General features: G+C 41.9%; 12 protein-coding genes and 1 long non-coding RNA gene across 24 annotated transcripts; 4 read left to right on the forward strand and 9 right to left on the reverse strand.

Moving 5' to 3' along the window:
• Window positions 1-13,812: 13,812 nt before the first annotated feature.
• LOC147319050 (uncharacterized) lies at window positions 13,813-17,089 on the reverse strand. The gene is made up of 3 exons (XR_015131519.1): window positions 16,176-17,089; window positions 15,579-15,686; window positions 13,813-14,943 (listed from the first exon to the last, which is right to left on the reverse strand). It is a non-coding gene; the product is annotated as an uncharacterized LOC147319050 (long non-coding RNA).
• Window positions 17,090-18,770: 1,681 nt separating this feature from the next.
• Window positions 18,771-104,942, reverse strand: LOC147319051 (nectin-2). Of its 2 annotated transcripts, XM_086311340.1 has the most exons (10): window positions 104,343-104,920; window positions 74,329-74,438; window positions 73,214-73,466; window positions 66,536-66,829; window positions 66,279-66,396; window positions 65,522-65,670; window positions 21,949-22,081; window positions 21,693-21,759; window positions 21,485-21,556; window positions 18,771-20,307 (listed from the first exon to the last, which is right to left on the reverse strand). In XM_086311340.1, the coding sequence occupies exons 1-10, from the start codon at window positions 104,428-104,430 to the stop codon at window positions 20,089-20,091; spliced, it is 1,503 nt and encodes a 500-aa protein (XP_086167466.1). In that variant the 5' UTR covers window positions 104,431-104,920; the 3' UTR covers window positions 18,771-20,088. The 2 variants fall into 2 exon arrangements, with proteins under 2 accessions (XP_086167466.1, XP_086167465.1); XM_086311339.1 differs by lacking the exons at window positions 18,771-20,307; window positions 21,485-21,556; window positions 21,693-21,759; window positions 21,949-22,081 and adding an exon at window positions 53,303-58,428 and having other exon boundaries at window positions 104,343-104,942.
• A 2,537-nt stretch (window positions 104,943-107,479) lies between these two features.
• On the forward strand, window positions 107,480-119,688 carry g6fl (g6f-like). The gene is made up of 11 exons (XM_086309974.1): window positions 107,480-107,625; window positions 108,502-108,834; window positions 110,234-110,500; window positions 110,808-110,843; window positions 111,144-111,476; window positions 113,818-114,093; window positions 117,871-117,993; window positions 118,203-118,276; window positions 118,511-118,537; window positions 118,919-118,965; window positions 119,257-119,688. Exons 1-11 carry the CDS (start codon window positions 107,553-107,555, stop codon window positions 119,276-119,278), a joined length of 1,611 nt encoding a protein of 536 aa, XP_086166100.1. The 5' UTR covers window positions 107,480-107,552; the 3' UTR covers window positions 119,279-119,688.
• Window positions 119,689-119,765: 77 nt separating this feature from the next.
• Window positions 119,766-136,629, forward strand: abhd16a (abhydrolase domain containing 16A, phospholipase). Its single transcript, XM_086311342.1, has 20 exons — window positions 119,766-119,895; window positions 122,344-122,400; window positions 122,505-122,571; window positions 124,313-124,399; window positions 124,672-124,757; window positions 124,857-124,930; window positions 125,105-125,212; window positions 125,672-125,786; window positions 125,869-125,970; window positions 126,080-126,143; window positions 126,257-126,306; window positions 126,639-126,762; window positions 127,240-127,344; window positions 127,431-127,494; window positions 127,666-127,722; window positions 132,569-132,631; window positions 132,733-132,809; window positions 134,723-134,821; window positions 134,919-134,965; window positions 135,595-136,629. Exons 1-20 carry the CDS (start codon window positions 119,794-119,796, stop codon window positions 135,676-135,678), a joined length of 1,632 nt encoding a protein of 543 aa, XP_086167468.1. The 5' UTR covers window positions 119,766-119,793; the 3' UTR covers window positions 135,679-136,629.
• vars1 (valyl-tRNA synthetase 1) lies at window positions 136,333-151,190 on the reverse strand. Its single transcript, XM_086311341.1, has 29 exons — window positions 151,057-151,190; window positions 150,178-150,536; window positions 149,951-150,094; window positions 149,658-149,859; window positions 149,456-149,571; window positions 148,785-148,860; window positions 147,277-147,377; window positions 147,056-147,183; window positions 146,802-146,966; window positions 146,633-146,714; window positions 146,423-146,542; window positions 143,991-144,099; window positions 143,718-143,897; window positions 143,419-143,543; window positions 143,184-143,287; window positions 142,931-143,089; window positions 142,345-142,435; window positions 142,110-142,215; window positions 141,881-141,951; window positions 141,544-141,669; window positions 141,353-141,457; window positions 140,770-140,917; window positions 140,261-140,388; window positions 139,834-139,989; window positions 139,518-139,742; window positions 139,275-139,386; window positions 137,082-137,257; window positions 136,593-136,742; window positions 136,333-136,509 (listed from the first exon to the last, which is right to left on the reverse strand). The coding sequence occupies exons 1-29, from the start codon at window positions 151,187-151,189 to the stop codon at window positions 136,441-136,443; spliced, it is 3,966 nt and encodes a 1,321-aa protein (XP_086167467.1). The 5' UTR covers window position 151,190; the 3' UTR covers window positions 136,333-136,440.
• Window positions 151,191-152,012: 822 nt separating this feature from the next.
• On the reverse strand, window positions 152,013-156,558 carry LOC147319055 (uncharacterized). The gene is made up of 3 exons (XM_086311344.1): window positions 156,022-156,558; window positions 153,875-154,669; window positions 152,013-153,042 (listed from the first exon to the last, which is right to left on the reverse strand). The coding sequence occupies exons 1-3, from the start codon at window positions 156,334-156,336 to the stop codon at window positions 152,521-152,523; spliced, it is 1,632 nt and encodes a 543-aa protein (XP_086167470.1). The 5' UTR covers window positions 156,337-156,558; the 3' UTR covers window positions 152,013-152,520.
• Window positions 156,559-157,861: 1,303 nt separating this feature from the next.
• On the reverse strand, window positions 157,862-163,088 carry ino80e (INO80 complex subunit E). Of its 3 annotated transcripts, none has more exons than XM_086311346.1 (8): window positions 163,025-163,088; window positions 162,638-162,720; window positions 162,469-162,539; window positions 162,330-162,382; window positions 162,155-162,236; window positions 160,552-160,669; window positions 160,151-160,249; window positions 157,862-158,636 (listed from the first exon to the last, which is right to left on the reverse strand). In XM_086311346.1, the coding sequence occupies exons 2-8, from the start codon at window positions 162,716-162,718 to the stop codon at window positions 158,430-158,432; spliced, it is 711 nt and encodes a 236-aa protein (XP_086167472.1). In that variant the 5' UTR covers window positions 162,719-162,720; window positions 163,025-163,088; the 3' UTR covers window positions 157,862-158,429. The 3 variants fall into 3 exon arrangements, with proteins under 3 accessions (XP_086167472.1, XP_086167471.1, XP_086167473.1); XM_086311345.1 differs by lacking the exon at window positions 163,025-163,088 and adding an exon at window positions 162,852-163,018; XM_086311347.1 differs by lacking the exons at window positions 160,151-160,249; window positions 163,025-163,088 and adding an exon at window positions 162,852-163,018.
• A 2,713-nt stretch (window positions 163,089-165,801) lies between these two features.
• LOC147319057 (zinc-binding protein A33) lies at window positions 165,802-169,026 on the forward strand. The gene is made up of 7 exons (XM_086311349.1): window positions 165,802-165,965; window positions 166,150-166,258; window positions 166,445-166,540; window positions 166,713-166,946; window positions 167,433-167,455; window positions 167,611-167,726; window positions 167,815-169,026. Exons 2-7 carry the CDS (start codon window positions 166,193-166,195, stop codon window positions 168,366-168,368), a joined length of 1,089 nt encoding a protein of 362 aa, XP_086167475.1. The 5' UTR covers window positions 165,802-165,965; window positions 166,150-166,192; the 3' UTR covers window positions 168,369-169,026.
• A 2,238-nt stretch (window positions 169,027-171,264) lies between these two features.
• On the reverse strand, window positions 171,265-186,368 carry LOC147319058 (uncharacterized). The gene is made up of 11 exons (XM_086311348.1): window positions 186,099-186,368; window positions 181,335-181,400; window positions 181,138-181,158; window positions 180,757-181,032; window positions 178,820-178,940; window positions 178,518-178,693; window positions 178,144-178,286; window positions 175,882-176,029; window positions 174,891-175,072; window positions 174,698-174,790; window positions 171,265-173,984 (listed from the first exon to the last, which is right to left on the reverse strand). The coding sequence occupies exons 1-11, from the start codon at window positions 186,127-186,129 to the stop codon at window positions 173,301-173,303; spliced, it is 1,941 nt and encodes a 646-aa protein (XP_086167474.1). The 5' UTR covers window positions 186,130-186,368; the 3' UTR covers window positions 171,265-173,300.
• Window positions 186,369-187,860: 1,492 nt separating this feature from the next.
• mdc1 (mediator of DNA damage checkpoint 1) lies at window positions 187,861-200,189 on the reverse strand. 2 transcript variants are annotated; one of them, XM_086311350.1, is made up of 12 exons: window positions 200,032-200,189; window positions 199,204-199,341; window positions 197,437-197,997; window positions 197,271-197,349; window positions 195,896-197,130; window positions 195,365-195,427; window positions 191,904-195,286; window positions 191,287-191,424; window positions 190,193-190,375; window positions 189,977-190,102; window positions 189,269-189,379; window positions 187,861-189,135 (listed from the first exon to the last, which is right to left on the reverse strand). In XM_086311350.1, exons 1-12 carry the CDS (start codon window positions 200,042-200,044, stop codon window positions 188,932-188,934), a joined length of 6,234 nt encoding a protein of 2,077 aa, XP_086167476.1. In that variant the 5' UTR covers window positions 200,045-200,189; the 3' UTR covers window positions 187,861-188,931. The 2 variants fall into 2 exon arrangements, with proteins under 2 accessions (XP_086167476.1, XP_086167478.1); XM_086311352.1 differs by lacking the exon at window positions 200,032-200,189 and adding an exon at window positions 199,578-199,722.
• A 3,444-nt stretch (window positions 200,190-203,633) lies between these two features.
• On the reverse strand, window positions 203,634-208,176 carry tubb5 (tubulin, beta 5). 2 transcript variants are annotated; one of them, XM_086311354.1, is made up of 5 exons: window positions 208,018-208,176; window positions 205,423-205,531; window positions 205,060-205,167; window positions 204,730-204,974; window positions 203,634-204,618 (listed from the first exon to the last, which is right to left on the reverse strand). In XM_086311354.1, exons 1-5 carry the CDS (start codon window positions 208,072-208,074, stop codon window positions 203,806-203,808), a joined length of 1,332 nt encoding a protein of 443 aa, XP_086167480.1. In that variant the 5' UTR covers window positions 208,075-208,176; the 3' UTR covers window positions 203,634-203,805. The 2 variants fall into 2 exon arrangements, with proteins under 2 accessions (XP_086167480.1, XP_086167479.1); XM_086311353.1 differs by having other exon boundaries at window positions 205,060-205,170.
• A 4,578-nt stretch (window positions 208,177-212,754) lies between these two features.
• flot1b (flotillin 1b) lies at window positions 212,755-220,795 on the forward strand. Of its 2 annotated transcripts, XM_086311362.1 has the most exons (13): window positions 212,755-212,910; window positions 213,499-213,549; window positions 213,929-214,004; window positions 214,243-214,333; window positions 215,519-215,662; window positions 215,812-215,931; window positions 216,600-216,695; window positions 217,079-217,231; window positions 217,318-217,499; window positions 217,585-217,630; window positions 217,790-217,927; window positions 218,357-218,521; window positions 218,616-220,795. In XM_086311362.1, exons 2-13 carry the CDS (start codon window positions 213,507-213,509, stop codon window positions 218,643-218,645), a joined length of 1,284 nt encoding a protein of 427 aa, XP_086167488.1. In that variant the 5' UTR covers window positions 212,755-212,910; window positions 213,499-213,506; the 3' UTR covers window positions 218,646-220,795. The 2 variants fall into 2 exon arrangements, with proteins under 2 accessions (XP_086167488.1, XP_086167489.1); XM_086311363.1 differs by lacking the exon at window positions 213,499-213,549 and having other exon boundaries at window positions 212,766-212,910.
• ddr1 (discoidin domain receptor tyrosine kinase 1) lies at window positions 218,996-275,083 on the reverse strand. 6 transcript variants are annotated; one of them, XM_086311357.1, is made up of 20 exons: window positions 274,716-275,083; window positions 252,584-252,741; window positions 249,128-249,230; window positions 245,309-245,384; window positions 244,162-244,314; window positions 243,203-243,350; window positions 242,012-242,114; window positions 240,859-241,045; window positions 237,607-237,856; window positions 235,870-236,025; window positions 235,214-235,276; window positions 233,946-234,112; window positions 232,747-232,954; window positions 231,722-231,841; window positions 228,586-228,887; window positions 228,370-228,497; window positions 227,260-227,457; window positions 226,890-227,157; window positions 226,011-226,160; window positions 218,996-224,758 (listed from the first exon to the last, which is right to left on the reverse strand). In XM_086311357.1, exons 2-20 carry the CDS (start codon window positions 252,681-252,683, stop codon window positions 224,618-224,620), a joined length of 3,021 nt encoding a protein of 1,006 aa, XP_086167483.1. In that variant the 5' UTR covers window positions 252,684-252,741; window positions 274,716-275,083; the 3' UTR covers window positions 218,996-224,617. The 6 variants fall into 6 exon arrangements, with proteins under 6 accessions (XP_086167483.1, XP_086167482.1, XP_086167481.1 ...); XM_086311356.1 differs by lacking the exon at window positions 274,716-275,083 and adding an exon at window positions 273,080-273,221 and having other exon boundaries at window positions 231,722-231,799; XM_086311355.1 differs by lacking the exon at window positions 274,716-275,083 and adding an exon at window positions 273,080-273,221.
• Window positions 275,084-287,770: the final 12,687 nt, after the last annotated feature.

Genomic DNA, 287,770 nt, shown 5'->3' on the forward strand with positions numbered 1-287,770 from the left:
AGCAGAGGACACAACTGCACACATACAGCTAGATTTTAAGTTATGTGGATCATATCATAATGTTTGCAGGGAACGTCAGTAACCTGGTTACTCATACGTGATTCCTACTCAGCAGCATGAGCAAATGAATCACGGGGTTGGAAAAAGCTTAAAAAAGTCAGGTTATGTGAGAGTCAGCCCCCTGCAGTGTGTCCTCCTACAGTCCTCTCAGTCTGCATGTTCTCCTGTCCTCTCAGTATCAGCGGTTTAGTACAGTGTAAGCAGTTTTTGTAACAATGCAGAAGGCACACTGGATATCAGCAGCAGACATATATTATCTATAATGCTTTTACTTAGATTCTGTCATATATATTGTTAGAAAGGTGGATGTTCATATTAAACAAGGTCAAAGTTTGAAATTATGAGCTCAGCATATATACAGGTAATAACTATCAGAGAAAAGCTCAAGCTTCAGACTGTTTAAATGCTCAGTTTTTTCTACAATTAGATTTGTATGATGTCAGCGAGCAGGTTATATGCCTAATCTTAGGTAAAGAGCTCTGGCTGTGAGCACAGAGGCCCCTCCTAGCTGCAAATCTTCCAGAAGCAGCCAATCAGAAGACATTTTACTTGAATGGGGAGAAGGGGGGTATTAAAGGAAAAGGAACTTGGTGGAGGGTCTGTGTCAAAGCCCTGTATAAAAGAAATAACAAATATTTTGAACTGTGAACTATATGATAGTCCAATAGTTGTAGAGTTGGAAATTAGAAATATTGGGAACTCGTTAAGAGTCAGTGAGGAGGATCATGTCTTACCTCTTTCTGCAGCTGGTGGTGCCTCAGGGAGCTATTTAATTGAGCTATGCTAACTGTCCCTGTTATTTACTATAAGTGATTTTACATATTTCACTGAATGATAAAAGACAGAGTCATAATTAAGCACAGTCTGTGCATGTCCACAAAGTGCTACAGGACGTCTAATTAAGGGAAGTAATAAACGCCCTGTTTGGAAGCCAGCCTTTTCTTTCGATACCTATCTCCATCACTATGCAATGCACCACCATAATGCCCTCTTATACCATTTATGGTAGTGTGTTAAATAGTAAAGTTTGATTCAACTAAATCCACATACAGCTAGCTGGCTCAAACTCTGTCATTATTTCCCGACTGCTTACTCCGTACTCTGAATCTGTTTCAGCTTCGAACATTACACGTCAATTGTCCTGTTATGCTACAACTCACCTGGCTGAGCAGGTGACCCATATGCCAAGAAGTTACTACAGGGGCAGGATCCAGTCGCCCTCAGGGTGTTTCTTGTGTGCCAATCCAGCCCACTATCCTATTTACTCGCTATATTATTCTTTATACAATAAAGGCTAAAATGCCAAAATCCGATCCTGCTATTGGCTGCACAACTGAGCACAAATGCGTAGGAGGAACTTAAAGAGACAGAAGCTAAAAATGGCGTTGCATCAAAGCACAGTGTCCAATATTAAAAGATGCAAACCTTTTGTAATAGACTGAACCTGCAAACCTGCGACTTTGAATAGCAGGAAAAGCAAAGGTGTCAGTGATGACAGTAACTGCTCCAGGCATCTATGCCAGCAAAGCAGCATGTTCAGTGGCCAGACCTCAGACGCCCAGCTATTTATCAGGTTTTTAATTATGTCTGTGCCTATCCTGCTATGTGCTATTAGACTGTCTGCCAGTATCAGAATACAATTTAGAAAACAAAGACAGAGGAAGGATTTTTCAAGAAAGGAAAAAAACTGGTGCTTTCAGTAGACCCATATACTTTTACAGTATATTGAAGTTATTCACCAATTTATTTGATAATCAGCCAAATTTAAACACGACTTCATCTTCCTACTGTTCAAATTATATCAAGTAAATCTTTTTCAGTCACCTCCTCTCTCCTTCTGTCTGTACATCTGGTTCTAAAGCATTTCCTCTCCTCCTCTCCTCCCTCCTTCCTGACTCCTCCGCCTCGTCCGGTAGCTGTCCTTTCAGCACCACAGCCACTACATCAAAGCCTTTCTGCATCCTATTCACCACCATTTTTTTTGCTACTTTTGCCATAACTTAAAATACCTCTCACAAACCAGTCACAGTAATATCTGCAAAAAAGCCATTAATAATGTCATGCTCTTAGTGGTTTCAGTTCATCTGCAACTTAAATTCATTTTTATTAAATTGAACAGATTGTTGAAATCCATTTTTGTGGTTTTGGTTAATGCATTTTCGCACAAAGTTTATCAGCTGCTCATTTCTTTGTACTCAGCTCAGGGGTTTCTCTGTTATATTTTTTTTACAAACACAAACGAGTAAAAGAACTGTGAATGAAAGTAAAATGCACTTAATGTGCTTTCAAAGTCTCAGTGTGCAAGGCCATTAGACATTAAACATCCATCCACTTGTTTTCCGTTTTATGTAACGGCCTACTATTAGGTATTTATTCTCAGTGTGCACTTAAAGCACACTTAAAGTTCCATTAAGACCATAAATGCCCATTACCTCATTTCCCACTGTTAAAGCATTGCAGCAATGCTGCTCTTTCTCACTCAAAAAAGACGTCAAAATAGGCTTTTCACATCAATTAAAGTTGTATTTTCTTAAGCAACGCCTACAATGCACTTGATTACAGAGGTTCTCCCCCATCATTACTTCCAATGGTATATTATTAGGCATTGCACATATTGCATATAGACACTGATCTGGGCAGAGCTAGTCTGAGGTACAACGCGCTTTAAAATTGACTGCAAAACTATATGTGATTGTTTTGCAATGGTGTCTCAATATAGTTCTTTGTTTGGTCCTATTCTGACATGATGGTTGTGCAGTTGGTAGATTATGAATGTCTTGTTTTTAGTTCTGTCAATAGCAGTTTTTACAGTCTTCTGTTATCCAATTTTCATGAACTTGTGTGAATTGTAGCTTCTGTTTCCTGTTCTTAGCTGAGAGGAGCAGCACCCAGTGTAGTCTTCTGCTGCTGCAGGCCATCTGCTATAAGGATCGATACATGTTGTGCATTCAGAAATATCTTCTGCATACTTCGGTTGTACAGAGTGGTTATTTGAGTTACTGGTGCCTCCCTTTTAGCTCCTCCTGCAGCTAGCCATCAACAAGTCATCTTCACTCACTCACTCACTCACTCACTCACTCACATATTTTCTCTTTTTCAGGCCTTTCTCTGTAAACTGCAGAGATGGTTGTATTGAAATATCTCAATAGATCAGCGGTTTCTAAAATACTCAGGCCAGCCTGTCTGGCACTAACCACCATTCCCCATTCAAAGTCATTTAAATCACCTTTCTTCCACATTCAACAGCACATAGATGCTAAGTTTGAACTTCTGCACATCATCTTGATCATGTATATGTGGCTTATTGTACTGAGTTACTGCCATGCGATTGGCTACTTAGATATCTGCATCAACAAGCAGTTGAAAAAGTGCACCTAATAAACAGGCAGTGATTGTATAGTTGCTGTAATTTAACATGTTATGCCACATTTTCTGCCTTTGGGCCTGTACAGTCTCAAAGAGAGGTGATAGTGTCTTTATGTGTCAGGCAGACAACTCAAGGGTCGAGAAATCAGAAGAAAGTTGGCTTGAAGCCTGGGCTGCCTTGTGTTTTTTCTTTTCTTTATTTTGGCTCAAGTTAAAAAAGCTTGTTTCGGACTTTGATGAACTGAGGGAACACACTAAAGCAATGTATTGGAAAAACAAGGATTATTTTGAAGTGTGGGTTAAGCTCCTGCAATACAGACAAAAGAAAAAATATGCGGCTGGAAGTGAGTGCAAGGTTTCTTTAAATGACCTGCCTGGTTAAACAAAGGTTAAATACCAAAGGGAAGCTTTTTGGATTTATAATGACAGGCCACTAAACACTCCAGCTTAACTGAGGACTTAGATTTTTACTCCTTTTCTATAAACCTTATTTGACTTAAAAGACGCATTCATGTGTATGACTGTTCTTTGTGTTATCTTGTTTGATTTCGATTGAATGTGGCGACTGTTTCTGACTTGGTGTCGATCTCCCGCGTCTGTCCAGGTTTAAGACTCCTCCTATTGGTGGAGCTTCACTGGTGGAATATTCCACTCTCGTCATAGAAGGGAAGCTAACAATTTATGGCAGATAACTAGAAAATATCCAGTGTTTTCAGGGATAGGCCTTTCAGTTTTATCTGAAGAGAGAGTGCCTTGGAGTTCTTTCATGTTTTAGCCAAAAGTTAAATAGACGTTACTGGCATTTTGGAAGATAATTTTAGAAATAAATAAAGTCCATGGTGTTTGTTTTCACTGGATATCCTCAACCAAAGAATACACATTCAAAAAATTCTCAAGGTTAGTCAGTAAAGTTTTTTTTTTTTTTAATGAATTGTTACTTTGTTTCCTTTTAAAACTCATGTCTCACAGTAAAATCCTGATTTTATTTTTTAAAAGCAAGTGATTTTACTATGATTGCCATGATTTTACTAAACTCTTCTGCATACCATAATGAAACTTAAGAATGTGATAAAGCGATCAACAAAATTAATAGCAGACTGAGTAATATGTTGACAGTGTGCAGCCTGCGCACATTCATAATTAATTCAATCCCAAGCAGCAGTAGTTAAGAAACATAATGTGAAACTTGTGCTGATGATGGTATCAATTATGTGACAGCCACCATGCTGGTGCAGTGGTTATCACTGTTGTCTGTTGTCTGTCTCCGGCTGGCAACCTTCACAGGGTTTACCAATGTACATCTCAGCCTGGATAAGATCCAGACGCCCTAAACTGTATGAGTGGTAAAGAGAAAGGCCTGATGGAGTTAAAACATCCTCATAGATGTGTAAAACACATTTGTGGATTTGCAGTTTTGAGAAAAACTATTTACTGTTGAGTTGATTGAAAAGGCTGATACAACGCTGGCTTTCTAAGGTAAATATTAAGTTACAAAAGGGAGCCCCTCACCTTATCTTAATCAGAATTAACTTAAAACATGAAACCTCGAAAGAGGAAACTGGTCCAAAGTAATTGTCCCTCCTGTTAAATCATGGATTAATTGTTATTAACCACATTTTTTTGAAAAGCTGAGTTCATATCAAGCCTGGGTTTGGCTAATGAAACTAAACTCACTAGCCACACCCAGGCATGTTTACTCCCAGACATGTTGAATCAAGAAATCCCTTAGATAGAAGCTGTCTGACAAAATGAAGTAAGCTAACAGATCTCAAAAAGCAATACATACTGCTTTGATGTAGTGTCACTGATATCTATCTGTCTTGAGAAGGTTACAAAGTCATTTCTAAAGGGAATCTCGTGAACTATAATCCACAAATGGAGAAAACTTGGGACAGTAGTGAACCTTCCCAGGAGTCACTCCAAGAGCGCACTGATGACTCACCCAGGAAGTCACAAAGAACCCAGAACAACATCTAAAGACCTCCAGGCCTCACTTGCCTTAGTTAAGGTGAGAGTTCATGTTTCAACAACAAGAAAGAAACTAGACAAAAACTGTTTGACATTTGCCAGAAAACTTCTCAATAATCTCCAAGACTTTTGGGAAAATATTCTCTTGACTGATGAGACAAAACGCGCACACTGTGAAGTGTTTTCATTGACTATGTGACACAATAGAATGAAATAAAAAACTGGTGTAATTTCAAAGAAGAAGTCCAAACAGGCTAAAAATCTAAATTGGATTTATGGAGTCATTCCCTATATTCCCAGCATCTGTCACACATAATAATGATCCTGCCCCAAACAAATGTGGGAACTCTGGAGACTGCCAATAGTTTGGCATTGAAATTTACCATCTGCTGTTTATCCTCTACTCTCCAGGAGACTGCTTTGACTTGCCAAGCTTTCTATGGTCGGCCAGGTTCTGATATCAATTTTTGTTTTTTGAATGAGATATAACAAAGCACAGGACTTCTGTATTTAATGCCACAAAGTGTCAATTTGGCTCATAAATGAGGTCACCGCTTTTAAAAATGGCTTTTAAAAACTATGATTATTCAGCAGATTAGCAGATGAGTGGTGCAGTCATTTTTTAGGAATCCTTCACAGCTCAACTGTAATAATTTAGATTTTTTATCCTCTTTCTATTCCAGACAGCACATTAGACCGAATTTGTCGTCCATGGAGGCCAAATTGCTGACTGTCTCACCGCTCAAGCTGCTTTAAAGCTGTTCGCTTTGTATTTTTCAGGTCTGCTGAGCTTGTATTGTGTCACACTAGGTTATAGTAAAGGAAAAGGTTTGCTTAGTTCAGACAGTGCTGGCTATCTGTCAGCATGGGTCAAGTACTTTTCTTTCATTGCCTGTGTGCATCGGTGTATTTGCAGGCATGCATCCTTTGTCACTCTGATAAGTGGCCTGTCGTGTGGAGTAGCAAGCAGCCCCCACCTGATTTAAGAATCCGGCTAGCGTATGAATGCGAGCATAATATACTGTCAGCATCTTGTGTTAGCTGTGCCTTTGGATTCACTGATGCGTGTGAGCTGGCACGTGTGTGTATGTGCAAGAAGGAAGTACAGTAAACAGCCTCGGGAGTGATGGGAATGATGACAGCGTTATAGCAGAGCTGTAGTTGAGCCATGTGCTCCACCAGGGGAAGCGGTCCTTTAATACCTATCGGCCTATCAGGCAGGGGATGCTGGGAGCAGGCCGTCCTTGGGAACGACCTTGCAGGGGGCCCAAGAGATGGAGAGGGTAAAGAGGGAAGAGCACATAGAGGAGCCGGATAAAGGAGGGAGGAAAGAGGGGCTGAGTCACGGATGAGGCAGGAAGTGAGCAAAAGAGAGCAAGAAAGAAAATGAAATGTATTCATCTCAACCTCAGAGGTAATTTAGCGCTACATGAAATAGGCAGATGGATACAATAAGTAGAAGAGTGGTTAGTTGCAGACAGACAGAAGACAGATGAATGAGAGATAGATAGTTGAGGACACTAAGAGGATTAAAAGTTCAGCTGCGTAGTTCTGCCTAACTCCACCTCTCTGTCTTTCTCTCCCTCTGAGGCAGACATGCAGATGTCACCCCATCCAGATTAAATTGACAGCACGCCACACTCTTATTGCACAAGAGTTTCTCTGAAAGGGATGAAAGAGGAGAATAAGAATAAGGCTCACATTTAGAGGTAGTAATAATACGGGCACAAAAATGTGATTAAGGTTGAATAAACGGTCTCCCAGAACTGTTTGCCAAGAAAATGGAAATCTGTGCTGTATGCTTACTGACAGTATGAGAACAATAGATGATGAGATCGATACCACTCAGTCTTATAGTAATTATGATGACGAAGCCAGGAGAGTACTGGCTTGGCTAAAGATGAAGACTGGAAACAGAGCAGCTGACACTGACATGTTAAAAAACAAAACAAATAAGTTTAATGCATAAAAAATATAACTATAAGGAGGGCCAGATGGGATATTTTGCACCGTACTTTTTCTTGGCCAGGTGCAGTTCCTATAAATAGTTCAGAATATAATCCCGATCTGTAGGCGGGCAGATTTTGTTAACTAGGTATAAAGCTGAGTGAGATGTTCCCACCTGCCTACAGTGTACACTAAGCTGACTTCTCATTGGTTTAACTTCATATTTACCATACAAACAAGGAGCGCTTTTAATGGTGTTGTGTAACTTTTGGCATGAAAGCCGATAAGTGTTTTTTGAAACATTCGAGTGTTCCTTAAAAATACAGTTTATGGAAACAAAAATAGCCTGAAGCTGGATAAAGAGGTGAATATGGTTTTAACAACAGTTGACGGAGATCTAACGGCTGTTTGCTTGCAGAGCGCTCAGCAAGGCATCCAGACCTTGTGTGTGTGGTACGTCAGCAGCAGGAACTGCAGTGCTGTGGTCTAACCAGATGTGTTGCTTTGTGTGGCTGTGTGTGTCCTCATTCTGTTCCGGGTGAGAAAAGGAGTGTTTGCACGTGTGCATGTGTGTCTCCGTGCGTGCATGTAGAAGACAGATGGCATAAAAGGCACCAAGAGCAGAGAGTATGAAGTGACGTGTGGGACTGTATATGTCAGCATATTTCTGCATGGATCATGAGCATGTGTGTGTGTGCTGCTGTTCCCAATGAGTCAGTGTGATGGAGTGCTATGCCAGTTAGGCAACCTCAGCAGTGTTTTCATTATTGCTGCTCCCGGTCGCGTCAGACAGTGGCCTACCGGACCAATCGAGTGATGAACACACTCGTACGCACATACACATGTACACACGAATATAATAAAAAGGTAAAGATACTGTAGAAAAAGAAACACATCTCCACTCTGCTTGCTAATTTTGGAAGTTCATTTGTCTTGTGAGTGTGTGTCAGATGTGTGCATATCTATGTGTGTGCTCTTCTGTGTCTTCTGTCCCTTAGGCTTGTCCACTGGATGTGTATCTGTGCCCTTATCCCGAGCATGGTTTTGACAGAAAGAGGCTGCCGTGTACTCATTATGGACTCTCTCAGATATTGTTCTCTCAGTAGGGTTGTGTGTTTGTGTCTGCATCCACACAAGATGTGTAGGCTAAATGGGCATTCATAATATATACAAGAAAGAGCTTGTGTGATATAGAAATGTAACAGGCATGCCAGACCTTAAATTAGACTAACCATGATGTCACCAACTGGAAAAGAGGGAATACAAGAGCAACAATATGTTCAAACCTTCTCCTCAAGAACGTTGCCTTTGAGCAAAGCTCTTAACCCTAAATGGTCCAGGAGTGCAGTGTTGTGGCTGACTGTGTGCTCTGACCCCGGCTTCCTGATGTTTTATTTATGGTACTGCGGTTTTGTCTGTTTGTGCATGCATTTGCCCACAGAGAGAGGCTTTTAAGCAGCACAAACATGCTCCCATGTAGTCCTCAAAATCTCAATATGGATGACACCGTGTGCCGGGTGAATGCCGATTTGTTGACTGTGGCTGGAACGGGGAAGGGAGTGACAGCGGCGGAGTTCATCGGCAATGGGAGACGCGTGAAAAACATGTCAAAGATAAAAAAAATACAGCATGAATCCCCCCACCACCACACACACACCTCCACCCACAAAAACAGACATGACGTGTGCAGTTCCATGAAGGAACTATTGCCTCCTGCGAAACTACACGGCTCACAGAGGTCACCCTCATGACAGGAAAATAGGATGTAAACTTTAATGACATCCCCCTGAGCTGAACAGTAACGTTTCTTTTGTGATTGTGGTTCGATTGTTAAAAAAAATTGTTCTAACTTCACAGTATTTTTGAATTTATTTGATAAGGTTATGATCTCTGAATAGGGATGCTGCTGCTGGGTCTTTTGGCCCTTTTGGCGCTACAAGACAACTTTAATTCCATTATATTCACGACACACCAAAACGATCAGGACAGATAAAGAGCACTACAGCCCAGAAGAAAAACGTCTATATTTAACTTTGGGGTGAGCTGTGCCTTTAAGCTTAGCTGTCTTCCAACCACTGAGACTTTTCGATGCCTATAAATAGCACTCGTTTTGAAACAGGTTTTGGGACAATTTGTTTAGGTTATGTTAATTTACCCTGAATTATTAAATCACACACTTACAGGCAGGAGGAGTGTTCAGTTGGGCAGAAACACAGATGCTAATGCTGCAAAAGAGCTTAAGTTTGCACTTTTCCCCTTAAATGTCACCTGTCTTGTCCTCCACAGACTCTTTCTTTATCCTCAACTCTGTTTCACGTTGCTCTTTCTTTCTTCCTCCCTTGCTGCTGTGCTCTTGGTGAGTCTAATTTAAGCTGTAACACGTCAGTTACACTCGACTTTAATTGCCCTAGTTATACTGTATGTGTCTTCGGCACGCATTTAAACATCAAACACTCTGCGTGGATGTGCGTATGAACCGATGAGTAATGTGATGGGGAGAGAGGAGATGAAAAGGGTGGTGTAGGGGGTGGGAGGCAGCGAGTCTCTAGAGTCATTTGACTGGGGTGACCCTAACGGCTGATTGGATAATTCCCCGTCCTCTGAGCCATCCCATGATGCTTAGAGGAAGGATAGTTCCCAAGGTTATGCATGACAGTGTGCAGGAGAACATGCAGTTGGCAACTTAACTGCACACATGCGCACAAACACACACAAGCATAAACAAGTGAAGCGGAACGTTATCCCGCAGGCAAAGCTGAAGGGATTGTCAGATTTCCATTTAAACTTCCACAGATATTTTACAGTGGCAAATCTGAGGTCATCATCATCCACTGACGACCAAGGTGAGACACAGAGGGCAGTGTGGCCCTTGGAGGCAAACTTGTGGAAGAAAGTATTTTTTGGTTTTATACAGTACTGTGCAAAAGTTCAGACTTTCTTGAAATTTTGTAAAATTTATATTGAGTAATAGATCTCCAGGCTTTTTTGAATCATAAACATAACTCAGCCTGATAGAAATAAAATAATATTTTCACTAAACAGCTCCCAATGTCATGGTACTGGGTCTGCGACCCAGTGTTGTGTGTCGCAGACCCAGTACCTAAAAAATATCTACAGTAGATGAACAGTAAGGAAAATAAAATTAAAAAACACTGCAAAGATGTGACACAGGACTTGAGAAGTGCAGTTTACTGAAGCCTCATCAGAAATGGTCTCAATGGAAAGGTGACCAAATTACAACATACAATACTATCTGGAAATTATCTGATTGGCAACAGCTACATTTTTCAACATAAAAACAACAACATAATGATCCCAAACACACTGCCAATGCACTAAAAGCATAACTGGATAGGAAAACAATTAGTCATAAATTGGCTTCTGCAGAGCCAGGACGCCAACATTATGGAAGCAGTGTGGGATCATCTTGAAAAAGAATGGAACAAAAGGCAGCTGAGATCCAAAGAACAGCTTTGAATGTCCTTCAAGAAGGCTTGAGAGCTATTCCTGAAGATAATAAGAAACCCAAATGTTTAAACAAAACACTTATTTTCTATTTTCTTAGCAAGATACAGAGAAATGACGGGGGCAAGGCTCAAGACTTTTTCACAATACTGTCCCAGGAACCAGCGATTTTAAAATTCTAGTACTTTTGTACTTTTGTTTGTGTGGATCTATTAATCTCAATCTCATCTTCTTAATATTATGTGTTAAAGGGGAAAAATGCATCATAAAGTTGGATTTTCATTGTGTCAAACATGCTTTCAGCAGCAGATAATGGCATACAGCCCACATTGAAATTCCAGTAACAATCTCTGCAGCAAGATAAGATCGAGATCAATATATGAATATAATGGGATAGATGTCTTTGTGTTCTTTGGAGCTAACTGTGCTTGAGGATTATATTGATAAATTCAAGCCCTGGTAATCTGTTTCCATGAGGATTATGGAGTACTTCGGGCATGGCTGCGGGCTTGATCAAATTGACACGAACATCTGGACACACCCTGGCAGGCTAATAGGGACACACACATACACACACAAACGCACACCTCATCAACGTAAGTAGCTCTAACCCTCAAATAAATCATGATTCATTAGATTATGTCATGTCAGCTCGCACATGCTAACATGTTGTGCTGCTAAATCAAGGCTTGTTTCCTCTGACTGAATGAGCGGTTTAGCCATTCATGTGTCATTATTCAAGTATTTCCCTGGCAGCCATTTGAATGTATTAGTGTGTCTGTGTGTATGTGTATGGGAAGACAAGGTTGCGCGACTGCCCAGAAATGTGATTTTGGATTGAATGAAATTAGGGATGATAAAGGGGAGGGAGTCTGGATGAGAACCCAAGAGGCACTCAGTTGTTCAAATGTTGTGCCATCACGGGGGAATAAAACATCTGGCACTGCGCTGTGTTGACTTCACTGGCTGGTTTTACTCGTTCACTCTGTCAAACATAGAGTGAAGCAAAGTGTAACCCAGGCTGATTAGGGAGCCAGTGTGTCTCAGTGCAGGAGTAGCTCTATTGTAAATAATACTCATAACTGAAAGGCCAAACTATTGTGGGTTCATTTTATTTAAACAGCCAACTCTTATTTATGTCTAAGTACAAGCTTTGTTTTTGTGTGCTTCAAGGAGCTTTTGTCTTGATGATTTAAAAAGATAATAAATTGAAAGATGTCTTAATAAACTACAGACACATTAAAAATTTAGATGGAGACAATGAGAGCTCATGAATGGTTTAATGAGTATGTTTAATCAAGCCTCAGATAATCTAGACTATGCAAAGAATCACTCAAGTGCTGTGATAGCCCAATTCACTGCAACTTACCATAATGACAAGCTGTTGTTTGTATCCAAGAAGCACAAGGACCTTAAGCTCTGAACATCTGCCAATCATCTGCCCATCATTGCTTACCTGTCTGAGCTATGGGCAGATTCTTGGTTAGTTTAGTGGAGTTTATTAACTCAGCTGAACATGAACAGATCGAGAGGGATATTTTGGCATGCAGACTAAAACACCCAGGGATCGTCCAACCAGCCGCTGAATTGGTAGATGGCATCCTGCTCCTGTGCTAAAGCACTCCACTGGGCAGTTTTGTTAAACCTCATGCTAAATCGAAACATTTTCAGAAACTTTATAAAGCCACCTCTAAAACAAATTCAGCAAACAGAGTTAACCAAAACCTAACCGTACCTTTAAGCCAAGTTGAGGTTACCAGTGACCTGGCGGGTGTCAAGCAGGTGGCTTGAAAGTAAAAAATTGGGGGCTAAAGATGTCAGTAAAAAACTACAATACCATTATGAAGGTTAGGTAGAGCACAGGAAAGGATCAAATTCAACTTTACACTTAAAGTTGTCACTGCAAACAATTTACAAGTGTCATTTTTCTGATAAGAACCCTCCATAAAGTATTTCATGACAGTATATTCATGTATACTGATGATTCACATTTTCTCTGATAACAACAACATTTGAGTCGCGCACTTCAAAACCTTTAATTGCTTTATGACACAAGCGCTAGTTTTTCAAATAAGCTTGAGCTTTGCTGCAGAGCCTTTTTTAGAATTTCTTACTGGAGATTTATTTCTAGCATTTGTTACTGAAGACTTGATGACATTTTAGAAAAATATTAGACAGCAGAGGGAGTTATATAACACAGAATAAAGGGCACTTCCCAGAGTCTGCATACATTTATGTGGTAAATGGAAACCCCATAATTAATGTCATTAATAAACATTGTATTAGCAAATAAAACTTTGGAAAATCTAAAGACTGACAAACCTCAACACGTCAGTTACACAAAGGCTGTGACAAACACTGTTCCTGTAGAAGATGCTTTGTTGTAGATATTAATTCTTGATGTAAGGAAAGAACCTCAATCCTTAAAGAGGAGCGCATTATCTAGTAAGCATTATTAAAGCTATTAGTTACTACTTACGAAGCCTTTACAGAGAGCATCTGGATACAAGTGATCCATTGTTTAATTTATGCAGCAACTTATAAAATTTTTTCCACATCTAACTTGTCATTCATGGAGAATCATCTGATTAACCATAAATCATTAAATGTCAGCAGTGTTCGTGGCATCATCACTTGTGATTGACACTTTTAGTTGTAGTTTTAACCTAAAGGCTGAAGGCCTTTCTCATCTCATCCTGCTGAGTGAAGCTTATCGTAACATATTCAGATATGCCAAAGGACTTCCTTCTATATCGAATAAAGCCAATAAAACGTGACTTTTCTCTCTCTCTGCTCTGTCTCTCGCCCTCATCTTATCCAGGTGGAGCACCTGCTTTAGATAAAGAGAACATGCACGTCCGTGCACACCCACCGTCCCGCCTGCAGCTGCAGTGCAGGCCGAACGGCTGCGATTGGAGAGAGGAAACCCGCCCCTGTTTGATTGGACCAGAGCTGGGACTCAACATAATATCACCTGCATAAGAGGAGGACTCTTGTGTTGCTAGGCTTGTTGAAAATGAATATTTCTTCAGTTTACACAAGGAAAAAATAAATAGATACATAGATAAAGGATCAATAAAAAGACAAAATATGAAAGGAGGGGAAAGACGTGTCATGAGGACAGAGCTACAGATCAGCAGTGAGGCTCAGATGAATGTGTAGTGTAACAGCCACTTCTCAATGCATCACTCTCACATACTAAATATTTTAGCAGAGGCTGGATAACATCCTGTCAACATCTCATTGCTGATAATAACTGAGTAAGTACTTATGACATGATAACATCATTCATGGAAAAGCATAAGAGAAGCAGGGAGACTTGAGCTCACTCGGGGAGATATTTAAAGGGCATGTTGGACATCCCACCTATTTAAATGAAAAAATGTGGTGACAGTTAAAGGGAGACATTCAGTAAGTACAGAGTGAAGGGAACCACTGTTTAACCGTTAGAGATCAGGACTTCCCCAGGAAACACAGTTGCACATATCGCACACAGAGAGGCTATTCACCCAATGTACAATGGGCAATATTGAGGTTACTGCTACTATTTTTCTCTGTACGAGATACACCCCTCCACTCACACATATTCATACAGTGTTTTATTGTTTCTTTCAAGTGTTGCTGACATGTTACTGCCTCGGTGAGCACAGTAAGGTTTTCTAAATACAGATACTTTCATTTGGAAGAACATTGTTTGGTTTTTCTAGGTCTCTAAGCCCGAAGCATGAAATAATTTCCATAATTTTCTATTTTTTTTATTTGTTTTGAAAAATGAAGTGTTTATTGAACCTCCTGGCAGATAAAATAAATAAAAAAGATTAAATATGAATTTGCATATATGGGTTTTAATTTGTATCATATTTACTACATCCAGCATTATTTTTATTATATTATTATACATCCAGCTTTCCTGTTTTCTCCTATCACAATAAAAGCTGAACAGTCCACAAATGAGTTGTGATTCATGTCACTATGTAGACTGGTCCAGGACCAGTGTTACTATATGATATTTATAAATGATGGTAATACACACGTGCATATTGTCTTAATGCACATATCATATATTATTGTAAATATCTGACTAGTTGTTCTTTTTCATGCTTTTTGGACAGCCATGCATGCAGACAGCTCATTTGCCTGTAAAGACAATACAGATGTTGTGATAACATTGTTGCCATTAATTAATTTGTCCACAATAATTGGTTCAAATCTGTGACAATCTTTTGTAGCCTTACAGGAAGATTAAAGCAAAAATAACAGCCTCCAGTTGTTACAATCAGAAGGCTTTTGTTTTTCCTGATACAAAGCATGTGTGGAACAGCAACAACCAGCCAATCAGATAATCTGGTCACTCGACACTGCAGCACCTACAATCTTTGGGGAATTATTTATAGTCTCACTTGACCCTGCATTAAATGTCTTTTAAGGTTAATACATTTTCTTCAAGAACAATCTGTCACTGGTCATTTTTTTTCTTGAACGTTCACAGATTCACATACGTTTTTTTAATAGTAAAGCATGTAATTAAACCATTTCAATAACCCTGTCTGTGGGTTCAAAGGAAGCCCATCTGCGAAACAAAGTTAAAATTTGAACCAATCTGATGTGATCCAGGCCTCCCCCAGCTGCTGTCTGCTGGCCTCGTCTGCCCTCCAAATTCAGCTCCCCCGTTAATCCTCCAAAGCTCCTCTTTCTCTTTCACGGCCTGTGCCCCTTATCTACATCACCCTCTCTATCAGTTTCTCCCTCTTTCCACTCCCCTCTTGACTCACATGCCTTCCCTTTTGCGCAGGCGTCTCGACAGTGTCACTGACCACGGGGCCGGTGTTGAATCCTCCCTCGCCCTCTTGCTCTCTCCTCAGACATCGTGTTCTTCTGGCCTGGTGTTTACAGAATTGAGAAGTGAAGGCGTTTAGAATGGGGAAAAATATAAGAGTGAAAGCTGGAGAGAGAAATGGGAACAGATGAGGAATTGTTTTTTGGGGGGGGGGGGGGTTGTAGGCTTCTCAAGATAATTCCTGGAAGTTTTCTTTTGAAAAGACAGGACTTTTCAGGTATAATGTACTTGAAAAACTTGCTCACATGGCCTTTAGTTTTTACTGTTGATAACATATGAGCACAGATCCTGTGCACATGGAGATGGGGAGCTCGTTTCATTTCATTCTCCTGTAGCTGCTTTAAGGTTCAGTTCTAAGTAGCAGGACTAAATCAAATCTCTTTCCTCTTTTATGATCTTTTCCTTTCAGTCTGCTGCTTAAATGCTACTGCTAGCTTTAATCTGCACTCCTAAAATAGATACTCAAGATCCTTCAAGATGTTCTGTGAGTAATCCCTGTCAGGCCTGTACTTATAAATGTGTCTTTACTCACCAACCAAGCTATCAGCATGCAACCAAACATGCTCATCATTGTCATGCACATGATGAGCCCAGGCAGTGTTTGTCCATCGGATGAGGCAGCTGGTGGCTTGCAAAGAGCACTCAGGATCACTGTAGCTGCATGAAGTGAGTTTCTTTCTGAGCCTTTAACATCTTGCCACACATTTGCTTTACTTCGCAGCCAAGGTCACCCGGTAATTCCCTGCTTACCTACTTTACTGGGAGTCAAATTAGTAGTCTCCTCCCCCATCTTCTCTGTCCACCCCGATTCTTTCAATCCCTCTCTTCTGCCTCTATTTTTAACCAGCTTAGCAGCACTGAAGGCATGGAAGGTTTATTCTCTGCCTTCTTCACTCATTACCTAAATGCCAGTTCACGAAGTCTAGTTATGAGAACCCTGCTAGCACACAATAAAATCCCAGGTACCACTTGAGCTTTCACTGCTTCTGCAGAGTGAGCTGACCTTGACGTTAAGTTTTGAATGGCCCTCCGAAAAAGAATATATTATGTCGGGAGTAATCCCATTACACACCGAGTACTTCCTAGAATCACCATGTACCTGTGTGATCAGAATTTCAGGCAGGGAACAGATTGCAGAGTCATGGTGAGTGCTAGTCAGGCCTCACCTTCATCTGCAGCACCTCAGGCTAATCTGCAGCAGACCCGCTCAGTCAGGACACTGCTGCACACCGTGCCAATTAATACAGATAAGCTGCAAGACACAAGTAGTTTATACATATGAGTCAGTGGTGCACGAAAGTGATGCATGTAATCCTTATAGTCAGTTGGAACACATATTTGGCCCCTTTTGGTGTAGTCACAGTGCTGCAAGTGAACCATGCGGATCCAAAAACGATGCTCTTAGGTAACAGTGCACGTAGAGTTTAAATACAGGATTGGAGGGAATACAGCTGGAGATAGAAAGAGATGAGTCAGACAAGAGGGGGGGGGGGGGAAGCACAGAGTGTGCCTACCACCGTATCAGGTGAGCTAGAGCTTGCTGCAGTCCTTAAATGGAAATCTGCTGGTATTGCAGCTTCAGTTTGCCCCACACTCCACCCATCATTCACTCGTAAATGCTACAAAGTGACAGTATTCAATCAAAGCTGAAGCACTCCCCAGTACAATATCTGTATTATTTGGATTACACATTAGCAGGTGGGAATCAAGACTCCCTCTGCTGTGCTAAACACTAGTGATGGGTCGTTCGCGAACGAAATGGCTCTTAGAGCCGGCTCTTTGACGTGAACGACGCGAGCCGGCTCCTTATCGCGAGCCGTCACGTGGGGTTTTTTTTTTGTTTTTTTTGTTTTTTCCTTTCTCTCAGCCTCTCTCTCGCACTTTTTTTCCGCTTCACTCTGCACGCGAGCCTTGTGCTTTACGCTGGGCAGAGGGGGGAGGGGCGGTAGTTACACTCAGTAGCACAGGAACAGAGCCAGAGAGAGAGAAAGAGAGGCAGGGACAACAACATTAGAAAGGTATAGTAATCATCCACAACTATTTTCGGTTGCAGATGATAAAGGATTGAGAAAGTTTATTCATGCAGGTCCATATGACAGAGAATATGCATGTTCTTTTAGTTTTCATATTATAATTTATATTTAATTGTGTTGTGGTTTGCAGTGTTTTGTGTTCTTTTCACTTTAAATTTGTGAAAGGAAAAAGCTGAAAATTTAAATAGTTAAAACTTGAAATGTGAATAGTTGATTTTTGTATTATATGATTTATTTATTACATTTTATGTGGAGTGAATAAATAAAAGTATATTTACGGTGGCCCCTAGAGACAAAGCACATACAAACTTCAAATCACGTACGAACTCTGAAGCATGTACAAACTCCAAAACACATAAAAACACGTACAAACTCCAAAACACGTAAAAACTCCAAAACACGTAAAAACACGTACAAACTCCGAAGCACGTAAAAACTCAGAAGCATTTAAAAACTCAGAAGCACATAAAAACTCAAAACACGTACAAAAGACAACAGAAGTGCTCCAGGATGCTGGGCGCAGTGTTGAGCCTTTGTTATCTTGTGGCTACACAAGCCAGCAAGTACCAACGACCGGATTTGGTGTGTGGTAATAACAGGTAAATGAACTTTTTTTTAAATTATTTGAATATATATATGAGTGCCTGTGTATAAATACACAAACAACACACACATGCTTTCAATTGTGTAATTTAAGTGATCTAGTAGCTCTGCTTTGGAAGTTCAGTTCATGCTAGAAATGTGTTTTGGAGTTTGTACGTGTTTTGTCTCTAGGGGCCACCGCATATATTTATATATAAACATATATAAATAAAACCACTTGTTTTTACGTTAGTAATTCCTTTTGTGCATAATTTTATATTATTGTTAATAATAAATTAATTAAAGCAACAAAACAACCTGAAGAGCCGGTTCGGAGCCAAAAGAGCCGGCTCTTTTTAGTGAGCCGAACCTAAAGAGCCGGATCTCTAAAAAGAGCCGGAAATCCCATCACTACTAAACACTCAGGGATTTTCAGTCCACACTGCTCCCATCTGGTGAAATGGAGGAATAACAACTGAGGGCAATAGAATGAATTGTTTGCAATGAAGACCAACACCACAAAGTCAAATTTATGTTTTTTAATAAGATCAGAGTTTACCGTTTACTTTATTAAATGGAAAAACAGTCAGAATGACTGAGATAATACAATGCAAAAAGGAGTAAAACAGATTTAAGCCAACTTTATTTCAGAAAGTACTTCAATTTTAACAAAAGTCGGTTAAATAAAATAAACCCCTGGTTGGCACCAACACAAAGAGACATATTCTGACTAAGCACAATTGACCTTTTTAACCCTTGAGCCTGATAATGGACGGCGATATGAGAATACAAACAGGCTCTTTGCAAACCTCTGTTTCAACTTCATAATTTAATCCTCCACTAGAGAGATAAACAATGTAGACTTCATAGACATAATCCAGATTTGCCCTCAACCAAATTCAGCATGCTAGTTTATATTATGATGCTACGACTAATAAAAATAGGTACAAAATGCATTTTTGGTTCTTCATTTTTTAGTAAGAAATATCCCTCATATTGCACTGCCAGTGCTGAGAAAAGCTATGGTTTAAATATTGAGGGATGGATCCACTTTAAAAAAAAAAGAAAGAAAAGAAAGGATCACTCTCAGTTTGATTCCAAAGGAGATGAATGACATTACATTTGCAAAAGAAAGGCAAAATCCAGATGCACAAAAAATAAGAAAGAAAAAAGTCGGTAAAAAGAAAATATTTAAATCAAAACATAAAGTGCTGCAGCAGCAGTAAACCCCCACTGACTGCAGTTTAAAACCTAATGTCGTCACGGTCTGCTGGTGTCTTCTAAGCACCACCTGATTAACTGCTGCTAATTGCTTCTCCGCGGGGCGCCTGTTTTATTGAGACTGAAACCAACAACGTGAGACATAAGACTAAACAGAGGTATCGCGTAAAAACCCACATACTGTGCTTCTTTTAACCATGCCGCCTCAGTAAAATATGTATGACAGCAATGCAAACAGATTCAGTATCAACATCTGCTCCTTTCAACAGTGTTCATGAGCTGAATATGAAAAAACAACAACAGCGTTTGCTTTATGTACAGTTTAAGAATAAAAATCTCATTACATTCCTGCAGCTGTGCTCTACAGCTGTGTGCACTGGCGACAGTTTGTGTCTTGCTGGCTCAAGTTGATGGACGTTTGCAACCAGCAACACAAGGCTGGACGTGATTGCGTCACAATAAAGACTACCTGTAACCTGAAAATTCACAATTAAAGCATCAAATGTTCACATTCCCACGTACCTACAGAAATATGAATTCATTCATTCAATCATTCGCATACGCTCATATTTACACACATTAGCAACTTTCTGTGGCTTTTGACAGCCCTCACACAAACATGGAAGACGACACGAAGCTTTCACCACGGCTGATGTTGGGGACGGGGTGGTAGTCCTGGCGGTCAACGTCTACGTGCAGATAAGGAGGAAGGACCTCATTATTCCCTGGATCATCCCAGCCAGAGGGGGCACCAGACACGTAATGCATTCTGTTGTTTAAACCACCGTTGTCATAATCGTCATCCTCATCTTGATAGGCATCCAGGTCCTGCCAACAATAAGGAAAGATAAGCATATCATACAACTACGAATTACGAGAGTTTACCGAGTATGTATTTGTATTAGTGAAATAGGAGGTGGTTTCTATCATCACCTTCTAAAAAAGATGAAACATTAAGTTAGACTCAGATAGCATCATCAATGAGATTTCTTTCAGTTCTTTCAGATAATAAATACTTTCCAGAAAACCAGACTATCACCAGCAACGATAAAAATAACAGGTTTTTATGGCATTGATCAAAACCAGCATAGCAAGTGTTTCACCTCTAGTCTTCTAGTTAATAATAACTGGGGACCAAAAGCTTATCACAAGTATCAGAGGCATATACAGGATTTTAGGGTGGCACAGGAGGAAGCAAAAACAAAGCAGGGGTAGGAAGGGTGGGGAGCCCAGGAAGAATATTTAAACAGAAATAAAATCAGTGAATTAAACAGGCTGCTCATGTGCAGCCCTGTGAACTATTACAGATTAATTATCGGAGCTGCACAACAATCTAAATCTAATCTTGTGCCAGATAACTGTTTTACAAAGGGGAAAATAACCAAAATATATTGGAAATATTGAAAATAAACATACTAATTTTGTGAAAAAACATTTTTCAGAATCATAAAAATGATCATTTTAAAATATCATTATTGATTTATTAATATTTATATCATTTTTGTTATCTGTTGATGATTTTAACCACTTAGCTATAATAATGCAGTTAATCTGCACAATAACATCACTAAGGGGTTTGTACCTTACACTATTTATTTGAAAGTGCAATAATTGCAATAAGTTTTACAAAGAAAAAATACAATTGCTGTTTGATTGTTGTAAAGTACAATGTGCATGCAATGACTGAGTACACTAAATACATTGAACATATTTTTCTTGGGACATCTCAGGCTGTTTATCATCTGCTTTTCAAATGCAGTGGTTTTACTGCAACCGTGTTAAAAAATGTATGCATTCGTTTTACTGCTCCTGAGATCAAACTGGGATTTATGTAGCCAATTATCTAAAATGGTCCTGAACATTTGTTTTGGTTTGTTTTTTTTACCAAACCAAAAACAGATGCTGAAAAAAAGAGAGTACTCTGAGGAGATTCTGTTTTGATAGGATCTCGAAAAATATGCATTTAAGTGTCATTTTCACATATGTACTCAGCATGCATCCTTACCGTGACTGGCTCTTGACTCTGGGTGGAGTGGAAGTCGTTTTGGACCACTGGGGCATTGCTTGAGTTCAGCAGCTGTCGACACACAATTAAACAATCATTATACAGCACGAGAACAAAACTGTTAGTTGTGATATGTGCCGAGTGACCTGACAGATGTCAGGATAGTGATACTTTTGTCCTTCCAAGGACTTTTCAATTAGCGACTCACCATGTTAGCAGAGTTGGTGGAATTAAATGCCTTATTTGGGGGAGGGGGCTTGTACTTTGGTGGACGACTGCACAAAAACACACAATTCACACATTTAATGACTCACAAAAGCATGAGACACGCTGCATGGCATTTCATCTAATGGAATCATTTGCAAATAACAAAAAAAAAAAAAAAAAAAAAAAAAGAGCAAACACTCATTGAAATCAGCAACAGTGAACTGAAGTGAAACTCAGTCACTCACAGAGATACTTACTCTCCAAGTACTTTGGCTTTGCGTTTGCGGTACAGGGCAATGACAGTTCCAATGATGGCTATGAGTATAATGACCCCTATGATGGCTCCAATGATGATCCCTGTAGTAGGCCCCCTCTCTGGAAGACTGGTCTCTGGAAAAATATTATTAATATGTCAAATACGATTAGACCAGACTACAGATGGCATGAACGCCCTCTTTCTCTCAATAATGCCGCCTTCTAACAGTTGCACCAGAGATTGAGATTGTTCACCCCCAAATCAAATTTGCACATTTTCCCAGTAGACTATATTCCTATTTATCCATCTAGCATCTTTTTGTTTTTGCTAATTGCCCACTTGTGTGTGCAAAAAAAACCCCAAAAACATTTCTATTCTTAAAGAAATAAAATAAAATAAAATAAAACCACTTTGTTATGGGGTCCACAAATTGCTCCTAGTGAAATTCAGCAGCAGCGTCTCTTTCCAGAAATCAGCAGCATTTACTTAAAGAATCTTTTTGTGGTCTTTTTTATGCACAAACTATTTTCTACCTCTAGTCTACATCCAGTAATCAAAAGAAGTGTGCAGCTAACTAGCATTACAGCCCAGTTGAAGGGGGGCAGACAGCATCAGTGTTTACATCTTGTCACGGTGTGTTGAACACGAACCTCTCCTAATGACTAGATGAGTGCTTTATTCTGCACAGTGATGAGGTTAAGGGGGTTTGATACAATAAAAATAGTTCCTGCGTGAAACTGCAGGTCATGAGTTGTATAGAGAGACACGGCAGCTGAGTTTTTCCAAATTTGAGTACTGCAAGGTGAGTGCTATTTATTTCCATTATATTTAAGAGAAGGCAGACATTTTTATCGCTGATATTTTCCAGACTGTCCAAAATTATATAGATGGGTTTGATATTTGGGCTCACTGCCCCTTTAAATAGCTTGTAAAGAGAACAAAACAGGTAAAGAATTTTACAAGAGAAAAACGAGGAGTAAATCTCTGGCTTTGTGTTAGATTAGCACTCCATGATTTTTGAATGACTATTAAGTCAATGAAAGCAACTTGATAGCTTAACATAGCACAAACACACACACACAAATACACCCCACCACCTCACAAAAAAGTATTGGAATAGTAAAGCCAGTCAAGTTGATCATTCTGGAGCTGAGAAAACCAGTAATTCAAGGAAAAACAAGTAATGGCAGAAAAACACTCCACTCAGTCCATAACATTGTTAACGACCTGCAGCGAGCAGGGATGGAAATATCACAATCTGCTGTGTGAAGGAGACTCTGAGAACAGCAGTGCAAAACACTCATCAAGATTAAAGAAAGTGGAAACTGGAATTTGTAAAGAAGGTACAGAGATGAGTTACAATAATTCTGCAACAAAGCTTCTATGGACCGATGAGACGGAGATTAACCTCTACCAAAGCAATGGAAAGGTCAAAGGGATCTGCTCATACATACAAGCTCATCTGAGAAGCATGGTGGAAGTTGAACCATGGCTTGGGCTCGCTTCGATTATGGCCGTTCACCCACCATGTTGAGCTTTACCATTTCTTTATTTGTTTTCCGTTTAGAAGTGGTTAATGTTCCTAGATTATTTTAATCGTACTTTGTGCTGTTCTTACAGTTAATACCGAGTTTATGTTCCTCTATGCTTCCTCACTGCGACCCGTATATTTATATATAGTCCCTATTTACTTATTTCCCCATTTTATTTTGGTAGCCTTGTAGTTGTATTTTCCCCAGTAAATTTCCGCTGTATGTGATGTGATGGTTACTTTACCTCGTGTGTGTTTATAACCTATTCCTCTCTGTAGCCTTTTGTCTCGTCACCTGTTTCTTTTGCCTTTTTTTCTGTGGTCCTTGGTTTCCAATAGTTCCCTGTAGCCTAGCATTATGATTTCTGTAGTTTCCTTAGTTTCCAGTGTTTCCTGTTGATTCAGATTGCCTTCAATAAAGAGTTGGTTTCATAAAATCCCTGCATACCCACGAGTCTCCATCTGGGATCTTTTTCCACCACCATTAAATGCAACAGCCTCCGGAAGAGGCTCAATCATTTGTATTGATGATGGTAGCAGCAGAATAAATGTAAAAGTTTACATTTGTCATTTTGTCTGTCAGTTTACAGAGAAATGCATCCAAATGAATCAGGAGAAACTTTATTTTGCAGCAAGACAGTGATCCAAAACATGCTGCCGCCTCAACTCAAAACTTCATTAGGGTTAACAAATTAAAGGTTTAAGACAAGACCAGTCAATCACCAGATCTTAAAACCAACCGAATACATATTTCACCCCCTGAAGGGAACTACTGCACTACTGAAAGATCCCCTTGAAAGGCATAATCAGTGTCTGTGGGTCGTAGGCTTGATGGACAGATTAATTGGTCTTGCTCTTGTCATACTTTTGGAGGGTGCTATGGCTACACTCTCATAGAAAACAAACAAACAAACAAATCAACCAACCAATCAGCACCTGTGGCTCTCATATTTTATTTTGAGATTGCTATTACTACAACTACAACAACAACAACAACAAAAATTATCACCCACAGTTAATTTTCAATTTTCAAAATGTTGTGAAATATCAAAACAATTGTCTCAGCACAACATGCGTTTATGCTAAAGTAACAAAGCACATGAGCAGCCATAGAAATCATGATAGGAGAAAGATCTAAACCTACCCAAACCTCAGCCACCATAAAACTATTATTTAAGCTTCTAGACTAGAAGCTGCCTACTGCAGGAGCATGCATACAAATATGGAAAAATGGAGGTTAAGGGGTGTTTTAGATTAAAATGAAAGAGAACAAGTTGTTCAAACTGAAAAAAGAAAAAACAACAATTGTCATTATACTTGTGTTGTTCTGTTTCTGGGATGGTAACCTCCTGGTGTTCTCACTTGCTGTCTGGCAGCTGCTCAGAGCCAATAAATAGATGTGAGAAGAAGGCATTGGCTACGAAGCAGCTAAGAGCGGCGGGAATAGTAAAGTCAGTGACCCTGTAATTTATTCAAGGCTGAAAACAAGCGTCAAAGACTCAACATTGATTAGATGAAGCGTTTTTAAAACCTCTATAGCAGCTTGATTGTTATAATATGCATGTACACTGATGGGTTAGTCTGGGTGTTGGATATATGTGTGAGTGTTGTATGATGTGTGTTTGTGGGATGGGAGTAGGGCCAGGGGGTTGTTGAGCTGCGTGCGGATGCATCATCATATCACGCTAATTTGTATCTAGTACCTTGGACATGATTTGTATTTCAGATTTAGCATCGTGTCTACCTGCCTGGAGACTTGGAGACTTGCAGATGGAAATTAGCTGGTAGCTAAATCCGGCACAATGTATCCCTTCTCCTCTGAGATTAATGTTTTTGTTCATGGTCCCTGACAAATAAATAAACTTTTTTTTTAAAAAGGCCAGAAATATTTTTGTGCAACGATCTGTGCGCTCCCCCCACTCTAATATTTCTCCTCCTATTTGTTTTCAACGAGTCCCACCTCTCAGTTTGGGAACAACTGACTTAACAACATTACCATTAATTAGAACTCGTGTACTACAAGGCTGTAAGTAAGATAAATGAAGTTGTTTCACATTGTCAACCCGATCACTAAGAGTGGCTTTATAATTTAAAAAAAAAAAAAAAAAGAGACGGAGAGACTAATCAGTGAAGAAGAGTTTAGAGATGCGTGTGTGTCTGTGTCTAGATGTAACACTGTAAAGTACAGACGGGGTCTTGATTAGAGTGTCGAGTCACATGGCTGATTAAGTCGAACCAGCGGAGTCGTGCAGAGGTTCCTCTAATGAACCATGACCACGCTGAGCATGAACCACGAAGTGCGCACACGCAGCGCGTGTTTACTGAAGGTGCAGCCCAGCTCATTATCCCTCGCATTCCCAGGGGATTATGCTAATGAGGAGGTGGTAAAGGGCAAAGAGGATCTGAAGCTCATTTGATGAGAACAAACTCTAGTCTTAATAATTGGAAGGGTCATGATTGAACGTCTAATTACGATTCACTTCTAACAATAGTCTACTTTGAATACCTCGTCAAATAATTCCTCATTCTTTCACGCGTACAAATGTGACCTGATAATCATGTCTCGTCCTGTTATTCATTACACAGCTGAGCTTATCATCTGAAAAATCACTGACCCCACACGTTCTTTGGGTTTCCTCCCTCTTAATACTCTTTAATTGTGGTGAACATTTAATAGGCTGTCATTTATTAAAAGAAATAAATCAGCGCGCCATCGACACAGTTTGCAGTCCTGCTTTTGGCGAGTCTTTCTCTTTTAAACGGATAGCATAGTTTACAGCGTCAAATTAAATATGAGCGCTGGACCTGCAGTATCCAAAGCACAGCAATCAGTAAGTGCAGCAAGCCCTTTAAAGATGAAACAAACGGGTTCTAACGAAATAATAAATACAATCAGTTAATTATGTTGTTTGGATTTATTCTGCTGGGTACAAAGTTTTCTATTGTTTGTAATTACTTCTGGAGCAAAGACTCCTACTCCTCACATCTTGGGAGCAAAACGAACATGTGGTGGCCTCAATGCATCTAAAGTAGTAGTTCTCCTTCTGGAGGGGACAAAATTCCACGGTGCTCACACATGAAGAGGGAAACGTGTTTCATTCCCTACAAGCATTAAGAAGTCTATTCATCCCTTAAAATGCACTGAAAAGAAATATTTCAATTTTTGTATTTATTACTCAAATTCACACACACAAAAAAAGGGTTCTTCTGTAATACAGAGAAAAGAACAATGAGCTACTATGCTGGAGAGACAATTTAGGACAGGCTGCGGGAAATTAAACCTAATTATTCATGCAATACTCGGAATCTTAAAAGTGTCCCAAGCTTGTAAAACATACTTTTGCTTTAGCTCAGCCATATAACAGATTTTATACCAGTAAAATTAACAATGCTAAATAATTACTTCAATTTTTTTTTCATTTTATGAGGGCTGAACAAAGGAGAAAGGGAACATTGTACTGTGACACTTTCAAAGTCAGTGGGAATATTTCTCATTTAATGGGAAAGGAGAAATGATTTGCGCAGAACAATAAAAAGACGAGGGAGCCTTGATGAAATCTCAGACAACACAGATGGGGACTGGATGTGGCATACTGGCAGGCATTCAGGTCTTACCGGGGTTCAGCTGCTGCAGCTGACATCTTTGCAGGAAACATCTCAGCTAATTGCATAAAAATCACCTCGACGCAGTGCATTCAGACTGCCACATGGTGGTGCTGTGTCTCTGTAACACCAAAGCACAGACTCTCATCTAATCATTTAAAACCTGAAACCTGCCTCGTCTTCCCAGTATTTTGTGTTAGTCCTTCCTCATTCCACTGCCGTATCTGGTTTTCTTTGTCACACCTCCCTCCACATTTTTGGTTGCTGGGATATTTTTTTCCTCCGCTCCTTCAAACCTCTATAGAACTGCCTCTTTCTGCTTTGCCTTGCATTATCTCACAGGCGTCATTATCCCACCAATGCCATTTTTACTCAGCAGGTTTCAGGTAGGAGCCTGTTCCTTCCTTTCAGATAACCTTAGATGGAGGCGAAAAAGCTGCAGGAAAAGGCCAATTGTAAGGATTGAGGTGCAGTGTTTGTGTGTGAATGAGTTGACTTGAGAGCGTGCCCTCTGTGTTGGCCCTGGACACCATCCATGTCTTGCGCTAATGAAATATTGCAGACAGAGACAGCGAGAACGCCAGAGAGAGTGTGTGTGTGCACATATACACCGTACTTCTGCTGGCCCTGTTTAAATCTGTGCAGTTCTTCGCCAAGGACATCCAACCAGACAAGCTATTACCCACACAAATAGGGCGCACGCCCATGCACACAAAACTGTACCGACACAAGGCATTGTTTTACGAAACAGTTGACATCCTGTGTTGCATTCTTGTCACTCAGGATGATGTATTTACACTGAGACGCTGGTCTGCCATTTGCCCTTTGGCCCCCCTCGCTTTTCTTTCCAAACAAACATCACACACGTACACAGAAACACATCAACATACATATTTTAAAATAAAATTAGACACAAAAACCCAGCGCGCACAAAATATGATCAAATTAATTTGAGTGGAGAGGAGCCCCGAGGTAGAGAAGAGCTCATCCAACAAACCATGTGGTGTTTTTTTGTTGTTTGTTTTGTTGAGCGAGATGCAAACTCAGTTAAAGGTCAGCTCCATTCCTGTGAGCGGATCAATTCAGGGACCATCCAGTCGTATAGACATCTATCCCTTTCCTATATGTGAGCCCTCCATTGCTCACAGATGCCTGCCTGGCCAGCCACTCAACCATAGACCACCACTCTCCCACTGGGCACACGGGAGGAGGGGGAGGAGTAGGAGTGACGGAAGAGGAGATGTGGCTGGATGGTTCGCTGGAGCTGCCTGAAATTACTGCAGACCTACTTCAGCAAGTTGAAAATACCACCAGAATCTCTTGAGCTTTAGGATGCATGGATGAGTCCCAGCTGCAGCTCTGCAGCTAGTGGCTAGATTTGATTTTTTTTCCAGCTCCACCTTTGTTCTTTTCTCATTTCCATTTTAAAATGCTTTGGAGTGTGTGCGACAAAAAATTCGGGAGGCAGATGAGCTCTCCTTAAAAACTTAGTCCAAGTGAGTCACTGTCTGGAAAGCTGAAATGTGGAGCGAGTCGTCAGCAAAAGAGGATTCAGTGAGAGATGAGTCAAGGAGAGATGGCGGAGTCCAAAAAGTGGAGTATGGGAGAATGACAGTGAGAAGGTGAGGAGAGGGGAATAAAAAGGAAAAGAGAAAGAGGGAGCAGGAAGAGCCAAGTGAGATGAGGGCTGTGATTAAGAGGCTGGCTTCAGATAAGTACAGAGGGATTTCCCGACTGCTGCCTGCAACTGGCTGATCACACACAGAGGGGATAAAGGGGAGAGCAGGAAGACAAAGATCTCACATCCCTCTCTTTTCCACTCAATCCCTTGTTCTCTTCCTGTGTGTTTACGCCTCTCCCTGAAGGGATTAAGGTTAACATGCTGGCCTATCCTCCACTTCCCCACACAGGCTGGGCTTTTGTTGCATTTATCTGTGCCTCCTCTCCTTCCATCCATCCTTCACTCCCATCATCCCCACTTTCCTGTCATCCTGCTCCATTGGCGGCGCAATTTGGGATTCGCTCGTCTGGCCCTGTATTACGACAGCACAAATCTGCAGCGTCTCCCTCTGCATCTCTTATCTCCTGTGCCTAACGAGTAGAGATAAGCCTGTTTTTATTACCCTCCCTGACCTGTTCAGAGAATCGGTGCAACACAGGCACACCAAACACACACCTACACAAGTTTTACTTCACTGAGTGCCTGCTAACCAACCTTGAAATCCTTCATATCCACTGAAGAAAAGATTTAGATAAAAATACAGTTGGTTTTGGCTTAACAGATGTGTCACTAGAAAAACAATCCTAGTGTAGCTAATGATCAGATTCATTCCTAATGGGTTGGCTTGCCTTTAAAAAGAAAACAAGAAACAAAAAAGAGACAGTTGACCAAAATATCCAAAGCCCGAGGCTGCTTGTTGGCTCAGCTTGACGTAGCCTTGGCCATGTGGCAGTAATGCTGCGGGATTGTCCCGCTTGTGAATTTTCACTGTGCATCATCTTCCCCCCGCTTTTACCCTCTCCAATATTTCAAGTCAAACAGCAGCATGCTTTTTTAGCAAAGTGAAAAATGTCTATTTAATTATATAAATTCTCAGCGTTTGATCACCGCGCCACCATTAATGCCTTTGAAGGAGAAAACATTTGATTTAGAATTCTCTTTTCTGCAAGTTCGCCTTTGTTGTTTTTAAGATGTCAGTGGAAACTTACGTTTCAGGAAAAAGCTTGCCCTTAATGCAAAGTTTCAGCGTAATGAGACAAACGGGTATCGACTGAAATTCGACCCTTTTGAACTCAGATGAGACACAGGGCTATAGTCCCAGCAGGCACAGAAAAATACAAGGCTACCACGGTCAGAGCAGAGAGCCTGGAGATGAGATTAGGATGGAATGAATGGATGGCCTCTGAAAGAGATTAAGATAAAGATGTAATCTCATTGCTCACTAAGAGAAAAGTGAAATCCTACCCTTTAGATTCTGGGGCAGGGGTGCCCAATCCCGGTCCTCGAGAGCTACTATCCTGCAGCTTTTAGATGCATCCCTACTCCAACACAGCTGAATCAAATGGTTTGATCTCTTCAGCATGCCATCATGTTTGGCAAATGCCTGATAACAAGCCATTCATTTGATTCAGGTGTGTGGGAACAAGGATGCATCTAAAAGCTGCAGGACGGTAGCTCTCGAGGACCGGGATTGGGCACCCCTGTTCTGGGGTAACTTGGTAAAACACACGCCCTATCCATCTATCGGGCGTTCATTCAGCCTGATCTGTGTATACACTTGGTAATACAGTAACCTAACGATCAGGTGCACAGATAACTGCAGAATTGAGGGAGATGAAGACAAGAAGAGGAGGAGGAGGGGCAGGAGCAGAATGAGGCAAAGAGGTGAAACAACAAAGGTGGAGAATAAAGTACAGCTAGTGGCTATGCTAAAAGGGCACATGCATGAGCTGCAGGCCTGAACACACACACACAAACGCGCACACCCACTTAGACCTGCACACACGCACTTAAATTATTCACAATCAATGCAAGTGCTACAGTGTTGAGTGTTGCAGCTACCTCTGACATGAATTTTCCAGCAGTTGAAGACCTACTACACCCACCACCACAATCACCATCACTGTCATTTGCTATTCACTGCACTCATGATGCCATTACAACTCATTTCAACACAAAACAAATCACATCAAATTGATTGTGCTTGTTCGGACAACACAACCAGCCGAATGGCTCAGGGAGGACAGACCTTACTGATTTGACTGAAGGAAACGCTGACTGAATTTTATGTGTGTGTGTGTGTGTGTGTGTGTGTGTGTGTGTGTGTGTGTGTGTGTGTGTGTGTGTGTGTGTGTGTGCGTGCACGTCTGCAATGCTGTTGCCAGGGGTTTTTGGATTGGGCAAATCAGTAATGCTGGTCATTTCTAATCTCCCGTGATTCCCAGAGCTCAACCTTGCGCATTTAGACTGTCTGAGGATTAAATTCACGTCACTGACGTACATTAAGTGTACACATTGTGTTTGTGTGTATGTGTAAGCGTCTTCTAAGTGTGCCTGTGCATTTTGACATTTTAAAAAGCTGTGTCGTGGTTAATGTGATAACTCTGCATGGTGTGTGTGTTTTGTGTGTGTGTGTGAGAGAGAGATGCTCTCCCTCTCTGGGGACACAGTGTGTTCCCTGCCACAGTGCATCAAAGCACACTCGGTTGCCTTGGGAGAAGGCATCTCCATCTCTTCTTTCTGTCGCTCCCTCTCTCTCCACCCCGCTCGCTTTCTTCCCGCGCCTCAATCATTCCCTCTGCCTCTCCTTCCTTGCTTCTCTTCCTGACAAGGTCGCCGCTCTACTCTTGCCATCTCCCCGTTAATATTTACAGTCCACTTTGCGCTGGCACCGAGGTGGTCGACTCCAGCCAGCAGAGAAAGCAGGGCTGCATTAGCCAAATGTTGCTGTCCACTCAGAACATGAATGATATGTTGTACTACAAACACACCGTTTCTCCCGCACACACACACGCGCTCTCTCTCTCTCGCTCATACACATATACACACAGAAAAGGTGGGAGGTAAAAGGTAGAGCTGGAAACAGCAAGCAGATACTTAACAGAAGAGTAACAAGTGCTCTAAAAGCACAGGTCAGTTTGCCATTACGTCGATTGGAGCACATAATTTTGTAGATTTTAGCACTCTCAAAAATCCAACACATTAAAGCAATTATGATACATTACACTGCTGTCTCAAAAACAAAGTGGCCCTATTAAAATTCTACATGTTGGATATTTAACATACCATTAGTTTTAGCGCTTGCACTTTCATTAGAAGTTTTGCAGCGCAATTATAATGATATCATGATATCTGCTGTAACTCAGATTACATCTCAGCATTTACATTCTGCATCACTTCAGAAGAGGAAAAAAAGATACATTTATACAACAAAAAGGAACACAAGTGACCACAATCACTAAACTGGCCTTCTGATATTCACTTTAAAGGAACGGTTTAATCAGTTTTTGCTTTCTGGCTGATGTTAAGATGAGTAGATCAATACCACTGTCATGTCTGCGTGTTACTTGTAGAGCTGGGTAGCGATTAGCATAAAGACCGGAGGAAGCATGAAATCATCTCCGTCTGAAGGTTAAAAAAAGAATCTGATTACACCTCTGAAGACTTACTAATTACTATGAACAGCGCTAGGTGACACAAAAGAAAAATGGTACAAAAGTACTTTTAGAAACAGTCAGGGGCTTTTCTTTTTTTTGATAGTAAACCATAGTGATACCTGACACTTTAATGAGCGATCAGGAGCATCGGATGCAGAGGGGAAAGCAGCTACTCATATACATCCACATACATATCTGCCTATGAGACCACAACAATGGTGAGTTTATGTGAACTGAGGCCAATCTTTATCCTTGTCCAGTGGCAACACTGTGACAACACTTTTGAGCAATAAAGGGGTGGTGTACACACACCTGTATGCCCACTTTAAAAAGATAACTAAGAAAACAAATACCATTAAAACAAGACATCCAATTTTAATTTAAAAACCAGGGACAACAGATGCAAATTAGTCTGGAAGGCTGCGCCTAATTTATATTTATTCTTCGTTAACAAATAAACACAGTCGCCTACACATACTGACCGACACTTCTGTTCAATACCCGATGATGAGACTTCGAGAAATGCTTCAGCGTTGCATGAAAAATCAAAACAAACTAACATTTGTAGCGACTGGCACAGCTTGAGCATGTTATATGTCCTACCGGTTTTGCTAGTAGGAGGACTGTTCAGGTTATTTCTCCCCTTTCTACGCTAAGCACATCACATCCTGTCCCTGCAGCTCCAGGCTTGGCACAGATTCTTGAAATCTGTTTGATCCTAATGTTTAATTTGCAGCAAGGAAGCAAATAAACATATTTCACCAAAAAAAAAAAAAAAAAAAAAAAAAAAGTCCAAATATTCCTGAAAGTGAGACAATCTAAATAAACAGCTGCAGGTTTCCTGCATTTTTATTAAATGTGACACACAAAAATGTGCGTTTCCTGAATGTGAACGCAACCAGGATATTAACTACCTCTTACATTACATAATATTATATATTACAAAGAGAAGGGGACATAAGCATCAGCTGTGATAGAAACAGACGCCTGGAAGGGAACCCATCAAGCCTGAGAATATACTGTAACTTACAGTAAATGTTGCAATCTGAGAATATCCAGCCACCTAGTTTGCCTCACGATGCCTTTAGGCTTCCCATCCATCTTCCTGGCCTGCTTTTTCTGCTCTCCACCCTCCAAACCCCACTCTCACTTCCTCCGCCAGTGTCACCGTGGCCTTGAGGCCAGGCAGTCAGAAGCAGCTGGTATGTTTACCTGCCCTCGTAACCACTGCTAACCTCTGGCTAGAAGGGACTCTCACCTCATTACCCACCCCACTCAGCCACACATAAAACCTCAAACTATCCTCTTAGATTTCTCCCCTGCAGCCAGGATGCTTCACTGTAATAGCCTCTGTGTACTGCAATCCATTCAGCAGCCCGCTGTGCAAAAGTGGAACATATAACAAGGGGGAATGTAACGTCGAGGACTTGGCTACTGCTCCTTTCCCTCCATCTCTCTCTAAAGTATTGGGAGAGTCAGTTCGTTCAATTCTCTCAACTCTCGCTGACTCACAAGCGAGTGCGCTTCATGTCGCCCTCCTACCAAGTTCCTCACACAGACTCCCAGAAAGGAAACAATGCTCAGAGAAGAAGAGACAGAGATGGAGAAGGAGGGAGGAGAGTGTAGAACATATAGGAAAAAACACAGAGCTCTGAGAGAATAGAAGATTCAATCTGGAGGGTGGAGAAGCAGTTGCTGAGAACGTGTAGGAGGAAAAAGAAAATATGCGTGGAACAAGAAAAGTTCCAAACATTCTCCTCTTTTCAGCTTGATAACATAGAAAAGTAATGATCCCTTTGCAGAATTTGTTGTATTTTTTTTTTTTCTTTTGGGCTGGAATAATGATTTCCTTTCGAGTGTTGTTTACAGTGTTTGTACCTGGTGTATTGTTGACCGCAAAATAGGCAGGCTAAAAGAGCCTCGTGCACAGTCCTGAGAGTGCCATAGCAGTAATAGGCTCCATCTCTCCCTCAAACGGCCTCTCATCAGCTCCTGATTAATGACACACAGAGCCATAATGGTTCTGCGTGCTCTCCACATTCATTCACTTTCCTCTTCATCCAGCGCCCCTGGAGAGAAACCACAACAATGCGAGGTGTCGAGACACACAAAAACAGCGCTCTCGACGAACCCGAATTCAAATGCTCATTAAGAAAGACGTTTCCCCACTTTGCCATTCAGTTATGCATTGCCACTGGGAGCCAGTGGACACAGAAACAATAGAACACAGAAGAGATGGAAGGTGGAGAAGAAAACATTCACAGTTCAATTTGGCAATAAAGAATGGTTTCATTAGTGTTTAAATGTGGTTGATTGGCTGTTTGGCATAGAGTGCTACTGATTCATGCATGGTAAAAAGGACGCAACAAATATTCTGGCACAAAGCCTACGTGCGCACACACGCTCACTCGGTGCATCCATGCACTTCCAAGAAAGTCTAAGCTTCTGTGTAAATCTGTGAAAATAAACTGTGACTGGAAACCAGAAATGTGTACCTCCTTTGATTTCTGCCACTGCAGGGAGAATCCTCAAAGGTCATCATCGCTGTGTCTAGTGTTTAGAGCTCAGTCAATAGTAAGTCGCACAGCAGCACAGCTGTAATTCACTGTCCTGCATCTTTTAACATGCAAATACAAATAAACGTAGGCAAGCATGCTGGGAGGCACACGTGTCAAAGCTCTGTATGAGGGGGGGAAAAAAAAGACAAACAAGTGCCAACAGCCAACATCTAAATTGATGCACTCTCTAATGCATGAGCAGAGATCAAAACATTTACATTACAGACACGCTTTAACCCTCACATGTCATGGATGAAAGATACAAACGGCTCTACATACATCAAACAACATTACACCAAGTAGCCACTATTAAAAAACATAAAAAACAAAAACAAAAAAACCCTCGCAGCATCGGTAATGAATAAATCATTCTCATCTGCCACGCACTGAACACACAGAAGACTATGATGCTGAGCTCATCGTTCCAAATCCAGAATGGTTGCAGGCACAGGTTAGTTACTGGAAATGCTCTTTTGTCTGAATATTCATACGCGTGTAAAACTCCCCCATCGCAGAATGTCGCCTGTTAAGATGCTCCTGCTCCCCCCCCCCCTCCCCCTTCTCTGTGGGGGTGTCTGTTGATCCGCGTGTTTGTGTGTTTCACATCAGCAGAATTTATGTTCGCTGTTTGAGCACGCGTGGGGGTAATCAATAGTGTTTCAGTGAAGGACACTTAGGAGCAGATTGGAGCCCAAATTCAAGCTAGCATGAAAGACAACATGACAGAAACACTTGCTGCTCGACCTGAAGAGGCTCAGTGTGACATCAGCTCTGGCTGTCAAGACACACACACACAGATTTTACACACACATTTAGACATGCTTGTAAACTCTTAAGAGTGTCTTCAAATACAGTTAAAACATTTACACAGGGCCACATCAAAGAAGCCAAACTAATGAGTTATTGACCGCTGAGCCTGCGCACACACATACTACTGCATGCACTCTGCAAATGCACCTACTCCATGCAGAACAGACGTGACCAGCGTCCTTTTCAATACTAGGAAGGGTGTGCTATAATGGGAGCACGTGCGAGCCTGCCGGTGTGTGCGTGGTTGCGTATGCAGGGCTGACTGTGTGTACACAAGTCATTATTAGAGGTTTAGTGTGCGCTCACCAGTCAGTCAGGCTCCAGTCAGAGGAGTCAGCTTAAGGGCTCATAGCAGCTCCCTGAGGAGACACTAAATACCATCAGCCGTTTAAATCCATCCATGACCATTTTAAATATGCAGCACACACTCGCTCCATTTTTAATAAGGGCTCGGAGCAACAAAGGAGGAGGAAAAAAAAAAAAAAAAGAAAGAAAGGCGAGAGCAAAGACAGAGACGGACAGAGACGGAGAGAAAGAGGGGGGCAGACTCGGGGAGCAGCAAGAGGGAGGAAGATGAGGGAAGAGGAGGAGAGTGGAGTCTGTTGCATTGATTTCTTGGCAGTTTGGCACCGGCCCTTATTCGCCTGGAAAAGCCACAGATGTGTCAGAGCCAGTTAGGCACGCAACAAGAGAGGGGGGACGCGTACACACCCAACACAGTCACATGCGTGTACGCACACAGCACATGTGCAAACGACGAACACACAAACACTCACAAATGAAATGCTCGTAAATAGAGAGAAGAGACAGTGTGTTCTCCGAGTGTCTGTGAGTGTGCGTGGATTACAAAAGCACCTGTGTGAAATGAGGGAGTGAGAGCCAGGGATGATGCAAGGGGTTTTGATGCTTTTCTGAGGAAAACCAGGCATTTCTCTCTGAAGGCAGAGTCAAAAATAGATATCTTTACACACACCTAGATGGGCAGTAAATTTCTCCTTAATCCCTGGCTTAACTTAGCTCAAAAATGTGTCTGCCCTGCTTAGCTTTCAAAGCACACCTGACTGTGTGCGGGTGTATGCACAGCGCAGCGGAACAGCAGGGGAAAGTCGGATGTACATTTTGATCTGAAGGCGGATGAGACATTAGGATCAAAGTCTGGGACTGGGGAGAATCAACTGATCTTAGCTGTGAATCCACGAGCAATCTCCAGACAGACTACCTGATTAGCTAGGCATTTGAGGCCCATATCTAGCAAGAAAAGTGGAGGGAATACCAATAACAAACTCCAAGTCTGGTCTGTGTGTACAGTCGCAAGGAAAAGTTTGGGAGCTTTTCGAATTACCAGAGTTTCTGTATTCACTAGTGGGAAAATGTGGTCATCTATATAACTATTTTAGACAAACACAGCTTGACTAAACCATGAGATGTACTTTTCATGACTATATATATAACACAGTGAGAAATGATTTACTGTGCAAGCTGAAAAACTGAGCCTCTTTTGCAGAACGTCTGCAAAAAGCGACTTTGAGTTAGGAATTATAATTAAGGAGATTGAAAGTGTGGGTTACAGAGGTGCTATAAATAATGGCACACAAAGACAAAGTCTGCCCTTCTGAACAAAGATTCGTTGTTTGTTACCTTTGTTCCACTCATACCTTTTAGAGGGCCTCAGAAAAACAGCCTATATAGATGTTTGTCCTTTTGTAGATTAAGGACTGTTGCTATTGAACAAGAAAGGTAAGAAGAAGCCACCACTTACAGCAGAATCTACAGAAATCCTTACATTTTCCTCAAATCTGTGTTCATGTTTCCTTTATGAAACTTCCGTGTGGTCCTCAACATTTCAGGAAAGATGTACTGTCGACAAAACTTCAGCTTTTTTGGGGGAAAAAAATGCCCCCTGTGCCATGTGTGAAGCAGAAAAGGCACTACAGACTTGAATCTTAGTGATGCATGGTGGAGGGAGCATTGTGGTTCAGTGCTGCCTCAGGGCAGCCCTGAAACTGCAGAAAGTGACCCAAAGCACACAAGTAAATCCACAAACAATAGCAAAAAAAGTTTGGGATGCTCAAGTCAACAAAACTGCCCATAGCACATCTGTGAAGCGGTGCATGACCTGCAGAGGGCAGGTCACTCAAGACAGCCTATAATATTGATGTACATTTCTTGTAGCTGCTTACAAGATGGAGGCTGTTGCCGTTTAAAAAAAGAAGAAGAAAAAAGGTCTGCAAAAGATGAGTCTCCAAGTTACAAAATTATTCAAGGGATTGTTGCTTTTTCCAGCAAGTTCTGTTCTTTAAGTGTGACTTGGCTCTGATTCAGACTGAATTTCATCGCTAACGAGTGCAAAAATCCAGATTATTTCAAAAGGCTCAAAGATTTCTTCTGGCAACTTTAAAATCACATTAATCAATGTCAAGTTTAGAGAATTGATTATTATTGCAATCATCTTTTACAACTGAACTCAGAAGACACTGAAACACAGACGTTAGCTCTATTAACCCTTTCTAGCCCAAAGCCTTTTAATTTTTCTCATCTCCATTTTCGTTGTACTAGAGTAATTAAAGAGGGATAAAACAATGCGTCCACTGCCCTGATATTACTAAAGCTGTTATTCCTGAACATTATACCTAAATGGCCAGTGTGGTTATCTAAGGTATATACTCTCCCTGGTCACTTCACAAGTAGACCTTGTGAGTATTAAGGTTTCATCAACCTTCGTCTTCAGAGCTGTTTTAATTCTTCGTGGCACAGATTCAACAAGGTGTTGCAAACATTCCTCAGGGATTTTGATCCAAACTGACATGGCAGCATCATACGGTTGCTGCGGATTTCTCAGCGGCGCATCCATGATCAGATCATTCCACCACATTCCAGACGTGCTCTACTGGACTGAGATCTAGAAACTGTGGAGGTCATTTGAGTACTTGATACAACTTCACCGATATGCTTAAGAAACCAATTAAGATGATTTGAATTTTGTGATATAGTGAGTTTTCCTGCTGGAGGCAGCCATTAGAAGATGAGTACACTGGTCATATACAGGGATGGACATAATCAGAGACAATACTCAGGTAAGCTGTGGTCTTTAAATGATGCTCAGTTGGTGCATCGGGGCCCAGAGAGTGCCAAGAAAATATGCTCTGCACCATTACACCGCCAGCAGCAGCCTGAACTGCTGATACAAGTTAGACTGAATCTATGCTTTCATGTTTACGAACCTGGAAGTCCAGTTCTGATGAATCTATGCGAGCTGTAGCCACAGTTTCCTCTTCTTAGCCGACACTGTAGGCCGGGGTAGTCTTCCACTGCAGTAGCCCATCTGCTTCAAGCTTCAGCATGTTGTGCATTGAGAGACTTGCAACAAGTGGTTATTTGAGCTACTGTTTTTCTTCGCATCAGCTTGAAGCAGTCTGGCTGTTCTCCTCTGACCTTTGGCATCAATAAGGCGTTTTTGCCGAGAGAACGGCTACACACAGAATATTTTCTATTTTTTGGACTACTCCCTGTAAAGTCAAGAGATGGTTGTGTGGGAAAAGTTTCAAAAATGCTCAGACCCGGTCGTTTGGCACCAGCCATGCTAAATTCAGAATCGCCTTTGTTCCCCATTCTGACGCTCAATTTGAAGTTCAGCAGGTTGACTTGAATGCATCTTCATGCCTGAATGCTTTGAGTTGTTGACGTGTGATTGGCTGTAATGAACAATAGTTGAGTGTACCAGTGAAAAACAGGTATGTCATCGATGAACACAGGAAGTGTTCATCAGTGAATCCTAACTATGAACAGGTAACTAGTTTGTTAAAGTTTAAAATAGTAATTTGAATATTTGGTCCTAATGGACTAATAAGGAACCCTCTGAGCTTAGACTAAACTTTAATGTTTTTAACCCTTAAACACCTACTATGTCATATTTGATACAAGTTTTTGAGACCTCTACATAATCAGTGTTTTTCTTTCCGACAAATCAAAAAAAAAAATTTGTTAAATACATTTTTAAGCAATAAACAAAAAATAACATTAAAAACTCAGATGTGCCAAATATGATGCATATATGCAAATTCAGAATGCAAATTAATATTCAATGAATTTTAAAAAAAACTGTCAGAAGGCTCAATAACCACTCCATTTTCAAAAAAAAAAAATCTAAATTTTCTGGCAATTATGTCACGTTTCAGGCTTTAAAGGGTCAGCCAGTTTCAAAACCAAAACAAACAAAAACTATTAATTCACTCTATTTTGTTAGTTTATGTGAGATAATATATATATATATATATATATTTTTTATGTATTTCTGCTATTAGAACCACTATTGTCCTGATTAATGCCTGGCACCGTAAAATGTAATTAAATACTGATGATGCAAATTAAGTTGACCAAACATCTATAGTTTCTGATGATAAATATATGACTTGACTGAGTAATCGCTGTTGTGTCATTTTAAAGCGATATCACGGATAACAGCGCAAGCGAAGCAGGGGTCACGGATATATTTTGACTGAGTGTTTAAGAGGTTGATGGAGTCACTTATGAACGCTGCTGTAGGTTTTTCTCTGCCTCCCGAACCAATAATGAAAAAACACTTGCAAGCCGAACCTTTCTGCAAGGCACTTCACAACACTTCAGTGATGCCTACATGTCAACAGCTTTCACTCAGCGGGAATAATGTCAGTTCTAATGGAACAGTGGCTTGCCGAACCCCGTTTCCTGTTTTGGTTAAACGCACCTATAGGTCGGGCTCCTCTCGCTCCGGGTGACAGGTGTGTCACAGCGGCGTGGCGGGAACCCGGTGATCCCAAATGACAGAATGAATGACCGGTTAGTCAGCTCGCTGTCTGACTCACCGGGCGAGAGAATGAGAGCTCACTCACCGTCACGCTGACTGCATCTTATAAATGTGGCTCTGTTCTCAAAAGATGAAAAGGGTGGATGTGTCACTCTCAGTTTACACAGAGATACACACGGAGATGCTCAGACTTACAGAGACACCCCGGCACCCGAGATGTAGATTAGACATGGTATGTTTATTACCCTGTGAGCCACAGAAGAAACCAGCGCCGAGACCTCCCTTCATTCGTCTGTCAGTAAAGGCACAATAGGACAGTCACACTTTCTTTGATGCAGCACTCTGGAATGTTAATCACCACAGAAACCCATTATCTTCACATCCTCTCGGTCCCTCCCTCCATTTGTCTTCTTCTTCTTTTTAAAACCTGACAAACTCCATGCTCGTTACTAGAAAGTACCATTGTTTCATTGAGCGCACATGTAGAGGGAGACAGAGACATGAGGCAGAGGAGATAAGAGGAGAGGCAGCAGAGAGGGAAGGCCTGCCTGCCTGACTGCTGACATAAATTGGGGATCGTAAAAAGTGTCGTCCCGGAATTAATCTGCGAAGAATGAATAAAGTGAAGTACCTCAGGGAGAGGTGTGCGTGTACGTGTGTATGTGCATAGGAGCAGGGAGTTATTCTTGAATCCATAATGGAGACAACAATGGAGAGAAGGAAACACGAAAAACACGACTCCTAAAATCATTCATAAAGCTTGATGATCTAGATTCACGAGGATGTTATTCGTCCATTCGCACATATGCAAACGCACAACAGAGATCTATTCTCAACACGTGGGATTGTTGTGCCTCAGCTGTGACATACTCCTCGCCCGTCTTTCTGCTGCAATGCCTACAGGAAGTGCCACATACATCATGAATTTTATGCATAAGGCTGAATGTCAACACTGATGCATAATTTTTGCAGTAAAATGCTAAATGTCACCAAACACCAGGCTCTGTTTCGACTGATGGCGGGGCTCGTTTTACCAGAGGACGTGCTCGCAGCCACCAGTCGCCACGCCAGCCGTCACACCAGGACTGAAAGGCTACAACTGTACTTTGCGCAGTTGTGGCAGCAGCGGAAGAGCAGGCGACAAGGGAGATTGGGGGACAAGGAGGGTAATGAAAGCAGATTCGAAGGAAAAGGAAGATAGACAAGAGGATTTTTTTTCCCTCCACATTTTTACTACTTCTTTTTTTTAAACAAGCAAATGAAGTGGAAAATGAGGAACAATATCAAACTCTTACACATGATTAAATTTCTTAAAGCATAATTTTACCCTTAAGCAACTTGAAGGCTTTAAAACTTCCTGCCTGACATTTCGTTTATCTTTTCCCTCCTCTGAATTCCAGGCACGTGAGGAATATCGAACTTGGCATGTCTGGAGACTTCTGAATCTCCACTCACATTTGAAATAAACTTCGAAGAGTCAGAACAATGTTTGGCTGCACAACATGAGTTTCGAATGACTGACCCACTGGTGGGCAACAAAGTTCAGCGCATTAAGTATTAAAGGCTCCAGGAGTTGCAGTGCTTTCTAACCAGCGAGATAGTTTTGGGTTTATCTGGCCACATTCTGCAATAACCCTCTTGGGTTTCTTTGGCCATCAACATCTACACCAGATATTAACATTAGAGTTTCTATATAATTACATGCAGTTCATTACATTTGTTTTAATGCTTTGTATTTATAAGCAGTTTCGCTTTGCCCATGCAGCCCACATGCACACCATCAATCTCAGTATGCAAATTATGAAACTGTTTGGTGTACTTGCTGACAAACTTGGCAAGTCCCAGGTCGAGGGAAGCATAATTATTTCCTCAATAAACTCTTGTCAGGAAAGATGTTATAGCTAGAGCTGAAATGTGTTTAAAGCAGGGCTAGACGACATGAGTTTGGCATCACTGGACAAAAAACGGAAAAGAAAAAAAAAAAATCCATAATAGCATTTGAGTATATTGTAATTAGTCTGAGAGATAACTTTACTCCTACATGTCTAAAAATCTAGGGCTTGATTGGAGACTTTGGCCAGTTAGTTCTTTTGAGATCTAAACAGGTGGATCTTGTTATGAAAAGGGGAGGGAAGGAAAAAATTTTGTCATACGCACCAAAGTGGGTTCCTTTGATAGGACAAAACAGAGAGGAGAGAGCTGAACGAGGTGTCTGTACAATTCAAATGAAATCTGTAAACTCTTTGCCTGCAGGACTAAATTACTGGGAGGAGGTGGACTTTGGACACAGCTTGCCTTTCACACCCAGCTGATTCTGATCATCATCTCCAGATGGGGTCTGATATTTTTTCTTCTTTTTTTGGAAAATAAATAAATAAATAAAATAAAATAAAAAAAATCACATGGCGGTCTCCATGCATTTCCTTCTTGCGCTGACAGATGCTGAGATATCCAGTTTGTTCATTTTAGGTGTGAATTGTACATGAAAATTGCATTCAGATACTCAGCTATCTTTGAAGATTCATCGCCCTGGTGCTCTGGGAAATACACAGCTATAAACAGTTTTTATAGGTACTGCATATTTAACAGGTTACACTTAAAAACATGCTCGAATAAAAAGCTATCTGCATGGCTGGATATCAGAAAGGGTAAGCAAAAAATGAAAAGACACTTGAAAATGATCAGTTGACCCCTCAACAATTTCTAATACATCATTCATCATTCTTACCTACTTTATACTCATTACAGCCAAAGGCAAAGGAAAATAAACACACACAGAGAGAATTTGAGGACAGAAGGAAGGAGAGGACACTGTGAGAATAAGTAGCCAGTGAAGCAGTTATACAGCTTAAAGTCTTCCTTCAAGGCAGGAGACCACCAGCTGAGCTCCTCAAATGAAAAACTAGACTATTAATATGTATGCAGTGAGCTGGCATTGAGTATTTAAAAAAAACAAAAAAAAACAACCACATTCACCGGGACAGACGGGAAAAAGGAGGAATGTCACATATATTAAATAATTTCCCCCAGGGATCAATAAAGTATTCTGATTCTGATTCTGATTCTGATATGCATAGTCACGTGCACAGCACCAGGTAGTTACAGAGAAATGTGATATTCTTTACTTTTAAAGCGCAAAGTCTTTGCTTTTGACCTTTAAGGTTGAAGGGCTGAGTAATAAGAAGAGGGGCAACTCGGCCGGGCCTGCCAGAGAGGCTGCTGAATGAAAGATGGGTGAGAGCCGCAGAGACGGGGAAAGTAAGAAAGCAGGAATGTGAAGGCACCGTCATCTCATGTCACTCTCCCCGCTCAGCTAGCCCCAGCTGCTGTTCCCCCTCCTTTTCTTGACCATTGTCACTCATGCTTCCAATCACCCCGAACCACTTGTGCTGCCATCCAATCCCTTCGCTTGCTCTCTCCTTCCTTTTCTTTCCCTCCTTTTCTTCATCCACACAAATGAGTCAGTGAAACAGGTCAAGTGTTACAAAATTTCCCCTGCAGCTCAACCTGCCTAATACAAGGCCTGGCTCATTGCACCAAAACAAGTAATACGCTGCCTACTCACTGAGAGGGGGGGCTCACACATACACAGAGGGATACCACCAACACACAGCGAATATAGGCTCATGCATATGCAACTATTATCCACATGTACGCCAACTCGCACCACTAAACATCAAATTCATCTTCTATAGCAATATTTACCATTTTCACACTACTGTTTGAGTCAAATTTCCGCTGCTTATGATCAACAAAGACTTTCGGAGTCTGCACGGAAAGGAAAGCAACACATGAGACACCAAAAGATGTTTCTTCGAAATAAGAAATCATTACGTATCATACGGAGCGCTCAGATGACTGCATTTGCAAAAGTATTTTCTTGGCCCAGCTTCGAAGTTTAGTTTTTGTTTTATTTTAAGTTCTTTCTGCTTGCACTGCTTGTTGCTAAACGAAGCAAAATGACAATAATGTCTTGGTGTTTTGCAAAACGCAAATTTCTTACACCTCACAGACCAGCAAGAAACAATCTACAGATAAAACAGAAAAGATAAAAAAAAGTGGTTGTGGTTATATGAATAAGACCGCAAATACTGCAGTAAATATGCCACAGAAAACCTTCTAGAAGCCATATTTGTGCTGCTGCAGCCTTACTACCTTTGCCACCCATCAACCCTAATGAATAGCAATTGGGAGAAGAAAACCCTGAAGCACTTGAGTAAAAGTAGTATTAACAGAGAGACAGCAAAGTAAGGGGTTGACTTGAATAGGACAAATAGGACAAATCACTAGAAGAAGAAAAAAACTTAAGTTAACACACAGACACACACCTACACTTACCCTTTAACTGTGCCAGACACACACCATGACAAACCAGGTGCTTGACAGCGTACGCAACTGTGTTTGCTCTGCAGGCAGGAGTGTGTCATGATACTATAATGCAACAGCTCCATATATCAGGGGACCTATGGAGGATAAACGACCTGCGAGCAGTACCTGGAGAGTGTGTGTGTAATATACAGATAAATAACTGGGAAATGGAAACTATAGGATGATACACAGTCTCCAGAAAAGAGTGTAAACCCAAGTGCTAACACAAGACGATAAGCAGACCAGAAGCACGGAGATTGGACCACAGCAAGCACTTGTTTATAAGAGTTTGCCTGAATCCACTGGGAATGGTTGTCATTTGGGAGGGTAATGACTTAGGAAAACTGAAATGTACTGGAACATAAATTAATCAAAAATGTGAGCCTTGCATTCTTGCACCCTCTGAGTGCTCTGTGCTGTCTTTTTTTTGCCATTTATACCCTGTTGTTACCTCACAACAAAAGGAGTTCCAGCTCTTAGACACAGTGAACAGACCATAATTCTCAGCGGTTGTTTCCATTTGCCGCTTGGGTTAAATCAGAGGTGTGAGGCTGCGATGAACCTGTTATTACTGTCAAGGTGGCAAAGATCATATCCATGTTTATGTGAGCGATAATCGACTTGTGTTTATAAACATTTCACGTACAGCCCCCGAGATGCCAAACGCCAAATTTGAATAACATTTAATTTCCTTCGGAGATAAGACCCTTTGTCCATTCAGGACCATTTTATTCCATCACTGCCCTAAGCTGACAGTTAAACGGACAACGGAGGGCGCAGCGGCGCTGTGCTTCGCATGGCAATGCTGAGCTATTTTCCAAACTCCGATGCTTTCTCCCTCTCGCTTGCTCGCATTAGACATTAAAGTGTACTTTAGCAGTGAGTCAGAGCTGTTACCCATGATGCCTTGGCTGTGGGGTTGAGTGACAAGCCATGTAGTTGAAATCACTGAGGACTCTAGAGTAGAGGACAAGTTAACAAGGGGCCAAAGATATACAGGAGAACCCCTAGCAGGTGCTGTAGTGTGGTCAGAGATCGTCATACTGGCTCACACCCACATCCCCACACTCACAAGTGAAAAGGCCTTTTCTTTTTATAATGCCAACTCTCAGCTCAACCGCAAGTGATGGGAGATGTGTTGGAAATGAGAAAAGGGGAAGTGGAGTTTTACACCCCAGTACGAGTTGGACGGCGTTGTGAGAGAGCTCGAGAGCGCGCACACACACACACACACACACACACACACACACACACACACACACACACACACACACACACACACACACCGTCTGGTGTGGACTAAAAGCGAGGTACGTTTAGTCCACAGCAGACGATGAGGAGATAGGAGTGCAGGAGAAGAGGATGAGGCAGAAGAAGTGATTACAGGAAAAGGAGATGTCTCGATAAGATGACAGACACATGAATGAGGTGTCAATCTGTAGTTATAAAAGAGGAGCCGACACATGCACATGAGCACACACGAGCACACACGAGCACACGCTTAGTTTTGTTAAGGTCTGACAGCGCTGTCTTTGGTATGTATTTCACAAAGAAAGCAGAAAAGACTTGAACCCTACAGGGGAACTAGCCAGCGCAGATAACATCACTCTGGACTGCTGATGAAGGCTCACAGTCTAGTCCACTCTATCACTTCACAATACTGTATGTATGAACAGACCTGTATATACACAGCATACAACCCACAAAGCCAACGGAAAAAAAAAAAAAAGCATAGTAGGGATTTTCACAACAACCATTTCTCCCAAAAAACACTCAATGGCGATTATTCTGACTATGAAACACTTCAAGGGGACACAGCATGAACATTCATCGCCTGTCAGCCCTGAAAAAAACATTTACAGTACACACCCACGCTGAAAAAAACCCTACATATATTTGCATGCATGTTCTTCACCACCAGGCAGACCCACATCTGCACAGCAGTTACACATATAAGTGAACAAGAAAGCAAACACACGGCATTTACTGTGGACTTGGTTGTCCCAGAAGAATATCTCATGTCCCCAAGACCAAATATTTACAGACTTACTTCATTTTTTATCTCCATTCTCATCTTGCATTCTGTATGTTTGTATTAGAGTGTGCAAAGACGTGCATGTGCCAGTGCGTGCATGTACTTTGTAGGAGCTGCCTGTTGAGACGGTGAATTAAACAGAAAGTGCATTTGATCTGCAAAACACTCCAGGGCAAGCAAACACACACACACACACACACACACACACACACACACACACACACATGCATACAGCATCAAAATCATTTCCGTCACAGAATCTATTCTTAGGAGCAGCAACAAACCATTCTTTCCCTGATATAAATCGCTCTTATTCATCCCCGCATAGTCATGCACACACACCGACACGTGCACACTCACTTCGCTCAAAGCTACGCTCCCTGGTGGTCATACCGCATTCACATAATGTTCTTTGTTTTTATTTTCTAGAACAGGATTTGTTCCAGGTAAGTCACAGCATGAAGACCTTTTGGGGCTTATTTAACTCGTGAACATGCATGCACAACACACGCCGGAGCTTTTGTCTGTGGTGGTGGCTGTTTGTGCAGGTGTTTTGAGGTCAGCGGCGCTCTCTGAACGTCTAAGCTTCGTATTCCATGTCTCTCTCCCTCTCTTCATTGCGTCCTCAGATAGATGCATCCACACCCCAGCACACACAATCTGAACAGTGAGAAGTTAAATCAACACAGCTGCAACAACTTAGCCCCGATCAGCCTCCACCCTTCACTTGGCCATCTCCACTACATCTTTAATCAAGCTACTCCTCCCTCTCCGTTCTGCCTTTTGCCCTCTTGCTCTCTCGATCCTCTGACTCCATCCTCCTTTCTTCTCTTCTCCCGCTTTACTCAATCTTGCATTAGTCACTGTTAAATTTATATACCTGCTAGCTCTTTGGAGCTTCTGGCAGTGCACAGGGCTTCAGATCTCACTCCTCCACCTCCTATTTGCTCTCCTCACAACATCATGCTCGTTTTGCTCTCTATCCATACTGCCACATCTCACTCCCCCTCTCCTTGCCCTTCTCTGCCCTCCCAGCGTTTGCGCGTGCATGCTCCACCCTTAGGGAGAATCGTGTGCCCAGCAATGCAGCGCAACTGCCCAGTTACCTCCAGCTGCGTCAGCACGGGACAGAAAGCGTAAACGCCAGGGGCCTACGAGGGAAACAGGAGCATTCATCTCCCCCCGTCTGTCTGCCTGGATTTTTATAAGTGTGTGTCTGTACGTATGCATACAGTAGACACACATGTGAACACAACTGCATGACCAGGAGCCAGAAGATCGGATGTTATCATTTACCGCTTGTGGAAGAGGAACGTGGCTCCCTGTGCGCTCTGCTTTCACCTTGCGTGACATGATAATATTCTTTTAGAGGAAATACTACATTTGCCATTCAGGTGCTTTTAAAGCACCCCTTCTGGCTTGAAACATTCATTACTACAGCAATGAAGGTTATACCTTGAGACATTTTTATTTAAGTTGATGGAAAACGCATTTTTACTTCAAACTGCAATTTTCTTGACTTTTTAAGTATCAAATAAACAGCTGTTTCTGGTGTGAATAGTGAATAAGTGCTCGCTGCCTGATCCAAAACAAACTCAACTAAAGTAAGATGCCAACGAGATTAGATTCCAATCCTTCCCACATAGCAAACATTGCTACCAAAGACACCAGAACCTGTACCACTGAAAAGTACCTAAAGCCAGTTTAGCGTTCACAAACTACAGGTCGGGCAAACAAATTAGTCTCTCCACATAGCGACTCCTAAATTATGAACAAGCCCCGAATTTGTCACAAATGGACTCACACAGTGTGAAATTAAGAACTCCACTTGAGAGATTGTTTTAAAAAATATTGATTCAAATTTCATTGTGATAAAACAAGGGAGCGTGAGAGCAGCCAGTATCAGTAATCTGTGGGTGTGTGTGAAATACTGGAATTCAACAAGTATTACCACGATAGACTGTATATGACTCAGACTTTGTACACTCACTCTAAGAGTTTAAGCACTGAATCAATAATTTCACATCGTATCTGGAGATTGTGATGTCAGGACTGAAATATCTCAAAGATTAGTTTGACTGCCTTGACATTTTGCAGATATTCATGGTCCCCAAAGGAGAAAAAAGAAGATCCCGCTGACTTTGGTGAACCTTCTGACTTTTCTGTGCCAGCATGAGGTTCACATTTGGTTTTGAATTACATGTCCTACCAGCGACTGAAAAGGTTCTCATTAAATTTGGAAATAGAAATGGACTGGCATTTGAGACTACAAGCCACATTTGACCACACTTTATTCTCATGCTGTAAGCACTTTATCTACCTCACGTCCAGGGATGATTTAGACTCACCAGTTAACCTAATGTGCATGTTTTTGTTCTGTGGGAGGAAGCCAGATCAGCCACATGAAAGGCAGAGGAAACACATGCAAACTCAACACAGAACGGCCTGAGCCAGGGGCTCGAACCAGGACCCTTCTTTCTGTGAGGTAACAGTCGTAACCACTATGGTGGCTGTTGGGTGATAGACAGGAAATGCAAATTTCCAATCAAACTTGACTGCACTTTGCACTAATTAAAAAGAATTATATTATTCTATAGTCACTAGCTAAACCAATCTAGTGCAAATGATTAAATAAATACTAAAGAATGCTAAATAATGGTAATATCATCATCATCAGCAGCAGCAGCAGCAGCAGCTTCTTATCAAGGCTCCTGCCAGTGATTATTTCCATCCATCTTCTTAACCGCTTCTCCCGTTCAGGGTTGTGGGCTTAGCTGGAATCGATCCCAGATGTTATGGAGGAGATAGAGTGAAACTTGGACAATTTGCCAGGTTATCACAGAGCTAAAACCTACTGATTTTACCATTTTCAATCACTACTTGTAGTATGCAGGACTGTAGGAGGAAGCTGGAGTACCCGGAGAAGGCCCCTGCCAGCTGGAGGGATTCGAACCTAGAACCTTCTTGCTATGAGGCGACAGTGCTAACCACTGTGTTGGCTGTTAGAAGATATAATGGATGAATGACTTGTACCAAATCTATAAAATAGTGGGAACTGAGAAGCAGAGAATCAGCCACCATTGGTTTCCACATCTCCAGTGAAGCTGGATTTAACACGCATGTTGGTCTTGACTTGCTTTTCTCACATCTATTAAAGATTTTATTCAGCAGGTGGGCACTGAAGATTAGCATTATGAATTCAGTACCTGGTCAAATGAGACCACAGCCTCTGCTTCTCTTCCTCAGTTATGCCGCTGAATAATGGCGAGAAAAACATGGAAGCTGACCTTTGGAGACAAAATATCATCACTTCATCCTATTAAATTCTTTGAAAACTTGTCACAATTAGCAATTTGTTTTGTAAGGCCATGCTGACCTTTGACCACTAAACTTTCATCAGTTCATTTTTGCATCCGAGTAAATGTTTGTGGCAAATTTGTAAAAGAAAAAAATTCCCCTGAGCTGTTTGAGAGATATCATGTTTACAACAATAGATGGATGTACAGACAGAGAGACGACCTGAAAGCATAATCCATCCTGTCACAGCTATTACTGGTGTGGAAGCATAAGAAGCCAATCACAATATAGCCTGAGGTGAAGTCTTTGACTTTCGCGTTTTGTCAGAAACCCAAAACATATTGAACGTGCTTTTACATCAGACAAAGATAAGCAGCAAATCCCCACAAAGCTGCAGTGTTTGCTTGATAAATAATTGATAATTCTCTGTCAATCAAAAAATCATTAGAGCTCTACTGTACTCATTAACTTTAAGCTCAAAGCGCTGCTTTGCAGAGAACACATAACTGTAGACTCTGTGCTCTTATTGTTCAGTAGGAACACACAGGGAAAGAAAGCATGTGGACAAATTAACAAACTTCAGAAAAAGTAATCCAAACCCAGAGACATCATCGCACTTGTCATCTCTGCCAGAGTTGTACTGCTGCCATCTTCATGTCTTGCTTTCCTCAGGGGGTTTCCCTCCAACAATCTGGTCTTCAGCAAAGAAACGCATGCTTTGGAAATAGATGCTTTGGGTTCAGATGACTGACTTGGCCACTGAAGTACATTCCACGATTTCAACATACAAACTCATTAATTAGATTCATATTTTGGATAATTGTCCTAAAACTGGAGGGTCAGTGAGGAGTAACAGATAGGAGTCAAAACCAGAATGCAGAACCCAAATATTTAGAAAAATCACTCTCAGCTACGAAATAAGCCAGTTAAAGATCTAGTGTTTGCTAGAAACCCTCGACTAACTATAAACACACACACACACACACACACACACACACACACACACACACACACAGCTGGAGGTCTACTGATTCACCACAGGCAACAAAGATAAAAAACAGTCACTTTAAAGCTCATAGAAACACAGACCTACTTTCATAATTGAGGTTAGAGGCAGACTTGCTTTAATTCCTGTGAAGGCCCAGGTCACCACATCCATCACTCATACATCGATGCAGCAGGCTTGGCCATTCATCACTCACTCTGGGATTTATTAGTCAAGTCTGGAGCTTGAGGGTGAGAGGCTAAGTGATGAGCATTGTATTAGCCGTTATCAGCACAGAGAGAGAGACCAAAGTTGGTCTGTTTGCTTATACACACACACACACACACACACACACACACACACGATCGGAGTGTTTAATCAGAGCTGTGTCTGCCAGAGCTGGAAGTTAAATATACAGCCATGCACAAACATTCATGTGTCAAACAGTACACACCAAAAAAAGAAGAAGAAAAAAAAATCTGATAACACTTAAACACTTTCACACACACAAACAACCTGTGGAAACCCAATCTGTCTGAAACCAGCATAGCACTCAGTGGGCGCCTAACCACCAGAACAGACTTGTTTAGCACGCTGGATGACCAAAGAACACACTTTTTAATACGCACACCCACAATCAACTTGTTGGGAACAGTGCCACTACCAGCCAGCCGAGTTGCCCGGGGGGCACCGCACCATGTCTCATCGTTGAAAGCTAAGGTTGAACGCAGTGGTAGTGCCTGGCGTAGAGCTGTCACTTTGACTCCTGATCCAGGTTATTTGCTCTGAGCGCTAATAGGCCAGGTTCTGCGTTACGGGGTCACTTCAGTCACATGATGGGCATACTTTTTTTTTTCCTTCATGTGTAACAGCGAGACAAAAACGCATGCACCACACAGGCTTTTATTACTAGCTGTGCCTTAAAAGCCTTGCTGCTGCGTAGTGTTTTACATTCAGCTAGAAAACCAAAGGAGTCAAAGTGTGTAAGTGTGTATGTGTGTGTGCGTGAGAGAGATAGTGAGCGAGTCTGTCTGTGTAAGTGCTCTCTATCTTGCCAGCCTCAAATCCAAAGCAATTAGAGAGGCCAGATGGTGGGCTGGACTCACAGTAAATAGCTGTGCATTGACAGAAGAAGCCTGCAACAAAAATGAACTGTGACAAGGAGCCAGGATGTCACACAGATACATGACGGCATCAAAGCACCAGGCAAACACCGAGAACTCGCTGCCATCACTGCCATATACCAACTGTCACCATCACAGGCACGTTAAAGAGCAGAATTTGCTTGTGTCAGTTTTTGTTTTGTGGGGAAACAGCAGCGCTTTTTAATGTCCAAACTAAATGAGGCAGGTGCATATGCATGCATCAACACACGCACACAGCATATTTAAGCATAAACCTACACACAGTTAAACTTCTGCATGCCCTCTTGTTGAAATTTGACCAAACCTGTTTGGTTTAGGCAGAGCTCAAACAATGCAGCCTTTGAGAGGCGCTCCATTCACCCAGTTTCAGCTTGGCCTGCACATTCCCCAACTGAAAACACAAGCTGCCTCCCTCCAGGAAAACCACTGAAGCTACATGCCCACATTCCTGCTCTCTACCCTTTTCTCTACGCTTGTACAGCTTTTACATGAGAACTGTTGAAACTCTGCTGAATATAATAGTATTCCTGCACTCTGAAATAGGAATGCATCAGTGCTTTCATTATCTCCAGGCACCGGTGAAACACCTAATAGAAAAATGTGCCCTTTAAACAACTACAGCATCTGCTACCTAGCCATTACTAAGGCAGCAAGTTTACTTCTGCCAGCCAAGTCACATATACAAAACAGAACGGGAGGAGGTGGAGCTCAGGACAATTATAAACCACGAAATGGCATCTCCTGTTCCTGCGCTCATTTTCCCATAAGCCTGTTATCACACTTCTGTTGACACACACTCACAGATTTATCAAAAGTGAAATGAGACAAGCAGCCAGACCAGGAAATGAGAGTGTGGGGAAGGGGAGAAAAAGCAGGGGTGTGTCTGAGATCTGAAGGATGGGTGACAAGAGACCGAGAAGCTACTTCATATCCTGATCAATTAATCTATAAATTTAATCAGTGTGAATCAATGACTGGCGTTTCTATTCAATCTGGGTGCTCAGTCATCCAGCTAACCTCAAGTGTCAAAGAGACATGAAGGTAAGAAAGAGGAGACACATACCACACACAGCAACACCGGAACATTTCAAAAATCAAGACATCTTTAATAGTAACTGAATACGGAAAAATAATCTAGAAAGACATGACAAAAATGGCAATACCAACTCTAATCTGTATTTTTACTTCTTTTTAAGACCAAAATAAAACTCAAATAAAAAAAAAAAATACAAAAAAGAAAAGAAAAAAGAACAACTTTACACAAAGCAGTCAATAATAAAAAGCACATTTTGGGTAAGACTGTTTTGTTGTGTGTTTGTATACAGTTTCACTTGTATAGAAGAAGCACATTTGCCAGTTTTGGCAGCAATCACAGCGCAGCAGTCAAGAATAAAGCACTCATAAAACATAAATTATAAAGCACTGCAAAAATAACAGAAGAGAGGAGAAGCGGTAAACAGGAGAAAATAAATCCTTCATGCGTGCTGTCACTGAGTAATACACAAACGTGACACCATAAATTAGTAATTCTTTTTTCTGCTAAATATTTATATATTTATACTATGTACACCGGAAGCTTCTCTTTTTTTTTTCTTTTTTTCTTCATTTTTTACTTAACATCTCCCATCTCACATGCATTAAGGCTTTGATTACTCATCAGATGTTTGGAGCCAAAGAAACGATAAGAGCACGTTGCTCTCAGGAAAAAGAAAAAAAAAGGAAAAAGAAAATATTGGATATTCTGACTATCTAACCTTGTGCAAGACCTGGACCAGGTTTGCAGATTTCTCTTAAAAGCATTTTGTCTGACAAGCCTTACTTGGGCACCGAGGTGGGTGGCAATGGGATGTGCTCGTGTGTGTGTCTGTGGAGGCGGTCGCAGTAGCAGAGGTGGCTGAAGTAAAAGACAACATTTTGGAGTCAAGTTAAAAAAAAAAATAAAAAAATGCGACTCTTCTAAAAGCATTCAAAGGGCTCTGGGAGGAGGAGGAGGTCAGCGCGGTGGCATTTTTATGAAAGCGATATTTCCCTCTGCAGAACAAGACCAGAACGGACAATCGCTTTCCTAAAAAGCCTGTGTCTGTGATACTGGGTGAAAGGTGTGCGTCTCCCCCGAATGTGTAGTTGTTTATGTTCTACACAGTCACTGATTCGGGAACAGGCTGGACACTTTGGGGGGCAGAAAGCACTGGAGCAGGGGGACACATCACGGTACAGCTCTTTCCACACTAACAGAACTCTGTATGTGTCCTGACAGAGCCGCTGTGGAAGAGGCAGAGTAAGACGAAGTGTGTTCGTGTGTGTGTGTGCAGCTACGCGAACACATTTGTGTGGGCTTGTGTCAGGAGATGGCAGAGTTGTCAGGTAGAAGGTGTCTTCTGCACAGTTTGGCTGTGGGAGTGAGTATAATGAGACTGACTGAGGGGTGTTTGTGTGTGGGCGAATGCATCTCAGCACTCTGCGAATGTATACGTACAGTATGTGTGTGTGCGCCGAGTGAGTGAGTCTTCTCGAAATGCACAATAATATCTTCGGTTTGCCAGTTTTCCATGGTGACAAAGGGTGGCTACTCAAGTTACAGTCCAATGGCAGCGAGAGATGTCCTAAAGCCGCCGAACACACTGGCACACAGATTTGCACGCACACACACCGAGCGCTGACTCAACAGACCGTTGCTTGTGTCGTTACGGTCTATCTGATGAATTGAGTATTGTGTGTAAGTTTTTGCATTGTGCAGAGTTTCTGTCAAGGAGAAGGTGAAGCCAATTGTCTTCCAAGAAATGTGTGCTTATAAATGCAGATAAAGTTACCTCGGATAAAAAAAAAAAAAAAAAAAAAAAAAACAAATTCAAGCATATGCATCCCCCCCCCCAAATCAAATTGGCCCTTGGATAAATTAAACTCAGTCAGTTCAGTATGTTATAAACACCCAAACTACTGAGGTATGCGTTAGGTTAAAAATTACATTCTGAATGCCTTCTGAGGTTTAGCCGACCCACAAACGCTTTCCTCTTTACTTCCATAACATCGGAAACACTGGCTGCATCGATCTGATATTTACATTTTCATAAATATCCACATTTTCACAAGAAAAATAAAGATGCTTACGTATATAGTACACAGATAGCTCACACCAAAATGTACATACAACAGTTTTGTCCCTTTGTCAGTATTCTTTTTTTGACCCCCCCCCCCTTCCAAAAAAAAAAAAAACAACTAAGTGTTGCACTCATATTTCTTTGTATTGGTGACACATACAAGTGTAAAAATAATACATTTTCATATTGAGTGTGAGAAATCAGCTGCGTTCGGCAAATTTACTGTACCCCAGGTTGGCAGGAGTTGCATTTAAGTATAAGCTAAGGCCATTAGACGATAATCCTATTGAACACACTGGCTTACAATATGCTAGACAGCGCTCAAACACGAAGCGCCGTCTCTATTTTTGTCATCTGTCTCTCTCTCTCGCCACCTCTCTGAAGGTTAACAGCCATCACAAAGGCAAACAAGGTCTGCCTCGCCCTGTGCAGATACTGGGTGAGTGTTTATCTCTCACATCTGTAGTTCAAGGTTAAAAAAAAAAAACAGCCACGATAAGAAACGCAAGCACAGTCATCTTTGCCCTTAGGAATGGGTCACCCTGCATTTGCCCTTATGACCTGCAGCAGAAGCCAACCCATTTCTTAGAAGGTCCTTTACAGGAGGTCAGGTACAGTCATCAAGACCCCTTTCATTGGATTCCCAGTGGGTCCAAGGACAGCTGATTAGGAAGGGCAGGGAACGCAATGATTAGAGGAGCTTCGGTTCTCTCTACGATTGTCCATCACAGTCGCCCAGTGGCTATGCAGATATGGTGACGCATGCAAATGTACACACACCGAGCCTCAAAGACAGCGGTGTACAATAGCCATGGAGTAATATTTGCCCGAGCGGGCCTCTGGTGGCTCGTTAAAAGGATAAATTAACAGTCAGGAGACAATCGGCCCTGAACCTGCATCATAAAAAGGGCCATTTCGCCACATGTTGCCTGTTAGTCAATATGACTCCCATAGCTTTGCTGCGGATGCAACCTTTTATGTCTCCCGATCAATTCACTACATTTAACAACACTGGCTAATGGAAAGAAATATATGATCTCATTGAAAATCTGTCTAACCTAATGCCATTGCACTCTGGAGGTGGGGCTCTTGTTACATCTCACCATTTACTAAAGCGGGAGAGGCAGCTGGGGTGTCTGTGCAGTGGAGTGAACATGGCCACTCCAGGTGGATTAGTCACTCCTGGCATGTCAGGGCACACCGGGCTGGAGTAGAGTAAGTGGGGTGTCTGACACATCAGGAGCGGTAAAATACTACTTTGCTCTCGGTAGCCCTGACCTCAACACCGCCCTGGATAAATCATAAACTCCCCATAAACACTGGAGAGAAAGGGAGAGAAGGATGCGGAGAGAGAGGAGGAGAGATGGAAGCATGATGGAGAGATGGAGGTGGGAGGGAGAGAGGAATCGCCACGTCATAAACGATAAGTGGTGGCAATCTGTTGGTCCCGGCTAAGCGAGCGACTTCACGGTTCATTACCAATCAAGCTCCTCCTGTCAGGAGCGCTCTGAATAGACGAGGATGAGGAGGAAGAGAAAAGAAGAGACGTGCTCCTTTCTAGTCCTCCTGCCTCCTGAATCCCTCTCCCCATCCTTTGACCCTGTCAGATCAGCTACACCTCATTCCCTCATCTCTTGTTTACCGTCTCTTACCTCCAGGCACAGTGCAAAAGTTTGCTCGTTAGGAACTTGTTAGGAACTTGGTTCAAACTCTCAGCAAACTTACTTTGTTAAAACCTAACTGCTTTTCTATTTGCTCGCCACACAAAGACCTCATGTTCTTTAAATTTTTTGCTAAGTTCAAATTGAGAGTGTCTACTGCCTGTGATAGTTGGCAGAGTTGTTTTGAGAAGAAGGCAGAGAGAGCAGAGCGAAGTCACCAGCAGACATAAGCAAATACATTTTTACTGTCTCGAAATTACCTGATGGTTACTGTCTATACTTTCAAACTGACTCATACCACTGTCCTCCACTTCCCACCAGGTGTCACAGCTCAACACGTTGGCAAAACAAAAAGTTTCCCACAGAAGTAAAGAGATTTGCAGGCATCAGGTAACTGCTTGACAACTTATTCCACGGCTACTGTTTTAGTGAAGATAACAGCGAATATGCAAGTGAAATGCCTCCTCTAAGCTTGTAATCACTTTTCCATGAACCTACTCCCACATTACATTGTTTCTCTTTAGCCTGTCTGTCAGTCAATAGGCAAGGTCCCAGTGATAGCGAGAGCATGAGCAGAAGCGGTGGGAGGCATGTTGTTCTTTTCTCCGTTTGATTTTTAGTTCTTAGGGACCACATAACAACACAACAACAACAATCCTTTTACAACATCCCACCACACCCTCTTTTTCATTCTGTCCACTGTGATTAATGATAGACTATAGTTAAAATTGATTTTTTTTGTTTTTCAAAAATAAAAGTGGTATGATTTTCTTTTCACCATCAAACAGGGACAAGACCCCACCGCCACAAAATCCTCAGGAGGAATTCTCCAGCTCGCCTTTTTGCCTCCTCCTCCTCCCCTTCCTCCAATTCCTCCTCCTCTATACGTAAACTGCAGTCCGTGAGATGACCGAGCCATCACGCTGGGACTCCATGTCATCATCGTATTCTCCAATCATCTCCTGATCGCGAATTGAGCGAGGCAAATGGATGGGGCCACCAGGATTGTAGTGATCATAGTTCTCTGCTTCGTCAAGCTCGTCAAACTTCCTCTTCTCCGCGTCGTCCAACTCGTTGCTTAGCAGGATGTCTTGGGCAGTGGGTGTGGTGCTAACCACTTCAGGGTGGCCTCCCATGGTAATCAGCTGGTGGTTGTTTTTCTCTCCAAGGGCCTGAATGGGGGAGCTCTCGCTGTAAACGTAGATGGGGCCGTTGTTGTTGCCGCCGCCGTTTCCCGCACCTCCATTTGTGCCGTTCTTGCTCGCTTTCTTGCCGCCCCCGAATATGCGCGTCTTCATGTCACTGCCGCCATTGGCGCGGTAACCCTGCTGCTGCCTGCGCCTATGGGTGACGAGCACGGCGATGAGAGCGGCAACCAAAAGGAGGGCCAGCAGGGAGCCAATCACAGCTCCCGCCACCACGCCAGCATTGGATGGGTTCTTTGGGGGCTCTGTAGGAGGGAGGCAGGGAGGGAGAAAAACAGGGAAGAAAAAGGATATGGTTGAGAAAGGGTAGAAAGAAAAAAAAAGAAAAAAAAGAAAAAGGTTCGACCAGTGGAGAGGAAAACAAAAAAATTAAGACAGCCAAAAAAAAGTTTTGGTTTTTTTAAAAAAAGAGCAAGATGGCAAGAAAAAGGTTGGATGATGTCAGTGGTGCTGGTCTGAAATGTATGCAGTCAAGTGTGTAAGAGTGCTGAGGTGTCAGTACAGTCAAGTGTGTGTGTGCGCGCGTGTGTGCACGACGAGCATCCTTCTACTTTGACATTTCCTCCTCTCCCTCAGAGCTGCTGCTGTCCCCATTCCCACAGCTACGTCACAACAACGTCTCAACCACCCTCCCCCCTGTGTTGCCCTTCGATAGCCAGGGTCTGTCCACAGACCACCATCAAAAGGCAAGGCAGGGGGTTAAAAAAAAAATGTGCAACACACACACGCACACACACTTTTATTAAAGAGCATGGATCAGTGTGTGCAGAGCAGAACAGGTGGAGGCCGTGCAGAGGAGGATAATGATGAATGAGGAGGAAGGAAGGGTGGAAATTAGATGAGGAGGAGGAGAAGGTGGTGGTGGTGGAGGAGGAGAAGGTGGTGCTGGAGGAGGAGGCGGCGGATTGAGTGAGTGACAAAGCGACACAGCGGAATGACAAGTCTTCCTGGAAGCAGTGTATGAGCGCGGGCACAGACTGCTGCCCCTCTCCACTTCTGTACGCCACAGGCACTGGTTGAGTGCGCATCAGTCTTATATGTGGGTCCATTTTTCCTCTGGCATTACACATACACAAGAAAAATAAGTCACTTTAGTTCATTTTAATATTGACAAAGGCTTTGTTAGAGTGCAAACTAGCTCAGGAGGCTATGACTGAAACTAGGGCTCTGCAATCAAACACACAGCATCCCTGTTTGTGCGTCTTTGTACAAAAAACTCCAGGGATAAGCAGTGCTGTCTAAATCAGGGTTGTAAAGAGGTCCCATGTGACTTGTCAGTACTCTTTTTCTGAACTTGTACTTTCTCCTCCCCTGATATTCCCCTTCAGTAATACTAGTGCTGTATTTTAAAGCAGGTATTTCAATGGCAACAAATTCAATTGCTTCTGCATGAAAGTCAGCTAACAGTTCAGACTGGGGCTGTGTATTAAATGAAATGCTTCCAGTGCCGATATCAAAGCTATTCTAATGTTCCAGTTCAGACTTCAGACAGTTATAAAGGAACGTGACTAAATGAAAACATTAAATTCAGGAAGTTCTAAAATCTTTTAGCTGATTGTGTCACGGGCACAGACTAGCCTAGACTAGTAACACTATTAACACAAGCAGGATGTTGCTGCTTTGTACGGGCTTCGGGGGTCATGAGTTCAGGGCTCTAAGTGCTTTCAGGGACTCTGACAACTCCCCACAAACACAACCTGTGACCGTTTTCCCATGTGCTGCAGTGTCATCTCTGACTCAGTGGGCAGCGAGAATAAAACCAGAATAATGTTTGCATTCGCTGTACGCCAAAGCTTTGGATAGAAGTGTTCTACAAACGTTAAAGGGAATATGCCGACGACATAACGAGTGGTATAACTCAGACAGGAATAACAAATTAGAAAGACAGCTTAGACTTTATTCCGTAAGCTGTTCCTGCAGCATGCCTTCTTGGAAGATATAAAAGTAAGCCTGCTTGAAGTAGGAACGGAAAATGATGTCTCAATATACATTATTCCTACTTTTACAGGGTTCAAAGCATTCACGTTCATGTCTCCGATTTCTTATTTATTGTACTCATTACTTCGTGATGCCTCAGAATGAAATTAAAGGCTTTCCTGTTGCTCTTTCTGCAACAATGCGCTTTGTTGAAACATGATGTAATGGAATATAGGCTGTTTGTTATCTGTCACTCCAAAGTGCTACCGCTCCACTCAGGTTTGAGCGCATTAACTACAGAATAAAACCAAATAAATTGTGGTGAGAAAATGTATTTTTTAATTTCAGACTCTGGCAGAAAGTGATCAAGAGCCCTCGGTTAAGCCGAACATCCTCTCTTACCGCTCTTGCTTTCCTTTCCACACTCTGCACTTTCACCAGCCGCGGCAGAGGATTAACCGGTAGACGCTGCCGTTGAAATCCCTGCCTAAATTCGAAAGTAGCAAATCAGCTCGATTCTTATTGTCGGTTCCATTTGAAATCCAACAGAAGCCGGCCTCTCTTGTTAACTGTACAGAGAGCTGACAGTATTACTCGTGTAACACTGATTCGTGTCAAAAGAGAGAATGGTAGTCTACTGCTGTCTACACCTGTGCTTCACTCTTTTCTTCCTCTCCTCAGTTCTGCTACCATTTTCTCCATCTCTGCCTCCACTTCACTAGCTGTCTCCTGCACACGCTCCTTCAGCCCTCCAAATCCATTTTCCCTGTCCAATTTGCGTTTGTATTTCTGTCATGTGTTACTTCTCTGTGCTCTCCTCCTCTATGCTTCACTTTCAACACATGCCTAGGGAAAGAATTAATAATGCGGGTACATTTTTCTTTCCTTTCGTACATCTTCTCACACTACTTTCCCCTTGCACACAGATCCCCCCCCCCCCAAGCTGTGCTAAACATTCCCCTTCACACACACATGAGAGTGAGAGCTAGCCCTCGGTGTCCACTTGTAACAGGAACACAAGAAATGCATTATCACCTCCGACTCTGTGGAGCTCCACCACATGCTATGTGGTGAAAATCTCAGTGCCAAGTTTGGGCCCGATGCTGCCACACACTGCTGTCACATCAAAGGGAATTACGCTGAAAATCAAATGCAAATTCTCTCTGAATTCTACTCATCTAATTATATTTAATGCGTAACTCAAGTCAGTTCTTAAGAGTATTTTTTTTTCAAAGTCTGCGCTGGTAAATCCTTTTGTGGATAATACATCATGTTTTATTCTACCCTTCTGGAGACAACATTTAAAAGATTCACAAAAAGAGATGTAAAGGAGCCATCACAGACTCCAAGTGCAGACTCAGTCACAACCTAACAAAGCACCAGTGGAATTTGAGTGAGTGACGAGAGGCCACCTCAAAGACATGCTGACGAATGAACCAGATGAAAAACTGCAATATGCATGCTGTGTAGATAATGTGGGGAGAAAACCAAACATGCAGTATGACCCCCCCCCCAAAAAAAACAAAAAAAACCCCCCAAAAAAACCAAAAAAAACAACAACATAAAACTCACACACACAGAGACACACAACATACTGTGGAAGCCAAAAAAACAGCATGGTCCTTATGAAGTCATGTCCAACACAACTGTACGCTCCAAGTGACCGCGAGTAATGAGAGAGATGGAGCAGAAGTAACGTTTGCTGCAGCCGTCCAAAAAACATGCATGGTCTCATTCACATACATACACACGTGCTCCATGGTCATCACTGCTCGGATGTTGTGCTGGGCTGCACCTAGAGCATCCCTTAGTAGTATTCTCTGTCAGTATGTTAAGTTATTGAACACAGCTGAGTGTGTCTGTGCGAGTGTGTGTCTCCAGAAATGTGTGTTTGTGTGTGCTAATTAGGGGTGGGAAGGGGGCCAGTTGCAGGCTGGAGGGAGACTTGGCTCCATCAGACCTGTTCTCTGGCTGTTTTCGCATGGCCGGAGACACACAACGACAGACGCAGACAGATACAGGCGTACACACACAGACACACTCACACACTCTACCCCACGGAGGAAAATAGCCAAGCCCCTTGCCCTTGAACTGTCTCCTTGGATGAGTCTGAAAATGGGAAAAATGCACTGAATTGGGAGGAAATCTCTTTTCCGTTTAACTGAAGAGCCCTTCAGACCATGTGGGGGATTCAATCTAGAGCATTTAACTTTTTTGAGGTTCAGCTGAGCCACCCCTTTAAGGAATGATGAGGGAAAAAACCAAGAAAAAAAATGGATGGAATCTGGGTTAGCCACACAAGAACCCCCCCTGAGAGGAGCCCAGAACGGAGGGATGGAGGGAGGGATGGAGACTACTAAGCTGTGATTAAGGAAGAGCTACTGGTATTTAAGAGTTAAGCTTAGAGAGAGAAAGATAGCACAAGCATGAGATGGAGAGAAGGAAAATGCTGGGGGCAGGAGTCTCTTTTCTGAGCAAGAAGATCAGCGGCAGACTTGCGGAGGCTGAAAGACAACCTGAGAGAGATAAGGAGGATGAGGAGAGAGCATATGCTAACTGAGTGGATGAGAGATGCAATGAAAGAGCAAACTGCAGTGAAATAGATGGCATCGGAGAGATAAATCGAAAGAAATGCAAGAAGAGAGAAGGCTAGGATGTGTTTGCGTGCCTGTGTGACTAAGCAGCAGGATCGAAGCTGAGAGGAGGAGAGGCAAGGAGAAGAGAGGACATCCATCCCTCTTGCTGCCTCCATGTGCACAGGACAAGACCGAGGGCAGAAGGCGCGAGTAAGCACACAGACACTAGTGTGTAAATTTGTGTGTGTCATGCAGCTGTGGGGTAAAGGGGAGTGGGGGGACCTGCTATGTAGCAGGTGCTGGCCATTTCACGCCTGTCGGCCCCTCTTAGCCCCGTTTGTCTACACACGTTCACATTAGCATCCACAGGTCTGAACTGCAATCCCATCTGAAGGCATTACACATCTTTCTTAGACTCCTTAATTTCTCTTTAATAGTACCGACCGTCTTTCTTTATGTGCACTTCTCTCCCTTTTTGCTATCTAGAAACTTCTTTTCCTTTGACACTCGCTTGTTGGTTTAGTCACCTATTAAGTGTTGGCAATTTTAGCTCGCATCTTATCCTCCTTCTGTGCCAATGAGTAAGAGAAGAGTAGGATGGAAGGAGGAGGTGGTCGGTAGCAAGAGAATAAGACCAACTGTGGGAAGTTCAACGCGGGTAAGGAACAAGCAGACCCGAAAGAAAATGAAAGAAGAGAAAGAGGGAAGTGGGATGAAGAATGGGGGAGGAGTGAAAATGTAGGATAAAAGACAGAGCAGGAGAGGAACGGATGGTGGAATTGAGAAGAGAAGCAGCCAGGAGCTGAAGCAGCAAAGGGTGACTGATCCGCTCTGAGAGGCTTGGAGACGGACAGAAACACACGCTACGCTGAGAGATAGCGGAGGCCAATAGTGGTGGAGATGGGATGCAGCAGCACATGATTCCCATGAGTTTTAAATGCTGTCAGCATCGCTTTCTCTCTCCATTACTCTCTGCTTCTTTGACTGAGGATTGCATGCTGGCACTGATTTATCTTGGTGTGGCATGTTCCCCATCTTTGTAGTCTAAAAGCAGCAGCCTCTTTCTCCCTCTGCTCGCTGGATCTTTGTATCTCACTTGCTTGTGTCTTGTAATACACAGCAGGAGTTGGTGACATCCTTTTGTGCTACAGAAGCCATTTACACTACCTACTGTATGCAGCAGTACAGAATGGCCCCAGAGGAGTGGTGGTGACGCATGCTGTGGCACCATAAGGAGCCAAGGGACTTGACGAAAGATGTAGGGGGGAGTGAGAGAGAAACAAAAATGAAATCGGGAGAGACGGAGCAAGAGGACTAGATGAAGCAAAAAAAAAAAAAAAAAATGTTGAAATGAGGCCATGGAGGAGCTGGGTGGCTCTTAAGATGTAGTCACTCTCTGCCCATCATGGAAAAGGTTTACCCCGATGTCAGCAGAAAATCACTTCCGGCTAAGTGCAGGCTGAAGAGTGAAGGAGGATGTATTTTGTATGAGGTGAAATACAGAAGTGAACACTGTTGAAAGGGGTGGCTAAAACTCTCAAACAGCAGCAATTGGACTGTATGACCTGCTCTGGAAGGTTCTCTCCAAGTGCTTACACCTGAATACATGCATACATTTCACAACCTGCAAACATGTACCCACACACACCCAAAGTATTTTAGTTCATGCATCACTGCAGCCATACTGCAGACTATTCTAAAATCCACTATATTACAAAGTGAACCGTATCATTTTGAGCCAAATGTGTCACTTTATGTGTTGCTTGCTTTGCGTTAGTGTTTCCTGTTGTTACTGATGGCACAGAGTATGGCTGAGAAGCAAAAAAGAAAGAATAAGAAAAAGTAGAAGTGAAAATATCTATGGGAACCGTCTAGTTCGTGTGCAGCTCTCACAATATTGAACTACCATGAAAAACCTTCAGGGGAAAAAAAAATGCAAATGCCAAAAGATGTACTAAGCAGCTGACAGACCTTGGGTATTGATAAAGCATGGAAACTTTGATAATAGAGTTTATTAAGCGCATGCAAAGATACACAAAAAACTAACACGCACTCTTAAAAGCAGAGAGGGGAAGGGTTTTATGACGTTGAAGAACAACAACAAGAAAGAAAAAAGAAAAAAAAAACACATAAAAGGAATGCACATGCAAGCTCTGATCGCTCAGATTCCCTCCCACACACACACGCGCACTCACTCACACAGACACACACCATGGACTGAGCAGCTGGACCCCTTAGCCCTACACTAAACACCCAAGTTAGCCCTCAGCACAGAAAATGTGTCCGTTTGTGTGTGTGAATATGTGACATGTGAGGTGCATGTAAGGTGCATCCAAGGTGCATCCCTAGGGAAGACATGAGAGCAGAGGACACCAGGAAATGTGTAGCCTGTGTGATAAAAGTGCACTTTGTTCCAGTTCGCGGTTCAGATATAAATGTTTTTATGTACAAGCTAAGGGAAACGTTTACATGATGAATGAGACCCAAGTGAGTCCCAAGAGTGGGCTTTCTCACTTTACTTATGAAATGTTCACTGCTTTATTGATGCCTTTACTGTGTACAATTTATCAGCGTGCTGGGGCATTTGCAAGTTGCGCAAATTACCCTTCGTATTGGTTTTAATCCATTTAGAGCCACAGAAGGGTTGACTTGCAGTGACAGGAACAATCATAATGTTAATTCATTATGTCACAGGGAAGTGCACAAATGAGATTGTTTCCACTGAGAAACATCACACGATGCTGAAATATGATATTTAAAATGTTATCTAACTGAAATTGTAAAGGCCACTTAAGCAGGTGCCTAATTTTAGCATGCTGCGCTGATCTGTGACACTTAAACTCACCTCTGACCAGGATCCCAAACTGTTCTTTGGTCGTCCCGATTTGGTTGTTGACCTCACAGAAAAAAGTGGTGTTGACAGACTCGTCCACATTCTGTACCTTGAGCACATTTTCACTGACCTGCACTGCAGGTGGAAACTCTCCTGTCGTCCTAGAGGGACAAAAGTGCATATCGGTATGAGAAAGAAGAGAACAGGAAAAGAAAAATAGGACATTTGACACTGGGGACAGAGAGTCGGACATTTACAGAAACGTGCTGCGTTGTACTGTTTCGTCATATTAAGCTAATCTTGATCAGCAGCACAAAACCAATCAGTTTGCCACCCTTCCCTAAAAGGCAATCCATTATAACACACTGCTGGAGATACAATGGGGACAGCAGGAAAATCAGTGTTGCTGGATCCAATCCCAAAATCTCATTTCTTCTATTTTAAACTTCCAGACTTTTTTTTCCCCCAGATTTTGTCACAGTTATGTTAATAGCTGATAATACAGAAAATGGAGACAGACGCACACTGTGTTTCTCATTATGCAAGGGTTAAATCTCAAGTCACAGAGTCCATTATGACAAATTATTTAACTATCTCCATAATCAGAGCACAGTTCTGTAGTTGCAATAATAAAAGCGCTAATTATAGCTCTGTGAGGACTGTGAAGCTGGTGATGAAGGGTAAGAAAGGGAAAATGTGACTAAAGAAAAATGGGAGAGACGGACAAAGAGATAAGACAATATAGATTTAAGGATGTGCCAATACTCACGACTTCCACTGGATAGTGGTTGGAGGGGGGTTTGCATTAGCCTTGCAGGTGAGCGCCACATTTGTGCGGCCGATGTACCAGTTGTTGTCATAACCTTCTATGGTTACCTGGGGAGCAACTGGGGGAAGAAAGAATGAATGGGAGGAGGAAATTTAATTTATTAATTTAAAAATAAAGAAAAACCCAATACAATGAGCTCAATTAATCGGCTTAGAATAATTGCTGATGGATGTATGTGCACTTGTGAGAGGTCTTACACTGAACTGCTAAATTCATCTTGAAGCTCTCTGGTTTGACCAGGGTCCTGTGTGATACGACACAGGTAATTTCTTTCCCGTTGTCGTTTGGCGTTGGGACCATGATGTACTCGCTGATCACCGTCAACGTGTTGTCAGTCCCCGGCTGCTGCTTCGTTGTGTAATTGCCATTGGCTGTAGTCACCCAGGAGATCTCGGCAGCGGGTTGGCCATTTGCTGACTTACAGCTTGCCACAGTGATTGGCTTAGTGCCAGCAACCACTGTTACAGGGGAGGCCGAGTTCTCGGGTTTAGCTGATGGATGGATGAACGACATGACGCAAGGGTGGAGAGTGGAGACAGGGGGAGACACAGAGTGGCAGAGAGAAGATTAAAGGATGTAGAGATAGATAAAATGGAAATAACACAGCTGAGGGAAAAGATATTGTGCACATTTATAAACAATCTGAGACACCAGCCGGGCAAAAGCAAATCTAAAACCCGATCTGAATGCGTCCTCTGTTGCCCTGCTCAGCCTCTCTCAGCACAGTAAACATTGAAGTAGGATCAAATATCTATTATGTTTATTTTATGACAGGATATATATTCTTACCACGGAGGAGTTGTCAGTGCACTTTGCTTTTTTCAAGCTTTTTGGAAATTAGTTTCTAAATGTATAACTTGTTTGAGAAATTTTACCAGCTCTGAGTAACTCAATACATGAAATTAGAGCTACGAGAATGTCATTTTCAACTCTTCACACATTTAAAATCAACGTGACCACATGGAATTGCCTGTTGTTGCCAATTCTCTACCACAGAATCATGTATACCTGCAGACAAACACAATAAATAACTATGTTGCTTATTTATCATTTGTTTTGTCCATAATACAGGTATGGGCAGAACTCCTTTGTTTTGTGAACATGTGTAAAGTGGCACTAAGGGGTCAAACGGACTGCAGCTTAAGAAAACACCAGAAATGATGCAAAAGTAAACAAAATTATAAAAAAAAAAAAAAAATTTAAAAAAATTTAAAAATCTCACAAAACATAAAGCAAGTGTTTCGGGGGGAGGGGGGTTCATGACGGACCAACTGCGGGAGTGACATAAATCAAAACATGCAAAGGATTTTTCTGAGACACCCTGAAAAGAAGCGAAGTATTCATCGGTGATGTGACGGACAAAAGGATGGAAGGTAACGTGTTTTAATTATACTGAGTCATTTAATACTGTACATATGTTTGCTATTAGCGGTTTACTGTTAGCATGTTACTTCTGCAGCTATTCCATCACGTTCCATGTTTTTATTCAAATTCCATTGTGTTTTGTAGCTTGTGCATGTTTCCATTTGCGTTTTTTTTAAGTTGCATGTGGCCCATCATGCATGTGGGCATATAAGGAAGTTAGATTTGTAGTAGCGCTTATGGATATTTTCTAAAATGCAAACGTTCTGGCGACCAGCCCATGCCATACCTTGCCCTACTACATCTGGAAAATGCTCCAGACCACCCCCCATTACCCTGAAGTACACTGAAAATGGATGGATGGATGTTCTATCATACTTTACTGTTTTATGGTTTTTCCATTATGCTTACAGATAAGTTTCCCCTTTGCTTTCTTAATCTCCAAGCTTTTATAACAAAGCTGTGACACCATGAGTGCAATGGGTTCCCACACTGATTACAAGTCATGTTAACATATAGCCACATTAAAAGCAATTCTCTCGTCATTGTTAAAAACAAAAGCTATCTCATGATATACATCAAGATTGATTCACTGCTCAGGACCGTACTGAGATCAATTCCTTTCATCAAGGAAGCCAATCTCATTTCTAATAGTACTACTACTACTACTACATTAATCTAAGTCAGGTTTACTTCTTTTAAACAATTTATCCCACTGTTCTGTATAAATGTCTTGCTGTATAGCCTTTTGTTAAGTCTCACAGGGGAAAAATAGAAAGCATCACCAGCACCGATCCTCCAAGCATCAGTGATAACAGTGAGGTGAGGTATCTGTGTCGAGCCCAAAGGATACTAAATGAGAACACGTACCCCAGCCACAGCCTGTTCACCCTGCTTTCCATCTGGCAAGCGATACAGACACATTTGTTTCCTGTTTCTTTCCTTAGGCTGCAAGACTAAATTCTGAATTCATCCTCTGCACTTCAAGTCAAATAATAGACTTTATTTTTATGACTTACGGTCATAAGAACATTGAATTTTGCTCTAGTAGTCGTGCAATAAGAATGAATTCTAAATTTAAGCACAAATTCCTCCCTGCTGAGAAGACATTAAGATCTTTTATTTGTATTAAGATAAATGTGTTTACTTTTAGTCTGCTCACACTAGTTTTGAGAAAAGTTTTTTTTAAGACTAGAAATGTGGCTTTTCTAAAAGCTTGATTTAGAAATTGTCGAATTGAAACTCTTCTGCTGACAGATCATTTCGTTTACTTTAAGTAATCTTTTCCCCATTTTATTCCTTTTTTTGGTTATTGATAGCTTGAGTTTTTTGGAGTGTGTACACTCAATCTTTTGCTCCCAAGAGTTAACATTGATAAACAATTACCAGCACCAGTGCAAACACATCCAAACCCTAAATCTACTGTCACTCTCCCTCCAAACCTTAAATCCATCTGTCCCCTCTCTATTCCTATCACACACCACTGATGCACAATTTCCCTGACTGGCCAAATGCATTTCCATATACAATTTCTACATCACTACATGATCCGAGTTATCCTCACCTCCATCTTCTCTACCCTCTTCTTAATTGCCCTCTCTGATACTAGTGTGGGATCAGAGGAAAGCAGGCAGGACAAGAGCTGACAGCAGGCATGACAAGTAGCTAGATCAATATACTGCCTAGGGGGAAGCATGGGGGCATGATGCTTTGGAGAGAGGGGAGCAGGGCAGAGGCACTGGTGCTGGGCCAAAGTTAGACCAATGGTTCCATTGCATTAACAAAACACAATTGATCTGACAATACCACTTATAATAGCAATTAAGCCCAGCTGCATATGCTTTTAACCTATATACTACCTTTGGGGGAAGGTTTGAGCTGGAGGAAAGCAGACAGAGTAAGAGGGAAGATCCTTTGCATTCATACAGTTTGCAAGTTACATATGCATGTAGGGCTGTGCGATATGACCAAAATCTCATATCCCGATATAAGAATTCTATCGTCCAATAACGATATAAATCACAAAAATGTAACATTTTCTGTAAATTCTGTGAATCTTGACTTGCGGGAAGTGTTTCCAGCTGTGCGTCATGTAGCTGGAGTCCAGTGTTTTAACCGATCTATGAAACGATACATTTTTAGACATAAGTTGTAAAGGCCGCCGTTTTCTTTGTGAGTATTTATTACACAGCGTGCTGCGGGGAACAGCCTACGGAGCCCCCCAGGGGACATGGGAGAAAAAAAAAATTACGGAGGAAAAAAAAAAAAATTAGGGAGGAAAAAAAAAAAATTAGGGAGGAAAAAAAAAAATTAAGACGGACTTTTGCGAGCGCTCGCAAAAGTATTGCGAGATCTCGCAATAAGTATTGCAAGCGCTCGCAAAAGTATTGCGAGATCTCGCAAAAGTTTTAGCGAGATCTCGCAAAAGTTTTAGCCGCATTCTTCGGAGGCCGCCAGCTCGAAGCCGACCGGGAGGTCGAGGCACGATGTGCCGGGAAAGCGGTGTTCCTCCCGGCTGTAGTAGGTCTCGACCTCCCGTTAGCTTCGAGCTAGTGGGTGTCAGATCTCCAAAAACGTCGGAGCTCTTTTGCAAATATGTGATGTCTTGTAAACCGAGCAGGTATCTGACGTTTACACAACTACATTCACGCCTCAAAATATCTTAAAAGTGTATTTTGTGACCCAGAAAGAGTAATATTACAACTAAGTAGCTGCCGCCATTGTTGGAGTATTGCGAGCGCTCGCAAAAGTATTGCGAGCGCTCGCAATACTTTTGCGAGCGCTCGCAATACTTTTGCGAGCGCTCGCAAAAGTCAGTCTTAATTTTTTTTTTTCTCCCTAATTTTTTTTTTTTCCTCCCTAATTTTTTTTTTTCCTCCGTAATTTTTTTTTCTCCCATGTCCCCTGGGGGGCTCCGTAACAGCCTGTTCTAACGTTTGAGTCTAAGGTTTATTTTTTAGCACCTGGCGGCTCTTTTTTACTTCTCATCCGTAAATAATCTGCTCTGTCACGTGATTCAGTTTATTTTGAAAAGTCTCAACAGGATCTTGAGCTTTATTGTGAAAGGTTTATGTGGAACATAAACAAGCGGATGGTTTTACCGTCGTTGTTGCTAACCACAACGCATAAAAACAGGCGCTTGTCCGTCTGTAGTGTGGTTATATAAAATATAAGAGAAAGAGAGAACTTTAAGAAAATAATATAGCCACTACAGTGACCATCAAAACAGTGAAAAAATATTGCCGTAAAGAGTTTATTTTGCGACAGCACGAAACAAACGATAGCGTAAAATGAAACGATAGACGTTTTTATATCGTCATCTGATATATATCGTTAAATCGAACAGCCATATATACATGGGTTCCCTACAAACAGATGAGCGACAAATTTAAGGAAAAGAAAAACACACTGGCTTTAATTTGCCTTGCAAAGACACAATGAGTCTCTAGAAACTTTGGCAAAACATGAAAGTAGGTTTTTGGTTGGAAAAGCCAATTTAACTGACAGTGAAACACAGTTGGGCAATTCCACTTTTTATAAATGGCTTGACTACTCAATTAATTCATGGTGTGAAAGTCTGTGAAAAAACCTCAAGCTTCAAATCTTTCAGAGGAAATTGTGCTGGGTTCCTGTGCACCTGACAAAAAGCCGCTGGGGGAAGGTTTGAAAAATGCTTGTTGTTGAGTGGTATCCTGGTGTAATACATTTAACAGGAAACATTCAAGTCCTTGGGAGACAAAAAGCTGCAATGGCTTTGAACCCAGGAGTGCATGTTGGCAAACAGCAACGAATGCAACAAGCTGGGAAGTTACCCCTTGACAAATAGAGCTGTAAAAGCCACGACTCAGCGTGATGCACAACACACAGGGTTCAGGATCTCTTAAAAATGAGTTTGTAGGGTTTCAGGAAGTCAATCCCAGAGTAGGGTAGCGCTGGTGTTGCAGATGTTTAACACTCGTGTTCACGCTAGAAGCTTTTTAGGTTCAGTAGTGCAAGAAATTTAACTAAAGATTAAAAAAAAAATGCAAAAAAAAAAAAAATCTTGGATAAAGAAATCATTTTTGTAGTTTTGCTTCTGTGCACCACAGAGAGGTTTTAAAAATCAAACAATCAAGATGTGATTGAAGTGCAGACTTTCAGCTTTAATTCAAGGGGTTTCACAAAAGTATTGCAATGACTGTTTATAAACTAAAGACACTGTTATGCCCAGCCCCCATTTTCAGAGGATGAAAAAATAAATAATAGGACATTTTAAACATGGGGATTGCTTCATAATATGATGAAAATCTTTCGTAGTCAATGACTGCCCCAGGTCTAGCGCTCATTAGTTTTATACTTAACTAAAAAGCTGCTCTGTTGGGTGAGCTCAGGTGACTGACTTAGCTATTGAAGAAAATCCCATTTCCTTGCCTTGAGAAACTCTTAGGTTGCTTTTACAGTACGCTTTGGGGCATTATCCATTTGGATTGTGAAGCGCTGTCTGATCAGTTTTGCAGCGTTTGGATGAATATGAGCAGAGAGTATAGCCCCGTACTCTTCACAGTTTCTGCCATAATATTGTCTCCACTATGTTGAACAGATAATATGGTATCAGATCACAAGTTGTTTCTCTCCTCCTCTGCACTTTTCTCTTCCTATCATTTTAGCACAACTTCATCTTGGTTTTATTCTCACAAATAATCTTTTCAGGTCTGTGTTGGCTCTTTTTCTGACCAAGTCTAATCTGTTCTTCTTGTCTAAAGTGTAACCAGTGGTTTGCCCATTTCTGTAAACTCAGTATTTTCATTTATAAAGAGATTTTTGCGCTTCACAGCATGCACACACAAAAAGACAATGATATACCAACCTGCTTTAGAATGTTCTTGGTGAAATGTCGTGTTGTGTTTAAGGTCTTTGGGCCCTTTTCATTTTCAGAGCTGGCCAGTGAACCCATTCTTGTTAAGAATGTACCAGAGATGTGATTTGACCACTTCTAAAGTTTTAAAAATGTCTGTTACTCTTACTAGTTTTATTAGAGGTGGTTGGGGGTGAAAGTCTGCACTTTAACAACATGTTGGTTATTCGATTAAAATACTGTGGTGGTGTACACAGGCAAAACTACAGTACAAGAAAATTAGAGACCAAACTGTACCTGGACACTTGGCTAGGTAAAATTATAATTGCAATAACAATAATCATCTTCTGGCACATCAAATACCATTCTTTTTTTTTTTTATAATTTTAAATAAAATTGGCATTCTTCAAGAAATTACCTGAAATTCCAACTGGATGTTATTCATGAAGTCTTAAGAGTAAAGATGAAAGCATGAGATGGGAAAAATCCCTCTTTCTTATTAAATTCTAACAAATCTGTTTGCTTCACAAACCACATGTCCAATTTTTTAAGTGGTTCAGAGGTTCAGCTTCTTGGAGATAAAGCATTCATGCCTCTGTGCCATTAAGCACCGAGGCTTTTTCCTTGATTCATCACATCTTTTCTTAAGCTTAGTGCGTAGAGTACATTAGTGACCTACCTAGCATGACCAGCTGGGTGGTGCCACGGACATTTCCGCCAGGGTAGGTAGCAAATTCGCAGGCATACTTCCCCTCATCAGTCATCCTAACATCAGTAATCTGGATAGAAGGGCTGTCCACCTTTGGAGGACTGGGCACGAAGCTGACTCTGCCTTTCACAGGTGAGTTAGGATAGCTGGGCTCATTCCCGGGGAGAAACACAGCTATGTTGACTGGGTCTTGGGTTGGCTCTGGCACGTACATCCATGTGACCTATGATGGCACACACCGAGAGGGTCAGTGGACGGGAAGCATAGAGAGACAATGAAAAACAGCAGACCTCATTCATCATGGCATTGATAAGCGACACCGCGACAGCGTTTTAAGATATCCACATTTTAATGTAAACTCCACAGGGTTGCGTACACGGCATCACAATTAAGTGGGGAGCAGGTATGAATATGGATGCGAGTTTTTCAGGAGAAGTACTCTCTCGACTGTTCTTAGCAGAACCATGCAGAGCTGTGCACTTCCAGCTTCATTGAAATGCAGCTAAGAAATGCACCCATTACCATATTCAATCCCCTAAAGCAAAATGTAGCTTAGCATTGTTTGTTTGGAGTAATAAAACATTAAGCCTAAATGTGACAAAAACCTATTGCTGGCCTCTAGATTATTTCTGTGAGCCATGATTTGTTAGATTAAGGTACAATGTGGCAAATAAACAAGGCACATAGAGCAATATTCTGATTTTTCTTGGTTAATTTTATTGAAGAGAATTGCTTTTTCCACCTCAGACACAGTTTTACGGACCCGCAGAATCAAATCAGTGAGTAAATGACTACTTTATTTACAGGAAAATTGTCATAATTTGAGTTAAATATCAAATCCACTTCAAGTCGGATACCTGCTGGCTTCAAGTGTAAAAGCAAATTGTAACTGCAGTCCCAATTTCACTGAATTGTATTGTGTCAAGTCAGCACAATGAGCTCCAGTTTTGGGATGACACAGACATTTTTATTTGAATTTCACACAACAAATCTAGTTTGCAGTTGAGAGAGTATAGTGGTGCAAAGAGGTAATCAAATACTAACCAAGGGGAAACACAGATGCATCATGGGATTGTATATCTTACCATTGAAAGCTGTACCCCAGTGGGATCAGCGAAGGCACAGCGCAGGTTGACTGTCTGGCCAGGATACGATGTCACCTCTTGGTCTACTTTTACACGCTGACCTGAAGCTCCTGAACAAAACAAAGACAGAGACAAAAAAAAAAAAAAAAAGCATTACTCTCAATGTTTCCCTTTAAACACAAACTACAGGAGAAAGCAAAGAAAAGGAACAGTCTTGGTACAAAGCAAAGATAAATGAGGACACTATGGAAGTGTGTGTGATACACAGGACAGCATTACTGAACTCAGGCAAGTAGGCCAAGAGTCTGGTACCTCTCCATGACAGTGCGTGCGTGGACAGATTGGTGGTGGGGGGAAGCGAAGTTGTGTGTTGGGGGAGAGAGAAAAAAAGAAAAGGAGGAGGAGGAAAGCCAGTTCTTTTTTACCCATAGGTCATAAATCATGTGGATGGGTTATGCTTTTCTATAGCCTGCCATTTTCTGTGCCGACACATTCCTGTGTAACAGCAAAGAGTCAAAATAAATATGCTTTTCTTAGTGCGTTTTGTCAGTGGGTGTGTGAGAAACAGAACGAGCGAAGGAGCTTTAGAACGACAATCTGTGCAAGTGTGTGTGTGTGTCCGTCTCTGTGTGTGTAATCCAGGTTTCTGTGAAAAATGTAATTACTTGTATGAGTAAGCGCGCATTAGTGTATGTCAGCAAGATGGCACCTGTTTTAAGTAAGAGTGGATTACCGGCGGATACACAACTTCAAATGTCTGCAGCCAGGCCTACATTTCCATACGAGTGTGTGCGCTCGCAGTGTGTTTACCGGGAAGCTACAGACACAGACACACATAGAATGAGCAAAACACAATTTCCCCTAAAGACAAACAATTACTTGAAAAACTAGTTCCACTAGTTTGTGCTGAGCTCAAGCTGTTGTGTTGAAACTAATATGATCTGCTGCACTGGCAGAACACACACACACACACACACACACACACATATATAAAGGCACCCACACACAAACGAAACCCGTACACAAGAGATAAGAGGAAAGGGCAACGCTGTCTTTCTCGTTTGACGAGCAATAAACACCACACCTTCTCTTCTCAAGGGAGACCTGAGGTATCAATACAGAGAAAGAGAAGAGGCAGGAATGAGTGAAGAACCGAGTGGGAAAGTGGAAGAAAGCAAGCCTTTCCTAGAATAACACCAGCTCTCCCAGGACCAGCCCAATTTACAACCACAAAACAACCCCCTTGTAGCCACAGAGGAACCTCTGGACAACCACTAAACAGCCCGTGGGATCAGCAGCGAGCCTTATTGGGCTGAAAAGATGAACAAGTTGTTTTTTTTTTTTTAATTTCATTTTGCTTGAAGACTCATGCACGAGCATAGCTATGCAAGTCGACACACGGCGAGCATACACACACACACACACACACACACACACACGGGGGCATCAAATTACTGCTTTATTGTCGAGCACCTGGCCTGTAATGTTTCAAATGTCTAGAGCATTATGTAAAGATCACGCTACACTCCTTTGTCAGCCTACTTAAACAAGTCAGACTAATACAGATTAGGTTTGGGAGTGGGAGCCTGACTGGTTATAAAAATAATGTAGCAGAGGAGGAGAAAAGAGGATAAAAGGTTATTGAATACCTTGATTACTAGTCTTGATTGTAGTATAAGGACCAAGCGGCATGTCATAGGTCATTACAGCGTGGGATTGACAATAACTTACTCCTCATTTCGTTTATGTGCAAATTCATACACACACATATCTATTACGTCCACACAAAAATGTGGGGGCAAACTGAGCCGGGCCTGTTGCCTGTCATTTGGAGGCAATAAGAGGAGAGCCACCACGGGTCAACTCCTGCCAGAGCTCAGATGAGAGACAGGGCCAGCCTTATGAGACTTCCTACAGCCACGGGGAAATGAATATTACACACAAGACATACAGAGACTTGCACAACCTCATTCTTAGTGAGTCCCCAAAGCCCAGCCCAAAGGCTCAGACTCCGTGTCATTAGAACAGCAGACGGGGAGAAAGTAAAGTCAGTGTGTGCATGTTCATCTACACAAACAGACTTTTGGAAATGATGAGACAAGGCAGCATTAAAGAAAAAAAAAAAGTAATCGAGACACATTTCGAGTGCATCAGTCACATTAAAACACAAGACAGAGAGATCGGAGGCGGAGGGGGACAAGAACTAAGGGAATTAGTGAATAGAAGACAGTTCAAGGGTAAGAGTGAGAAGAATAGGGGAGAGAAAGAGGGTTGGAGGGGAGGAGAGTAAGAACAGAAGCCTTATGTCACTGCTGCTCTACTTTACAGTAGCTCTGCTGCCTGCAGGTGACATACAAGCATCATCAAATGCACATGAACAAACGAAACACATGCACACACAAACTGCCCTCCTCAACATCCTTAAGTAGTCAGATGTCGGCATCCTAAGTACTGTCACCTATCATTATGTCTTTTAACACCCACATGATGTGCACGCACAGACACACACATTATTGCTGATGGCACTGTGACAGCCCTGCCATATTAACACAGTCCTCTCTGATCCTCTGCCTGGTCACGCCGACATTTCCCACCGTCCATCAGTGAAGAGGGAAATGAATCAGAGAGGAAGAAGGAGAGGAAGTATGCTGGGAGGACGGAAGGATGAAAGGAGGAGACGAGAGACAGGCTGGGAATGCCAAAGTGATGGAGGATGAGAGCGGAGGAGGGGAGGCGAAGTGCAAGAAAAGTGGGGATGAAAGGGTGTGAAGAGAACGCGATGCCAGGAATAGAGAATGAAAGAGGGAGCGAAGAGAGTGTGGCGAGAGAAGAGGAGAGGAGGAGGAGGAGGATCTTAAAGGGGAGACAGTGTGAGCTATGAACAAGGTTAATAGGAGACAGCTGAGGGACAAAAAAAAAAAAAAAAAGCAGACGAAATAAGAAGAGAGAGGGGGTTAGCAGAGGGAAAGAGGCCATGGGAAATGCAGTGGGACCAACTAAAAATGGAGAGGTGGGGGCGCAGGTAACGAGAAACAGAGCGAGAAGAGGCAGACGAGGGGAGAAGAACGGGAGGCGTGGACCTGTGAGATGCCAGGTACACTCCACACCTGACCTTGTGAGAAGCACTGTGGATGTGAACAGAGAGCGAAAACTACAGTGAAACAGTATGAATAAACGAGCGGAAGAGGGGGGGGGGGGAAGAGCGAGAACGAGCGAATAAAAGCCAAATCCTAATTTTCTCTGCAGCCCATTTGAGCCAGTCGTGGCTTATAAAACGAACATACGCTTATCAGCCTGTGTCCGCCTGCCTCGCTGCCTGGCTGGCTGACGCCTAATGGCATTCATGTCCTCCATGTCTGATCCTCACTATAGTTGAGAAAAGCAGAGCGTCAGAGGGGACGGGAGTGCAGGCCATCAACTAAAATATCCAATATCCTTCAGAGCTCAGTGACGCTGTCATTTCATCAAACTAGGAGCTATGCCCTGTCAGGTGGGCTACAATGAAGCTTCCCCATTGTCCATGTTCCTGAAGATTGCTTCCCACTGGTCCACTGTGCATGTTTGTGCGTTTTTGTGGGAGACAGAGAATGTGGGTGGCTTTTCCTTTGGCCTTTCTAACACATTCCTGTCTCAGTAACCACTCTGGGATTTCATATTTCGTCAAGGCCTTTATGAATTTCTCCATTTCCATTATTCTCCCGTGGTTGTTATTGTTTTGCCCAGGCTTTCCACTCCTTCAGCATAATAGCTTTGATATGGGAAACAGGGAGCGTCATCACTTTTCTGTCCTGACAGAATCTGTCGCCGCATGCGCCTTCTCTGATTTGATTTTCCTTTTAAATACTTTCTCCCACTCCCCGTCGCAGGTAAACTGAAGATAGATCCACAGCCCTTTTCACAAATCAAGTTTGGGACATTTGCCACAGTTACCCTTTCTTACACTTCACTTCAAATATGTTTGCACCACTGAAAAGGGAGGGAGAGGTGACGGAGATGCCTGAAAAGAGTGTTTGGGAGCTAACGCACATCGCACCACATGATAAAGGTTTTATTCTAATTCTATATTAGGCAAGAACAACCAGTGTTAAAAGTCTAAAATTAACAGACTGTAATCCTCACTCTGGGGAAGAGACTGGGAATCACTTTTTTTTTTTTTTTTTATATATATATAAATCTATCTATCTTGAATGTTACTTTCCTTACTTAAAAAACAAAAAAGTATATGCTAATGTATACGATTTATTAAAAGGAGACAAATCTCTTGCAAAAATATACAAGCCGACACTAGCTTTAGTGAAATAATAAATGTCAATGTTATTCTTTCAATGTATTTGCATTAGTGTCACTGCAGCTCAATTTGAGCCTTAAGACTACTACACACTGCTGTCCTTTTCCTTCTCTTAGTCTAAGTGCACCTCCTGAGTGCATTCAAGCAAGTGTTACACCAAACATAAGAGGGAGAAAGCAAGAGAGACGCTTTGATGAGTTCTTCTCATTGGTCATCTCAAGCGATCGGAGTTTTCAGTTGCGTCAAAGACGTGCCGAGAAAAGCTGCTGTTGTAACTGGATGAACAGCCTCCAGACTGACCCTACAGGCCATATTTGCTCACCTGGTGGCAAATTATCACCCTATCTGATCCAGCTTCTTAAGTCAGGATCAGACCAGTATCATATCCAATAAAGCAGCGGTCCCCAACCTTTTCCGGTTTATGCCCGACAATATTTTCACGGACCGGGCTTTAAGGTGTCGCGGATAAATACAACAAAATAAAACTAGCACCGGTACCGAAAAAAAGAAGATTTATTTATAACACATGTGAAAAGACCCAGGAAAACCGAGTTAACGATAAAAACGATAACGAAATAACGCTGAAAAACGATAAAAACCATACATTTCACACCTGAGCTTCAACTCTCGCGGACCGGTACCAAACGACTCACGGACCGGTACCGGTCCGAGGCCCGGGGGTTGGGGACCGCTGCAATAAAGCAACCAGTGGATCCCTACAATAGACTGGACGTGTGTAAAAATGACTCACACTGCCACATTGTTTGACCACATTACTAAACAATATCCAGAAGAGGTTTGGGGCATTCAAACTTCCTGAAAAACAAGAAACTTAGCGGTTTACAAAATAGTTACGCACCATCCATCAGATCGTTTTGCCTCTTCATTGTTCAGAGATCTGGGTTATATTTCTCAATGCAACAGCGTCTTCCAGTTTTTGCGCTGGCCTTGGCTTCTGAATGGGCGCGCTGCCAAATAGCAGCTTTCTGAAGTTGCTGATGTGTAATTTTGTTTTTTGAGACACTGGCACAGAAACACAGATTCAATTCTACATTTATTACTGAGGCTGTTTTGTACAGTGAAGTTTATAACATCAGGGCAGTGAGATTTGAGAGTGAGAAACTGTTACAATTAAGCTAATGACCAGATTCAAAGTGGCTTTCATGCATTTCATGCATGTGAGGTCGTGTACTATTTACCTTTGTTTTATACAGTAACACGGTTTTGATATGGGTTGATGTACATGTGTACACTATGAGCTTGAGCCTGGGTATGCAACGTGATAACAAACCATTTCATTTCTATTCCTCACCAGGAGCTCTCTCTCTCTTGGCTAAGATTCAGCCTCACAAAATCTTCCCTTTATTGTTTGAGATGAAAGACTGTAATATTTCAGTTTTTGTCACTGGGAACCAACTGTTCATCTTCTTCAAACTCTGTTTGAGTGGCAAAAACTCATAAGCAGAGACAGTCGAACGTGTATTAAAGCGGAGAGGTGCCATCTGACGTTTTAGCTAAAATGACCTGCCAGTGTAGCTGCCCTTAAAACTGATTTCTGTGTGGTGCTCCCATTGTTGTGTCCATAACAAAATGGCAACACTGCAGTGGATGTGTGTCTTGTCCTAACTGCTTCTGGTCTGTTTTAATAGCTGTTATCAGCTGGAGCCTGGAACAGCACCAACCCAAACCTGCTGTCTGCCACTGCTGTCAGACATCACTGCCTTCTCTGCCTTATGGTCGAATAGTTAAATGAACGCGGCCACACATACAGCCACGCAAATCTACAATGAACGTCCACACGTTGCACACGCACACGCGCGCGCGCGCACACACACACACACACGCACACACACACACACACACACACACACACATATACACGGGCACTTTGGTATGCAGGGAGCATTGTCTGGACGGCTTAGCTTTAACAGGCGAGGCAGTTTGACAAGCCAAGAATAAAACTAGGAAATGAAGACTTGAGATGTGTCTCGTCTTCTCATTGACCTTTCCACTGGGCTTACTATAAGGAGCCAATCGATAGCACATGAGAAAGCTACATTTAGAAGTAGCCACTGTGCATTATGGACATCTCCAATGACATACTAATATTCTATTCATGCTGCTTTTCCAGTGGGAAGTCCCGAGTCAAAGACGCCAGTGTTAAAAGAAAAGAAAAAGGAGGCACACTTCAAAGACTTTAAGGTTATCAGAAGAGATCGACATTTAAAAAAACTCCACTAACTTGTAAATTTAACACAGAAAAACATTTGGTGTTACAGCAAGGTTGCATGCCGGAGACAGGAGGTAAAACCAACCTCTGTGATGCAACAGGAGTAGGAAGAAGAAAAAAAAAATAGGTGCAAGAAGAAGAGAGTACTAGATTTCACTTTGTTCACAGTGACATGATGAAATATTTGATAACTGACTCTGAACATTGACTGTGGAAAGAAAAAGGGGAATCAGACACACAGGCAGAAAGAGGAAGGAAAGCAGAAACACATGAAATGTAACAGAAGAGGAGAGAAGGAAAAAAATAATAAAATGGGGGTTTGGAGGGAGGGACAGAGAGACACGAATAGGCTTCAAAGTGCCAAGGAGAAATGAACAGCTGGAGGAGAAATCTGCACCGGGAAGTGTGTGTGTGTGTGTGTGTGTGTGTGTGTGTGTGTGTGTGTGTGTGTGTTTAGTAAGCGAGTGCATACACACATGCATTTGTATACTGATGCATATTCCTATTTAGTTGCCTGTTTATAACAAACATGCCCTAGGACTTGAGCGAATATCATTTGCAAAAATAAGCATTTGCCAATTCAATTAAGTGTATCGTCTTAATGAAAGAGACCCAGCAGGGAAGTATAAAAACCAAAAAATAAATATATATATTTATACAATTTATACACTTTTAAAACTGCGTGCATTTTAGTTCAGAAACCCCAAACCTCCACATACACAGCTGGACCGTGACCTTAGTCTTGCCTTGAGACTGGTTTATGCACTATGCATGAGTTCAGGAGTAAGAGGAACTAGCAGCGTAGAAGTATTCACGGTGGGATCTCCAAACCATTAAACTGCACGGGCTTTAAAATGAAATTACATAAACAATAGCTCATGCATGTATGTCTCTATGGACCCTTCTCTCCCTCTTTATCTCTCCCTTTCTCACACTCCTTCATCCTCCTTTCTCAGTTATATACATAAAGAATGTTTCGGGTCAAGCGAGCTACGCCAGGAGAACCGGTTTGAAATACGAATCATGTGTGTCGGGATGAAATTGGAAAAACAGGAGTTAGTCATTAGAAATGATAGTGGAGGTATTTTTCGCTTTACTGCACCGTATCACACTTTGCAACAGGAGGATGAACCTTACACAACACATTGAAGCACTTAGCATCTGCCAAAGCGCCACATACAGGAAGCAGAAAAAAAAAGAAAGAGCTGTGTGGTTGTGGTGAGGAAAAGTCCCCCCAAAAAAACATTTCCATACACACAACTACTATGTAAAGCAAAACCATATTTAGACAGGCAGAAACAAAAACGCACATGAATGTGTGTACGCATACACGCAGGGTGGACAGGCACTCTTCCACAGGGTGAATAATTCATCCACGGTTAAGAACGAAAGCAGTGTGCTCTCCTCCGCCTCTCTTCATTATTGATAAATAAGAACATCTACACTGTACCTGACGCGGAGGGGGTGGGGGGTGATCCAGAGCGAGAGAAAAAGAGAGTGAGTGAGAGAGGTGGTCAAAGAGAGAATGACTCCGGGACACAAAGAAATAAAACGGCTGTATAAAGCAGAGGTGTATAAGGCATAAAACACAAAAAGGAAAATGGCAAAAGCCATAAGGCACAAGCTCGGTTTTATGGTACCACATGTTTTCATTTGGCGCTGGGCCTGTTTAGGGTCAGTAAAGTCTGGCTTGTAACAGGCAGTTTACTGTGGACAGAAAGGACAGTCCTCCTGAGCCAAACAAGCTGCTTCTATACTCCCTTGCGAGCGCTATTGCTTCAACTGAATAAGTGACTGAATAACTTACTGGCTGGATGGCTGACAGACACCCAGCTCCCCGCGGCTCCTGGCTCGGCTTTATCTGTTCAGGCCGTGCACATCATTCTACCTCCACCACTCTTGCCTTCACTCTGCATTGCATCGCTCACTTTGTTTTTTTTCCTCCCCATCCTTTTCTCAGTGCTATAGCACTGTCCTGTCTTTTCACTTTGGAATAAATCCTTTTCATCCCTCTGGCTCATTCTGCTCTTCCTCGCCTACTTTTTTTTCCCTATTCCGCCAGTTCTTTCTCTGTCTGACTTCTTCATCCCAACCCTGTGTGCCATCACTTCTCATGGTAATTGTAGTGGGCATGTTTTTTTTTTTGTTTTTTTTTTTTTTATCCTGGCATGCAATACTGGGTCTTTGTGCTGGGTGACCACAGTGACAGATCTGCAGTCAGAGCCTGAGCATAAAATGTAAATCAGAGGAGTTGGGGAGGGGAGAATCACTTTTCAGACAGGTCTAGTATCAGTATCTAGGAAATATCTAGATCTAATCCCCATTATGTATGTTGCCGAAAAGTGAATGACTTTGGAAGCGTAAATCCAGACAGAGTATGGCAGCATCGCTTCAGAAACAGCCTCTAATTCATGGGTAAGACAGAAGTGCACAGCTAAAACAAAGTGCTAGGTACTTCTTCAAATGTCCAAGGCAGGCTGTGCGTGTGTCACCTCATCCATCACCGTGTAGATGCCTGTATACATCGGTCCATGGGCATGTCAGCTGCAAACATAATGTGATTATGCCTCCTATTTTCACCTCCCTAACAACACTTGGAGGTGAGAGTCTTCCAAGGAGTCAGGAGAGGATATTTCAAGCTGGGTGTGATCCAGTCCCTGAATTATAAACAAAGCTACACGTTAAAGCGCGAGGAAAACCATGACAACCCCGCCCACGCACCGAAACACAGCTGTGTTTCCAGGTTTTTAGTTGCCAGCGTTCACCTTTACCTCCCCTTGGGTAGGATGGGGTGGGGGGGTTCATTTCCCAGCTTCGCTTCCCACTTCCACTTAGCCTGCTACTGATGAGCCCATTGGTCAACAAAGCTGTCAGCCAACAGCTTATTCATAGTCGAGGGGGTGAGAGACCAACCTAATTTATGCCACACATTAAAGGATTAAAATGCAGTACTGTGATATGAGGGACTGCCATTAGCACAGTCAATCTGTCAGGAGGATCACTCGGCGTGTTACCAAATCAATGCCAGCCATATGGAAGACAGAAGGTCAAGCACCAGACGCAAACAAACAAGGGGGAGTGTACCAATATTATGATAATCTGATGACTGTGTCCATCATAACGCACAGCAAAAACCAGCTGGATTGAATTACTGATGGGAGTTTTGTGTAGGAGCACAGGAAAAAACAGTCTGCAGGGAAAGATTTGAGAGGACAGGCAAGTCAGGCTCCCAAATTTCTACACCCCCATATGCTTTTAAGTGTGTCTCCTCTTGCAAAAGTTTTGCTAAAAATCAGAGCAAAAGTTATATTTAATAAGCTTTGGACTCGCTTTACTACAAGACTGCAATGTGCCGCTCAAAGGTATGGATAACTGATTAGACCACTAGCACTTTTTCAAAGTGAAACGAGGACCCATTAAAAGCAGATTTTTTTCCCCCTATAAAGATTAATCAGAGCTACAGTGTGGTGGGAACACTGCGACAATTAGTAAACATCGAGCACGAAAGATGTCGCAAAGCAGAACAAAACGATACGAGGAGAAGACAAAGATAACCAAAGCAATTAAAAGTACAACGAAGCCATTCTTTGTATGTTACTACTGCTGCATTGTATGGATCAGAGTTGCCGTCTTTCAGGGCTGTGGTGAGCCATCGGGGCAGAGGTGAACAGCCTATTGTCTTCAAGGCTCAATAGGAGGCAGGTAAGATGAAACGCTGCACACAAATACATTCCTGCTACCAGTTTTCCCGTAAACGAGGGTGAGGGAGGTGTTACTGATGAGGAAAGGAATGAGACTGTAGCAGAAAGGAAAAGAGAAAGAAGTTTTGCTCTGTAAGATCTATAAAAAGGCACTCTGGAGCAAGAGAGTGATAAACAGGTGGGGATTTTTGATGAGGTTATATTCAGGGTTGTTTTCTGGCACTCCCTCCATCTCTTTCCTTTGTACTGAACGTTGAGATCAACTTTGCTTATTCTCCAGTCACTATGACAACTTGCCTTGGGTACACGGTGTATTGTTTTGACTCTGATAGATGAATGAATGAAGAGCTAATAGACAGAAAGACATAGAGCTCAAGGAGACGGATCAAACGGGAGGGAGGGGAGACATAACCTGATATTTCTCCTCGAGTCAGTCTGTTAAATAAAATTAAACAAAATCCACTGAGAAGCTGTGGCTGGCTGGAAGCGAGCAAACACACGAGGTTAAAAATATATATATATAAAAAGTGGGTACTTTGAGTAAAGTCGGGAACTATAAAATTCAGCAAAAATAAATGAATAAAACTAGGACCTTCCACTAAAAAGACAAAACATGCATGCGATTCAAATAGCACACACATGACGCAGTTAAAGCTTTGAAATAAATAAAGTAGCAACATCCTGATTCCTCTTGACCCTTTTTTGTCACAAAGTAATCTAATAAAGCAATAAACAAATAAAAAAGGTCCAAAGGCTACATGAAAAGTAGCTTAAAGTGACCAACTACCAGCACTTAGTAACACCCATCCTTAATTGCTTTTTCAGCAATTACTTGACTAATGAATTTAACGGGTCTTAACCTATTACATTTATTCCATGTAAAATGATTTGCTTTGGAAAACTTAGTTTCATTCTTACTAGGCCCCAACAATGAACCAATACCTTTAAAATGGGAGTATTTGCTGCACGTCCCAGTTTTATGAGAACATCACTTGGGTATTTTGGTATTTTAGACTCACCAAAAATACATTGCCCTTAGGAAATTTTGCTGAGTTTTTCCCCCGAAATGCAAATATACATTCTAAAAAAAGATCAGATTGTTACCAATAACAAAAATAGCCATCGTTTCCACCCTTAAAACACATTATTACCATTACGACATAATTCTTCAATGAACCGTGAACAAGTTCATATCTATTCCCCAGTGTAAGCTAAGGCAACAGCACAGTAACTCAGAAACTCACAAGATTACAGCTCCAGCACCTGTGAGGTCACTGCCACTCAAAACAAAACCTCCGCTGCCTGTCAGTCAAACAATTTCAAAGAACGCAACGAGGAAGCGATGAGTTAATTAATTACCATCTATTTAAAAAAAATAAATAAATACAGCTCTATATTGAGAGCAGAACTCAGCAGCCGAGCTAGATTTTAGTAGTGAGGATAAACACCTTTTACCCGTCTGAGAGGTGAACACCAGAGGATCAAGTTTCCTCTCAATAACAGTGTGAACCCTGGTTTAAGCCTGTAATGGCTCAGCAGTCACAATGATGCTAAAATTGATCTGACTCTCAGAAGATTGAAGCCACTTCTCAGAGACTGTAAAGAGGAGCACAATAACAAACACACACACAGACACACTGGTGCAGGCACAGCAGCCAACACACGAGCTGCCGGAGCAGTCTCCTGTCAGGTCGTCATTACATTGGATGTGAGCTGCCTTTGTTTACCATCTACCCCCTTAAGGCAGAGTGACAGATAGAGGATTGGGATGTGAGGAGTAGATAGATGGGGGTATGAACAGTCAGAGATGTCCCTGCCATGCTTCAAGGACAAGACGGGCCCTTCAATATCACAGCCACTGTGTAATTAGACAGTGCTCTGTCATGCACCGAAGAGTTTCTTTTATTTGTGTCATATTAAGCGCAGCATGGGTATCCCTTACTGTGCTTTGCCATTGAGACCTAACGTAAAAAAGGGCAGCAAAGGGGGATTTGTACAAATTTAATTACATTCATAATTCGCCCATCTTTAGCTGTAATCACTCGGGGTTAAGTTAAGTAAATCCCCTTCTCAGCTAGCCACCCACACCCTCTGTTGCCTTAATAAGCGGCGTACTGCCTGGCTTTTCAGGGGAATTTTACTGGCAGCCTGAAACTCGCTAAGAGAAAGTAAACAAAGTTCTTGGTATGCAGTAGTGAAATATTAACAGATATACTCTTTCGACTGAAGTGTTGTGAGCTTTGGTTTGGAGTACTGCGGCTCACATGTTTGTGCGTATGTGGCTGTCTGCCAGTGTATGATACTGTGTCTCAGAGGCCACCTGCAGTGTCTCCGAAAGGCAGGGAAAGGAGAGGGGGGGGGGAGAAAAGCGGCGCTGTGTACATCTTTGTGTGTCTGTTTTTGAGTGTTTGTTTGGCGCACCTCGCAGCCAAATCGCGGCGCAGGCAGGCAGGCAGCCCTTCGACAGGGAGGGAGAGGAGTGAAGCAGATCAAACACAAGCCAACTAATCACAGACGCTGGCTAATTAGCGCAGTCCTCAAAGGGGAACCAGGAATGAGTGATGATTCCCCCTTATGAATTTCCCAATGACGCTGTGCCGTATGCCACCATGAATACTCACGGTCACAGAGAAGGCAGAGCAGAGAGGCTAAAGTGCAAACAGAAACACCTCTGGCCTTGTTGTAATCTTATCATCTGAGAGCGAAAAGTGGCGCTCAATATCTTTTATCAGAGTTTCAGTCGAGCACACAACACACACACATACCTCCTTACTGTCACAAGCTTTCTCTCTCTCACACACACACACACACACACACACACACACACACACACACACACACACACACAGCAACATTTTATCTCAACATCCTCAAATTAGGCTTCATGTAACGTTTCCCATTAAGGGATTTCTGGAGCGATTAAATCCCAAGCGTGGTGACATTCCAGCCTCTGGAGTAAAGCACAGGTTGACGTTCCTGTGCGCAAGCTCTGAGCGTTGATTAGCTGGTGGATCTGCCACACTGAGCCCAGATTTCCACAAGATCAGAGGCAGCCAATTACAGATGTGACACGCACGTATTTGCACACACTCCCGAACGCGCCCTGCCACACCGATGCAACCACACGCCCATCCAGAAACAGATTTCTCCAGGCTTAAGTCATCACAGTGGCAAGAACTCCCCTCTTGCTTCTTCTCTAATATTGGATGAGAGGGTCCCTGTCAGAGGATGCTCAGTTCACCAGCCAACCCCTTACTGAGGCAGAGGCAAAGAGACAGAGATAACAGATGAACACAGAGAGAGCTAATAAAGATTCTAATAAGTCTATCCAAAGAAGCACAGGCCACTGAGGGGACTCAGCCTAAATAAAACCCACTCCATCACTCTTCAAGTGTCCAAGTCCCATTTTTATCTCTATACATCTTAAGCTAAACATAGAATTCTAATTCCAGCGCTGAGCCTGACTTTGAACAGCACAATGTCGCTGGCGAAATGAAAAACAGAAACAAACCTTCGCCATTCACATTTCTCTCGTTTCCACAGATTTATAGAGGAAACAATACTCTCCCCTCTACCCTCTGCAGAGCTGCCATCAATGGCCAACATTTGTTTCACATGATTACAGTGCGACAGTTGGCATTCATGTGGCAGACAAATACGCAGATTCCAGACTTATTGTTATGACATTAAATCCTTACGTGCTTTGAACATTAACAGCCGCATCAAGGAAGGCTGGAAAGTGAAGCAAATTGGAAAGGCTGGTCAGAGAAGACGAGGGGAGGAAAAAACAAAAAAAGGACATCTGAAAGCAAAATTAAACTCGCCAATTTACGCTTGAGCAACGTCGGAACAAAAAGACACGTAGATAAATAGGAACATAAGAGACACTGGAGGGGGAGACAGAGAGATGTGAGTGTGGGGAGATAAGAGGGAGGAGCGGAGGTGTGTGGGGTAGGGAGGGTACTGCAGAGCAAAGAAACAGCTGCTGAGCATCACATCTGCTCCAAGTGGAGTCATCAGCAAACAGACAGACTGGAACCAACCCACTGAGGTAAGCCCCAGGGGGGAGGCGAGGGATGGACACAGGAAGAGTGCGGGGGGAGCGGGTGGGTGTTGATATGGCCAAGCAACAAGAGGATGAGAAGGATGCGAAGGATACAATTAAAGAGAGGGAGGGTGGAAGAAGATGAAACTAGGATGACTGCGCACAGAAGCTGAGCACGCTTTACTCTTTTCCCCAGACAGAAGAAGGTGGGGCAGGTCGGTAGATGGCTTTGCATGGAACAGGAAACTCAAATCACTTGCCGTCTTTTTCCTTCTCCTTCTTCACCCACCCTTCTCACTCCTTCCCTGACATCCTTCCTCTGTCTCCCTCCCTCTCTCCCCCTCGCCTTCTTTCTCTTCAGCAAGACTGACAGAACAAGCGATGCCTGTGAGAGTAAAGATGAAAGGCCTGTGAGGGAGGTGTATGTGTGTGCGTGTGCACGAGGTGAATGAATGACCCCTCTATCCCTCATCCCCACTTTAGAGCCATCCTGCCCTTACACTAAAGAAAAAAAAAGAAAAGAAATGCATATAACGCCACAGGGGCCATGTGGAGGTCACACCACACCGTGTTTGCAGTGTGTGTGTTTGCGTGCGCTTCACTTCTCTATTTGTACTCACACCATGTTCCAACGTTAGAAAATGAGACACATCAAACATCGCTCTAACAAGGCTGCCACAGCAGGAATACCATCTTATGCCTAGCTTCGTGTCCTGTAGTGTACACCTACGGCCTGTGGAGAAGCACCCTGAGGAGAGGTAGGGACCCTGAGAAGTGCACATTGTTCATTCATGATAGCAGCCACTGGCAGCGAGGGCAACCCCGTAGCAGAGTAAGCGATGTCATTTGGCAGCAAATGAAGGGGAAAGAGCAAAGCCGTTTCTGCATCTCTCTGAGGTCTCACAGCTAGCTCTAACATTAAGTTAGCCTGGGCGCGGGACAAAGCCCAGTTTGTGTTCACGTCTCCGCATGGCGAAATAAACATAGCTGCTGCTTCACAGTTTCCTTTAGCTCGCCTTCTCCTTTCCTCTTATCTTGCCCTGTTTTGTTGTCACCCCCGCTGCCTAAAAGAACAATCTACCCACACAGCATGCCCTTCCAAAATATTTACTCACTCAGTACTGGCTGAATACAAAGGCCATTCTCTTACCCCCTCTTAGGTCTACCATTCAAACAAACTATGCATCCACATGAAATTGCAGACTGCACCTGCTCTTATTCTCACTTCCCCTCTCTCTAGATCGTGCACGCCCGCACACATTTGTTTACTGCAGAACATCCTCCTTTGCTTTCCTTTCCATGTCTAACTGGTTTGTGCCTTAGACTGATCTTTAAGTTGCAAAAGAAAACCAAGCACAGAAGCAACAGTAGCCATCCCACCTTGCCTGGAGCAGGGAGTGCGTTTCTGCCGCTCGCATCCTCACAAGCACCCCTCTGATTCAATACCCCTGACACTTTAACACCTTTTCCTTTGCAGCTTGTGCCCTTCTTTCCCCTTCCACCACTCCTCTCTTATCTCAATCTGTCACCTTACATTCTCCCCGCAGCCCCCATTTCTCATTGCATCCTCTCTGCAAACCAATTTTCAAAGCAGCTTTTCCAGCTAATCCAACGTTTTCTGTTTTTAGCATGCAAACCCAAATATAAGTTCATTAACAATCAAGTGCTGAAATCAGTTGCAGTGTTGCAAAGCTCTGGCTTTTCCTGGCTTCCCATTCATTAGCATATGTTTGAAAACCCAAGTCTAAATGAAATGATCAGATTCGATGAACTACAAACAAAGACCCAGAATTAATTCTATGTGGCGGCTGCATGTCATGCTTGTTTTTAATTTCTTGCACTTATAATTTTTTAACTAGGCGCTTAAAAATAGATGCAAATGAACGGAGAGTCAGAAGAAGCCTGGGCGCCCTGAGTAACGACACGTCCCCGGGGTGTCTACTGTTTTCGGGCGATTGTTCGCATACTCCTGTGGGGGATGCGCATGCTAATAAGTAATAATGTTCCATCAAAGTGAAATGCTGCATTGAGTCTTCCGTCTTGCAGCTCTACAGTATCCTTGACTTACACGCAGCCTTCCCATCCTCCTCGCTGTTAAGGGATATGGTTCCATGCGCTGCACCTGTGTCTCATTACCGCCACTGATGGTTCAGTAACAGGCTCCTCTCTTTCGCTCACCATTGTGCTCTCACTCTTTCCCTCCCTTTAGCTACTGCCAACATACATTTACCTCCAACAGCATGGCCTGCACTCATCTCTTCCCCTTGCTCATCCGCTTTCGCATGATCTCTGCAGCCCCATTTGTCCTGTCGCTTCTACCATTACAGTCTTGGCACGGATGGGGTTTTTTGCCAACTGTTAAGCAATCTACTGATTTTTTTTTTTTTTTGCTACACTGATCAATTCCTTCAATTTTTCCTCTAAGCACCCTTTTACTCGAAGAGGACATTTACAGTTTTCAGCATGCAAGCTCCTGTCAGCATTATTGTGATTTAACTTTGCAGTGCTCATATTTTCACTGTAAGAACAATTCCAATGCTGCAACTAATAATTACCATTTCATCTACAGATTAAGCTCCGTTAACAATCAGGACACACTAATCAAAGAATGAAATATCAGCAAATCTCCACCATTCTTATGTTGAAAATAGAAAATGTTTTGCATTTGTCCTCCAAATCATTTTATCAGGACATTCCAGATAAACACGTACTCTGTCTTTATTTGTTGAAAATAAACAGAAAAATCTAAACACTAATCCTGCTGTATGAAAAGGTTTTGTGATTGTGCCCCTAAGGCTTAGTTTTAACTTTACCTGTCAACAGCAATTGTTCCCAAACTGAATCTGGCTTTTCCAGATGTTGCTTTGCAAAGTTTGGATGGTGACTTTTGGGATGAGGTTGCAGGTAAGGTTTCCTTATAATGACTCTTCACGTAGAACCTGTTTGTGCTGCTCAGTGTAACTGTGCACCCGCCACTGCTGCGTCAGCCAAGTCGTCCTACAGCTCCTTTGAAGTCATTCGGAGGATTTTCCTCTGCCTTTTAGCCCAGCCGGAGCGCAATTTTATCTGAAATTGTTCTTAGCCATTCACCATTCCCTTTTACTGCCATTTAATAATGACATTTCAGAAGGTGGAAAGCTAGAAGTGTTTTGATATCTTTTTATAGCCTTCCCCTGCTTTGAAAGCATCAACCAGCTTCATTTTCAGATCAGTCAGCTCAGAGGAGGCCATGGTCGTTGAGTGTTAACAAACGGTTTGAAGAGTCAAGAAAATTTATCATGCTCTGGAATTATCATTAGCTCCTCCCTAATGAGTCACTTAAAGGCTAATGCTTTGGCTACATGAACCCACAGGATGTGTGGACTGTTTGTGTCAGGGTGTGCCACAGTAGGTTTTGTTTTATTCTTATTTTTTGTACTCGCTACACCTGCAGTGCTTGTTCAGCGTAAGGCTGTGTGACTCATAGGTTAAAATTTTTTTTTTAAAATTAAAAAAACTTTCAGATCGTGTTGCATTTTCAGGATTTTGGATCCAAAATCTTTGCAGAAAATCTTTTTAACAGACTACAGGACATGATATAGGGGATAACGTTCCTAAGAAAGTGCCAGCTGGTACTGGCAAAACAAACGCAGACGCTAAAGTCGCTTAATGTATAGCGACAATTTCATTTAGCAAAGAAATAAAGAAATCAGTGCTTTATGACCCATTTCTGTGTAAAAGGACTGGACACACACACACACACACACACACAGGAAGATTGGTCTACTTTTATGTTCTCAGAGCACCCAGAGTAGCCCGTTTTATTGATTATAGCGGGAGCATAGTGTTGCAGCATCTGCTCTGCAAACGATCCGCATATGTTACGTGTTGTGTAGCCACAGGCTAATGAGCTAATTAAGTTCACAGACTTTAAGTAGAACTTTAAGTAGAACGGTGCCTGAAGTTGTGCACTTGCACTCATACAGTTCAAAAAAAAAAAAAAAAAAATGTTTTTAAGCTCATCAAATTAGAAGAAAGAAAAATTTTACAGCCTGCCATCTGTTCATGGTGTGTCTTTTTACTAGAAATAGAAAAAAAAGAAAGAAAAAAAAAACAATACCTTAAGTTAAAGTTCACTTTGACTGTTTATCACCTTTATATCACGGATGTAATATTTCAGGCTACAAGTCTTACTGTGCTAACCTGTTATAAACTGTGAAACAACAGGCAGCCACACAGCTGGATTTCAACTCCAGTCTCTCCATTGTAACTGCAACCTCATGTACAGTAACGGTGCAGAAAACAATGAAATAAAAGCTTTGTGTTCATAGCGGTTTATGAAGAGCGTCTTCATTTTTCCCCCAATAAAAATCCTCAGAAATGATGAAAAAAATCCATAATTAAAGAGATAATATATAACATAGTGAGCAATACTAACAAAAAAAACAAAAAAACAAACACTTGTATGTAATCCAACCATTATATGACATTAAAATCAATCCCTGTCCCACAGAAATCAAGTCTAACATTCAATACAATCAGTCTGGCACGACTATCATATCACAGTCAATAAGGTATTATTTTAAGACCAATTAACCCCAGAGTCAGAATTTAAAACTACAGTGCAATTATTATTCATGACATATTAATGTAATACTGTGTTATGAGTCCACTATGAGTCTTAAAACCAGATACTGGGCCAAAAAGATGGCTCCTGAGATAACTGCCTCTACACTGATGGTTTCAAGATGAGTAGAGGGGACTGAGTGGCTGTGAGCATTAGAAGACCGTGGACAGACTCCCTCCTACGCTGCACATATTAATTCTTCTAATGGCTCAGCTTGTCACACGTTGACACTGTATAATTATGTCATCTACAAGGGACGAGCTTTTTAAAAGGGCAGACGCACAGTGCAGCTGAGAGCCTTTGTCAGTGGAGATGTTCAAAACTGCTAATATGAGTCTTAAAAAATGGTTTACTTTTAGCTGGTGAGGCCCTTAAGTCCACAATATTGTAATCATGTTAGATCTACTGATACTGAACGGATACCAGGATGAGCAGCCCAGGTTGTCTTAATATAGATGCCAAGTCTTCCATGGAAGGACTTTTACAATAACGAACCAGCCAATTCTGTAAGTATTATCCTGAGTGACAAGAGCGTCCATCAAACCCAGAGGATCCTCTCACCCATGGCCTCTCGTCATCCATCAATCCATCCTGCCAGCCCTACCTCCATCTATGTAAATAAACAACAGAGAGGGAGGAGGAGCTGGGGGAAGAGCTGAGGAAATCAAAGTAGGACAGTCAAAGTAGAGGCAAGCAGGCCAAGTTAGGTTTAGAGAATGTAAAGGAAAGGAGACATGCGGGAGGGGGGGTTAGATAGCGAACAGCTGTAAAATGAAGAGGAGTGAGGAAACTGTAAGGAGGCAGGAAGCAAACACAATTGACTGAGGTGATGAGGAAGGGAGAGAGGACAAAGTCATCAGGAAGGAATGAGGAGGAGAGATAAACTGGAAGGAGGAGGGGGGGGACTGACTGACACAGGGTCGACAGCCAAATCAGCGGACACACAAGATGGAGTCACGGAAAAGAATGCGAAGACGGGCGAGAGCAGAGGGAGGCACAGAGGAAAAACATCAATGGAGGACATTAATAATCCATCCCAGATAAAGCAATTCTGTGTAAAAAGAAAGGAATTCACTGGAGAAGGAGACTGTGGAGGAAAAGGAGACAAACAAAAGAACAAGAGAAAGTTAGTAGGAGGAGCCTGAGGGTCTCCTATTAAAAAACAAGAACAATTGCGAACACTTGTGTTAGTTTACACAAGCAGAGGAACCTTTCCTCACCTCGCCCCCCCATCTTCCCGAGGCTGTGTCTATTTAAATGTGTGCTTAAATGGCGAGTGCTACTGCTCTAATCGCGGCTGGCATCACAGCACAATCCTTCTCTACCTTTCCCCCCCAGCATTCAGTCTTCTTCTGTTGCTCAGACCCAGCACACCCTCCTCACACGCACACGCGCACACACACGTACACCGCATGACTCTGCTGTGCCAGAGGAAAAAAAATAATAATAATTCATGAATCACTGGTGCACAAATCAGCCGCAAGCTTGTTGCAAGAAGAGCAAACTGGGAAGAAGCGAGAAGGGGAAAAAAAAGGACAGAAATAAACGGAGAAAGTGTTTCCTTTAAAAGCTTCTAAAAAGGAAGACGATTCAGGAGGCTTCCAGCATCCTGAGGGAGCAAGCACACACCCAGAGGACCACGGTGACAAGAAGAGAAGATACCGCCTCCCCACCCCTATCCAGCTCTTCCTAAAGAGGCCAAGACAGAAAGCCAAAGCAGCAAGTGGCCAAGTAACAAGCAAGTGCATGATACATGGATGGCACAAACATGTGTTTGCACATAGCAAACATCCGACTTTCTGTATGAAAAGCGCACCAACACCTTACGTACAAAGAAAACTTGTTAAAAGGCACCACAGTGCTCCATCCACACAACAAAAAAGCCCCTCCGTCAGCTTCCATTTCAAGAGAAACTATGCAATCATCTCTTGTTACAGAGCCACTTTCCCTCTAGGGCCACTACTGAAAAGCAGCTCTGTCCATTGATACAGGTGTGGTGTGGAGGGAGAAAGCGAAGAGAAGGGGAAGGGGGACAATGGATGGCCTTTTCAATGATCTCCCTCAGTTCACCTGGATTAGAAGGAATGGAGGCTGAAAGGAAGGAGGAGGGGGGTCTCTAAGCTTGGCTAAGAACAATGCTGTCTCTGTTTGCAGTAACACCGAGTGCATCACTTTGTCTAGCATCAGCCAGCCGACTGCCTGGACTAAAAACCATCATCCCGGGGTTCAATGTTGAACTGTTTTTGTGCAAACGCACGCTTAAGAAGCACTTAAAATGTTGTCAAACAAGACTCCTGACCCAAGATGTTTCCATTATTTGAAAGCAGGAAACACGCATGTGAATATACTGCTCCGACAACACTGAGTTCTTCACTATATTTATCTATTGTTAATTACAGACACAGATTTTTGTCCAGTGATCATTTTCCTAGATTTTTTAAAATGTCCAAACATAATGGGAAAAATAATATGGTGACATCTTCATAACCTGTTTTGCCTCATCAACAGTCCAAACCCAACAATATTTCGTTTACGAAAATGACAACAAAATTACTAACGAGAGACCAATAAAACATCGGTCTTGAAAAGCACCTCATTCACAATTTAAAGTAGCTGCGTGAAAAGTGTGTGAAAAAAATCAAACGTATTTTTATCACAGGCATGAAACTGACGAGATCCTATGAAATAAACTGTGGTGCATTTTCACTTTACCTGAAAAATCTTTAAACATTACAACTTTCACCACACCAGCATTAACCCCCACAGCTGCACACAGTATCGTGTCATTACTTGCACACATTATGAAGCCCTTTCTTTCTATATTTGCACAAATGCGTCACGTAGCAACACCAAAAGCTTTTTTAAAATGATAAACAGGTATCCAAAATTGTGTTTTGCCACAATCTTGACTTGCATATCTAGTAGGTAGTAGCTTAGCTAAAGTGGTGAAGAAATCCCATTGCTCTGCCATTGCTGGCAGTTAATCCTCCTACTATGTCTGTGTTTACATTTATGCAGAGATCTGCTGCTCTTTTATGGCATCTGCTCTCTTTAACGCCCTATCACGCATCTAGAAGTAATTAATAAGAGCTTAACAGCGGTAATGGTAGCAGGAGTGGCAACAGTGGAAGCGGGGGTAGGGGGTGCTGTCATGACAAAGAAAAGTTCAAGACCAACGACGTCACACGCCACGGTCACTGTGTGGATCCTTTTATGCTACATTTCCATTTCAATGCCACGAAGGTTCAGCACATCTTAGTCCTTTTTAGTAAAAAGTTTTAAATGTGTGAATAAAATGAAAGCGTTCACGGTAAATAAGCAGCAAGATGTACTGGGGAAAACAAATGAACCGGATTGTTTTTTATTTTAAAATATTCAGAGTGTTTCGCTTCTCCCACACACACAAAAATAAAAAATAAAAAAATAAAAAAATCGCACAAAGTTTCAAAAGAAGAAAAAAAAAAGCAAATTTTCTGCTGAAGTTTCGGACAGTATTACTTTTTTTTTTTCCTCTGGGAATTAACTCTTGAGATGTAATCCCATTTCAGCCTCAGTGTGAGATTCTTGTTAGATGAGTCAAGCTATATTACCAGCCTAGTCACCGCCTGCGGGGGAGACGAGTGTGTGACAGCATCTAGCAGCAGGGGAGTGGACACCGTCATCCTGATCCTAGCATTGCACGACAGGTTAGTTCTGCTGAAATGAAATAAAATCCTGCATCTGTTTCCATTTCGCCGTCTCACCAACTCGCTTCATTCTCAGCTCTCGCTCCGTTGACTTTGTTGTGTCAGTTCTCCTTTTCTGTCCTCTGTACAGTAATCAAGTGATTCAACCATCAAATCAGCCCAACATCCCTCAGCACTCGTGTGTGTACGAAGCACGCACTGTTTTCGTGCTGATTGTCGTTCTGCAGGCTGGGCAAGGGAAAGGAGGGTGAGATAATAAGAGGAAGGGTGAGGTGAGGTGGGGCAGCGCACTGTAAAAAGTGTCACAGCAACTTAACCTTCAAAAAAAATGCCCACTAGGGTTGAGGAGGTGGTGTTGTCGCCATTAGAGGAGAAAGGAGGAGAGGAGTGCATGAGAGAGAACGGATGATTGATGTGTGCAAGAAGGAAAAAAGAAAGAACGAGAGAGAGAGGAGAAGCACTCGTTAGGAGGGGAAGGAAGGTACAGATGCCTGCAATACAAATGTCTGTAGGGAGGGTTGGGGTTGTTAAGGAAGTATGAGAAGAAAGTAGAGCGAGAGACACGAGGAGCAAATGAGAGTAAGAAGGAGGAAAGTAGCAAAGGCAGTTTGGATAGGCTTAAGCAGAAACTCCAGGCCTGACATAGGTGGAAGAGACAACTGGGGAATTGGACGGTGGGACAGAGACGGCATGAGAGCTACAGAAGAGAAAGAGAAAGATAGAAAGCCTAAGAGGATAGAGGAAAGTAACAGACATTCCAATTACAGAAGGAAAAGGGGGGATTAATGACTAAGAAACAAAGTGGAGGAGAACAAAAAACAGGATGAGAGAAGAGGAAAAAAAAGAGATACAGTAAGGCACAGCAGTTTGCTGAGCAGATGGATCAATTATGCGGGCCAAATTACAGAAAGGAGGAAGTTGGTGCATTAGGAGAGGACGTGAACAAAGAAGGCAGAAAGAGCAGGGGAAGAATGAGTCAAGATGGAGGAGTGGAAGTAAAGGCACAAATGTGACAGGAGGGGGGGCAAGTGGCCGATTAGAGAGCAGGCAATCAGTTTAGCAGATGAATGAGACAAATCACTTCAATGAAGGAGGACCTGCTCTCCCTAAGGAGCGACAAACAAGCAAACCCTGGCACACCCTGTTGACAAAACACTGGGTTGATAACTGAATAAACCTGCTGCCTCCATTTGACCTTAATGTGATGTTTGCTTCAGGGGAGGATTTAAAAGCTGCCGTTTCAAGGCTCTGGGGACTAATGACGAGACTGCTGCTCGTTTATCAGCGTAGCGTGGCTGTACATTTTTAAACCAATAAGTGAAACAGTAGATATCAGCGACGAGATCGAACCGCAGGACTGTGGAAACGACCGCTCGCCTTGCGAAACACAAGAGCACGCTTCACACGCTTTCAGTGAAATAAATAAATAAGTAAAATAAAACCTGTTTGTGCATCGTCTCTGCAATAGCGAAATCAGTTTTCTTATCTCATACTTCCGAGATCCAATCTGTGCGAGAATACTACATTTTCACATTATGCCGTGTAATTTTTACTGTGTTGCTCTGATAAGACTAGCAGGATCACGAGGGAAAGCTGACTGAATTGAAAGCAGTCGGTGTGCACACACGGTTTTTGAGGAGCACGACTCTGTGCCCGGCTACCAGAGCCTTGACAAGACCCTGTCGCAACAAATTCAATTTCCTTCTGTGAATTGGACATGACCTTGTCAAAGTCAGATGCGATGAGGACGCAACACGTCTGCGTTTGTGTGTATTAAAAGCGGTGTGCAGACAGGTAACAAAAGGAACTAAATGCAGCACGCTTGTAACGCGTGCTGCTGGAGCTGGGGAAATCTGTGAAGGGGGACACGCGGGCAGTACTGCCAACAAAACCGGCTCGACATTTCGCAAACTGGGGGCAGAGAGGACACGCGGAGGGATTAGCTGAGGAACAAAGGGAGAGATGTTTCAAGGTACGGCCGTGTCGACAGTGCAAGCCCTAAATGTTTTCAATATCACATAAGGGCACTGCATCATCAACCATTCAATACCAGATCGATAACGCAAACCACCTTCCACCTCACAAACTCCATTTAGACACATTAAGGTGACTGCTAATGAGCAGGAGAGTGTGTGTGCGTGCGCACAAGTATATAGGGACACTGTGAGGAGGACGCAGTCAAGGGCCTCGGTGCTTAGCTGCACAGAGATCTGCTGAGTGCACTATGGGGATGGTTTCAGAAATAAAAAGGATGTGACAAAGACAGAAGAAAGAGGAGAAGGATGACAGAGGGAGGTTACAGGCCAGGAAACAATAATAAAAAGAGAAAGGTTAGTGGAGGTAGTCCTTTACTGTCTGCAATGAAGACTCTTTAGTTATTAAATACGTGCCTAATGCTTTGAGAGCGTGAGAGAGAAGAAGAGGGGAGGGAGGTGCGACTAAATTACAAATGAGCTGATAATTCCTGGCCTCCCTGGTTCACTCCCTCACACAGTTTTCTGCAATCCTCCTCCAGCACCTCTGCCAAGACGCTGCGGTGTGGAATTTGAAAATGTCGACAACCTCAACCCCCCCACTCACCGCTCTGCCTCCGCTGCTCATCCTCTGTGATTTTTTCTACAGCAGGGTCACAGAGACACCCATCTCCCAAGCCTAGTTAATTAAGAGGATTTCATTTTAAAGAGTTTGGCTGCCTTTCAATGGATCTTCAATTGTAATTACCGCTCATTCTCTATGTCGGCTGAGCTGGAATGGGTTTGACCTGCATCTCCCTAAATTCCATCTGGGGTTTGTCAGGAAAACACAGATAGGAAAATGCAGATTTGGCAGAAGGTATCTTGACTAATGGTGTGGAAATCTGTGTGTGACTGGAAAAAAAACAAACAAACAAAAAAAAAATCCCACTGTATACAAGATAAGCTCCTGGCATGCAACTTCAGCAAATGCTACAGTCTTAAAAGTCTCCATTATGTAGAAGCATGTGGGTGGGTAGGGTACATTATGGAACGGTATCTTGCGTCGAACCTTAATCGGTGCGTGTGCACATGCACGCAGATTTGATGTAGATAGGAGTTAAACCCAACACCTGCGCCAAGAATATCATCGAACCCAGCACAGTTGTGTTTTTAGAAACCCCTTAGCTGCACCATGCATATTAATAATGTTTGGCATTCCTTCCAAAAGAAGGATTTCTGCTCATTTTCCTTTGGATCAGATGGGACTGACTTCAGCCGTCTGGCAACTCTCAGAGCCAAACACAAACATGCTGGCTGGGGGCTCCCAGTGTGACCTCCATCCACCCAGCATGTACAAGTCAACGGAAGAGAGCAGGGAGGGACTTCAGACGCAGAGCTGCTGGCTTTGGCTCTCTTGTCACAGGAAACCCACTATCATTATTACAAGTTGCAGGATAAGCCTCGTTTAAGGCAGTCAATTAAATGAGCATGGAGTTGGGGAAAAAAAGGAACTCCTCACATCTGATGTCTGTAGAAGATAACAGGGTTGCTGATGAGGATAACACTTGCCTTCCTGAAACAAACAGTAATACACACATGCAGTGTCATTCTGTGATGTGTCGCCTCCGCCCTATTATTGGAATGTCATCTGACTTACAGTGCAGCCTCAGGTTACATCGCCCATGCATCACCAGCTAAATGTGCACACGTATCTGTGCCTGCCTCTGTGGTATACTATGTGGCCTAAAACGCAACAAGATGCAGCGGCTGGCGCGCATCGACCCCCTCTGCTCCGCTCCATCCATCCAGTCTAATAATATTTGCCAAGTCAACAATAAACTTGATGGATCTTTTGTGTCTGTGGTCACTGGTAATGAAAACTCTATGGAGCAAAGTAATCTCACTAAAACCTGATTTATCAAAATAGCTGTATACCTAAAATCCGGTAAAATGTCAAGGAGCAACAATTTAATCAATTTAGCTACCATATTGGTTTTAAAATGAAAAGTGCCTTGTGCTAAAATGTTTTCAATACGTCAGTTAAAAAGCTTCACATTTGTCACAATTTTATAGTGGGATAAGTGGTGCTTCATTTCTGAGCGACCATTAAATATTACCAAGTCCTGCACCTGGAAAAAAATAAAATAAAATAAAAAAATAACAAGTAGTATTAAAAAGCTGTCTAAATCATTAGGCTCATCTGGTGAAATGCCAAAGCTTCAATCATTTCACAATTTTGTTATTCGAAATTAATTGGGACACATTTGCCAAACACTGCCCACGTATAAAGGGAAATACAATGAATTGGCATCACTCTCATGTCTCCATTAAGCCATAAATTCAAGAACACTTTTATGTCTGAATCAACAAACCTTTAATGGCGACCATAAGCGAGAGGAAGACGTTATTGATGTGTCATTTAAACAGGAACCCTCAGCGAGTATGTGTGTGCGTGCAAGTGTGTGTGTTTTTACCAGCACATATCACAGTCGGGACGAGATTTTCTTTCACACGTACAGAAGCACACACCTGACCTTTTCAAAATCCTTCTGACATTTACGGTGCTGGTGCAAAAGGGTGAGGACAGCTCATTTACATAATGATAGGACCAAACCTCAACAGCCATTAACACAAAAAACTAAAGCCAGACTGAAAACTCCTCGCTCCACTGAGACTAACGAGATACTAAGGACTTACTTTTTTCTTCCCCTTTATTAGCATAGAAAAGAAAAGAAAAAAAACCTCCTCTCATGATCCATCAATTACATTCCTCTTAATAGACAGAGTCTAGTGCTCTTCCTCTGTTGTGATGATGAATTGTACCAGACTTGGCAGGAATACACTGTTTCACACCATGTGGAGGGGAACTGTTAGACCTAATAGTCTGAACTATTGCACACCGAGGACTGCCAAAAGAAAGATCAGTACATTCGAGTCAATCAGTATCCACGCTAAGTACATCTGTGTGTGTGTGTCTGTGTGTGACTGAACAGGGTGGGCAGTTAATGATTGTGAAAATGCTGTGGTTTTTTCAGTACTTTGATATTCTACAGCATAATCATATTAGCTGGTGTGATTGTAGCTGTAAAAAGAATACAGCTCTGAAATCCTACAGTCATGACAGGCTATGGTAAGGTCATGTGGTTTATTGTCCTGTCTGGCTGCATGTTGTTCCTGTCATAAACAGCACGGCCTTGAGTTCGAAGAGAGGTGGGGGGAGCGAGGGAGGCCATCTGAATAACCCAATCACTACCATCACCCACACAAAAGCTCTGGACAGGAAAGAATAAAAGACAGCAGAAAAAAAACAGACGGAGACAAGAACAAGGCCTCTGTATGTAGTGGACAGCAGCGGTGGGGGAGGGAGCGCATGCTTGGTGGGAGGGAGGGAGGGGGAGAGATTTCAAATGACGGTGGGAAAGAGGGTAGCCAGGGCGTCGCCTGTCTTAATCAGTTGCTGCCTGTTGCGTTTTCCAGCCAATCCAGAAACTCAGCCACATCAATCCAACGCACAAAAGCAGCGGGCCGCTGAAAAGCCACCTGTTTTTGCTTGAATCTGAGGAGAGTCGTCAAGAATGGCTTTGCATACTTTTCTGAATGCTTTCAGGTATACAAAAGATTAAAAACACAACAACAATGGCTTATTTGTGAGCGGAGAAGGACAGAGTCTCTTCCCCCAGCCCTGACCCTGCATGCCCACCGGGTTCTCGGGCGCCCAGCCAGCCGCCCCCTGCAAACACGCAGCTTACTCAGCCATAAAGACAATACTCCCACAGCCTCATACTCCCCCACTTAAAAAAAAAAAACAAAAAAACACTCCCCCTCACGTAAGCCCACCGTTCTTCCAATAAAAACATCTCCTTGGTAATGGGCCAAAGCCTTTCTGACCCACATCCATGGTTCGTGGTGATCTTGGGGGTCGGGGTTGGTATTATAGTTCAATTTCAGAGCTTAAACTGGCAGGCCACTTGTCTGCTGAACTCAGAAATATTACAGAAGCCAACATAATTAAAAACCTATCCAATTCAATATTGAATTGGATAGGTTTTTACATTAAAGCTGGGCCATGTTAAATTGAAAACTTTGCAGAAAATTAATGAACTTCTTTCGCTCCCAGATTGAAGCTGGAGAAGTGGAGGTAAGTGGTTGCTGTCAAACCTCTAGAGGGAAAAGTGAAGGTAAAAAAATGCAAAAGGAGACCAGTAAAAAGTTTCAGTTCCCCATAGCATATTAACCAAAAGGAAATCAGACAGAAGTCCCTTTTGAAAAAAAAAAGCGAAAAAAAAATACTAAAAATGAAAAGAAAAAGCCACGTTGGTGCCTGCACAGGGAATGCCTTGCTTTTGTCCTCACTCATAAATATGTAAAGCCTTTTGTTTTGTTTTCTCCACTTTTCTCCCTCCACTAAGAGCACTTCATGTTCTGTAAAATGAAATCGGACAAAAAAGGTCCACTGCACGAATAACTCAAATACTGCAATTAAAAAACACCACAACCCGCTCACTATTGAAAATGTATACTGTAGCTGTGCCAGGACTTTAGATCTAGTCCTACATTCCTGCCCCAATTACAGGAAAAAAGAACAACAAAATACCCGGTCTAGTGAGGAAAGGCAGCGAGAATGTTGAACTGGTTTCCTGCAACATATTCATATGCTAATAGGTTAAGTGCATACCAGGAATATTTTTGGGGAGCCCTACGGTCGCGGTACCTGTACGCTACCTGAGCTCAAGCAGACTGGAAAACAGCTGAATTATTAACGCGAGCAGGCGTGGCCAGTCACTTTGTTTAAAGTAATAGACGCCAGATTACATTTTTAAAAAATCCAAGCGGTACACTGAAAGAAAATCATGCGCAAGTTCCATCTAGATATTAGCCAGAGCGGGCCATCCAGTTCTTGCCCCCTCTGTCAGTTTCAGTGTACATTAAGAGCTGTTACCAGACCAGTTTTCGTCAATGCGTGGATACAGGAATGAAAAGGAGCAGGGAGGGGGCTGTGGGGATGAAATGGGCTTTAAGGTGGGAAAAGGAGTACGAAGGATAGACTGAAACAGCGCCTAGGTTTAAAGAGGGGAAGTCACCAATGAAGCGCAGAAGGCACCTCGCCTCAACACCTTGCTCCACAGAGCCACACCTTAGGGAAACTAAACATGGCGTTGAGTCACAGACCGAAACTCGGGTCAAAGACCGATGGGCCTGGTTTACGATCAAAACCTCTGAGAGAAATAATTAAAATAAAGAGTTATCTCTCTGACCACCGCACTTGGCGTTAGTATAGTCAAAACTCAGAGAAAATCCGACGAGTTAAAGCGTCGCCTGTACAGAAAGCAAGGAAATCACCTGCTGGATTTTCTTCGCCCGTCACCGCCCTGACAGGTGGTAGTCAGGTTTAAATTGGTCTTCTCCTAAATTATTCAAGCTCGGAGAAGAAGAAGACGGAAAACAAGCCGGTGTCGGCAATGAGCTGGACACCACTGACTTGTTATAAGTGATCTTTTCTTACCGTGCTGTAGAAGTATCGACGAAACCAAGCAGAGCAGTCCTATCATTTTTGTGCATTCAGGCCAGATTCGGGAGTCATGTCTCGCCATGGTTGATTACGGTCCGCTAAAACCCCAGGAACGAAGGATCGCCGAAATAAATAGGGCTTTGAGAAGAAAAAAAAACTTCAAATAAAGGTCAATTTCGGAGTAAAATCTCACTCAAAGAATCAGAACTTGTTTGGTTACAGGACAGGTCAAGAGTCCGACAGAGATTCTTGTTTGAAGTGTCCCTCGTTCGTCTTTAAAGCAAAATGGGCTAAAAATGAATGGAAATCCTTGTGAATTCGTCCTGGCAGCGCACAGGTGAATAGTTCCTCTCCGCCGGTGTTCAGGATGTGAAGAACTGCTGCTTTCTTTCTCTTTCTCTCTCTCTCTCTCTCTCTCTCTCTGCTCCAACAACTATTTCCTGCGTGTGAGCGCGCGGCTCTCGAACTGCGTGTGTGACTGAGGTGATGTCATCAGGCGTCACAGTCCTTATCCTTTCCACCCCCCTCCGAAAAAAACAATTAAGATTAGCAATGGCAGGCGGGGGGGCTCAGAGAACAACTTGTTGAAATTGCTGAAAGAATTTTTCCCTGGAATACAACCTGCACCTAGATACCATCCAAACTACGCAGCAGGTTTTAAGTCAAGGCGAATTTATTTGTACAGCCCAATATCACAGATTTGCCTCATGGAGCTTTCCAATCTGTTCACCACACAGCACCCGCTGTTCACAGACCCCCGATGATGAACTGTACCAAAGAAGAAAATGGGAGGAAAGACACCAGAGGAGTGATCTCTCTTCTTTGACGGGCAGATGCGCAGTGGAGCTGGTGCGTAAAGAACAGAGTCACAAAATTTATGTGCTTCACTTTGAGGGGGAGATTTATTCCTTCAAAAGCATCAGGATGATACGGTTTTCACGACCCACTTCCAATTTTAGGGCGCTGCCAAGTAAAATAATCTCACCAGCAATTTGTGTAGACTACTAATTGTTGCAACAGAAAAGTGACTTACAACCTAAAACTATATTTTAAAAAACACGCCAGAAAACAAAACAACAACAACAACATAAAGTTAGCTTACACAATTCCTCCGAGTCATGATGAAATAAAGCAGATGATGCTTACGCCCTCTGCTGTCTGCTTCCGCGCACAGACGTGACATTAGCTCATATAAACCCCAGAACAGCAGATGCCAAAATCAATAAGCATTCATTAATGAACGACAAAATACGAAACCAGTGGCAGCCACAAAAATCAAATCACAAGGAAACAGCTTCTCATGTATCTATTTGCAGACTCCAGCACACTCATTGTTGATGAGATTTTTTTCTTCTACGGAATAACTTCCAATTCATTTTGCCCTATTTTCCTCTGAAGCAGGGTGCACACTAGCATAGCAATGGCATTATCTGGTTTAGGTCTAATCCCTATACCCAAGTGTTTTACAGCCAATGTAATTACATCTCCGTAAGTCCCACAGTTTAAACCATGTTGCCTTCTTCCTGCCGTTCTCTTCCTTTTCTCAGTTCCCCTCAAGCTTCTTATTTCCAGACTATTACTGAGATGCAAATTCTGAAGACGCTGATAGTGATCAGAGGTCAAGCAATGGTGTGCACACCTGAAAAAACAGCTGTAAAGTATATCTTTCTTTTAGACTTCTTTTCCTAAAAAGGAATTAATTCTGCCTCCTGGCTCTGTAGCACAGTGTTAGAAGACCAGCACAGTCATGGGAAGTGAGCGAAGACCACCCATACCTGCACTGCTGCTGCTAAATCTTATGCATTCATGGGAGAATAGGAGCTTTAAAGAAAGTCGCCACCAAATGGAGGGTTTCATTCCTTTTCCTTCCCACACTCATCCATTTTTCATACCCGTACCAAATCGACCTTCACACCTTCCACTTAACAGCCACTACCCACTTTCTTTACACAGTACCTCAACTCCTTTTTTCTCACCATCTCATACCCTTACACCTTCCCTTCATTTAAACTTCACTTTCCTCCCCTTCCTAATTTCTCCTTCCTTCCTTCCTTCCTTCCTTCCTTCCTTCCTTCCTTCCTTCCTTCCTTCCTGCCTTCCTTCCCTTCCTCTCTCCCTCTTCCCATGTCATTCAGTTTTCTTTGTCCACTCGTCCTTCACTCCTCTCTGCTATTCATCCCGTCCTCCATCCTCATGCTCTCCAGGGGTCTGTGGCAGTGATAATGAAGCCCATAGTTAACAGATATTAGCTCATTGGCAGTGGCTTCATTAGACAGAGCCAAGGCTTATGGTGATTATTTACCCATAGAGGAGGGGCCACAGGATCAGCACCACGTTCTTTGTCAGCAGCCACAGGCTTCTTTGAAGTCACACTGTCTCTGTTTCCTTGCAACACTCTCTCACACTTCTTCTCTCCCCGGGTTTTTTTATTCTGTCTGAGCACCTCTCCTTCCACATTTCTCCCCCTCGTGCTGCTCTTAATTTTTTTTCTCTCTTTCCCCGTCATTAGACACCCACAATACATATCTACTTTCTCTCCCTCTCTCTCTCTCTTTCACTATCTCTCTTCACCGCCCCCATTCACCCAATGGTAATTATGGAAAAATCTGTAATAGTGCTCAGAGGAGCTGATAATACCTTTAGCTTAATTAAAGACATTTATGGGATGTAAAGACATGTAGCCTAGGGGTTGCAGTGCACCCACACCAACCCAAGCTCTTTATTTCTCGCTTTTTCATCTCCCTCAATCCCTCACTTTCTGTTATTCTTATCATTTTCTCAGTTTCACACACACATTGTGATACGCACATGAGTACATGCTCGTTCCTTTTGTCAAACTCGGCGTTGGGGTCAGAAGTTCTGTTACTAATTGCCCTGAAGTTCAGCTCGGAAGTGTTGTAAAACATCATACACCAACATTATGGTAATGCCCGTGTATGTATTTTATCAGCTCCATGCACACATACATGACTGGAATAATAACAGTCTTTTCCTGCTGATTATGTCCATTCTGGTTGCTCCATATCCTGTTCGGCTCAAAGATGTGCAGCAAAGTTGTTAAGATGCCACTCAGGCAAACCAATAATATTGGAGGATGCGGAAAAATACTTCTTGCTGTTCCGAAGAAGAGTAAGAAAGGTCACAGTGTCAAAGACAGAGACAACTGGTGCAGTGAGAGTGGTTTTTCTTTTCTTTAAATCTGTGATGGAGGCTGGTTTTCTCACCTTTATTCTTGCTTCCTTCTCTGTGGTATATTCTTGTCGCATCGGCATCACAGGTACGAACCGATTTCTGTGATTTTTGGAAGCACATTTTTTAACTGTACTTGAAACTATTCATGCTGAAAACACTGCCTTCATTTCCCAGCAATTACAGCTTTTGTAGTGCAAACTTTAATGAATTCACAGCTCTGAATGTAAATTACGATGATGAGTCACACCTAGCGAGGCTTGTTTTGTTGTCCCAGAGGGTCAATTTAAAAAAAAAAAAACAACTATACCTACTGTATCTTTTACCAAGTTAAGAAGAAGGAAAAACGCTTTCTTCTCTCCTTTTGCTGTTTGCCGTTTTTGCCACCTGGTCCAGTTTACCTTGCTATTTAATCCTATGCAGCACCGATATGCCCACAGTTATCATAAGATGGAAAAATCCACAGTATTTGTTTTTCTGAAATGCATTTTAAATTCATTTGAAGCAAATGTGAAGCTTTAGTTGTCTGTTTTACATAAATCGAGTTGTTATCTCCCGTAGTCTTTTTAGTGCAAAGTTCTTTTTCTTACTATCCATCCACAGCAGCACTACAAGGAAATACTGTACCGTCTGGGGAAACAAAGAGAGGAATTCTGTGCTAAAAAGACTTTGAAAGATAACCATTATGTATGACTGACTCTAACAACAGAAGCCTCATAATAGCCTCAGCTAAACTCATCTAAATCATTTTTACTCATAAATAGGGATGAGGATTAACTGTAATAGTTGCTTTTACTCTACATATGGCCATGTGTAGAGTCATTTCTTGAGTTGAAAAACATAATCCTGTCCTTTGCGCACAAGATTAAAAAAACTCGAGCAGTAAAGCAAGACTATATTTTCAATGCATTTCAGCTTCAGGAATTAATCTTTTATAATGGCAAACGTGTCTATTCTCCTTCAGATTGGAACGATGTTGTGGTGGTCAGAGAAGGAATGCTTACCACTTTGATCTGCAATGACACAAGTGTGAGAGGGCCTGTGACCATTAACTGGAAGGTGAAGCTATTTTGTACAAATGAGTGGAAATTGATCATGTTAGCCAGTACAAATGAAAGGATCTCTGGAAGTGCCTTGAAGCCATCCATGCAACTGACTGACTCTAACTTTAAAGACAGTGGGGTTTTCTCACTGTCTTTAAAGCCTGAAGCAGCAGACATTGGTTTCTACTCATGCTTGATACGACAAAAAGAGAAGATACTTAAGGAGGAGATTATCCTTTTAGTCATCCTTACAGGTAGGAATAACAAGACGTTATTGTGCATTTGAAAGATACTCCTACTAACATGTCATCAAAGATTTTCAGATATATAAAGTATGCATATGTGTTTATACAGATCTATAAATGATTAAAGTTCCCCACCAGGTAATTTGTGAGATCTAAACACACTCATCATTAAATAATAATTTTTGTAATGCGGTTTTCAAGAATTCTCAGCATGGCTGCATGGCAGTGCAATGGTTAGCACAGCAAGAAAGCTGTAGGTTGAAACCTCCTGCTTGATTACATGAAGTTTGGATGGGGTTTTCTCAGGTACTCCATCTTCGTGGTGCTTCTAAATCAACTGTAGGTGTGGATGTGAGGGTTCTCCTTGTGTTTACCTTCCCCCCCTCCAAATTCAGTTCAGTTCTGTTTATATAGCACCATTTCTCCAAGTCACCACAAGGAAATTTACATTGTAGGTAAAGACCCTACAATAACACAATCAGATGACCCTCATGAGCAAACAGTTAGTGAGTGACAGTGGGAAGGAAAAATGTGGTCTGTCAGACCATGACGAGGGCTCGAGCCCACCACACCTAGCAGATAAGCAGTTAAGAAAACAGATAGATGAATTTCCAAATGTTACTACAGGACACAAGCTGCCACTGAAAAAGTCTGTTCTCAGTGTTTGTGAGCCCGGGCTTCAACAGTGTATTTTACCTATTGGACCACTGACTTTCAAAGTAGTTGTGATGTCTGTCCCAGATCAGTCTTCTGGGTACTCATCTTTAAGAATACATTTTAGGTACACTCAGAGAAACTTTCCACTTGAAGAGCTTTCATGTGTCTCTGAACATCCATCATTCTGTAGAGTCCCACAACCAGGAGAAGAAATACCAACTAAATCTTTTAGTGTAGGGAGACTTTAACTTAGTTGTTTTTGATTTTTCTGCGTTTCGGCTCCTCCATGCTGTCCTTTCCTTTTCTTTTAAATCTCTCTATGTCTTTTTTATACACAGCTCTTCTTCACAATGCTGCATAACTAAAAGAATATTATTTGCTTGATTTATAAATGACAGCAAACAGTATATGTAGGAAATGATCTTTTCTGCAACCACACTTTTATTTCGTAACATCTGGCACATCTTCTTAAGTCAAGTAGTGCACCTATATATGCAGCTCGCTTTACACTGTTTTATTTGAACCTTTAATCCACTGCATTCCAGAGGGAAACACTGGACTTTAAAACCCACTAGATTTATGTTGATAGTTACACAGCAGATAAATAATTTACTTGCAATCGAAATGAGCCTCACATCATCCAGATACAGCAATAAAAGGCTGTTTTTGCCTGCCACAATGAATGTTTGTTTAAATGGCTGGAGAATTAAGTGCATTTGCACAAATTAACTCTTTCCTGTCTCATCTCCAGTCAGCGTCGTCCCCGATGTACCCATTCCTCAGTACAGCACCCTGCGGCTGATTGCCAGCGTCACTCCTGACTTTGCCTTCACAAAGGTCACCTGGGCAGGACCTGGTGATATTACACTGAAGAGCGAAAAAAAGTCAAAGACCAACACTGTGGCCAAACTACCACAAGTTCTGAACAACGATGATGGTGCTTATGTCTGTATGGTTTACCCCCGGGGTAACAGCAGCAGCCGTCTCTTTGCTTTCAATGTGGATGTAACAGTTTCTGGTAAGGCTGACTGGAAGAAGAGAAGCCGTGCAGAAGCATTACGAGCTAGAATGCATTTGTTGTTGCTTTTATTGATGGTGCAAGTGGGCATCAATGCCAGAAACTCCAGCAACAGCATTATTTATTTAGAAGTCTTGTAGCTACAGTTCTTCAAAGTATTTACTTTTATAGACCAGTTTCAAGACTCAAAAGCAGAGTGTAGATCTGCACTAAAATCCAGCTAGTCCTCCTGTGAATATTATAGTTGCTACATTTATGTATTATTCATTATTTGCTTTTTGCCCCCCACCCAACCCCATCCCCACAGCTGACAAAGTGGCCTCATTCACCCGTATAACACATGGTAAGTAACTCTGTAACACAAGCAGTCTGAAAGTCCTGTGTCAGCAGCTTGGTAATCAGGCAGAGCAGAATGCAAGAGCAGAGCTGAAGAAGTGACTCTCAGCATATAAGAATGTAATCCCTATTGTTGAAGGAATTTTTTCCCCTACTGTATCTCCATTTTCCCACTTTCTTGCTATTCTGTTTATAGTTTCTCTACCCCACTCTTCATGCATCCACTTTTTAAGTCTGAATTCCCCATCCACGTGTCTTCTTGGACAGTAATGTCTCCATATCTGTCCTCCTCCACCCTTTCCTGCAGGTCCTCTGATCTCCACTGCCATTCAGGCTCACACATCCTTCCTCTTAACCTGTCCTGGTGTTGTGGGGGACTATGTGCAGGTGCACTGGGTTCCTCCAGACACCAGAAATCAAAATAATACGAAGAAGGTGTTCGATTACGACCGTTGGAGGGGTACTCTAATGACTAATCAAAACGAGAAACTACAGATGGCTGGTCTACCCTACAACCCAGAGGCTGGGAGCTTTTCCTTTCTGCTTACTCCTGACTTGAAAGATGGTGGCCTCTACGTCTGTGAAGTCTTGCTCAATGACAACGTTTTCAGCCAGAGGACGTCGCTCAGCGTGCTGAAAGGTACAGATCGGGGTCAGAGGGAGGAGGCAGTAGAAAGAGGTGGACTGGAAGGAATAAAACAATAGGAGCAGCTCCAGTGGGTCACTGGAGATTAGGACTGTTGGTTTTAGTGTAACATGTGTTAGAATGACATAAAGGATGCTGTTATGCAAGCATCTGTGATAAAAGAGATACATGGAAAGACAAATTGTCTTTATTCTCCTTGACACAGATTCTAGAGAGATTTTAGACTTTTAAATTTGCTGGACGAATTTAAGCGCTGCCTTCAAAATATATTACTACAAGCTTTGTAAACAGTTGATGTATGTATGTGTGTGTATATATATGTAGGTATGCATGGGTGGATGGATGGGTTTTATTTGGTCTTTTCATCATAAAGTATGCCATATGTTTTTGTGTTGAGCTGAAATCCTGCAAAGGCCATAACATATGACTCACTCATCATTTTCATACTCATCAATTCATTCAGTGACCTTTCATGTAATCGCTGGTGGCATCTCCATTTGTTATATTTCTCCACCTACTTATTCTGTTTTTATTATTATGTTTTTTCATTTTCTGTACACTTTTAAAGCAGTACTTTGACATTAAATGAAACATGCTTATTCACTTTTGTGCTCGGGGTGACGTCATAGATCAAAATAACTTGCTTTGTTTGGCTTAGTATCTAACTGATGATTAACACAAATCTTTTTTCGGCTTGAAAATTTCACATTTACCAGGATATTGTTACAGAAAAATTCAAAATATAGCAATACACAAAAAGTAGCTACAGTTTTTCCAGACAATCAACCTCCTTCTTTTTTACGCCACAATTTTAGCTGCCATTTTTTTAGTTAATGTCATTGTTTTTTATCTTTGTCGTAGTTCTAAGTTACCCTGGATGTGGGAGGAAAACTTTTTAGGGTCAAAATAAGTTGGTCCTCTTTTTTTGAGAACTGTCTAGTTTGCATTAGACTGTGAGGTTAAGCCCATTCTAACAACGTAGATCAGTCTAAAATATGTTAATAAAATCAGCCTCATTGCAGCGTCTTTGCTTGCTGCACAATAAGTCCGAGTATGTTTAAGGCTGTTTGGCAAACCTTAGATATTTTTTCACTGGAAAAAACAAACAAACTTTGTTTAAAGTCTTTATACTAAACTAATATAAATGCCTCTTTTGTTCCTCTGCTAATACATTTCACAATGACACTGGACAATGGTGTTGAACTTACCATAGAATAAAAACCATATAAATTGTGAAACTAAACTATGTGCAGCTTAGTTGCAAAGTCAGTGCAGGCTCAAAGAGTGCTGTAGTGAAAAGAGACTTCCTTCCAGGAGGCCCGTGTCAAGGTGTCATTTCTCCTGCTGAATTGTCCTTGAGCAAGACACCGACTTTTTCTCTAACCCAGTTCAGTGTTCCTACAGACGATGCACTCTGACTGCAGAATAAAGGAAGAGAAAATTTCCTGCAGCCACTGATAAATTACATTATTAAAGGAATACACTGACTTTACACACATGAAAAAGAACATTTGCTCAATTCATAAATTTAAAGGAGGAAAAAAAATCAAGCAGAGTGCTTGTTGATTTTTATGAGTGTGCCTTGAGGAGTTTTCACACTTTGCAGAAGCACACATTATCACCCACATTCACCAAAGCTAATATGCACGCATACACCATGCCCTGTCATGGTGGCCTTGGAGGGTTTTACTAATCACAGTCCCCTTGGCATCCATCACAGTTGTCCAGACATGACCGGCCGATCAGTCACTGTCGCTGTCACTGTCACCCTGCTTTACACATCTGCATCCCATACACACACACATCCAACCATGCACCACCAATGCACTAATCATGTGATGCACATATTTTTACCCCACCTCATTATAAGTATCATTATGCATGATTATACCTGCTGCCCTCCCACCAAGGCTGTAGGTGGCCCACACTGATCACGCTAATCAAGAGTGAAATGTGTGTGTTTTTTATGTGTGTGTGGATGGGGTCTGTGGAGCTTGATTACACCCAGATGGATTCTCATTCCACTTTGATGAGACACTAAACATCAGTCACAGTCAAGCGATGCATTAGCAGCAAATCAAGTTAATGAATATATATTATTTTGACCCTTCTCTGAATTGTTCTTTGTTTTTCATATCCCTTTACCTCATTACTCTCTATCTGTCCTTGCCCTTTTCTATATTCACACACTACCCTTTAACACACCTTGTTCCCCCCCGCAACTGCCTTTTCTGTAACTCATCATTCCTACTGGCTTCCCTTTATTTCTTTGGTCTCGTTCTCTTCCCGTGCTGCCCTCCACTCATCTGCTTATCACTCTGCATCACCTCCACAGTTAAAATCAAGAAATATTCCTCAAAGATGGAGTTGATCTGCCTCTACTCGGAGCGGTCCCAGGTCCGAAAAGTCGAGTGGAAGCATCACAACGCGAGTCGAAAGCTAAAGATGTCAAGCAGCAGCCTTGGCAGCATCACCACCAGTCTGCCCTTGCCCATCACCTCTGACATAGCAGGAAACTACACCTGCGTTCTCCACCTGAAAAATGGGCAGGCCATTCAGGCAACACAAGCTATCACAGTGTCTCCAAAGGTTGTGCAGAATTTGTCCAAAGGTTGGTGTGTTTTCTGATTTTCTTTAGGATCACTATTATATAACACACAACAGTCCTGGCAGACTTCCTGTCTGCTTGGGAATAATTAACCATGAATGTGGATGCTTCCCGGATATCTGCTGCACGAAGCGTTCTATGGCGTATTCAAGCCAACCCCAGGTCAGCTCGTCTGCCAGAGAGCCTTGGGTTTACAGAGACGAAAGCTCATGACAGATACCATATGTTATGCTTTCTTAATGTAGCTAAAGAGGTCACAGGTCAAAGCTTCCGTACAAAAAGTCTTTGTGATAATATCCAGCTGAATAACTTAATGCATTGGATAATATTCTACTCTGCATTTTATTCTAGAAAATATAAAGCCATATAGGCTATTTTTTTTTCTCATCAAACTCACCCAGCTATCGGAGTATAAGAAGACAAGACCTTAGGACATCTCTTCCCACAAAAACTAAATAATTCAAGATTATTGTATTGGTGGCTGTGGAGGAACACAGGAGGATGTGACAGTTGAATGAATCCCTTAGCAGAGATGAGTTCACTCCCCATAACCCAATACATCACTTGGGTTGAAGGCCCCCAGAGCTCATCGTGATGCATGGTGATGGTAAAGCTATAAGAATAATGCACAGGAAAGAACGAGCGTTGGAGGGTGAATGGCGAGTAGGAGAAGAGATGAGGCAGCAAGATTTTGTCTGATTGGAGTGGTCAGGTTGAGATACATATACAGTTGTAAGAGAAAGTTTTTGGACTTTTTGGATATTCTGATGATAAGCTAAGTCATGCTTATAGTCAAACACAATCTGACTCAATATGTAGCTAGAAGTTGCACTTTTTATGCACAGATTGAGCACACGGAGTAAATATTTAAAGTCTAGGCTGAGAGAAGTTAGGGTGCTTCTGTGCTCAGGTTAGACTGGAAGTGTGGGCTGGAGATGTGCCTCTTCTTACTAAATACATGCACACAAAGTCAGGTTACTGGCAAAGTCTGCTCTTCTCAAGAGAGACTGGCTTGAAGCAACTCTCACATGATGATGGCATCATAGAAGTGCATATTGCTAGAAAGGGCTCCAAAAGCATTTCTCTCAAGACATGGGTGTTCATGAGTTTACAAGAAAAACTGTCTGCAAGTGGAGGAAAATCAGGACTGTAGCTGCTCTCCCTCGGAGTGGGCGTCCTGCAAACATCACACCAATTCTGAGTTCTGACCTCGACCCAACTGAGATGTTGTGGTTTGACCCGAAGGGGGCTGTTCAATCAAGATGTCCCTGAAATACTGATGAACTGAAACAAGAGCGTCTCAAAGATGCGCAAGTCTCAGAAGCAGCCACAGGAAAAAAATCCACTGGAGATTGTTGTTGTTAAAGGGGGTTCAGCAAGTTAATAAATTCAAGAGTGTAACAACTTTCAGCCTGCACTCTAGCTGGTAGCTCTGTGTTTGTTATTATTTTTAATCAGATTTGTCTATAATTGTGACTTAGATAAAGATAAGACCACATTTTATGAGTAATCGCCTCATAAATTCTGGGAATTCAAACTATTTCTTGCAACTGTGTGTAGAATAAATATGACAAGCGTTGCATTTTTCCAGCATGTCACAGGGAATTTAGACTGAACAGAGTGAAAATTCAAATAATGTGAGTGTTGGATGACCTACATTTTTTTTCTGTTGAAAAGTGGCAGACTGCACAAACACAGCAATAGTGCAAGATAGCACAAAAAATCAAATCATGGTTAATAATGGATAATGTGACAATAAGTAGTGACAGTTCAAGGTTTCTGAACTGTTTTTTTTCTCTCTGGAAGACATCTCGGGTATCATCATTTTTGTGCTTTGAGCAGGAAGTAAGTGAAGCAAGTTTTTAGTGCACCAAACAACCCATATTTATATTTATAATTTTAGGATATTAACTGAAATGTAAGCCAAGCAGAGTGCATGGTGTAGGAGGTAAAATAACAATGCACTGTCAAAATTCTTTCACCGGTGGCAGAGTTCAAAGAATGCAGAATTGAACCAATTATTGTGCTGAGGAGCACACAACATACTTCAAATGTCAGGGATTTTCTGCAGTCATTTTCTATCTTCAGTTTGTCCATCGTTTGCAAAGCATTCAAGCAGTTCTTCAGGCACTCCTCCCTACAATTGCAATAATATAAATCACTCCCTACCTCATTTGAGATTAAATAGATGAGGTAAAGAAGTGGCAATGGGGGAAAGAAATAGTAAAGATATAGAGGAAGGTGAAAGAAAGAAAGAAAGAAAGAAAGAAAGAAAGAAAGAAAGAAAGAAAGAAAGAAAGAAAGAAAGAAAGAAAGAAAGAAAGAAAGAAGAGGACAAGTGGTCACGAGAATCTAGGGGCAGTTACGCCTCACTTCACTGTGCTCAATTACCATAATTCATGCGTTAAAGCTGGCATGGAGAACAGAGCAGGTCAGTCTTGGGGTCAGCTCTCACTACAATATTCCATTAGCAACCTCTACACTCACTCACCAATCAATTACACCTCACACAGCACATAATGATTGATTATTTTGAAGCTGGCTAAAAGCTGAGACACCGGGGCTAAGGTGAAGCCCAAGGGCCAATCCCCTTTCAAACAAAATTTGTGAAAAGTTGGTGAAAGTGAACTTTACTTTTCACCTTTTTTCTGTCCTTTGGAGAATCTTAAATGAAGGAGTTAATCATAAATTCTGCTAATTATGTAATTACATAATCAGTCTTTGCAGTGATTGAGAGTGAATGAGGCTTCTCTTGTGTAACCCAAAGACGTTTGTTAGATCTTACCGTTTTGTGCTCTGTCTACAGTTGAGCAGACAGACAACGGTGCGCTTGTTCAGGTGCACTAATTTACACAATCTCTGTGGAAACAGGCGCCACCCTGCTGCTTCCCATGTTGCCCGGTGGCTGTGTTTTGCAAGACTGATGTCACCGTCATTATGCAAACAATCCTTACAAGTTTGATCGCACGCATGTGCTCTTCCCACAAAATTTGACTTGTACAACAGTGAGCTAATGTTGTGCTTATGTAATGTTTGTGATAATCATGCCTACGCTTTTAAACCACCTGTTTTTAAATACTGCATCGGCCAGGATTGGCTGAAGGACTGCAATCCCCCATTGTTTGTCAGTTTGCCTAGAAGCTTTTTGTCGCTGGGATCAGATGTCAACGGAGTGCAAAGAAAAGCATCTCCAGACTTTACCTACATCATATTTAGAAAATGAGAAATGGAATAATTAGGGTTTTGTTTTTGCATAAACAGCTTTGTGTGGAAGTGGCATTTTGCTGAGTTTTTGTTGTTTGTTGTAATGATCAGAGAGTATCTGGTCTCCTTGATACTGCTGCTTTCCGTCTTCTCATCCACGCTTCAAATTGACAGCCTTTACTGTCCAGACGGAGGGTCTGTCAGATCGATGTCTTCGAAGCTGCTCTACAGACTATTCATTCTGTCTGTTAGAGTCTCGATTTCCTCGCCTTATTTCACTGCACCCTTTGTCCTTGACTGACAGCAGTATGATGCAAATCCATGTAACATGTTCAGGAAATTGGAAGTGCAAAATGTCCTAAAATATAGCTCCAAGTGTTAAGAAAAAAAGGTCCCCCCCCCCCCCCCGCTCGACTAGAACAAACTGGAGAGCAAACAGCAATAAGTTCCTGGACAGCCTTAATGTCATTCAACCGCACACCATCACCGCTCTCTGAGTTTTATATTAGCACCGTTCTTGGAAAAAATCATGCTTCTCTCTCTCTTTTCTCTTTCTCTCACTTTTTCCTTTTGTAGAGAGTGTCGATGACACCACCTCCTCCCCGCGCCCTTCTCTCACTGCTTTATTACTCCTGGTGCCCCTGGTTGCCGCAGCTGTCGGTGTGTTGCTATGGAGACAGAGACACATTTCTGATCGCGGTGAGTCTTCTGGCGTTTTCTTTTTTGACAGCTTTCCGTGTTCCGTCCATCTTTGGCCCCTGTTGGCTTCCACTGAGTGATCTGGGCCGTGACATCCTCTGGGGTTGTTGTAATGAATCTGCCCCCCACCCCACTCCCAGCTCCTCCATCCCTGTGCAGCCGAGTGTGTTTGCGTGTGTGTACACTAGTAACTGTCTTTTTGTACTCAGGTATCGAGCAGTCTCTGTCTGTCCACTCGGGTGAAGCAGAGAACATCTATGAGAATCCTGAAGATATTAGACAGGTGATGAATTCAACTAAATACCTCCTGATGATTTTTGCCCTCATCTTCCCCGCTTCTCCATCGCCCCTCTGGTATTTGCTTCCCTCCCCCTCCCCTCCCCTCCCCCCCTTTACCGTCTTCTTTCTATAGTGCACTTTTTCTTCCCTCGTCTGCTTCTGTTTTCCTCCGACTTCAAGTGTCCCTCCCTCTCTGTCACTTGATGTTCATTAAACCAGTTTTTTCCCCTCCCAACAGGCCCCTCCCCAGGGTCCAGTCTACATGGTGAGTTATTATGCACTCACACACATGCAGGCACTGTGCATGCATGTCTCTGTGCAAGTAACTGTGACACACATCTTCACTAGTGCATACAAAGTCTCATTCTCTCTATTGCACCCTCCCTAAGCTGTCAGCAGATACGTCTTCCTTCTCACTTCCAGTCTTCTCCTCTAATCTATCAGCCTTCACTCAGATAAAAACATTGCCTATCAACTGTCACCCTTACATTAGTGGTATTAACAAATCAATCTCATTACACACCAGAGGGACATAAATCTGGCCTGAGTACATCTCTTTATCCTTCTCCTCTCTGTCCCACTCCTTCTCACTCTCACTCACTCTCTCTCTCTCTCTTTCCCGTTTCCCCTTTCTTCTTTATGTCAGGATTTGAAGCCAAGAGGAGAGGATGATGTCTATAAAGAACTGGAGCGGTAAGCAAACACAGTTGCATCACCTGTGTGTGCTTTTGTATGTTGTGTGTTTGCACTGCCACTCATGTGCCCTTCACATTCTTCTCACACTCACCAATCACCCCAGCCTGAAAATCACTCTGACACTGTGGCATAATATCACGCCACGCGCTGACAGGCAGCACTCCTTCACCCGTGTGCTGTTGTTGCGTGGGCTGTCTGTATTTGTGTTTAAGGAAGAATAAAAGAGACTGGGGCACTGGAGATTTGTGTGTGTGTGTTTGTGAGTGTGTCTTTGCATTCTGTTTTCAGATACGAGCAGTGTCAAAGCTGATCACCTACCCACATCTCCCCCGTATCCAGCTGTCACATCCGCTCAGCTCCCAGCTGCTGCAGAAGGCCTTTTTAAACACAAGTAACAGCCAAATGTCAGAGTTTGGATTTAAAGAAAAACTTCAGTGCTTTAGGGACATGCTACACAATTGTTTAAATGTTTTTACTCTATTCTAAGCTATTGTCAAGTAGTAAAGTTAAAGCATTCTTTACTTAAAATGCTTCAAAACCTGTCACCCATGTATAGCAGTTGATACAGTACCCTACTTCTGTATGTCAAATGATCTTTTCATGAGTTTCCTTGCTGTCAGTCATATTTGCTGTTTTCCAATTTTATAATCTTCTGCAAATAATATATGTACCAATAATTTTATTCTAATTTATATGTATACTAAACTTTTAAATAAAGACTTTGGGTGTAATTCTTGCTTTAATTTCTAAACAAGATATTCTTAAGAGCGTTTCGCGTTTGAGGTTTTGGTGGGTACGGGCTTCCGTAGTTCTCGTAGTGGAAGAATGGCCGTCTGGATGTGGCTTCGCTGTGTTTTAGGGCCTCATCTTCAACGAATTCATCGTTCCCCGGACCAGTCTCGACCTGACGGGAGATCGGGAAGGAGGGTACGGATGTGTACAGTATTTTGCATGATTTTTAAAGCAGCTGAGTGCGAAAGATTGAGCAATAATTAATCCTTTCGCTTCCATTTAGCTGCAGCTGCGGCCCGGAAGTGTCAGGTGTTTGTTATTGAAACCCTGCAATGCAATGACATTTTAGAAATGAATGAAAAGACAAGAACGCAACGACACGCTTTCCTTGGTCTCGTTGTGTTTTGTTTCGTCTCGTCGTCTAAGGAGCGGTCATTTAAATTCAATCTATCTTCGATGATGTCAAACCGCTTCTGCTAACGCTAGCCAGGAGCCGAGGAGAACCCAGGAGGAACGAAACAGAAACAAATAAATTGAATAAATATATTAAACTCAAACAGGGACAATTTAAAGGCATAAAAACTGTAAAAAGCATTTGGGAAGACAGAATTGTAGAATACATTCTGTCTTCAAATTATAATGCTAACAGCTAAGCTAACGTTTGCTAACTTGCATGAAATTAACGATAGATCGAATAAGTGATGCGAAGGAAATGACACCGCAACCACAAAAGAATGAATTAAAAGTATCCCTAGAAATTAAATGAGAGCTGGAGATCTAAAGAATTCGACGCTCAGCATCGAATACATACACTTCTACATAGACTTACACACTTTATTAGGTACACCTTGCTAGTATCGGGTTGGGCCCTGTTTCGCTTTAGTTCTTCGTGGTACAGATTCCACAAGGTGCTGGAAACATTCCTCAAGGATTTTGGTTCGTACTGTTATGACAGCTTCACGCAGTTGCTGCAAGTTTGTCAGCCTTACATGCATTATGTGAATCCCATTTCACCACATCTCAAAGGTTTTGGTTGAGCGGGTGGTAGGTCGTTTGAGTGCAGTGAGCTCATTGCCATATTTAAGAAACCAAACTGATAAGGTCTGAGTTCTGTGATATGGTGACTGCTGGAAGCAGCTATCGGAAGAAGGGTACACAGTGGCCATAAAGGGATTGACATGGTCAGCATCAATATTGGGGTAGGCTGTGGTTTTTAAATAAAGCTTAGTTAGTCGCCCAAAGTATACCAAGAAAATATCCCGCACACTCGAGCCGGTGCAATTTCTAGCCTCCTTTTCTATTCTTAGCTGATAAGAGTGGCACGTGGTGTGGTCTAAAGCAGCTGTAGGCCATGTGTGTCAAGATTCAAGATGTGAACAAGATTCAAATTCAGCAGATGGTCTTCACTTTGTTTACATGCCTAAATAGTTCTACCTGCAGTTGCACCTAATAAAGTGGCCATGTTACTATATGTGGTGATGATTGAAAGGGAGAGGGAAAAGATCAATAGGAACAGATGTGCAAAAACAAAGCAGTGAATAATATATCCAGTATGAATATGTACAGATGTTTACGTTCATGAGTACAACTTTGTGTTCACCTGTCACACAAGTGTGCAGTTCTATAGAGCTAATGCTTCCTGTCAGCAGAGGCGAATGAGTGTGTTGGAAATGTGAATGCAGATTGATACTAATGCTATTATCAATTTTGCCTTTAAGTCAGACTAAAGCAGTTGATTAGCTTTTTGATTCCAGATCAATTTTATCTTTGAGTCTATGATCTGTAAATTGAGTAAAACGAGAGATGTGCAGATTAAGATGTGCAGAAGGTCCACAGTGACATAAATGTGATGTCACTGTTTTCCAACTGTCAGAAAAACATGTTGTTATTGATACGATTCCTGAGGGCTGGACAATTTGGAACCAGCACTCGGTTTCCATACTCTGTGTGTAATGAATAATAGACAGAATAGGATGTTTTGTCTTTTATGGGGAGAAATCTGTTCATTGACCACCTTCATCTCACTGTCTGAAATGTGTTCAGCTTTTTCCTAATGATTGTTGCAGCCTTGTGAATGACTTTATTGATCCTGTTGGCATCTCTTCACCAGTAGACCACAGACTGCTTGAAGATCTCTAGTTGCATACATTGACTGAGCTGAGCTTCCACAGATGATCCTGGTTCCATATATTTCTGCCTACATTTAGCCTTTGCATTCAAACTTTAAAAAGCAATCAGCAGCTTTGCAAACAGCTATAATAAGAAAGGTAGATGAATAACAAAGATGCTGCCTGCAGTTTCTGTGTGCTGTGAAGAAGGTCATTAAGTGCTCAGCAGGTATTTGTGCGTAATGTTAATGTTCAAATTTGACCATTACCTTCTCAGTCTTGTTTACATTTAGTAGCAGTTGATTCCTGCTACACCACTTCATAAAGTTATCCACCAGTTCCCCAACCACCACCACCAAGTCATCAGAAAGCCTCTGCAGGCAGCATGATTCAGAGCTGTAATAGAAATTTTAGGTGTACAGAGTGAACACGCATAACTCAGAACCTTTCTCTTTCTATTAATAACTTGATTTTACGTAACATCAGGGAAACTATTGATGCATGATATGATCAGTATTTCCTTCTCTTTTGCCAGGGATGGAACTACCAACCTAGGGGTCTGGAAAGACACACTGACAGCATTCTTGGCTGGGTCAGTATTATATCGTAATGAACTGTATAGAAAGAAGTAGGTGGAGTTAAACAGAAGTAGATTAAATTAATGATTAGTGATTTGTTTATGATTTCTTCCTCCAGGCTTCAGCACTATGGTCTCTGTCCTACTACAGCTCTCCTCTTCTTCTTTGCTATCTTTACAGGAAAGGTAGGCTGATTCATGAATTGTGTGACTACAGCTGAAATTATTAGAAATGTTAGTCAGTGTGTTGATTATCTGGTTAACTGGAATTTAGTCAGCAGCCATTTTTTATAAGTGATTAATGGAGGAAGTGTCCAGTGGGAAGGTTATTTTTGTAAATTTGAAATTATTTCAGGCATTTGAAGCCACTGCCTCGGGGTGTGGGAATGTTTAATAGACATTTTCACTATTGTTTGATGTTTAAAAGACCTGAGTTAATCTATAGATTGGAGTAAATAATTGCTAAATGAATTGATAATAATTGTTATTTGTGCCAGATATGTTGATGCTCCAACAAGTTGCAGTTAAAAATGAGTCAGATGATAATTTAGTGAATATATTATAATACATTGTGATGATGATGATGATGATGATGATAATAATAATAATAATAATAATAATAATAATAATAATAATAATAATAATAATAATGATGATGTTATTTTGCTGGCTCTGAAAAAAAGTGAAGCAAGTAGTTTTTGTTTGATGCACAGTAAAAATAGCTTTGAGCATCACTTTGATTATTTAATGTGGGAATTTTTCATTGTTCTGGTTTTTTCTACATTACGTGTTTGTTTTTTTTAAATAGATTCATATAATTATACCAGTCTCTTTGTCCAGTTCTGTTCCTTTGTACTCTCAGTGAAAAATGGCAAATTAAAAAAGAAGCACTGAAGCCATTTTCTCATTCTTTGTACTTCTAAAATGTGAGCTTCATGGGTTTAGTGAATGTCGTTTTCAAAAGCTTTAGGACCATTTTGGGGTTATTTATAATTTGAAACTGTGACTGAAGGTAGAATACATGGTAATTAATCTAGTGTAAAGACATAGATATTATGAGAAGTGGTTATGAGTACAAAATGTGAACATTCTAATTATTCTCTTAAAGAAATGCGAGACTTCAAAACAGGTGCATAACCTGAGAGAGTCATATTAAAAAAATAAACTGGAGCACTGAGAGTGCACGGAGAAATAAAATAAATATTAACTAAAGTTAATATATTGATTTTACCCTTCTGTCCTCAAATCATAAGATTAATGATTTTTCTAAAGCTTTCCCTGGTTAGATGCAATAACAGTGTTTACCATCTATGATATCCGACCCTGCAAAATGAAGAAATGTGGTCACAAAAAATTAACAAAAAGGCGTTAATTTCAGATTTTTAGGGTTTTTTCAGATGCATTTATGGGTTCATGTGTATCTCAAAGAATATTCAAGTTTTTACTTGTAATTTAAGATTTGTTTTTTTTATTCACTTGATATTTTCTTTTAGGTTTTACTACAGAATATTACCTCCTTCTCACTGCTATTTTTTCATTAATTTGCTTAGAATGGTTTCAAATAATCATCATCATAATTTCCACTTAGACACATGTGGCCATATTTCTCTTTCTGCTGAGAAAGGGGGGAAAACTACCATTAGGAGATGTACTTAGGAACTGCTGTTCACATGCATGTGGGAATAATATAAAGCTAATCAACTGAAACACCCAGTAAGACTGTGCATCAAGAAAGTAATTGCTTGAGGTTGTGTGTTACTCCTTAGTGTAAAGTGCTTATGGTATTGATTTATGCACATGGTTGTAGGGTAGCTGTCAGCTTGTGAATCTTTTTATCAGTGCTTGTTAATGAGCCTCGAGTCTGGCAGACAGATGAAGGGGTACACTATGATGGTGTTTGCATCACTGTTACTTTGTCTGTCTTTAGGCTTCATCTGTAGCAGTAAACTGGTTCCTGTGAGTCAGTATGTGGGAACTGTTCTTGTGTGTCTTCTTGGAGTGGCCTGTCTTAGAGGTGAGGCTGCTGATTTGAACTCGCTGGGAGACGATGAGTAATTCAGTTCATTCATCTTTCGAGATCAAAACCAATGCTGTGTATGCTGCATGCCAATAAGATTTTATTACCATTGAGACAGTTGAACAAGGTCTACACCCACGAGGCATACTAAACGTACCCTTGAGGATTTGCAGTGAAATGTGTTTTGTGTCTCACATGGACTTTGCTATAACTCCATCTGTCTTTGCTTTCCCCCTGCCTCCCTTTGCTCTTTTCATTTATCGCCAAAGGGTGGGGGAGATTTAGGAACACTGATTATGTTCAGTTTATCACAATTCTTGAGGAAACCAAGAAGAATCACACCCCAGCAAGCAAGGTGAGATCATAGCAGCTGAACTCAGAAGCTCAACATTAATACTGTTTTGAGAATTAAGAGAGATAAATGACTAAGACATATTTTCTGCTTTCCTTCCAGAAAAAACTGAGATGCTATGACTTTGACTTCTCACATTGGCCTTTGGATTTCAGCTGGACTGAAGTCAGCAGTCCGTAAGTTTGTTTAATCTGTAGTGAACCTGAGGTCGCTGCTTTTCTCTTCTCTGCTTATTTTAAATATATGAATTCAAAGCACTGGGTAGTACACTGGATGAATACAGCCACTGAATGTCAAGTGCTTTGTGGCTCACTTGATTCATTGTAAGCCTTTGACTACCTGTCTGACAGAAAGCTGTCCAAGGCTGGCGTTTCTCTGCTGAGGCCAGAGCCCAGATTAAGAGGAGCAGCAGACAGTGTCCTCCACTCTGTCCGCACTTTACCATGCCACATCATCAGGTAAATGCAGAGTTTGTGTTACATCTCTTTTCCACCTACATGGTGTCTGTGCTGGTACTGATGCAGGCTTGCCTGTTGAGATCCATTTCTGCATGTTTAAGAATGGATTGTTAATATCACAGCAAGTGGAAATTTGGGTAATTTCCATGGGCACATCGGGTGCAGCCTCTGGCAGTAATTGATGAATTTTGTGTGGAAGACTCTTCCATAAAAAATAATATCTTTTGTGGTGAAAATGCCTGGACCCAACACCACATCTGTGGAAAAGGGGTAACACTGATCAATGATTTGTTAATTGCAACGCACCAATGGAGCACCAATGGAGCACAAACTCTTAACCTTAGGCATCCTATTCCATCCCCTTCAACCCTTTTTTTTTTTTTTTTTTTTTTTTTCTGAAAATATTTTTTAGCCTGTTAGCAGTTATGCCACAGTGTCATTATCTGTCTTTGTCTGCAGTTTTGTCATTGCCCACACGTTTGGGAGGAGGATGCTGTACCCCGGTTCTGTGGGTTTACTGCAGAAAGCCATGAGACCAATGCTGCAGCAGGGTCAGGCTAAATTAATAGAAGAGGTGGGAAAGAAGCATATTTGGTTTCTCATATAGAGTATAATAAATGCACACACTCAATCATTTTTGTCCCACTTTGTCACAGTTTGACGGCCAAAGAAACAAGCTGGTGGCCTGTGACGGTAATGAGATTGACACAATGTTTGTGGATCGAAGGAGAGATGGGGGACAGAATGGCCAGACTCTGGTAAATGTCTGCAGTGATTTGTTATTTTATGCCTTGGGCTTGTTCCAGGGTCCGACATCATTTCTGTCGCGTTGGTCACGTTACAGCTGGTTCTCTAATTCTGCCACAGGTCATCTGCTGTGAGGGGAATGCAGGCTTTTATGAGGTGGGCTGCATGAATACGCCGCTGGAGGGTAAGGAATGCTTTACTTTCCAAGAGCTGAAATATTTTGTAGTGACATTTAAATTTCGTGCAGTGGGAAATTGTCGCAGTTATAGTTCAGTATTGTGCTGATGTACACTGTAGGTGGCTACTCTGTACTGGGCTGGAATCACCCTGGCTTTGGAGGCAGCACGGTAAGCAGTGTTGGTAGATTTTTTTGTTTTGTTTTTTTGTTTTTTTTATCATAAAATAGGTCTACAATGTATGTGCTGCATACTGTACTGCTGTGTGCTTGAGTTAGAACAAATAAACAGCTCAGTGGAAAATACCAGTATGTGGAAATTCTAGTTGTAGCCAGGGAGTATTGTTCAAGAGGAACGTGTACACTCCCATTAAAGATAAAATCATTTGGGAGGTTACTTAAAGTGTCATTGTTTATGTGTAGGTTGAGCCTGTTAATTTAGTCATGCATGATGGGCGGGTTTTTTTTTTTTGTTTTTTTTTTAAACCTGTATTTTCCTTTCAGGGAGTGCCGTTTCCCCAGAATGAGGCCAACGCCATGGATGTGGTGATCCAGTTTGCAGTACACAAACTGGGATTCAGCCTCAGCGACATTGTTATATATGCCTGGTCTATTGGAGGATTCACAGGTTCTCAAAGACAAGAACAACACATGCTAATTTTTTAATTTTTTTTCCAGTTTTTTGTGCTAAAAATTTTTTTTAATTCTAACCTTGAATACCCAGAGGTAAAAATGTAGCACCCACGCAGAGCTTCAGGATACTGTAGAGTAATCTTAATTTCACCTGTTTATTCTGACCATGTCAACAAACATGCTAATGTTTCAGCCTCATGGCCCTCGTCAGAGCATGGCTGGAATAAATCGCTAAAATTAAGATTAGTCAACCTTATCCTGAGGCTTTGTGTGTGCGCGGCACTCTCTTTAGCTCTTGGGTATTCAGCTGAAGTACAGAACATGATCAGCACTTTAATGTTAAGTGTGAATTATGGTATGTAGTCCCTCCTCGGGCTTATGTTTATCCCTTATCTGTGTTTTCTTCTCTTTTTTTTTTTTTTTTTTTTTTTTTTTTTTTTTTTTTTGTTCCTCTGTCTCTTTCTCTTTTTAGCCAGCTGGGCAGTGATGTCATATCCAGAGATCCAATCATTAGTGTTGGATGCCTCCTTTGATGACCTCCTGCCTCTGGCCCTCAAGGTCATGCCTGACAGCTGGAGTGAGTCCTAGATGTTAAAGATCTCAAACTCTATGTAGCAACTTTTTGTAGAAGTCAGTAACTTGAGTGTATTTGGTCTCTTTCAGGGCCGTTAGTACAACACACAGTTAGGCAATACATGAACCTCAACAACGCTGCGCAGGTTCTTAAGTGAGTGGGACAGTCTGATTGCAGTGACACTAATCATGAAAAGTCAAACTCTGAATCACTGAATGTTATGTAATACAGCCGCTAACAATAGCAAAACTACATTTTTTTTAGTGGATTGCTCACAGTTGTGTGGTTGATGATTAACACAAGCGCATGCAACTCTTTGTGCAGATACCAGGGACCAGTCCTGCTGATCAGGAGAACCAGAGATGAGATCATCACCACAACGTAAGTCCACACATGTCATGGAACTTATAAAGTCCTTCAAATGGCTCAGCATGGCAGGTTTGCTTTTTACTGCCCAGCCCACTGCAGAAATGTCCACACATGATGCAGTCAGACCACAGAAAGTTCAGTGATTGCTGGTGACATGAAGTGGGCAGGTTTTCTCACCACTGGGGTGAGCAATTAAAGCAACTATCAATGAGAATGAAGGGTATTGTTGGTTGACATGAGATACGGTTACCTAGGTAACCAGAGCTTGGAATATCTGGTAATTGCATCAACCACCAATGCGTGACAAATAAAACATTTCCAGTGTGGACTTTCCTAAGCGGGGACTTTTTTAGGGGAAGCTGGATTTAGAGAAGGAGAAAGAAAGCGCTAAATGACATCTCAAATTAAAAATGCTCAAAGATGAAGGAGATGGGGCATGTCTAGTTACCCCATATCAGTTTCCCAAAACCTGGGAAGATAAGATAAGATAAGATAAGATAGAACTTTATTAATCCCTCGGGTGGGTTCCTCTGGGAAATTCGACTTCCAAAAAAAGCACAGCAACGACCGAAGTTACAGTTACAGAACTGTTTTATATATATATATATATATATATCTCACACATACACACACACACACATATATATAAATACAGAGACAAATATAAATAAAATATACAAAGGGGATAAATAGAATAAATAGGAATAAAAAATAAAAATACAAGTGAATTGCACATTTCAAGTATTGAGTCTATTGCACTGTTGACTATTTACAAAAAGTATTGCACAAGGTATTGTACAGTGAGGTGAAGAGGCACTACAGCTTAGTTGTTCCCCCCTCCTTTGTCCTCCTGTTTCCCCTCCCTCTCCCCTCCAGAGAGGAGTTAAACAGTCTGATGGCGTGTGGGACAAAGGAGTTTTTAAGTCTGTTAGTTCTTGTCTTGGGGAGAAGCAACCTGTCACTGAACAGACTCTTCTGGTTGTTAATGGCCGTGTGCAGAGGATGCCCAGCATTGTCCATAATGTCCATCAGTTTCTTTAATGTCCTTTTCTCTGCCACTGTCACCAGAGTGTCCAGCTTCATGCCGACCACAGAGCTAGCCCTCCTAATCAGTTTCTCCAGCCTGGATGAGTCCCTCTTTGCTGTGCTGCTCCCCCAGCACACCACAGCATAGAAAAGTACTCCAGCAACCACTGACTGGTAAAACATCCTCAGGAGCTTCCTGCAGATGTTAAAAGACCTCAGCCTCCTGAGGAAGTACAGTCGGCTTTGGGCTTTTTTATACAGGTGCTCTGTGTTGCATGACCAGTCCAGTTTATTGTCCACCCACAGCCCGAGGTACTTGTACTTGTTGACCACCTCCACCTCCTCCCCCTCTATCTGAACTGGCAGTGGACCTTCTCTGGACCTCCCGAAGTCCACAACCAGTTCCTTAGTCTTTGAGGTGTTGAGTTGCAGGTGGTTTGTGTGACTCCATGCGACAAAGTTCCTCACCAGACTTCTGTACTCCTCTTCCTGATCATCCCAGATACACCCCATGATGGCTGTGTCGTCTGCAAACTTCTGAATATGGCATAATTCAGAGTTGTAGCAGAAGTCAGAGGTGTACAGGGTGAAGAGAAGAGGGGACAGCACAGTTCCCTGTGGTGCTCCTGTGCTGCTGACCACTGTGTCAGACGTGTCAGATAGTTGGTGACCTGGACACACTGACACACACAAGTATCTATAATATATAATTATTAAGTACACTGAATTATCACCCATAGTATACCCTTACTTCATCCATAGAATTTGCTACAGAGGTGGGCATTAACATAGTGAACATAAATATTCATCCCAGAGTCATCCTGGGCATGCTCTATGCTCAGGGACACTACAAGAAACCTACAGAGATACTACAGCTCGGACTTGTAACATTTAACTTGCTGAAGCCTGCAAAGTTGAGTACAATTAGAAGAAGATTGAACAAGTGTGGCTTGTTTGGAAAGGTTTGCCGGGAGAAAACCTCCCAGATGCCTGCAAAGTTGCATCTGAACAAACAACAAGACTTCTGGAACAATGTCCTTTAGACAGATGAGACCAAAGTGGAGATTGGTGTAAACCAAACACGGCATATTAGCACAAACACCTCATACTAACTGCCAAGCACAGGGGTGAAGGGGCTGCTTTGGTCTTGTTTTGCAGACACAGAACCATTTTGCCTTGCAGTCATTGAGTTGTAACTCCTCTGTTTTCCAAAGTATTCAAGAGTCAAATGTGAGGCCATCTGTTCTTCAGCTAAACATGGCTGAAATTGGGTTTGATCTGAAGCACAGCAGCAAATCTACAGAAGGATGGTTGAAAAAGAAAATAATCAAGGTGCTGCAATTGTCCAAAGTCCAGATCTCAATCTGATTGAAACGCTGTGGCAAAAACGTTAAAAGAGCTGTGGACAAACAAACACCCACAAACTTCAATGAACTGAAGCAAAGCTGTAAAGAAGAGTGGGCCAAAATTCCTCCTCAACGATTTGAGAGGTTGATAAAGTCATGCAGAAAATAATTAAAAGAAACAAATAAAAAGCTCAGGCTCCAGACTGCTTTAAATACAGCTTCAGGGTTTTTTTCTACTCTTAGGTCTGTATAATAGCAGTGACAGTGGATTCTGGTAACGTGGCTGACTCTCAGGCACACAGCTCTGGCTGTGAGTACAAGATCCCACATTAAACCCTCCTATTTAAGCTTCACGGTTGTGAGGGACAGTCATTCAGAAGAAAGTTGATTAATATGGATTAGATTGTAAGTAATATAAAAAAAGATTTTAACAATTGTGTACCAAGCAAACAGTTGTTTATTTCCACAGCACTTCCATAATGTAGTTGACGAAAGCAAACTCTCACAATACAGAGAGAAGTAGAAAGTTCACCCTCAGTCACAAATTGACATATTTCTTGGATAAGCAGTAACCGGAACTTCTTACTTCCTTTGGTTCGGTTCATTACAGTTATGAGATAGCTGTATTGTAGATTTCTCCAGGGAACATGAATGCCAAGGTGAGCTTTTGACTCAAACTGCAGAAAATATTCAGTGCAGCGATATTTGCTGGTGGTAGACTTCCGCAGGCACAAGCATTCTCCACTGCAACCACTGAACATCCAGGGTATGGACATTGAGGCTGTGGACAGCTACAGGTACCTTGGTGTTCATCTGAACAACAGACTGGACTGGACTCATAACTCAGACGCCCTCTACAGGAAAGGGCAGAGCAGGCTGTACCTGCTGCGGAGACTCAGGTCGTTTGGAGTGGAGGGCCCACTCCTGAAGACCTTCTATGACTCTGTGGTGGCTTCTGCTATCTTTTATGGCGTGGTCTGCTGGGGCGGCAGCATCTCTGCTGGGGACAGGAAGAGACTGAACAGGGTGATCCGAAGGGCCAGCTCTGTTCTAGGATGCTCTCTGGACCCAGTGGAGGTGGTGAGTGACAGGAGAATGGCGGCTAAGCTGTCATCCCTGTTGGACAACGTCTTCCACCCCATGCAGCAGACTGTGACAGCACTGAGCAGCTCCTTCAGTGGGAGACTGCGGCACCCACGGTGTGGGACGGAGAGATTTCGCAGGTCTTTCCTCCCCACTGCTGTCAGACTCCACAACAAAGACTTTAACTGAACAAACACACACATCCACACATGTGCAATAACACTAAATGCAATAATCCTTTCTGGCATCGTTGTATTTTTACTCAGTTGTATATAGCATTCGTATTCTATTTTTATCTTATTGTATATTTTTATTCTATTTTATTCTACTGTATATAGTATATTATTTTATTCTATTCTGTACAGCTGTGTACTGTATTTATTCTTATTGTATTCTAATTTTTGCATCATAACTTTTGCACTGTCCACTTCCTGCTGTGACAAAACAAATTTCCCACGTGTGGGACTAATAAAGGTTATCTTATCTTATCTTATCTTATTTGATTTGAAGCCCTTGCACCGGGTGTTTCAGTTCAGTTTGCCTTGTAACCACTACAGGGAACGTGAAAGGAAAGTCAGTGTTTGTTACTTACAGCATTAAAAATCTGATTAAAAATCAGTATTTATCTGATGATGATAACTGTCTGGATTTTTCACAAGTTCCTGTGCTTTTAGTCCAAACTATTTCCAGTAATAACATCCTGTAGTCATGATTTCAGTGAAGGTTATGAAAGTTTTGTGTCTGTGAATGGATTTGCTTGCTTCTATTTATTTTATTGTGAAGAAATATTATTTAAATGTGAAAATTTGTAATGTGATGAAATGTGTTTGATTAAATATATGAATAATACAGCAGTCTGAGTGAAGACAGATTCAGATGGATTTAAAACACAAATTCTTACAAAGTTGCTACAGGATGTTAGTTTAACTACAAAATCTTAAAGGCACTCGGCAGTCTTACTTTATATAGGAGTACAAGCAGAACACCACCAGTTGGCAACTAGTTGAGTGGAGTCTCCTGTTGCAAAGAGACCCATCGAAGGGTTGCGTTTAACAGCGCAACCCTTTCCATATTGATTGCAATCTGTTGGCGCTCTGTCTGCAGATAAATTAGACAGCAGTTATTTGCAAACCTTTAGAATCTGTCTGAGTGTGATTGCAGTCAGTCTGAGTTGGATCATCGTTGTTTGGAGATAGGTTGCCTCCTGCAGGGTGACCTGTGCAGTTTCCTTGTGATTGTCCTGCAGTCAGTAGCACCAGCCACGCCTATGTTTCCTCGCTGTGAGGAGAGGCTGTCGTCACATTTTTACTCTATTCATATTTTGTTGTTTCACATGTAGTTTTAAAATAACCTTTTTATTTTTTTTTAAGTAATTAACCTTTGAGTTTTATTTTGCATTTCAGGGGTCCTGAGGACATCATGTCTAACAGAGGCAATGACCTCCTGCTCAAGCTGCTACAGTTCAGGTTGGTCTCTTAGTCTTCAATGTTCTCATTGTTCTCGCTGTTCAGTCAATTTGCACTTGAGTAATACACTTTTTAACTGGCGATATCATTTTTCTGGACAGGTATCCCAAAATAATGACAGATGAAGGGATCAGAGTAGTCAGACAATGGCTCGGAGCCTCCAGTCCATTAGAAGAAGGTATGTGGCACAGTAAAAGGTGTTATTGTAAAAGTCTGACTCCTCCTTTTAAACATCTAAAAACTATAATTCACATTTCCTCTTCGTGATGGTTTCCTTGGACAGATCTTGTGTTCTGATTACTCAACAAATGATTCAGATTGTGTTGCTCTGGCTGAAAATCTTCACAGCACAGATCGTTTGCCTCAGGATATTACAGTAGACCTTGTTGAAAATTTTACCCCAAGGTACAGAGTTACAGCGCACAACCTCGTGTTTGTAAAAACGATGATCATGCACCTGTTTACACCTTCAGAATTTGTACAATGCAGAAAACCTTTGTTTTGACTCGGAGGTCATTTAAATTAAATAGGTTTTTATTGTTTTATTCATTTTTATGGGTAAAACTTTTGATAACTTTATGGATTTGTCACATTATGGCCAACCCTGCATGAAATTTTTACTGGAGGTGCGATCCGCCCAAAAACTAAAGTGATTAAGTTTTGAAAATTGATAACCTGATCTGGGTCCAGGAGAGATGCATTAATGTTGTGAAATGGGAGAAAATTGGGCAGATTCTGCAATATAATCATAAATACGTTAAGAACGAGTGAATTTATTGTAGAGGGAATTTCCAGCCTTGTGGTGGTTGGACTCGGACATCTACAGTTATGCCCTTAGGTATTTAAACAGTTTGCACACTTGACAGGAGATTTTGAATCAAACAATCAAAAAAGCACGCTTACCAAAAGTACTGTATCACCTGTTTTCAGATGCTTAGAAGTAATTGGACCAGTGGTTTACAGTTTCATGGCCTGGTGAGGCCTGTGCCCTTCTTATTAAGTGACCATTAAACCAATAGGAGCTGAAGTTATATTTGGTAGCGTTTTACTCTCAATGAGAAGACCAGAGAGATGTTTATAGACCATCATTAGACAAAAACACAGACTCATCAGAGGGAATGTAAACTCTAGAAGTGGTCAAATAAACAATCTGATTCTTTCTTAAAAAGAAGGAATGCACTCACCAGAGGTAGGCAGATCATTGTGAAGATCTATAACCAAGAGGGGCCTTTGTGAATGTAAATACAGAGGGTTTACAATAAGGTGCAAACCACTGGTTACACACAAGAACTAGTAAGGACATGTGCACAGTCCTGAAATAAAAAGTCTGAATGATGGGAGGAAGAGTAAACCTATGGAGAAACAGAAACTGCTCGTGATTTGAAGCATACCATGTTTTCTATAAAACATGGTGGAGGGAATGTTATGACAGTGTAACTAGGTCACTGATGTTTGATGTTTTTGTGACTGCTGACTGCTAGAAATGGCAACATGAACTGGGACGTATACAGAGCTGCAGATTCAGCCAGATGCTGTTAAACCGATCAGGTAGCACTTCGCAGTGCAAAGGGATAATGACCAGAGTGGTTAAATCTAAAGAAATTGGATGGCAGTCATTTGATCTCAACACAAATAGAGCATCATTTTCAATTTTTACATGCAACTCACTGCAGCAAAGAGCCATAAATAAGCAGTAACTAAAGGTGGCTGCAATTATAGGCTTGGCAGAGCAAGGTAGGAAATACGGCATTTAGTGATGCCTATGGTATCTGGACGGGTACTAACTGAATGTAAAGGATTTCATTAAAGTATTATACTTTGTCATTTTACTTTTGAGCGTTGGGAAATGAGGACAGCGTTTTAAAGTGGCTGTTATTCCTTAGCAGTAAATGCAATGTATTTTAAAAACAGCTTGAATTCAAGCTAAGTCTGCCCTTCACTCCCAATCCAAGCTACAAAATTGGTGTAATTGTCCAAAAACATGTGGTCCTAAATGTATTCAAAGTGTAAATTTTGGCTATATTTAGGACACCAACTTGCTCGTAAATTTGTATTATTAACTGTATAATAACACCAGCTCTTTGTCTGCAGCGTCTGTGTACAGTGGCTATGAAGTGGACGACGACTGGTGCGTGTCTGTGCTGCAGTCCTATCAGGCAGACAGAGATGTTTCGTTTCCATGGAGTGTTGGTAAGCCCTGGGCTGCTTTCACATTTAAAAGGCAAATAAACTCCCCACAAACATAAAGTGTTTTTAATACGGTCTGATGCACTGTTAATGTTACCAGGTGAAGATATGACTCTAGAGGGAAGGCGGCAGCTGGCTCTATTCTTGGTAAGGAAGTCATCCGCTGTTATCAGTGTGCTACATCTCCGTGAGAACAGTTATTCCCCTGTGTGGCTTAAAGGGCAGCCACTTGTTGTCTTTATCTGATCTGTCCAAGTTTGATTTTAATACATTCAAGTTCCTCCTTTTACGCTCAGCGTCTCATTTCCTTTTCTCGGTAAGCCCCATCTTCTCGTTTTAGGTCGGTTTACCTTCCCCCCTTCTATTGCATCCCCATTTAAAAAAAAAAAAAAAAAAAAGATCACAGCTATTCAGACAGCATTACCACTAAGGAACACTTTCCTGGTCGCCATAGTAACCAGCTCACCTGTGCTCTCAGGTTGACTGGTGTAATATATTTCACTGCGCTCAGCTTATTGAAGTCATTTAACATCAAACAAGAGGAGTGCCATCAATTACAGCTAATGCTATGCTTTTCCTCCCCTGGTAATGCCTTCTAAATTAGGCTTTATTCACCTCCTGTGTAAACCCTTAAGAGATGGGAGAGATTTGTAAGGCACTGAGCCAGATAGACCAAACCTAATATAATCAAGTTCTGCACTTTTTGTTCATTGCCCTCCCACACCTCTCATTCCACATTCCTCCTCCATCCCTGCTGTCTTTTTCTTTCTCTCAAGGCACGAAAGTACATGCGAAACTTCGAAGCAACACACTGCACTCCTCTCCCCGCCATCGAGTTCCACCCGCCTTGGAGACTGTAAAAGAAGGGGGGGGAAAGCCCACTGATGATGGACGAGGGCAAAGACAGAGGACTCGTATGGCCGGTGGTCAGAGTTTGTTCCTGGCACAGCGTGAATGTACTGCTGTGATTTTGTTCTAGGATTTTTCTAAGACGAGTTGTCGCGTATAGTTTTGCCGTGATGGCATCTAGAAGTATCTGGTCTACTATTTATGCCCCCTCAGACAAATCCCTGTAAATTATAACATGTTTTATTTTAGTTTTTGTAATGAATTCTACTTTTCAGTGTTTCTCCTTTTAAAAAGAAAAGAAAGATGCATTTTAAATAAATGCACAAGCCATTACTCACTCCTTCCAGTCTCCCCCTCTTTGGCTGTATTTCTAAAGCAGCTGTAAGTAGAAATAAAAAATTCCTAATATTGTCAGGCCAGAAGAACTTAAGTCTTTAAAAATGCAGCCGAAGCCATTCAGGTTCATTTCCTTTCTGTGGGCACCGTCTTTCTGAACAAAGCTGTATCCTAAAATGATGCTCTTAAATGTTCTATTAAATATGCCGAATGAAAATTTGACAAGGGATTTGATTCTTTTGTTCATTATTTGATACGACTGCTCAACACTTTACAGATTTACAAGCGAGTTAGATTAATAGATTGCTTCACATCCCTGAAGACCGCTGTCTGGTACAAGAGTTTTATTGAGTATTGTCCATTATTCACTTGGGGGAAAAAAAAGAAAATTAACATGACATGAAAAAAAGCAGATTTTACATAAAGCTAAATAGGAATTAAATCATTTTCCTGAAGTTGTCCATGGCTTCTTTCACCTTCTCAAGCTCAATCTGGCTCTGTCGTAGCTGTGGAGAGAAAGAGGAAGTTTCTTATTTACAAGGAATTCTTACAACCTGAGAATCCTGTCGAGTCAATTTCCTTTTCCCACCTTCTCAGCATCCTGCTCCTGCACCTTCACCGGCACCTTCTCCTTGTAGTCATTCTTCCCCATCTTCTCTCTCAGTTTCTCCATCTGTTTCTCCAAATCCCCTTTCTTCGTCATCAGCTTAGCCACTTCCTTCTCCACATCAATGAGACCCTGTGGGGGGGAAAAGAAGTGAAAATGGGAATCGCAGCTAAAACTTGATCCTGTTATTTTTGCTCTGCAATGGAGAAACTTAAAAAAAACAAAACACTGAACTGCCATTCAGGTGGAGCAAATTTAAAAATGGCATCCCTGATAGTATAAATGCATATCTACTCATATCTATCAGGCTATTCACAGGGGAATTCACCTAATTCAAAACTTGAAAAAAAGAAAACCTACATGTAAAACACTAGTGCATTCATAGTACAGGGGGTCTAAGATACACACACCTGATATAACAGACAGATGGAAGGATACAAACAGAACAGGGCAGATTATACTGGCCCTCACCTTGAGCATAAGGTTGACAGTACATCTGTCAGAAGCGATAGCCACAGCACAGCCTTCTGGGACAGGCTGGTTGGCTGTCAGAGAGATGACGGCCTGAGAATAAGACAAGGTCTGGATCTGCAGACTGTATTTCTGCACCAGGGACACAGTTGCAGAGTCTATGCACTGGAGGTAGCCTAAGAGAGGAAAATACAGATGGTAAAGGTTTCGAGCATCAGAACAGTGCATTCTTGATGAGCTATAACTCTGATTCAGTGCATACACATCCTCTACATACTGGTGTGCAGTTTAATTCATTTTAATGAAGCATATTTTATAATAACAACATATGGTATGTAAATGCTTTAACATATTTTCCAATATCTGTATGCCGAAGTTGAACTATAAAGTAGGAGAGGTTGGAAAATATTATGTAAAGTAGCTGAAAACTGCTTGTTAGACTCTAATCCTTTCTTTTAATAGCAAGTTTACTTCTTTAGAGAATCAGAAACTTTTCTTGGAGACTTCTAAAGTCTTCGTGTGTTTCAGGCCAAACTCTTGTTGCTATAGTCCACTCGATCTGTCACTACAGTTGCTCCCCTCTTTAGATCTTTAAATCATTGCTTGTCATAAAATGCAGCATTACTGCCATCAAATTCAAAACTATAGTGGAATAAAAATAGACTGCTCAAAAAAATAAAATAAGGGAACACTCGATCATCCCAGTATAACATAATATCCCTAAAATTTAAGTGGTATCAATCTGTCCAGTCAGAAATTACAAACCATACAGAATCATGTTCACCTGCTTTGGTGCAAATGAAAGTTGCTGAAGAAGCAACAACAAGACAACCTCTGGAAAGGAAATGGTTCTCACAGGTGACGGCCACAGACCATTGCTCTCGCTCTATCCCTCCTGATTTTACTTGCTGCTGGTTGCATGAGTCACTGTCTACATCCCACTCAGGTTACTCAGTGAGTCCAGCTCCAGGATGGCCACATCCATACAAGAAGATTTACAGTGTCTCTCAGACAGACACCAGGGGACACGAGGAGAGCTGGGCAACTTGGCAGCAGGACCGGTATCTGGTCCATTGTGCAGCGGAGACAGAATGACCTCCAGCAGGTTATTCAAGCGCATGTTTCTAACCAAACAGTCAGAATCAGACTCTACGAGGGTGACAAGTGGGATCTGTGCTCACAGCCAAGCACCATGCAGCTCAACTGGCATCCTCCTAGGAAAACCAGAACTGGCAGGCTCGCCACTGGCATCCTGTTCTCTTCACAGATGATGTTGCAGGCAGAATAACATTTGCCACAGCATCTCCAGACTATTTCATGCTTGTCACGTGCTTAGTATGAACCTGCTTTCATCTGTGAAGAGAGCAGGGCGCCAGTAGTGGACCTGCCAGTTCTGGTGCTCTCTGGCAAACTCCAATCAAGCTGCACGGAGCTGATTCGTGAGCACAAATCAGATCGCCAGATCAGGTGAATGTCGCCAGGTCCTCACATATTTTGTTTCTAACAGTTTGATCTGAAACGAGGATGTAAGTAGCCTGCTGGAGGTCATTCTGTAAGGGCTCTGGCAGTGCTCCTTGTCCCACAGAGAAGAACAGATAGCATAAGAGCCAGCTCTGCTAGTATCCCCAGGTATCACCTCCACACTGTTGAGACTGTGGTGGGGAAAGACAGCAAATCTTGTGATAACACGTATGAATGTACCGACCCGGATGAACAGGACTCAACGGGCTTCAGATACCGACTCGAGCTACCAGCAGTGACAAGGATACTAACAAAAAGCCGAACTACAGGAAACTCAACCAGGAGGGCAAAATTTTCTGTGGTCACCACCCCTCCTCCCAACTTTCTCTGTCTTTGTTGCCTCTCCAGTCCACCTGTTGTCACTTTCATCTGCACCAAACCATTGTGAAGTGAATTCTAAATGGTTTGTGCTTCCTAACTGGACAGATTAATATCCCAGAAGCTTAACTGGGACTGTAAGGTCAAGTGTTCCCTTAATTTTTCTGAGCAGTGTGCAAAAAGATTTCCATGTGAAGCTGGCAGGCTTGTGTGAACATGCTGAATTGAGCTAATTTCCAACTGTAAGTACAGCATTGAACAGACATGCTGGTTAATTTCCACATGAAAATAGATGAAATATGAACTAAAAATTATTTTTAGCATCACTTTTAAAATTTATTTTGTGTGTCTTACAGTCAGCTCTGGTCTTGGTTAGATTGTAGTCAGCCCTAAGCGATCGGATCGTCTTGACAATGGTCATTATGAACTCCATGTCGCGGTCCACCTCCTCACTGTTCCAGCAGAACTACAACAAATCACAGGGAAAAAATGTAATTGCAAAAAACACAAAACAGCACTCTCCACAAAAAAACTTTTTAAGGCTATTTGAGTATCAGTAAGATTCAGCACAAGCTGCCCCCCCCTTCTTTTTCTCACCTCTTCGGTGGTGGGATATGATGTGACGCAGATGCTGGGAGGATCGCTCTGAGGTTTTCTTCGTGGTAACCTCTGATAGAGCTCCTCAGTGACGAAGGGCATCAAGGGAGACAGCAGGCGTAGACCAACCTCTAGACAGGTGTAAAGGGTCTGTCTGCACACCAGGGCTTGTCTCTGGCTCGTGCTGTCTTCCTCTGCTTTACTGAATACTGGTTTCACACTTTCCTGGAAAACAAGAAGAGAAAAAGGAAAAGATAAGGAGGAAGTGGAACTTTCATGAGACTCTGGGCTGCTCAGTCGCCTACAAGATCCTTACCAGGTAGATGTCACAGAGCTCGTACAGCCAGAAGTTGTAGATGGCGGTGGTGATGGTTGGGAAGTCGTAGGCCTTGAAGCCAGCGTCACAGAGTGTAACAGCGGCGCTCAGCCTGGACAGAATCCACCTGTCAGATACGCTCTCCTCTCCAGATAACTGAGAGGATCGACAGAAGTGTAAAAAAGAAAAAAAAAGAGAGATCTTTAGATTCAGGCAACACAACCCCGCACCAGGTATGTCCCAAATGTCAATGTGTGCAAATCTACGAATACAAATCATGGCAAACTAAGCCTCCAAACAAACACTGTTTTGTTTTGAAACAGAGATTTGGTCAAAATGTGTTACGCATCTAACTCGAGGAATATCAATAAGCATGGAACAGACTTTGTTTATGTTCTGTATCCTTCATCTGTTCCCTTGGTCTCACCTGGACTTTCTCTGATGGTACAAAGTTGTCTCCTAGAGTCTTCATGGCAAACTTCACAGCATTCCACAGTTTGTTGCAGAAGTGACGGTAGCCCAGGATGCGGTTGACATCCAGGTTGATATCCCTACCTGCGAGATTCAGAAATGAAGATTTCAGTAAATACCAAAGAACGACTCCAGTGGAAATCAAGCTGTATACTTGTTATACTTGTTAAAATGTGGTTTTCTATCTGCTAGAAGAATTATCATGAGTGAAAATGGCATTAGTGGCCATAGCTGTGGGCACTATAGCATTGGTCTGATGAAAGAAAAGGTGCAGATCTACACCAAAGTCATTTTCAGGCATAAAGGGATTCATTTACCTGAAACACTCATGAATGTCTACTTCTGATTGACAGAGATAAGCTTTATGGTTTGTAATTAATGTATATTAGTGAATTTCAAACACTGGTCATTAAAAGGAATCTAAGAAGGAAAACAGGACAAACAAGGAAGACGTAAAAAGTTCACCTTGGCTGGTGTAAGCACACAGAGCAAACCGGAGAGCATCTGTGCCACACTCTGGGATGCCATTTGGGTAGTCTGACTTCTGGCCCTGCTGCGCTCTCTCCACCTCCACAGGATCCAAGTTGCTGTCCATCAGCTGGGCATGAAGACCCTAGAGGATGGAGAGTAAGAGGACGAGGGAGGTTTTCAACAATTTTCTCTTTTCATCTTCAGAATACGAGACCTCCTTCGACTGCCTGATGTTTAAACTGGCCAGGGAGGAAAGGACCTTCAGAGGGAAAACATTCAGGGTTAAGCTTAGTTTACAAGTCCTTCAGTGCCCTCTAGAGGACAGGTCCGTTTCATCTGACTGAACAATTTCCCCGCAGCTGGTGAAGAGATTGATGGACTCAATAAAAGCTTGTTGGAAGCAGAAAGAGGTGCTTAATAAAGTTTATATAAGAGTAAGGGCCTCAAGGGACCCATAAGAGCATGGTGACTATGTAAAAGACAACCCAAACAGATGGGAGAAAAGAGTATGTATATTTATGTTTGCCTAAGTGTTTGTGTGTATCTGAGCGTGGATTAAAGGCTGATTAGGCTTTACCTCCAGGGAGATCCCTGTAATGACGTCTAGAGGGTCGATAACGTTGCCCAGAGACTTGCTCATCTTCCTTCCGTGAGCATCACGTACCACTGCATGCAGATAAACCTGAAAAATGAAACGAAAACATCAGTGAGTCATGTACTACAAATATCACATCCTGCTGTGTCAGTGTCGTGGGTGATTGGTCTCACCTCTTTGAAGGGCAGCTTGCCTGTCAGTTTGAGACCCATCATCACCATGCGGGCAACCCAGAAGAACAGGATGTCATGGCCCGTCTCCAACAAGGTGCCGGGGTAAAACACCTGCAGGTCCTCATTCTAGAACCAACGACAACAAACACATTGGGAAAAACACCGAATGATTAATATTTTAGGAGGGTTTTTTCTTTTATACTATGAAACCAGAAATCAGGTATTAAACATTTCCATGTTTCTCTTTTCTATTCTGCTTAAGGTATTCTTTCAGTCAACTGAAACAATGTGCCGTCTGTGTCAGCAGAAAGAAAGTCATTTAACCTCAGTGTTTTACCTCATTAGGCCAGCCAAAGATAGAAAAGGGGAAAATGCCAGACGAGAACCAAGTGTCCAGAACGTCCTCGTCTGAAACGCAGGAGCAAAAGTTATCTAATCTGCATGAATATGGAGTAGAATTAATTAAATTAGGCAAATGTGTGTGTTGGCGCATTATGAAGTTATTAGATAACTTTACAATAATTGTGCTACGGAAAAGTGCCAAATTAAAAACAGCTAAATCTCACCCTGTCTGAGGGTAATTTTGTCTGCAGACACATTAAAGCGTTTCGCCGCCTTCTCCCTGGCCTCTTCCTCTGATCTCCCACTCACCCAGTAATGACCGTCCATGTCCTGCAGGCAAAAGAACAGAAGAAGAAATAAATCAGAGAAACAGACAATGACATGCACGATACGGATGCAGCTTTTATCTGTCATCTGAAGTCCTCCAGACCTTGACAACAAAAAGAGAAGTCATCTTACCTCTCCTGGTTTCACAGACGGATCGTTGACAGTGATGAAGTAAGCAGGAATACGGTGACCCCACCACAGCTGCCGAGAGATACACCAATCCCTGAAAAAGAAGACAGAGAGACGGATGTGAAAATGAACTCTGTGCACACTTTCTGATAATCATCTCCTTTCTAGACCTGAACCAATTTGTTCACTAATAGGTGAGGCGATGGCAGAAAATTAACTGGCATCAATTTTAATAATTGATAATGTAATATATTCTTTTTTTAATTAAACTTTCTCCGGTTCTGGCTCATCACTTTCTATTAACTGATTTCCTTTTTTCCTGTGTGATGAGAAATCAAATATCTTTGAGCTTAAACAAGCTTGTTTCTGAGAAAATTTCATCTGTTTTAAATAATTTATTAATCAAATAGCCAAGGAAATATTCTGCCAATTAACTGATAACAAAAAGGTGTCAATTTCCTACACTGAAATTGACACCTTTTCTCAAGATTTCTGTTTAAATGCCTAAAACTGCAGAAACCAAAAGTGTCAAAATGCTTAAACTAAAAGCTTAAAACTAAAAAATAAACAATCAGGAAGCAGTATTTACTTAATGTTGTCCAGCCAGTTGAACCATGTTTTGAGATGGTGGTCAGGGATGATTTTGAGCCTGCCTTCTCTGACAGCATCAGCAGCCTCCTTGCCCATATCTCTGCAGTCCACATACCACTGGGGTTTCAGCAGCGGCTCCACAATGTCCTTGGAACGGCTGATAGGGAACACGCACAATGGGGCTTAAAGGAATACAGATAAAGGAAGCTCAAACAAAAACAACCCATGTCCAGCTTGTGCACAAATTTTACCTGCAAACTGGGACAACCATAGGGTTGTCTTTGATCTCTTTAAACTGGCCTCTGTCTTTGAGAGCCTGAAGCACTGCTTTCCTGGCCTCAAAACGCTTCATGCCCTGGGGAGGGAAGGACGAATTAAAAATAAAAAATTCTGAAAAATAAGATAGCCTCATGAAGCAAACTATGAGAAAGCGTGACTTTAGTGTCACACACTGCAGGGGGGAAGGACGATAATGAGACACTATACCAAGAAGGGAGGAGGCACGTTAATGAGCAGGCCATTTTCATCCAAGATGTTAAAGAAGGCCAGATTGTGTCTCTCTCCAACCTCGTAGTCATTATGGTCATGAGCCGGGGTGATTTTGACAGCGCCTGAACAGAAAATGGTGCAGAGAGACAGGCCAAGCAGAGAACAAGGGAAAAAAGTAAAAAAAGAACAATTGTAATGAGGCAAGTGGCTGGGCTTAACGACTTGTTATGATTACTTATTCTCGGCACACTGTAGACCTGCAGCTATGACATCTTTTTTCTGTACCCCAGGCCTACCTGTTCCAAAGCTCATGTCCACAAAGTCATCAAAGACTATGGGCATCTTGCGGTCACAGAAAGGATGAAGAACCATTTTTCCTTTCAGATGCTGATATCTGGCGTCGGCAGGGTGAACGGCTACTGCGGTGTCTCCAAGCATAGTCTCAATACGAGTCGTGGCCACGATCACCTCCTCATCTGAAGGACAAAGAAAGAACAAGGAGACCTGTATCGTAACAGCAGCACAAAGTGTCTTTGTTAACATTTTTTGCTTTCCATAAATTTACATACCAGATCCATCCACCTTGTAGGCAAAAGACACCAAGACCCCAAACTCGATTTTCTCCTTGTAACCAGGCACAGGCAAAAGAGTCCTGCCAGCGAGCTCCTTTTTATCCACCTGAAAGCCGAAAAATACATTTAATCAAGAGGGCACACAATGCCTGGCACTGCCAAAATGGCTCTGTTACCATTACAGCCTAATAACAGGGTTATCAGTGGAGCCTTTTTCAGGGTATTTATTCTGTTCATGCAGTCACACATTTATACAAAAAAGCCTAACAAAATAAGCAAGAGCCCTTAAATGCAAAAGTGTTTCATTTTGTATTCACACGAGCAGGAACTTGCATGAATTACCACATTACACAAAGTAAAGATACAATATCTCATCACAGTAAGTAGTACAAAGAATCGAAGAGTCTTTTTTCAATACTTCATATTTCAGACATAATTCTGTAGGTAATCTAAAGGTTTGTGCTGATATCCAGTCCTAGTAATCAGTGGGTGATATTACCTAATGTAACATTGCTTCATCAGTCTGTTAAAAGAATGCAACTCTATCATCGAGATGTGATTCGGTTTTATGCTAATGTTCCTCACGGCTTCATTAAGACATTCTCACATCATTATGAGAGCGAGCTGCAGTGCTCACGCCACATTTACCATATTTGGAAAGCACATCTAATGCCATGAAATGCACGAGCTCAGGGATATCATACCATAACACTTGTACTGTATTATGATGGTTAATTTGATCATTAAGAGACGCCACATCCAATATCTGGCTATGGAATAAACATCCATACACTCAAACTAATATTAAACTGTAGCTTAGAAATGGAGCAACAGTAACAAACTTCATCTCCTGTTAATACTGTTCATTGACTTTACTAATCAGGACTTCAGATGGATGAACTTTTATCTCTTTCCCCCATGACGACAACATTTGACAACCTTCCTAGTACCCTTAACAATTAGTCTGACACCTCATATATCAATAAAGATGTAGTTTGGCAACCGAGTAGCTGCATAGGTGGAGACCATCCTCACTATCTTCTGATGCAGAGCCAGTCATTTTGTTCTATAAGCAGGCGTGAAATATCACAGAACCTGCTCAGCTCAGGAAAGAGCTTCAAAGGTTACAAGGTAGTAGTAGCAGCCAATAAATGTGAAATGAGTGAGGGCGGGTCTGTGTACACCTGCATGTAAAGGCATGCTGATGGTGTCTTTGGGCTCTGTGTGATGTATCTGGACCTTGACATATATCATATAGTTTCATAAAGGAGCAGCTTTGAAGTTTCCTCTTTGTCACAGCCACAGATCGCCGGACTCACTCTTATGTGCGGTTACTAATTTGTTCTGACAAGTCAGTGCAGACCCCTGTTACTGTTCACCAGCCTGTTTTCTTCTGCTTCATCCACAACAGAGTAATTCACGACAGCCATTTCAAAAACTGGGCAGTCTGCTTTGTGCCTCCTCCTTGTTTGTTAGGGTTGCGTGTTGCCTGGTGTGAAAGATTAACTGCACCTAGAAGGGCTTTCATGTTCCTGACTGTTATTTTTTTGTTCTGTAACCTTTTTTTCAAGTTGAAAAACGTCCAGGAGAGCATCTTGCTTGCAGGCCTATTTTATTTTTTTGCAAAACAGTAAAACCTTTAACCCATACTCGATAACTTTGTTAACTCTCACTAAACCTCTTTCCGCCTGGTTAGTTATTATTGATCACCCTATTAAGTTGGGGTGGTATCATTTGTTTGGCATAAGTTTGATTTGAGCAGAGTGCACTAGACTTGGTACATTTTTTTCCTCAGGGTAACTGTTCATGGGGGAGTTCACAATATAATCATGTTTCAATGAGCTTAGCAAATCCACAAGATGCATGTGAGTCAGCTCCATTTATATTCTTTATATACTTGTCTGTGAATGTCCATCCTAGTATGAGTACCACTGCAGATAGAGGTGGGACACGCCAGACACCCCCCAATGCAACATCACAATACTTAACTCACAATAGGATATTAGTGTGACTTCCAACATTTATCGATATGTTGAAGGTTAAAGTAATATATATTGCAATTTATGACCCTTTTTTCAACTGTAAATTGCAGTCAGTCCAAGTCAGACTGCAACTGTTTACACAAAGCTCGCCTCCTATCAGACACCTGTGCAATTAGCTTGCGATCAAATATGGTTGTGCAACACCCTCAACCTCTTGGCAACCATTTAGTCATCACAAGTTGAAATCTGCCAGAATGTGAAATAATTCAATTTAACCTCCAGGTAGCCACCAATTTATTTGTAGATGTGTCACGTTTTTATTTGTGTGACTGAGCTTTTAGCTTGTCTTGAATTAGGAGGTAGTTTTGTCAGTTTACGGATGGTTTTTTTTTTTTTGGTTCAGCCGATTTAATCTAAGTTTTCTTGGCTTAACGCAGAGTGACTTGCCTCTATGTCAGAGATGGCAGAGTTCAGTGTACAGGACCAGTTGACCAGCCTCTTGCTCCTGTAGATCACTCCCTCATCGTGCATGCGGATAAAGGCCTCTTGGACTGCATAGGAAAGTTTCTAGAGGAGCCCAGGTAAACAGAAAAATTTTATTTTTAACTATTATTGAACACAAAATTTCCCACACATCAAAGATTTTAGAAACCTTACAGGATCCATAGTGAAGCAAGCTCTGTCCCAGTCCAGGGAAGAGCCCAGTTTCTTCAGCTGATGGTAGATCCGGTCTCCCTTCCTACAAGGGATAAAAAGAAATTTTGTGGTGTTTTTCCAATTTAAGATTGTTTAAATCTTCGCTTTTCCTGCTACTTCTTTTACTTACTCATTCTTCCATTTCCAGACTTCCCGGATAAAGTTTTCCCTGCCCAAGTCATGACGGCTCATGCCCTTCTCTCTCATCAGCTTTTTCTCCACCACCACCTGGGTCGCAATGCCAGCGTGGTCACAGCCCGGGTTCCACAGGGTGGTCTCACCTCGCATCCTGTGCCTGCACAGACCGGATGGGAGATTAGCTCAAACATATTAGCAGAGAGAAATTTCATCAGTTAACAAAAGAATTATAGTTTATTAAATTACCATCTGGTCAGACAGTCTTGGATGGCGTTGGTGAGGGCGTGACCCAGGTGAAGTGATCCTGTCACATTAGGTGGAGGGATGCACATCATGAAGATGCCCTTAGCATTTTCCTCACTAATACTCTTCCTCTACAGAATATAGTGACAGACAGGTTATTTGAAGCTAAAATTATCAATTAAAAATCTAATTCAGGACCATTTTTATAATATCTGAGGACTTACCCCATACTCGGGCTTGAAGAAGCCCTGCTTCTCCCACCACGGATACCAGGCAGCCTCCACATACTGAGGACTGTAGGAGTCAGGAAGTGGACTAACAACATCTGGCAGCAAAGGTGAGGAAAAAGTTCAGTAAAGCATCTAAAGCTAATATCACAGCCTGAAAAGAAGGTGCACTTTTTTAAAACACGTCATCACTCAGTGAAATAATAAACCTCTAATGAATAAAAAAACCCTGCAAAACCCAGAAGGACTAAACGTAAAGGTCAACAAAGCACAATAATACACACATAATATACGATGAGAAGTATGAAGACACTTGGATGTTAAGCTTTCTAGCATACATACGAATATCAAATCCTGAAGCCTAGAATCTGTTCCCCTAAATCTAAAGAATACTGTGGTTGTCTAACCTATGTGTCTTTTATTTTACACAGCACCTAGTTGGTGAAATGTCCACATTTATCCAAAAACTAAAAACTGTGGCGTGACCACAGGCCTGAGCTACAAAGCAGGATTTGGTGCTTACTGAGGCAACTTTATTGTTAAACCTGGATTTTCTGGGTAATGACAGTGGTTAACTTGTGATGGGATGGCGCATCACCATGGTAACTTCTGCTGCAGATCCATCTTGTTATAAAGGAAGTTAAGTTCAATAGAGGGGGTCAATTGGTACAAAACTACCACCCACTGATCAATCAATTCTCCGGAATATAGTGGTACCATTAACGTGGACCTCGTGCCCAGACAGCAGGAGGGTCTATTTTATCCAGCTTTACTTCCTGCCTTTAAAAAGCCTTTACTGACATAGTGCAGACACACACACACACACACCTCTATAAACTAACTTGATTGACAGTGGGGAGTTTTAAATACTAGGCCACAGCTTAAATCATTTAATGTGCTTTTGGTATCAGACACGTCACACTTGTAATGCTTTTAGCCCACACTGTTTGAACTTTGCATATTTTTCAGATATTACAGTCTTTGTTGTTTTGCTGCCAACAGACCTGTCAGTGTTGTTTCCCCTTTCCTGCCCTACTCTCCTACTTTGCTCGTCAATTCCCTCTTTATCAGGTCCAGTCATTAATGACTGTTCTGCCTCTAACTAAAGGGCCTTGTTCTACCAGACCAAGCAGCTCTCCAGCATCTTCAGATCTCCACTTCCTTCTTTCTTTTTCTTTTAAGATGGAAGTACTGGTAGACTGTCTTTTGCAGTTTTATTTGTTGGTTTACTTTTTTACCTCATTAGTTTAGGGAGAGAAGCTCTTGGTCCTACAGCCCACTGACCCTAATTTGTTCCACTTTTTTTTGCCCGGCCATTTCCTCTGTTTTATTTTCTGTTTAAATTAAACAGCTTGAAACTTAGGTGTGGCATCCGCTTTACAGGTTGTGGTCACTAAGATAAGGTAACTTTAAAGTGCAAGCTTCAGGGAAGCTTGCCTGGAACACTAAGTTACGTGGAATGTGCTTACAGTACACAAATCAACTCAAGCATAGTGAACACTCACCTTTTTTTTCTCCAGCAGGGGTGGTGATGTTATATGTAATCACTCCCAATTCCTTCTTCTCAGGTTTGGCCTTTTTCTGAGAAAAAAAAAGCAGAAGAAAAAAAAAACCATGAGAGACTTTGAAATAGTAATGTCTTCAGTGACTGAGTTACTATCAACTACAAATCAGACGGCTAGCTCAGAGTCACCCTTTCGAATTTTCATTTTCAAATTTTTGTGTTCTGTACATTCTGTTTTTCTTACAGGTGGGGCAGTTAGCGATAAATTGTACTTTGTCCTTTTATGACGTCTTCCCCTATCACCCTCCTCCCCCTTTTCCCCCATATCCTGCCTTAGACATTGTCATACTGTACACCACATACAATGTAATAACTGAAATGGCATGAACAGAAATGAAGAAATAAACAGATAAGCTCTGAACAAGAGCAGTCTATGGAGAATTTATACAGCTGATCACAGTACATTGAGATCATAATTTTGACAGAACACAGCAGGACTAAAAATAGAAAAACAAGAAAGTGCTTGTATGAATTTAATATGTTATATAAATCACTTTCACTTTCAAGTAGAGTAGAAAAGCACTACATAAGAACAGATGATTTACCATGGATATTTGCGATTTTCAAAACTTCACAAATGAATTTCTCTTTGTACATGTTGCGTATTTATACCTCAGATGGCGGCTGTGTCTTTTTCTTTGCTTCCATTTCTTTCTTCTGTTGGAATTTTTCAAGCTTTTCTCTCTTCTTTGCTTCTTTCTTCAGCTGGGCCTCCGTCTTCGGTGGGCCTGAGAGAGGAAACATCACAATGGCATGAGATACTGTACATTACATTCTGCTAATACTTATCAAGTGATTCGTTGAAGTTCCTAACCGTTTGCTGGAGCGCCGGGAGAGTCAGCAGCAGGACTGCCATTAACAGCATTTGTAGCAGCATTTGTTTTTGGTGTGACTGGGACCATCTTTTCACAAAGAACGATCTCCCCCAGTACCTTCAGGAACTGTGGCTGATTAATGCAGGTCGTGAACCATCTGGTAACATTCGTTACAGCCTTCCTGTCTGATGGCTCCAATGCCTGAGTATTCATAAAAGCATAATAAAGCTCGTCTGTTCAGAAGCTATGCAGAAAAACCTGTTAGACAGAAAGTGTAGCGCAGCACACATACATATTTGAAGGGGAGTAAAACCGCTGTAGCTACAGCCATATCAGCCAGGGTAATGCTCTCTCCCACCAGGTAGGTTCTTGGTGCCAAAGCCTGATCGAGAACCTTAAGAACACGCATCAGCTCTGCACGGGAAGTCTGCTGGAGCTGAGAATGCACAAAGAGTAGGAGAATACATTTTTACATGAACAAATCAGACACACGTTCAGGTCCAAGAAAGCTTTAAATACCTTCTTATCCACTCCTGTCACCCCCATCAGAGGGAAGACCACAGCACACGACACTGGGGTGAGCTCATTGTCTGCAAAGCTGAGCCACTGCCACACCTGGCTCTGCTGCTTAGCATCCAGACCAGCCCTCTTTCCCTGAAAGGCTAAGTACCATGACACAGCAGTGGCCCCGCTCACTAGAGAGTCACCATCCCCAGCGGCGGCCAGCACCAGGGCTGGTCTGGAGCGGGCGTTCAGAGATGCAGGAGGGTCCTCTGTGATGATCTGCGGCCGGGAGGACGGTCCATATTCTGCAGCTAAGAGAGCCAGAAGGCTCCTGAAGTCATCAGGGTGAGGAGACACGTAGAGAGTGGTCATCTCTGGTGAAGACACATTCAGGTTGCATGAAGTAAGAGAGAAACATTCATTTTGTTGCTGTAATTGAGCATTTCCTTATCAGACTGGATGGGTGTGTTTGCTGGCAGAAACACTGCTATGCCAAACTTTATGCCACTCAAGGGGCATGTCCAGAAGGTGGGTTAAGTTTTGTTTTTTTTTAAAGCAAACTGTTTTAAACATATTTAATAAAATCAGCTTTAAGCATGTCACAGTGGGTATCAGATTAGCTTTAAAAAGGATAGGTATGCTAGCCCGTTAGCTCTTTGTTTCACTTTCTGCAGCTCTGAGCCGTGGCACCTGTCAGACTGATGAAAACTCATGCAAGCAGGCTAGTTAGCTTAAGCCAACGAGTCAAACTGAAAGAAGTTTTTCTTCAGCAGCTCCAGCGTGAACTTTAATAAACCTTTATTCAAGCTGCCACAACTTTAAATTCACCAGAAAGTAAGCGTCTAAGAAACCTGAGGCTTGCTATTAAAATGTTTTAAAGCGAGTCCTGCGTACCTTTGAATGAAACAGACAGAGACGTCAGCTCAGTTAGCACACACACACAGCCACATGAATGCCCGTCTGATGCAATGAAACTGCAAAGAGTTCCGGGTTTCAGCCGTCGCTTCCGGCACAAAACGGAAGCCATGTTATCTACAACCCATTGACGAGAACAGATCAGCAACAACTACCACTGAGGGTATTTTAATCAGCGATCGGTGATTAGATTAGATTGCATTAGATTAGCAACGCCACTGTGTAAAGCTATTAAATTAAAAATTATAGAACCTGCATTTAAAAAGTCTTGTTAAAGCTGTTAAAACTGCTAATAAAAGCAATTTAAAAGCAGTTTAATAAAAAGTTAAAGTATGATGACGATGATAGTGATTATTATTAGTAGTAGTAGTTGTAGTACATAACTATTACATCAAATCAGCTAATAGTAAGAAAATGATAATTAGCAAGTATTTATTAAAAAAAAAGAAATTACAATCAGTTGACTGAATTTAATTACACACACACATATATTCAAATTTAAATACAATGACACACATAATGACTCTTACACTTTACCTTCCACCTTTAGCCCCTGGTACTCTATTGTTTCGCGCTCCTTCCTCCAGATGTTGCTATTTGGACTGTTATACTCAATCACTACAATGTCTGTTGATATATATATTACACCAAAACAATATATTTGCATTCAAATAGGCATAACAAATGTTTTATATCTCATGTGCCCTCGATAATAAAAATTTGTCTGTGGTAGAGAGTCATCTTGCAGGTTAGGTTATATATTAGCTTTGCTTTCATCGTCATTTAGTATAAATAACGCAGTATAATAAATATAGTATAATAGTATAATAAAGCAGCAGTTTACTGAACTGGTAAAAACGTATTACCAACATCATCATGGTTTAATCTGTAAAATTCTGTTATTTTTTACTGTCTAAAAATACAGTTTGCAGTAGAAGTATAATATGACTGGGTAACTGGGTAAATATACATATATGTGTCAAACTGTACTACTGGAAGAAGGAAACAAGAATATTCAATTAAGGGAATTCAAGGAAATGGTGCATGTCATGTTGGTAACCCAGCATACTCTTTTATTCAGATTTACAGATGTGACAGTTATCACACAAGTTGTCTTGAGTAATTACATCCAAAAGCAGAGTGTGCACAGTGTTATTCAAATCACAGTTGGTTAAGCTCTCAAGTACAGCAGACTATTTGGGCAGCTAGTTTTCCACAGTGAATTGTAAGATCTACAGTGTAAGAAATGCAGTGAAATTTACTCCACCACTATGTTATTTCAAAAATAAATCCAGCAAACCATCTGTAACAACTAAGGCATATCAAATTACATCATCTTTAATTAGTTTTTCACACATTCATATCTGGAAGAAATTTACAAACCAAAACTGAAACTTTATTAAAGTTTATTAAAGGTGTCATCTTGAGTTTTATTTTTTTCTTTCATTCTTCATTCGACTCCTGCCCAAAGGCCTCTCTTACACCCCCAAAGACTACATCAACCATTCCAAATATAACCCCTCCACCCAGCCTGCACACATTGATCACTCCCTTCCCACTTCTCCATACCAGTCTCCCAAAACCTCCTCCTACAGCTTGTGCTTGACCTCCCATCTCTGACATCACTGTTCCCACATAACCCTCACTGTGCTCCCACAGCCGCCCTCCAAAGAACTTGGTCACCGACCAAGCATTATCCAAAGCTTCACCAAATACCCCCACCGTGTCTCCAGCTAGGGTGCCCAGACCAGTGACCCCAGTGTGGCAGCTGCTCAGCAGTTCCCCCATCATAGAGGAGGTGCAGTAATAAACACTACAGAAGCAGGTCTCCCCAATACCTAGCAGCATTTCTCCTGCTGTGCCCATCCAGGAGAGGAGGTCAGAGGTCAGTAGATGGAACAGGGTGAAGGTCTCTCCAGGCAGGGTAGAGAGAACTCCGAGGTCTTCCTGGAGAACATAGGTGACCTGAACGCAGATAAGAATAGTGAGTCGATTTCACAGTGTGACTGCAGGAAGTATAAACAACAAAAAGACAGAAAGCCTTGAGGCAATGTACTACACCTAGAATTAACTCCACCTGTACACCACACCTCATTCCAGTCTACGGGCGGAGCAGACTGGAATGAGATGATTTATTATTTAACTCTGAACCTGAATATGTTAATACATAACAGGTTAATACATAACACAAACTCTTGAGACAGTTTTATTAACCCGAGGCTCAAATGTAGAAAGAAAAATTGTCTATTTCTAATGATTTGTAATGGTTTTATTTTCCTATTGAAAACATTAATCAGAACCACAGGTCATTATACTGTTTAATGAATATAAAGTCATAATATCTTTTAATTCTCAAGGATTGCTTGTAACTAGTGAAATTAGAGAGTCTCAGGGAGCATTAGCCAGTCTGTGAAAACAATTGTCACACATGTGTTACACACGTGTCTGGAATGTGGATCTGAGAGGTCTGACAAAATCATGATGTTAACAATGATGTTTTTACAAACTAGGGTGTGGCGAGGTAATCCATGAAGTCTCAGTAATGCTTTATGGGAAAGTGGACCCAGTATTGCACCTTTCCCTTAATATAGACTCGACTCTATGGAAGTGTATGATATACTCCCAGAAAACATCTTTGAGTCTGAACCTCTTAATATCTGCACATCCTTTACAGAGAAAATAACTGTTAGTATGGTGAGAGGGGCAATTCAGTTTAAATTATGTTTATATTTATATTTTGTGTAGTATATTTTTGGATGTTTACACATTAGAGCTATTAGAGAGCTATTAGAGCTACCTGTCCAGGTAGTTGTGTGATTGTAGAAAATACAGGACGCAGAGGAAATTTGAAGATGGAGAAGGTGGTGGAGAGGATGGAGACCAGAGTGCTGGTGGAGTTTGTGTCCGTCTCTTCAGCAGTTTCATGTTCAGCTGAGGAGTCGGAGTCTGACCTGACAGCTCCTGAACGTGTCACATCACCCTGTTCATTACTGCTGCTCTCAGAAGTTGCTGCATCTGCTGAAGTCTCCTGCATGGCGTCAGCACCATCAGCTTTCCCTGACTGAGAATTAGCTGCCTGTTCTTTAGTTATCGACTTCTCTCGGCTTTCCAGAATGTCTGTCTGCACATCTGTATTTCCAGGAAGTCCCTCACTGTGGAGACCAACTCCGACTTCAACACTTTTCCCATCTCCTCCTCCGCAGCCTTCAGAGAACATTTCTGCCAATCCAAGCATGTCTTCCAGCTCCTTCACGCTCACTTGCCTCACCCCTTCCTGCGTCTCTCTGATTAACCCAACGCTGAAGCCACCCTTCCCCTGCGGGACAGCACAGCACGCCGCAGACCACAGCGGCTTCGTCTGACACTCCTCGTCTCCATCCTCAGCAGCCCCGAGTCCTCCCGCTCCAGTAAGGATGTAGAGATCACCCCCTACAGTGCTGCACTGGGGAGACACGCTTGACTGGACCAGTGTTGTGACTGTTGAATCCCAGTGGTGAAAAGGGGAGTCTGTGGGCGAGAAAGAATGAGATGGATCCACACCTCCTCTGAGAAGAGCTGGTGCTGCCACTTTAATGTCTTCTTCCTGCTCTGTCTGGCAGAAAAAGAACCAAAACCAGCAGTTTAAGAAAGAGTCCATCAAACTCTTCAATCTATGCACTCTGATTTTTAAATGTTCCCATATAAGGACACAACAATAACAGAAACATCTCTAATTCCTGTTTCTCTGTGCTCAGCTGTTCAGTGTTGATAATTATGAGTGTGATAAAGATCCAATCCATCTTTTAAATTTATATTGTTTGCATTTTCTTTAAGCTCCATTTTCAAATGATTTTTAATGTGGAAAAAATAATCAGACTCCTTTCCTAATTTAAAAAAACTTTTTGTTTGGCCTGAGAGCTGAATGTTTGAAAAATAAAAGTTTCAAAGGTGTTTTATTTTATATTGAATACACTTGTATTATTCAAAGGCTCTGCATTAAAAATCTTTAGTTATCCCCAGACTTATTCTTATACTACTACTTCTTATTTATTATTATCCCAGATTATTTCTATTGTCTGGGATAAAGTATTCCAAGTAGAGTGCTTAACAAAGTTATTAGCTCACCAACCAATATAAGGTTTATGCCACAGATGCCCTAAATTAACAGCATTGTAATTACGAAAATAATTTCTTATGTTTCCTAATGGTCAATCCAATGTTAAAATATCATTATTGTTGTCATTCATAAATTCTCTAATTTACTATTTTGCAAAAAAGCAGAAAAAAGATAGAAACATGTTATTATTTTTGATGCCAAATTGCAGTTATTTACTTGCCTTCCTGAAATGAAAAATGTATTTTAGTGGTTGAATGTTATGTTTGATTAATTCCAGTGTGTCAGCTCAAATTTAGATATAAAAACTAACATTTAGTTTGACTATTAAATAACAATATGTAAGACATATGTAAGAATGCATTCTGTACATAAATGTTCCTATGAATCATGTTTTCTATACCAATGATGATTTTTTGTGTGAAATATTAATTAATTAATTAATTCAGCACTGAGCTGGTATTCAGATGTAAACACCTGAAAGTTTTTTAGAGATGAAATTTGTCTAAACTTCAACTGCAAAGAGTTAATAGTCATTACAGGCCCCTCTTAAGGGGTGGCCATCAAATCCAGCCTTGCGTTTTCTTCTGCTTATCCAATTCAGGGTCACGGTTGGGCTAGAGCGTATCCCAGCTGTCACAGGGCAGGTGGCTGGGCACACCTTGGACACGCCACCAATCTTTTGCAGGGCTCAATTTTCTGCGTTTTTTACTTAATTTTCTTTATTAGAAAATTGAGTGGTTACCACTCACAATGTACTTAGTTACTCTCCACCACATTTCTTTACTTATAACTTAATCTTTTAAAACTAAGCACTTCTACTTTAAGAAATGTGATAGATGAACTCTTACCACAGGTTCTCTCCCCTCCTCTCCCTCCCTCTCAGTCCATCCCTGGCGGAGATGGAAGGCAGAGTAGACAGCTGTGTCACAGGTCGGTCTGGAGAGAGTGGCAAACGCCTGCCCTCCCGGCAGCCTGTGGCAGCGTGGGCGCAGCAGCGGCCCTGCAGAGGATCCCCGAGGAGGCGTCTGTCTGTAGAAGCAGTTGCTGCAGAGGGTGAAGTCTGCCTCCGAGTTGTCCTCAGCTGGGAGAGACAGACCTAGGCCCAGCACTGCCAGCAGGCAGACAGCCGCAGCAGCTGCACTGACAGCAGCAGGACACAGCATGATGGTGGTGAGCTTAGCAGATCCCCCCCTCCTCTCACTCACACACACACACACAGAGTGAAAGGCTTATAAATTACCCAGTGATTTCCGTATATAGATGAGAAAGATAATGTGGCCAAGGTTGGCTGCTGATGGCTTGTTGTTTTCCTCACTCGCTCCTTGTTTCCTCCTCCAGTTTCTCTGCAACCATGTCTGTCCGCTGGTAATGTTAGCTGCACTCTGTGAGAGTGAGTCTGTGTTTGCAGGCACAATCTTGCTTACTCCTTCATTTCCCTTTTCCTGACAGCCTCGCCCCCCTCTGTCAGTTCCACCCTCTGTGACTCTCCCTCTGCCTGTACCTCCACTTCACCCCTCCCTCTCATACTCTCTATGGTTACACCTTTAACTCCCATTTCTGTTAAGTACACAAGGAAAGCCCACACCTATTCAGGACTGTCAATTACCTGTATGTCTGCATGCCTAAACAATGGTCTCTGTGCAAGGTTATTTGATTGACAAACTCTTGTTGTTAGGTAAAGCGCTTACCTTAAAGTGCTGACTCTCTATCAGATCAAATATTTGCTTTGAACTGCTTCCAAATCAAGAAGAATTTCACACCTAAAAGTCCAGATAAATGAGAGAAAGTGAACTCTAAATATAGCAGGGTCTGTTCATGAACTCCTTATTAGAGCTAAATCTGGATAGCGACAGTTTCACGGGTCATTGTCTCTCCCAGAGTGCAGCGATTCTTGAAATCTGAACACACTCCCTTTCATGGCTTGCACATTTGCCCTCCTAAATATCAGAACCGTGCCTGTTGAGGCATGACGCTGGCACTGAGTGCTTTTTGCAAAATCATTATGTCGCAAAAACAGAAATCTGCATGCAATACCACAGCTCTAGAGTCAAAGGAAAAAAATATCTTGCACTCCCTTTTAGTCATGAAGAGCTGGAGTCGCGCCACGCTCCCTTCACATTGCTTAAAAGTTATGGCCAACATGAGCCAAATGTACCCTTGGGCTTCAGTCAACAACGGTATCAGGATTCCTTTGCAAAGAGGTCAAGCAAGCAAAGACAGTCATACACAGTAAGTGACATGGACATGAAGTTTACGCAGTATTTTAGTGTTGTAAATATTTAAAAAAGCCAAATGCAACACAGTACAAAGAGGACTGCCTACTTCAGTGTCTGTGTGGAGCTGTGGAATGGGAGTTTCAGGGTGTGAGTTCAGGGTGGGGTAATAAACCACAACATAAGAGCAATTTAACACTTTCACTTTACAAAATATGTTACAAATGCATTTTGGTAAACACATAAACACTTTCTGTTTAAGTAAAGCTGCATCGGTGGAATCTGTGAATAACACACACACACACACACACACACACACACACACACACACACACACACACACACACACACACACACACACACACACACACACACACACACACACACAAGTGAAGTTTAAATAAAAACTTTTAGTCTGCTGAAATTATTTTAATCTGACACACAGTTGGATGGGTACAAAAACTATACACACCCATTCATGAGAAACACTTTAATTTTTGACCGATTTGATGAAATAAACTGTGAGTACAAATGAGAAATGTCAAAACTGTAACAAGTAAACAAAACTTAAAGCTGCACACACATTTATGTCACAGTTGAACAGTTTTAAAAGGACTGCAGCACTTCTACAATACAAAGTCAGAGACAGCTGTTAAGCAATAAAAAAAACAAAGGACACACCTAGTATTCAGTTTGTGTGGATGTTTTGACAAAAATAATCAGCAGGTAGTTTGAAACCGCTGTACAAAGTAAAGTATCCATCCAGCTCAGTGATTCCAGACCTTTCTTAATCCTTTGCAGACTGCACTTTTGTCACAGACCAATAACCCGACATAATTTTACACAAACGCACTACTGATGATATTGTTTGGACAGCGCTGCTGCAGTTAAGCTTAAGTCCACAAGGGGGAGCTTGACCCTCCTTTCAAAAGTGTGGACTTGTTTGTTCAATGCAGAAATACATTGAACCCTGTTCTATTTTTCAACCTTACATCCACATACATTTCCCTCACTTATAAATAAATCTAATCGCACACTCAGGCTCACTCATTAGGGATGTCAATGACGAGTTCAGCCTCGTCTCCCTCTCCTCTGTCTTCGTCACCTCTGTCACTGTCTCCGTCGCTCTCGCCCTCCTCCTCAGCTGCATCTCCGCTAAACATCTGTCTAGGAACCCAGCTGAAGTGGCCACTGGCTGTTGGAGGAGCTGCAGGGCCTGATGGGTAATTAGCTGCCATTGAAGTAACGACCTAAGAAGATCAGAAAGAAGAAGTTGTTGTTTGGAACGACAAAGCGAGGGATGGACGGAGTGTAAAAGAATGATGAGTGGGGATTGATGGTAATGTCACAGATGACCGGAGTAAATCAGGACAAAGCATGAACAGTCATGGTAAAAAGACAGTACACTCTACTTAAAATCTAAGCTTTTATGTATCCGGATAGAATAAAAAATAAATAAATTCACCTGGTTCTTAGTGGGTCTTAAAATTAGGTAAATACAACCGTAACAATTGCATATTACAGTGTGTCATTAGGAGTGTAGGTAGCAGCCAGATGCTGCTAATCAAATGCACTTGGTTAATTGATAATCAGCAAATGTGAGCACCTTTATGAAAGCAAACGATTTGGCAGTTTTCTGATCTGGAGCATTCAGATGTGTGTTAACACAAGCCATCAGCAATGATCAGCAATCTTAGAGAAGCAACTGTTGCTGCCCAAGGGCATTTCCAAACAATCTGCCCCATCATTCTCCAGTGAGAAGGATTATTCGCAAGGGGCAAACATTCAAGACAGCTGCCAATCCTCACAGGAGTGGGTCTTAACACACAATGCTCAGAGAAATGGCAAAAAATACAAAACAACCAAACACAGCCTGTCAGCACAAACACCTTATATCAAGTGTCAGGTGCAGTGGTGCAGGGACGATGACTTGGCTTGCTTTGCAGCCGCTGGATTCAGGCACCTTGCAGTCATAGAGTGGAGCATAAGCTCCTGTGTACACCAAAGCATTCTACAGTCAAATGTGACATCATCTGTTGGCTAACTCTGCAACAGGACAAAGATCCCACGCACAGCAGCAACTCTAAAACAGAATTACTGAAAAAGCAAAGAATCAAGGTGTGATGGCTCAAAGTCCAGACCTCAACCTGACTGGAATGCTTAAGAGAGCTGTGCATAAATGAATGCCAACAAACGTCAATGAACTGAAGAAGACTGATAAAGTCACACAGAAAAAAATTACTTCCAATTATTGGTGCTAAAGGTGGGTCTACAAGCTACTGAGTCACTGGGCGCACTTTGTTTTTCCACAAACTGCTTCTGCAGTTTATGTTTTTGGTAAAGACCATGTGTTGTTTATCTCAGGTTGTATTTAGCTCAATTTAAAACCTCCTAACACCAGATCATATTTTAAATATTATATCCTGATATGTAAAACCTTACAATTGACAGAGGGTGCACTTTCTTTTTTATCACAACTGTATATGCACTCATATATTTTTTCATTTTGGGGCTCAACAAAAGGGTCTTGAAATGCCATTGTTAGAGCAATAAAAATGAAAAACTGTACTATGAAATATACATATTTTAGATGCTTTTTACTTTGTTATAAATATGCATCTAAACTGAAAATACTGGAAACAGCCTGCCGGGCCATCAAATATAAATAGCTGGTTTGTGTACAGTTTGTGAGAATAAAGCGTGAAGTGTTTGATCATAATTATTTTTATCTCTGAACATCTTGTTTCCCCTCTTCCTCTCTCACCTTCCCCGTAGTCTCTTTCTTGTTTTTTGCCGTCTTTGTTTTTCTCTCTTTCTTCATTCGTTCAGCTGGGGGAGCCAAATACTCTGGTGGGAAGGGCATCTGCCCAACACACACGCAGGCCCCAAATCATTGTCAAATGACCACACAAACATGCATGCACACAGTCAAAGGGCAGTTTATAAGACAGACACACAGAAAAACAAACAAAACAGACACAGAAGAATGAACAATAAAAAGACAGTGGAGCAATTATAAATCTAAAAACAAAAAGCAAGGAACAGACTTGTGAATAAAATAATGCAAAATTAAAAAAACAGATTATGCTCTTTGATGAGAAGATGAATATGACGGCAATGTTATTGTTGTTGGTTGCAATAAGATAAGAGGGGAAAGAAACTCACAGCGTTGAGGTAGGCCCCAGAGCCGGATGACTGCAGGGAGTTCACACCAGGACGGGAAAGCAGGGAGAGATGAGGAGATGATGATGAAGGGAGGCACGCACCGGGACTACTTTTTCGCCTGAAAAGAAGGTCATGGATTAAATAAAAAGAAATATGAATGTGTTTTGTTTAACAATTAGAAAGCACAAATGTTTCACTCAACTGTCCTAACAGGCTTACTTGGCTTGGACATGTAAAGTAAGCCCAAATAAACCTAGCTTTAAAATGCCCCCTACTGCCTTCATTGCATATCCATCCATCCATTTTCTGCTGATTATTCGGGGCCGGAACGTTGGGGCAGCAGAGAAGCCAAACCTCCTTCTCCCCAGCCACCTCCTCCAGCTCACTCGGTGGAACAGGGTGTCCTGGGATTACCCCGGGGCCTACTCCCAGTAGAACATGCATGGAACATTTCACTACTACTACTCCTAGTACGTCCCAAATGACTGAACTTCTCACCCTGTCACTAAGTGGGAGGGCAAGCCACCTTCTCCCTCAGAGACAGGGTGACAGAAAGATTATGCTGAATTTTTTTTTTCTCATACAGAATTGTGAAAACACCGTTCTTGTGCTAGCTAGTCACAGTTAAGAAAACGGAGAAAAACAACATTCAGCCACTGTAAAACAGTAAAAATACTCACTTTATGATTTATTAGTGTTGGCTAGAGACTCACACTAAACAAAGGGAAATCACTACTCTAACCTGTACCTTAATATCATTTAATGCTTGAATATAAACTGACTGGCCAAATCCAGTCACCACCTGGATTTAACACCTCGAATAGGAAAGAGCCTTCCACCAATAATTACTGTGGTAATTCACACGCTTCATTTATGGAGCTACATTTCAAAAGGGACAAATTAATGGCCTGCATGCATTCCGGATGATCTCTGAAACTACAAAAATTGGGTTAAGAACTGTTCAATACATCATTAAACCTGGAAGTGGTGATGATTGAATGACTCTAGATCAAATCATACAATATGGCTGTGTTTAATACTGAAAGACAGGGTATTTCCACACATAGCCTTAAGAAAACTACTTGGTGTTTAATTGGGGGGAAAGGCTTCAGTTTAGGGAGCATAAAGATTAGAATCTTGGACAGTGGAAAAAGATCATGTGGTCATATAATCCCAGATTTATCCGATTTCAGATGGGAACCTGTTGGTCAGTGTTATGATCTGTAGTTGCTTCAGATTGTCTAGGGTTGGTTTGGTAGTGTTATTTGTCCGAAAATGAGATCAGCTAACTACCGGAATATACTGAATGCCCAGGATTTTTCCATCACTGAATTTTTTCTTCCCTGAATACACTGGCTTATTCCAAGATGACAACACCAGAATTCATTGGGCTCAAACTATAAAATGAGTGATTCATGGAGCATGCAACTACTATGAATACTTATAACACACAGTGTTGTGCAATGCAAAGTAAACAGGTAACTTCGCATTGCACAAGACGTCTGTGGAGGGTGGAAATAAAAGGTTAAATATGAACCTACTCAAAAGTGAATGATTCTGGTTGATCTACCTGGTAATTAATTTACTTAAATAGCCGACTTACTTCTTTGCTCCCTCTCGTTCCCTTTCCCTCTCTCTGGGTCCTTCCCCTTCACTGTTTTCCGAGGAAACAGTTGCTTCTGAATCTGATGATGAAAACAAAGACAAAATTGATCCACAGGACTTCAGAAGCAACAGCTTTTGTTTTTACTCATAAAGGTTTTATGTTCCTAGTCTACCTGATGAGTCTTCATCTACTCGCTCATACTGCAGCAATCTGTCCAGAAGAAAGCTGGAAAACATGTATAGAAAATTATTTTTTGCATTTCCATTAGGATGCACAAAGCATACCTATATGAAGACACAATCCTCACAAACCTCTTGTCCCTGGAAACTTTCAGAAGTTTCCTCTGTGCTCTCCTCAGCTCCTCCTGAAAACACTCCTGCTCCTGGAAAAGGAAACCAGCGAAACGAAATCAGCGCAAAGACAGACACGCAACTATAGCACGGCGGAGGAAACGGGACGGTTTAAAATGAAAACACTCACATAAACAAGAAACTTTAATTTCCGTTTGAGATTTTTGTATTTCCGCTTGTAGTCGACTTCGACGTCCGCTTGGCCGTTCATGTCTAAAATGCAAATAATTAAACCATGAAATCTGCAGTTTGTTAGCAGCAGTGGATACTAACTGTAATTGTTTTATAGCAGGTAGTGTCTGTAAAAGCACATTCTTCGTTTCCAGCGGAACCAGCCTCCGTACCTTCAGCTAGCTCCGATATCTAGCCTGCTACCTATAGCTAGAGCGCCACGAACAGTTCAAATGTTTACGAAGGCTTATTACAAAATATGCTAGCACGACTCAGGTGAATTTAAAGCGAATTTATCTCATGACACCTCTCTCTTGAGTTTGCCGTGGGACGTGCTATTGTTTACCTATCTGACGTCGTATTCGTGCGTCTTTCTTCTTCTGCTGTTACAGTTGTTTGACATTCACAATTTCGGTGCTTTCCCGCCACCTCCTGGGCAGGAGTGGAAGTACCAACTTTAAAAATCCCAACAATATTTTATATTTAAATCCCCTTCTTCTTTTTCATCGTCATCCAGCTGTTCTCTTTATGGGTCACTACTTCGGATCACTTGTCTCCATCTGACCCTGTTCCCTGCATCCTCTGTCACACCAGCCCTCTGCATGTCCTCCTTTACTACACACATGCATCTTCTCTAAAGTCTTCCTTTTACCTTGTTTTAGCTCATTTTCAGTCCAGTCCTTGTAGCTGACTATTCTCAAAGGAATGTGTTTTTGTTTGTTAAAATGGACTGGTACATAAATGGTGCTTGAATGAATGAATTTAAGCACTCAAAGCACTTTTTTTTAGCATAATCCTCATCTGGACCTTCAGCTGATCCATTCACTATTCATTGAAGCCTTATCAGTGGAAGGGCAGCTGTCAAGAAGACATTTTAATGAAGGTAAACAGGGCAACAGGTCTTATAGAGTGATGAATCCAAACTGAAACTTTTGGTTCTAATTGAGAGAGGTATGACTGTAGACACTCTAAACAGTATCTACAGCCATCTGTAAAACACAGTGGAGGCTGTGTCATGTTTCAGGACTGCATTTCAACTACTGGTGTTTGGGATCTGGGAAATTACGAATCCAGAAAAGTATAGCCATTCAATATCATCTAGAAAACATCTCAATTGACACTACTTTAATTTTTAGTATGACAGTGATTTCAAACATACTGCCAGCGCATTGAAAGCATAAGCAAAAAAACAAACAAACAAAAAAACGCACACAATGGAACACTATCAGTCAGAGATTGGCCTCCCCAGAGACCAGGCCTCAACATTATTGAAACAGTGTGGGATCATCTTGACAAAGAGTAGAATAAAAGGCAGGCAACATCCAAAGAAGAGATCTGAATGAACTTAAAGAAGAGGGAAACTAATCCAAAAAGGCTTCTCAATTACAGGGAGTTCTGGCTGTGCTGAAGAATAAAGGTGGTCATACCTTTTTACATGCATATTAATTATCAAGCTTATTAGAATTCTTGTTTCCAAATTTTCATTTATGTCTGCATGTTTTTACACAAAACATAGAGAAGTTAGGGATGGCTCACAACGTTTGCACAGTGCTCTAAAACTATTCTCTCCCTGACCATTAAAATCAAGTTGCATAGGTCCTTCAAACATTTGTGCCCATGACAAAATATTTTCCATCTGCAGGAGTGGAAACTTCAGCCCCATTGGGGAACTAAGTTGAGCCTCTTAAGTGCATATTTTTAAAGACCTGTTATGCAGACTTGGATCAACTTTCTGGTTGCAACTTATAAAAGCAGGAGTAGTCACTGAAAGGAACAGTGTAGGGCAGAAAACCAAAATATGGGCTTACCTTGGCCCAGTCTTCCGTAGCCTGAACCTTTCTCTCTGGCCTACGAGGAGTAATCCAAATGTGAATTCTTGCAAATCAAATTTCCTCATATTGTTCCTCCTCATCTCTCTCTCTTTTTGCACTGGGGTTCTGCTGAACTCCCTTAGATATGTCTCCCTGCAATTTTCTGTGCCCGATGTCCCAAACTTGGGTTTGACATAGTATGCTCTCTTGTGTGTTTATTCCCTTGTTTTCTGCATGGTGGGAACTTCTCAAATTTTTCTAAATGTATAAATAAACACGAAGAGGAGACGCAAATCCCTGGGAGGATTGTGTTAGGGAGGTCATCCAGAGTAAAACCCATACCAAATCAAATATGTGCAGATTTCAAGCTTTTATAAATACACATTTAGAGAAAGAAAAGTTCCACATGAACAAATGCAAGCATCAGATGTCTTTTATTTCTTTTAGTATAAATTATTAGACATATATTACTAGTAGTAGTTTTTTTCTATGTATTAAGCATTATCTGTATTAGTATTGTAACACAATAGTTTGTGAAACTAGACCTGATTTATTAGGAATCGATCACAAAGCTCATGAAACATCCTTTTATATTCTAAATATCTAAATTTGCTAGCCAGCAATGCTTTACAGCTACTTTTATCCTCAGTCAAGAGTTACGTAGCATGCATGCGCGTCAAGACTCTGCATTTTATTAAATCTCCCTGTCCCCTCCACCTGCGGTGCACTGAATTTTCTGCTCAACCTTAGTTCAGCACAGTCACTGGCCAGCACCCAGCACCATGAATTATAGATGAAGAACATTTTGCAGAGATGCTGCTTCAGTGCACGTAGCCCACAGCCAGACCCTTGAGTGTGTGTGGGGGAGTTGATGGGGTGTGGGTGAGACAGAGATATATATATATAAAAAAAAGTTTGGATAAGTGGACAGGCTGGAGGGAGGTTTATTTATTTATTTATTTTTTTAAGACAGAAAGTGAGAAGAAGCAGTGGGCGCAGATAGTGTTTCTCCAAGGGCAGGGAAACGCTGACTGCACATTTCAAGATGCCACCCCTTGCAGTCGATATAGAACCCGGCAGGGCACCGATAGCGAAACAGCATCTTTTAATGCACCTTCCAGATCAGGCAGATATCAGAGAGCCACCTTGCAAAAATAAACACACACTGTCTCCCTTCCAGGCAAAACAACTGCCAATATGAAACACAATATCTCACTGACTTGCCGCCCCTCTCGTTGTTTCCAAAGACACTGGCAGACAGAAATAGACTCCTCTGTGTCTGCTGCCATAAATCGCTGCTGCCAACCACCCAGCCAGCCAGCCAGCAAGCCCTCCTGGCAGCTCCAGTCATCTGCCTCTCTCCCACCCCTCCATTTCTTCCCTTACTTTTAATGGAGCCATATTTTCTCGAGTCAGGCTGTGGCTGCTGATCTGTGCTTGTCAATACGTTTCCTCTTGTTAATTTTCTGCTTGGATGTACGTCCTCGTTGCTCTAATAGTCTGACTGTATCTCACTGTTGTTCTCGTTGTACTGGCATGTGTGTTTTCCCTCTCTCGCTCCTTTGCTCTCCCTCCCCATATTGATGTGTTTGTGCTGTATGTCATTAATTTTGTTTCTCTCCTTCTAACGCCGTCTTTCGCTCTTATTTCAATTTCACAGAGGTCTTTTTGTTCCTGCTCTGTCCTATACACAGAAAACTGGAATGTACCAAAACCACGCTAAAGACACCAACAACAACTGCCAAAAAAGCCTTCTCTGTGGTCAAAAGGTAAGCTTCGAGTTCTATGGTTTCCACCTGCTGCTGTGTTTGGAACAGTTGAGAGCAGATACATTACCTCTTGAACGTTCTTTATTTTTAGCTTCCTGTTTTTTTAAACTGTTTGCAGTAGGATTCCTGTTCTCTTTGTATTTTATCTGCAAGGTTATGTCTCCTTTGTGTGTGTGTGTGTTACAGGAAAAGCTCATCCAGGCTATTAAAAGAATCAAGCATGAGGTAGATGAGTGCAGAGAAGCAGAAAGAGAGACATACATAGAATCAGTGGAAGTAGAGGTACCATCCCCGCCTTATTCATTATCTTTTATCTCTTTTTACACACAATTATTTCAGTTTATTGCAGACTAATTGAGTGTGCTGAAGCCAGCATTGGTTAAACACAGAAACCCTTCAGTTTGACCTACATACTAAATTTCTTTCTTTCCATTTTCCCTGATTTATCTTTCAGAACAGGTTTGATGACCTAGAAAGGGAAATCAGAGCAGAGTTTCAGAACCTCCACCGCTTCCTGGATGAGGAGGAGTGGAGGGACCTGGAGCGACTGAGGAGGGAGAGACAGAAGCAACTGAAACAGCTGAAGGAGAGAGAGAAGAAGATAGCGGGGCAAGGGCGAGACCTGGAAAAAGCCATCGCAGTGCTCAACAACAAGCTGACTGAGGAGGACAGTCCTAAGCTGATCAAAGTGAGGAAGAGTGTCACTGAATAAGAAGACACGACATGTGATTGTTAATTAAACTTGGGCTTTTATGAACTTGACTCTAATTATACTCTGCAAAGCTGTGGTGTGTTGATAGGCAGGGTTTATGTGTGTGGTGAGGAGCAGCAGCAATACAGTGCTTTATCTAGAGCCACTGTTTTCCACCCTGCTCCTTTGACACACTCGCCTTAGAGTAAAAATAACTTTCTATAATTGTTCATCCTCTTTAAACACTTTCACAGTTAGAGCATGCATGTTTACAAAGGGCCACCCTTACACAACACCACTTTACTGGCACTTATTTGATCAATAAGTATTACATTAGATTCGATTGATTTGATTAAAAAGCAGTTTCTCATTTAGAAAACAAAAGCCCAAACAGCAGACCCGTGTCCAAATACAAAGCTTTCTATGAGAAAAGTGCTCTGTTATGTTGTTTTAACTAATCAAGGCTGAATTCTTTTCTTGTAGGAAATTCAAGATCTCATTAAAAGGTACGTTTTCTCAGTAGCGTGACTTTAGTAAATAATCTGAATCTTGACATTGCCTCTTAACTCATTTATCCTGTGTGTATGGACGTTTAGCATCTGTGAGACTGTCTTACAGATGGACCTCCTACCATTTAGTCCTTCCCTCTGTGTCCTAACAGATCTCAGGTCAGCTTTGTTCTCCCAGCGGAGGTGGACACAGAGGTTCGCTCTGGCCAGTTTGTCGGTCCCATCCAGTACAGAATATGGAAACACATGAAAAGCTGCCTCTACCCAAGTATTTCCATACAGCATCATTCATTCGATGCAATACACATGTGAATAAGCAGCATCAGTCACTGTCCTCAATCTGTTTCTGTTTCTAGATATTACATCAGTGACCTTTGACCCTGAAACAGCACACCCGAATCTGACTCTCTCCCAGTCCTGCACTTCAGTTTGGTTCGATGAGGATAAAGACACAAAAGACTTCCAGGCCAACCCGCGGCAGTTTCACTATTACTACTGCTTGCTGGGCCGTGAGGGCTTCACCACAGGGCGACACTACTGGGAGGTCGAGGTTGGGAGCAAGACGGCGTGGAGGCTGGGTGTGGCAAGAGAAGACGTCCCAAGAGGGGAGATGTCTGCCACAGGCACCTCCAACGGCCTGTGGACCTTGGCACTGAAGAGCGGCTCTATCCTAGCCTGCACTGACCCAGACCCGATAAAGATCAAGGTGTCGCTCTGCCTCGTCCGCATTGGCGTGTTCTTGGACTGTGAAAAGGAGGAGGTGACTTTTTATAATGCCCTTACCATGGCACCAATCTACACCTTCTCCATGGGCACTGTGGAGGTTCCTCTGTTTCCCTTCTACAACCCATGTGACACAGATTATGGAAAGAATATGGCACCACTGAACATCTTTATCCCTTCCCTATAAGAAGCTGTTCAGCTGGAACCGAACATTAAGACATTTGCAGAATTAATTGCCAATGATTTCATCATGATTTTTCATTTTTGAAGCACCTCTCCAACTGGATTACTTAACATCTTACTCAAAAGTATAATAGCTAGATGAGTCAAAAATAAAATTAATAGTTGCTACAGTGATTCTATTGTGTCTCTCATTTTAAGAAGAAGAGAGTCCCTCTCATTGATTATGCACTTATTTCCTGGTAAAAGAGGGTATAAATGGAAAAACTCAGTTTATGAAATAAACACAGGTCACTGCTTCTGTAACTTTCCTTCACTCTTTAAGGTTGTCATTTGCAGCCAATCTGGAGCTTCAGGATCCACAGCAGGTGTAAACAGAGCTGTGATGTTCTTACCTTTGGCCTACATATAAATAGCTCTGTGTCCTGTGTCCTGGGGCAGCTATGGAAGCTCAAAACGCACCAGAGGGGATTAATGTGGTCAGAAAGTGACATGTGTTCCCCACAACAAATCACGGCTGGCATTGTGTGAGATCTCCGCTTGGTGGGATAGCCCTGAGACGGCACTGTCCTTCTGAAAGGTTGTTAATTGCAGAGAAAGAAAAACTAAGACAGCAAGGCAGCAGATGTCATAATCTTTTGTTTATTCTTAGTATTCCTTTAGACATGAAATAAAGATATTGTCTTTACAAAACATCTGTGTGAAGTGTTGTGCAAAAAGGGAGTACAGAGAGAGAGAGAGAGACCATGTGAGACATCACACCACAACCAGGCCAGGAGCAGGAATTAGAGAGGATCAGAGCAGAGACAACTCACATAGTGCAAGGAGTACCAGTGGTCTTAAAAGTGGTGGGGGTTTTCTCTAATCAGAGGTGGGTATGAAACCACAATCCCTCTGGCACCAATTAGCTGTAATAACTCTTCCTTCCACTCACCGTCTGCCTCTCTCACACTCATACTCACTCTAAGTGGCTTTCTATTGCAATCACTGACAGCACACAGTAGTGGCGTTGTGTGGAAATGTAGTTTTAGCCACCTCTCATTAACCACTCACAACAACATAACCCAAACCCACACAAAGCTTTGTCATTCATCTGCTGCTATCATGAACTCACTCACAAACTCCAAACTAACCCATAGACACTGTTAATGGAAACATGCTTTGCTTGTATGCTGCCTACAATTAAATCAGACTCTTTTCATCTCTTTTAGAGCCCAACCAACAAAAGAGTTTAAAGACCGGAAGCAATACTTGGTAATTTAAAAATGCTTTTTTCTTTCAGACACATCAATCATAAAGCAGGAACTTCAGTAACACTTGAGGGAAGATGAACAACTTTAATAATTGACCAACGCGTTTCGGCTTGTGGCCTTCATCAGGGTCATAGTAAATCATTGTAAAAAATTGCTTAAATACAAGACAGGAAACAGAAAAAAAAAATCAAATTAACCAGTCAAAACTTCATAGATAGGTCAGCTGACATATAATAGGTATTGGTTAATTGGCTAAGTTACGCCCAAGTAAATACCAGACTAGATCATTTACTTGGGCGTAACTTAGCCAATTAACCAATACCTATTATATGTCAGCTGACCTATCTATGAAGTTTTGACTGGTTAATTTGATTTTTTTTTCTGTTTCCTGTCTTGTATTTAAGCAACAGCTTTCTGGGTTGACCTCTGTAAACACTTTCCTGCTGATTTTATGACTCAGTCACAGATTTTGAGTAATACTGAAGAAAAATCTTTCTGGTGATATGTCGGTCAGGCTCTAATCACTTTGATCACACACATTTCTTTCACATTAACACATCGTAGGTTAGCCGGCAATTTTTGCTTTGTTCATTCAGGTGTGCAAACTGCATATTCTGGATCAGTGAACATCCTCCTCACTAAAAAGGTGCCATTAGAATGCGGCTAACGACAGAGCACAGGCCAACTATCCAATATACATTTTAGGCACTAAAACAAAGACAAAGAGTCACTTGAATATCTCAGAGTTACAATACGTTTTTACAATATTCTTGTGGCTTCCATCACATTCACACTCATGATTTAAAACACTGCACTTTTTGTTTTTTTCTCTTCACACTGCAAGACGACTGAAGCAGGCACATGGATACTTTGCTCACAACAAATGGAGAAGCACACATAAGAGTTTCATTTCTGTACAAACTCCCTGTGCATAGATTCAGCACACACTCGCTCATATATCACACGCACACTTATAGATACATGCATCATAGGCATACGGACTTTAAAACGCACACAACGATGGCGACATTAAAAACACCACTGCTGTATTCGCGCACACTGACACAACGTCTGGACGATAGAAGCGGAACGTGCCGTGGGCATGCTGCAGTCAATGCTGTAAATGACACTGGTTAAACATTATTAATATGTAAATAGTGTGAGAGATACGGTGTGCTGACAGCAGCGGATAATAACTGGTCTAAAATAGGCTAATACAGTCTCGATGGGAATTTACAATATTTGGAAGTTGATTTAGTTCAATACATTAGTGAATATTAGTATATATAGTGTGTGTGTATATTTATATAATTATATATATATATTTATATATTAGATTGAAGTTTGTAGAGAAATTTAAATGATTTTCTTTTTTAATATTAAGTATGACACATTAAAAACATTCAGCCTCATGGTGGGGAGGGGTTACACTTGCATACACATGCAGTATTTACAAGGCTGGAGTCCATGTTTGTGTTTTACATGTGTGTGTCTGTATCTGTGTGTATTTATATGAAGAGCTTTGTTAGTACTGCCAAATAGCGTTGTGGTTCCCACACAGATGCAGGCTGGAGAGCAGGCGTATACGTCTTTGTACACATATTACATTAAAAGACCTTTGTCCATGTGTAATACATCTGACTTATTGACGCTGTTAACCCATCTAATGCTGAGGCACCTTGAGTTTATTTTTGTATTTTTGTATTTTGTATTTTTTGTAATTTTAGTTTATTTATTCTGTTGCTCTTGGTATCAAATCTGACATCTAAATCGAGCTCATTTTATGGCTTTTTCAGATGCTGACAAAACACCTCTTATTCATTTACTCATAAGAAAACTCTTTTAGTAAGGAAAGCTATAAAGAAAGGCCAGCTGACTGTATACGGATCTACTTTTAGTTTCCCTACATTCCTCTGACCATTTGATCCAACATGCTTTTTTTGATGTACACACTGTCAGTGTGTACATCAAACACTGACAGTCACTGGTTTGCCACTGGTCAGTTAAAACATGAAGTAGGGACGTGCACATTAAAACGAACCTGCACACCTCCTCTTTACCATAAGTACCAAAAGAGTTTCAGCTGAAATTGCATTGACTGGACATCCTGAATACCAGGTCAGCTCAACACAGACAGTGTCATGGATTTGGTGAAGGCTCCATACTGCTGGTTTTTGAAGCCAGTGAGGCATAAATATTTAGTTTCTGCCAAGTTTTACAGCATTTATGTAAGCGAGCAAAAACGAAAGCAAGCAAATGAAAGCAGAATGAGGGAGAAGAAGAAAGGGGCGTGAGGATAAAGAAAGGAAGGAGAAGTGAAAGACCTCCACTGAGGCTAAAATCCCCTCTACATAATGCATGATTATCTCCGAATTAGTCTCGCAGTTTTCATTTGTGACGATATGGGGTGAAATACAAAAAATGCTGAGGAATTTGTTTTTTCAAAAGTCCCTGGATCCAGATTTGGATGACATTCAATAACTGATCACTTCTAAGACGGACCAAGCCCAGCTCTTTTAAAACTGTCACATGAATCCACTAATACCTTTTGTAAATTAATCAATCAACCAAATCAGTCATATAGCCTCCTTGGTGGTCGTAGTAACAAAAAAAGAAGAATGAACAGGGGCAAAGAAAAAAGAAGGTGGTGATAACGGCAGAAAAAGAGCAAAAGAATCATGCTCTAACTATGTGAACTTACCACACACTTTGATTTTATATTTCATACTGCAGGCACGGGGGGGTCCCTTTAAGCTGCTGGAAGTTTTAGCTGTTGTGAGTTTCCCATTAAATTGTAAGAGTGCTGGGATTTTTATGGAGCTATGGGGAAATCCAGATCAAAGACAATAAAGTGGATGATCCGGACTTGGGGGATCAGCCCGCAAAACACAATTTAATCGTCTGAAATTTCCACTGGGAGTGTGAATCTCAATCTCAAAGACTAGAAATAATGTGGTTAGTATTTTTAGTATAAGTGTGTGTGGGTGTGTGGTTAATGTGATAATGCACTGCGGATGTTTCTAGAGGACTGGCTCAAGTGAATGAAATCCAAAATTGAGCTATGTATAAAACTTCACCAGCAGTGTGATCTGATGGGGTTTTTAGTTCATTTAGATGATATCGGTGCCATCACATATTTTAGGAGGCTTAAGATGACACCAGCTGAAAGATTTTATCGGCTTCATCCATGTGCTGTTCATGTGCTGCTAGAGGAACAAGCGTCGAAATGGGAAATGATGGTTAGTTAGGGTCAAATAAGCTGTTGTAGTGAGCTGTTTCAATGAAATGTCGTAAACCTTTCAGGATACTTTAGAAAAAGACCTCATGTGGAGTAAACATTTTAGTTGTAAACTCTGCAAAGGATTGAACTTGCAGTTTGGCAGTTTAACTTTAAAAATGAACAGAAAAACAAGGCTGCGAGGCGTGTACAACTAAAATGTTTAACAATCAAAAGCCATGTTATGTGAAGTGTTTCTGAGCCAGAAAGTCTCAAAGGTTTAAGTGTTAGTTACAGATAAGTGAGATTATCAAGGTAATACTGTGTTCAGGCATTAGACATGTTAAATCGAGGTCCTCGCCCCAGCTGCAGTGGTTTCCTCATCATTTGGTAAGGGGTGTTCGATTGTCTACAGTAGTGGTGAGCGGTGGACAAGATCTGTGGGGCTTCCTTTGTGTTTTTGCACTTCTCAGGTGGTAGTAGTTGAATCCTCAGCTACCGTGCCATCTTTGCCCGCCTCCAATATGGCACCACTAGCTTTCAGCTCCACTTCAGGGGTTTTAGGAGCGACTGCTTTTGGAGCTGAGCCTTTGATAATATCGGCGTGATCCGGGCTCAGTTTGGAATCCGGTCCAGGTTCGGGCGTGCCGTTGGTAATTGGTTCTGGTGTGGTTGGCTTGGGGTGCTCAGGGGTGGGAGTAAGGGCACTCTTACTATCAGGTGTTGGAGTGGTGGCTTTGGGAACAGCTGGTTTAGGCTCTGGGCTTGGGCTGGGCGCAGGTTTTTTATCGGCCTTGGGTTCTGGGCTAGGGGCTGGACTAGGTTTAACAGCTGCTCCTTTGGGCACATCCAACTTTTCCTCCACAGGTTTATCAGGAGTTTTCTTGGTCTCCGGGGCTGGGGTCACTTTAGTTTCAGGTACAGGACTGGGCTTAATTTCCACAGCTGGTGGAGCACTTGGCTTGGATTCGGCAGCAGGCGGAGGACTTGGTTTGGTTTCAGGAGCAATAGAAATGCTTACAGCCTCAGAGTCAGGGATTTGATCAGGGGCCTCAGTGTCAGTGTCCAGGGGGAGAGCAGTGTTAAAGCCAACGCCGGAGTCACTGGTCTCTAGATTACCAACTCCAACTTCTTTAGAGGAAACCTCGAGACCCTGAGGGTAGGAAGACAAGGTCAAGCAAGTTTGTTTGTGTCTATTAACAACAAATTGATTCAAAGTTGCATTCGATATAAAAAGGGGACATAAAAAGGCACATATACAAAAGATTTAAAACCACAAAGTAAACTGGAAGATAATAATAAGCTAAAATCGAATAAAATAGGAGAGTACATGTCACAGCGAAGCTACAGTGCAATGCGAGGTTTTAACAAATGTAACTTAAGGTAAGGTGTAAAATGCAGTGGCAAAGAAATGTTTTCAGCCTTGATTTAAAAGAACAGAGTTTGGGCAGACCTCAGGTTTTCTGGGAGATAGTTCGAGAGATGTGGCGCATAAAAACAGCAAAGCTCAAAGATGCTTTGACATGTTTGGCTGTTTGTTTGCTTGACCTATCCCAAAAGACCTGAGGAGTCAGAACGACTCATGACACAGCAGCACATCAGAAAAGTATTTTGGCCTTGAATCATTCAAGCCTTTGAAAATCATAGTGATAGAGTAAAATCCATTCTTCGTCAGATAGGAAGCCACTGCAAAAATCGGAGACCTGGACTGACGTGATCCGCTTTCTCGATCTTAGTGGGGACTCTAGCAGTAGCGTTCTGAATAAGCTGCGACTCTCTGTAAACGCTTAGAACAGCATAAGAGTTGAGACATCATTAGAAACCTCAGTGACTCAGTTTTAAGTGGGAAATAACACATTTCCTTACTTTAATATCCACCTCAGTGCTCTGTGACTTCTCCGTGTTGTCAGCCTGGGAATGCTTGGATTCCTCGCTCATTTTGGTGATGTTCTTGACCACCTTTGAAGACGTACACAGAGCAGAACTTGTCATTATATCCGAGCACACTCTATCCTTATGCTCTTCATCACATCGTCAGTAGTGTATTTTTTTCTCCAACCTGTCTGAAGGCCTCTCCTTCCTCCTCTTTTCCAGCGTTCTGGGCAATCTTCTCCAGGGCGGCAGCCCTCTTGGCCCTTTTCTTCACTTTGATCAGACAGGACAGCAGGCAGACCAGCAGAAGGAAAGCCAGCAGGCCCAGCAGGGCTATGATGGCCACATACAGTGTCTCCAGCTTATAGGCTACAAGGACACACGGCAGAAAAGAGATATTAATATTTCAACCGACTTCTCATTGATGTGTTGAAATTCTATTGCATACAGAAAACAAATTCCAGAAGTTTTCAGCCCTCATTACTTCACAGGTACAGGAGACGGCCACATGACATTTTAAGGGCTGAATTGCACATTTAATTTTAAAAAGCTTAAATGGCTTAAATTCACAATCTAAGCAAAAATGAGCAAAAATGTATTGCCTATGGTGTAGAGTAGACTTATTGTTCTCCGATAATTCACTGGAGAAAAGTTTTAAAAGATTATATTTTGGGTAAACTTTAAAGGGTCATATCATCACGTGGAAGAGGTGGCTGGTCAAAACAGGGTAAGGCATATGAAATGTCTAATTTCTACATATTTTTAAGCATTTTTACTTTTATTAAACACTTGTAAAATTAAGATCACATCCACGGTTAACCATTTATGCTCCCTTTCACACCTATGGTCGACCTAGAATTACTAACTAACATAACAGTCATCCAAAGACAGTCTTCACAGTCTTCTAATTTAAAGTCATGTTAGAAATGTTATCATTGAGGGCTTAAAAATTCAGGAAAATAAGGCGAATCAAAAAACACCAAATTTGAATTTACACATTTTGAACTTGAATTTTGAAGCTAACATTTTGCATGACTTTAAACAAATCAGCTCCCTTTGTAGGGTTCAGCTAGGGGGATTTTTCAGATCCAGTGCATTTTAGATGGAATGACCTTTTACCAGCATAAACAGCAATACAATACCATATACTATTAGTGTTTTCCCCACTCCTTGCTTACGTTTCATTTCCAAGAAGACAGTAGACACAGTGAAATTCTGTAGGTCCTTAATCGTGAACAGGCCTTCATCTTTATCATTGACGTCATCCAGAATGACCAGTGAGCCCTCCAGAGACAGACGGTTCTCGAAACCCAGCTCTGTTTGGGCCTACCGTGAAAAAACAAACATTTTCATACTTGGCATCAAATACAGAAATCCTGATTAGAGCAATAAACATTAAACATGAATGACTGATGAGAAATGGAATACAAACCTATTCATACTGACTGATACAAGGATTTAGCTCTTAAGTAACATAAACAGCACACACAGTCTGTTAGAAGCATTTATCAGCTATAAAACAGCCTGAACTTCAGCACAGGCACTTAGAAAAGCTGCAATTACTCAGCAGGTTGCAAATAATGAGAAGAAGAATATGGGCAAATGTCATAAACAACAAGGCACACATAATTACAATAGCAGTTATAAAATTTGCTTTTACAATATGTTTGAAAAATGAATGCTTTTTTATGCTTTTGTGCAAAATAATATGTATATATTTTTATATTATACACCACAATATAGGGTATTTGTAAATGGCAGCTAGTGTGTAGATACAATACCTGTGGATAAAAAATAATCAGCCGCAGCTTTTAATCTTTGAATTCAGGTGTATAAAATCAAGGACCGACTCGCGCAGTCTGCCTTTACATATAGAGTGAATATAAATCCCATTAATCATGTTGTATTAATACCTATGTATTAGCTCAGTTTTAATTATTAAAGTTAAAGCCAACCTGTTAACATTATTAAATTAAAGTGGATGTTTATGCTCATTTCATGCTCTGCTCCATATTTTTTGGTATGAATCTTACTTCAAAATAATCCTTATTTATCTGATACTCAAAGGGCAGCCACTTAGACTTAGACACTTAAAATCAGCATCCACATTTGTAACAGTATATGGCAGAAAACAAGGAACAGAAATGACGTACAAAAATGAAAGAGTCATAGCTGGACTATAGTGGGGGACAGGGGTGTGTACTGAGCCCTCTCCTGTACTCACTCTACACCTACGACTGCACAGCCACTAACAGCTCCAACATCATTGTGAAGTTTGCGGACGACACTACAGTGGTGGGTCTTATCACCAACGGTGATGAGACGGCTTACAGGGAGGAGGTCAGCGCCCTGACCCACTGGTGTCAAGACAACCATCTCACCCTCAACGTCGCAAAGACAAAGGAGTTGATAGTGGACTTCCGGAGGTGCAGAGAAGTACACACCCCCATCACCATCAACGGCGCTGCTGTGGAGAGAGTGAGCAGCTTCCGGTTCCTTGGAGTACATCTGGCTGAGGATCTTACATGGTCAGTACACACAAACAAAACAGTGAAGAAGGCGCAGCAGCGCCTCTTCTTTCTCAGGAGACTGAAAAGATTCGGCATGAGCCCCCGCATCCTCAGGACCTTCTATCACTGTGCCATTGAGAGCATCCTCACTGGATGCATCACCACCTGGTATGGCAACAGCACCGCCTACAACCGCAAAGCTCTCCAGCGAGTAGTGCGGTGCTCTGAACGGATAATTGGAGGTGAGCTTCCCTCCCTCCAAGACATCTACAGGAAGCGGTGCCTGAGGAAAGCGGGGAGGATCATCAAGGACTCCAGTCACCCCAGCCATAAACTGTTCAGACTGCTTCCATCAGGAAGGAGGTTCTGCAGCATCCGGTCCCGTACCAGCAGACTGAGAGACAGCTTTTTCCATCAGGCCATCAGACTGCTGAACACGTCATAGACACCTCAGCTTCACTACTGGAACTTTAACATTATGCACTACATACTGTATATAAATGCCACTTGTTTTGCACATATTCAACTCTGTATATTTTATATATTTTATTATTATTATTATTATTATTATTATTATTATTATTATTATTATTATTATTATTTATTTATTTATTTATTTTTTTTAACTATTTAATTTGTAAAAATGTGCATACACACACACACCACACACACACACACACACGTAGGAAAATATTTAGTATACACATCCAGAAATGCATATACTATTATATATTGTACATATATTTATTAGTTTCAGGTTGGCCATTCTTGTATTTTGCTCGCTTGTGTTGTTGTGTTTGCACATCTCTGTTGCTTGTGGGGCTCGCACACAAGAATTTCACTCGCATGTGCTGTGCCAGTGTGCCTGCACATGTGATGTGACAATAAAAGTGATTTGATTTGATTTGATTTGAAAAAGGCTCTAATTACAGGTGTAAATTCTCCTTTGTCCAGCAGCAGGCGCAGTGTGGAGTCACTCTTGGGGCTGTAGTAGAGGTACACCAAGGAGCTGTTGAGTATCAGGTTGATCTTCAGTTTGTTACCGCGTTGCAGTTTCACAAACTCTTTGTGCTCTGAGACACAAAGAGGCAGAAAAGAAGGAGGGACATTTGATAAATAAATCACAAGTCTGTTTACAGCTCCATGGATCATCTGAAATGCATCAGCCCGCAGGAGCCCATTAATGTTTCCGTCTTTAAAAAGCCATTATGGCAGCAGGGGAAGGGGGGGTTAGAAGCTCATTTAAAGCAAGCCAAGTGTAGGAGAAGAACATAGGCATGAGGTGTCTTCATATGTGCTCTCACCTTTGACATTGAGACAGACTTTCCGTTCAATACCACCTTTGTTATCCCTGACAGTGTAGCTACCCTCATCTGCATCTGTAACACCACTGAGGGTGACATAAGGACCACCGGTGCTGACGCGACCCTGATAGCGCTCCGGTGATGTCCCTGCAGCAGTCAGCACCACCAAACCTGGTCTGCAGGAGGGAAAGTCAAAGAGGAGGAGCTTTTTCTCAACCTTTCCTGTTACCTCTGTCTCACTGAATGTACATCAATGTTGCAAAATGTCATTACATATTCTCTTGGGTTAAAATATCACCTACCTAAATGTCTCCCTGGCCTCTGTAGCTCTGGGTCTGTATTCAAGGGTGATGGGAGGATTCACCCCCGACAAATGAATACTGAATTTGTCTCCATATTTGACCATCTGCTCAACGGTGCAATCTAGAAGATAAAAGCGGAGAAAAAAACACTTGATTAAGTGGACAGAAAACTGTCTGAAATTTTCACAGAGATGAACAGCGACAGAGTGACAGTTTATTTGAGAAGGGAGTAAAAAAGAACAGGAAGGATGATGTGACAGATGCTGCAAAAAGAGGACAAAGGATCCAAAAATATCAGAGTTACAGGAATGAAGGGGAAGTAATACAAACCAAATAAAGTGAAAGACAGTAAAGACGAGATAACGACAGGACACCAGCAGGCGGGGAAGGAGAGTGGAGTGGGTTGGTGGTAAAAGAGCTGCATAATTACTGCAGGGCAGCTTCACTCTCTACACACAAACACACACATACCTCTTCATCACTTGATTTCACATTTACTCTCAACATATGGTACACAGCGCTGCGCTACGGTCGCTTTTATCAATATTGGGTTTGAGCCCACCACTCCTGCTCCCAGCCCAAAATGCCTTCTTCACATTTGTGTGCAAGTCTAATCTCTACAGAGTCAACATTGCTGCAACTTGTAATTCTCACAGGACAAACAGGATGTGCTAACAGTAGGTTTATTAAGCTGCTGAAATTATTATTGAAAGCACAAGTAGTAGCAACAGCGAGATATACCTAGTATCAAAAATCTGTATTAAAGGTATTTAGTGGGGATAAGGAGGCGTGTCTGTCTGTGTTTTGGAAATATTAACAAATTGTATGTGACTAATCGTCTTTGACGATGTTCAGATGCTGTTTTAGAGCACTAGTAAAAACATGCAGTAATTGTTTTCTGCGTGACTTTATCGGTCTCTCACATCATCGTGGAGGAATTTGGCCCACTATTCTTTACAGTGTTGCTTCAGAGCATTGAGGTTTGTTGGCATTCATTTATGCACCGCAGTACTTTAATAACATTGAGGTCAGGACATTGACCGGGCCATTGCAACAGCTTGATTCTTTTCTTTTTCAGCCATTCTGTTGCAGATTTGCAGCTGTGCTTGGGATCATCGACCTGTTGCTTGACCAAAGCTTCACCTAAGCTTTAGCTATCAAACAGATTGACTTTAGGGAACTTTGGTATACAGAGGAGTTCATGGTCAGCTCAATGACTGCAAGGTGCCCAGGTCCTCTACCAGCAACATAAACCCATATCATCATCCCTCCACCACCGTGCTTGAAAGTTGGCACGAGGTGTGCTTTGATTAGATGCCACTGCAAACCAAAGCCATGCTGCCGTGTTCTTTGTAGAGATAAAAGGCTTTCCCCTGGCAACCCTTCCAAACAAGCCATAATTGTTCAGTCTTTTTTAATTGTACTTCATGAAGTTTAACATTTAACATGCTAACTAACCGAGGCCTGTACAATCTGAGATGTAGCTCTTGGGTTTTTTGGAGTGTCTCCGACCTCGGAGTGAACTTGTTGAAGCTTGCTCTCTTGAGAAAATTGGCAACTGTCTTGACTTTTTTCCACTTGTGAATAATCTTTCTCACTAATAAACCTCAGAATGCTTGTCTGATGTCGTTCCTCCATGGCAGGGTGTTAATCACCTGGATGCTGCAGACCTGCAAACTTCTGCCTTCGTAGAAGCGTTCACACTTACTGATGATCAGTTAATCAAGTGCATGTGATTAGTAGCAGCTTGGTGTTACTCGCCGTCTTAATTCCTAATCAAGTATCAATTATGTTATTATATCAATTATGACAATCAATTATGTGATTATTACTGTATTTGTAAAAATACAGTAAAAACAGTATTTAATTTAGGTGTGATTTTGTGGGTTTTTAGGAATTCTGTCACCATGTTTAATGTGTGTCTTGTTACTCTGTACCTCGGACTGTAAGCGACATGCGTTTGACATCGTCTGGCTTCTCCAGATTCTTCACGGTGTACACGCCCTCATCTCCCTCACCCACAGCCTCTATAAGGAGATGGGTGTTGCTGCGGTCGAGTTTAGGCCGACTGTGTACCACTTTGCCTTCCCTCATCAGGTGCACATCCTTTGACCGAGGAGCAGACTTGTTATGAAACGTGACCTCCACATTTTGGGAGGGTAGTAGGATGTGGAAATCCTCTCCGTGGAATAACGTGTAAGATTCCTCATCAGCTGGTTTTTATGGTGGATAAAGCAAAGAAACAAACAAACATTAGAGTAAAAGCTCACAATATATATGAGACAAATCAAAAAGTATCTCTCAGACACACGTTTTACCTTTTAAGGGGGCAGAAAGAGCTGCAAACAAAGACAAAAGAGCATTAGAGTTAAACTGATATGAGTAATATTTTACAACCTTTTCATCAGTTAAACTTAAATAAAAATTTCTAATTCCCCTTATAGCATAAAATGTACTAATATAACATCTAATTGCATGTCTTGTCAAAAACAAACCATGCTGACAATGGCCTTACCCGTGGTGACCAGAAGGCTAAGCACGATCACTCTGAATGTCCCCATGATAGTCGATTCTTTAGCGTCTGGAAAGAAAAGGGAAGATTAATTATCTTCAGATTAAATCACAATAAAAGCCAAAGGTACTTATTTTCCTTCATACTTGAACATAGTTTATATTTAAGTAGGAAAATTACTTGGATATCATGAAAACCCATTAAGTTCAGTGCCTCAAACAGGAAACATCTAAAAACAGAAAATCAACAAGACAATGATGATTTTTACGAGACCCTGTGGAGGTTTACAGCACTGCTCAGTTGATATTGATGGTTTGAATGGCTGGCTTTCATGCCGACACATCAGAAGCAACGCAACAGGGGGCTGCAGCAAAAATAACCATCCTATGGTGTTTGAAAGCCCAGGAGGACCAGGAGGAAACACCTGCAGTGACCACAGCTTGACAGTGCAGCGTTTAGTAGCACACTAGTTATATACTTTAAAAAGATCATGATAAATTGAAATGTGTACATCTTTGACCTCATAATATATGTATGACCTTGTTTAATTATTTATGTAAAAGAACGTCTTTTGAACCTCTACGCAATACCTCTAAGGCTGAAAGTGCCTTTCCTCTCTTTTATCTTATTCTGTACAGGTAAAGACTTAAATTAGAAAAGATCTAACCGTCCAAAAAACTGTCTGCGAAGAAGAGACTGAATGCAGGGGCTTTTGGAGTCCCTTCATTTTCTTGGTTCTAATTACAGGTTTTACACAAAATTGGTGCTTGAAATGCAACTTTTGTTGACAAAATAGGATATAATAGCACACAGTTCTGTATAAAAAAGTCTTGAGCCACCCTTTTTTTCAGATCTCAAGTTTTTTCAATGGTTTTAGTTAGGCTACTTAACACGTATCCTATGACTCAACCCAAGGATAAAAAAGGCCTAACTCAAGGGATTAGCCAGTGTTGTGTCTCAACATTACAATGTAATAAAGATAATAATAAATGATAGCTATAATAAATAATTTGTTCCCATTTCTTTAATTTTAATCCATAAAACAGCTTATTGCAGCATGACAATGATCCCTAACTCACTGCCAATGCACTAAAAGTATACCTGGGTAGATATCAGTCATTGATTGGCCTCCCCAGAGCCTGGATCTCAATCTCACTGAAGCAATGTGAGGTCGCTGTGACAGAAAACAGCACAGAAGGCAGCCAACATCCAAAGAAAAGCTTTTAATGTCGTTCAATAATCTGGAGAACCCTTCCATAAGACTACTTAAAGAAATTATAAGAAAGCTTGTCTAAGAGAGTTCAGGCTGTATTATACACTGAATTTCACTTTCAAGCCTTTTACAATTCTACTGAAGTACTAAATTACAATTTATGTTTCAATAAATTATTGCCCTTTTTTGTATTTTTGAAGCAAACCATAGAGCACTGAGGGGTTGTTCGAGATTTCTGCTCAGTACTGTACATAAGCTTTAAATCGGGGTTTTAGGTTTATGTTTTAAAGCTTTTCTTAAAGGTCTAACCTGAAGAGAGGCTCTTTCTTGTTAGGAATATGTAAATATTTATGAGGCCCAGATGTCTTTGGGTCAGTTTCAAGAGCTGCTCATTAATAACATGCCCGAATGTCTGAATGTGACCACAGTATAAAGGTGATCTGGGTAACAGTTCGACTGGTTTTCCCATAGGAATTAAAAAAAAAAAGGTCTCTGTTGTGGAAGAATTCAGCTGAAACACTGAAGGGATTATTGTGATGTGAAGTGCCTTCTGCTACACAGAGGCAGCACATCAAGACAGTTTGTGCAAAAGAGATTTTTGCTGCAGTTTCATTTACAAAGCCCAGGAGGGGCCTGGGAGGGAACACCTGCAGTGCTCACAGTCACACTTAGCAGCAGATAATAAACATGCAGTAAGGATTAAAGTGTCGCTTTGTAACACTGCAGACATCACAAGACATCCCGTTCCTGCTGGAAGTGATGAAGCACGCAGCCATCTTCACAGTCTATTAGGCTGATCGTGTATTTCCGGTATGCCGGCCATCTAACTGGCTTTGGAGAATATATTTCTTCAAAGCCAAATACTAAAAAGGCTCTTGTTGTTCCTTATTATTTAATTACAGTAATTAGCATTTCACAGTGTATTAATCTGACAACCAGAACTGCTGTTACCCAGAAGGCCTCATGCAACCCTCTGCAGTGTGTCTGCCACATTCTCACACAGCACTCTGGGCAGAAAGCCTAAAAGCCCACTGATTTTATTGTATCTGAAATAAAATATGGAACAGAGCTGCGTCACACAGAACACTGTCTCATGGCAAATGAATAAGTGGTGTCCAATCATCACTAAAACTCAAATTACACTGTAATTGTATAACAACAGTCCCCATCTTTGTTTTTCTTCTGCTTGAACCCTTTGTTTGAAGCTGCTGCATCATGCACTGACTGTGACATCTAACTAAAAGAAACCAGACTGACCCTTGAAGAAGTCAGTATTTAATTAATCCAGCAATCCGAGACGTAGGATTGGTTGGCTGTGAAGAGAACGAAAGGGGAACCGTTTGTCCATCTGTTTGCCTCAGCAGTTAGTCTCAGGGAGTCGCAACGGACAACCAGGATATGTGAACCAAAAAAATAAAAAATCTTGTTGTTTTTTTTTAGCGTTTGATGCGAAACATGAGAAGACGAGGCCTGCTTCACTGAGCATGAACATGCATGCACATGACAACACGGGCATTAAGCTATAATATAATCTTATTTATACACTGCCCTGTGGGATGCCAACATAGGCACAGACTAGCATGCCATCTGCCACCCTTGCCTGACTTTCTCTCTCCTTTCCCCAAGCTTCATTCAGTCTTCGTTCCACCTCACTGGCCTCTCCGCTCAGCCTCCTTCTGTTTTTTCTTCTGTTTTCTCACTTCTGTCACAATTTTCGCATCTACAGATATTACCTTCTACCACCGTGACCTTGTTCAACTCACCCTGTCCTCTTCAGCTGCCTTCTTTAACTTTCTGTGCTTCTGTTTGACAGCTTGGTGTCATTTCTCAGTGTCTCTCCGTTACATTTTGTGTTCTCACTATGACTTTTCTCAACCCGAATCCCATGCCTCCTGTCTCAGGGCAGCTGTTTAATTTGCCACTTTCTCTGAATTTTCTCTGGCTCTCTCTCTCTCACTCTCTCTCTTATCGTGTCTCTTTTATCCTCTCCTCCTCCTTATCTTATATAATCCAAGCCAATGCATCCCACTCTGAAATCAAAGCCCGTGCCTGTTCCTTCAAACGCCAAACTCCCCGCTTACGGAGACACAGTCAGATCTTTGTCCATGGCCTTTAAAGAGGCGGAAATGCCTTCAGTGACTGCAAATGTGGGGCAACTACAAAGCAAACTCTGTCTTTAACCTCCATCATTTCTCCTTCATTTTCACTTAACTCGTTTTCGTTGCACGGGGAACACGGGGTCACGTCCCCCTCGTGCTGAGTAGGCAAGCTAGCTTAAGCTCAAGTGAGCTCAAGCAGGTTTACACAGAAGTACGTACTGCACCATGCCTTCACAGAGCTTGGCATTTATAAATCATGAGGCATCAAAGAAAGAAAGAAAGAAAGAAAGAAAGAAAGAAAGAAAGAAAGAAAGAAAGAAGTATTGTTGCATCAAGAGACACGTGTGGGAGTGAATGAAAATGGTGCATTTGATTGCATCATACGTCAAAAACGAGCTTGGAGGTTTCCCCTTCACCAAAACAAAGAATGGTGAAACATCACTGCAGATCTCCTCTTGTTGAAAAAGAAAACAAAACAAATTCAAAGATCTCGTCCAAGTGAAATCAGAGAGTATCATTTTTGTACCATTTAGTAGAGGAAGCCTGTAGCAGCTGACAACCAATTTTCTTACAAAGCCTGCTGCAGTGAACTAAAGGATGAGACAGGTTTCCACCATATTGCTTGCACCTGTCAGATTCATTAAAATCAATGGACATGAGGGAGGAGCGGGGAGGTGGAGGAGGAGGGAGCTGGTGGAGCTATGTGCAGCATTGACAAACATGGTAGGAGAGGTGATGAAAGAAAAGATGTGAGATATATTCATGCTTAAGATGAAATAATTGTGCAGTGATAGAAAACAATGACTGGTTGGATTTGTTGGGTGTTGATGCTGTGCAGCAATGGCCACAGTTTATGAGCAGGACTGCAGGCAGAGCAAGGCAGAGACAGCCTGTAGGCCAAGGCTTCCTCTGAGAAATGAAGCTATAAACCAAGCTTTTAAGTCTTAACAGAACATTTACCCAATAGACCACACAACTAGTACCATGAGACACTAAAATAAATATATCTATATAATTTCCATATAATGATTATATTGCCAGCAATAATGAAATCAATCAAGTATGTCTTTGTATTAAACCTGCTTAGATGAGCCTGCATGTTGTTAAAAATGAACATTTCCCCATCCACAATTTACATTTCTGAAATTTTTTTGAATTTTAATTTAAACAAGATGAGTAAAATATATATATATTGAAAACAATAAATATCCACAAAGCCCGAGCTCCACGCCGGGACCGTTTAACAGGTAACATATTTTCACACCTCTCCTCGTTCCCAGTAAAGCGTGCAGTTGGTGATAAACCCCGCAGCTCGGAGTCTTATCAGCCACCTCAGAGCCGGGACAGCGCATCAGGCAAAAAACTGCAGAATTTAACCCGTCACGTACCGGCCACGTTTAAGGCACACATCCGTACATGTATGTGAAGAAAAACGGCGCTCTGCAGCGCACTTACCTTTGAGTGGCCGGCTGGAGCTGCGGTGCATTCACGGAGCAGACTGCCGGGATGCTTTCAGAGGTGAAAATCTGTGCGGACGTCGCCTGATTTCTCCCTCGTCGTCTCCCTCCCTTGCAACCTCGCCCCCCTCAAGAGCAGCACTTCACGACTCGGGCTCAACATTTGGAAGATGTTCAGAATATGTCGGGCTCTGCTCCCTCTCGGAGCCACTCGACTCGTGTCGGGAAACACCGGACACCCTTCATCCGCGAGATACCTATGGTCATCTGACAGCTAGGGGGGGTATTTAACGAGGTACCAGCCAGGTGATACACGAGGATACCGATAGAGCACAAAGCTGTTTATTGCACAGCATTGTCCACTACACATTCCTGTACATATACTGATCCACTTTAATGTCATTAATGTTTTTACTGCATTTAGTAAGCTTTTTTTAAAACAAAAAACAATTATGGTTTTACTTCGTTATACTTTATTTATTTATTTAGGACAGTGCATGTTAATGAACATAAATGTAAAAAAAAAAAAAAAATTACATGAATGTAAACATGCCAGATTATAGCCAAGGGCTCATTTCCATCTGTTGTCCTTAAACATAAAAAAATAGACATAATAATTCATAAAAATTCATCATTCATTCATAATAAAAACTCCATCACCAAACTTACACATACACACCATTCTGTTCCCAAATAAAACATTAAAACTATACAACGCATACATGATCACACACTTGATTTGTCCATAACCAGTTTTTAACCTTTGCCTTAAACAAATTGAATGTCGAGCATTCTCTAATGGGTTGAGGAAGACTGTTCCACAGATGGCCACCCTGGACAGAAGGACGTTCTGCCCAAATGCTGTCCGTCTGTAGGGTATAAATCGTTGATATGTTTATATGTACTTAATTTTTTAATAGGCTATATTATCTTTAATTTGAGACATGCTTTTACCTTATTAAAGTATTTGTTGTTTACCTCCTTTATCTACCTATTTTTACCACATATTTTTTATATAAACACAAAAAATTGTCCATCATTTCCTCAAGCTATTGCTTTGTTTGCTTTTTTGCCAAGAAGATGCCAGAAAAGGGAGAGCCACTTATGCCATTTGGGGTCACCACAGTAGATCATCCATCGCTATCTCACCCTATTCCAGGTATCCTCTTCTTCCCCACCAAACCTTACATCCACTCATCTTCTTGGTGGTCTTCCTCTTATATTCCTGCCTGTTGGCAGCTCCGTCTTTAAAATCCTTTATCCACTTCACCTTTCCACCTCTCCGTTTCATGGTCATGTTTTGCTTCTACTGATTTCTGTACCTCTTCTTTCTGCAGCATACCTCCACTTCGCCAGGCTTTCCTCCACATCATCTCTCTGTAGTTAAAACCCTTCCACTCATCACCCTTGTTCTTTAAAATCAGTATCAGTACACATCTCCATTCCTCAGACATCCTCACTCTCCAAGGGCGTGTCAAAAATATGGTCAAAAAGTTGACTGCCCTCTCTCCTGAACATCTCCACACCTCCACAGGTGGACCAACCACCTTTCCACTCTTCATTGCATAGCTGCCCTTACGTCTTCCTCACTAATCCTCTGCTCGTCCCAATTTATCTACCCCCTTCTTCATTTATGACGTCCTCAGTAGTCTAAAATTACAATCAAATCTACTGAAAAACAAAAAGGTTTAACTTGAAAGTCAATTTTTGGATTTAGAAGCTTCAGTCTGTGAAATTTTAAACTCGGCACAGTGTGGTTGCAGCTGGAAAATATTTAATGTTTTTCATTTATAATGGAGACATTTCATTATTTGATACGAAGACAGACTTCAAGTTAAGGCATTAGCATGCTAACAGTTCTAAAAATGACAAGCTACCATCTTTAAAACACCAGTGACACAGCAGTGACAGTGGGTCAGTAATCAAGCTTTGTGCATTACACAAAAAATACACATCCACATATAAAGCAAACAGACATCGATGGCGAGAACAAACACCACAAAGGTGTTGATGCAGAAGGTACATCCGCAGTCTGTCTTGTTCTCTCTGGAGGAACAGGATGGGATAAGGCCTTAATGGAGTAGATGGTGGTGGTTAATGGAGACAGAAAAAAACCCCAGAAAGACACGTGGGTAGCTTCGTCATTATTTCCATTTAAAAAGGCACTATGAACTTCTTATGTAGGCTGGAAACGAGCTTTTTTCCTCTGACTACAAGGCTGTTGGATACCATAACAGACACCATCTCCACATCTATTCTCCCATCCACCATGATTTACACAAACTCCCTCTTCAAGGTTGGTTACCTGCCAAACAGGCTGATTGAGCTGAAGCAGTTAGCACACATGGAGGGTACCAGCAGTTTAGCAGTGTTAATTTCCTGCTCTGCTTGTTTCTACATAAAAAAAGAAGGGTTTGAAGTAGAGGGGAGGTAGCTTTAACAGTTTCAATGTGTTTGTGTGTATAAGGCAAAAGAAAAAGACTGCACAAACAAGCTTAGAAAGAAAGTTTTCACCATTCTTCCAAAATGTCTTAAGTTAACTACTTTTCTGTTTGTTTCTCAGTTCATTCTCTTGGAAAGTTAAAAATTAGTTTTAAATATTTGATGATGGACAGTCAAATAATTCACATTCTTCCAGCACAGACGTCTGTAAATTACGCATTTACATCAGTGGACAATCGACAATACATTCAATACAGTCTTTCACAGTCCAATAGCTAAACAGGTGTTTTACCGGTCTACAGTTTTAAAGTGTATCCAGAAATGACGGACAAACCTCACAGCTAAAGATTTCATACACAGACAGTCACTGTATTTTTGCTCCGGGAGTACTAAGTCTTCCTCCTGCCCCTTCCTCTGCCACCTGCAGGTTGTACATTTGCTGTGGAAGGCGAGAGTGTGTGGGACTGAAAATCGAGTTTCTGCTGCAGGATCCCTGTGAGGATGAACTCAGCGGTGACGACAGGGAGAGATGCAGACAGAGCCGGGCGACACAGAGACCAGTCCTCCTCGCAGGAAACCACGACAGTGTGAGGCTAAGAGCCAGAGAGGGAGACGGGGGTGACAGAAAATAGAAGAGGAATTAAAATGTAGGTAATAAACATCATAAGCAAAGACTTATTTCATGTAACGTTTTGGCCGGAGAAGGGCTCTCAGCTTAACTGGCACCTTATTAGAAGAGGGCATCTTTGGTAGAAAGGTAGCTCCACTGGAGGAAATGATGTCCTTCATGTGAACTGGCTCTGGCTTAACCGATCTAGTAACATGGACCTCGTATCCCTGAGAGACAGAAATAAGGCAAAGCATTTTACTCTACTTTTATTTGGAATACATCCAATGGTCTATTTGCTTTTTGTCCTAGGACAGCTGGGATAGGCTCCACCGCAACCCTGAATCCGATAAGCGGAAGAAAAGAGATGGATGAGTGAATCTATTTTTATTTAATCTCTTCAAGAAATTTAGTAAAAGCCTCCTGGGGTTGAAATTTGATATTATATGTCTAATTTTAGCTGGTATTATGTTGTAACAAGGTATGCCTTTACAAGCTTCTATGAAATAGCGCAAGCTGAGAAACATAATACATGCAATATAATCAGTATATTTACAGCAAATATCAAATTACTTTCCCCTAAGCCACAGAATGATGATAAACAATCCACAGGCTGCTGTTTTGAAGATTTGAACATTGCTAACAATAAAGAGGCTCAAACAATGCTCGAAGGGAAATATTAAACCAGATTTAGACTGAGGATGACTCAAACGTTTATGGGCTCCCATCACGAAAACATCATGCACCACCCCCGTGCCGTCTGCTAGTGGAAATACTGTTAATGGCACACTGTCAACCTCTCACTCTAAGGAAAAATGAGTGAGTACCTTTAAGAGAGGCTGGCTGCTGGCAATCCTTAGAGACTCGTGCAAGGAGAAATTAAACTTCTTCTCCTGCTCAGGATCCTTAACAATAAAGGAGGAGGGAGACAGGAAGCTCCCAGCTTTGCCACTCTAAAACAGACAAGAAGGGTGACTATTATCATAATATACATCTGCAATAAATTAAGAGAGAACTTTCTGACTGCAGTTTTTCAAACATACCTTTTCCAGCCAGTCTGTAGTGACGATTGGAATGCCTTTGGCCAGTGCACAAAGGAATTTGACAGTCCTGCGCACTTTGTCAGTCACAAGGCAGTTCATGTCTCCCACACCTTTAGCCAAGCTGCCGCCTAAGCGCGCCAACACTTTCTCCCCTGCTTCATCCATCACCCCCGTAAACAGAACCTGTGAAAGCAAAAGCCTCAAGTCAACTTAATCTGCCATGCAGGCAAAATAGAGGTGTGAAATTAGGCATTTCTCTCAAAGAAAAGCACTGTCATGCATTTTACAGTCATGCCCGAGAGTCGATTGAAATTTCAGAACAAGCTGCAGGAGGTTAGTGGAACAATGATTTCGTGAGCTCAAAACACCTGCTCTCATCTGCACGAACAAACCAAAAATAACTTTAACCCTGCACAAATTGATTACGCAGCTCTAAGTGTGAATGCAACGCTTAGTGAAATCCTTTTACTTTCAATGATTTGGATGAGTAGATACTGCTGTTATAATAGACCACTGTGCACAGAGGTTAGATGGAGGAGGCTTTGTGTTTAGTTTATTATAATGGGTCCAAATATCCAAAAGTTTCGAGCAGGAGCGGTGACTTCTGAAAGCTTCATCGATAATATGATGCTAACAAAACCACAACATGAATTTTACAATTCTATTAGGACACTGAGTAAAATGTTTATAAGGCTAAAGCCTGATGAATTGCCAAAAGATTAAAACACAATATTAAACTGTAATTGTAAACATACATGTGCACTCATTTTAAATGTAGTGCCAGCAGCATGTTTCAGGAAAAACTGGGAAAAAACTGGAAGAGCATGTGATGCTAGCACCACGTGGTGGACTTTCCATAAATAATACGTTTCACTGGCTACAGCTCAGTAATATGACTGAGAGCATTGTCGAGATGCTAAGATAGTTTAGAATAGTGTTTCTTAATATGATGTTTAGTATATAAGAATACAAGTATAGGATTTGCCACTATGATTCCGATGTCTTAGGCTAGGTTTGATCAGCCTAGCTACCACCGTATGAGCGTCTCTTTCCTAAACACAAAATGCGTGTTTTGCTAACACAACCACAGAGACCTTGTATGCCTGGCCTTCAGTTTGTAGTCGACCACTTGCTGCTGGGGATGCAGAGGAGGAGCGAGGACTCTTTGCCACGGGAGAGAAATTTGCAGGAGCTTGCCGCTTCCGGGATGCGTTGCTGGTTGGAGTCTGGGGCTGTTATAGGGGAGAGGGTAGGTAAAGACAGGGAAAACAAAACAGGTTGAAGACAGCGAAGGGCAAAGTATGGAACATGCAAAGAAGATGGTACAACATCTTGCACCAGAAAGCAAACACCATAAAATGTAAGTGGAGGAAGTGACTGGATGACCACTAAACCACTTAATTCATTAGCAGTGATGCGGAGCAGGTTAGACTGCTCTAGAGAAAGTGGAGGAAACAGAGAGAGTAACTCATGTTGATGGTAGTTCATCAATATTGAAAAGGCTGACTCAGAGAGGAAAATGCACCATGGCCTTGAGCCAAGGTAAAAGCCTTCTTTCACAACAAGAACTTCTCGACACTAATTATTTACTACTCAGCTTTCCATTTCATCTGATTTACCCTTCAATGTTAATGCATTTTTGTTTCAATCAAAACCGCATCTTTATGGTTTCCATTTGGCTGCATATGTTTAAAAGTGAAGCAATAGTCACCTCTGATGCCTCCAAATTTGCATCTTGATTTGTGGCAGTTAAAGATGTTCCACTTTCTTCCAGCTCCTCTTTCTTCTTTCTCGAGACCGCTGATTGTCGACCTCTGACTTTTTTCTCCACAGTCTCACCCTCCATCTTTTCTCTCTCCTCCTCCTTCACCTCTGAGAGACACTCTTTTGCGCTCTTCTTTGCCTGAGCGGTGGATGCTCTACCTCTTTTCTTCCCTTGTAAACTAACAGGAATCTCATCGTTTGTTTTGCCTTTTCCTTCTTCCTCGTCTGTTTCTGCCGTTTTTGAAGATCTTTCTTTCCTTTTGCTGCAGCTGAGATCTGCTCCAGTATTTGCCTCCAAGTCTCTCGTTGCTTTTCTTTTATCTTTAGCCTCATCATCATCACTGACCGCAGGAGCAACTGGTTTCTCCACAGTTTCACTCTTCACTGCTCTCTGACCTCTGCCCCTGACATTTCTTTTAGGTAGCGATTCCTCGCTGGTGCATGCTTCCTCTTGCTTCGACTGGTCTTCCTCATCTGTAGCTGCACTGGGTTGTTGTCGCCCTCTAGTGGTTGTAGCCGGCTGAGAGTCCTCTTTACCATTTTTATGGAGAGCCTCATTGGAGGACTCCTCAGCTTTCTTGCCCTTTCTTCCCCTGGCAGGGCTTAAATTCTGATCACTTTGACTCTGACTAACAGAAGGGATAGAGTCTGGGTCATGTTCTGTTTTCCTCGCTCTTCCTCGCTGCCTGCCTCCTCTTCCTCTGTTATGAGAGCTCACGCTGCAGCTTGAAACCTCAGGGGCTAGTGAGTTGGACGAGTCAGGCTCGTGCTCTACGGCCCCTGCAGCCACAGTGGTCCTTCGATTGCTGCTTCTGGCGACGGGTTTCTGGGGTGTCTCACTGGTCTCCCTCGTCCCTCGCCCTCTCCCTCGCCCTCTGCCCTTGCTTTCCTGGGCGTGGACACTTGAAGCAGACCTCTCCGAGCTGACCGAGTTGGAGGAGTTTGAGCGTGATCTGGTTCTCCTTGCTGGGAAATCGTCATTGGTTGATACAGTTGAGTCTTGGTCTGGCTCTGCTGTGCTCTGTGAAGCAATAGTTCTTCTGGTTGTTCTTCGGCCTCTTGAAGGCGTTTTGGATTTGTCTTGTTCCTCTTTCTTTTCTTCCAGTTCTTTCAACTGTTTTTCTTGGGCTTCTTTTTCTTTCTCCACTCTCTCTCTCTCCTCCATTTCCCTTTCTTCTCTCTCGAGTCTTGCTTGCAGTTGTTGCTCCCGCTCAAGCCTCTCTTCTTGTTCTCTCTTTGCAGTTTCTTTTTCTTGTTCCTTTCGTTCCCTTTCTAATCTCTCTTTTTCTTCTCTTTCTAACCTCTCCCGCTTTTCTCTTTCAATCCTTTCAGACTCTATTTTCTGTTGTTCTTCCTTCTCCTTGATTTCTCTCTCTGCTCTCGCTGCATCTTCAGCCTGCAATCTTTCTTGTTCTTTATTTACTCTTCTTTCTGTTTCTAACTTCTCTTCCATGAGTTGCATTTCTATCTCATCCTGATGCTTCTTTCTTTCATCAGTCGTCCTCCTTTCGTTATCATTTTCTTCTCTTTCTTGTCTGAGATCGGCACCATCTTCCTCCTCTCTATCTTTCCCATCTTGTTGCTTTATCAGGCTCTTATTCACAGCCTGCTTGTTTCTTTCTCTTACCGGTGTTTCATCCTCTTCCTCACCATCACGTTTCTGCTGCTTCGTTATCTTTCTCCCTCTAGCCCGTTTTACCATCTCCTTATTGTTGTCACCATCAGACAAAGGTTTTCCACTCCTTCCTCTAGTCTGCCTCTTGGATGGTCCAGGACACGCCACCTGATCTTCCTCTTCTCTCGGTTTTGCTCTTGTCACTCTTAAATTTGGAACACAAGCTCCACTGGTTCCCGCTTCAGATTCTTCTGAAGGCGATAATCCGGTTTTTGTTGTCAAGGGTTGAGTTTCAACATGGGTCATTTTAGAATTATCGACTGGCTGTGTCTTTTCTTCAAGCTTCATCTGCTTTGCCTTTCTTTTCCGTGGACCTGGAATTGAGTCCTTATCATCACATTTACCTGTCACTACTGCCGGGGTTTCAACATCAGCACTAGTGAGGGGCTGCGTCTGCTCCTCTTCAAGCTGAAGTGGCTTGGCTTTTCTTTTCCGAGTGCATGCAATCACATCCTCTTCATCACTTTGCTGGCCTTCATTTGTACTCAAGGGCTGAGTTTCCAGAGCAGAGACTTCAGAACTAGCAAGGGTTTGCATCTCTTCTTCAGGCTGCAGCTGCTTTGCTTTCCTTTTTCGTGGGCCTGGCATTGAGTCTTCATCATCATCATCACATGTAGCCACGGGCTGGGTTTCAGCAGTGGAGAGCTCAGAGTCTGCGACAGGTTGCGTCTCCTCTTCTTCAAGATGAAGCTGCTTTGCTTTCCTTTTTCTCGGGCCTGGCATTGAGTCTTCATCATCATCGTCACATGTAGCCATGGGCTGGGTTTCAGCAATTCCACCGTGCATTGGCTGGGTTTCAGAAACCGACAACTCTGAACAAGTGAGATCTTGTGTCTGCGCTTCTTCAAGTGGCAGTGGCTTTGCTGTTCTGTTTCGCTGAGCTGGAAATGAGCCTTCATCATCACTTGCTTCACTGTCACTTGTACACATGGGCTGAGTTTCAGTTACAGACTGAGCGTCGCTGAGGCCCTTCTCCTGAGGCTGAGCTGCCTTTGGACCATCCTCCTTGAGGGATCTCGGCTGAATTTGTTGAACAGAGCAAACTGGATTTTCAGCTGCCAGATCCTCCTCTCCTGCAATAGGCAACATTGGTTGGGTTTCTGCTATGGCAAGAGTAGAAGAGGCAGTAAAGTCTGAAGGCTGTGTCTCACAAGCATCATCATCTGCATCATCCTCAGCGTGACTGTACGGCTCTGCCACATATACCTGTGTTGCTTCTAAGGCCACATCTACTTGATATCGCTCAGTCTCTTTATCTTCTACATAGTCCTGTGTGGCCTCCAGGTTCGCGTCATTTTCTGCAGAGGATCTGTCTGCAGCTGACATGGCTGCATATGCTTGGGTATCTTCCAGGTTCACACCCCTCTCCACAGAAACAAAAGCTTGGGTGTTCTCCATAGCTAAAGCTTGGTCTGGACACTGCAGGTGGCTGCTGTCAGACAGTCCCAGTTGGAAAGACTCTTCTTTGGTAGATTGGTCATTTTTATTGTCACAAGAAGACTCAAGTACAAAAGCTTGGGTTGGTTCCTCACTGCTCACACGGTCACGGCTCTGAAATGTAAAGGACTGCGTCTCAGCCACAGCAAAATCCTCCTCCTCCTGGATGTCTAAGCAGGACGACAATACTACAGGTCTTACTGCAGGCACTGCCGCTCCTGTTGGCCAAAAGAAAAAAAATGAACTAATGTTTTTGAAACAGACTCGTTTGACATTATTAAAAGTCATTTACTCACGCCTTAATGAACCTGAAGAGGGACTGACGAAGGCTTGAGTTGCCATGTCTTCCACTTCTTCATCTGAAATCCAAAGTAAAAGTCAATTTAAACTTGATGCTTTCTCATCGCAACGCAACAAACACTTTACACGATTGGATCGAAGAAGTTAACACAGAATCTCAAGTCCACTCACTTAAAAACAGATCGATTTCTTCATTTCAAACCTCTCTCTCCTGCAGGCGCCGTCTTTATTTTGAGCACCAACAATACACTTCACATATTTTGTATTATTTTCTTTGATTATATTTCTTTTAGATTGTATTTTTTGCAATTACTGCATTACAAGTCATTGTGATATCCTGTAAAGAGACCACTGTAACATCACAGGCTAGTTCTATCCTCAGATTGCGCCTCACCTAAAACTGTGCCACTGATGTATGTCATATATGATCAATTACTGAATTTTAGAAAGTATTTAGAAAGGTAATGCAATAAAACAAACGAGTAGATATTTGCAGTCTAAATGAATTCTGAAGATTGATCGATTACCTGACATCTGCACAGGAGTGGAGCAGTTCTGCAGAAGGGGAGCCAGCAACCCAGGTGTAGTTTCCCTGTGCAGCCTGGGCACCTGGTCCTCACCTTCTTCTCCAATATCTGACTTCTTATCTTCTGTATCGCCGTCGACTCTGACATCAGCTGGTTTAGCCTCATCCCCAACAGGGGGCACGCTAGATTCATCCACATCTGTATCTGCATCAGAATCTGCCAGAGAAGCCTTTAAAGTTGGGCCAGGAGAAGCTGACAAGGTTGTGACACCAACAGGTATAGCCAGAAGAGATGCATCTTCCACATCTGTGTCGCTGTCAGAGAGAATCTCCAAATCAGCATCTGCAACTGCAGTGGGGCGTGAATCTGCAACAGCAGCGACCACTGAGGGTTTACTGGTGGCAGGGACAGGGAGAGCCTCGTCATCCGTGTCACTCTCTACCTGCAGGTTGTCAGGAGCCACAGGAGCAGATTTAAGAGCTGTAAGCTTTATATCTGATTTATTAGGTGTTTCATCTGTTGTATTTTTTGCTTCGTCCTCATCTACATCAGTGTCACTGTGGAGGTGAAAATCTTCTGCCTGCACTGAAAAAGCAGAGTCTGCTGTGTGCGCACTCTGACATACTGTCGGTCCTGCTTTTGTGGCAGCGTCTGACACGACCCCATCATCGTCCACATCAGTGTCACTGTCCATGGTGACGCCTTCAGGTGGAATAACTGAAACAGCATGAGGAGTTTTGGCGTTCTCATCAGAAGAAGGCAGAGCTTTGGGAGCTTTACCTGAAGCATCATCATCCTCATCGATATCTGTGTCACTGTCCATGTGAAACTGGGCCGTCTTTGGAGGTTGATCAACTTGTTGGTTTGTATTCAAGGTCACAGGCCCCGCTGATGCCACTTCTTCGTCCTCTCCCTCCACATCAGTGTCACTGTCCATGTTAAATGCAGGGATTGCGTCTGTAGAGACTGCTGGTGTTGACAATTCACCGTCTCCTGTAAAACTGGCATTGCTTTCCTTTTCCACTGGCATATGCCAACCCCCTTTCAGAGACTTTGTCCCCGCTTGCACTGCTCTTTCTTCCTCCTCTTCACTGTCCTCCACAAGTGCAACCACTTTTTTTTCCTCCAACTGCTGTCGCGCCGCATCTACATCTGTCTCCTGTGTGGTGAAGCTGTCATGTCTGTTTGGTTTATTTTTAGAGGAAGACGAGACTGTCATGGGGCTTTCATTGTCACTGTAGAACAGGGAAAAACAAATTAACAGGTCTTACAATGAACAAGTCAAACATATGTATTAATGGGGTATGGCTAAGCCAGTAGTATAATCACAGTTACAAAAAGAATACCAATAAATAGCTTATTTTTATGGGTATACCTTTCAGGGACAACTTTGTTTGGGGGACTCAAGAATGACGAGCTGATGGGGCTGGATTTATGGGAGTCAGAATCAGACACTACAAAGAGAATAAAAGTGAACTTGTAAACACCAGGTCCAAAAAGCATAGCTTCAATAGTTATAAATATTTACATAATGTACAAACCTAGAGTCCTTCGTCTTCTTTCTCCTCTTACTCCTGTTTCGCTGTCTGAGTCTGAGTCTGATTCTGGGACCAAGGTCCCCTGTGGCTGATGGGGAGTTTGCTCAAAGGTCAGGCAGCTGGCTCTGACAGGAGTCTCTGTCCCTCCATTGACACATTTCTTGCTGTCTGTGCTTGTGTCATCTCCCTTTTCTCCCGAGGCATCTGGCAACTTGGTCTTTACCCCTGAATTTTGTCTCAGAGGAGAGCTTGCGTCCCCCTGAGAAGAGTCTACGCCGCAAATGACAAACTGACACGGGATGTCCGCCACCACCAAACTGTCACCTTCACTGAGGGCATAGCGTACATTAGGAGTCAGCTTTAAGCGGCCCTTGCGGGTCCCATTCATGCTCCCTAAGTCCCAAACCAAAGCTTCCATGTCCACTTCACTGCGACAGGCACGTCTCCGGTACACACAAAGGCAGATAGTAGCATGCTGTTTGGACACTGAGGATGCCGGCAAGGGCACAGTGCAGGAGTTGGGGTCACGGCCAAGCACATTATCACCCAAAAAGAGGGGAAACTCTGTGTGAAAGAGAGCATCATCATTAACAATATACTTAGATATATAGTCAGAAAGGTGAAGTCATTTCTCTGGTTCAGATCTATTTATTTATTCCTTCATTCCATTTTAGTGTCTTTATTCGAGTGTCAGTGTGTCACTGCAGCTTGTTTAAAATGCTGCAGCTCAGCTTTTTACTAGCAAATACTATTGAAACCGCATACTCCCAAACTGGCTTCCCTATTTGTTGCCTATTTGTGTAGTTTAATTTACTTTATTTGTTTATAAAATAATTTAATTGAGAGAGACAGAACATTAACCAAAATCTAGGGAAAAAAAACATTACAAGTTTTGATTTGGATGTCATTGAGTGAAGTAAGTATTTGATCCTCTTGAATCCAACCAGAATTCTTGCACCTGCAGATTGGCTGTGTACAACATTACAATAAATCAGAAGAATGCATTTTTTACATTCCAACCGCTCCACCAACATGGGCAGGACCAAAGAGCTGTCAAAGAATGTCCTGGACAAGATTTTAGCAAAAAGCTTGATGAGAAAGTGACAACTGCTGGGCCAAAACTACATGGGAGGAGGTTGTTAATGATCTGAAAGCAGCCAAGAACACCACTGATAACATACTACACTGTAATGGATTGAAATCTTGCCTTCCCTGTTCAAGAAGGCACATGTACAGGCTTGTCTTAAGTTTGCCCGTGAACAGCTAAATGATTCAGAGAAGGTGTGGGACAAAGTGGTGTGGTCAGATAAAACCAAAATTCAGCTCTTTGGCAGTGAAGTTCGGAAGTGAAATGCAGAGTACGACCCAAAGAACACCATCTCCACAGTCAAGCATGGAGGCGGAAAAATTATGCTTTGGGGCTGTCTTAATGCGAAGGTACTGGACAACTTCACCAAATTAATGGGTCAATGCACTGGACCATATTGATCCTTTGCCAACAAGAGTTTCATCACTAACTATTAAGGGGGATCGAATATTATGTAATATGTTTATATTGTCCCTCTTTATTAAAATGAAACTAGCATACTAATTAGAGACTGTTCATTTCATTGTAACTGAGCAAAGTTGCAAATTCTCCAAAGGATCAAATGTTTCCCCCTCTGTATGCAAGATTTACACATTTCCCACATGTGGGACTAATAAAGGCTATCTTAAGTAGTACCAGACTGTGCAGATCACGTGTAAAAACAACATCAGTTAGCCACTCACCTGCCTCAGGTATGTGTTTATTTTTCAAGATGCACAGTTTAGCCAACGGTCGTCCCCTCTTATTTTCGATCTCCTCTTCATTATCTTCCTCATCTGACTCCAAGATTGAGTCACTGATCATCTGAGTAGCATCCATTCCTGGCAAAGCGCAAGACAGGAAGAGTGCTGCACATAAACACGGGTAACATAATGCATAAACTGTAATGTTAACGTATAATTAAGGTAACATTAGTTTTAACAAGGCTTTAAAAGAAAGATCGAATAGCCTAAATAGAAACCTGTGCAGCTAACGTTAGCCTGCATGGCTAATTGACTCCCGCCCACCATAGCGTTAAGATAAAGTTCATCGGTACTTATTGACTCGCTAACTGTACCTGTGCCGTTGTATTCCTGCAAACACCCAATGTGTAGTGATCTAAACAGCTTTAAACAACGCGGAGGCAACTTTTATCAAATGTGTATGGACAAGTCTCCTCTAAAATCGCATCCCTGTAATACCACTTCCGGTCAATATGAAGACAAAATCTGCTAACCGCTAGTTTGTGTGATTCAACCATCGACATCACAGATTTTATGTGTCTGCAACCCAGCTGTCAAATTGATTATTACTAGCAACGAGGCATATGTAAGAAAACCATTTTCTGCTCCTACTTTCAGGAGAATTATAATCCCAACTTTCGAATTTAATTACTTTGAAATCTATGAAAGAAGTAAAGTGATTTGTACGGGTGACTTGACTAAAAAATTTTTAACTGACGTCCGGTGTTAGCCTGCAGTGAAGGTGCATTAAGTTTAAACCTAAGAAAAAGATCGTACTCGGACACCCACCTTCGCACGCCATGCCTTGTCCCGTGTAGATAAACAAAAAATGTCATGAGCGTCCTGGAAGTGATTAACCACGCCCACAATAGGCGTTTAACGATGAAAACGATTGGCCAATATAAGTATCACTCAAGCTATAATATGTTGCCATTGGACACTAACTTCTCACTCAATGTCTGTGATTGGCCCACATGTCCTCTGGACTTCAGCGTTCATACATTAATTTTGGCGCCCTGCACCATTTTAACCACGCAGACTGGATGATACCATTATGGGCTAATGTGGGTTTAGTCCATACCAATATGGGCTAAACCAAGGGTGTCAAATATACCGCCGTGGTGCCGCACAGGGACCAATTTGCTTTACTGGATATCATTTAAAATGATGTAAACGCGTTAATTACTCAGTGTTTATAATAAAATAATATCAGGATCGTGTTAGTGATGCAATGCCAGTATTAGTATTTAAAAGTAAATGTTTTTACATTAAAAATCTGAGTGATGAATATTGTTTATTTAGCAAAACTCCACGGGTAAAAGTTTTCTGCCTTTATGAATTGGAATATGTCCATGTAATGACAGCTGATCCACTGAATGCAAAAAACTAAGGGCGTGTATGGAGGCAGCATCTCTACCAGTTATACACATTTTGAGAGATGTCAAAATGTCAAGTGCATGTATCCCATGTACTAACATAACATACCTTAATCATAACATACCTTCATACCGTGTACATTATAACATACCATAATAGACCAATTTCTGTAATATACTTACATATCTATATTATTGCTAATATATATTTGTAATACATCTATATCATGACTAAAGCACTTCTGGATGGATACAAACTGCATTTCGTTGCCTTGCACCTGTGACATGTACAGTGACAATAAAGTTGAATTCTATTCTATTCTACTAAAATAAGTTTAACACCTCTGAGCTAAACTGTCTCCATAAGATATATAATGATATAGAAATCACATATCCTTATATAAATAATGTAAGATCTTTCCCTCTTCATGACACTAGTTTTGAATGTTTTGCAAAAGTTAAAATTTGCATGATACAAGAGTTAAAATAAGCATTTGGTGCTGCTTTATTGAGGCCTTGTCCCAAGTAGGGTCTAACTAAATTCAGTTATATAAATTTTGTGCTTATGTTTTATATTCATAGAGAAATTATTGCATCAAAACCCAGGTGCATGAGTAGGAGAATTAGTGGCCCAGCAGCACAGTTTTGCTTTGGGATCCAACTCTTGCTGCATGCCTTGGCCACGAAAGTCCACTAAAGTGCTTATGTGACCTTAAGTCACAGAGCTGGATGATGTGCACTGTAGGGGTGGGGTATAATATTGATAGCAATAAACTGCATTCCTTCCTGTGTTGTAGATTTATTATATATTACTTATAGAAAAACAAATTATAAATAGAAGGATGGCTGGTGGCATTCTTATGGAAGGGAAACAGCGAGAAAAAGGTGATGTAATCAGTGACCAGTCTTACTGAGTGGTGTATCCAAATTTGAATTTTTTTTAAGAAGGAAGTCAAGAGCAGTGTTGGTCAAGTTACTTGGAAAAAAGTAATCAGTAACTAATTACTGATTACTTCCCCAAAAAAGTAATCCCGTTACTTTACTGATTACTTATTTTTCAAAAGTAATTAATTACTTAGTTACTTAGTTACTTTTTAAAAACACGATTTACAACCTGAAGAGGTGATAAAGCGATAGATCTTTCAGCCCAATTCTACTTTTACTGCATAATCCATCATACAAAATGTAATCAAATGGAAAAGTCTCTTTTTTTAACTTGTTTTATCAGTTTTAATCTTTTAACTTTATGCATCAAGCAAAAATTTAATTATATGCAACATTCTCTGAGTTGAATAAATTAGTTTAACATTTAAACCTATTTTCTACACATTCCAGCACATAAAATAAAATATTTTTTGTGTTTACACTCACTCTTTCAAATAGATGCAAGTAAAACACAGCAGAACATAAATAAAGTCAAAGACTCAGCGGTCTTGTTGCTCTATTTTTACCTGTAAAGCAGGACTGGGGTAGGCGGAGGTTTACCCTGGTGGAGGTGTGCCGCGGTCAGTTGAAGAATCCGCGAGTTTCTCTGTGAGTTTCCCATTACGTCATAGCACACTCGGTGCTTGCTTGGAAGTTTAGGGGGTTTTTTTCGCTGTAAAAAGAAGTTTTCTTCCCACGCACGATGGACGCTAATGTTTTTGTCACTTTTTATGGAATCAAACTCAAAGTAAGGTCAGTACTTCCACGCTTTAAACGCTACACGCTCATACTCTCTCCCACAATCATATGTGATCCATTGTTGATCTGCACACAGCTGTTGTCACTAATGGAACACTCGCTTACGTCACTGTCGCGAGACATTCTCGCAAAAAATCATGGTTTTAGTAACGCAGTAACGCAGCGTTCCTACGGGAAAGTAACGGTAATCTAATTACCGTTTTGGCAATAGTAATCCCTTACTTTACTCGTTACTCGAAAAAAGTAATCAGATTACAGTAACGTGTTACAAGTAACACGTTACTGCCCATCCCTGTTCAAGAGGTGTGGCTCAAGAAATTTACACATTATTGTACACCTCAATGCAATGAAGAAATCTGTAATTCCTGCTTTCTGTGTTTTAAATGTTTTTCCTTCAGTTACATCAATATCTTGATGTATTGTAGCAAACTGTCCTCTATTGTAAGATATTGTAATTTCCACCCCTGATGTGGAGTTTACCTGTCAAACTGTTTTTAATTGTATTTCCAGGGAAAAAGAAGTCCTCTTGTCAAAACCTTTACTGTACTGTAGCAGCTCCTTTAGTCAGAGACTGAAACACCCTCACTGCAGGAAGGAGCGCTTTCGCAGATCATTCATCCCAACAGCAGTTAGACTCTATAACTCCTCAATCACGATGTCATAAGTCACTGGACACTGTGAACATCCACGGTCACCACTTCATGCATAATGGACCTTCCAAGCTATATAGTTTATGTCTTCCATATTTCCAACTATATCCATAATCACATACTGTGTATGCTACCATTGTATATAGTGTATTATCTTACTTTTTTTCATTGATTGTACTTAATTGTATTTTTGTATTTCCTTCATATATCTGTACTTGAGCTGAGGTGACGCAAAAATTTCCCCGTTGTGGGATCAATAAAGTGTTATCTTATCTTAAATCCCCAAAATGAAATAGCTCTTATGAGTTCCCTACAAAATGTAAACATCTCAAATAACACATGTATATAATTAGTAGGTTACTCAACCAGCAAATGCCCTCCTACTTTCTCTGGTGTTATGTTATTGTCATCTAAAAACTGGCAGGGTGCAATCTCTTCAACGCCAGATAGTTGTGGGAATGTGGGTTGGTGCAGAATGTTGCAAATGGATGTGGGCCCTTAGCCATCATAATGCTTATGGAGCAGAAATAAACCCTTTCATTACATCACATTAGATTTTCCAGTAACTCGCAGCTCTATCTAGCCTACTGTATACTGCACCGAGAGGGCCTGGATCTTACTTTCTGACTGGCTAAACTGATGAAAAGCATGTATGTGCGAAGAGGAATGAGAGGCAAATGAGTTCTCAGTCGACAACTTTATTTGCACTCAATGACAAGGTAAAACTAACAGACACTAAAATTTTATTCTAGCAGTGATCTTGACACTATGTTGGTTTCTTGGTTACTTGTGGTTGTTCCGTTTTGATTATTTTCTGTTTTGGCGATGATTTCTTGACCTTCACATCTTGACCTTTAAGCATCCTCTTCAGCTTCCTCCTCAAATTCACCCTCTTCCTCCGCAGTGGCATCCTGGTACTGCTGGTACTCTGACACCAGGTCATTCATGTTGCTCTCCGCTTCAGTGAACTCCATCTCATCCATACCTTCCCCTGTGTACCAGTGCAAGAAGGCCTTACGGCGGAACATGGCTGTGAACTGCTCGGAGATGCGCTTGAACAGCTCCTGGATAGCAGTGCTGTTGCCGATGAAAGTGACGGCCATCTTGAGGCCACGGGGTGGAATATCGCAAACTGCGGTCTTGACATTGTTGGGGATCCATTCAACGAAGTAGCTGCTGTTCTTGTTCTGCACATTGAGCATCTGCTCATCGACCTCCTTCATGGACATGCGGCCACGGAACACGGCGGCAACTGTCAGGTAGCGGCCGTGGCGTGGGTCGCACGCGGCCATCATATTCTTGGCATCAAACACCTGCTGGGTGAGCTCGGGAACTGTGAGGGCGCGGTACTGCTGGCTGCCCCTGCTGGTCAGAGGAGCGAAGCCAGGCATGAAGAAGTGCAAACGAGGGAAAGGCACCATGTTGACGGCCAGTTTGCGCAGATCTGCATTGAGCTGGCCAGGGAAGCGGAGGCAGGTGGTGACCCCGCTCATAGTGGCGGACACCAGATGGTTAAGGTCTCCGTAGGTGGGTGTGGTTAGTTTCAGGGTGCGGAAGCAAATGTCATACAGAGCCTCGTTATCGATGCAGTAGGTTTCATCTGTGTTCTCTACAAGCTGGTGGACCGACAGGGTGGCGTTGTAAGGCTCGACCACAGTGTCTGACACCTGCGAACACAGAACTTCTATTTAGTTTCAAGATCTTAGGAGAAACCTCAGGCCAAAGAAACTATAATTAAAACCAAAAATCTATCATGTGCTATCACAAGGAGATGTTACCTTGGGGGAAGGCACCACACTGAAGGTGTTCATAATACGGTCTGGGTACTCTTCGCGGATCTTGCTGATGAGCAGGGTTCCCATACCAGATCCAGTTCCTCCACCAAGTGAGTGGGTGAGCTGGAAACCCTGCAGGCAGTCACAGCTCTCTGATTCTTTGCGGACCACATCCAGGACTGAGTCCACCAGCTCGGCTCCCTCTGTGTAGTGACCCTTGGCCCAGTTGTTTCCAGCACCACTCTGACCTGACGGAAAAAGAGTGGCATTCAAGTGAGTAACATTTTTCCTTAAATCAAAAAGGAGCATGAGATATGTCTTTAAGGCACCCACCGAACACGAAATTGTCAGGTCTGAAGATCTGACCAAAGGGTCCAGACCTCACAGAGTCCATGGTGCCAGGCTCCAAGTCCACCAGAATGGCCCGAGGCACGTATTTACCTCCTCCACACGAAAGAGAAGAAGAGGAGAGCAAGACAGAGAGAGAAGTAGAAAGAAAAGGGGGCAAAAAAACACCAGCTCAATAATACAGGAAGGACCTTTGGATATAGGTGAAAAGGTGTAGTAACAGTACAGTAGAGATGAGAATGCAAGAAGAGATGTAGTGTCATACTTTGGAATTAAATTGTCAAGTTAAAAATGAATCCATATATAATATACCCTCACTTATTAACATGAGTTAGGAAGACAGCTAACCTGTGGCCTCATTATAGTAAACACTGATCCTGTCCAGCTGCAGGTCACTGTCTCCATGGTAAGTCCCTGTGGGATCGATGCCATGCTCATCACTGATCACTTCCCAGAACTGCAGACACAAAATGGAAGACATCACATGACAGTTACTTGCAACGAAAGTACACATCTACCCATTAGATGTGCGGTTCATGGGATCGGGGGGTGGGGGTGAAAATGAGGAAAACAGCAGTGGGTTTGCATTTTTGTTTTCTGATGGAAATGACAGGATTTTTCCATTTTTCAGCGAGCCATATCTGAACCCATTCCCAACAACGCTGCTTTTGAGATTTCCGTAAGTGTCGAGTGATGACTTAGCAGAATGCGGTTCTTTCATATGTAAAATGCAAAGGAGGGAGGAACAAAGGCGCTACAGATCCGTCTGCGGGACAACCTGCAAATAAAATCCATTTGCAGTCAGACGACACTGAAGATACTGACTCCCTTCAGATCTGAATTCATGTCTTGTTCACTGTTTAAAGACTACATTCAGATTTTTTAGAGTGTTTATGTCGTAATAAATCTTGTCAGTGCGTATTACTCTACCATATTTACTGATATCGTCCAACTCAGACATTTCTTTTCAACACAGCCGGTGATTTCCTGCTAACAGCGCAATACGAGGATTTGGAATAATCTGGATAAGCTGGCTGTATAGCAGAGCACTGCTTAAGAGATTGGGAGTCAGCTGTGGACCAAGTATCATGACATCTAAATAAGGCCATGTAAAGCAAAAATGATTAAGTGACCTTAATATGGAGAAGATAAGATCAACACAGCAGAACAAAGAAACACAAAATCAAAAACAAGAATAAAGAAAAAATAATGCTAGGACAGCTACAGTGACACGAGAGTAGATAAAGACTGAAAATAACCACAGTGAAAGAATGAGGACAATAAGCAGAAAAGCAATGCCACACCCTGACCTAATTCACCACAGTGTAGCCCTTCAGCAGTTCTGTCAATCATACCCGCTGGACATCTGAGTCAATGAGTCCTTGGGGGGTGGAATCCAGAATATCCTCACTTCCAGGCTACAAGCAGCTATCTTTACATCATATATCATTAACACAAAGGAAATAATGGAGCAGTGGGCTTAAATAAGGAGGCACTTATAAATTGAATTTAGTAACTTAATTAATTTTTTTTTACTGCAACTGATTTTGGTGCAACTGCAATAAATACTAAATAGAATTACATATAATGGGCACAATTTGTATTTATTTCCTAAAATTAGTCTACCAAGACATTGCCAGCAACTGCACATTAAGTCAATTGAGAACCCAGTGACTTCACCCACTGTGCATCAGCTGTTTCCTCCATTCCTCCCCCACCCTTCTCCTAATTTGGTTAGGGGAGGAAAGACATTGATTGCAAAGAAGGCCCTGTTTTACAGAACATCTGTCAGCAGCACATCATGGCAGTAATGATGCATCCTGCAAAATATGGGCCATTGTTAGTGTAGTCTTTAAACTACAGTCCATCTAAATAGCAGGGCGAGATTACTGTTCTACTTAAACATATGCTGTCTGTGGCAAATGATCAGCTGGAGAACAAAAGGAGATAGTAAAACAGGGATAATAATGGGCCACTCATTATCTAACCTATTGTAGCTGACTGCAATTGTTGCTATAACAAATGGGTGGGTGATGAACTGAGCCTATGCAGACTTTGACTCCCTCCCCCTTTTTTGTTGGAATATAGAATTAAAATGCAGCAAAAACATATACAATTTGATTTTTAAAAAAGCAGTTACGTGAATCTTGATTATAAGTATTTAGATCGTGTCTTTGTTAATATGCAGCTTTTAAAAAAAATAAATAAAGGGAGAATTTTTTGTTGACCAATTATCCATGCCACACCCTTCAACAGCTCTTCTGCTTTCCAAGCACCCCAAACTGCAGTCTTCCTTTAAAGCTTGCCAAATCAATAATCTAATCAGTATGGACTATTGATCCATCAGTCTTTAGCGGGGGGCATAAGTAGGCCTCTCAAGCCCAGCTCCCCACTCATTGTCTGGAATACCAGTCATATCTGGCTGTGCAAGACAAAGAAACTCGAGTGCGGGGAGATCTGACAAGTAAAGAATAGACTGATTTTTTCCCCTCTCTCCCTTTTTCTGTCTCTTTTCCTGAGACAGTGTCTTGAGGTCAGCTGAATCTGAAGTGCCGGGGACGCAGACACGCCCGGCGTTGTGTGAACAAAAACCAGTCGAGACACAAGAGCCCCCCGTTATACCGTTACTTCAATACGAGCGGCTGCGCTCTGCTGCTCCACACCCACCCACCAGTTACCGCAGTGCACAATATTTAGTAAAAAAAAAAAAAAATAGACGCACACAAAAGTGATCACTTGACATTTACAGTTATATTTATATGCTAAAAGATATATGGTGCATGAAAAGAAAAGGGTATCCTTTGTCTTCACTGAGAATTCTTTTCCAGACAAGCCGAATGATTAAACTATGTCCTGATTATTAAACGTGAATTGTGACAGAAAAACACAGAATTTATTCTATTTCTTTTAAGAACATACATTCTTTGCATTATATTTTCTTACCTTGGCACCAATCTGGTTACCGCACTGGCCGGCCTGGATGTGCACGATTTCCCTCATTATGGATGCAAAAGTTTTACAATGGGTAGCAAAAAAAGGCAGCTGTTTAGTGAGCACGAGGAGCCGACCGCAGACTGGTGTGAATGTGCCGGACAATGGATTTATATCGCTGGAGCGTTTCCAGAGCTAAGGCTAGGGTTGGGCGTGGCCAGACACCGCTGCCGCAGACGGGGATTGGCTGAGCGGAGTAGCACGGAGGAGGAGGAGCCTCACAGCTGCAGATCTGGGAGTGGAAATTAGATATATGGATTGACCAGAATGTTACCAGCTGGTGTCTGGAAAAAAATGCCAGAAAGATACATTACAGTTGTTTTAGCTACCAGAGGATGACGACAACCCATTACTGTATCTGCTTCTGCAGAGGAAACAGATGAAGTGGGGACAAGATGGGGTCAGCCGGTTCATCAGGACTAGCTGCTGAAACAACAGCATGTTGAAGCCTTTCTCTAGCTTCATGTTCAAACGAGCTGCAATACCTTACATATAGTTTACATATGTGTGCATTGCTGTACTTATTAGCCACCACAAGACAATGTGAAAATGCAAGGGTAGGAATTATTGTGTAGGAGGGGTGTGTGCCAGGCCTCTGATCCAAGCTCTCAGCAGATGATCTCAGGAAAACAGGAGCAAATCTATATATGTTTGGCAATGGATTGCAGAAAATAAACTAAACACTGTTTCTAAAGAATGATAATGTGTATAGGCTATGAAATAGTCTTGACAGATCTTTAGAAAATGGCACACTTTATTGATATTTTTACTCCATTGCATTGGTTCTATTCTTTATTTTCTTCCTTGTTCAAGACAGAAAGGACACTTTCAGCACATTTGGGTAAATGACTAAGCATAATTGTTACTAGCTGTGAATGCATCTGCAATCAAATTTAGCTTCACTTTAGATTAATAGTTACTTAGCCCTGCAATGAATCTGTAAAAATGCTAAAATATATGTTTTTACAGTGTAGGGTGTCCATTCACCCTGCAGCTGGAATATTCTACAGCCCCATGCATCCCTGACTTGCACAAGCAATTAAGAAAATAGATGTGTGATGGTCGTACCAACAACCACACACTTGAAAAAATGTGGTAATATTTGTTCAGACTGCATGTGGAGATACTCCTGAGGTGGGAGTGTAAAACCTTATATCTTACATTCTAACATTTAAGTTAATTAAGTAGTCGTTAAAGTTGTAATACCAAAAGTGAGTTGATTCATTTGCTTAATCTATTCTTATTACACATTATGACACTACACTGATTGCACTGAACACTGTACCAGCAACCACTATATACATAATAAATTGTATTATTTTTCTCTATTTTTTGAGTTACCTGCAGGCTGCTTTCATCCTTCTTTGTTTGAGTAAAAGAGGAGGCTGAGGGTGGAGCTGGATTAAATACAGAGACTAATCAAAGGGAGTGAACTGCCTGTTGTGACCGCATGGTTTCTTTATATTAAATGTAGTTATTGTGGTGTCTGCCTTTGAATGTAATACCCCTTGTGGTGTCCTCGGATCAAAAATGGTCCCTAGGTGAATGGCAAACAAGCACATGGGAATCCCGGGGACACCACAAACTTTCGCTCCGTTGTTAAGCAGTAGCTTTGAGTAGACGTCTGTTTCATGGATGTACCTCTTTCTCAGAGTAACTTATTTTCTTTATTATGTGTTTTTGAGATTATTTTTGTCTTTTGGGGGTATATTAAAACACATATTTTGAAAATTATACCTGTGCCTGTACATCCTTTGACTGCTTGGACACTTACAGGAAAGATATTTCATGAAGATATTATAGGAAAAGTTGCACTGCACAAGAGCCTGAAAAATGTGTTTTTTAATTTAATATCTGTATCACAAAGTGATCAAACAAGTATTTAGGTCTCTTACTTGGCTAAAAGTAATAATTCTGCTTACATAATAGTACAAAACAATGACTAAAAGTACTCATGCACAATGCCCCCTTTCAGAATCATATACATTTTCTAATCAGATCATTCATCATTACTGATTTATTAATATGTAGATCCCCATTATATTGTCACGAGGCTGGGTAGTTTGTCCATAATTATGCCCCAATGGCAAAATATATATTTTAAAAGCTGCAAACTAATAAGTAACTAAAACTTTAACATAAATGTATGCAGTATAGTAGCATTTTATAATACAGCCTATGACTAAGAGCAAAATTCTGCTGTAATTACATAAAATCTTATTATGTTTAATATGTATTTTATTTGAATTTACAATGTAAATATATTTACCTACCAATACTTAAGGGTCGGCACACTAGAATAAGGGGGTAACAAATCAGGTTTTTACAGGAAACAAAAACAAAACAATAAATGTACATCCTGCATATGTAATTTTAAGTAGCAAGCAATTTGACTGTAATATTAATATTTCCTGATCTCACATTTTAAATATGTTTTTGGGGTGTGAGCTGCAATATGGAGTAGTTTAACTTTGCCGTTTTACATCTTAACATCTCATTGTTTTACCTCTTTATTTAATATCCATTATGTACCTGACAGATCTTCTATTATTAAATTGCCCTTTTACTTTAGCAATAATAATCTGATAAGGACTAAAAAAAAAAAAGAAATACCATCAAAGTTTGCAGGTTTATGTGACATTATAATGATGGAGCCACTCCATAATATGGCCTGTGGCCTGAAAAAGTACAGTGTACATAGAATATAAGACGGGGAAATATTTTTTTGTGCTTCCACAAAATTATCAAGAAAGTAGTACTTAAAATTGCTTATGCGGTAGTCATTATCAATTACAGTATAATCTGTGTTTCATTTTCTGTAAAATACCCAGAATTTAGGCACTACTTAAAATTACTTACAGACTACTTACATTTACCAACACATTACTTTAATTTACTTAGAGACTACTTATATTTAGTTACAGTGTCATTATTTCTTTGTTTGCTCTAAAACCTGACTCGTTAAGCACTTCTACTAGTGTGCCTACCTTTAAGGATTTGCAGGTAAATATAATTACATAAAATACATTGAATTTCCATTTAATTAGAGTACAATTAAGCCCTTAGTCAAAGGCCATATTATAGTGTTACCCTGTCTACAAAGTACAACATTTTTATCCAAACTATAACAGAGCAGAAGTAAAAAGCACCGATGCTTATATGCAGTAAAAGTACTTTAAAACTGTACTTCAGTAAAATCCATGAATAAAGTTAATAAGTTGGTCTAGTCACATTTATACTGTCACTCAATTTCAACTTTGACCCTAACAGTACTCTTGTCCAATCATATTTCAGGTGTGACAGTGCCACCCATATATTCCTGCCTCTGGAAACACCTCTGAAGCCCACATTTTATAAAATGCATCAATATAGAGTCTACTTAACAGATGCCTTTGTTGGTATTTGAAAATTTAGGATTGGGTATTTTGTCACATCTTAATTCAAGCAATGGTAAACACTGCCCACTAGTGGAAGTAATGAGATTAACAGACACACAATTTATCAACAAGTGCAAATGTGCTTAGATAAACATTTACAGGGGCAACAGCTTGCACATGCCAGCTGCTCTTGTAGGAATAGTCTGAATTCAGAATACACAGTATTGCCTGTTACACAGATTACATGGCTAAGAATTCGTCATCTTCTTTTTAAACCATAGACTGTATGTTTATAAGTAGTGGCAAAAGTATTTGCCATTTTGAAAGCCATGGGATATTCATGGTGGTTAATATTTACATTTAAGAGACAAACAAAAGGTTATGAACAAGTTATGGGTTTTTGCAGGTTATTCCTCACATGATGCTCTCCGTATATTATATTGTATACAAAAATTAAGGTGTATTTGATAACTTATCAAGGCAAATGAGAAACACTAGCTGGACTATTAACTTGTTTTAATTTTTATCATCTTTAAAATAGTTTCAGGCTGTGTAAGACCAAGAAGAAGAGTGATGGAGTGCTGCGCCAGATGGTCTGGCCTCTACAGTCACTAAAATCCACGTAAATCCATTCGAGATGGTTTGGGATGAAGTGAAGGCAAAAAGGGCGAAAAGTGCTCAGCATCTCTAGGAACTCCTTCAAGACTGTTGGAAAACCATTTCAGGTGACAACCTCATGAAGCTCATCGAGAGAATGCCAAGAGTGTGCAAAGCAGCATTCAAAGCAAAGGGTGGCTATTTTGAAGATCTAAAATATAAAACATGTTTTGAGTTATTTCACACTTTTTGTTTACTACATAATTCCATATGTATTCATTCATAGTTTTGATGCATTCAGTGAAAATCTAGAATGTAAATAGTCCTGAAAATAAAGAGAAACTGGTCATCACAGGTATTACTGTGAAAAAACAACTTTTTAAAGGTGGGTGACTCACCAGCATGTAGACATCCAATGTCTGAATAAACATGTTCATCATTGCCTCATCAGGCAAGTTGTAATGTTTTTAACCAAAATTACAAATACTAAAACTAAGAATATTTATTCTGTGTTTGTAGATTTTTCAAAAGTTGTTTCTTTAGTTCTAGTTTTAGTTTTTACTTTAAGTTAACTATTATAACCTTGTATCATGATATCATAAATTCTTTGCTAGATAGATAAATAGATATGGTGGAGGTGCAGTTGTCGCTCTAAGCCACCAGATGACAACAGACACACTTACGTCACTGTCAGCGTGAGGATGGGCGTGGTCGCAGAGCACTTCCCACTCATCAGACATTTTTTGCAGTGTGATTGCAGTGTACGGGCAGCAACGCTCTCACTGTCGCAACAGTAAAACCGACTTTATTTTACTATTATCATTATTTTTATATAAAAAAGGAGGTTTCCTTTTGACCTGACCGGATAACGGTAAGTTAACCGGGGTGCTCGTTTTAACGTGTTAAATCGCGGTGCTGTAGCGTAAACACTGGGCAGTTTTTTTTAACCCCCACGTTATCGACCCAGACTCGATTAAATAGCGAGATAGCGAATTTTAATACGCAGGTTAGGTCGCTTTCTTTAAAGTTTTTAATTTTACATCCAACACCCGTGTTTGTTTGCCATTATCGGTACTTTTTTGTGCTTCATGTGCTTTTTGGTTGCTCCAGCTATTACATTGAAAGTCCGAGTTCCGTGTGCAGATTAGGGCTGGCGGGAGTGGGAGGAGCCCCGAGGGTCGCTGGGAAAAACATGGAAACCTAATTAGGTTTAAATGGTTTAAACCGACATGAATAAAATATAGTTGGCAGCATAGGACTCATTGCCTTTAAATTAGCAATGAGACGCTGTAATAAAAAATGATTTAATCTATATTTTGTGTGTTGTACTGGTGGATACATCCACCTGTCTCTTTATACATGTCATACATTTATTTTCTACTTTAAACATTTTTACAGGGCAAATCAAGTCCATTGGGGGTTTTTTTCTCACAAGTTTTTGTGTGTGTCTCAAATTTAGGATTCAGGATGTTTTACACATGTGGACCCAATGAAGCGATGGTGGTGTCTGGTAATGGATTAATTATTGTTTCTGTGAACAACACATGAGAATATTCTCACCATAGCATCTGCAAGCTTTATTGTTGTTTAGAAACTTGCAGCTCAGAAGATCAGTGTAATAAACAAAAGACAGAGTAATCCTGGAATTGGATTGTTAGAGTGAAGTGTTGTGTACAAGTGTCACATGTGTCTTGTGATAAGGCCAAGACTTGCTGACAGTTTAGAGTAAGCTAGGAATTTTCCAATGGCGCAAGCTGTTGTGGATGAATTGCATAAGTCGCACTGTCATGAAAGGTTGCAAGTTCAGCTGTGCTCTCTTGAATCAGTTCCTGAATGAGTGACTCTTATTGGATGGATTTGTTAATGTTTGTTTTCCCCTCTTTTGTCAGGCTGCGGCCGTTCTCCACCTCTAATGATTGCTGGAGGAAGAGTGTTTGTCTTGCCGTGTATTCAACAAATCCAGAGGTCATTCCCATTTTCATTTTAATTTCCCTTGTGTAGTTTTTATAGCTACAACATTGCTGTGCAGTTCATCGTAGTGTGAAATAAAGACAGAGACCGCAAATAGGGAAGCTTGCCATTATCAGGGAAGCAGTCTTAGTTTCTCCAATGTTACTGTTACCCTTGCTCTCACGTTTTGAATCTCATCAGTTCCACCCTTCCTTTTGGTCTTTTTTTGTTTGTTTGTTTTTGGTCTAATCAGGATCACACTCAACACCCTGACTCTAAATGTGAAGAGTGACAAAGTCTACACCCGCCATGGTGTCCCTATCTCTGTCACCGGCATTGCGCAGGTATGGTTTGAGAACTTTTTTTCAGAATTTGAAGTTACAACAGATTGGGAATAATTAGATGTCACATGGCACAAAACTGCCTTTAAAATCAACTCTCACAGTTCAAGTGAATCTCATTATGATTAAAACAGAATTAATAAAGAAAGGTACAAGGCGAGGTACAGTTTAATTCACTTTTAGCAGTATATTAATAGTTATTTAAATCAACAGAGTAACTAGTTTAAGAACTTTTAGCTGATTGTGTGTGTGTGTGTGTGTGTGCGTGCGTGCGTGTGTGTCACTTATGGGGACAAAATGCCCGTCCCCACAAGTTTGGAAGGAAGTTTTTGAGGCTGAAAATTTGTTTTTTGTGTCAGGGTTACAATTAGCTCATGGTTAGGTTTAGGCTAGGGGTATGAGTTGTATGAGTTAGGCATTTATTTTTGATGGTTAGGGTAAGCAGCAAGGGAAAGTATTATGTCAATCAGATGTCCTCACTAAGATATAAAAGGTGTGTGTGTTTGTGTGCGCGCGTGTGTGTTCAGACTCCAGAAAAGCTGGTATGTCCTCCTGAGCTCTCAACTTCCTGCTCTAATATTTTTCCTTCCTCTGCCTCATGCTCTGAAAGCAAAAAGTCTGACTCCACTTCTACAATTCTGAGTAGAATCCTCTCTGCCACACTCAGCCCTCTGCTTCCTGAAGTATCAGCATGGGTTGAAAACACATTTTTAAGTCTCACTGATTAAAAGTTTATTTTGAAATGGTTGAAATTACAGTACTTTTTTTTTTTTTGAAATCCTGGTAAATTAAACTCAAGAATCTCATATTGAAGAAACAATTTCATCCATAGCAATTGAAAAACAATATCTGCAAAACATGTATCACATCCTCACCTACTGCCATAAAATGTGGAAGCTGTAGAACAGGCCATGTTGTCCGTGGCATCACTAGAAAGGATTTCCTTTTCACAGTACAGTAGGACTCATAAATTTGTAGGACTGCATTGTTTATGCTTGACATGTCACATGAACTCCACAGAAGACAAGAATGATTTGCTGGGTCTTAGGTTATAAAGGTTATAAACTATTTTCTTCATGGTGAAATAAACATCTGTCTGTAGCACGGGCCACACAGGAAGCATTATGGAGGATTCATAGCAGTGTCTTAATGAGATCACATTAACCTGTGTTTTTTTTTTTTCCCCAGGTGAAGATCCAGGGCCAGAACAAGGAGATGTTGGCAGCTGCCTGTCAGATGTTCATGGGAAAGTCTGAGGCTGAGATCGCTCAGATTGCATTGGAGACACTAGAGGGACACCAGAGAGCCATCATTGCCCACCTGACTGTAGAGGTTGGTTCATTGAGGCCCTAAAATGCATTTTGCAGAACTTTTATGCACTTTTATTACTCAGTACTAGCACAGGGCATGCCTTTTTTTTTTTTATTTTTTTTTTTACAGTATGTAACTTGACGTGTGCAAATCTTTATGTGTGTGTGCAGGAGATCTACCAGGATCGTAAGAAGTTTTCTGAGCAGGTCTTTAAAGTAGCCTCCTCTGACCTGGTCAACATGGGGATTGGTGTCGTCAGCTACACGCTGAAAGATGTTCATGACGATCAGGTATGCCAAGTCTGTTTGAGTACTTCTTCTTCCAACACTGGTGACAAGACTCTGACTGTAAAAGCATTACAAAATACGCTGGAAGGGCATGGGGGATATGCTAAACCTTTCCAGCTGGCCATTGTCAGTTCCTCAGTGGGTGATTGAATGTGCATGTATAGGAAAAATAGGATTTTGTTTTAAATATGGCAAGCTGAAATAAAGCAAGCTTTGCGTGGAAAACCTGTAACGTGTGTTGGGGTCAACAGACAGCTTATCTACCATGAGATCTTGAATATTCTGTCAGAGCATTATATTTGGTGCAACAGGAAACGATGTATCGTTGAGTGATAGACAGACCACTAAAAATAAGCAAATTCATGCAAAAAATTGCCTCCCCAAAAAAGCCAAATGCTGATGGACTTGTGATAAATTCATTAGAAATATGTAGGTTTTCAAAGCGTTTAGTCTTTGATGATTTCCTCTGTTACTGTAATGCTCTTAAGTGATTGATATTGACTTACCCGACTCTCAGCCTGGAGCCATCCCAGTAGACGTAAATGAGGCCTAAGTGCTTCTGTGGTAACGACATTACTCGTTTGTCTGATGTACTACTTTGCTTTTCAATGCCTGAATAAGGCTCTCTGGTAGTCGGTTGTCACTTTCTCTCCTTTCTGTCTCTTCTACAGGACTACCTCCACTCGCTGGGTAAAGCCAGAACTGCTCAGGTGCAGAAGGATGCCAGGATTGGAGAGGCTCAATACAAACGAGATGCTGTCATTAAGGTAAATAATCGTCAATGTCATTCTGCCTGTTCAGTTCAGTTCATTTCAATTCAGTTTTATCTAGATTGGGCCACAACAACACAACAATAGTTTCCTCAAGGCACTTTATATTGTAAAGTGAAAACCCTACAATTATACAAAGAAAACAGAGAAAATCCCAACAATCATATGACCCCCTATGAGCAAGCGCTTTGGTGATAGTGGGAAGGAAAAACTCCCTTTTAACAGGAAGAAACCTCCAATAGAACTAAGCTCAGGGAGCGGCCATCTGCAAGGACCAGTTGGGGAGAGGGGAGAAAGACGGCACAATGACATGTACTGACAAGATAATGCCGATGAGCAGTACCAAATTTGTCTTTCTCTCCTGTACTGTTCATTTTCAGGAGGCACACGCAATGCAGGAGAAGGTGTCTGCTCAGTACAAGAATGAGATTGAAATGGCGAAAGCCCAGCGAGACTATGAGCTGAAGAAAGCGGCTTATGACATTGAGGTCAATGCCAAGAAGGCAGAGTCAGAAATGGCCTATCAGCTTCAGGTACGCTCATCATAATGCCTGGCCAAGTCCAAAATGTTGTGTTTTTATTGATGGAAAGCTGAGAATTGTTGGAATTTCCATTTCAGGTGGCCAAGACCAAGCAGCGCATCGAAGAGGAGAAGATGCAGATTCAAGTGGTGGAGCGTACGCAGCAGATTACTCTGCAGGAGCAGGAGATCACACGCAAGGAGAAGGAGCTGGAGGCCAAGGTTAAGAAACCTGCAGAAGCTGAGAAATACCGACTGGAGAAGTTGGCTGAGGCCCAGCGGTGAGCACTAAATCATAATATTGCTTCTGTATAGTTTGAACTGAACAACAAAAAAATTCATTCTTTTTTTTCCTTTCTACTGCAGTCTGCAGCTCATCATGGAAGCTGAGGCTGAGGCAGAGTCCATCAGAGTGAGAACCGCCCGTTTTCTGTCACAGTTTTTTCCTACTGTTAATTTTCTCGTCACCTTTCCTGTGACTTTGCATCATATAATGTGTCATTCCTTTCTCTCCTGCTTCATGTGACTACTGCCATCGTCACTCTTTTCTGCTCTGTGTGTTGTCATGCAGATAAAGGGTGAGGCAGAGGCTTTTGCCGTGGAGGCTAAGGGCCGTGCTGAGGCCGAGCAGATGAACAAGAAGGCAGAGGCCTTCAAGCAGTACAAAGAAGGAGCCATGGTGGACATGCTGCTGGAGAAACTGCCATTGGTCAGTTGGACTCTAATGGATGAAAATATCATGAATATTGGTTTTTATATTAGCCTTTCAACCCATTTTCATCAGCGCTAGTCCTTAATGTTGATTTTATTTTACTTCTCTTTGCATAAAAAGTTTTTTTTCCCCTTTTCTTTTTTTTTTTACATTTTCCAACTCCAAGGCCTCTTTAAGATTTTAAAATATTTTTTAACCATATTTCAGTAATCACAACTCAACTGTTATTCATAAAAGGTATATTAATTATATACCTTTATATCCCAAAGCTTGATACATTGTTGCTTTAAACCTTTGAGATTTCTTTGAAATTGTGATTCTCTGCTCAGTTTTCAGAAGAATTAGCTGACTTGCATGCTTCTTAGCTCACGGATGGCACACTTTGAAGGTGCAAGCATACCAATTCTGATCTTTCTTGTTCTGCAGATGGCAGAGGAAATCAGCAAGCCACTGTCAGCGACACAGAAGATTACCATGGTGTCCAGCGGTGGCGCAGATGTAGGAGCCTCCAAACTTGCTGGAGAAGTGTTGGACATCATGACCAAGCTGCCAAATGCTGTAGAGAAACTCACTGGAGTCGACATCTCCCAGGTGCAGTTTGCATGAAAGGCAAATAGGCTTTGTAACAGACTTCAAAACAAGTACACGTGTTATTTCATTCGTATTTGTGTTTTTGACCTCGCAGGCTGCAGGGAAAACCACCCGGGCGCATTGAGAAGAGTAATCAGGAGAGGTGTCAACAATATTTAGACAAAGAGCTCCACATCTCCTCGTACCTGTAACGACTGTACTGACTTGTAAACACTGTAAACCTTTCTCATTGTCTGTGTGAATGCATGCTTTTCACTCATGTCCTTTCCCCAGTCTAAACAAGGCTAGGTTTTTCTTCCCCTGTTGTGTGGTTTTCTTTTCATGTCCCTGAGCTGTGCTGCTGTGCTTCATGCTGCAGGTCACATTGCAACCAGCCTCACATGATACAGCGACTGCACAACTTCTGTCTTTGGCTGACAAAAGCCTCAGCTAATACGTAGAAGCCCAGTTTTTAGGGACTAGGTCAATGAACTATTATGTTTGTTTGTTTTTTTTTACTTTTTAATCTGAGAATGTAGGAAAAGCTTATAGCCTTATTCTATTTTCTTTCTGTGCCTTTCAATTAATCAAATAATGCAAAACATACACTTTCAGGGAGCCCAACTGAGTATGCTGCTACACTTCTGACACTGCTACACACCCCTTTATTAAATCTGTTCATTCACCTGGAGGCTCTGAGCACGAGAGAAGGAGGTTCTGACAAAGTCAGACCCTAAAAAACAAACGTTAGTGCAATGTACATTCTACATTTAGACCACTGACTGAAATCTTGCTGAGAGCGTTTATCAAATCACCTCAGAGTTTTGTGTGTTGAAATGTTGTTAATATTTTTATGTACTAATCACAAAAGATTGAATGTCTCTTCTTTGTCTACTAGTGCATTGCAAAAAGACATATGTGAGACTCTTTGTAATAATGGATTACATTGTTGGCAACAATGTTATTGGCTGGAACTGCAAGTGGGAGGAGTTTCTTTGTGTCTTGAAAGGAGGAGGGAGGAAGTGGGTGGTTGGAACAATTTATGGTTTGGTTAGGTTTCCTGTTAAAGCCAATGAAAGTATGTTGAACCTTTTGTTTTCTTCTTTACTGTAACTGCCTTTTTATACAGCTGTCATGAGTAAAGAAGGACCATCACGAAGTACTACTGCTTTGTTATGCATGCTGCCTTGAGTTTAGTCGCCTTGTCTTTTTCCTGCGTTAAAGTAGTGAAATTTTTTTTCCTAGTTTTTTTTTTATTTTTTATTTTTTTTAGAATCACTCCGCATTTTGCAACCAAGTGCCTGGTTAAACTCCTCAGGCATCAGTTTAAGACTAGTTAAACTAATCAGGGAACAGTTCCTCATATCAAACTGGTCTTAGCCCAGTTTGTCACTTTTAAAAAAGGACGAAAGCCAGAATCCACCTGTCTCCTTTGGTGCTTCCTAGTGACTAATACTTTCTTCTTCTTCTTTTTTTTTAATGTTGCATTTTCAGCCTTCGTTGATATAGTGTGAAAGTTGGCTGCTTGTATCAAATATTAAACATCATCTATGTTAGACTTATAATAAAATATATTTCAATCGATGAAACTTTTGATTTTTTTTTGACAGATGTAATTAATAACAAGCACACACTGATTTTGAAAAGATTAACTTTATTAAAACATCTACAAAAATAGACAACACAGTGAATTACAATAGCATCAACGTAGCAAGCGTTCTACACAAACACAGAAGACCCCCAGTTGGGACAGAGTTTATATATTAAATGAAATTGTAATTCTGTCCTTAAAATATGTACATACTGTGATTTTTCAGCTTCAGACAGAACGGGACAAAAATCAGACAACAAGGAGAGCCTAAGTACGTATAGTATATATAAAAAAATATGGGTTTAGTTAAACTACAGTGTATCAAAAAGGACTCGTATGGCACAACCATTCACCACCGGTGAATTTGTTACTTCATGATGTTGATCAGGACTGATTTACAGTGCTGCTCTGTCGGTTAGGTAGATGCACTGACTCTACCGCAGTCAGACTGGGTCATTCAATATAAAGTCAGCCAAATCTATATAGCTATATATATATAAAAAGTTTCCACCTGACCCCTCTGAATCAATATATTTTTGGTACAATAATTCTATTTAACAAAGGCATGCAAAATATTACATTCATACCATAAATATTTTAAGAGTTGGTTAAAACTCTGTGCTTATTTTATTTGTTCTTTTTTTCTAATTTTTTTTAGCCACTTAAGTAAAAGAGACAGATGAAATGGGTGAAAAACATTTTAGTTGTGATGTAAATATTAAATTGTTATTAATAAACCACCACCGTCACAATCTGGAGCCAATACCTCGTATTTACTAGAGATGGACCGATCCGATATTACGTATTGGTCCGATACTGACCTAAATTACTGGATCGGATATCGGAGAAAAATAAAAAATGTAATCCGATCCATTAAATATCACGAAAGCACCTCACAAAACTTGCAACAGGCCGTAACTCACCTCAGAACGTTAGCACGTCGGAGCAGTATGCATCACGTGATAGAGCGGCTGTGGTCTGGATAGCATTTGGAGCTTCGCTAGCAACCCGGCATTTCATCTCCGACAAAGTTATCCCCGAGAGAAGTAAAGCAAGTGTGTAAGTCCATCTCTGAATGTTTGTAAAGCATTCCTGCGTTAAGCTTAACAAGCGACTGCCTCTCCTGCTGCTACTTCAATCATGAAACTGCTTAACGATCAGCTGATCGGCTTTTCTGTCGTGAGTCCGTGTCTCTAGTTTGCTTTTGGCCCACTTTGCACCAGAAAGAGGAAACCAGCGGCTGAACAACAGCAGCACGTTTAAGCTTGATCAGCTGTTGTTAAAATGTATTTAATATTACTTTCTACTCGAGGATCTTTTTCTACGTAGCTGACGCTGGTAACTGTGCAGGGGCGGATCTAGCAAAGTTTAGCCAGGGGGGCCGATAGGGCATTAACAGGGAAAAGGGGGCACAAAGACATACTTTTCTTTCTTATTCTCATTTAAAATGTCTAGCTTTTAATAAATAATTATCTGACACCCAAAGTTTTAATTTGATGTAAAATGAATAGAAGTCAATTACTGTATATAGTGACTATTAAGTCTAATATATATACCCTAGTAAGCTATAGTACTTTTTCCTTTGGGAAGGTACCATCTGTGCAGTCTGCAATTTTGTTGAAGAAAGATGTTGAATCTATTTAATATTTCTTGAAAAATAATTGATTTCTGTGCATTTTTTTCACACTGCATCAAATTAAGGTTGATTACGTCGATTAAGCATCATGAGGTGGAGCGTGAGGGGTGGTTCCCTATTTTTTATTTATTTATTTGTTGTTGCTGGGAGTTGGAACCCTATTAGTTAGGTTGCTTAATATTTATGCTAAGTACTCTTTAAAATACCAGAATAGGGAGGATGGTGTAGGTTTAAGTTTATTAGATTGATCAGTATTGCTGAACTATGAAATATTTTTTTTTGCATACAGGTATAACAGAATAGCTTTAGTGTAGTTGTTGTTTTAAACTTGAGTATGAACTTATACAAAATGCAGCAAGATATTTAAAAAACAGTTTTGTTGATTAAAAAACATTATATCGGATTCATATCGGTATCGGCAGATATCCAAATTTATGATATCGGTATCGGACATAAAAAAGTGGTATCGTGCCATCTCTAGTATTTACTTAGCAAACTTTTTGTATAACCAATTTTAAGATGAACCTTGTGCAGAGTTTGCGTGTTCTCTCCCCTCTCTGGTTTTCTCCAGCAGTTCAAAGACGAGCGTGGGTTTGGGTAAGCCTGAATTGACAATAGGTGCGAATTTGAGCACGAATGGTTGTCTCTCTGTTAGCCCTGCAACAGACTGGCAATCTGTCCAGGGTATACCCTACTTTTACCCTATATCGACCCTCAATTGAACAAGTGGTAGAAGATAAATGTTTTTATTTTTAATTTAGTTTAACTTTTTGTATTTATTAAATAAGAACGTGTGAGTGAGTGAAGGTAGAATGAAACGCTGGTTGGAATTGACACTGGTGAGGACTCTAGTCTTTGGTACATGAGTTGCCTGCTCAGTCAAGTTGACTATAGGGGCGCTGGATCAATCGTAGCTCCAAAGCAAAACTACACTCATAATCTGTATGCTATAGAGAAACAGAAATAATGACAAGCAGCCTGGATGCCTGGATCTGATTTGCTCACAGGAGGAAAAAAAAAAAGTGCATTCTGGGTAATGTTTCAAGGCTCATATAAGCATGTGGTTATAACAGATGAAAGATTTCCTTTTTTCTTTGCTGTTGCTTCATTGTCTGCTCAGCTTGTGGCAGTTTTGTTTTGGCGCAGGACAACATGTTCCTTTTACTCGATCCAAGTTTTTTACCTCAGATTTTGACAGTTGGAATCAATTTTTTTCAGGTTTGACAGTGTTTTGTAACTATTCCCTGCACTTTTAGCATTTCCACGTCTCGAAAATGCTAAAACGATAATTTAAATTAAAAAGTGTAACATCTGAACCCTCGCCTATGTACTTTGAGTTCCTATTATTTGGAAAATATTCATAGTATGAAGTATGTACAGGATAAGCATGCATGCCACATTTTTTGTACAAAAATATCTGCTGGTTCTGATGGGCTCAGGTGGGAGGCACTGATTACTTTCCATGGAATGACCCGCTTAATATCGGATAAGACACATAATATCCTTCTGAACAACGACACAGTGATACATTTGGATGAATGGAAACAGATTACTGGACGACTAAACATGTCAGCGCATTAAAAAAAAAAAAAAAAAGAACAGAAGGTTGTCACACATTTCAAATTGAAGTAACTGAGGATGCCATTCCATTTAAAAAATAAAATATTTTACATCTAATGGTTTGGCGACGCTCTGTTGGAGAGGATTTAAAAAAAAGCATGTTTGACCTGCTTCTGTGATTCGCTTTGATCTCACTTTGGAAAAAAAAAAAAGCATTAGAATCCACATCAAAAGGAATCATCACAGAGATGAGTTTCATCACAGCCGGGGATTCGTGAAGGGTTTAAAGTGCAGCTGGTTTTTGGAATTTAAAAAAAAAAAAAAAAAAAAGTCTTTCCTTTTTGATGAGTCACAGCCAAAACACCCGAGCAGGTGCATCTGAAGTCCCGTCCACTGCCTGGCTGGTGTTACATCTGCTTGGAAAAGCTGTTCCAGTTTGTGGGAGCAGCAAAGGTGTAGCAGAGTCTCCTCTTCTGCACCTTTTTCTCAGGTTTGAGAAGTTCATACAACCTGTTTTGTTTTTTCTTTTTAAACTGTGGTTCAAAGATGAAGTTCAAATATTTATTTTTGGGGTTTTTGACTACGTTGTTGGTGTTGACTTGATCACATTGCAGAAATAGGGCTGCTGTTGTCTGGTCCACATCATTTCACATTAGTCCACTAAAACTGACAACTCTGGATGTGGGTCGCTACGTACGGATAAGGAGCTGAGATAAAAATGAAATCCATCACTGAGGTTCTAGCTCAGCCATGTCTGTGTGCAGTAATTTATACATACTATAAGTACTGACACAATACCTGTCTGTGTGTGTGTGTGTTTGTGTGTGTTTCTTCTCTAGACATGAGGCATTCTCTTAAAACTTTGCGGGTCATGTGACCCACACCTGTCATCCTGTGTGGAGATGCTGAAAAAAACACAATCATTAAACTTCATAACTGCTCCTGATTTCCTACGTTTACAGAGTGTTTCCTGTAACTGAGCTCCTTAACTCTACAGCACATAATCACCAGTCACAGAAACCCTCCATGAAGAAATTAGATCCTATGCAGACCGCACCCACCACCAGTACCAGCACCACCACCCGCGAGAAATGTAGCTTAAACTATGTTAAGAGGAAGTTAGCTTTGTCTTTGGGGTCTGATGTGGAATTAAAACCGAACCAGCGGTCTCTCAGCCCCATCCACCCAAAAAGTACAAAATATAAAAGCGAGCAACCCGGTCTCCCTTTTCGTCTGCCCCATATGTGTAGCCACCACCACGTCTTCCCACTGTGGGAAGTATGCATGAACGCACAAGCCTTTTCTTCTTATTCTGCTCCTCTGCTTTACTTTACACCATGTTCATGGCGTCCTCCGTAAGAAAGGAGTGGATGTAAGCGAAAGATGGGCGGACCTTGCAGTCTCTGTTCCAGCAGCTCAACATGAGCTCGTAGAGACCCTGAGGACACACGGCCGGCCTGCTCAGATACACCTGTGGGAGAGAGGGAGAGGGAGAAAGGTGCAGGAAGAGATTAGAGATCAGAGGCATTGCTTTGTTATATAGTATATCGTTTCCACACGGTACAAAAATCCCCTGTTTTAAACATATGCAAAAGTTATGAGTTTTCTCTTATTTTGATTTAATCTGGAGTGCAATTTATATTTTTAGCCTGTGGATTTTTTTTTTTACTTGTTTAGGAATTATGTGAATCATAAAAGTGTAGTCTAACTTCACCAGTGCATGCAGTTTTACCCTTTTAAACTCAAGGAAAAGATTTGGCCCAATGAACGACCACTAGGGGGCGCCAGATATCGGACGAGTTTATACTTTCAAATCACTTTACACAAAAATTAAATAAGCTAAAGTGGAAATATGTGGAAGAATTCAAGAAAAGAGACGGAACTGATAAAGTCTTGTATGATTAATCAAATATTGAAAAAAATAATAGAACAACAAAAATCAGCACACAGCAGACTCATATCTTTATATTTTTCTAAATGTGCAGGCCGAGGCAGAACGGTTACTGGGGAAACTTTATATATTATAAAAAAATCCAACAAAAGCACAAAGTGAGCACTATTTAACCCATCCCCTCTCTTGGGTAACCCCGGTTCCTCTTTTCTGAACTGAGTGGTTTCTGTCACGTTTCAGAACAAAGTGGCAGAAGTTAGTGAGGCGAAGAGGGTCATCAAAGCAAGTCTTTATGGGAGTGAAGAACTGTATGAAGATCTGAAGGCATCCACAGGTCAGGCAAGATATGTAATCTCTCCCGCAGGTTCTGGGTTTACCCCAAGGACTCTTCCCAGTTGGGCATTCGTGAAAAACCTCTAAAGGGAGGCGCCCAGGAGGCTTCTTAACCAGATGCTTGAACCACCTCAAGTAGCTCCTTTTGACATGCAGAGCAGATCTACGCTGAGATCCCTCCAGATGTCTGAGCTCCTACCTCTGAGGCTTAGTCCAGCCAGCCCGTGCAGCTTCCTCTGCAGGGTGGCCGTGTTTGCAACCTTACATGAAATCGGTCATTTGATGCAGTTTGTTTGTGCTTTTTTTTTTTTCCCCAGGTCTGCTCAAATCACGATTAAGTTCACAGTTCGAAAGTGATATTTCAGCATATGATCACTAAACAGTAAAAACATGTTAAAGAGGTGGTTTCACCAGCTGGGATGGTGAATGGGACAAACAGTTAAGAAAAAGGATGGATGCTGTTTTAGTTCGTTTTAGTGTGTTTGCGTTTGAGATGTACCTGTCTGCCCTGGTCTCTGAAGAACTCGCCAGCATTGTCGATGACTTGTTCATCTGTGAGGGTGGAATACGGCTGCTCCTGACAAACGCTCAGCATCTCCCACAGAGTGACTCCGAACGCCCACACGTCGCTCGCCGTGGTGAACTTACCCTGTGATCAGACACCAACACACACCGACGCAGTCACCTTCGTTATCATAAACTCCATTACTGTAAAAGTAATCACATTGTATCATCTATGCTCAGCTTGTGGATCTGTTCTTTAAAATTTACTGACGGGATATTTGAGACATTTCACAGTTGGCCGGTAATTTCCTGTTTCTATTTTGGCTAAACTTTATGCTCTGTTACTGGTGTTTCCCCAAGGTGGACAGCGAAGCACTGTTCTGTGTGTAAGGGAGGTGGACCTACACGCACATCTGTACGGCTACCTTTCTGTGATCATTCATTGCCTCGAAAAACCGGCCTGTTATCATCATTAAGTTAATTTAACCCAAAAAGCCAGAAAATTCGAATTTCTTGAATTTATATTGAACGCTCTGATGAATAAATTAAATATCAGTTTCCATATATAAGTTTTAATGTACCTCACTGTAGCACTGCATGTGTTTGATTGTATAAATTCAGGGGGAAAAAACCCCATGTACACTGATGATGTCGAGGCCTCAAAAATTCCTGAATCTAATATGATTCACTTGCCGCCACATGACTGCATGTGTATGATGCATATAGGAAACATTAGGAAACTGAAGCCCCATAACTGCAAGTCAAACTGTGAACCACTGCAGTCAAATGTGGTCTAGGAAACTGCATAAAAAGAACAGTCATCTCCACGTTTGTTAATTAATCCAATATAAAGACAACATTCCTGTGCTCTCACCATGAGTATGCACTCCCAGGCCATCCAGCGTATTGGCAGCACGGCCCTGCCCTGGATCCTGTAGTAGTCTCCAGCGTACAAGTTCCTGCTCATGCCGAAGTCTGCGATCTTGATGTGACGCTCACCGCCTTGGTCCTCTCCGCTCTCGCCCCTCTCACCCCCAACCAGACAGTTACGTGTGGCCAGATCTCGGTGCACGAAGTTAAGCGAGGAGAGGAACTTCATTCCTGACGCAATCTGGCTGGCCATGGAAATGAGCGCTGGGTAACTGGAGGGAGGAAATTACAGATGGAAGAAAATAAAAACTGTTGCTTTGTGTGCGTCTGTGTGTGCTTTTAAGTATGTGTGTACATTTGTTCACATGTCCTACCTGATGGTTGGCGTATTGTGTGAAGGTCCAGTTTTGTCCAGAAGCACTCGTTGGGACAAATACTGGTTCAAGTCTCCACACTCCATGTATTCGGTGACCATGCAGAGCGGATCACTGCTCACACACACTCCCAGCAGCCTGATTATGTTCGGGTCCTTCAAGCGAGACAGGATCTTCACCTCTTTCAGGAAGTCGTTCCTGTCGAGGTGAGAAGAAGTTGTTACATCAGAGATAAAAAAAAAAAAAAAGAGAAACAATTCCTTCTCAGGCTTACTGTTAAAAAAAAAGCATACTTAAATATTTATCAAACAACATGTTTAATGTTAACTCTGGGTAAAGTGAGGAGGTTGCCGACCCCCTGTGGTCAATAATCAACACCTCCAGCCTGCAGCTCCTTGTGGCTTTCCACACTTTTCACTTCATTGATTTGTTTTTGCTGCTCAATATGTTTGTGTAGCTCTGGCTCTCACTAACCTCAAATATAAATCTGTGGGAAGATGTTCCCTGAACATAAGCTCACACGTGCTGATTTAATCTGCTCAGAGCAAAACTCCGGGAGAGCAGCAGGTGAAGGGAGTCAAACACCTACAAGTCTACAGACACCCAGAAACCTCATCTAGTTTGTGCACATATGGCCAAAAAAAACCTACAATTAGTTCCAAGATAGAAACATGTCATTAGAGGTCACAGACAGGGAGAGATGTCTGCACAGTGATAGGCATCAAATAAGCAGTTGAATTCTCTTAATTAACTTTTGATCCACAGAGATCAGAGAGAGAAGCAGGCATTTATTGTAGAGGCAGTAATCAGCTCGCTGTCACCAGCGAGTGGCTTGTGAGTGATTTGTACATGAAAACAAGGTTTGCTTTACAAAAATGGCAACAAACTTCTACTAAAGGTTAACACTTCAAATAAAACAGAGAACCTGAGAATATCCAATGATTTGTTTTCAAATGACCACTAAATACTCCTTGATAATTAAGAAACTTATTAGGTTCAAGGACCTCAGGAGGAAGCGTGAAAGACAAGTTAGGGTGGGATAACAGAAAGAACAATTGTGAATCACACTGAAGCCAGAGTCCAGGGTGAGGCACATATGATGCTACAGACCTGGCGTTCTTGGAGGCGTCTGGGCGCAGTATCTTCACAGCTACCAGAAGGGGGCGACCTTTTCTCACATTGAAGGGGAACTCCAGTGTAGGAAGGTCCTGAGGGCTCTCGATTTCACACAGGTGTACCTTTCACCCAAAAAATGAAAAAGGCAGGCACTGTTAAAGCACACTCACCCTTCTACCCACTGGAGTTACTTTTCATCTCATTTCTCACCTCTCCAAACTGCCCCTCCCCGAGCTTCTCCTTGAAGATGAGACACTGGCGCGGCAGCTCTGGAAGCGGGGCAGCATCAGCTCCGGGGCTTGAAGAGGCCAAGGCCGGAACAGCGTAGGTGTTGTTGCCACTGACACCTTGCAAGCTCACGATGTCTGCCTCGGCATAGTGGGGGACGCTGGGGGGCATCGGGGGAGACACGGGCGGAGAGAGAGAAGGGTAAGGAGGGGACCCGGGGTAGGGAGGAGGCTCATCCTGTGCTGGGGGGAAACCTTTCTCCATGTCAAAGTCCAGACCACAAGCTGAAGAGAGGAGGAAGATGCAGAGAGGCTGGATGAGACTGAGAAACTACTGTGAGAGAAGAAATGTGTAATCAAATACATTTTAAAAACAGAGCTGTCTCTAAACAGTTTGGGAATTATTGTTGTGAAGGGATGGATTGGATCATTTGAGACTTGTTCAATAACGTTCAGCACATCTACTAGAAGAGTAAAACAGGCAAACTGAGTGAAATCACACACAAAAGGTGTTTTGACCTCACAAATTCACCGTTGTAAATGAGCAAATGATGGGCCCACACAGCTGTGCAGTCATTCATCTGCCTGGACGCTGAGCTAAAGGAAGAATAACTCAGAAACTGTCATCCAACAGAAATTCCAGCGCACACTGGGGATCTCTAGATCGTCTTAATTTATTAAGAGTCATCAGCAATCACAAATTTGTGAGCTCGTTTCTCACTGCGGTTGTGTCTGGTATGCTCATTCACACAATGCAGTGATGGCAGGGGAGACTTTTGCTTAAGCGGACACACTGAATCACCCCCATAAGAAATAAATCACGGAGGTCTGTGACGTGAAAGGCGTGAAGGTGCTGTCAAAATCAGTGACTGAAGGCTAAACTTTCTTACTTAAAAAACCCCAAAACCCTTTCATGTATTGCACAGCATCGGTCTATTCTGCTTAGATTTAAACCTAATTAAAATGTGCTGCTGCGCTTACTAATAGAATTTAAACAGCTCTGAAATATTTAATTTAACAAGGGGTACTTTACATTCAACACAAACTCCTCTCATGAGGTTTCAACAGTTCATAAAAGTCAAACACTTGCGGGGAGTGTGGCCTTTGAATACTAAGTTGTTATATTTTTGTTAAAATAATAATGGGAACGATAAGAGACTTTTTAGTCCGCTTCAAGCTGAGCACCCACGGCCCCATGAATATTAATTATGTTTTAAACAACTGCTTAAATTCAGCATTTTGGACTTTATAATAATTAATGACAATTAAGTAAAAATTAAAATAAGCCACGTTGCAGTTCTGTACAGCTGTGATTGATTGCAAACAGCAGCATGCTAACAGGCTCACAGCGGCAGGACTAACATGTTAATTTTAAACAGGTAGCAAAACACAACGTGCACACGAGACTGGTCAAGATTAGTTTTACCGATTTTTGGCCATGAACCAAATTATTAGACAAATTAAAATTGTGACCAGATGACGTGAAGCGAAGGCATCACCGCATTTAGCCGTCGAGGCTAGTTTTATTGCGGTCCGTCCAATAATTAATGATTCAATCAAACCCACAAATGTGGAAGTCAATGGTGGGAACTGTGGAAGAGTCCAGGAACGACTGCAGACGTGGCGCCAGGATTACGATCCAGGACTGAGCCTTGTAATTAATTATTAATTCAGTGTTTTTAATAATGCTGCTTCTATTTATTAAAAACAGATAGACGTAAAGTTAAGAAAACAATGCTGTGATTTTTATTCTGCTGTGGATTGTGAAGACCAATGTAGGCTGACATTTAATTAAGCACCAAGTAGAGAAACAGAAAGACAGAAACTAGTGGGTGAGGTAGAAAAAATGCACATTGTTCTATTCAAACTTTGCTTTTGTGAAATGTCATTTGAAATTTTGAAAATAATAATTCACATTTTCTCTAATTTTGTCTCTAATACCACTTAGTACACAGCAACAAAAATTGTGACCTACTCAGAAGTAAGACGCTTAGAATTATTCGTCTGATAAAGTTTGTCACAATACTTCTTGTGATTTATGTCTTGTATACATTTGTCCTCTGATGTATTTTCTTTTTCTGTAAAATGAAGTTAAAAATGCAAGCTCACTAACAACAGTGAGCATAAATATTTGCAAACCAGCAAACAACACCGCTTGATCAATCACATGACGGTGACTCACTGCATTCAGCCATGCAGAGATGGTCAAGAGACCTGCTGAAGTTCAAACAGAGCATCATAATGAGGAAGAAATGTGATTTAACTGACTTTGAATGTGACACGGATGCTGGTGGCTGGTCTGAGTATTACAGAAGCTGCTGATCTGCTGGGATTTTCACACACAACCATTTCTGGGTTTACAGAGAATGAGCTCGAAGAGAGAAAATATCCAGTGACTCCTTTTTGAAGTCAGAGGTAAGAGGAGACTGGCCAGACTGCTTCAAGCTGATAGGAAGGCAAGAATAACTCAAATAACCACTCGTTATAAGCGAGGAGCACCTCTGAATGAAGAATGAAGAGAGAAGAGCATCTCTGAATGCACAACATTTTAAACCTTGAAGCAGATGGGCTACAGCAAGAAGACCACACTGGGTGCCAGTAGGGCACTTCTGAAGGCATAAAAAGGTGCAAACCTAATAAATTGGTCAGTAACTTAATTTCTCTTCATAAATAAAAGCTTTGAGTTGCTCAGTCACTCAGTGAAAGGTACAAACTACAGGGGGGGACCATCCAGTTGATCATTACAGCCATGCTGCTTAGTGCATCTAGCAGCAGCATGACTGCTAGTGTGACAGCTATGCTTTCAGCTTGGCTCAGCTCGCTGCAAGCTTTATAAAAAGAAAAAAGTCTGAGTCTGTTAGTCAGTGAACACTTTTAGAATTACCCAAGAGCCAAACCATCCCTTCAAACAAGCAATGAGTAATGTGAGTGGTGAGTGAATGAGAAATGAGTGGAGAGGTCAGACACATGCAAAATACACTAATTCTATGTAGGAAGAAATGTTTGTGTCTCGACTGCGACAGCACATCTGCCGTCTCGACTCAGGTAGTCACAGATGGATAGGTAGGTAATGAAGCAGGGGCCCCTCTTGACTGTTGGCCCAGTCTGAGGTCTCTTACCCTGGGGCACATTGAGGCTCTTTTCCCGAACCTGTGTGGAGCTGGGGACGACTAATGCTCTCGAGCCTTTTCTGTGATCTGGTAGGAGCAGGTAATGGGCTGGGTTGTTTAACAGCAAGGCTGGGAGTGCACACATACACACACACACACACACACACACACACACACACACACACACACACACACACAAGAGGATGCACAGGGCGAGGTGGGGTATACACAGGCACCACAAAGTGGATCGTACAACGCACAGAAAGTGGCACAAAGTACAAACACAGCAAAACAAAATACCAATGATTAGCATGACAATGTTAGCATATCCATCATAATAAAAGGGATGAGGTGGGGTTGCGCTGGCACATGGAGCACAGAACAAAAGTGCATTGCAAAAACAGGCAAGTTAACGTAACTCAGGCAACAATCAAACATAACAAGAACCAGTGGATAAAATAATGTTTCTGTTACTCGTGTTATTTCAAATTCACACAGGCGCCTAGTAAAGATGGCATGCCGACCTCCTGCGGTACAATGCAAGCAAAGGAATGCCTTTTATTTCTTTACTCGTCTTTTCCCCCCTCCCTTGTTGCTTTTCTTCCCTTTTCCCAGAACAATAGCTCTTTTGTGCCCCCTCTGTGCTGTGCATCTTCATGGAGGCCCTCTCCCTGGCAGGGTGTTTAGTTTGATTTACTTTAGCATGGTGGAACGTGTTGTAAAACTATTGTTTTCTTGACATTCATGCCACATTTTTTTCCCCCCCGTCTCCAAATGTGTTTGCTTTCTGATATGATAAACAAAGCAATCCGTATAAACCACATACATTATTGTAGAAATTTACACACTGTACATGTGGAAGAGTGCATCGTTTCCAAGCCAGCTGCAAGTGGCTGATCAATCTTTGTCACCACATGTTTAGCATCAATCAAAACTAAGAGTGATTTCTTTGGATTGAGCAGCTACAACAGAAATCTTTAACCCCTCAATGAATCAAACATTTCCATCCATATCCTACATAACTGAATAGGTACCTGTGCTGTCTCTGTGATCTCGGGGCCGGAGCAGGGCGCTGGGCTCCTGATACTCCCCTTCTGCCTCTCTGTCGTGGTCTCGGTCATCTGGAAAAGTGTGGATGCGCTGGTAGCGACTCGAGTAGCTGTGGGTGTTGTTGATGACCACGTTGTCTGAGGGGACCGAAAGGTGAACCCGCAGCTCATCGCTGGACAGACTGCCTTGGGCCTGGGGAGGGCAGAGTATTCAGGCAATATAAATGCACCATCTGAGTCTCCGGAGCAGATGTGTGATCAAACCGTGAAAACGGGCACTGATCGTTACACAATTAGCAATAAATGTAAAATGATTCCCACTACACATCCAGATGGAAATGCAGAGTGTCTCTGCCAAAAGACTGGCAGTTGTTATCTCAGGATGCCATCAATCACTTAAAATTGGGTAAAAGGAACAGCTCAGGCTAATCACATTTCTCGCTTAGAGCCATTTATTCAGCAGAAAGTAGTTCCCCTTGAATCTGTTAACAGCAAAATTACCGTTTACCATTTTCGGTTCTCTAGAAAATTATTGTAATTTTTGAGGTTTTCAAGGCTTTCTGCAAAAGTAAACAAACATGTTTTAGCTGGAACGAGCGTGGGAAAAAACAAAAGTTTCAAAAGTTTGGCTAATAAAATCAGGACTATGTTTAAGAAGAAAAAGCCCACACTGCTCATTATGCGTATATAATGAGTTGGCTTTTCTGTAGAGCTGCTCATTTGAAGTATTACTATACTCGTGCACTAAAAGTATCCCACAGTGCACACATACTTTAAAATGGGCTGGATGTGGTGACCCTAAACCCTCCCTTACTTATACTGCAACACACCTGGGTTACTGGGGGCTTCCCATGATGCACTGAGTGTTTCCTTTTCACTTTCTGCATGTTTATACACCACTCTGCATTTAATCATTAGTCATTATTAACCTCTGTATCTCTTCCACGGTGTACCTTTGTCCTGTATCATCGTCATGTTGGAAAGTTTAACTGACTACACAGTAACCTACATAAAATTCCCAAAACAGGGAATAGGGGAACTGTGAACGAATGACTGACTTTGGATACAACCCAAGATCGGATGAATATAAACCACTTGGGATAAATAAGAAAATGTTTCATGAGCTGATCCTCCATGAGCGCCAGTTTAAAAAGGAATGCCATGTGACCCGAGTCTGGACCCACCTTTCCCAGTAACTTTTTCCAGTACTGCCTCCAAAGAATGACAACTATCACAGCCAGGAGCAGAAGGATGATGCCCACCAGGCAGCCAATCAGAATGGCTGTATTGCTGCTGTCGTCTTTAGCCACGGGAAGCCCCGCCCTTGGAGTAACAGCAGCAAACGCCGGCCCTGGAGAAGGCAAATAGAGGATGAAATGTTAGCATGTTTCCTTGATTTCTTAAAAGTTGCATGTGGGTCTGACGTCATGTCTATCGATCACCATGCAACACCGGGGTCTTCGTGTGTGGGTGTTTGTGAGAGACCGCACGCTGGTCTGAGTTAATGCTCTGGTCAGACTGCGAGGATTTGCTCTTTCGGCACAGTCACGCTCTCACTGAGGTCGCGGTTTCATCAGGCTTACAAAGCATCTGATAGGGATTGCCTGTGTGAGAATGCATTTAGTATGCCCGCTCATACCAGAGAGCTTCTCAGAGCCCGCTGCTGTGAGAACAGTATGTCAACACTGTTTGGCTTTATGCAGCGCTTTAAAGTCAACTATTAATCAGAATCAAGCAGCTATTTCTTCTCCTTTGAAGGTGGCGTGGCGTGTAATTTGAAAGATGAATGAAAGAGTTTCCTCGGTACAGTTTAGTGTAAACTTTTGCCCATAAACAAACTCTTACAGGCAACAGAGAAACTCATGCAATATGGTGCATAATGCATTTCCGTAGATGTGCGCACATAAATGCATATCATCAACAAACACACACCTGCGCCCACGCTAATGCGCGCACATTTACCACCAATTGATACATTACAATGTCAGATCAGAAGACGGCCCCTTTCTGTCTGTCACTTCAACACCATGCGGGTAATAAATAAACCCAACCAAAGCCCTTCAACCGCAGCCAGTAACGAGGACAAAGCAGCATACACGCCACAGAAAACCATTTCCAGCTTTCTAAAAAGCCTGTTATTGTCTAGCTGTGGAGACTAGAGCCAGTTCCCGAAAAACATGCAGTTTGTGAGACCACAGGAAGCCCAGTTGTTATTCATACATAAATAAATTTTACTATAGCTCGGTTAGTGTTTTCTCCTCCAGCTGTATATCTTCAAACCCAGGGGAGAGAGCCCGGTGCCAAAGACTGCCCCTGTAATCCTTCTCCCATTATACTTCATACTCTCTACCGAGCAATGGGACAGTTTTAAGATGTTGGAGGAGGGCCAGAGTGGATGGAGTTAGCTTCCCCACCCCTCTGATCGTCCCCTCTTCTCTTTTTTTCCTCTCACCTGAAAGCGTCCAGTTACCAGTGGTGTCCATCATGACAGCGGTGGTGGTGGTGGTGGGGGGTTCTGGAGGAGCGAGGGATGGACAAAGGAGGAAGGCATGAGAAGAAAAGTGATGGAGACTCAGAAGAGAGTGATGAGCAGAGGAAAAAAAGTCCTGGAAAGCAGAATTCTGCCTTTTTTCTTTTACTCCGATACAGCAATCTTTAAAGTTATTAAAAAAAAACCATAATGAAACAATTGACCTTTAATTTTAAGCCTGATTTCTCCTTTAAATACAACACACTGTGTTAGATAAGGATCGGGCACAGAGGTTCAGGCAAAGAAATTTCAGAGCTCGTGATGACGACAGAGGCCAGTCAAACACGTGCCTCCTTTGGCGCTGCATGCCTCTGGATCTGCTTCATACGCATGACACAGATGCACTGCCAACATGCTTACACTCATGGCAACTGGAAAATAAGAGATAGGAGATGATAGAGAGATCAGGGGAATTAGAGATGTGGTAGAGCGCAGCATGGACCACGGAGGGGTAAATGAAAGAGCACGGCAGGTGATAAAAGGAGACAACAGAGAAGGAATGGTAAGTGGAAAGAGTGAGAGGGGAGATAAATGTTGGGGTGATGAGCAGAGGGATAGAGGGGAAGCGCAGGACTCACCAGTAGGCCCGGTAGTGGAATTGAAGGCACCGCGGCTCGATGTGGGAGCAGAGGAGGTGACATTAACAGGAGGAGGAGAAGATGATTTGGTGCCAGGAATCTTGGGAATATTTGGAGGAAATAAATCAGTGTCTGTGACATCCTCCTCAAACGGCTCTGAATAACCAAAAAGAGACAGAGGGGAGGGGGAGAAGTCAATTTAATGAAAATAAATCATGTTTTATGTGTTTAGAGGGTTTTGTGTGACGCAGCACACCTTCTGGTAGCCCTCAGCTGTGAGGAAACAGTGACTGTGGTCACAGCTGGTTGTTATTCCAGAGAAAGCCAATTCATTTCATTGGATTTAATTACCTTGTTTTTGACTGGGAACTGATCCTTTCCTTATCGATTAGCATGACTGATTGTGTTAGCTCACTAACCCTCGGCAGGTAATCAAATAACATACTCTGCTTTGTTTGCACAACACAGCCAGCATCTCGGTCTTGTAGCTCACGTATGACTAAATGTTAATGCAGGAGTCGACCGGGGAGCTGGAAGGAGTTCGGTTTGTGAAAGTTGACAGCAGAGGAGCTCTGAGCATACTCTCAGCTGCTGAATGCAGAATGAATGAGCGCCGAATGTTTATATGGACCCCCTAATGTGAGAGATAGACTGTAGACATACGTGATTAGAGGGTGTAAGGAACATCTGACTCTGAAATTACCTCTAAGCCAGCAATGCTAGCCCGGTGGATAGTTGAGTAACAGGTTATCAACCAGGCCGACCGCTTTGTGATGCCAGATGTGAGCCAGCTCTAACTAACACAGCATACAGCTGCATTTGTCGGTAGTTTTGTGAATAAAGTCCGTTACAGACTTCGTGCGACCTTTCTTTACGTGTCAGACGTTTGAACCAAACCTCATTTGGTCATTTATCACCAGTGTGGCTCGAGTCCAGCAGCAAGACGTGTCAGGCCACTGCTGGGTCCACTGATCTGAGCCACCTGAGTTTGGTGAGATAACTCGGCTGATTCTTATCCAACTACACCTGACAGTGTTTTTAACTAGAAAAGACAGCTTAATTAGTCACAGTAATCTGAAGCTGAGAGCAGAGGAGTCCTCTATCCGACTTTGACTCAGATAGGCATGAAACTCATCTTTCTCTGTTCGCCTTCATGCTGCGCCTGATTGTTGGAACCTAGACACAGATAATGAAGACAACAGATGGAGGGAAAATAGTCACTTTTTTAAAAATAGTGTTTTAGATCAGGTAGAAAAGAATGAACGCTAATTATGTTCACAGATGGGCTGCTTTGGGTTTTTAAAATTCTGAATAGGAAAGTACTGATAATGTCTCAGAGAATAGCATGATTTTTCTGTTCATGTCCAAAAGAGGACTCTCAAATGCTGAACATGTTGATCAGTTAAAAGGCTGAAAGCTTCACTCTAAAAGCCACAGCAGCTCCACTTTACTTAAATTTTACACTGAACACCTGAGGAAAGCTGATTGCTGTAGCATGGATGAAAATCCAATCTCTCACAGGTCGGTATTTTTTGGCTTTTTGTTTTGGTGCCATCTATATTTAGCCTTTCCCTAGACAAAGCTAAATCTCAGCTTGACTTCCACGATAGTGCAAGTTGCTAGGATATGTGTGATGTAAGCGCCTAGCGTCTATAGAAGCAATAACCGCCTGCCAGAGTGGCTAAAATACACATCTCACAGATGAAAAAAATGGACAAACTCAATTGTGTTTCCTACCAGAGAGGAAAGATATCTCGCTGATGAGCAGCCAACGGTCGGCAAAGTAGAATTTGCAGCGGAGGATCTGAGCCGGCCGGCCGCCCAGTGGGAGAGAGATGGGTCGTGACGAGGGGTCTTTTAGATCCTCGAGGGGCACAGGCAAGGTGAAGGCAGGAGAGGACCATGGCTGGAGGATGCCAGGCTTAAAAAGGCACTCCACTTTGCTGAAAACTCTGACACCCTGTGTGTGACGGTTATTACTGTGCACCTAGAGGAAGGAGAAAATTGTGTGAGTGCAGAGAAGCAAAAAAAGAAAGAAAAAGTTGCAATCAGTTACAAAATCTTTTCACTACCTATAGCTCATGGAAATATCTGGAAAACCTTTAGACCTTTGTCATTCATTATCCGCGGAAAGGCAGGAAGAGATTAAATTAACGCACATAATTAATGACACATTCTCTTTCTGTTGAGCCATAATTGCTTTGGCACGACTTAGAGCAGAGCCGGGCTGCAAATTAACAAAATTAGAACACAGGAGGAGAGAAGGAGGGTAGAAGAAAAGAAAGTGTATGACAGAAGAGAAGAGAATAGAGGATATATCTTCTCTGTTTTACAAGCAGGGAAAGGCCAAAGACGGAAGAATCCATAAAAGCTGAATTAATATACGAGGAGTCGTTGTGGCTGGAAGCGGAAAGAGGAGCTTGACAAGAAGAGACGAGGATGTGGGGGAAGATGGAGGTTGGTCAATTGAGGTCAAAAGTATAGATCTAAGAGACTGAAAATTAAGAACGAGATAGAAAAAAAAATCCCCTCTTAGAGAGCAGAGGCTGTTCTGACAGGTTAGCTGTAAACCTTACACACTGAAAGGCCAGCTGCTCTAACCTAATCCACGTGTTAAGTCTCTCTCACACACACACACGGCGTGCAAGTGTTTCTGTTTGGAAAGGGGACAAAATGGGGTGTGTGGGTATGCACTGGAAGCTGGTGGTAGAGGTAGAGCTCTGATAAGTCAACAGAAATAAGGAAATTTACTACTCCTTCAGGGAATGCAGCTGCAAAAGCTTAATGTAAGACACACGTTAAGAAATCAAGGGATATATTTGTCTACGTCCACATGCACGGGCAAAAATCTTGGACAAAAAGGCCCAAAGAACAGAACAGAAACTTTAGAAAATGTGTAAGAAGTGCAGGTTATGGCTGACAAAATGTCAAAGGGCAGATTTCTCTTATTAAACACAGTTTGAGGAAGTGCGGTCTTCAGAGACGGGTCAAGCCAGAATCAGGTTCAGGTTCCCTCTCCTTGTTTATTTGACCTGTGTGTCTGACATATCCGCTCGGGCAGGCTAGTGTAACGCTGCGTGTCAGTTGAGGTTAGTGTATGAAAACGACTGGGGAAAAGGCAAGAAAAACAGGATAAGCGTAGGAAAAACACCACGAATACCGCTGGGAGAGATTTTTAAAAGGTAACAGAGGTAAACTGTGGAAAAACACGTGGAAAAAGAAAATAAAGATTCAAAAAATGTTCAGTCACTGTCAGGAGATTTTAGAGTAATTACTTGTGCCCTTTTTAAGGCATGCAGGCTGTTCAATCCACAGAGATGTATATGGTGCTTCTCACCCAAACCGACATTCCAGTCCGCGTCCAATGAGACAACACAGTTATAATTCAAACTGGGTTGCTTCACACCATTATCCCCCTCATTGCTCCACAAACTAACCCCAAAAGCCGCACAGACGCACAAACAGACTGTGATGCAATTTGGTGGCTCCCAGAGAGACGAGCACTGATGCACTGTCCCATCATAAACAATGGCACATTCAAACTAATTAAATGGCTGCAGAGCTATTCCAGTAAAAATGTTGCTTCCTGACGCTGCAGATAAAGGAACTTAGTGCTGTTTAAAAAGAGAGACACACAGACACATAACGGTGCTGATGGAGTTCGTTTTAGGGCCCGAGCTGCTTGGAGACAAAGGAATTTCTAAGCAGTTTCATCAGATGGAGAAATGGGACATGATTGTTTTGGGCTAATGAGATAATTAATCAACCAAAACAATGTATTAATTACAAATACTTCTTTGTCAAGTCAATGGCCTGCTCATAACACAGGAAGACAGGAAGACAGACACAGAGCAGTTAACAAAAGTTAACATTTTTGTGCCTTCGAGAAGCTGGACGCATCGAGGTGCTTCGAACGTTCAGACTGTAGCCCATAAAAAAGAAAGTTTGATTCGACTGCTGTCTGGTTTTCTCAACTTAAGTTTTGGAGGGTTTTTTTGGCAGACAGTTAGAAAAAAAGATCTTCATTTTAAGCTGAAAAGGATGATATGCATCAAAGACGCCCCATTTACTGAGCCGTGCTTTGAAATGTATCACACAGACAAAGAGACTCCTGTTGGATGGAAACTGTGGAGGGTTTAACTGCCAAAAAAATAAATATCAACTACATAAATACATTTATATGATCTTAAATGCACCAATCAATTTAACTGTTATATATAGAGAGAAATCTCAGTTTTAATAAGCTCCTGTGTTCCTTTCCCTCCTGGTACTGATTGCCCTGTTTATACATGTATGATTTTTCCTTTGTATTTTCCCTCATATTTATTCCCCAAAATGTATTTATTTTTGTGTTCGTTCTTTATGCATTTCTGCTTATAAAGGGGGGATTATTCAAAGTGTAACTGCACCAGCCAGAACAAAGCTATTCGTTTTCTACCAGCGGGAATACACGCAAAGAAAAAAACAATACAGAAATAAATCCATAAATAAATGAGTATTTCTTAAATTAATATTAATACATGGACGTGTGAATAAACAGGGGAGAGCAGGAGGAAGTAAATGGAAACCATTTATGCCACATTTTCTTTAATAAGTCAAGGTCTATGTTCAATTTTAAACTGTAAAAATGTAGATTTTAATGATATTTACCGACTCTCTTTCATTTACTATGGCAGTTTCACATCTCCATGAACAAAGTCCTGCCATGTCCTCTTAACCATTCACCCAAAACAAAAACACAGGAAATGCACTGAAATGTGACCTGATATGAGATTATCTCAACACATGAAAAACTGGTTTGCGATAAAATGAGTGACGATTTCTAAAGATGATCATTCTTACAAGGTGGATCTCCTCCAAGGCACAGACCATTGACTATCGCTTTTAGCCGCAACGGCATCTCTGATTTACACTATCTGCAGAGGTAACAACGCCCTGCACAGATTTATACACGCACTACTGCACACAAGCACAACTTCGAGTGCCTACCTGCATGTGGTGGAAGACTCGTGGTTTCTCAAAGTGGAACTCAATATCCACGCTGCCTTGCCCGAGGGATTCCCGGCTCCAGCCCAGGTAGTCATACCCAGGCCACACCCTCAACTCCTTAGTCTTTGTAAAGTCGTCTCCTCCCAGGACACCGTCACACAGCTGACCAAGCCCTCCAAACTGTATCCTGCACACAAACAAGCAACAGGTAGCTGTAGCTAAAGAGGTAGTGCAAAGTGTTGAAGTGTCCTCGGGCACTTATTGCATTGCTACTGAACCCCAAATTGGCTTTTGTGCGTACCAGAGGTTAAAAGAAAAAAGAGAGAGAGAAAAAGTGTATAATGGCACAGAATAAAGCACCAATTGTGTGTCTGAGTGTGGCTTTTAGAGCTCAGTAAGAAAAGAAAGTGCTTTGTAAGGACCCGTACATTTACCATTTAAAGCAGAAATAAAGCTGTGTGCACGAGGATGCACACACACTAACACAAGTTCAAACACAAACCTTAACCCCACTTCGTTTTCCCCCTACAAACACACACCTCAGCAAACAGCAAACACTAAGCAACAGAACTGGATCCCCAAACAGTTCCCCCCACTGCCGACCATATGAGCCCTCGCCCGTGCGTTTTGCTACGGGAGCGTCTGGATTACATCAAAAGTGCTACATCACTGGCTAACAAAACATTTCAGCCCCATTAAGCGCACAGCCCACGCAAGGGTGGACACCACCCCCATTTCCCCCCCTCCATGGCTCCCTACCAAAAACCTCACGGCCAGGAAACATGCCTCAAATCCCCGAACAACTAAAGAAAATAATGTCATTCCCTTTCGATTAGGCCGACTGGATAAACCTCATGAGAGGATTTGGCTTCAGAGCTAGCAGATGTGATAAGCACAGTTTTTGTTACTCCATTGATGAAGTCACAAATATCATCATGATAGCGCTTCACCCCACATTTCTGGGTGTCACTAATGTGGTGTGAATTGTTGTCATGATCATATTTCACATTTGCCGCTGCAGTGCCGTGATTTATAAACGAGGCCATGCCTGCACATTTCCATTAAAGCGAAATCCAGGCGTTTATGGAAATCCAGCATACTTGTGCATAAAAATGAAAATGGAAAAGATGCTCGGAGCAGATGTACGTCTTACCCTTGTTCCGTGCTCCCATCATAGGTGGAGTCGTTGAGATACACAGACATGCCGGGCAGCTGCATGACATGACCCACTGGAGCTGTGTAAGCCTTCAACCCATCTGAAACACGGCAAGACGGGAAGAAATATTAGTCGAGAGGTCCTTGAAACAAGCATTTTTTTTCCCGTTTTCATTGTGAGTAGTTCAACATGTACAGAGCCAACAGAAATCCCAGCTGCAGGGAAGAACTGCTACAGCTGGATTTCAAGCAGTAAAACAAACTAAAAGGCCATCCACCAGCGGAACTCGAGCCTCCTTGCCTCTAATGTACACCTAATCAGCCCACTCCCTGAGAACAGAGGTGACGTCAGTAACGCTGACTCCAGCCCGGTGCTTTGCTACCCAAAATAAACACAATTCTTCACATAACATATGTGCAGCACACCCTGATTGCACATAAACATGTGTCTTTAGATGTGAGTATTTGCAGGTACCGGTGTGCGAGTGCTTGAGAGCCAAGCAGGTCCAAAGTTAAAGCTAAGGAATAATAATGGGGTGACATTGTGCTGCCTCTCTAAAATCTGATATGGAATGAAATAAAAGGTCAAATATGTATAATTTGACCTTTTATTTCATTCCATATCAGACTTTAGAGAGGCAGCATTACATTGTGTAGATTCTGCATAATCTCCAGCCCGTAGGAAAAACGAAAAGGGAAAAGAGCCGAAAGCCACATTCAAGCATATTTCAGAGGGATGGTGTCCCTGAAGACACAGACCGGGAACTGGTCTTTTAGTGCCAGTGGCAGTTGTGATTTACTGACAACCCAGTGAGCATCTGAGGGAGGTGGGTGGGGCAGGATAGGAGACATAAATACTCAGTGAGTCAGTGTTGTGCTTCAGCAAACATGGAGACCAACACCATTCATCAATATGGGGCTTCTTTTATTTGGCCAAATCCCACAAAGGCTGTAAATTTGAATGCCTCAATTCGATGTATGGAATGCATGGAAAAAAAAAACAACCCACACACTTGTGATCATTACCATCTGATACAGGATCAAATCTGGGACGACAGCCAGCTAAGCCATCTTCACCATATGAAATATTTTATCTAAACTGGAGGGCACGCATCGCCTAGCACAGACAAAACGAGTGTTCGTAAAATCGGGGACGTTGTCCATCAAATCCACGCTCATACACACTCACCGTTCCAAAGGCAGCCATAGAGCTCCACCCGAAGACAAACGCTCATAACCCGGTCGGCGAGGGGGTAGAATCGCACCATGCGAGCCACAATGGGAGGTCCGAGGTCTTTCAGCACAACATCATAGGTGTTCTCATTACCAGACACCACCTAGGGGAGAGCAGTTCAAATATTCAATCACACAGCATGTTGTTCGCCTCTGCTAATAACTGTAAGGTTGAATAAATCCACACCTTAAGGCGCCCAGATTTTATTCAGAGTGCATTTTCTGAATTTGTTAATCCAAGAGGAGCTGAAATGAACCGACTGAACTTTTTCTTTAATACATAAAGGTGCAAAGAATGATTGATTTGAGAGGTTAGAGCCGCAGGCTGTTTTTAGATGAAACACATTAACGCAAAAAAAATTACTTCGGTTTGCAGTTTCTCAATATTTGTTGTGTGTCAATATAAGGTCCAGAATAGTAAATGCAAGTGAGAGCCAAACAGTGTAACCTTCCTTAAACATTTTGTTGTCGGAGTTTGTAATTCCCAAGCTGCCATGTAAGAGTGGTACAAAACACAGAGTACCATGTATCACCAAATCAAATATTCAACAGATGCAATAATAGAGGCTTTAAAAGAATATAAACTCTGCACATGCATTCGTTGCATTGTTCAGCCGGAAGCTTGGCTTAGTTCCAAACTGCTCAACTTCACAATGAATAATAAGTAAATCAAATGCAAATGAATTATACAGATAGCTGTGATTAACACTTCATTTATACTCAACAGCCCCAGGATATTAAGTCGTATCCTATCAATAATGGAGTCGCCCTCAGCAGTATGTTTCTTGTGTTGACACCCCACTGGCTCATTTAATGACATTCAAATTGTTATTTCGCTCCATTTGTTTGTGACAGAAACAGAGGGATCCAGTTCATTTGTAATCAAGGCGAGGACGTGAGAAAAATCCCACTTACATCTTGGCCCCAGCGGTCCTTCCAGGTGATCCATTTCTCTCCATCTCGGGAATAGCGGAGCCGGTAACTGCGTGCAAATTCCTGACCGTGCCCATCAGCGTGGCGACCTTGAGTGCCGACCAGAGCCAGGAAGTGGAGTCTGCGCAGGTCAATCTACAGATGACAGATGATCATAACGTATGTCACTCAGAAAGCTGGAAATGCCAACAAGATTTAAAAGTACTGGGATGCTTCCAAACTCACCTACATTTACTCATATTGTTCAATTTCAATATATTTTAGGACTTATTTTCATATGCTTACGATAGTCTAAAAAGTGTGTGCTCAGAATGCAAAGAGCTGATTTGGGAGGATATCGATGACCTTGATGTAGAGAAAAGATGATTAGCGCGGTCTAGACTGACAAATATGTGTTCTTGTAGGATTACAGTTAAGAGCTTCTTCACCACTGCAATTTCAATGATTTTTAAAGATAGAAAGGAGAACTCATGAAGAGCATAAAGAGATCTTATCTGTCTTTCAGTATCTACTAAAAGCTGGGAGTGACACACGCATGCATTAGGAGAAGAAAAAGGAAAACAGCGACCCTGCTTCTGCCCAGATGTAACAAACATAACGACTGGCAAAATAAAATCCTATCTTTGTTGCACTTTTTGCACAACTGTAACAAACATCCATCCACCCGATTTCTTAACCTTTGGAGTCTATCCTAACTGTGATGGGTGAGATGCTGTGTATGGCCCGGACGGATCACCAGTCCATCACAGGGACTAACACAGAGAGAAAGGCAACCTTCGCATTCACATTCATTCATGTTTGTAGCTGTGGGAGGAAACCAGAGTTCCTGGAAGCAGAAAAAAAACCGCACATGCACAAGGAGAAAACGCAGACTCCACATTTTTTTTCCTAAATGTTTAAACAGTATATTTGCACTTTATTATTATGCCCAACGAAACCTTATAGCTTCTGTAAAACCACCTCAAAGTAAAAATCTGTCTGAATTATTGAACAGACTTTTATAACGGTTACAAATGCACTCACACCTTGTTAATCATTAAATATCAATCAATACCTTTCACCAAACCAGCAGCCGTAGTGAGCAATAAGTGCACCTGCATATCAGAGCAGAAAAAGATGAGCATCCCACCTGAAGGTACTCTGATCCGCTGGGGAACACGGATCCTAATGGACACCACGCTCCGTCCCCCTCTCCAGTACTCAACCTGAGAAAGAGACGGAGATAGAGAGAGATGATAATGTCAGATAACAGTAAAGGAAAACAAACTGCAAGTTGTTTAAAGCGAAAACACAAATCGTAAGCTCACGAAATCCCAGTCCCACACGCAAACACTCGCACGCAGATAGAAACATGACTACCGGCAGACTGCATCAAATCCCCGAGTGCCGGCAGTGTGCAGAGGTACAAGTGAGAATTCAGCACAAACAGTCCAGTCCTCCACCAGCACAAATTGGATTTTACAGCAGCCAAACATTCACATATAAATATGACAACACTCTCTGAAAAAGAGAGAAAGATGCATAAAAACTGGAAATGGCTAAAGACAGAGAGACTGAGAAAACCTGCAGAGCCCTGTTATTACTGTATATTGATTTTTAGTTGATGTTGAATCTGTTTTTAATTTCACTTTAGGGTCCAGAGTGAATTTCCTGCTTTCAGTGTTTAAAAATGTTGGTTTCAGTTTTTATATATAGTTTTTATATGCATATATATTTATGTATTTTGCATTAGAGTTTGTTTATTTGTCTAGAATGTGGTTTCAGTTTTCAAAAGTCTAGTTTTTATCTTGAAATGTTTTTGCGCACTCCGTTTAGTTTAGTTAACCAACCTCATGGAAAAAGCAGAGAACACAAGCGGCTCATGAAGAGAGGAAACGAGATGAAAGGAGCAGAGTGAAAATTACCGGCTCCTCCACATTCTTCAAACCTCACAACAAGATCTGTGTGGTGTCGAGCGTCAGGACCAATCTTTGCTCGCAGGCCTGCCACGACCACACACGCACCAAAGGTTTTCACTCAGCCCAAACCCTAACCCTGAGAAGAAAAGTTCATAGCAGCACCGCGGAGCAGCCGCACGACGACCACAAATTTGGCTGTGTGCGACTCCGACTCGTACCGAGGAGCTTTGGAACAGACGCCAGGCCACAACCGCGCTCTGACCACCGTGGGGCTTCTCTCAAAATGAAAGCTGCTGCTCAGACCACCAAAACAAATCACTGGATCAACTCGGTCGCACTGACAGCCATGCTTGGACTTTAATCACTCCCGTTCTCCCCTCAGCGGGTGAGATCATGCTGCTGGGAACCACAAGATGATATCAACACATTAGGGCTCCACCAAGTGTCCTCTAATGGAGAGAGGATGAGGAGGGAGAGCTAGCGTGCACCAGCCAGCATGGATAACATTACAGAACAGCGCTCTGCCAAGTAACTCATTTTTCTCCCGTCTCACTGTGTGTCTGTCTTTTGATTCCTCCCTAAATACCAGCCAACTCTTCATTCGTCTCCCATTGTTCACAGCTCACTCATTCCCTCCATCATTTCCTCTCTCACTCCAACCAATAAGCTGGTATTCCACTGGCCAAGAGTAATCACCTACCAGCTCTGCATCTCTCCCTCCACACACCACCCTCCCTCAAAAACCCTGCTTTCAGATTAATTTCCCCCCTACCTTTCAGCACGCCATTGCAGCGATCCACCTCACACTTATTTTATTTATTTATTTTTTTTAATCTTCATGTCCGCTGCTCTCTCTGTTTTCTCTCTTTTTGGATCTCCCTGATGTGCCTTAAAAAGAGGCTGCACTAATAATCATTTCCACATGGTTAGACGCTCTGCCAAGAGACCCAACCCAGCAAGCTGATGGAGGCAAGTGAACCCAAACACACACATGCACGATCCCACAGATTACACGTGGCGGTAACATGTTGCAGACCTTACAGCCAGACAGATAAGGTGGTGATCTAATTACCACCTGGGCCCGTGGTGATCTAATTACCAAGTAGGTTTTAAGAAGACACACACAAACTATCATCTTCCACCTTAATCTAATAAACCTGCTAAAAATTACTTTAGCACGGTGCCAACAGACTGAAAATAAGACAGCACATCAGCCTGGCATGAGCACTGGAATATCTCATTCCTGTGGAAGAGAGATCGCTTCAATTTTGCTCAGCAAGTTTAAATACAACAGCAGCTCTTTTACAGAGTATGACAAGTGGCCAGCGTGACATCTTGACTCCTGAAAGAGATGATAACGCAGCCTGATAATTGGGCCCAATTACCATTTTGCTGTACTTAAAGACTCTGTATACGATTCGCTGAACAAATCAGAAATGTGGGCGGCAATTCAGACGGGCGCTACCAGGCTATTAAATCCGCCCTATCAAGTAGAAACCAGCTGAGATCCCAGTCGGTGCTGCTATTCAAAGAGGTGATTATGTTTTCTTTATAAGAAGCTTTCTCCCGTGGCTGGCTTGGAAAGAAAAAGCAACCCAATTTTAGAAGCACCACACCTGTGGTTTTGCGTGCGTCAATCCATTACACCTCACATCAACCCTAATCATTCTGCTCTCAAACCATCCATTAGCATTTTTCCCTACTTCTCCAGGCGTCTAATTGTTCTTTTTGATCTCAATACGGTGTGAAAATCAAATCGCACGCTCTGAGAAGTTATTCGAGTTACGTAATCCGTCACAGCGAACATCAAGTCTGTATTCATTTTGTCACTGTTACACTTTCACTGCATGGTGATGTCTGCTGTCTGAGCTGTATTATCTCACCACATCAAAGCGGTGACAGCCAGGAATAATAGGAAAAGAACTTCTGAATTTAATTACTGTACAGCACACATCCAAAATAAGTCGAGTCGCTGCTGCCGTCCTAAAAAAACCTTGTAAATCTGCCATTTTTTTACTTTCTAATAGTAACAGAGTATAGCACTTGGACAAAAAGCAAGCAATTTATCATCCCCTGAAACCTTCACTTAGTTGCTCTGATGCAGATGTGAACCCAACGGTGTGTGTGTTGGTGCACGGTGACATCACTGCTGTTGAAAACTGTTTTTCAGCCGTCGTAACCAGAAACCGCTCTTAACCCTGCGTTATAACTTTCCACGTAACCCGGCATGCACCTTTTTAGAGAAACGTAACTCATCTTGGGTCGATGCAGCCCTCACTGAGTCTGACTGACATTGGAGGTTACAACGTGGGGTTAGAGGGGTTTCCGGTTACATCATCAAGTCATGAAGTGGATTTCTTGCTGAAGCAGAATTCAAGCGTAACTCTTCAAAAACTCTTCTTTAAAAACGGGATGGCAACCTGCTTGCAACTTGGAAAAGTCTGTAGATGTCTGGTGACTGCAGGTGGTTGTGGCGACCAGCTTTCAATCACAAGGCAGTTGCACAGGTTGCATGGTGGGAGGCAACCTGTCTCCAAACAATTGCAGTCAGAACATCAGAAAGACTGGCAAAGGTTTGAAAGTAACTTCCATCTAATTCATAAATGCAAACATATTCAACACACTGTAATCAATCCAAGTCAGAAACTCATCTGCAATATGTCTCTTACTGTTACTCAGTGCAACTGGTTGCCAACTGGTTGTATACTGGTTACTGATGCCCATTTTGCATTTTCTTTGAGGTTCTGGCTCGACTGAATCTAAACAGGTATTGTGAATTTCTGTCTCTGTAGATTGCAACAGATTTGATCACCTTCAGCTGCACATTGAGTTCATCTTATTGCTGTTTTATTGCTCTCTCAGCTGACTGCGGCCATCTTCAGAGTAACCATTTAAAAGGCAAAAAGATCACTTTTGTTGTGACTGTAGCATAAGCGGAAGAAGAACTACAGATTTTAGACAAAAGTTTGTGTTTGTGGAAATGTGCTTAGGTATTTGAGAGTAACCTTTGAACTCCAGGTACAACAGACACACAGACACACACTTCCCACCTTCCATGTTTGGCCTCTGTGGAGTCTGACCAGGCGCTGGAGGCAGTGATGTCAGAATCTGGGATGGTGCCATCCTCCATCCCCAGGGCGTAACGACACTGAGCTGTAAGGGAAGGGTTGAGGGAGATAGAGACAGAGAAGGAGAGGAAGACAGAGGCCGGATAAAGATATGAGAAAAATTCTCCTCCGTGTGGAGCACATGTCCAGGGGAAATTTAATATTTCCATTAGAGCATGAGTGGTCATCATTGGTCACGGAGCATAATGTTGTTATGTCATTTCTGGGAAAAGTTCCGGACTTTATGCTTCATAACTCACACAGACAGTGAGTGGAAGGGGAAAAATGTAACGCTCCTACCTTTGCTTTTATTTGCTTTAATGTCCGTTGGTACTGTTCATGCAATGCGTAATGTCACTGTCACTTATTCCGGTAATACCTCTCTCACTAGTCACAAGTGACTTCATTAGACGGACTGCCAGTAATACCCGTATGCACCTCCAAGTTTATGCTCACAGCTTATGAGGCCACCCGCTGTGAAATACTGTGACCTGTCATCTCTGAGAATACACCTTTCCCATTTCTTCAGTGCCCGTTTCTGTTGGGCATTTGCAGAGAGAGAACTAAAGCGAGAAAGAAACTAAGGGCGATGGAATGAACACAGACAGGTCTCAGATATCTGCACCGGCTCTGCTCCAGCGGCAGCATTATCAACCGATCCAGATAGCGCGGTCCCAGGCAGGGATTACCCAACGATGGCGCTATCTGAGGACGAGGTGAGGGGGTGAGAGGCTGCGGGAGTGTTGGGCAGTGATAAAGTGGAAAGGGTTACTGACAGCGATATGCAGGGTTGGCTGAGGGTGACATAAAGAGGCGGGGGTTGGGTGGGCGTCTAACTCAGTTTCTGTCATTGACTCAGTGAAAAGGAATGTCGGGCCGCATGACAAACCCTAAAACCTCCCAACGGACGCCACACACACACACACACACACACACACACACACACACACCCTGAGGACAGGTGCCCATTTCATTACATCATCATCATTATACCACATCGCCAGTCAACAGCCCGCCATCTGCAGTCTTTTCACCTCTCGCTCTCTCGTCTCTGCCCCGCTGTGTCCTCTGGCTTCACTTTCTCTGTCTGTCATCTTACATTAAACTTTAGCGCATGCACCAAACCTTGCTGCTCACACTGCCAAGCTTGATTTAATCATTTCAACAAGACAAAATGCGAGCGTCTCTATTGCACTACACAGCCTGTTAATTTATCTAGATTCACGGATATGATTAAGTAATAAATCAAACAGTCATTTAACAGGCGATTACTCCTCCCAAAACAATTTTTTAATTAGAGCTGTAAATAATAACCTTTTTCCAATACCAATCACTCCTCTTCAGTTTTTACTATATAATTTTTTCTGTCAGTTAAATAATAAAAAGAGAAGCACAACCAGAACGAGCTTAATCTTATGTGTCAGAGACCATCAGAGAAGTCTTTCTTGAAAACTGTTTGGAAAAGAATCTTTACTTTCAGAGAACAATGTTTGCCCTGATCGTGGTCTATCGCCGTCTACCAGCAGCTAAACTTCAACCGAGAGCTCAAGAAAACGTAAGATCAAGAAGAAAAGGATATATTTATAAAAATATGTACATAAAAGATGGAAGAAACATTGGCAACAGGGGACGGAGACTCCTCTGTTCATTGTAAAGCGCTTTGAGGGGTCCCGAAAAAGCGCTATATAAATGCAATCCATTATTATTATTATTATTATTATTATTATTATTATTATGAAAAAAAGACTGTTAGTGAATACTTTCAGATGATCTTAATAGCTTGTTTTAAGTCTTTTGTTCTTAAATAAAACAATGTGTTTGTTTCGTGAGTTACACACCCACGAGGAGTAAATTGACCATATAAAGCATATGTCCATCCTTGAGATGTATGGTTTCACAAAAGTAAGATGGCTCCAGCCAAAGCTTCTAAACGACACATCACAAATCAGCGAGTAATGCCCTGGTGATTCAGGCCATCCTTTATATACAGTCTATGGGAAAAACAAGCCATTGTCTAATGGGATTTGAAAGCTAAAAAGCAGTCAGTGCAGGAGATGCAGACACAAATGACTAAAATCAAATATTCAGTTTATCAAAAACACCATCAGGCCTTTCAAGGACTCACACTGGCTGTGTTACTGTTAGCCATTACCTGTTCAATTCTATTTTGGGTCTCTGGTACTCCACTGGTAAGATGTGCACTTTATTTCAAAGCCTGCACCAAAAAACTTAACGAAGCAATTGCCACAAACTTTACTCTCTTTACCCTTCTCTGTTTTAGTTGAAGTTGTTTGTTACAATTTCTTAATTTTTCAGGATGTTGGAGATATTCTCAGTTTTTCAGGTGTCTGGTAATCATGCAATTAAAGCATTGGACAAACAAAATCTGGGAACTCATTGGCTAGTCATCTCACCTGATTTTTACTTTCAGTGAAGCCAGCAGATATCTGGGCCAAGATTTCCTTTCCCTTGCACCGGTGATTTCTTATGAACACAGATACTTAACAAAAAAAACTAAAAACTATGTGGACTGTTTACCTGCATCCAATCAGGTCCACCACAGATTTAAATCTTCTGGCACCAAAAGACTGTCCAGGACAGAACAGCACAGCTAGAGTATGTTTTGCTATCCAGAGCAATGCTAATCAAGATACGCCCATGCAAATATCATGTTTAATAATTCCGACTACTTGTTTCAGTTGTACTTTGGGTACACTTTAGGCAACTTCATGCAAAAACTCATAAATCTACTCAAATGTTTGCTGGGTTTTTTTGTTTTATATCAGCTTAAATATTGCTTAAATGTCACATGCTGGCAGCCGGGAGATCATTTCAAGAATAATTAATGAATTAAACAAATACTAAATGTATAATTAAGACAGTAATGACAGTTACAGATTTTCTCCTATTCACAGACCAGCTGCTCCGGTCCAAAGTTTGGCCGCCCTGCAGACACTCTCCTCTGGTTACACCTGGCTGGCACACATTCACTAACTCCTCATGCATTCCCTTCTCCGACATTTTGATTGACACTTTCACGATCTGCTTGTGCATTAGCGGTCTTGACAAGCTGCCGGTTGCGGTGGGGGGTGGGGGGGGGGGGGGGGTTGCCTAGCTATCTTATTCTCCTGTTTCAAACAACTGGCTGGCAGACAGGGAGAGGACACAGGATAGCCTGTTGATAGTGGATGGAGAATGAGGCTGACTGATCTGAGAATGTGAGGAGAATTTCAGAGCAGCGGGGAAGGCGTTTGCTGTGCCCAAGGAGAGGAAGAGGGTAACAGGTTTGAAAATGCAATCATGTCTGAGTTTGGGGGACAAAGTAGGACACAAACAAAAACAAATTCAAACTGAGGACACGATGTTTTCTGCTCTACACATGTATAGATGACATCCCACCTGGATCAAAGTGCCACTCATGCTCCTCTGCAGACGACGCCAGCACTGCCAGGATGGTGACCACAGCGACAGGGAACACTCGCAGGGTTGTCAAAGCCATGAGAGCAGCAACACACCTGGTTACCTGTCGGGAGTCAGACTGACGACCAAAGGCATACCTGTCGCAGAGAAAAAGGCATTTAGAACCACATCTCCTATAAAAACTTTTTTTAAAAAGCCCATTAAAAACACCAGGCAGCACCATCAGACCACAAATCATTTCACTTCATATACATATATATACATTCACATGCACACATACAGCCCTACCCCCAGACTGTAAAGCTCACAGACCCGCCATCGCCACCGATAACTCAACCCTCGGTCAAATCCTCTTATTCCAAAGCACGTCGCGTGTCTCACAATCATTTGTTTCTCAACAATTTCAATGCCAAATGCAGAAATGAGCCAAAAGCCCCAGAGGAGCAAGCACAAAGCCGTATAACAAAGGCCACTTTCACAGGCTAATTTGTTTTTCTCTCTGGCACCAGAATGCCACGATACAATAATACTAAGCTGCCTGTATGAAGGCTACAAACGAAACAGCCTGGTATCCAAGGATGGTATAATTAGCCGTCAACCATCTACTCCAAGAGAATTTCATTCCTTCTGTATTTGAAATGCCATTCATATCTCCAAATTACTGGTTTCAAACCTACTTTACAAGATGGAGCACATTTGGAGCAGCCAGTTACAGACGCTTGTTTGTAATAAATAACAAACAGATGAAACTTTAAGGCTGAAGAAATGAGAGCCAACAAGAAAGGGAACAGGACAGATGTCAGTGTTTGGAGTTAATGAGGACTCAAACGCAGCCTGTGATAGGTTAGTACTGAGTAAATTACTTGCTTATTACAGACGTTGTTTTATTCTACCGAGAGAGAGAAAGGCTCTAAAGATCATTAAACATTAAAACAGCTGCACTCAGTGGCCAGTTTATTAGGTACACCTCAAAATTTAAAAAGCAAAAAAAAACTCCAAAGCTGTAATGAATCGTTCCCTTGTGAAAGTTAGCATGTTTATTTTTTGTCTAAACTGTTTTACAGAGGTGTGGATTTTACTTTATGGTCATTCTGGAGTCTTTAGTCCGTGGTGCTGAACTGCACTGTCATGTATGGAGCTTCCAAAACGGCAATAAAGTTCAATAAATACCTCCCTAGTTTCAGCAAAAGCAGTACATTATACCCGTCATCAAGGCAGGATTTACTGCAGGTCTCCTGTGTTAACAGTTGGGCTATATTTATACAGTTTTAGCTAGTGACTAATAAACTGGTACCAGAGCATATCGTGCAAGTATAGATTTTGGACGGAAATACAAGACACAGGAGACGGCAAAACAAACAGAATATGAGCTTTTTTTTGTAAATGGCTGATTGTAGAGTCCCAGAATTCCAGACGTTAAACAAAACAGGAAACCACAAAAGGAGCACAGGAAGCACGAGGAGTGAGAGGTAAGCAGACAGATGAAAGACAGTAACACTGTATATGCACAGAGGGCCAATATACAGGTGGGAACACATCTCAGTGAAACAAATACTAACAAGAGCAGGGCTGCTGACCACCAAGGAGGAAAAGAACAACCTGTTAAAAGGCAGTTTTTCCTTCCCACTTTTGCTGGCTCAAAGGGGATAGTGTGATTGTTGGAGTCTTTTTAATGTAACATTGTAGGCTCTGCCTTACAAAATAATGTGCCTTAAGGCAACAGTTATATATGTATATACTAGGGGTGCAACAATACACAAAATTCACGGTTCGGTTCGATACTTTGGTGTCACGGTTCGATATTTTTTCGATACAAAAAAAAATTGTTCATGCCTTTTTAATTTGTCATTTATTAAAATTATAAATATATATTTTAACTCAAAAGTACAGTTTTTAAATTTAATGTTGCTGAAACAAAAAGTAATTTAAAAAATAAATATATCTCAGGGCTCTCAAAATTTCAAAATCCCTGGTAGCCCTTCGGGCAGGGACTCTTCAGTTTTTGGTAGCCCAAAATAAATATAAGTAGCCCGAATAAAAAAGAGAGCAATTTTTTGATTAATGTTTTGTTTCCTTTACAATATTATACATTAAAGTATAATATTGTAAAGGAAACAAAACATTAATCAAAAAATTGTTGAAAAACAAATTACAACATTGTATAAAAATTACAATCATCAACTCAAATACTTTGTTCTAATTGAACAGAAATTTCTATGAACTTGTAAGAACTGTGTAGGACATGAATCAGTCTGTGTCAGATCCTGAATTTGAAATTTCCGCTGAAGTCACAGGTAAGAGGCAAGTGGGACCAAGATCGAGGCCATTTGCTTTTTGAAGTTTGCAAAGACTACTAAATTTTGCCAGTGGTAGTTCACTCTTTGCAACATAGTACGCTGTTCTAAACAGATTTTTCAGGTTTATTTTTAGTATGTTATTTGCAATTGGTGTTTGTTCTGGGAAAGATATTGCAGACTGAGCAATAATGCATTTCTTGCATTTCTCATGGGTTCTAATGGGGGCCTTTCTTAAAATGACTGGTCCCAGTAACAAAGGCGCTTGTCGACCCAGAAATCGAGAGAAAACCAACAACACACCCGGCAGAACATTATGTTATTTACACGGGTGCACATAAGTGGTCCGCAAGTGCGCATTCGCTGTCAAAATAAAAGACACGCACCAGATAAGAAGTTGCAACGCGCGTTTGCGTCCATATAAAAAGCACTGTTTTTGTCCGCTAAAGTGGGATTTTCACGGCACATTCCGCACCACATCTCTGTGCGTTCATCATTTGTTTGAAGCCAGCTCACCTCCTGCAACCACTTTTCCGAGAATACGCGCTTCTTTTGTGGTTCGGACTCCTTCTGACATTTCTTTGGAGGTGGAGGAACACCAAAGTAATTGCTTAAAGGAGCTTCTTCGACATCTTTAAGAGTTTTAAACAAATGTCTGTCCTCCTCCAGAAAATCTTATGTATGCAAACACGCGTTGCAACTTCATATCTTGTGCGAGTTTTTTTTTTTTTTGACAGCGAATGCGCACCTGCGGACCACTTATGTGCAGCCCTGGTTATTTAGCTCGTCATATTGCAGCCACAGAAATTCTTTTGTCCATGAAACCATAGAGCTGCACTTTCTTTTTGCCTTATAGTCTGATTTGTCATAACTTTTCCGTTTTGTGGTAAGCTTTTCTTTGGCTGTCACTTCTTCACCCTGACCTGTCTTATTTGGCTCAGCAGAAATAAAATATATATCCTGCTGTTTTTACACACACACACACACACACACACACACACACACACACACACACACACACACACACACACACACACACACACACACAGGTCAGCGATTCTCTGCGCGATCAACCTCTCATATGTTTAAGCTTGCTGCGGGAGATTTCACTTGTCATGTTTGCATAGTAAGCTAACGATTGATAAGACGATGTCAGAGGAATTGGTGCGCAAATTATCATCACTCACCAATCAGTGCTGTCGTGCCATTGCAAAGTGAAAGCAAAAAAACAAGCGCAAATTCAAACGCGATTTCAATATGTCACATATTGACAGTGGCTCACCGATGCCAATGACATAATTACCCAGCTACATTTCCGAAAGAATGCAAAAGCATTGACATATATTTTTCCTTCCTATGATAGCCCGACGGGCAGGGCAGAGATAGAGTTTGGTAGCCCGACTGGGGTTGCAAAATCGGGCTAGCGATTTTGCAAGCCCTGTATCTGATTGAGGAATCACTCATCTTTGGAAAAGAGAGTTTATTACAGAGAAATGGCTCTTTCCAAAATAAAAGCTATACTATACGCTTCTTCTGGGCTATATTCTCAGCAGCATATTGTAGCGGGTCAGGGCTGTTCGGGGTTCTGTTTGTACAGTTATGTTTTGTTTATGTTGCCATAGTGACGGGTGACGCCCTCTCGCTGCGACGGTGTGTCCTTCCGGGGTCAGAGGGCGCCCTGTGTGTTGTTGTTGCTGCTGCTGTGGGGTTGCCGCCTGAGCAGTTAGCTAGCGGCAGTGTTCTTCTGTAGATGTCAATAAACGGCTGTGCTCCCTGGCTAGCTCACGGGAAGCAAGACCAAACGACACCTCCGTCTCTTCCTTGTCTGAGCTCGCCACATTGGTGTCAGAAGTGGGATGATGGTGGCACCCCATGTTCTGACCCGAGTGACTTTTCCCCCGCCGGTCGTGACCGGCTGGTGCGCCAAAAGAAGGCACCTGGACATTTGCAAAGTGAAAGCAAAAAACAAGCGCAAATTCAAACGCGATTTCAATATGTCACATATTGACAGTGGCTCACCGATGCCAATGACATAATTACCCAGCTACATTTCCGAAAGAATGCAAAAGCATTGACATATATTTTTCCTTCCTATGATAGCCCGACGGGCAGGGCAGAGATAGATTTTGGCAGCCCGACTGGAAAAATCGCTAGCCCGGGACGTCGGGCTAGCGATTTTGCAAGCCCCGTGTTACAGGCATGGCCCTTTAAGGATGAACCCTGATGGGAAATGTATTCGGGATGTGTGTAGCGGGACTGCCTGGTGTGTGTGTGTGTGTGTGTGAAGAGAGAGAGCGGAGAAGGGGGAAAAGTAACGGTTAGCTACAGAAGAGACGAAAATAAAATAAATAAAAGGAATATAATAACTCCCTCGACAGCCAGAGTTGTGTCGGCGATGCTCGCTGTGAGTAAACTGTTTCAGCCCACTGTACGCGGTGTTCGTGCCTTAGAGAAGAAATAAAGTTCGGTGAAGCAGTTTCCTACGCCTCCTTCGATCTTTTTGCTAGCGGAGTTGACCTGTATAGTAAGCTGTTGCCTGCTACGAGTCAGTTATGGAACCTTCAAGTAACTGCCAGAGGTTTCCTTACTACGGTTCGGGGCCGCGGATCTGGCGCGGTAAAACCTGTATCTGATTGAGGAATCACTCATCTTTGGAAAAGAGAGTTTATTACAGAGAAATGGCTCTTTCCAAAATAAAAGCTATACTATACGCTTCTTCTGGGCTATATTCTCAGCAGCATATTGTAGCGGGTCAGGGCTGTTTGGGGTTCTGTTTGTACAGTTATGTTTTGTTTATGTTGCCATAGTGACGGGTGACGCCTTCTCGCTGCGACGGTGTGTCCTTCCGGGGTCAGAGGGCGCTCTGTGTGTTGTTGTTGCTGTGCGGTTGCCGCGCTGAGCAGTTAGCTAGCGGCAGTGTTCTTCTGCAGATGTCAATAAACGGCTGTGCTCCCTGGCTAGCTCACGGGAAGCAAGACCAAACGACACCTCCGTCTCCTCCTTGTCTGAGCTCGCCACATTGGTGTCAGAAGTGGGATGATGGTGGCACCCCATGTTCTGACCCGAGTGACTTTTCCCCCGCCGGTCGTGAGCGGCCGGTGCGCCAAAAGAAGGCAACTGGACATTTGCAGGACTTTGTGTGGGGCAATGGGGTCGTCGGGGACGACTGACCCCTTAGGTGGGGGCTATGTAGCGGGTCAGGGCTGTTCGGGGGTCTGTTTGTACAGTTATGTTTTGTTTATGTTGCCATAGTGACGGGTGACGCCTTCTCGCTGCGACGGTGTGTCCTTCCTTGGTCAGAGGGCGCTCTGTGTGTTGTTGTTGCTGTGCGGTTGCCCCACTGAGCAGTTAGCTAGCGGCAGTGTTCTTCTGCAGATGTCAATAAACGGCTGTGCTCCCTGGCTAGCTCACGGGAAGCAAGACCAAACGACACCTCCGTCTCCTCCTTGTCTGAGCTCGCCACAATATTAAACATATCAGGTCCCCATAAGGAGAATCATGTGCTAACGGCTGTCTAAATGACTCGGGTAAAGTTTGTAGCATGCATGCTTGTTGTTTTTGTCTGCTTCCACTTGTCTTTGCACTAGGATGATGTCGGTGTAAATGTGCAGTCATATTCGTAACACGGCAAATCTCCGTTAACGAGCTACCCCTGCGTGGGGCTAGACGGCCAACACGTTAACGAGCTAACACACTAGTTCCCACCCATGTAATTGAGCATTGCGTGGCACATCCAACATACTGTTTTACTTTAGTCCATGACGCGCTTACCTTCAGGGTCATACGTCACATGAAAACCAAAATAATTCCAAACGCCAGATCTGAATGAGGGTGGGGGAGGTTCAATTTGCCATGTTGCAAGGAGAGCTTAACTTCTGTCTCGCTAGCTTGCCCTGCGCTCTTCCTTCTGACGATGCTGTCTGTGTTGAACGCTCAGTGGATCTGCGCTCGACAGTGCAGCCTAGGCGGAGTAGTCGAACGCAGATTCACTGAGCGCTCAACACAGACAGCATTGTCAGAAGGAAAGTTGATAAAAATAAATTACAAATTTTGTATTGTTCGATACATATGCGTACCGAACAGAAAACACTGTATCGAATGGTTCAATATCGATACGAGTATCGTTGCACCCCTAGTATATACATACATATACGGTCATTCTGGAGTCTTGTTCATCTTGTTCACCACCAAACAAAAGTGTTTGACTTCATGAGCATTATGACTACATGCTCATTAGTAAACATGGTAAAAATAAAGCATGATCATGTCTGATCTGATGTCTAATGGTGATACAAAGGCTTAAACCTTCCTAACGTGGGAGTCGACCAATAGGGCCACTCCCTCACTCTTAATGACCAATAAGATAACGACACTGAGCAGGATATAAATGCTACGCACCACCCGTGGTAAAGTGATCTGAAGGTGCCAAATGGATCAACACAGAGAATCTGATGTTAAAGGCTTCACTAAGTGGTTTGAACTGAATATTGTTCAGTAAATGAAAAGTGAGAATTTGGTGAAATTGTGGGTGGTGTGCATGAAGGTTATGCTGTGAAAATGGAAAAGTGCACATAAAATAACAAATCCGATATTGACCTTCTGCAACGTTTCTGTGAAGCCCCATCAGGTGATCAGTGTGTGCGTGTTTGATTAAATCCCGACCAACACTGTAGGAGTAGGAGCGATCCTCGTGAAATTTGGATCCATGTTGAAGACCAGAAAAAACGAACCCTCAAAGCAACACAAAGAATGACCAACAATAAACACCAAGACGTAGACAGAGGAACACTAAAGGCAGGAAAAACTAGAAGCCCAAAGAAACCAATCAAGCATGTGACTCTTACAGAAATTAAAAAAAAAAAAAAAAACTTCCGATGGGGAAGCAAGAAGGAAGAAAGAAGCCTTAATGATAAGTGGAAGTCTGAAGTGGGAGTGACAGCTGGGTGAAACAGAGGGGCCAGGCTGTCTTCCCTGCAGACCCTTTACATTTCAGCTTCATCTCTGAGTAGACTGGGACAGGCCAACAGCTGACACACAGCTGTAGTGACAGAGGATCAGAGGGAGGGGAGGGAGAGAGGCAGGCAGAGGGAATGTATGGAAACAGAGGGAATAGTAGAGTCTGCTCAAGCACAACGGGGTGGAGGGGCAAGAGCAGCGATGACACGGTTACATGAATGTGAGTAGTTGGGAGGTGGTGCAGAAATGGTGACTTATGGCCTCGTAGTGCGCGTACGCATGGGTGTGTGGGGACCGAGCCGGTGCAGCTGTCCTGAATGGCAGTCACAACGCAACCGATACACGGTGCACGTGTTCACGTAGAGGAGAGAAAGTGAAAGAGAGAGAGAGGAAAAAAAAAAAAAAAAAAGAGTGCCATCTTTTCTCCCTCTTCATCTGAATGCACATACGACTGATGACACAATGCAGAAATATGGGGCTTACTGGACTAGGCTCAGCGTGCAAAAAACACTCAAGAGTTCAAACTGATGAGTGGGGCCACAAATCCAAGGCAATCACTATAACAACCACGGTGATATCAACAAACATCAACCTGAACAGAGTCTCATCACCGTTTTGGTCAGCAAGGCAACGAGCTCTCATCCAACACACCACCAAGAGACAAAGACATTAAAGAAAACCAGAAGAGCAACTGTTCCAGCGAGAAGGAACAAAAGTGGCCACAGCCATCTGAGAACATTGTTGTTAGGAAAAGTCAAGTGGTGTTGAACAGCTGTGGTTAGCACTCAGAGAGAATGAGAAGGGCCCGCTGTGTTCTGGAGGAGGCAGCGCAGTGTGCAGTCCAATCTACGCTCACATTTTGTCTCTGCTAATCCACGAGCAGGACTGTGAATACTTATGAGCAGCTGCTGTTTCTGTCCCGCACAGCAAAAAATCCCAAAAAAACCATGTCTGAAACAGACGAGAGCAGGGACGAACACACGGGAGAACTTTTTTTAAAGTGAGCAGCCATTGCATCATTAAAGCTAGCGTGCCAGTCTCTATAATTAGATCTCGCCAGCTTTCGCTGGAGCGACTTCCTTGGCTCTGGTTAGCGTCTTTTCTCCGGAACTCCTCGCCTTGGGCCCAAATTTTAGCCTTCATTATTCTTTCCAGTTGTCCAATAAAGCCCCCCCCCCAAAAAAAATAAATAAAAAATCAGAAATGATGTAAAAGTTTGCTTTGTTTTTTTTTCTGCACATTATTTTGCATGTTTTAATACTTGAATTGCAAACTCTGCATGGTTCACATCACCGGCCGCTGACTATTATTAAAGTGTATCTTGACTTGTAGGCTCTTTTTTGGTTGCAGCCATTAGTATCAGTTTGTGTCAGTATAGTAGAAAAAATAAAGCTGCACAGGCTTGAAACCTAAGAGAGGTATCAATCACAGTTGATACGTCATCCATTTTTCCTGTCAAGGGTTCTGCCGAACAGCAACCTTAGCAAATTTCATTTCATGCCTTTCATACTGGCCATGTTTGCTTACTATTTGCTTATCTTTCAAGTTTCTGGAGCAGAATGCATCAACTTATCAACTTGATGAATATGATCATTTACACTTGCCAAAACACTGCTGCTCAAAATGTTTGGGGTCGCTTAGAAATGTCTTTATTTTTGAAGCACACTTCCCCCCTTTTCTATTTTAACTGATGATAAATTTTCCAAATTACAATCAGTGATTGATGGCGCCATTAATTATGAGTCATTCATTATTTTTATTGGAGTATATTCGTAGGTGTAAAGCCCCGTGTTCCACTGAAACAAATTTAAGTACCTACTGCAGCTTTCGGATGTTAAAAGGCCGATTCATCGTTTCACTAGTGTGTATGCACAGCTGAAAACTGTTCTGCTGATTACACAAGGAATACATTTGGCTACCTGAGTGTCTGGATCATTAGCCTTTATGGGTTCGATTATAGTTTCAAATTGACCTGAAAAAAGGAGCTTTCTTCTCAAATTTGTCAGAGTATTTTTGCTCTAAAAGAAAGGATACTTCTTTATTGAGGAAATTGTCACAAATAAAAGACAAAATTACGATTTTATATGATGGTGTGTACCACTCAGTCCATAGATGAGCACAAACTGGCCCTAACCAGAATAGAAAGAAGTAGGAGGCCACAGTGCAATTCTGAGCAAAAGGACAAGTGCATTAGAGAAAAAGACACCTCACAGGTCCTTAATTGGCGTTTTTATGAAAGGTTACACCAAAACAGCAGTTTTAACGTCAACAGTGGAGAGGAGACTCCAAGATGCTGCGCTTCCAGAAAAGATTTTGAAGAGAAAAAAAACGCACATGTCTTCCACTGGCTGTTTTCCCTCCTCAGACTAATTTTCACCTTTTGTTCACCTCAGATATGAGGCTTTTCCCCTTCTTTGTGAATCTTTCACAGAAGGCAAGCATCCTGGAGTCACCTTGCAGATACCATTTAAAGTGCCAGTTTGGAACCTGCGAGGCGTATGTTTCTCAGACTTCAGTCGCTGGTGTATTTTTTTTGTCTTGCTTAGTTATAATTAAAGCCAGACTGTGCTGTTCTATAGAGAGAATAATTCACTGCTGAATAAAATATGCAGCACACTTTTTATGTCTTTGAGCAATAACACGCTGATGAAATTCATAAGAAATATTTATTTTTTGCCATTTTGAGACTATGATCGAATCTTTGAAGGCTCTGGACACTCAAATAGCTAAATTAGAATAAGCTCTGAGAATTTTAAAAACACAGACTTGCTTTAGGTAACACACGGGAGTGATGTTTCCAAAAAAGGTGCACTGAACGCCTGTGTAGATATTCCTTGATTCATTTATGATCCGTGACTGATTAACAATTGATAATTACAACATTTTCAATTAATTTAACGTTGATGTGAGAGTTATTATTATTTTATGTTTCTTTACATTTCATATTTAATTAACATCAATAAAATGATCACAACGGTAGTGCGCTTTGCAGCAGTGGTATTCGTTACACACTCAGATAAGTTGTTAGGGCAACCACTCACATGGCAGCAACCTAGGGCATTTAGACATGCAGGAATGGTCAAGATGACCTGCTGATGTTCAAACTGACCATCGGACAGGTGATTTGAATGTGGCATGGTTGCTGATGCAAGATGGGCTGTCTGAGTATTTCAGAAACTGTTGATCTACTCTGATTTTCCTACATAACAATCTCTAGGGTTTACAGAGAACAGTCTGAAAGATAGAAAACGTTTAGTAAGCGGTGGTTCTCTGAGTGAAAATGACTTGTTGATGTCAGAGGAGAATGGTTAAACTGAATTGAGTTCACACCAAGGCGGCAGTAACCACTTGTTACAACCCAGGTAGGCAGAAAAGCATCTCTGAATTCACAACATGACCAACTTTGAAGCTTAGGGGCTCTGGCAGCAGAAGACCACACTCCGTGCCACAGAAACAGATGTTACAATCCAAAATAAAGCTTGACTATATAAGACTGGAAAAAGCCTGGTCTGAAGATTCTTGATTTCTGATGCAAAAATTCAGAATTTGGTGTAAACAAGATGAAAACATGGGTTCATCCTATCTTGTCTCAACAGTTTAGGCTGCTGGGAGATATTTTTTTTGGGCACATTTCGAGCCGTTTAACACTTTAGTAACAATTGAGCATCATTTAAACACCACGATCTACTTGAGTATTGTTTCTGACCATGAAAAGACAATGTCTCCCCCCTCTGATGGCTGCTTCCAGGAAGATAAGACACCATATCCCAAGCAGCAATCGTCTCAAACTGGTTTGTCTGTAAAATGGCCTTCACAGTCACCTGATCTCAATCCTGTAGAGAACCTTTGGGATGTGTTGGAATGGGAGGTTCACATCATGGATGTGCAGCCAGTAAATCAGGAGCAACAGTGTGAGGCTATCATTTCAATATAGACAAAAATCTCAGAGGAAGTACATTGTTGAATCTGTACCACAGAGAATTAAGGCAGTTCTGACCCCAGCGTTGCACATCGGACAGTTTATTTCTCACCGTCTTGTATTTTGTTCGTCTAAATCACCAAGAACTTGGCTTTGTAAGAATATGAACGTCACTCAGTTGGTGAAACATTTTGGTCAAAATCAACCTCATAGTGGTGAAAAGAGAAAATACAAAAAGTTCTTCATCATCATCATCATCATCTCTGGGCACCGCTAAAGTCTGTTTAAAATATAACAATAATTTATCCATCTGATTTTGCTGAGTGTACAGGAGACAGAACAGAGGTAATAAACCAGGAGCTGCATCACCAGCATGGCTACTAACTCTTATTTTGACAAGCTTTGATAAAATGTCTAAAAGTGTGAGGTTTTTGGGGAAAGTTTAGCAATAATGTAGTGCAATGCATATAATTTGAAACATCAAAAAGGCTTCGAATGTCGCTTATTCAATGTCGTTCTTGTTCTATACACAGATCTCGACATGTGAAGTCTCCAGTCTCGGCCAGATAAAGTAACACTGCCAGTTAGACATGACTAATGGCCACTGGGGAGACACGGAGTAGTGAGCTCTTTGTTTTGGGTTTCTGTTCGTGTGCGCGCACGTGTGTGTGTGAGAGAGGAAGCTGGGTGTACGCACTGCTACGCTCGGAGTCCCGGAGAGAATGAAGCATGAATTTATCTTCAGTCTTCACAACACTTTAAAGGGTGATACTGTGGAGACTGTGCCAGTGACACAAACAAGGTCATCTGATGGCTTCCTTGAATACAGCCTTGCTTTTGTGTGACTCAGGACTGGTGTGAGTAAAGTGCTGATCCCTGCGGGGCCACTGTTTTCTTATTTTCACTGAGGATTCACTCCAAGGGCAGGCTTGAGATGCTTGGCTTGAGATGCTTGGCTATAGCAATATGTCCATGGGGATCTGTTTTACTGAAAACATTACCTACAGCTTACTGTGTTAAATATTACAACTTTACTCAGCACAATATTTGCTCGAGTGGGTGAAACCACACAGCTTTACACCCTTACTGAGGCTGCAAACTAATTTGATATTTAAACTGAGAAAACACAGCACAACTGTGACATTTGCCATCAAATATATGACTGGGAGCTTCAGGTGAAGAGTGGTATTATGCCCTGCTCTTCATCATGGATTTGGGCCATGCACTAGGCATCCAGTTGAAAATCTGTGTGTCACAAAATTCACCCTTACAAGGAAGTGCCAGTCATGTCTGTGGAATCTGATTTTGCTGAGTGTACAGGAAGAAGCAGAAGGAAAGTGCGGATAACTCACTTGGAAACGGAAACGGCAAGACAGTGGAGTCAGAAAAACAAATTAAATCTGCATCAGTAAGAAACGGAGACCATAAACCATGTGAACAATTGCTGAGGAAGGTGGTGAGTCATGAAGATAGGGAATTGTTAAAGATGAAACCTGCTTCCAGAAACATTTGAATTGTGCATAACACCAGATGACTCATTACGACAGCTCAGCTTCCACCCCCTAAAAAAAAAAAAAAAAAGAAGCCCAATTTAAAAAAAATCTCCTTACTGAGACAGAAACGGGAGGCACAGGAGTCGAGGCTCAAGGATAGAGCAAAAAGCGCAAAAAAAAACAAAAAACAAAACATAATAAGGTTGGGTTCATTAGCATGCGACTACACAAAGCTGACATCAGTCATAGCAACAGAATGAAACCTCCACCGGCTCCCTTTTCAGGTCCACTTGGCTCATCAGTCCATAGCAGCTGCAGCATTGCTCATCCTCATGGTGGACAGAGACAAATGCTGACTGATTACCGCAGATTGCCTTCGTCAATAGCAGCCACACAAACCTTGCTGTAAGCGCAGGGGACAAAATGTCACAACAAAACTGTTTTTAACGCATGCACTGCAGCTCTAAACCTTCCTGAAAACAGCTGAATATGAGAACTCAAATGTCTCAAATCAAACTTTTACGTAGGTTTAATCTGCCAGCTGCCGAGTACGAAGTCAGTGTGATGTCCGATTGTGAGAACAGAGCAGGAAAATGTGTGGTGAATTTAAAGCAAGCTAGCGGGCATCATCCGTCCTGCCTACTACCTCTACCTAAGAGTTCCCTCACCCACACCAAAGGGAGTATTTTCAGTGTTAAGAATGCATCGAAGTGGACCGTTTCCTGCTGTGTGCTGCATCTGAGTGACCGCTTCAGTCAATGTCCCAGCTTTACTGTCCTGGCTTTGTCTCCTGAGTTTATTTGAGAAAATATCTCAAGTTTAAAACCAGGAACACATTTTCTTCGGACTCTTGGTTTGTTGACACGTGACACATATTCCAGCCAAAAGATGCATATGTAAATAAGCTTGTACTGTGCAAAAGTCTTGAGACTCCTCATTTCTTTACATGTTACTAGGAAAACGGTTAATAGGCGCGACGATTTATCGAAACATGTGCAAACACAAACTTAAATACATAATAAAAGGCAAACTTTAAGTAGTTTTCAGGAATAGTTCTCCAGGCTTCTTGAAGGACATTCAAAGCTCTTCTTTGGATGTTGGCTGTCGTTTGTTCTGTTCTCTGTCAAAATGCTTTGATAATGATGAGGTTGAAACTCTGGGGAGGCCACTTCTTCATATAAGCTTTCACTGCATTGACAGGGTGTTTGGGATAATTTTCATAGTGAAAAATAAAGCTGTTGCCAATGAGATGCTTTCTAGATGGTACTGAATTGTGGCTCAAACTCTGATCGTAGCTTTTTGCATTCCTAGATCTCCAACATAGCTCATCAGTCACCAGAACCACCGGCTGAAATGCAGCCCAAAACCACGACAGAGCCTCGATTGTCTTTTACAGGCTGTAGGCACTCGCTGTTGTACCTCTCTCCTACATACCTCAGCTTTTTCTCCGCGTTTCTCTTAGTTAAGAGTAACTTCTTGACAGCCATCCTTCTATTGATTCCATATCTGATGAGGCTTCAGTGAACAGCAGATGAACCAGCTGGAGGGCCAGATGAATCTCTCAGGTCCCATGTCTTTGCTGGATTTTGCCTTATGTCTTAAGAACATGACTTTCAAATACTGTTAATCTGCTGTAGATAATATTTTTAGACCTTCCATGTCCTCTTTTGTCCTCCACTTGTCCAGTTTCCAAGTTCTCGGCCAATAGTTCTCTGCGAATCACCTTTTTGGTGCAAAAATACTATTTTATGTCAAACTGTGTTATCTTTTTTTATATTTTTTGTGGATTCAACTAAAGAAATGGAGAAAAAAATTATATAAAAATTTTCCAACAAGCTGCTGGAAAAAAAGTGCCTAAAGACACAATTTAAAATTCTTTGCCAAGTCGTCTGTTATGCGTAGACACAACAGTGGTTCATCCCTTTAGTTCGGTGTGTTTATGAAGGAATAACTCATAGGTCAGCATTAAGTGGCTTAACTAAAAATATTCCTCTGAAAACAGTCAGGTACAAAGACTGCAGAAAGGCTGAATATGTCAAAGAAAATCTTTGAACGACTTTCAGAAATCCTGGAGAAGTATTGCTCAAGACCGCTTTAAACTTTACAAGAAAATCTGGCTCCTTGGAAACAAAATATAAAGCAATGAGGGGTAGCAAGACTTTTACACAGAAATGTATTTTATTTTAAATTGAAAAAAGAAAAAAAAAAAAAAAAGTCGAGTCTTCTGGCTGTTTTTCCATGTTCCATGTTAATGGCTTCCGGTAGAGCTAGACCCTAACCTTATGTTTGTTTGTCAACCCACTACAAGAAACTGTAGCTCTTTGCTGGGCGTCTTCCGCTGCTCTTTCCTGCTGAACTGTCAGATAAAGGCAAAAAAGCACCCCTAGTACAAACAGAGATAACAAATCTTAAACACACATACATCAAAAACACTGTCAAACACAAAAATCCAGTACTTTTTCCAACACTGTTTCCTTGTCAGTCCTGCTTACTTGAGAAAAGACTCCAGTTAACACACATTAATGAACAGATAACGCTCTTTTTCCAAGTTCCCTTTATTCTGAGCCCCTTCTGAAGTTTCAATGCTTTGAGGGCAATGCTTGCCTTTACATTATTTGCATTTTTCCTTGTACTTGTCTAGACTTTAATCCAAATGAAAGCTTGTGAAATATTGAAAAAAAGGAACTTTGCAGGTTTGTCTTTTGTCAGTCGTCACAGAAATCAGTAATTGAAACAACATGCAGAGCAGGTAGTCCCAAGACTTGTCTTCATGACTACAGTCCTACAATAAACCCATAATATTTACCTTGGACCGTTCTTGTTATTTTTATTAAAGTTCCTATAATTGCGCTCCAACATTATGGTATCTGCAAAGGCAATCAAAAGGAAATGAGCCTGATCAGATACAGCAACAACACACAGGACAGAAGGAGGTAAACTGCCTGTTTGGTAAGCTCGACACAACAAGAGAGAGTCAAACCAAATCAGAAGAAGATGTTCTCAAAGCTGAAATAAGACAAAGAACAGAGCATAACAAAGTTGCACACAAAAAGAAAATGAAGGTTTTGTTAACACCTCTGGCAGTGAACATGATCTACACGGAGTCGGCTGTTTATTATCGTGAGACTCAGAGCGAAGTCTTCTTTCTCAGTTTACAAAGGAAAAACATGTGTTCAGTTTTGTCTGCATTTCTTCTGGGAAAGTGGTTGTGACCGACAGAAACTGGAATACTATTATGCTTCTCGGGGCTCGAAGCCTCGTACTTGTCGGCACATGTAGTTAGACTGTCCTCAGCTCCTTTTCTGCTCTGTTTAATCCATCTGGAATGAGATGAGATCCACTTCACTTTCTAGTGCGTCTCACTTGAAAGCGAAGCAAGCTCATGTGCTGCCTGAAGATTAACCATCACTGCTACTCTGAGGGAAGATTAGTTCTGAGTTTGACCTTAGCTGAAGCATGGCTGTAAGACTCGTGAGGAGTATCCAGCAGGCATGAGGGACCATTAGCATGTTAATACGATGACCTCGCAGCTGAGTGCATGTGAACCTCTGGTTCTAGTTTGACACCAAAGGTCCTTTAGGGCTGTAGTGTGATGGAGAGCCACAGCCCAATTCTCTGAATTCAATTTGCACAGTCTCACTACCACCTGTCAGAGAACAAGTGAGAAGCAGAGGGGAGGACAGGGTGAAAGGAGAGGCATGTGACGGGACAGTGAGAAAAACAGCCGCAGACTGAAGCAGACAGACAGACAGACAGACAGAAGAACGCCATGAAGGAAAATTCCCACCAGTAATCGAACGAAGAGACTGGCAGAGCAAGTGTGGGACAAAAGCAACTCTTTGCCGCAGGAGGTTGAGAATTATTCATCCGCTGAGAAGCCATTGAAAAGGAGAGAGAGGGAACAAGAGAAGGGATGAAAGGAGTGAGAGAGAGGTGAACTCAAGAGTAGCAGAGAGAAAATGACAGGAAGAAAAAAAAAAAAAAAAAAAAAAAGATCAGGGCGAACGGGAATGAGCTCAGCTAGACTCAACATTTTGAGTCAATGTGAGGAACTTAACTGGCCTAACCGAGCAATGCGGCAGTCTTCAATTCCAGTGAATAAGAGCTGAGGACAACGTAGAGGTCTTCAGATGTTGCAGCACAAAATAAAAAAATATGCACACAAAAGCACATTAGGATCTGAAAATATGGTGGCCTGGTTAATATAAAGCCTGGGCTTTTGCTGAAACCACCACACACACACACACACACACACACACACACACACACACACACACACACACACACACACACACACACACACACACACACACACACACACACACACACACACACACACACACACACACCTACCTCTGTTAAAAGCCTCAGGCACAGGTTGATACCTCTATCAAACTCTCAGTCCTCCTCCTCCCTCTCAGCAGTGAAAAACAGTCTCAAAAGAACTAAATTACACATCACACAACAGTTTCCTGATGCTAATGCGACCCTACAAACCCCTCGGCGGAAACGGCAGACACGTCCAACCCACTCAGCGTGGATGTCATTGCAACTCAAATTCATCATACGCAAAGAAGACATATTGAAAAAGAAAGTAACCTTTGATGTTTAACACAATTTTCTTCCCATGTTCCAACAAGGTTTCAAAACACTTACTTTGCCAGAAGCCATTAGTAATTATTAGTGGCGCTTTGTGCCACAAGAGGCACTGTGGGTGCTAAAAAACACCAACCGCAATATGACGATTTGAAAAGTGGTGAGAAAAAAAAACCTAAAAAGATAGAAAGCAAGAGGCAGAGAAGGGAGCACACTGGCTTTTAAGTTGGTTTCCATCTTTTATGAGGTTCTTTTCCAGCAGCGATAACTTCAGCTTCCACAAGTTGGCAAAGTGTGTAGCTGTTTTTAAATCACAGGATTCACCATCGTCCACTTCTAATTAGACCATCCTAATCATCCAATTCACAAATGACCTTGGCTAATTTTGCAGATTAAACACAGTCTTAAGGTTTTTTTTATTATTATTATTAATCCTTTATTTATCCAGGTAAAAATGTCATTGAGATTAAAAATCTCATTTACAAGAGAGAGTATTTTTGGAGAGTATAAGGTTTACACAAAAGAAAAGTTGTATAAAATGTAGTGCTGTGTCATCTGATACCAAGGGCCAGTATTGCCAGTACATATACTTTGAAATTATAGAGGCAGCTTATGCAGGGAAAGCAGTGTGTACTCATGATTAATCATCATCAGTTTATAAATTCTTAATGACCACAAGACACTGTGAGGAGGACAGCACCGTGCTGTCCTCCTCACAGTAAGAAGGTCCTGGATTCAAATCCACCAGCCTGGGTCCTTCGGTGTTTGTCCCGAAGCCTGTGCACGGTCTCCCACAGTGCACGTTAGGTTAACTGGTGATCCTAAATTGGGTGTGACTGTGAGTGTGAATGGTTCTCGGTCTCAGTGTGACCCCGAATTGGACGAGGTGAAGGAAACTGATAGACAGAGGTGTGGATTTAGGAAAAATGAGACATTTCTTCATGAGGTGACAACAGCTGCTGGTGGCAAAACTTATTCAGATCACCAGCTAGACTCTCGAGGGTTTAATTACATTGTAAATAGTGGCGATACCAGGCTGTGACTGACGATACACCTGAAACTGAAGCAAGGTTGAAAGGGCCTTAAATCTGTGTTCTTTCTGATGCCCAGCAGGGGGCGACTCCCCTGGTTGCAAAGCGACGTTGAGCTGAATAAAAGTAAATGGAAAAACCATCCTCGGCTCCCAGGATCTGTGACCTCAGTAAACACCCTCCTAATGCAGCTATGGCCTCAATAACTTAAGTTTTTTAAAAAAAAATAATAAATCGTGTTAATTACAGAAATACAGTCCCCACTAAATTCAAAAAGAAGGGAAAAGTAGGGTATACTTTACAGTGTGACTGCAGTGTCCCTTGCTTCCACTCATTGCATAAACACTGAGAAGGCATCCTCCAAAATATTTAGCTCAAGGTTATTTTTTTCCTTTAGTCCATTCAACTAAAAACAGCACACATTTGGGTATAAAAAGATTCCCTGCTGCTTAAATTGCACATCAAAATTTCACAATGTTATAGGAGTGCAATGGCTAATAAATGAAGCTCTCTTTTAATAAGAGTTTTTTTATTATTTCATAAAGTCATAAAACATGTACTAGAGTTGAGAAATTATATATTAGGGAGATATGGCAGTACCTTCAAGCTTCTAGATTTCTGTACTTTACCACAGGCTGTCACACACTCGTACATTATCACCTTCAAAAATAGGCCACCTGTAATTTTGGAAGTCATGCAGAGGCATTTCTGCAGTTTTCCGAGCTTATATCAGGGACCAAGTAAATGTCTTAGATACTTTGATAAGATACCCTGTGAGAATCTTTGAAGAAAACTTAACCCAAGGGTACTTGCATCCAAGAAGCAACACCGCTATCTAACAAGGGCACCCTTCACTGAAAGAGCAAACAGATAAATAAGGAGACTCACAGGGACGATAGGAGAAGAGAGAGGCTGAGGGTAAGATGTATGAGCAGAGGAGGAAGATAAATAAAATGTCTAGTGCTGCTTCAAAGGGAATGGGGAGATACAGAAGATGAAGAAGAAAAATCTGCGTTCCATGTTACATGTAGGGAAAGAGACAGATTGCCAGAATGATCAATTAGACACACTTTTGATCCTCTAATTATTAGAGGATCAAAAGTGTGCTCGATGCCAAACGAAGGATGGTGGGGAGGGAATCTGGGAGGGGGAGGGCAGTCTGAGAAAAGGTAGGACTTCAGGGATGGAGATTCGCGAAGAGGAAACCAAATAGATTTGAAAACTCGCTGACAACTAAAGCCCACGAACAGCCCAGATCCCGCTTTGAAGTGTCACCGCCCATTACACGATTAATTTGTTTGTCCGACAGTCTGGTTGAGCTCGCTCTGCATGTGACCACACATACACAGATGCAATTGAAAAGTCCAGCTGTCTAGACTTGAAGGGAAATTGGTTTGGGAAAACAGGCTGGACGCTGGAGTCCCGCGTTCAATCGGTTTCATTTCCCATTACAGGGGGATTGTCGAGAGGGAAGGCAAGTAACCATGTCGTGTCTTTGGACTTAAATGAATTCTTCCACTTGCCTTCCTGTTCAGTCTGTCTGAGCCAATTATGACCAAAGACAGACTTTCTGTTTAATGCATGATCTCTGTGAGAGGTGTCACATAAAAGACAGTTCTTCATTGCCATTGTGCCCTTTCATGTTGTTAAGTAGCCCCTTTAGCGAGAGACAGACCAGGCAACTGTGCCAAACGTGCAGTTCAATCACTGTTCAAGCTGCGACTCCTTTAAGGTTCAAATTTGTATCCACCTGCTGAAGTCTTTTAACCCAAAACAATGACCCAGATAGAGGATAACAGACTGGAGTCAATGATCAACCAGACCATACATACCAGTGTTCCCATGGCAGAAACTACACCGTGCTTCTATGTTTGCAGAAAAGCCTGCACTGGCACGCAGCAGCGTGTTTTCAATCACAAAACAACACCACTGCAAAACCACTCTTCTTTTTTTTTTTTTCTTGTCTTGCACATAAAAAACCTTTCCAAGACTTTTGTTGCCGAGTCTTAGACACAAATCAAATAAGAGCCATTCCTTCGAACAATGTTAGACAAATTATTTTGCTGCGTGCATACTTCTCCACAAATCATATTATGCAATTAATGCTGCTTTGTCACGAGCCTGCCAAGAGGAAGACAAATCAATAAAAAGCTGTTCCAAGTCTGTGCGTGAACACTTATACTCACATAACTGGGCCATCCAACTATTTCAAATATCTTGTGTCTTCTTTGCTCAACTGCACAGCTGATAAAAATGAACTACTCCAAGTCAATGGCTCTCTCGGGACATTGTGGAAGAATCAGCGGCCAGATGCCTACTAGACTGAAATCCAGCAAACATGTGCATCAACACTCAGGGATCCTCCTCACTTTATGCCCCTGCCTTAGAGGCAGAGAGGGAGGGACGGAGAAAGGGAAAATGGCATTTTATTGCATTTCTATCTCTATAGCACAAGCACCCCCACCCACTCCTCCCCACACAGCAGTTTATAACAATGGTGCACCTCCTCTACGCTGGACTGCCTTCTCAGTCTGTTAGCCAACAAACTACCCACATCAGCCATTTTCATGCAGTCAGATAGGTGACTGCTCACTGCACTTCACACCCACTAAAGCCCATTGTTTGACTCCTCCAGTAGGTCACCGGCCCCCAGAGAGGCATGCACAAACACACAGGAGCAAGACAACACCACAAACACACGCAATCAAACCCACATTTTCCCTTCTCTTTGTTCTCTGTTATACAGAAATTAACAGAGACAAGATGCTGAAATATACATAATTCTGCACCATCCTGTTGTCAGACAATATGAGAATCACTCGTAACACCACATGACTGATCAGCTATCACCGCCCCCTTTCTTCTGCTTCATGCAAACACAAAATGTACATCCTGTTCAAAGTCCAAACTTTCCTGCAGCTCGTCCCCAGAGTCTGAAATGTTTCCTTCATCAACACAGATCCGAGTTCCAGGCAACTTCACACTGATTTCTGACTTGGTTCTGGTGACTGATTAGCTCCCCACTGGAGAACCAGGGACCAGGGGTGAGTGAAACCAGAGCTGCCGGTCCCACTAAGGGTCCCCATGTGTTGCTATAAGGTCACAGGGTCAACAGTCTGTGTGATGACCATCAGCTGGATGTCACTAGGTCCTTTTAAATGCTACACGTTTGACTCAGTGCGTCATTACGCCCGCTGCAGTCAGTTTTAAAGCTTCCACATGCCAGCTCAGATTACTTTTCTTTAACTTTTTATTTATTTATTTAAATGTTGTAAATGAGGTGGACTCTGAATAATGACACTCAAGGACTTTCAAAAGAGGAATGACTGTACAACTTAATCAAACCCGTGTAACTGTTTGAGAGTTAGTGGCAATGAGTCGGAGGTCGGAGAACGAGAAAAATCCACACTGAATATAAAAGGCGTGAAAGCAGTGAGGACTCTGAATAACGTTTTCTCCGGTGCCAAGCACCCACTTTTAAACACGATGTTGCAATAAGTCTAGATCATGATGTACGATGTCAGAATATCTCAGCTACGCAGTCGGCAGCATAAATACCACAATGTATCTGCCACACAAACGCGCAGAGTCCGGGGCGCAACGTTACACCTCATATGCGCTTCCAAGGAGTCCGTGGCCAGCGTCCAGAGCTGCAGCGCTCCCGGATCACAACGAGACATATAGACGCCAAGCCAGCGAGTGAGAGACGCACAGACACACACACAGACAGCTGGAAATACCCACAGCAATATTATTACAGCCGCTTATTATGGAGCTAAGCGCACGGAGAAGAAACGCGCAGAGCAGGTTGGGAGTACTTACCTAAAAGACAGGCAGAAGTGTGCTGTGACAGCGGTCCAAACTTTGGGATGAACTCTGTGGAGAATTGTGCTCAATACAACACGCGTCCACCGAATAATCCAAACTGACCTCCGAGAGCAGCAGCTGAGTTTAGTGAACGACCTCCACCAAAACTCAGAAAACAGCGCAATACTCCGTACGGGCTGCGCGCACCGGCTGATTTCACACCCCCAGGCTGACTTTCACTTGAGAGGAATATTTTTCAGCCTGTGGTTAATGGAGGGGGGATAATAAGATAAAGGAGGGAAAACACGCAAAGTATCTCTGCTTCTCGGACCTTCTCTGATTCTGCGTCCTCTCTCAGCCGCTCCTCCACAGTCCGGGCTCAGCAGCCGGGCCAGCAGGCGCCACCAGGTGCTCATTTACATAACTGCACCGGCTGTGTCCAATCACAGCCGCGAGCAAGGTGTCTGATTAAATATTCCAGCAGGCAACTCGACCAATCAGCGCCTCCCGTGGGAGGGCGCTGTGGCCTCAACGACGCTGTAAAATGAAATCCAAAGTGAAGTCTTCGGGGCCAGTGGGAGTTTCAGCGTTACAGCAACACAGAGATCTGGGGGATATTAGCTTACCCACGATACAGCTGCACGCAAGACAGTTTCACCTTGTTAACCCTTTGCTTGTCAGAACAGGCCTTCCTGCTGCTATGAAACTGATTTTGTTTTAAAGAAAATAAACTTGTAAACTCTTTAAATAATCTGTTCTTCCTCTTCACAGATGGTCAGGCCCATTTAATGTAGACCCAGGACTCTGCCTCAGTATTTACCTCTCTATTACAGAGTATTGGTGGTGTAACTGTATACCATTACTGGCTCTGGGCTATAATGACTCAGATTGAAGGGTTTGCAGTAAAACACAGCACTGAACTTGAATCAGGACATTTGTTGATGTGGGACCTTGAGGCAAAGCAGGAGGGAAGAGTGAATTCATGTCTGAAAAAGGGCCACATGTGTGCCCGTTTATGCTTAATAACGTCAAAAAACTGAACAAGTCCGACTCAGAGAGGCTGAAACAAAGGTTGTAAAGCAGCTACAGTATGTGCTGGTACTTGCCCAAGAGTGAGAGCAGGGAAACTTTAGCTGGTGCTCAATCAGCAGGCACAGACAATAAAGGTCATTTAACAGACTCCAAGCTCCACCTTGGATAAACAGATAAAGGGAACATGGATTCTCTGCTGTCTAATGTTCCCTTGCACTTGTAGTTTAAACTTGCAAATGAGCTTTTAGTCTTGAAGAAGCTGTAAAGGCTGCGTAGATTCATACCATACAGTAAAAAAAAACAACAAAACTCAAATACTCAAAACACACAGAGAGAACATCTCTCCAAGCTAAAATAATAATAATAATAAAAAATAAGCGTAAAACAGCAGTTCCTCAATCAGCCAGTTGAAGCTGGGTAAATATTGGACCCTTTTATATTGATCTGGTACCAAGTAACGACATTACCGATACTTTTAACATATAAATGCAGCTTATATATTATGAGATGAATCATCATCGATTTGAAATTCTGAACACATTTTGAAGACAACTGTGATTTTTATTTTCCACAATAATTAGTTAATACAACAAAACACACCTCTCAGCTTTTTGTGTATTTTGAAACTTGGTTTATAGGAGAGCTGTACATGTTAATGTGCCTGTCTGTAAAGCACTTTGGGTCAGCTTCTGTTGTTCAAAGTGTAGAGACTGTAGAGACTGCACAGTAAGTAGGAGAAAGTTTTTAAAAAAATGTACAAAAAGTGCGGTATATTTGTGCTTAAAAAGGCTATATTTATAGGCTATCAATAAAATAGACCTGAGAGTCAACACAAAAAGGTTCAGACATTTGTCACAGAACATGTTTGAGGTATAGTTTTTCATAAAAAAAATAAATAAAATTATTGGGCTCCATTTTGAACTTACAGAATAGAAACCAAGTATTGAACTTTATGTGCTAGTATCGATCCGATGTCGCTATCGATGCTATCAATATTTGGATTCATATGCATCTCTACTGTACATTAGTCGCATGCTGATTGGTTGACAAGTCTGGTGGAAGTGACAGCGGAGTTGACCAGGAATGGGAGAAGCGTGAAAAAATAAACATTAAACATCTTCTCTGGGAGCTATTAGCACATGTTTTTGATACTGCCCCCATCTGACAGTAGCCGCTCTCTGCAGGTGCTAGCATTGCTGAACCATAATTTCTCAGTCTTTAAATCTGACGTCATTAGCCGTTCCCAGGTCCAAACTCTGCTTTAGGTCCCAAAGTCAAACGAACACTGTGGCATCACTGAGAGTTACAAACTGTCTAAATTCTTTCAGCTGTTCAGCTCACAGCACGACAACACAACAGCAGAGACAGCACAGACGTTAAGGCGGCGAGGCGTGATTGCGGGTGCCGCTCAGGTGCGTCCGCCTCCTCTGCAGCGGCACTGCAGACCACACCCCTCCACACACATTAACCAGGTAAAATACATATTTAGGCAGAATTTTGCAAATATCTTTTTTTTTTTTTTTTTAGCAGCATAGTGCTTTTTTCCAATTGTTTTTTAAAAGGCAGGTCAAGGCTCCAAAAACCCAAAGGAGATACAAGGGTGGCAGCTCACAACAGTTTTTGTTTGCTACATGGATCATTTTAGTTCAGCTGGGTGTCTTTCCTTTTGTTATATTTCTTTAAGAGTTCAAAATGTGTTAATTACATAAATAAAATGTAATTTTCTCTGTAGCACTTCATGGATTTCATAAGCAACACACCTTAGTTGTTCACACAAAGCATAAAGGTAAAAAACAATATATACAGTGTTATCTTCATTTTAGATGGCAAAAAGTATTTGCGGCTCCCAGTGTTTTCTTTTGCGTGGAAACCGGGTCCAAATGGCTCTTTGGGTGTTAAAGGTTGCTGACCCCTGGGATAGACTCTCATGTTAAAATGGCGAATGCTACAGCCAGGATGAACATGTTCACAGCCCAGTACCAAAAGTTTTTTATTCTCTCTGGATAATCTCCCTTTAGTTTTATTTTATAAATCAACCACTTTGATGTTATTAAAGGTTCAGATCAGAGGCTTGGCAACTGTGGATTACTTTTTAATCTTTTACCTGTATGTGGTAGCTTCTGCTAAGCTAAATCTTTGCTAATTTGTAGTGGTGCTGCAATTATCTGACAAATAAAATGGCTTGCTGTGCAGTTAATTGTACCGACAGCCTGTAAAAGAAGTTCGTGCTTCTGTCTGGGTGAGGGGAAATTCTGCTATTTTATTATCCTGGTACTTAGTCATAATTAGCAGGTATAGTATGTGTGTCTGTACAGCTTGATAAACAAGCTCGTTAGTGTTAGCTTGTAATTTAACAGTCCACGCTTTTGTTCCAGTAATAATAGTAAGAAGAAGAAAAAGAAGTACCGTCATCATCCCTCCTGGCTTAAAAAACCACAATACTTACAGCCAATTTTACAAATGAGCAAACTGAACTCTTTCTAGCTCCATGATGTGAATTTCCTATTTCATCACATCCCAAAGGGTCTCTGTTGGCCTGAGATCTAGTGATTGTAGATTGTGATGTTTAAATGAAATGAACCAAAGTGGAAGCCAAGAATGTTTTTCATTTTTTCTATGTTGTTCAATTTTGATGACCTTCTGCAACTTGAAGCCTCGGTTTCCTGTTTGTAGGTAGGTTACAGGAGTGGGACAGAGTGTGGTCTTCTTCTGCTGCTGTAGCCCTTCTGCTTCAAACTGTTGTGTATTCAGAGATGTTCTTCTGCAATAGCTTGGCTGTAACCAGCTGTTGCCTTCCTACAAGCTACTTCCCTTTCTCCTCTGACCTTTAGCGTCAACAAGTCATTTTCGCCCACAGAATTGCTGCTGAATGGTTGTTTTCTCTTTTTCAGACAATTCTCTGTAAACTAGAGATGTTTGTGTGGGAAGATCCTGGTAGATCATCAGGTTCTGAAATACTACCAGCCTGTCTGGCCCCAAAAAACTATAATACATGTAAAGTCACTCAAATCGCCTTTCTTCCCCATTCTGTTGCTCGGTTTGAACTTTAACGAGTCATCTTGACCACCTGACTGATGGATTAGTTGCACTAACAAGCAGGTGTACCTAATGAAGTGGTCAGTGAGTGTATATATGATTAGATGCAGGGATTAAGATACAAATAAATGACATGAGCCTAACGTGTATGCTCACAGCCGTAAATACTTTCTAATTTCTCACTCGGCTTTCTGAACATTGCTTAATCTTGAACTTTCCTGTCTCTGCTTCATTCGTGCCACCTTTACCACCCCGTCTACCCCTCCATCCTTCCCCCTTCACCCTCACCTCCTCCCTCTCTGCTTCTGCCTCAGACTTTAGACCGGCTTTCATCTGGCCTCATTCTCTCTGCATATCATTAACATTCTCTCATCGCTTTTCAATTGAAAGCTAAAACCAAACTAAGACTCTCCTCATTCTCTGTGTTTAACGTTGAAACTTTCCACTCGCAGTTCTGTAAAGACATATCGCTAATCTTCTAAGCAGTGGTTTCTCTAAGCACAGCCACTTTATAGACTTTGTTTTTCAGTAAAGTTAAGCAAATCAAAAGGCTGGTATACTTAATCTGAAATTAAAGGGACGACAGAGGGATCACTGCGTGTATTTCTGTGCTGTTTTGCTAACCGAGTTGTAGATATTACCCGGCTGAAGAGTGCAGCAACTCCCAGCTCGCTCCCCAGAGCTGTTCACATTTCTTTTCAACCCTTTCTGTTGTGCACATCGTCCAACTGCCTCTGCTTTGTTCGTCGTCCAGGCAACTGCAAATCCCCTGGCAGAAATTATGACCTTTTTCAGCATTATTTCCTTTCTGCCCCGTGCCGCCTCTCGTTGACTCTTTTCGTGTCTCACTTCTTCTTTCACTGCTCCTTTTTATATATTTTTTCGTTCCCTCACTTATGCTCACTTCTTCCAAAGAGTTTTAGTTTGTTGTTACTAAAACGCCTCCCCCTTTCCCCCTTCCCCCCTTCGCTACTTGCTGTGAGTGAAAAGCAGTAGAGCATAAAAAGCAGGTCTGATCCTGTGAGGAATTCTCTTAGTAAGGGAGAGAGATGAACGAGGGAGGGGGGGGAAGAAAGGGAACAGGAGTTTGAGCTGTATCACAGTTATGAGTCAGCAAGGACAAGAAAGCGCTTCGTGCTAAAGATAAAGAAAGTGGAAAAGAATGAGTTACTCAAAACATCAGTGGTCTGTCAAGCAGAAGAAAGGGTTTTCAGGTGAAAGAAAGCTGTGTTCAAAGTTAAAAGTCTTCACTTTTTTACGAAAGGTGATTGCATTCAGTAGAAAATTACCATTTTCACCCAAAGCTTCTATTCAGCAGCAGTGACAGATGATCTATTGCCCGTCATTGTAAATATGCAGCTTGAATTTATCACCTCTCTGACATCACTTTGGTCCAAAAAACACAAACATCTGAATTAGAAATGGAAGCATTCAATTCAGAGGCATTTCATGGGAGAACACACACACACACTAACTCACAAACACACTCACTCGGGCAGCCTGTCCACCCCCTGTTGTGGTCTGACAGCTGTGCAGTGCTGCAGGATTCAGACAACACAGATCAGTTGCAGAATGCGAAGCTTGCAGTATGTTGGGAACCAGCGCTGAACCACATACCAAACATTCTACCCCCTCAAACATCTCCACCAGTGTGTTTTTCACTGGGAATATTCAAAACCGATAAATGTCTCCAATTTACAAGGGTCAACAAATCCTCCAGGAAGTTAATTTTACAACAGCATACCTCCTTTCTTCACATGCATACGTGACCACAGGCCTTTGTTTGGTTTGAACACACGTGTGTGGATGTGTGAGAGTGTGCACGCACCCCTACTTTCCCTTGATGTCTGCTTAGTGTGTCTTATCTGTGCTCAGTCAGTATCGGTGTCGCAGGCCTGCGGCAGGTTGTGTTTGATTGGCCCCTGAAGAGGATCTGCGAGCGTTGGAGGTCACGGGGTTAGCGTGCGCTCCAGGGGGAGGTTCCCGGGCGAAGGGTAAAGGTGGGCGTTGCATGTCCCAAAGCTCTCTTCTTAGGTGTCTGGTAATGGTGTAATGGAGGTTCCACAGAGATCTCATTTGTTCATTGTTGATTTCCTGCTTTCAGAATCAAGGTTGTTAATGTATTTTGTTAACGTGGCAACTTTACAGTCATGTTCTGAGCTCTAGGAGGGTGTAGCTAACACAGCGGTGCTTTTGGCTAAACGCATGTTAATATGCATTAGTTACAATTCCTAATTAGCGCAAAGCGCAGAGCTGAAGCTGAAGGGAAAATCATAATCTCACATGATTCGGGTCTCATTGTTATGGTGATAATTCATTCAAAATCACAAATGTCAACATAATGGTGGCACAGAAGGAAAGGTCATGGGGTCACCAAAGTGAGTTAGGGGTCTTTAATGGAATTTCATGGCAATCCATCCAATTTTCAGGCTGGTCCTTGAACGCACGCTGCTAGAATGACTAAAACCGTATCATTACATCGTCAGATACACCTACAGCTTTTAATCCTTTCTTTCACGCTTGAATTTTCCGTCTTCCTTTTTGAAGAATTCGACTCGCGCTTCTGAAAGAGAAACGCAGCTTACACATTTTTTTAAAAGTGCTTTTCACAGGTTCATTTCATGGCTTGCAGCAGTTTCTCTCAAAGACATGCGAGAATCTGCCGGATAAATCCGACCCTGCCTGAGGTGTCCCTGTGATCACGCAGCTGGATGTGTGTGAAATGCGATGAACTCGGTGTTGTCGGGGGAATGAGGGGAGAGAGAGAGAGGTGAGGCAGGATTGGGTTTGGAGGAGTTGGCATTGTCAAGTGTCGGATCAGGCATGTTCCAGATGACCCCTCATGCGGTCAGAGCCTCTGGAGATCCTCTCAGCTGTAGCCGTGCACTTGTGCCTCCTCTTCCTCATATCTGGAGGCGGTAGAGGTGGAGGGAGGGGGTGCAGACGCTTTTTTGGTGTCATGTTTCCTCCTCTTTAGAAAGCCCCTGCTATTCATCTGTACACACATGCACATACATCTGACAGTGTGGAGGGCTGCAGCCTCTGCTATGGCATTTGGGAGGCTCTTCCACAACTGTTGCCCTCTGTTCAGAGTGCCACCACAGCTCCTGTATTATTTTACTTCCCTTTTCCTCCCTCCTCTCCTCACCTGTCTGGGCCAGCTGAGCCTGAATGCCTCCTTTTCTTCTCCAGTCTCTTTGTGCTGCTTTCAATAACATTTCGGGAGTTGTTTATCCATGTGAGAGTCGTCTTTGTCTGCCCTCCACCCTACTGTCATTACCAATTACATGTTTAGCCCATCCACACCCCTTGTCTGTTGCTCAGACAGCAGTTTAACTTGACTGATCACCGCCTCAAAACATCAGTGCCATGTTCTCAGAGCCTTTATGAAGAGACATATAATTACAGCTATCCTTTAATTATTTTAATCAATATTCAAATTGGCCAAAGCCCCAGGGAGAAACAAAGCTCAGCTAAATCACTGCAGTCATTCTGAACACCAAGTTTGATGATCTGCCTTCCCCGTCTCCACGCCTGGATCTCAAAATTTCCCGCCCTGTTTTAAATCAGGCAGGCTGTTGCTGGCTGCTTCCAGTGAGAGTGACTGTTGTGGCTGACTGGAAGGCCCCAGAGACGGGGATGACGGGGAGGAGGTGAGGGGGGAGGACTCGGAGGGGTGCGAATGAGTGACATTGCAATGCAGTGAGAGGTGGCGCTAAAAATACCTATTGACACATGGGCTCCGACTCACAAACAGGGTCAGAGACAAACACGCCAGCCAGTAACCAAAGAGGTGTCATTCATGCATCACCGGGCAGAAACACTCATACGTACACATTAAACCACAAACTCACACACTGAATAATTAAACCGATAATGCTGCTGCCACTACTTACAGTAAAACTGGACTATTCCACAATGAATCACTCCGAGTTTGCACTGGCAGCGTTTTGTATTTTGGAGCGCTCTGAATCAAACAGAGAGCAGCCTCTTTCCACACTCGAGCACAGGTCCTCAGAACAAACAAACCCAGCTGCCATATTGTGACCCTCTACAGGAGGAAGATGGGAAAGCTGCTCTGTACACAGCGTGTTGAAGGCTTGCTGTGGCAAATATTGTTTTTGAGTTTACCCCACGCTGACATGCTGCTGGGACAGTTTGCAGAGCGTTCATCACCTGAAGAAAAGAAACGCTTGCAGCTTGATTTCTTCTCTGTGTGCAGTTAACAGAGACCTTACTGTACAACATGTTTTATGTGGTGTGAGTTCCTCTACAGCAGTTGTGTAGATTTTTTGTGAGTTCATCCACAAGGACATAAGGGGAAATTGACAAATGGATGTCAGATAGTCAATTTTACACATTTTCTGAGGCCTTGGTGTGTGTGTCATTGGGGGAAGATGCACTCAGGTCATTTTTTAACTTCATAAAAATCACCAGTAAAATAATCCTGTTATAAAGTTTATAGAGTTTATTGGCAAGTACCAAGTAAAAGTACTCATCCTGCAGACTAACAGCCCCTGTTGTTGTTACAGGGAGACTGATTTCACCCTCTTTCTATTCTGATGGTTGGTTTAGGAGATAAAATCTGAGTTTGTAAGATGACTAATGGGAGCTGGAAAGACAAATTTGTAGTTATGTCTTGTATCATTTATTCATTTTTCATATCTAAGATTGTGCTTTTGATAGATTGGATAATTTTACCTCTCTGGGCTCTGAGCAGCTACTCCAAATGCAGAGACGTTCAACCAAAGACTCTCTGCAAAGTCAACAAGAAGTCACTTTGAAATCCATTGTGTTGCAAGATGGTGCTTCATGTCGCTTCATGTCTTACAGACTCGGTTAAAGTCAGAAAATGTGGGAAAGCACAAAGAATGATATTTTGTAGGATAAACTGGGCACATCTACATCAAAGATACTAAAATTGACCGTGCAGACAGCGCTGGAGTGTGTGTACTTCACACAGTTGTTGGTTATGGCAATAGGAGGCGATGATAGGGGAAGCGGCGGAGGACATCCAATCTTCAGTGTTAAGGTCTCGCCACCCCCCACAGCGCTGCTGCAGCACCAGGATGCCGACTGGGGGACAACTGCCAGAGCTGTAAATCAGTGTGTGTGATAGAAAATGAGAAAGCATATATGTGTGTGTGTGTGTGTTACTACCAGTGTGGTTTCTGTATGTGAGAGAATAGTGTCGCTCTCTGATTTGTTACACAACTTCACTGAAAAGCGTAGGAAAAGGAAATTGCCTGTTGCAGGGAAAACCCCAGGAAAAAGGTAGTTCTGATCTTTTCACACTCTGATAACGCTCACAGACAGGAAATGTGTTTATAAAGGACATAACACCCACGTAATTGTGTCCTGACTATTTCTGAAGACAGTAAAGCTGAACACGGCTGGAATATCATATCGCCTGTAGACAGGCAGCTCGGTGCACCTGACTATTAACCGTAGCAAAAGGCTCTTGATGTTAATGCTGGCTTTGATAGCCCTCTAGTGACCGCAGAGGTGTACCTGCCAGCTGAGATAAAGAACTGTAATTCACCATAATGAGACTCTTTGCAGTTTGGTTGTTTCTACAGAGCCAAGTGTGGCATTTTTTTTCCCCGTCTTCAACGCTAACACACTTGTGGTTCTTGTTGCTTTTTCATCATGCAAAGCTTTTTACAACTCCCCGTCCGCCCTCTATCTCACCTGTATGCGTGTATGTGTGTCTACACAGCCCAGGGGAGAGTATAAAACCAGACTAATGAATTTTTCTGCTCTGCTTATGCTCTAGCTCTCACGCGCAGCCATTTCATTATTCCCCGGTCTCGCCCAAATGTTAGCCTGGGTCACACGGAGAGCACGAGTGGGGCAAATAAGTTGAGCAGAGAGGGGGAGAAGAATCCCCACAACAACCTGATCACGTCATGAGAAAGCTTTCCACACCAGAAAAAAAAAAACAGGAAGAAAGATCAAATTCAAACCACATGGGCATGATTGGCGTGACTGATGTTGGCAGCAAACACATTCAGCACAGCAGAATTTAATTAACACTTTTGAAATTTATGGCGACATGCACCAGTAAATCTGGGGTCTTTGTCTGGCTGTAATTACTGCCATACAGGTTTGAGGGCCACAACATAGTTAGAGCTCTGACTGGGGAAATTAAGGAGCTGCAAATCGGAAACAATTCCAGATGATTCCTCTACTTCCCCCCTCTGAGTTTATCTAGTCAGCAAATAGCTTCTCTTAGCACCATACAAGTTGGCACCGATTCGAAATTATGCTGAAATGAGGGGATTTCCACCCACTTCCAACCAGTAAATAATGATTATGGCACTTCTCGGCGGTGATTATCATTGTACTGTCTCAGCTTGCTCGTGAATGGTGCCCATTGGGTCATGATAAACATAATGAGATAATAGCTGCAGCCAGATTTACTCCGTCAGGAGGATTGGATGGGCGTCGAGAGTGATTTTGATTTGACAAACACTGTCAGTCCCACAAGGATGGTGACGAACGGCGCTCAAGCAGAGCATAAATCTCAAGGAAAGGTTTGAGATTTTTATCAGATGACTATGGATATCATTTTTTTAGGAGCTGGCACGGATGATAATCTGTTCAACATCCTTCACAGATAATAGAAGCAGTTTTGCTGTGGTCAACGCGTGGAGCTGCAGCGTTTTTTCCACGCAAACATATCCCGCTTTATTAAACGTTGTCATGTAAGACACACAGTGGAGTGAAATTGAAAAATGGATGTACTTTGATAAACAAACAGCATTATGATGAAAGCAGCATCTTTTCACCACACTGCTGATCCTGTTCCTCGCTCTCGAGGGACCAGACCATACTCATAAAAATACTCATACTTCTTTTTTTGTTTTTATAATGAAATGTGTGATTTATTCCAGTAAAGCAAATGGTTATACTTTGACGATAACAGAAAGCAGTGCAACTATCTATTTTCCCACCTCCTACGCAGGTTAATGCAACACTGGAGTCTATCCAATCATGCACAAACCAAAACACATCTCATCCTCACTGACCCTGGAGAACAAGTTATTACCAACGTGGGCTCTTCAGATTTGCAGAACTTTATTTAAAATTCTACTCTGGGCCAGAGAGTTCTCAAAAATCTAAAATGTGTATGGATAATATGGAAAATAATGCCAATACACACATTTTGCATTTTCCTGCAGAAGATATAAACGATATACACTCAACAGCCACTTCATTTGTCATTTGTAATTAATCGATATTTGGATTACATCATTAATGCAAATACCAAATCAACCAATCACATGGCAGTAACTCCATGCATTCAGGCACGTAGACATGGTCAAGACGAACTGCTCAAGTTCAGACTTGCCAACACAATCGGGAAGAAATGTGATTTAAGGGACTTTGAATGCATCACGGTAGTTTATGACAGTTGAGCTGGTCTCTGAACACACAACACACGAAATCTTGAAACGGATGGCCTGCAGCAGCAGAAGACCACACAGGGTCCCACCGAGGCAAAAATTCACACAAAATTTCCCATCTTCTGTTGTCAACAACACTGGACAACAGAAGAATGGAAGAATGTTGCCTTTTCCAATGAGTTTCCATTGTCTGCTGTAACATTTGGATAGTAGGATCTGCAGAATCTGGCATAAACAACATGAAAGCATGGGCCATTCAAACCTTGTATCAATAGTGCAGCCTGCTGCTGGTGTAATCCTGTGGGTAGGGTGACCAGATGACTCTCTTTATGTTGGGACTACACAGCATCTTTATTCTTTATTCCCACATCTTGAGAGAAAGTCCCACACTGTGACTGCTTCTGCAGGATGTGCACTTCTAAAGTCTGTTTTTTCCTCAATATCCATGCTGGAAAGTTTTGATTTCTTTATTTTTTGTAGTTCAAAGAAGCCTAATGCCACACTCATGGGGGGAAGTTACAAGTCACCAAAAAGTCACAAGCTTTGCTTGGTGAATATGATAGAAAACGCAGCAGACAATATATTCTCAGAAATACAGTTTTTATTTTTTCAAGTTTGCACAGGGGAAAATATGGTGCGAAGTATTTGTGTGTCATAATTAGATATGGATGTGGACACATCCAAACTGTAATCAGACAGAAGAGCAGCTGAAATAACTGTGAAAGAAAAGAATAAGGGAGTATGTGAGGACTGTCACAAGGGACCAAAGATCAAACTTAAGCTTCTTTTATCCTTACATGTAGTTAGCAGACACTTGAAATATGATATATCTGGCCCGGACATGCCAAATGATCATCTAGTAACATGCACAATTAAGTTTAATATGAAAATGTCAAAACCACCTCTCACCATTGTCCCACACTGCCCCCACACACACTTCAGCACCAACTCACTTAGACATCACAGCACACCTGAGTATTGTTGCAGACCATGTGCATGCCTTCATAAGCACAGTGAACTCATATTCTGATCATTGCTTCCAGCAGGATAACATACTATCACAAAGTTCAAATCATCTCAGACTGGTTGAGTTTATCATCCCCACAGTCACCAGATCTCAATCCAACACAGCACGGCTGCTGAAACGGGATATTGGCATCATAAACGAGTAGCTGTAGTATCTGCACCAACTGTGTGATGCTGTCGTGTCAGTTTGGACCCTAATCTCCGAGGAATGGTTCCAGCACCTCAGTAAATCTGTTCCTTGAAGAACTGAAGCAGTTCTGGAGTAAAAGGTGGATTCAACCTGATACTAGCAAGGTGTGCCTAATAAAGTGGCCAGTGAGCATATGTTATGCATACGATTATTTTAAAACCTCTTGTTGGACATGTGCAAATGCACTGTCAACTAATACTAACCACCTATCATATTACAGTATGAAATAGATGGCTACAACTACAATTACTATGTTTAAGGTTTGATTAAAGCATCTCCACTGACATTCAGACATTTCACAGGGGTTCAACCTCAACAACAACTTTAATAACGCTGTAATGATTTTGTGGTTCGATAACTTTAACTTCATTTCACGG

The sequence above is a fragment of the Aulonocara sp. 'chitande type north' Nkhata Bay genome, linkage group LG11, assembly GCF_057382095.1.
Source record: "Aulonocara sp. 'chitande type north' Nkhata Bay isolate Kocher_YH1m ecotype deep benthic linkage group LG11, A_spYH_male_GT1.1, whole genome shotgun sequence".
Lineage (NCBI taxonomy): Eukaryota > Metazoa > Chordata > Actinopteri > Cichliformes > Cichlidae > Aulonocara > Aulonocara sp. 'chitande type north' Nkhata Bay.

Bases quoted from the DNA above. Each gene is read 5' to 3' on its own strand.
- LOC147319051 (XM_086311339.1), bottom strand. From the start codon at position 104,430: ATGGCGAGACATGACTCCCGAATCTGGCCTGAATGCACAAAAATGATA. The intron at 66,830-73,213 runs GTAGGTCACTAA...TCCATCCATCAG, and splicing joins CACCCAGCTGGTCATGCTAG to CTAAACCCGAGAACTCGGCC. The intron at 65,671-66,278 runs GTGAGTATTGGC...TTGTCCCTCTAG, and splicing joins ACCACTATCCAGTGGAAGTC to GACGACAGGAGAGTTTCCAC.
- g6fl (XM_086309974.1), top strand. From the start codon at position 107,553: ATGGAGGCTGGTTTTCTCACCTTTATTCTTGCTTCCTTCTCTGTGGTA. The intron at 107,626-108,501 runs GTACGAACCGAT...ATTCTCCTTCAG, and splicing joins TTGTCGCATCGGCATCACAG to ATTGGAACGATGTTGTGGTG. The intron at 118,966-119,256 runs GTAAGCAAACAC...TTCTGTTTTCAG, and splicing joins GTCTATAAAGAACTGGAGCG to ATACGAGCAGTGTCAAAGCT.
- abhd16a (XM_086311342.1), top strand. From the start codon at position 119,794: ATGGCCGTCTGGATGTGGCTTCGCTGTGTTTTAGGGCCTCATCTTCAA. The intron at 124,400-124,671 runs GTGAGGCTGCTG...TTATCGCCAAAG, and splicing joins TGGAGTGGCCTGTCTTAGAG to GGTGGGGGAGATTTAGGAAC. The intron at 124,758-124,856 runs GTGAGATCATAG...CTTTCCTTCCAG, and splicing joins ATCACACCCCAGCAAGCAAG to AAAAAACTGAGATGCTATGA.
- vars1 (XM_086311341.1), bottom strand. From the start codon at position 151,189: ATGGCTTCCGTTTTGTGCCGGAAGCGACGGCTGAAACCCGGAACTCTT. The intron at 149,572-149,657 runs GTTAGGAACTTC...TTCCTCTCTCAG, and splicing joins TCCCGGCGCTCCAGCAAACG to GCCCACCGAAGACGGAGGCC. The intron at 136,510-136,592 runs GTGGGAAAAGGA...TTCTCTCCACAG, and splicing joins AGGAGCAGGATGCTGAGAAG to CTACGACAGAGCCAGATTGA.
- LOC147319055 (XM_086311344.1), bottom strand. From the start codon at position 156,336: ATGCTGTGTCCTGCTGCTGTCAGTGCAGCTGCTGCGGCTGTCTGCCTG. The intron at 154,670-156,021 runs GTAAGAGTTCAT...TTTTTCTGCCAG, and splicing joins AGGAGGGGAGAGAACCTGTG to ACAGAGCAGGAAGAAGACAT. The intron at 153,043-153,874 runs GTAGCTCTAATA...ATCTGCGTTCAG, and splicing joins TCACACAACTACCTGGACAG to GTCACCTATGTTCTCCAGGA.
- ino80e (XM_086311346.1), bottom strand. From the start codon at position 162,718: ATGAACGGCCAAGCGGACGTCGAAGTCGACTACAAGCGGAAATACAAA. The intron at 162,540-162,637 runs GTGAGTGTTTTC...TTCCTTTTCCAG, and splicing joins AATTAAAGTTTCTTGTTTAT to GAGCAGGAGTGTTTTCAGGA. The intron at 158,637-160,150 runs GTGAGAGAGGAA...TGATCTTCTTAG, and splicing joins AGAAAGAGACTACGGGGAAG to GTCGTTACTTCAATGGCAGC.
- LOC147319057 (XM_086311349.1), top strand. From the start codon at position 166,193: ATGTACCAAAACCACGCTAAAGACACCAACAACAACTGCCAAAAAAGC. The intron at 166,947-167,432 runs GTGAGGAAGAGT...CTTTTCTTGTAG, and splicing joins ACAGTCCTAAGCTGATCAAA to GAAATTCAAGATCTCATTAA. The intron at 167,727-167,814 runs GTATTTCCATAC...TTCTGTTTCTAG, and splicing joins GAAAAGCTGCCTCTACCCAA to ATATTACATCAGTGACCTTT.
- LOC147319058 (XM_086311348.1), bottom strand. From the start codon at position 186,129: ATGCACCGCAGCTCCAGCCGGCCACTCAAAG. The intron at 178,287-178,517 runs GTGAGAGCACAT...TTTGTGTCTCAG, and splicing joins AGTCTGTCTCAATGTCAAAG to AGCACAAAGAGTTTGTGAAA. The intron at 176,030-178,143 runs GTAATTAGAGCC...TTTTCACGGTAG, and splicing joins ACAAAGGAGAATTTACACCT to GCCCAAACAGAGCTGGGTTT.
- mdc1 (XM_086311350.1), bottom strand. The intron at 195,287-195,364 runs GTGAGTAAATGA...TTTGGCCAACAG, and splicing joins CTCTTCAGGTTCATTAAGGC to GAGCGGCAGTGCCTGCAGTA. The intron at 189,380-189,976 runs GTACTCACTCAT...TCTGTCTCTCAG, and splicing joins GCAGCCAGCCTCTCTTAAAG to GGATACGAGGTCCATGTTAC.
- tubb5 (XM_086311353.1), bottom strand. From the start codon at position 208,074: ATGAGGGAAATCGTGCACATCCAGGCCGGCCAGTGCGGTAACCAGATT. The intron at 205,171-205,422 runs GTTAGCTGTCTT...TTTCGTGTGGAG, and splicing joins TTACTATAATGAGGCCACAG to GAGGTAAATACGTGCCTCGG. The intron at 204,619-204,729 runs GTAACATCTCCT...CTGTGTTCGCAG, and splicing joins GTGTGGTGCCTTCCCCCAAG to GTGTCAGACACTGTGGTCGA.
- flot1b (XM_086311362.1), top strand. From the start codon at position 213,507: ATGTTTTACACATGTGGACCCAATGAAGCGATGGTGGTGTCTG. The intron at 214,334-215,518 runs GTATGGTTTGAG...TTTTTTCCCCAG, and splicing joins CTGTCACCGGCATTGCGCAG to GTGAAGATCCAGGGCCAGAA. The intron at 217,500-217,584 runs GTGAGCACTAAA...TTTCTACTGCAG, and splicing joins AAGTTGGCTGAGGCCCAGCG to TCTGCAGCTCATCATGGAAG.
- ddr1 (XM_086311355.1), bottom strand. The intron at 243,351-244,161 runs GTAAGTGGGATT...GCTCTCCCCTAG, and splicing joins AGGACCGCTGGGGCCAAGAT to GTGGTGTCTGGTAATGAGAA. The intron at 224,759-226,010 runs GTACATCTCAAA...TCTCTCCCACAG, and splicing joins TCAGAGACCAGGGCAGACAG to GTGTATCTGAGCAGGCCGGC.